Source organism: Lithobates pipiens, unplaced genomic scaffold, assembly GCF_037356315.1.
Source record: "Lithobates pipiens isolate NorthernLeopardFrog02 unplaced genomic scaffold, aLitPip1_a1.2 Scaffold_3, whole genome shotgun sequence".
Classification (NCBI taxonomy): domain Eukaryota; kingdom Metazoa; phylum Chordata; class Amphibia; order Anura; family Ranidae; genus Lithobates; species Lithobates pipiens.
The window spans coordinates 4,706,869-4,936,788 of NW_027507790.1; the positions used below are offsets into that span (position 1 = coordinate 4,706,869).

The window sequence follows — 229,920 nt, forward strand, 5'->3', positions numbered from 1 at the left end:
TTCTTGCGTTATAAACAAAGAAATAGTGACAATTTTGAAAAGAAAACAATATTTCTCTTATATTCACCGACCGACACAGCTCCTCTCTGTAACTAAATGGGTTTGTTAGCCTGCCTTTAGGAGAACTAGGCAAAATTGTAACCCAATACACAGAACTTTCGGTCCCGCCCCTGGGGGCGGACCCTGTGCTAACAACCCTCCCTGCTGTCCCAGCAGACTCAGTTTTTTATTTTGCCTAGTGAAGGAGAATGACCTAGGAACCCTGCGGGCCCTTTGGTCCATTTTTTTTTGATGCAGGATTTATACTTTTGCGCAAGATGAAAGATCCTGGGATCTTCTATCAACTGCTGGCTGTGTGACAGGCTGGTTGAGTTATCCTTGTAGTCCCCCCAGTCCGGCCATCGAGCATGTGCAGGTCGCAGCTAAGGCTTGGCAGGCCACGACATACCTCCGCTCCAGAGGTGGTCGGTGAGCTTCAATGCTCCGGGGTATACATATGACCGGGCTACTTATGTCTGGATCACAGTATACTGGGCCAGCAGCCACCCTGTAACTGCGCAGAAGTGGGTCTGTGATGGAATGTCTCCCAGCTCTTCAGGACTGGTAAGTACAGCACTCCCTCCTCGGGGGGGGGGGGGGGGGGGGGGGGGTTGAGCAGCTGGGTGTTCCCTGGGAGGTCGATTTGGGGGCCACCTCACCTCCTTCTCTTCTCTCCCACGTCCCTATGTTCCCTTCTCCCCCCCGGGGGGGTGGCTGCATGTGCCACGGGCAGTGGGTGTATGGGGTTTCCTGGGTCTCTCACCTGTGGGGGGTCTGTGCGGCTAGTGATGGTCCTGGTCCCTGTGTGGGGGGGGTCCCAAAAAGTGTCTGTGGGGGTTTTCTTGCTGGTTTGAGGCAGCGCTGTTTTATGGTTTTTCCTGTCATCGCATGGCGCTGTCCGACGGCCATTTTCACTGTGGGCAAAAGCAGGTTCCCCTTGTGAGCCTCGGCGGCCATTTTCTGGGAGATTTTCCTATTAGTTGCATTGGCGGCCATTTTTTTGAAGCCCGAGCGCTTTTTTCACCGCAGTTCTCTTGTGACAGCATTACATGTGCTCTCTCATGCTGTTTCCTGTGTCCACTGTGTATACAGGATGCTGGATGGCAAATTCCTAACCGCTGATGCAAGCTCTGCAGATTGTTTGACCGCTATTTTCTACAGCTGCTGCCGGCACAGTTTCCTCACTGTGCACTTGGCCTAACCTCCTGGGGACTACAAGCATGGCTAGTGACCATCACAGAACGCCCCAGGGTGGTGAGTCTGGCTCTAGGAACCCCCCTCCCCCCCCCCCCCCAGGCGGCAGCAGGAGGGTGGGACCTTCACTGTCCTAAGTCCCCTTGCAGGTGGCAGACAGAGTAGGGTCAGCATGGCTTCAGAAACTGGTGTTTCTTCCCCCGAAATCCAGGCTATTGCAACCGGGTCACCTGCGGATAGCGCTGTGCCCATGGACACCCTGACAGTGGTCCTTAACTCTTTTGTTGCTAAAATAGAGGCGGTGCGTGGAAGGAAAGGTGCGTGTAAAAGGCCCCTACCCCCGTCCTCTGGGGAGAGGTCTGATGCAGACTCGGGCCCTGCTGCGACTGGTGACCTCTGCTCTGATCTATCGGACGAGGCTGACCAGGACCATTCGGACACTGAGGATGATTCCCCGTCCGGGTCCGGGCGCAACAAAGCGTTTGTTGGAGCACTTATCACGGCTGTGCGTGATACCCTGAAGATCCAGGAGCCAGCGGATTCCTCTGCTGATCTATTTGTCCATTTTGGGTCCCGCTAGCCAGCACGTTCACCTAAGGTGTTCCCGTATTTGACTTATTTTGACAAATTCATCTACAGGGAATGGGGTCGGCCGCATAGGACCTTTTTGGTCCCCTAAAACATGGCGGTGCGTTACCCTTTTGAGGAAAGCCTTCTCAAGAAATGGTCAGCTCCTCCGGTTGTGGACCCCCCAGTATCTAGGTTAAATAAAGTAACCACGATCCCGGTTGAGGGGACTCCTGCATTCAAGGATCCCATGGATAGGAAGGCCGAGGCAGTGGCTCGTTCGTTGTTTACGGTTGTGGGGTCAGCCGTGTGACCAGTACTGGCATCCGCACTGGTGTCGCAGACACTGACTGAGTGGGCAAAAATGTTTGCACCACGAATTGGGAGTGCAAAATGTCTCCCCTGTCTGCGTGGAACTAGCAGACCAACTAGTGCATGGCCTTAAGTACGTTTGTGACGCGGCCCTGGATACTCTCCCTCTGTTATCCAGGGTTTCAGTGTCAGCTGTGGTGCTGAGGCGCCTGATTTGGCTAAAATGCTGGTCTGCTGACCAGGCATCAAAGAAAGCCCTGACGAATCTTCCCTTCCTTGGCAACCGGCTCTTTGGAGTTTCATTGGATGACATTATTAAAAATGCCACGGGTGGTAAGAGTACACTACTCCCACAGGCCAGGAAGGCTAAGGAGCCACGCCGCAGGCAAGGGCCCTTTTTTTCCGCTCACAATCTGCTTTTTCGTCCGCCCGGTGCTTCGACAAAACGTTCCCAGCCCGACAGGACGTCCACGGACGGTCAAAAGCGGCCCTGAAACTGCAAGCCTAACAAGTCTGCGAACAAAGGTGCTACTGCATGAAGGTTCGCCCCCACCCACATATCGGGTGGGGGGTCGCCTTCGGGAGTTTGCAGCACGGTGGACCTCCCGGTTATCCGACCAATGGGTCTGCGACCTGATTTCCACAGGCTACAAGATAGAGTTTCTCTCTTGGCCGCCAAACAGATTCTTCCCCTCCAGCATACCCGCATCCCCGGTTCGCCGGGAGGCCCTGTTAGGGGTGGTAAGGGACTTGCTGAATCAGGGGGTGATTGTACCAGTTCCGGAATCGGAATGCTTCCAGGGGTTCTACTCAAACCTGTTTGTGGTTCCCAAGACGGAAGGGGTACGTCCAATCTTGGACCTAAAAGCCCTCAATCACTTTGTAAAAGTGCAGAGGTTCAGAATGGAATCAGTTCGCTCTGTAGTCGCTGCACTCCATTAGGGTACTCCCTGGCGTCCTTGGATATCCAGGATGCATACCTGCACATACCCATATGCCTTCGGCATCAAAAATTTCTGCGTTTTGGCAGTCGGGAAGCCCACTAGCAGTTTGTGGCTCTTCCTTTTGTTCTGGCATCAGCCCCCTGAGTCTTTACCAAAGTACTGGCTCCGGTATTGGCGTTGCTGCGACAACGCGGGATCGCGATCATGGGTTACCTAGACGATCTCCTCCAGAGAGCATCTTCCACCTCAGTATTGGAGGAGGATGTGGCGATCACCATGCAGACCCTGCAAGCATTTGAGTGGCTGTTGAACCTAAAGAAGTCAGTGGTTGTACCGACCCAGCGTCTAGAGTACCTGGGTTTACTATTGGACTCCAGGGAGGCGAGGGTCTTTCTCCCCTCAGACAAATTGCAGACTTTGAGATCTGCGGTCAAACTACTGATGAACCGCAAGTGGTCGTCGCTCCGCTTTTGCATGCGAGTACTGGGGCTCATGGTAGCCTCCTTCGAGGCAGTACCTTATGCCCAGTTCCACACCAGAGTCCTGCAGAAGGAGATTTTGACAAAAAGGGACAAATCTCCGTTGTCCCTGGATCAATAGATCCAGGCGAGCCAGCCAGTCAGGGACTCTCTGCTCTGGTGGTTGGGGTACCCGGTGATTCAGTCCGGAAAATTCTTCCTTCCTCTGAAATGGACGGTGATCACTACGGACGCCAGTCTATCAGGCTGGGGTGGAGTGATGGGGATTCAGTCGGCTCAGGGCCTCTGGTCGACGGACGAATCCAAGTTGCCGATCAGTCTGCTCGAATTGAGAGCGATCAGGCTGTGCCTCCACACATGGTCGACGTGTCTTCAAGGCCGTCCGACCAGGATACAGTTAGACAACGCCACGGCGGTGGCGTACATAAGTCACCAAGGGGGAACAAGAAGCTCAGCCACTGCTCGGGAGGTCGCTCACATACTTCGGTGGGCAGAGCGACACGTACAGGCCCTGTCGGCCATTTACATCCCAGGGGTGGAAAATTGGCAAGAGGACTATCTGAGCCGCCAGATGCTGGACCCAGGAGAATGGGCATTGCATCTGGAGATGTTCAGGCTGCTGTGCCTGAAGTGGGGCACACCAGATGTGGATCTATTGGCCTCCCCGTCTCAATCGGAAGGTGCCAAGATTCGTGTACAGGACAAGAGATCCGTGGGCAGGCGTGTCAGACGCGCTGGTGGCTCCGTGGGATCAGTACCAGCTGATCTACGCCTTTTCTCCACTGAAACTGTTGCCACTTCTGCTTCGCAGAGTGGCAGCCGAGGGGATTCCAGTAATCCTGGTTGCCCCAGATTGGCCTCAGCGACCCTGGTACGTGGACCTGGTGCGTCTGGTGGAGGACGATCCCTGGCGGCTGTCGCTGCGAGGGGACCTCCTATCTCAAGGCCCAATCTTTCACCCTGCTTTACCATCGCTGGCTTTAATGGCATTGCTGTTGAGAGCCAGGTGCTGAGGAACCGGGGTCTGTCGGACTTGGTGATTCCAACTATGTTGAGGGCACGGAAATCTTCTTCAAGGAAGATATACCATCGTACCTACATCTCCATGTGTGAAGAGAAAGGGTGGCATCCGCGCTCCTTTTCTATATCCAGGATCCTGCTGTTTCTTCAGCAAGGTGTAGACCAGAAGTTGGCGTTGAGCACCATTAAGGGGCAAATTTCAGCTCTGGCTGTCTTTTTCCAGCGACCCCTGGTGTCTCATTCATTAGTGAGTACCTTTGTTCAGGGGGTACGACATGTAGTCCCTCCGGTGCGTCCACAGTTACCTCCGTGGGATTTGAACCTGGTGTTGTCAACGCTTCAAAGACCGCCGTTTGAGAATATCAAGGAGATTCCCTTGTTGACCCTTTCAAAGAAGGTGGTTTTCCTAGTGGCCATAACTTCGGCCAGGAGGGTTTCGGAATTGGAGGCCTTGTCCTGCAAGTCGCCTTATCTGGTCATCCACAGGGATAAGGTGGTGTTGCGTCCGCAACTGTCCTTTCTGCCTAAAGGTGGTCTCGGCCTTTCATATTAATGAGGACATTGTATTACCTTTGTTGTGTCCTAAGCCGAAGCACCCCAAAGAGGTGGCCCTTCACGCTCTCAACGTGGTTAGGGCTCTAACAGTGTATTTGTCTGCCACAGCTCCCTTTCGGAAGTCGGACTCGCTGTTTGTTTCGGGTGGCTGGTCCAAAGAAGGGTATGACGGTCTCGTCTACCACCATTTCTAGGTGGATCAGACAGATTGTAGTACAAGCCTACGCCTTGAAGGGGCCCACCTTTCCGGTCATGGCCCACTCTACAAGGGCAATCGGAACATCTTGGGCCTTCTGACACCAAGCGTCGGTCACTCAGGTGTGTAAGGCGGCGACCTGGTCGTCTGTCCATATGTTTACAGAGTTCTACAAGGTAGATGTCAGAGCATCGGCTGATGCCTGTTTTGGCCGCAAAGTTTTGCAGGCGGCCGTGTAGTTGCAATTGAGATTTTTCCTGTTTTTTTTTATAAAAACGCAGTACTGTTTGTTAATGCACTGTTGCATTACTTCCGCAAATGGTTGTGGTTTTGGGGATCTCTCCTGTTGAGAATACCCGGATATGTGGTGTTGTTTTTTCCATACACTGCGGTTTTTTTGTGGGTTTAGTTTCACTAGTTCCCACTTGCTATGGTGGATGAAGTTTTAATGCTGTTTTTTCCCACCCCTCGTTTGGCACTGCTTGGGGATGTCCCATTTAGTTACAGAGAGGAGCTGTTTCGGTCTGTGAATATAAGAGAAAAGGATTTACGGTGAGTACAAAAATCCTATTTTTTTTTTACTTTCTGCTATAAAACATATTCAATAAAAAAAAAAAAAAAAAAAAAAAAATGAATTTCTTCATCAGATTAGGTATGGCTTTTTTTTTCTTAATTGCGGTGATGATCGATTTTTAGCGGGATTGCGGAAAACAGATCGGACCCCTAATTGACACTTTTTTCGTGAACCAGGACATTATTACAGTAAGGCCCTTCACACTAGTGTGACTTTTTTCCTGCGACCTTGGACATCAGAGTCGCATGATAAGTCGTACCCCATGCTTCCCAATGATAACGATTCAGATCTGTGTGACTTCAAGTCACACCGACTTCAAAGTAGTCCCTGCAATACTTTGGTCTACTTTGATGCGAGCTGAGATCCATAGACCTCAAGTTTACACAGGCATTCCCTGAAATAACAGCCCCAAAATCGCGACGACTATCAAGTCGCAGCAGTCTAAAAAGGGGGTCTGATCAGTGCTAAAAATATACACTGGCAGGGAAGGGGTTAACATTGGGGCGATCAGAGGGTTAAGTGTTCCTTGTTTGTGCTTTCTTACTGGGGGGGGGTGTTTGGACTCACTGCATGGACACAGTGATCAGTGTTCCTAAATAGCAGGTACACAAGATCACTGTCAATGCCTGATGTTCTATCTCTGTGTGGAAGCGATCACGGGTGGCCATCTCATCACCGGGGTACCTGATTTTGTGCAATAGAGCCGACCCGATGCAGTAGGCAGTCGGCAACTGGTTAAGTAAGTCACCTCTGTGTTAAACACATGCTTGAATATGTCTTAATACAGGTCCCTGGCATTGTATTTGACATGTGATCAGTCCCTGGTGTAGTTTCCAATGTGGTCCACATCTCTATTGATAACAACTTGTACACAAAAACTCGTGTAGCCAATCCCATGTGTTTAGCATGTGTGTGGCAGTACACATTACAGTGCCTTGAAAAAGTATTCATACCCCTATGAAAAGTATTCCAGATTTTGTACGTTTTGTATCCAGACTCCTTTAGGCCCCTTTCACACTTGTGTGAACTGAAATTTGCATGATTTTGCAACATTTTTTACACAACTTGAAGCAATGCCTGTGTAACCTTGAGGTCCATTGACCAAGTTGCACCAAAGTCAGACCAAAGTTGGGCAGGGACTACCTTGAAGACACACAGATATTAATGGTACTCATTGGAAATCATGGGTTACGACTTGTCATGCAACTTTGCAGTGCACAAGTGCGAAAGGGGCCTAAAGCTTCGTACACACGGTTCGATTGTTGGCAGGGGATTGTCTGTTGACAGACTGTTGTCCTAAAATCTTACCGACAATTGTCCAATTTTCCACCAAATGTTGGATGACAGGTTAGTAAATTTTTGGCAGACAGCGGTTTGATGTCAGATTTTCGTATGGTCAGTACACAAGTCCATCACACAAAATTGGAAAGTACAAACATGCATACTCACCAAACCTGAAATTAGCAGAAGGTGCCCAAAGGGTGGCGCTCAAGAGCTAAAATTCCTTGTAGTATGTCACTACATTCGTGTTTGTGACACGATAATTGTGTGCCATTAGTATGCAACACTAGATATTGGCACACACCCGTAAGACAAAAATCAGACACTCGGCTGGCCAACAATCGTACCGTGTGTACGAGGCTTTACTCTGATACTCCTAACTAAAAATCTAGTCAAACCAATTGCCTTCAGAAGTCACCTAATTAGTAAATAGAGTCTACCTGTTTGTAAATTAAGCTCAGTATAAATACAGCTGTTCTGTGAAGCCCTGAGAGGTTTGTTCGAGAACCTTAGTGAACAAACAGCATCATAAAGGCCAAGGAACATACCAGACATGTCAGTGATAAAGTTGTGGAGAAGTTTAAAGCAGGGTTTGGTTATGTAGTCTCAGCAGATGAATATTCAGCGGTGCATGCATAAGATATAAAAGAAGGAACTCCTCATGGTTTAATACTTTAAAACCAGGATCACATTTATTTCAAAAAATATCCATGGTACTCACAATTAGCAAATAAAAACAGGCATGTTCAAAAGCAGAAGTCTGCATAAGGTAGCGTTTGTTTCCAACCACAAAGATGGCCACGGTCGACATGTTGCAGCTTTGTGACGTCAGAGCTCCACCCTACATGGCGTTTTGGCCAATCGAATGTCATCAGGGGCGTAGTCAGAGCTTTTTGTGACTTCTTTATATAGGATGAAGGGCAGAAATCGAAACGCCCATTCCCCCTGCGCTCCAAGCCTCTCTCTCATCCGCCGGCAGCGCAACCACATAGAAACTGGATGTTTACATCCAGGTCTAAATATACACAGCTAAAACCACCCATGGTGGCCATGTTAAGGAAAACGCTACACAGTGTACCCATCTGATCTCTGAGAGAGGGAAGGGAAGAAAACCAGAAACAAAAATAGTAAATAGATAAAAATTAGAGTACTTAAAAAAAATCAAAAAAATGGAAATAAAAGTAACATGAAAATATTAATAAAATTACAGCTTAATCAAAAATGCCTATGTAGTGGACGTAATGCTGCCATCTTGTGGTTGAAAACAGGTAATACAGAAAATAAAAATATAGAAGAACATACAAAAAGAACTCAACTAAAGAATATTAGAAGAGGAAGGATAATCTAGGGATTCAACTGTTATTAATAAAGGCATTCACATACAATTATATGTTCAAACCAAATGGTCTATAAGATTTTAAACAGAAAATCCGCCAGCTCTCCATCTTTGAGATCTCTCTCCTAATATGGCTGTCTCTCCAATGTGGATCAAACTTGTCTATAAAAGATGTACCTTTTGGACTCTTATCATGGCACAAAGTGTAATGTTTTGATAAACTATGATTCAAAAAGTTTGGAGGTAAGGGACTTTTGCGGCACCAAATATTGGAAGAAAAATAAGAAAAGGTGTTCTAAAAAAATATACAAATTTATTTCATATACATTACACAAAATATAAAAAATAGTCAAACATTTAATACAATTCCCTATGGTCTATAATTGACATCTATTGCCTAAACACAGGTGACATTCTCTTTAAAGACCAAAAGAGGTTCCATCCCAGTACGTTCAACATGTTTCGCCATGATCGGCTTCTTCAGGAACAAGGGAGTAAAGATATTCATATCACAGAACAGCAAATATGTTACTCTTTAAACTATACATAAAAAGAAAAAAGAAAAATCAATGCACAAGAAAAACGCATCAAAGTTACAAATTATTAATAAATAACAAAACAACAACCATGAAAAACAATGATAGTATCAAAAATTGCAAGTGCATGAAGTGGGGGAGAGAGAGAGAAAAAAAACAAGCGCAAAACCCCATCCCTCCCAAGGCCCAGATATTAAAACCTCCCCTTACCTCCAAAAAAGGGGAAAAAAAAGAAACATCTACACCAAATGGGATTGATCTTCCTCACACAATGTTTTCCATTGATCCACATCGCAGACAATGCCGGTCTGCCCTCATATATGGCCAGGGAGACCCGCAGAGAGGGTAATAATTATTACAATTGTCTCTGAAAAATATACATAAAATAGTGCCTGACTGAACTGTGAAATAAAGCTACTTTCCAGATCATTAAGACCTCAGGATGCAAGCAGGTGAGGGTCCCACCCAGGTCATCATTAAAGGGAACACACCTACCCACCTTATGGATCAGTTACATAGAGTGACTGTATATCAGGGAGCTTGGAAAAAGGGCAAAAGATCCTCAAAGGGTTAATATCCACCGGATCTAATAGGAAACAAATAGCAAACAAATCTATAATCCCCTCAGGATTATTGTGCTACTATAGCCACATAGACCATGAAATAACAAACTGCATTTTGAGAAAATGCAAAAAAACGCATAAAGACGCATCATGAACTTCAAAGTATAGAAGTCCCTCACTTCTTCACGGTTTTGGGCTATAAATGTTCAGATCGAACCAATGGCTCACAATTTAGGATAACAAACAAAGGGAAAGGAGGAAGGGGAGCAGAGGATTAGCACCCCCGCTCCCAAACACAGCAGACCCACAGCGCCAAAACTGGACCAGATCCTATCCACCTTGCAATGTAAAAAATAGACAGAATTATATAAAGTATGGCCCCAAGGGCACACAAACAGGTATGCTCTGCAAATACTTATACAAAGTAACCACAGAACTGCCTTTTTACCTGACAACACCATGCAGGATGGAACTCCCGAGCTTCCAAACACTCCCAGCCTATCATATGGCAGGCCAGGTTTAAATAGCCCTCTCCATGGAGCCAAAACGTGACATGTGACATCACATCGTCATGGCGCCAAGCGGACACAATGGGAGGACTTCCCAAGTCATCAAACTGCCACAGGAACCGGAAATGAAAATCACTTCCGGTGCAGCTAGGTGTGATTCAAAAAGCCCTTATTAATATTCACCAGGTGCTTCTTGAGCCTAGTTTCTAACTTGCGGATAGTACGACCCACATAATGTAAGCTGCAAGGGCATGTAATCATATAAACTACATTCTTGATCGAATAGGTGATAAAAGATCCCACATCATATTTTGGACCAGTAACAGAACTAAAAGATTATATCTTCTCTCCCTAAGGAGGAGTACCTCTATAGGTGACCCTAGGCAGTTCTGGGAGCAAGGGACCTAGTATTCTGTCATTTTTTTTAAATGCCCCAGTGTTTTCTAAAAATCTTTTTGATAGAAAAATGTTGATCCGAATAGGTAGTATAAAATGAAAACCGAGATGAGAATCCCCCCCTTCATCTCTTACTCTGGGCTTCAACAAATCATCTCTATTTTTCGAGGCGAGATCAGTTATGATCCAATCAAGATCATTGACTGCATATCCTTTCTGCAGGAAGCGAGTTTTCAGGAACTCCGCCTCCTTCAGATAGTGCTCCTATTAATTGGCTCATAGGGGCAGACCTGTGCCAAGACTCATGATGTCAACTGTCCACACCTATGTAGCCATTCCTGTCAGTATCTTTGAAATATGTAGACCTAACATGCCTGTTATTCTCTACTCTTAAAGTGTATAACGGAAGTATTGGCCTCATGTTGGATAACAATGCCTCAATCATTGTAGTTGAGTTCACCAATGAACAGATCCAAAGAGGCACGGTTTCCTTTCCATAGGAGGACGTCGTCATCAATGTCGACCATAGATTATGTCCTCCTCCCATTTGGCCATACTCCGTGCAAATTTGGCACCCATCGCCACTTTTCGACCTTGTAGATGTAAGAGCTGTTAAACCAAAAATAATTATGGCTCATGGCAAAGTCAAGGAGATGGAGCAGCAAGCGCTGCTGCAACCTACGAATGCCCGAATCTCTTTCCAAAAAGCTCTTCAGGGCCCCCTCTACCACAATGATGAGACATAATAGTTTATAAAGAGGCCACATCTATGGTAGATAAAATAAACCCTTATTTCCAAGTGATCTGTCTCAAAATATTGATGACCCATGTGCTATCTTTAAGATGGGATGGATTTTTTGGAGACGAGAGGCTGCAAGAAATTGTCTATGTATCTCCCACTCCTAGAAGTGACGGAATCAATTCTGCTAATATAATGGGTTCAGGGGGTTCTTATGAACTTTTGGGAGATAGTAACCATCTATGATCCTCATTAAATGGTGTTGTGGCTATGTGGATTTATCATGCTTGTTTGACCACCTGTAATTTAGTGGTTCATTCTTTTTGGTAAGAGGTCTGGTGTGTTGATGTTCGGTGGGGGATAGGTTCGTGCTCACCTAACTTGTGTCTCTTTCTACACCGTGGGTGGTCCCAGTTTTTTTCCCTGAACAAGGACTTTTACTGTCATGCTCTTAGCGCTGCGTACGCCTATATTTTTTTATGCTTTTTATTGTCAACATACAATTTATGTCAGCTGCTTTACTATCATTACTAGCGCAGTGATTAATCTTGAATTTAGGGTTAGGTTATAAAATAAATATCCCAAGCAGGGCTGTTCATTCCATCATCTGAAAATGGAAAGAGTATGGCACAACTGCAAACCTACCAAGATATGGCCGTCCTCCTAAACTGACAGGCTGGCAAGGAGAGAAGTAAAGGAATTTTTCCCCCCATTATACTTGGGTGGATGCAGCATCTGTCCCCTGGTGCCTCTACACTGAGAACTGAATGTTCGAACACCGCCACTCACTCGGCTCTGACAGCTCCCCTGAGCAGAGAGCTGCTGACTCAATCTGCAGCTCTCTCCGCTCTGCTTCCTCCTCGCTCACTGGAGTTCTGAGCTGTGGAGTGGTGGCGAGCGGCCGGCATGTCAGTCCAGGCACCTGGCGGATCCAGACTCCCATTGTCAGGATGACTTGGTGCTTGGACTGGTTTCTGTGACATCAGCAGAGAGCAGACTTCAGCCTGCTCTCTGCTTGAAAATGGGTCACAGGACTACAAATCAAATTGCACTCCTGTGATCCATAGGTGAAGTACAGCCAAACAAGCTTTGGCTATACTTTTCCTTACCACTTTTCCTAAGCACTTCAGCCCCGGAAGGATTTACCCCCTTAATGACCAGACCATTTTTTACGATATGGCACTGTCGCTTTAACTGATAATTGCGCGGTCGTGCAACGCTGTACCCAAACAAAATATATGCTCCCCCCCCCCCCCCCCAATAGAGCTTTCTTTTGGTGGTATCTGATCATTTCTGTGGGGTTTTTTTTTTTCTACTTTCTGCTATAATACATATCCAAATAAAAAAAAAAAATATTCATCAGTTTAGGCCGATAGTTATTCTACATAATTTTTGGTTAAAAAAAACGCTATAGGCGTATTGGTTTGGGCAAAAGTTATTGCGTTTTTACAAACAGGACGGTCACATTGCGGTGGAAATCTGACCCCAAATTCCACTTTTTGGAAACCAGTGACATTACATTGATCAGTGATATAAAAATGCACAGATCAATGTAAAAATGACACTGGCAGGGAAGGGGTTAACACTAGGGGGCTATCAAGGGGTTGAGTGTGTTCTAACTGTTGGCGGGATGGGCTGCCTGGGACATGACAGAGATCACTTACCGATCACTGGGAAGAGTAGATCCGTCATGTCACCTGTCAGCACGGGGATACACTTGTTTGCACTGGAAGATCCCTGTTCTGCCTCTATACTAGACGATCGCAGATCATCAGTGGACAGAGTCTGCCCGACCCACGGGCATGCTCCCGCAGTGGAAGCAAGCGTACAGGTACAGCAATTTTCGCAGGGCTGTCAACCTGCTGCAGTATATCTGCTTGAGCTGGCCAGCAAGTGGTTAATCAGAGAAGCAATCAAGAGGCCCATGGTAACTCTGGAGGAGCTGCAGAGATCCACAGCTCAGGTGGGAGAATCTGTCCACAGGACAATTATTTGTCAGGCAGTCCACACAAATCTGGCCTTTATGGAAGAGTGGCAAGAAAAAAGCCATGAGAAGTCCCATTTGCGAGAAGCCATGTAAGGGATACAGCAAACATGTGGAAGAAGGTGCTCTGGTCAGATGGGACAAAAATGTAACTTTTTGGCCTAAAAGCAAAACACGCAATGTGTTTGCACATCACCCTGAACCAACCATCCCCACCGTGAAACATGGTGGTGGCAGCATAATGTTGTGGGGATGCTTTTCTTCAGCAGGGACATGGAAGCTGGTCAGAGTAGATGGGAAGATGAATGAAGACAGTTTAATAAGACACAAGGCCACTCATTAAAATTGGAAGAAAAGAGCTTTTACCTTAAACTGCATAGAGGGTTCTTTACTGTAAGAGCAGCAAGGATGTGGAGTTCCCTTCCACAGACAGTGGTTTCAGCGGGGGGGGGCGGCATCGATTCGTTTAAAAAAAAAAATATTAGATAAGCACCTGAATGACCGCAACATACAGGGATATACAATGTAATACTGACTACTGACATATAATCGCACACATATGTTGGACTTGTGTCTTTTTTCAACCTCACCTACTATGTAACTATGGATGAAGTCAAATACAGGGCAATCTTAGAAGAAAACCTCTTAGAGTCTGCAAAAGACTTGAGACTGGGGTGGAGGTTCACAATAACCCTAAACGTACAGCCAGGGCTACAAGTGAATGGTTTAGCTCAAAGCATATTCATGTGTTAGAATGGCCCATTCAAAGTCCAGATGTAAATCCAATTGAGAATCTGTGGCAAGACTTGAAAATTGCTGTTCTGATGCTCTCCATCCAATGTGATAGAGCTTGAGCTATTTTGCAAAGAAGAATGGGCAAAAATTTCACTCTAGATGTGCAAAGCTGATCGAGACATACCCAAAAAGACTTGCAGTGAAAGGTGGTTCTGCAAAGTATTGCCTTGGGGGGGATAAATACAAATGCACACCACACTTTTCAGATATTTATTGGTTTAAAAATAAATTTCCTTCCACTTTACAATTATGTGTTGGTCTATCATATAAAATAAATTTACATTTTTGGTTGTAACACAACAAAATGTGGAAAATTTCAAGGGGTGTGAATACTTTTTCAAGGCCATATATATCCCTTGCAGAAGTAGTCAGCATGCCCCTGCAGGAGAGCTTAGCATGCTTTGCATTTTGCTGGTAGAAAGCAAATTCTGCAAGTCTCTTGAAGAGGATATGGTCAGAATGTTCCTGTCATAAGGCTCCAATGTGTTCAGTATGTTCCTGCCATTGCATCCAATATTCACATCATATCACTGGCAGAGCATACAGTGTAACAAGCATAACATTACCATAGACCCCCGGGGCTCTGAATATACATAGTAGTGTGTCCTATTGGTTTATGGTGGGTGTAAGCATGTCTTTGGCATAGTGCCAAGTATGTTCCCCATTTCTCTGTACTCTTCACATCCTTGGCAGAGTATGCCACGTGGTTAGCAGCTCCTAGGCAGAGAAACACCTGTGTTCAGCACCTTCCCAAGTGCTTTTTGTAACCCTGGCAGGATGTTCCATCTGCTATTTATATCCCTGGCAGGATGTCCTATTGGGCCAGCATACTTTTGTCAGTGTGCCTCATTTGTTTACCATGTGCATGGCAGTTCTGTGTGCTCATTAATTATCTGGAAGGGGGACCAACGTACTTAACTTGTCCCTGGCAGAGTGCTTACTATGCTTCATATATTTCTGGAACATTGCTGGTTTTCATTTGCAATCAGCAATGCACCACATCATTATAATGCTGGAAGGGTGCCAACTGTTAGCATTTTCCTGGCAAATAATCCCATGTGTCAAGCATGTTTATCGTGTCTGCCAAGTCTCTGGCTGTTATCCATGGTCACTAGCAAATTGTCTTGTGCTCAACATATGCTTGGCAGTGTTCACAATAGCATGTTTGTGTGTAGCATGTACATTTCCTGGAAGGGGGCACACTGTACTTATGTCTGCCCTTTATCTCTCGGGCCAAGAGTGATGTGTACTCTGTCACTTATGGGTACCCAGTGTGATTAGCATGTATGTGTCAGACAATCCTATCCTCCTGGCTGTATGCCCAGTAGGTTTAGCTGGTCCCCGACAAGGAATCCAATGTGTTCAGGATGGCTCTGACAATGTTTCATCTGCTCATCATCCCTGGCACAGTTTTCTTTGTAGTATAGTCAAGATGGCAGAAAGCCATATGTCATTGTCATGCTTATTACACAACATGTGTGCTCATATACCTAGTAGGAATGGGTGCACAAGTGCACTTGTGTCTAGATAGACTTGTATTCAACCTAACTATGCAACCATGTAAGGTTCTCCAGTGAGCTCAGCATAGCCACAGCAGAGAATCCCATCAAATATTGTGCTTTAAAAATTAACCATTAATAGACAGTGGATTCACGTGGTTTATCACAAGTTTGGTTTTATTCATCCAAAATCTTTATTTTTTTTGTACAATTTTTGGTTATTGCTACTTCAGTTCACCAATAGCCTTACTCAGAGAACTTCTGGGCTTTAAAAAAAAAACGTATTCAACCCCAAAATAAAAATATGTAATATCTGGCCAGTAACACACCACCTGTATTAGAGCTCCCCCATTTTGGATGAAGCACCATGGTCGAGGAGGGATTGATAGATGTACTAGCATATTTAGATGAAGTCAAGTGGTGCTGTGCTGCTTTTACAATTGTGTGTGTGTCCTTATTCCCAACAGAATAACGTGACTATCAATTGACATGCATAAAATGTATATTCTTGAGGCTGGGTTCACACCAGTCCGGTGCGAATTCCAGCTCCGATTTCTCTGAGAAGCGAAAAGGCAGCTGTCCTATCTGCGAATCAGGTGCAGGGAGAGGTGTAGTGAGAAGGAGAGAATGCCTGTTCAATGGAATGCATCTGCGAATCCGATTTTTTTCCATAGAATATGTGCCTTCAACGCACATATGTGAACCACATGCATTCAAACTAATAGATTTTAAAATGTTATGCAAATTGGATGCAGTGTAAGTCGCATCCAATTTGCATAATTGTGAACCGGGCCCCGATTGTCAAAACAGTACACACAGATTATGCCTATATCCTCATATGCATCAAAAACTGAAGTCTGATAATTATCCAGTCTCTCATGAATGTATATTTCAGCATCTGTCTTCTTCCATGATGTGACCCCCACACCAACAAACAATATCCCCACCATGCTTCGACAAATACCTCCATGTCACCGCTGTGCTCTCAGAACTCTCCCCTCAATTTGCTTATAAACAAGCATAGAGACATGTATCTGCCACAGGTTTCTCCAAATGCTGGCACCTCCTGACAAAGGGGTTGATTTACTCAAACTGGAGAGTGCAAAGTCTGGTGTAGCTGTGCATGGTAGCCAATCAGCTTCTAACGTTAGCTTGTTAAATTAAGCTTTGACAGAAACAATCTGGAAGCCGATTTGGTTTCTATGTAGAGCTGCACCAGATTTTGCACCCTCCAGTTTTAGTAAATCAACCCCAAAGTGTTTTGCCCTAGAAAACCAGTCTTTTCTATGTGGGCATTATCCACTGCCACATAGGGTGTTGATATCGTTTTCCTCACTCTAGTCACCTGCAGCCTCTTCACTCTGACCAGGCAGAATAAAAAGCAATTATACTGGCTCTGACCACATTATTCACCAATGTAAAAACACATTGTCTCTAAAAATATTGCTCCCATGCCCTCTGTAACCTCTGATCTGCCAGAACAGTAGATCAAGGACAACTGTGATACCAGTATCCAAGAATGCTCCTGTTAGACCTCTTTCACACTGAAGCATTTTTCATGCGCTTTTGGGCTAAAATAGCACTTGTAAAACACCTCCTTTTACAGTCAAAGCCCACCTGCCCCAGTGTGAAAGCAGCCTAAAGGCCCGTACACATGATCTGACTTTTTGACAACATGCAGGCAAATTAGCCGTTTTGGAGCAACATCCGACCGTGTGTACGCTCCATCGGACAAACTTTTTTGGGTTTTGGTCTGACTTTTGTTGGCTGTGCGAACGAACAAACTTTCTGGCAACAAAAGTCCGAAGAAGCAAAGTCTGATCGTGTGTACAGAAAACCATAGGACTTTTGTACACAGTACAAACACGCATGCTTAGAACCAATGCAAAAGATCAGACAACAATACAGAAGTCGACCAAAGGTGGCGGTAAAGAGCAGAAAAACCACGTGATTTGGTGAAAGTCGGCTGAAAAAGTCCTGCCGTGTGTATGCAATACAAGTTCTCGGCCGACTTTAGAAAGATATTGAGAGACCTTGCCTATGCAGTCAGTGGACTAACACTCAAGGACTGATTCGTAACGAAAAAAGTACAAGTATTTTGGAGAATTTGCTGTGAGGAATTTATTTATAAAGACTTGTAAAGTTACTGATCTAATTTAAATCAACAGGCAGAGTCATTTTTTTGTAAGAAGGTTTTATAAACCACTCATAGCGCTTTCTTTTTCAGTAAAAAATAAATATTTATAAACAAAGAAATGAACTACAATGTTTAAAACTTTAAGAAAAGCACATGCCTGGTATGTAAAAACCATGAAAACATAAGAAAACAGTGACGTCATAATACACGTCTGCCCAGGAACTGGGGCTGGACCCCTTTGGCACTCCCATTTAACTGGAGAGGGGGGAAAGCAGCTTATTCTTCTGTCCCTCAATAAATGTAGCTTAGCAGCTACTATTAGGTCAGTCCCCTCTTGCTATTAGGTCTTCTATGTAAGCATCCAGCTCATCATCTGTATTTATATCGATATCCTAGAAAAAGAGGAACAAAGGTTAAAGGTTGTGTAAGACCAGATTACTATTACAGCACTAAAGTAAAAAATGAGTTTTGAAACAAACACAGTCCTGGCATATTCATCCTTAACCACTTGCCCACTTAAACCCTCCTTTCTAACCAGACCAATTTTCAGCTTTTAGTGCTCTCACATTTTGAATGACAATAACTCAGTCATGCAACACTGTAATATGAAAATGTTGTGTTTTTTCACACAAATAGAGCTTTCTTTTGGTGGTATTTATTTACCATTGGGTTTATTTTTTTGTGCTATAAATAGACGGTAATTTTTGTTTAAAAAAATGCATTTTTCTTTGTTTCGGTTATAAAATTTTGCAAATGAGTAATTTTTCTTCATGCATTTTGGCCAAAATTTACACAATTACATATCTTTGGTAAAAACTCAAATACGTGTATATTACTTGGTCTGTGTGAAAGTTAGAGTCTACAAGCTATGGTGCCAATCATTCATAATTAATCACACCTGATGTACTGACAGCCTCTCTCATTTCTTGAGACCCGAACAAGCCAGGAAAGTACACAAATCTCCCAAATGACCCCTTTTTGGAAAGTAGGCATTCCAAGGTATTTAGTATGAGGCAGCCCACAGCGCTTCCGCACCCAGCTCCCTCCTCTACTCACACGTTGTACTGATCTGTATGAGGAGAAGGGAGGAGCTGGACCAGACATGCTCAGGTTTGTCGATAACCAATTGATCCGTTATTGGACGGAGTGATCACGTGGTAATGGGCCGCTGTCATTGGCCCTTAACCCCGTTCTGTGACACGCTGGGTCATTGTATGCCCTTCCCAGAGTTATCCGACCTCGCTGTAGCTGTCATTTGGCTATGACCCGGTCGGTAAGTGGTTAAACATCTGTGGACTTTTTAGATTAAGGGGTTAGGTCATTTTCTCATGCCTTAAATTCAATTACTAGCTTGCTGTGAATTAAAAAACCCATTCAAGCAACCCCCTTGATTTTTTAGTTTCTATTTTGAAACCAGATTGCATTTGAAGACAAAAGTCCAGGAATGGACCCTTGCAGAAAAAGATCCATTATATAATGCTTTTTTTAAACCAACATTGCGGAAAACTAGGCCAATTTAACAATACTGGTTATTTATAGAAAGGATGCATCTTACCTCTTGAACTTTCTGTAGCAGTGACACAATGTTTGTTCTTAATCGCTGTAGTTTCTCTTCAGACTCTCTTAACTTATTTTCCGTGTTACGCTGGAGCTCTTCACTGGCTTTAGCACGGAGATCAGCTCGATTTTGATATGAGTTGCACAAATTTTGTAGACCCACTTCATACTGCTTAAAGTATTCCTTCTACAAAAAGAGAAAAGTAGATTTCATGAGGACAGCAAAGTGCTTCACATTCTCCTCTTACAGAGCCGAGGTCTGGAGTTTAACTCACTAAATCACTATATGCATGGTTTGCATCTTCTCATGCTTGAATGAATTTCTTATGGGTGTCCCAGCACAATTCTAAACTAACTAGCTTCTACTAACGTTAAAGTCATTGTAAACGATCACCTTGTAAAACAATTCAGTTTAATATAGATCTATAAAAAAAATAAAAAATCATATATACCACCCCCCCCCCTTTTTTTTTTTTAAGAAGTGATCACATTTCCTCTGTTCTCGGTTGCATAAGAGCTGGGGGAGGAGAAACAGAAGTACACTGAGCTTCCCTGTGAATAGCTGTGCAGGGGGGGGGGGGGGTCAAGAAAAGTCTGATCATTGGAGGAGAGCAGGCCGAGTTCCCAGCACAGCTAGAGAACTGAACTGACCACGGTGTGTTATGATTAATGTGGTCAGTTTTTATTAGGAAATCAGAATGAATGGCATTTTACACAAGGGAGGCTAAACAAAGAACAGGATACTTAAGCGTGTCTTAAGCGTACTGTACATGTCTCTAATATTCAAAAAACTGAAAACACGGAATACATGCAAACATCTGGTCACACTTCTAGCACCTTACATTATATATCTATATGTTGCTCAGATTTAAAAAGACGTTCGGGCTATATAAAAAAAATAAAAAAATTATACTCAGCTAGGTGGATGCAGCATTCATCTGTCCTCTGCTGAGAACTGAGCGATTAGCTCAGTGCAGAGCCAGCATTCTGTGAGCAGAGAGCTGGGTCAATCACCCACCACTCCCTTCTCTACACACTTCTGCCTTCCAATCCCATGCTCACTCGGGCGCTGAGCTGTAGAGGGGAGCAGCTGGCTCAGGCTCTCAGCGGATTGTTGAGAGGCTGAGCCAGCTGTCAGTCCAGGCATCTAGGTGGATCCAGACCATCGGAATGCATAAACTGATATACAGTGCCTTGCGAAAGTATTCGGCCCCCTTGAACTTTTCAACCTTTTGCCACATTTCAGGCTTCAAACATAAAGATATAAAATTTTAATTTTTTTGTGAAGAATCACCAACAAGTGGGACACAATTGTGAAGTGGAACGAAATCTATTGGATAATTTAAACTTTTTTTTTAGCAAATAAAAAACTGAAAAGTGGTGCGTGCAAAATTATTCGGCCCCTTTACTTTCAGTGCAGCAAACTCACTCCAGAAATTCAGCGAGGATCTCTGAATGATCCAATGTTGTCCTAAATGACTGATGGTGATAAATAGAATCCACCTGTGTGTAATCAAGTCTCTGTATAAATGCACCTGCTCTGTGATAGTCTCAGGGTTCTGTTGAAAGCACAGAGAGCATCATGAAGACCAAGGAACACACCAGGCAGGTCCGTAATACTGTTGTGGAGAAGTTTAAAGCCGGATTTGGATACAAAAAGATTTCCCAAGCTTTAAACATCCCAAGGAGCACTGTGCAAGCGATCATTTTGAAATGGGAGTATCAGACCACTGCAAATCTACCAAGACCTGGCCGTCCCTCTAAACTTTCAGCACAGACAAGGAGAAGACTGATCAGAGATGCAGCCAAGAGGCCCATGATCACTCTGGATGAACTGCAGAGAACTACAGCTGAGGTGGGAGAGTCTGTCCATAGGACAACAATCAGTCATACACTGCACAAATCTGGCCTTTATGGAAGAGTGCCAAGATAGCCATAAAAAAGTATCGTCTAAAGTTTGCCACAAGCCACCTGGGAGACACACCAAACATGTGGAAGAAGGTGCTCTGGTCAGATGAAACCAAAATTGAACTTTTTGCCCACAATGCAAAACGATATATGTTTGGCGTAAAAGCAACACAGCTCATCACCCTCAACACACCATCCCCACTGTCAAACATGGTGGTGGCAGCATCATGGCTTGGGCCTGCTTTTCTTCAGCAGGGACAGGGAAGATGGTTAAAATTGAGGGGAAGATGGATGCAGCCAAATACAGGACCATTCTGGATGAAAACCTGTTGGAGTCTGCAAAAGACCTGAAACTGGGATGGAGATTTATCTTCAAACAAGACAATGATCCCAAACATACAGCAAAATCTACAAAGGAATGGTTCACAAATAAACGTATCCAGGTGTTAGAATGGCCAAGTCAAAGTCCAGACCTGAATCCAATCGAGAATCTGTGGAAAGAGCTGAAAACTGCTGTTCAAACACGCTCTCCATCCAACCTCACTGAGCTCGAGCTGTTTTGCAAGGAAGAATGGGCAAGAATTTCAGTCTCTCGATGTGCAAAACTGATTGAGACATACCCCAAGCGACTTGCAGCTGTAATCGCAACAAAAGGTGGCTCTACAAAGTATTAACGCAAGGGAGCCGAATAATTTTGCACGCCTCACTTTTCATTTTTTTATTAGTTAAAAAAAGTTTCAAAAATCCAATAGATTTCGTTCCACTTCACAATTGTGTCCCACTTGTTGGTGATTCTTCACAAAAAATAAAAATTTTATATCTTTATGTTTGAAGCCTGAAATGTGGCAAAACGTTGAAAAGTTCAAGGGGGCCGAATACTTTCGCAAGGCACTGTACATACATTTCTAGTGTAGTCTATAGTTTTGTAAATTTAAGAGACAAATGCTGACAAAAAGGGAGAAAAATAAAAGAGGCAGTACATATATTAAACTAACAAGTATGCCTGTCTTCCTATAGAAAAGCAGGACTTTATTCCCAATTGAAGGACACAGCTTAATGATATTAAGCAACTTAGGAAGTATAGATATGTCCCTTTCCACAGAACTGCCAGCTGGGGAGAATGCTGAGCATTCTGGTGTAGAGAAATATGTAGGCAAGCATCTTCTAGAACAACTGCAATAAGACACTGGAAAATGTAATTATGATGTAAAACTTCTTGGAAGCTATGAACTTGTCTCTAGCTAAAAATAAGTTAACACTTTTAGAACAAATATGTGAGTAGAAAGCTAGGTTTTCCTCGATTCCAAGTATCCGATGCTGAGCATGCAGGGTCATCCCTTTACCAGCCAACTGGTCTGCAAAAGTTGTTTTAGAGTCTATGCAGCGGAGAGTCAGAGGGTTAACAGGTAAAGCTGTCCTACGCAAAAGATGGGCAGGGGTTACATAGTGGAACAAGCAACAGCAGTTCCATTGCAGCAATTAGCTCAACCTCCTCCAGAAAAGTGAACTCTTCCTGGCCCATTCTCATGAGAATCTTCTCACCAAGAAACAAGTATCCCTCCTAGACATCTGGATAGTGGGCCATCTGAGGATACCTCAGAAGAGCTCGGCCCTCAGACATCAACCTTCTCCTAGTTCAGCCCTATGTCCAGACTGTAAAGCCAGGTTTTAGCTGGGAGGAAGCCAACACTACATCCGAGAAGTCAAAGATGTACTTCCTATTTCTAAAGAAGGTTTCCGTCTTTTCGGCTCGGTTTCCACTAGCGCGACTTGTCATACGACCTGGAACTGCAAAATCGCATGACAGGTCATACCCCATGATTTCCAATGAGTACGGTTCATATCTGTTACTACTTCAAGTTGCAGCGACATCAAAGTAGACACAACTTGAGGCCCATAGACCTCAAGAATACAGAGGCATTGTTTCAAGTTGCATGACTTTCAGGTCGCTATAGTGGAAACATAGGCTTACTCTGATGGATGTTGTCAGGGACATTATTGGGGGAAAAAAATGTTTTCCTCTCAATTGCCTAGGAAAACTATATCCACTGCCGGAACAAGATTCTGCAATGCCAGATGTTCCACCAGAGGTAGACGTGGCAGTGGTTCGTATAACAAAGTATTTCATCTCACCAACCGATGGTTCAGCCTCAATTGAGGATCCTTTAGACCAGGGGTCTCAAACTGGTGGCCCTCCAGCTGTTGCAAAACTACAATTTCCATGAGGCATTGCCAGGCCCAGTGTTACAAGCATGACTCAGATAGGCAGAGGGATGATGGGACTTGCAGTTCTTCAACAGCTGTAGAGCCACCAGTTTGAGACCCCTGCTTTAGACAGATAAATAGTCCCCGACTTAAAGTAGCTTACCAAATGGCGGGTAAACACCTGGAAGTCAGCAACTGCCTGATCTGTATCCAAAGTCCTGTGGGCATGGACCAAAACAATGGAGACAGCGATTCATTAAAATGTCCCTAGGAAAAATATTGTCAAGGCTTTGGACGAACTATGGCTCTGCAGACTTCACCAGTGAGATGGCAATGGATACAATTCGATACTTCGCAAGATCAATGTCACTACTTGCCATATGGGTATTGTGGTCAGAACTACACTGCGTGAAAACAAAATTTGTATAAATACCGTTTTTTTTTTTTTTTTTTGTTTAATGGTAAACCACTCTTTGAAGAAAGGTTACAGACAGCCATTTCCCGGGTCACAGGAGGAAAGTCAGACTTGATTACCCAGAACAGCAGAAGTCTCTCCTTTGGACCCTGCACTTCCCTCAGAACCCTCACGAGGGCTTGGATCACTATCCAAGCTTCTTTAAGAGAACTAGTTCTCAGTTCTTATAACGAGACAATATCCTCCTTTTATCAAAAGATCCAGCCCAGCTAGTGGAACACAGGTGGATGCTGTGGCCTACACGATCAAGATACGGTTGGATGGTAAATCAAACTAGTAATCTTTTCTCCAGTTTAGACACCTTATTCAACACCGCAGTAGGGACGTGTCCCTGTCATCTCAGAAAGTGTGGATGATCATTCGGAAAGTAAGGAGAGTGAGGATATGGTCCTACATAAGAGCCTTAAGCCAACTTGACTTAATAGGCATTTTTTTCTATTTGTATCCAGATGGTCCCATGGACAGATGGATACCTCAGGCACATTTTACCTAGTATTCCTAAAGCAATGGAGCAAACCATCTATCCCAGTCCATATGTCAAGCAAGTTTGATGCACAGGGGTCTGCACTAGTGGACAAAGAGGGAGGTGCCTGTAAAGCCACATCCATTAAGACATGTCTTCTGGACCACAGTTAACAGACACCAATGTAATAGGCTAGGGAGGCACATTGCAACCAGATGTTGATTCAAGAGAGATGGGAGTTCAATGTGGTAGACATCGCAAATATCCTGGAAATCCAGGCGGTTTATCTCGGATTGACAGCATTTGTTCTCTCAGACCAAGGACAAATCCGATTCGATCCAGATAGGCAATAGAACTGCAATATACATACACCACCAAGGCAGAACCCATAACAGTTCCTTGCTAAGGGAAGTGGAACCCATCTTCATTTGGGCAGAGGGGAATCTGAAGGACCTAAGAGTAGTCCATCTTCCAGCCCACTTAAACACCTGGATCCCAACAAATGGTCCCTACAACCAAAGTTATTCAGTTGGATTGCGGGCCAGTGGATCTTTCCTGAACTGCATCCTTTTGCTACAGCAAGCAATACCAAGCTGCAGAGGTTTGTTTTACATCTACCTCACCCTTTGGCAGAAGCAATAGATGTCTTGGGCATGCAATCTCATTTAAGCCTCCTCCGGCCTCCTACCTTGAAAATTCTCTCGAGACTTGAAATATCAATAACAGTCCTGCCTTATTTGCAGGGAGACCCAGGATTCCCTAGGGCAATATACAGTGCCTTGCAAAAGTATTCACCCCCTTGGCATTTTTCGTGTTGTGTTGCCTCACAGCCTGGAATTAACATGGATTGTTTGAGGATTTGTATCATTTAATTTACCCATTGAACTAAAGGCTGTAATGTAACAAAAACAGGTAAAAAGCAAAGGGGGTGAATATTTTGCAAGGTACTTTATCTTGGTGTCCAGCCACAGATAAATATTCCCGATACCCTTTCTTCTGGCTCGAGGCATCACACCCATCAGAATACTCACAGATTTAGGCTAGGTTCACACTGCTGCAGTTACGAGAACCGGATGTGATTCGCACCGCAGTGCAAATCACATCCGATCTCTGTGCGATGCGAGTTCAGCCATACAGATAGTATGGCTGAATTTGCATCGCACCCGGCCCAAACTCGCACATGACCCTTTTTTGGTCCGCAGCAGAATCAGATCGCATGGGTGTTCACACCATGCGATCCGATTCCTGTCCGAGTTTGCAGATCGCACTGCGATGTGCGAACTGATCTGGGGGTGTCATTAACTTTTCACTGACACTCCCAGTCGTTCGCATAGGGCAGTGTGAACTGCCGCCGGGAGGCATGCGATGAGGGAACCCGCAGCGGATTTGCGGCTTTCCCGCACCGCTGCAGTGTGAACCCAGCCTGAACCTTTACATTAGAATGTTAAAAGACAGAGGCTTTAATCATTAAAACATTCCTCCAGAGTTATTTAAACTCTGCTCAAAGCACAGGAGCCTTCAACTAAAAATACATAGAATAAGGTTTGGAATAAGTTTACATATTTTGCTAACGGCAAAACTTTAATCCTTATGTACCCTCTTCCTCCCAGCTCCTTGACTTACTGCAAACAGACCTGATTTACGATTAGGATTAACCACTTCAGCCCCGGAAAGGTTTTACCCCCTTCCTGGCCAGAGCACTTTTTACAATTTGGCATTGCATCGCTTTAACTGGTTATTGCACAGTCTTACAATCCTGTACCCAAACGAAATTTGCATCTTTTTTTGCCACAAATAGAGCTTTCTATTTGATCACCTCTGCGGTTTTTATTTTTTGTGCTATACACAAAAAACAAACAAAAAGAAAAACGTAAATTTGGGGGGAAAAAAACCAAAAAACAAAAAACGTACAGGGTTTCATGCAGGGGAGCCATTCTGCCCAGTATATGTACCCAAGTTGGTCAGGTACCGGTTAGGCAATTTAAGCTAGTGGCAATCTCTGCTGTGACCACAAGAGATGGGCAGAACATCCTATAATAATCAAATTTTTCAAGACTGTCAAGAAGATAAGCCCATCCATTAGAATAAATATTTCCCACTTGTGATCTCTATTGCTCTGGAGCCCTTATCCAAACAGCCTTTTGTCCCATCTGATTCAGCATCCTTGTGAAATCTCACTTGGAAACTATTTTTCTTTGTAGCGATGGTATCAGGCTTTGGAGTATCAGAACTTCAGGCTCTAGGATCAGAAGACAATAATATTATTTTCTGTACGCGGATAGAGTGGAACTTAGAACGGTACATGGAATTATCCCTATGTTCTCCTTTGCCTCTACCATCTCCGAGCCTTGGGTCCTGCCAATCTTTTCAGCTCCTATTTCGACCTTCTTCACAAAGACAATATTACTTTGGTACCAAGACACTATATTTAAGCCACAACTCCCTTCAGACTTTCATCTGACCTATTTGTAATATCCCCCCCCCCCAACAAAAAAAAAAAAAAACTGGGTAAAGGCCTCTAAAATGTGACCATTCCGGAACTGCAGTATCCATCATGCCTAGTCATGTCTGAATATCAGAGCTTTAAAATAACTCATGGGATATTTGGTTCTGCGTCAGCTGGGAAGCCATAGTTTGCAGATCCCTACTCTAGTACAATAGTTTCATGGATAATCAAATTGGTTAAGAAGGCGAACAGGGCTAGGGGTCTAGAACCCCCTCTTCAGTTGGGCTGTATGCCACCCAGTTGTTTCCTGCCTCTTGAGCAGACATATCCATCAAAACGATCTAAAGGGGAGCATCATGGTCATTCCAACATGTGTTTACGAGGTGTTACAGAGTAGACCCGGCAGCTTTCTTATCTATAGAAACTGGCAGACAGGCTATCAGGACGGCATTTGCCCATTTTAAATCCTTTTTCAAATAAATCTTTTACTATGCATCATCCCACCCATTTCAGCTAGTTATTTGTCACAGGTATGCTGCCAGGGAGGCACCAGGAAAACGGGAAATTGTTTCATACTTACCGTAATTTTCTTTTCCTGGTGCCTATCCATGGCAGCATACAATCCCACCCTCGGTATGCTATATTACATAGAATGCTGGGAGTGTACTAATCCTTCTCTTTTATAATATTCACTGTTCCTGAGGGAGGAGCCAAGGCGGAGCTCGTCACAGGTATGTTGCCATGGATAAGCACCAGGAAAAGAAAGTTACAGTAAGTATGAAACATTTTTTTGTTTTAACCCGTCAGATTCTTTTCACCATCTGTGACCCATTGCAGAGATTACCATTTACTTCCTGTCCCCTAGCCACCAGTAAGGGAGAGGAAATCCCTACAAATTAAAGGGAATTCTTTGGGGACCAGAACTACAGTCCCCATTGGAAGATTTCCCCCCCTACTACTTTTCTGGGGGCACCCCAAAAATTGGAATTTCCTTTTACTTTCAATAACGGTAAACAGGACAAATAGACAGGGGAAATCTCCTTAACGGGTGCACAGACAGCAGTAAAAACTGAAAAGGTATTCTAATCCCTTTCCACTCTATCCAAAACGTTTTGCCTTTTATGCCACGTACACACGATCGGAAATTCCGGCCAGAAAAAGACCGATGAGAGCTTTTCATGGGAAAATGCGACAGTGTGTATGCTCCATCGGAATTTAGCTGTCCTAATTTCCGCCAGCCAAAAAGTTATAGCACGTTCTCAATTTTCCCGACGGAAAAACTTTCTATCGGTAATTCCGATTGTGTGTATGCAATTCCGACACGCCAAAAATCATGCATGCTCAGATTCAACTACGAGACATTGGCTACTGAACTTCCTTTTTCTAGTCACGTCATAAGTGTTGTACGTTACCACGTTATAAATGATCGGAATTTGATGTAACCGTGTGTAGGTAAGACAGCTTGAGCTGAATTCCGTCGGAATTACCATCAGAGCTTTTTCCGACAAGAATTCAGTTTGTGTGTACGTGGCATTAGTTATACTTTATTATGAAGCTGTGTCCCTCAATGAGAAATAAAGAAAAAATTGTGCAAACTCAATTCAGACAGCTTTTGTTTAAAATGTACAAAGCTAACAGCATATTAAATTAAAATTTGCCAAAAACAGAATCAACCACACATACTTTTTCAGACTAGTTACTACAGATTAGCTGGTTGAGGCAAATGAAAGAAAAGTGGAATGAACGGCTGATGTTCTCTTTTGCAATAAAAAGCAAAATTATATGAAAGTGTCACTTGAATGAGTAAAGGTATTTGAAACCTTTGCAGTCACTGTAGAATTTGCTTGAGCAAATATTTCTCACTCACCAAAGGAAAGGCTATAAGATCTTCAGCACTCATTGTGCTCAGTTCATTCTTGGTTATATGAAAATTGGGTGGCAAGAAATATCTTAAGCAGTTCCTGAATAAGAGAAGAACATGTCAACCAAAATGTAACATATTTCAGTTGTATCAATTATATCATAAATTACATTCCATTTTATGACTCTTATAATGCAAACATTTGCCAATAACCCAGACACACTGAACCTTAATAAACTTACAAAACAGTGGAACTTTGCTTTAAGTCAGCAGCTACAAAAGCTGCTGACTTTTAATAAAACAGACACCCACCTGCCCACGGTCCAGCGATGCGGCTGCCCGAAGCCTCACTCCTCCCCCTCCTCTCCATGGCACTGCTACTGTGGGTACCTAGCTGTGATAGCTTGCAGCTTCACAGCCGGGCACGCACTGTGAATGCACGATTCACAATGCTCTCTCCAAGTGGACAGGCACTCCTAGGCGGCCAAGCAACAGAAGGAGGAAGTGGGACAGTAATTGCCTGTCAAAACCCAGGTACCCACTTCCCCCTCCACAAAAAAATCCATGACATATGTGGCATGTAAGGGGGGCAAGGAGTGCTTAAACCGGAAGTTCCACTTTTGGGAATTTCCCAAAGCCAGCAGTTGCGTTTAAAAAAAAAAAAAAAAGAAAAAAAAAGAAAGCTAAATTAAAATACTGTTACATTTGCATTTTTTCTTTGCCAACAATTGATTGTCTTTTATTGGAAAACTTCCCTTCACTCTACTTTGAAGGCGGCCAATGAATTATAGACTTAAGCTGGCCACAGATGCAGCAGCAACCGGCCGAGATTCAAACCATGTATGGGCAGGCTGATTGTACCCAAGTTGATTGATCAATTAACTTGGGTACAACCAGCCTGTTGGACTTTACATTAAATAATTGCCAGTAGTTGGCTAATCACTCCAGTCGGGGACAACACCCCCTCACTGGGAGAACAGCTCAACGGAAGGGATTCCCCCCCATTAACACTGACTGCGTTGATGGGGGAAAAACTAGTGATTTATGGCCGGCCTTAAAAGGCAATAGCTTATCACATCTATTTGAGAGAGAAAAAAAAAATGGTCATGCTGGAATGATACACCAACCAATTAAAAAAAAATAAAAAAATAAAAAAAAAGGACCCAAACGTTACAGTCATATACCTCTACAATGAGTCAGCTACTGTACTTCTAAAACTCAGGATTTTTTATCTATTAAACGGTTTCATTTTCTGCTTTCTTAAAGCTGATTGCAGTATCAAGTGTCATAAAATTGTAAGGTCTCTTGAATCCACAAACTATACAGTGCCTTAAAGCATTCATACCCCTTGAAATTTTCCACACCTTAGGTCACAACCAAAAACATAAATGTATTTTATTGGGATTTTATCTGAAAGACCATCACAAAGTGGCGCAGAATTGTGAAGTGGAAGGAAAATGATAAATGGCCTTCAACATTTTTTTACAAATAAAATATCTGAAAAGTGTGGCTTGCATTTGTATTCAGCCCCCTTTACTCCGATACCCCTAACTAAAAATCTAGTGCAGGGATATACAATTAGCGGATCTCCAGCTGTTGCAAAACTACAAGTCCCATCATGCCTCTGCCTCTGGGTGTCATGCTTGTGGCTGTCAGTCTTGCTATGCCTCATGGGAATTGTAGTTCTGCAACAGCTGGAGGTCCGCTAATTGCATACCCCTGATCTAGTGGAACCAATTGCCTTCAGAAGTCACCCAATTAGTAAATAGAGTCCACCTGTGTGTAATTTAATCTCAGTATAAATACAGCTGTTCTGCGAAGCCCTGAAAGGTTTGTTAGAAAACCTTAGTGAACAAACAGCATCATGAAGGCCAAGGAACACACCAGACAGGTCACGGATAAAGTTGTGGAGGAGTTTAACCACTTCCATACCAGGCACTTTCCCCCCTTCCTGCCCAGGACAATTTTCAGCTTTCAACTTTGAATGACAATGGGGTGGTCATGCAACACTGTACCCAAACAAAATTATAATTTTCTTCCCACAAATAGAGCTTTCATTTGGTGGTATTTAATCACCTCTGCGGTTTTAAATTTTAACGTTATAAAACAAAAAGACAGAATTAAAAAGAAAACGATTGGCCACTGATAGGCGGCACTGGATAGACAGCACTGATGAGGAGCTACTGACAGGCATTTATTATGGGGACAGGCTGGCAGGTGGGCCACCTTTTGATGGGGCTGTACTGATAATCAATGTGCTGATTATCAGCACAGACCCCCCGACAGGGAGAGCCACCGATCGGCTCTCCCTGTCAGTGTGAACCGAGGAAAGCCATTTACCAACTCTTCCTGGTTCACGCGATAATCAGCAGTGAACCACAGGCTTCATACCACAATCGGATATGTGGTGTGGCCCTAATATATGAATGTGAGTTTGGGACCTTGGATTGTGGGCTCCTTGAGGGTAAGAACCGATGTAAATGTGTGATGTATGTGTGGAGCACTGTGTAAATTGACGTCGCTATATGGGTACCTTAAATAAATAATATATAATAGAGGAGCATCTTAATGAGACACAAGGGATAGGAACAATTGTAGACACTCACTCAGGTTGAGCTGGATAGACCCCAAAGCACCTTGTCCCCATGTTGACGAGGACAAGGGCCTCTTCCCGACACCCCTGGTCGTTGGTTGTCGGGGTCTGTGAGCGGGGGGCTTATCGGAATGCGGGAGCCCCCTTTAATAAGGGGGCCCCAGATCCCTGCCCCCCCACCCTATGTGAATGAGTTTGGGGTACATCGTACCCCTACCCATTCACCTGAGGGAAAAAGTGTCAATAAAAAAAAAAAAAAAAAAAAACACAACACAGGTTTTTAAAGTAGTTTATTAGACAGCTCCGGGGGTCTTCTCGCTGGGCTCCTCCGCTATATTCTGCTCTTTTACTAGCGTGGAGAAGCTTTCTCCTTCATCGCCGCCATCCGGGGGTCTTCTTCCGACTTCTGCCTCTCTTCGGTTCTTCTACCGGGCTCCTCCGCTATCTTCTTCCTGCTCTTTTACTAGCTTTGGCCCGGTCTTCTCGTTCGTCGATGTCGCCCCCTTCTTCTCTTCTTCCAATGTTGACTCGAAGCTTTCTCGCTGTAATGCCAGGGAAGCTTTGCGCGGCAACTTATATTAGGCATAAGGGGCGGGGTCACGGGTGATGTCATATGGTGACCCCCCTCCCACTGTAACATAAGGGGAGGGGTCACCATGTGACATCACCCATGACCCCACCCCTTATGCCTATATAAGTCACCGTGCAACGCGTCCCTGGCATTACAGCGGGACAGAGTGTTGTGTCAGAAGAAGAAGAAGACGACGACGACGACGACGAAGAAGGTGGTGTCAATAATCGGAAGAAGGGGGCGACATCAACGAACGAGAAGACTGGGCCAAAGCCAGTAAAAGAGCTGGAAGAAGATGGCGGAGGAGCCCGGCAGAAAAACCGAAGAGCAGGAGAAGTCGGAAGAAGACCCACGGAAAGGCGGCGACGAAGGAGAAAGCCGGGCCTTTTTTTGGCGTAGGGGTTCCCCTTAAAATCCATACCAGGCGACGGGGCTAGCAAGGTGTCAATCTTGCCAATGGAGGCGGTGACATAGACTTCCTTCGCTAGTCCCATCTACCTGGAGTCACGTTCAAAATGAACGGATTTTACTCCGTGTGTGCGCACAAGTCCGTTCATTTGAAAAGTCAAGACTTCTTTCAAAGTCCGCCGGACTTTTGGGAAGAAAAAGTCGGCAGGAGCCCACACACGGTTGATTTGTCCGGTGGACTCTGGCCTACTGGATAGTCCGATCATGTGTACGTGGCATTAGAGTCTGCAAAAGACTTGAGACTGGGGCGGGGGTTCACCCTCCAGCAGAACAACACATAACATACAGCCAGAGCTACAATGGAATGGTTTAGATCAAAGCATATTCTTGTGTTAGACTGGCCCAGTCAAAGTCAAGACCTAAATCTAATTGAGATTCTGTGGAAATACTTGCAGATGCTCTCCATCCAATCTGACATTGAGCTATTTTGCTAGGAAGAATGGGCAAAAATGTCACTCTAGATGTGCAAAGCTGGTAGAGACATACCCAAAAAGACTTGTAGCTGTAACAGTGGTTCTACAAAGTATTGACTAAGGGGGGCTGAATACAAATGCACACCACACTTTTCACATCTTTATTTGTAAAAAACAAAAATTGAAAACCAGTCAATTTTCCTTCCACTTCACAATTATGTGCCACTTTGTGTTGGTCTATCACAAAATACATTTAGGTTTTTGGTTGTAGCATGACAAAATGTGGAAAATTTCAAGGGGTATGAATACTTTTCAAGGCACTAACTATGGAAAATGAACCACATAGAAGTAACACACAAATTCAATGCGGCAGAGGCAGCCAGGACTATCCAATTTTTTTGTCAATATAGCCGTAGCCCTACATAAAACAATTCTCCGTAAGACAAGAAAGAAATGTAAAAAAATTAAACCATTATAAAGCTGAGAAATAGAAGAACAGAGAATAATGTCTTTGAAATTTATTTCCACCCTGTCTACTAGTAATGGAGTATATATTTAAGTATCTTTTGTGTTATGTTTTTAGAATTGATAGCATAATAAAAGCATATAGTGTCTACCTCCTATACAAGACAATTCAACGTTTTTGGTGTAGCAACACAAACAGGTTCTTGAGAAATGCTATCAAAAGATGTATTTCTCCATACGAGGATCAAAATCATTCAGATGGTGTCATTAAACTTACCTTACAACTTGTGCAAGTTGTTCCACTGGTGCAAGGCTAGCACTAGGTTCTGTTGTGTCCGGTTCTATCCTGCTGTTGTCAGAGGTAGAGGGTTCAGCTTGCTGTGTACCAAGCATCTCATGTTCTGGCGATGCTGGCCTCATGAGTCTTACATCGTCACTACCTTTCTCCACCCTACAAAAAATGACAAATCAAAGTCCACTTTACTGTAAACATATTTGTATGAGGACCTTAAAGCTGTAGTAAAGTCCACTTGTTCAGGTAAGCTTAAAAGGTACAGTTAACTGTGCACAGTTTAGGAGATTTTCACATTTGTAGGGGCCACTGACATTAGCAGCACATGTGCAATGCACTTTGAATGGATAGCGCACTCAAGTGCTCTGCCATGGTCGTGACTCCAATGCGTGGGAGTGACTTCATCGCAGCCAGCCAAGCAAACGGCCAGAGCATGCGAACGGAAGGGAGACCGAGTGTAGACGTAAACCCCGTCAGCGGTGACATTGTGTCGCTCGTGGATAGATACACTTTACAGGAAAGTCTGTCATAATGTGCTAGTATGGGGAAGCATTTTTTTTGTTAAACAGACTTTACTACTGCTTGAACCCCTCAATAACAAAGGTTTTTCAAATTTGGCATGTGTTAGGGCTCTTTCACAAGGGCAGACTCAGCCAGCGGATCCACCTGCTCAGCAGGGGATATGTCCGCTGATCCCCACTGAGCAAGGCGGGTGACAGGTCAAAGTTCACTCTGCTCATACAGAGCGGCCACAGACACAGCCTGCATTCCTTTATGAGCAGCCGGATGTAAACGGACCACCTGTCTGTTTACATCCAAGTGTCATCTGACTCGATCCACCAGACGGATGGGGAACGTATCTCCCTCCACCAGTTTTTAGCATCCAGAACGGTTGTCGGCGGATGTAAACAGACACATGTCCGTTTAAATCCGCTGCTTCATAGAGGGCAATGGATGGTTCGATCGGGTCCACCTTAAAAAAAAATAAAAAAATAAAAAACACACGTTGGTCCGCCTGTGTGAAAGAGCCCTTAGTAGAACTATACTGAACATATCTTTAAAAATAGCATGTGTATGCAGGATATTTTTTTTTTTTCCAGGACAAACTGGGCCTTTTGGTGGTGACTGTTAATCGATATCTCTTCTTTTTAATGGTTCAAAGCAGTAAATAAGGGGGGGGGGGTGCCTGTAACCCTTAAAAGCGGAACTTTGCTGCAGTTCAGAGCCCCTGAACAGCAGTAAATCATGAAAGCGGAACTAAACCCGTCGATTTAAAAAAACAGTTACATTCCTGGAATGCAAACTGTCACATTTGCTTGTGTCCTGAACCAAAATGTCAAACCATCAAATGACTGGTGTTATAACCGATGACATGGCAGCAGCATGGCAGTTGCAGATCAAACAGAAGCAGCTTCCTTAGCTGTAAGGAATAGGAGGGTTTAATTTTGCTTTATAGCTGTCTGCAGATCGACCTCTACAAATTTGCTCAGTGGCTCTCTGTTTTTTAGGCACTTCCATGTGCAGAGCAGGGCGAGACAGTGTATTACTGGATTTTAAACAGTATAGGCACTTATTTTTAATCTTTTTACATAGCTATTAGGGGTCGACTGATTTCTTGTAATAATTGATGCGGCTAAGTAGCCGCTCGGCCGTTATCACAACTAGTGGGAGATGACGCCCTGTCCCCCCGCCGATCAGCCGGGTCTCCCATCCCAACAGGAGGCCTGAGCGACCAGCCAGCAGACCAGAGACCCAAACAAAGCCGATTGCTTTGTGCGGGTCTTCGATCTAGTAACTCGGAAGTGATGTCATTACTCTCATCATAAAAGGTATCAGTTTTAAAAAATAGAAAGCATTCAAAAATGCTGATCTTGACATTTTGAATACTTTTAGGATCCCTCCATAAAGAGTACCCGTCACTGCCTATTACTGTCACAAAGGATGTTTACATTCCTTGTGACAGCAATAAAAGTGCTACAAAAAAAAAATCTAAAAGGACAGTGTAAAAATAAAAGCTTCAAATCTACAGAAAATCGGCACCAGATATCGGCCTTAAAGGCAGCTGAAAAATCTGTATCAGCCCTAAAAAAATATATATGGGTCGACCCCTAATAGCAACTATACCCGTTAAAGGGGCCAGCCTGACATGATCTAGCAGGACTTTAATTTAGACTTTAGTCAGAAAATTATGTACTCAAAAAAAAAAAAAAAAAAAGAGTCAGCCGCCGAGGGACCTCAGAAGAGCAGGTTTGGGGCCACTCTGTGCAAAACGAGCTGCACAGTGGAAGTATAACATGTTTGTTATTTTAAAAAAATAAAAAATTTTACTTTACAATCCCTTTAAGCATGGCTCCCAACGGTCCCTCATTTGAGACCAAATCGCTGTACTTCATGTAGCCTCAATTGTCCCTCTATTTGGTCTGATGTGTACATCTCTGTACAAAATGTACCATTTTACTACCAAAAGGGTTATATTGCACAAAAAAACTTTTAATCCAACCTACATTAGTCAATTTGTTAGATTGAAAGGCCAATATAAAGGAAAAATAGAGGTCAAATCAGCACTTGTGTGGTTTTGTCAATCATTTTCTGTCTATTCATTTCAGAAAGTTGAGGTATACACTGAGGAACACAGGATGGTAATTAAGGTGCACAGAAGCAGTCCAACTGATGGGTAGGCAACACAGTAAAGACCTTAATTGGTCCACAAGTAACAGCAGGGTACAAAAAGGAGGCTCTACAGGGCTTACAGAACCACCTGGTGAACCTTACAACCAAAGCTGGCATCAGCTAAAGCATGAACAATCACCTGGTAAAATCTGACAAAAATGTGAACAGAAGACCAGTTGTCTCCCTTGAAGTTCTTACAAATAGTAGCTTGATGCTGAAAAGTCCATGAAGCACCGACCGACCTAACAGAGCGCTTTGGCAATAGTAAAGGGGAAACCTTATCCTTAAAAATGAATACTCAACTTTCATTAACTACTAAAGGACCGCCCGCAGCATATATAATGCGGCAGGGCAGCCCTATTGCGCGAAACAAAGTACCCGTAAGTTGCTTAATACACGAGACACTGCGGGCAGCTTGCGCACTCTCTGCACAGAAGCAGAGCCAATGCGCAGGTCCGTTGGCCACGATGTCAGCCGGCCCCCCAGCAATCGCTCCTCATATACATTGATCAGTGCATATTTTTAGCTCTGATCACTGTAATAATGTCACTGGTCCCAAAAGTGTCAAAAAATTGTCCAATCTGTGCGCCGCAATGTCGCAGTCCTGCAAAAAAAAAAAAAAAAAAAAAAAAAAAAATAGCTTATCACTGCCATTACTAGTTAAAAAAAAAAAAAAAATGCCATAAATCTATTCCCTATTTTGTAGGCGCTATAACTTTTGCGTAACCCAAATCAATATATGTTTATTGCGCTTTTTTTACCAAAAATATGTAGAATACAATTGGCCTAAATTAATTAAAAAATATATATATATACATTTTTAATTGGATATGTATTTTAGCAAAATGTTAAAAATATATATATATATATATATATATATATATATATATATATATATATATATATATATATATTTTGCAAAATTGATGGTCTTTTTTGTTTATAGTGCAAAAAAATAAAAAACGGTGGACGTGGCCGGATGTGAGCAGGGCAAGATGTGATTCTTCTAAGCTCAGTCTATCCTCCTGAAAAATACCCTGTTTGGAGCCCTTGGAACAGACTCTTCCTCGGTAATCTTTGTGGAACCTGGTAGGGGAGACTCTAGGGCACAAAAAGATGCCATCCTCATCCACAAAAAAATCCCAAGGAGAGCCGACCGTTGCCATCAAAAGATCCGAGGCAGCTCCGGTCTCAGCGTGGAGGAGACGCTGGCCCTGCCCCTGCCATCTTGGCTCCTGTGTCGTCCACACAGCGCACCAAACAGCAGAGAGCGGGGATTGAGCAGGAGTCGGGCTCGGAACGGGCTTAGCAGTGTACTGGAGCTTTATTGTTCACTTCACGTGATTTTTTTGTTATTTTTTTTTTTTTTCAAGCAATTTCTTGATATAGATTTCACATATTTGCATATAGGTTTAGCGCAACATCTTTTATATCTATTTACTTACCGTTTGTCTTTAGGCATTGTTTGCAGCTTTATTTATAGGATTTTATTCACAGCACAGTATATACCCACTTTTCCATTTTTTTTATTTAGCAAAAAAAAAAAAAAAAAAAACTCAGTGGCGATTAAATACCACCAAAACAAAGCTCTAGTTGTGTGAAAATAAATGATGATTTTATATGGTTACAGAGTTGCATGACCACACATTTGCCATTCAAAGTGCGACAGCGCTAAAAGCTGAAAATTGGCCTGGGCAGGAAGGAGGTGAAAGTGCTCGGTATTGAAGTGGTTTAGATACCTTTTAACCACTTTCAGACCGGACTATTTTGCTGGCTTAAGACCAGACCACTTTTTGCGATTCGGCACTGCGTCGCTTTAACTGACAATTGTGCAGTGGTGCGAAGTAGCTCCCAAACAAAATTGAAGTCTTATTTTTCCCCACAAATAGAGCTTTCTTTTGGTGGTATTTGATCACCCCTGCGGTATTTTTTGAGATATAGATATACAAAAAAGAGCGACAATTTCGAAAAACATTTTTTTTACTTTTTGCTATAATAAATATCCCCCAAAAATATGTAAAAAAAAAACAAAAAAAAAAAAACAAAACAAAAAACTTTTTTTCCCCTCAGCTTAGGCCAATACGTATTCTTCTACATATTTTTGGTAAAAAAATAAAATAAAAATTACAATAAGCGATTATTGATTGGTTTGCGCACAATTTATAGCGTTTACAAAATAGGGGATAGTTTTATGGGATTTTTTTTTTTACTAGTAATGGCAGCGATCAGGGATTTTTATTGTGACTGCGACATTATGGTGGACACATCAGACATTTTTGGGACCATTGTCATTTATACAGCAATCGGTGCTATACAAATGCACCGATTCCTGTGTAAATGACACTGGCAGTGAAGGGGTTAACCAGGGGGTGGCAGTGTAGGGGTTAAGTGTGTCCTAGAGGCGTGATTCTAACTGTGGGGGGGCGTGGCTGTGTGTTAGTGAACACTGATCTCTGCTCCAATCACAGATAGCAGAGATCAGTGTCACTTGTTGCTAGGGTAGATGCTGTTTACATCGACATCTCCCCGTTCAGCCTCCCCGTGAGACGATCATGGGTATCCCTGCGGCGATCGAGTCCGTGGGACCCGCGACAGGACTCACGGGGGTGCCGACCGGCGCACGAGATGGCACGGCGGCATTCTTAAAGGGACGTACCTGTACGCCCATATGCCTGTCCATGCCATTCTGCCGACGTACATAGTCATGCGCTGGTCAGGAAGTGGTTAATTTAATTCTGCAACTGCTGTCATTTTCTAAAATGGTCAAATAATTGAATGCAATATGGCAACCTGGTGGTGTTCTGTACAACATTGGTGTAAGGAATGCCCCCAGAAATGTAACATCTTAATTTGACTGTACAGGCTGGATATTCACAGATCCAGCAGAGTCTGGTTGTACTACCACCAACTACAACCCATTCATAAAATGCACAGGATCATGCTGCAAACTGCTATGCAATCATGTATAATGTAGGATGTTGTGGAATGGTGCTCTGGGCCCTTTCAAGGTTAACACAAGCACTGAGGAGGCAACACATCACCTCTAAGCCACTTGTCAAATGCTTCTAAAAGGCAATCCACTGCAGATCACCTTTCAGAGGACAGATGCGCGTGTAAACATGTTCCAAGACTGACAATACACTAACCTATTTGTTATTTGTTAATTTTTTAACAAGTTTCTTTAGAAAGACGAAAACAAAAATTACAGTGTAGCTTTTTCTCCTCAAAAAAAGGAAACACAGGGGAGGCATCTTAGTAGTGGTCACTGCAATTGGCTCTAACAGGGATCATTAAAAAAAAAAAAAAAAAAAAAAAAAAAAAAAGAATAGTACTAAAAAAACATGCGAGTTGCTACATCTACAATTCCTAGCTTGCAGATGCCAACACTTTTCACACCCTCATAGAACGAGTGTTTAACAGAAGGAGAAAAAAAATGGTGCAGCGCTTATCAAACTAAATACTCAAAAAACGCATGTGTACACATGCGTTTACATCAGGTTTTAATTTGACAAGCGCTACACCATTTTTTTTTAAACAGCGATCACCAGATTGGGCTGATGGTTACTCTCCACGCTGGGAGTGTGTGCTTGCACGCGCTTTCAGTACAAAGAATGTTACCAACCTCATCACTAAATTAATCTCTTGCATACTCCATGTACAGACCCTATGACTACTGCACCAATGTTTATACACTCTGCTGTGCATTTCTGCCTGCATGTGTGCCAGGTCTGCCAAAGAAAAAAAAATAGGCTGTGTCTGCAGGCAGCCGTAGGTCTGCAACAGTGCTTGCATTGGATAGTTAAAACATTGCCAAATAGGTGACAGTTTTGGTTAGAATATATTTTCTAACCAATGTTCTATACTACGTTGTACAACCCAGGGTATAAATTAATAAAAAAAATAAAAACACATACACAAATGTATCATAAGAAAGCAGGCTAGTGCAGTAGACACTTTGACATTAGAATTTTTTCAAATCTCATTATTAAAAGCATCAAAAAAATCATGTTTTTCTTTGCTTTCAAATTTCAGTACTTAGCTGTAGTATCCACAACAATGTAATTACGCTTTTGTGTTTTTTATTTATTCAGCCGTTTTTCTAACACACTAGAAGCTCGCCATCCACACACATTAAAAAATTTAAATGCTAAGCAGGAAACATTACCATCGATCACGCGGAGTTGTGTCTGTGGGTACATAGTCAAACTTCACCTTCCAGCGAACACCCTGTTTTCCAGATTCTACAGTAGTCACGCGGCCTGTGAACCACTCTTTGTTTACACGCACTTCCACATGCAAGCCTTTATCTGTGGACAAGTAAGAGTGTTATTGCTACTGCAAGATAAAGAAAATCTTATAATTATTCTACAGACTTAACCTCAGATATATATATATTTTTATGTTTTGTTTTTATGTTTTTACACATAACCTGATAAAAACTAATGTTCTTTACAGAAGGAGCGTGCATTCCACATTAATAATATCGCCACTAAAATGAGTGTGTGCTGTAAATTGCCTCCAGCATTGCTTCTATTTATTCTTGCCTGGAGGATCCTATTTAATGGTTTAACGGTTTCAAAAAACAGTTAGGCCGCGTACACACGCGGGGACTGTCTGCCGAAACTAAGTTCGTCAAACAGTCCGCTCAAACTTTTGAATGAACGAACACGCCCACACACGGCACTTTTTGAGCGGACAAATACGGCAAACTTTGTTCGTCGTACTAAGTCCGCGCAACTTTTGAAATGAACGGACTCGCCCACACACGAGGCAACAGTCCGCTCATTTCAAGCGCGTGTGCAGGTAGGCGGGGCCCGCGACGGAGACGTCGCGGGCTCCGCCGCCTGGAATGAACTTAAAGGGGAACCCCAACGCCGAAAAAAAAAATCGGCGTGGGGGTCCCCCCAAAGACCACAACAGACCCTTGTCCGAGCACGCTACCCGGCCGGCCAGGAAAGGGGGGCGAGCGAGCGCGCCCCCCCTCCCGAGCCATACCAGGCCGCGTCCCCTGAACATGGGGGGTGCCTTGGGGAAGGGGGGGCCGCGCGGCCCCCCCACCCCAAAGCACCTTGTCCCCATGTTGATGAGTACAAGGGCCTCTTCCCGACAACCCTGGCCGTTGGTTGTCGGGGTCTGCGGGCGGGGGGCTTATCGGAATCCGGGAGCCCCCTTTAATAAGGGGGCCCCCGGATACCGGCCCCCCCACCCTATGTGAATGAGTATGGGGTACAATGTACCCCTACCCATTCACCTGTAAAATAAAAGTACCCAAAAAAAAAAAAAACACAACACACGAGATAAAATATTTTATTGCACAACTCCGGGGGTCTTCCGTCTTCGGGGGTCTTCTCGCCGGACTCCTCCGCTATCTTCGTGTAGCTCTTTTGCTAGCGGAGGAGTCCGGCTTTCTTCCTCCCCGCCGCCGGCCTCTTCTTCCGACTTCGGGGGTCTTGTCCCCCTCTTCGGTTCTTCTGCCGGGCCACCGCGCCTTCTTATAGCTCTCTTGCAGGCGGTGGCCCGGTCTTCTGTCGCCTTCCGGTCGCCTTCCGTTCTTCTTCTTGTTCTTCTTCTTCTCCAGGAGATGTTGACACGTCGCTCTCTCCGGCCGGAATGCCAGAGCCGCGCTGTGCGGCCACTTATATAGTGACAATGGGGCGGTGTCACATGGTATATGTCACATGGGTTGGTCACATGGGTTGATGTCACATGGGGACTATGACATCGTAAGGGGGCGGGGTCACCATGTGACCAACCCATGTGACATATACCATGTGACACCGCCCCATTGTCACTATATAAGTGGCCGCACAGCGCGGCTCTGGCATAACGGCCGGAGAGAGCGACGTGTCAACATCTCCTGGAGAAGAAGAAGAAGAACAAGAAGAAGAACGGAAGGCGACCGGAAGGCGACAGCGGCGACAGAAGACCGGGCCACCGCCTGCAAAAGAGCTATAAGAAGGCGCGGTGGCCCGGCAGAAGAACGGAAGGCGGCGGCGACAGAAGACCGGGCCACCGCCTGCAAGAGAGCTATAAGAAGGCGCGGTGGCCCGGCAGAAGAACCGAAGAGGGGCACAAGACCCCCTTAGTCGGGAGAAGAGGAATTTCCGAAAAACTTTGTTCGTCAAACTGAAACTGTCCGCTGAAGCCCCACACACGAGCGGACTGTCCGCTGAAACACTGTTCAGCGGACAAAGTTGAGCGAACAGTCCGCCCGTGTGTACGCAGCCTTAGGGCTAGTTTACACTTGCTTCAAAACAAGGCTTCGGACATGCTTTGTTAAAGCTCTCTGAACGCTAGTGAAAGCCCCTGTCACTAAATAAAATGGTCAGCTTACAGTCCTGTTTACACCTGCTTTTGCTTGGTGCTTAGATGAAGCTTCGGTGGGGCTTTGATGAGACTTCGAGCACTTTCACACCACATCGCCCATAGCGTCAGCGGTAAAACGCCGCTATTTTTAGTGGTGTTTTAGTGCCGGATTTGCGGCGCATTTCGGCCGCTAGCGGGGCGATTTTACCCCCGCTAGCAGCCAAGAAAGGGTTAAAACCGCCGGCAATACGCCACAATAGCGGCATTTTGCTGGCGGTATTACAGCTCTGCCCCATTGATTTCAATGGGGAGCAGCGGTGGAGGGGCGGTAAACATACCACTCCTTCATCGCTCCAAAGAAGCTGCTGGCGGGACTTTACCCTGACGTCCTGCCAGCGCACCACTGTAGTGTGAAAGCCCTCGGGCTTTCACATTACAAACAATGGTGCAGCTTCTTTAGGGCGGATTGCAGGCGCCATTTCGAACGCTATAGCGCCTGCAAAACGCCCTGGTGTGAAAGGGGTCTTCAAGCAAGCTTTGCCTTAGACTTCTATGGAGGATTTAAAGACGTTTTAAAGCACTACTAAGACTCCAAAGGGTATAATTTTTGAAGCAAAGCAAAAGCAGGTTGAAACAGGACTGTAAGCTAACCAATTTTATTTAGTGACAGCGTTCAGAGAGCTTTAACAAAGCCTGTTCCGAAGCCTTGTTTTGAAGCAAGTGTAAACTAGCCGTTAATGTGTGTTGAAGCCGAAGCAAGTGTAAATGAGCCCTTACAGTCCTGTTTACACCTTGCTTTTGCTTGGTGCTTCGATTGGGCTTTGGTGGGGCTTCAAGCGAGTTTTGCCATAGGCTTCTATGGAGGCTTTGAAGACCCTTGAAGCACCACTAAAGCTACATGGGGTATCATTATTGAAGCGAAGCCAAATCAAAGAAAATGCAAGGTGTAAACAGGACTGTAAGCTAACCATTTTATTTAGTGATTTTATTTAGTGACAGGAGCTTTAACTGGCGTTCAGAGAGCTTTAACAAATCGTGTCCGAAGCCTTGTTTTGAAGCAAGTGTGAACTAGCCGTCAATGTGGGTTGAAGCCGAAGCAAGTGTAAATGAGCCCTTACATTCCTGCAATGCTGGGATTGCTGTCACATTTGCTTGTGTCCTCAACCAAACTCTCAAATGGCTGGTGTCATAACTGATCGCATGTGCACCACCATGGCAGTTGCAGATTAAATAGAAGCAACTTCCTTGACTGTAAAAGGATAGGAGAGTTTAATTCTGCTTTAAGACTGTCTGCAGATTGGCATTTACAAACTCGGCTGTGCCTGAAAATGGAGAGCAACTGAGCATGTGCAGAACAGGGCAAGAAACTATTGGATTTTATACAGTATAGACACTTCTTTTTAATGTTTTTTACATAGCTATACCCGCTAAAGGTGCCAGCTTGAAATGATCTAGCAGAATTAATTTTCTGACTAAAGTTTCAGTTTAAGTAAATGCATATATTCTTAACCCCCTCAAGGAGATCACTGTATTAGCTTTTGACAGTGCATTCACATTTATTCCTTCCCAAAAGTATTGTAACACTATCGCGCAGCTCACTGTATTCTGTGAAGACTGGGAACAAGCAGGTATATATCAACATTAGCATTCTCTTCTGTGATAACTAGCCTGCCTGCTTACAGTTTGTTTACACACTTTAGTTCTGCTTTAAATGGACCTGTACTTTAAATCTAAATCTGATATGTCTTATAGGGAATTATTAAAGTAATGTGAACAGCATTCAGGGGAAAAAGGGATTTTACGGTTAACTTGTAATGACAGGCATTTTCATATCCATTACAATAGGATTATGCTGCCACCTACAGGAGACTGGACACTGACAAACAAAAAGACAGCAATCCCCTCTCGGGCATTACCCCTCCCAGTAAGGCACAGCCTGTTTTGTATTCCTCGGTATAGGAAGTGGGTAGGGGAATCCCGAACGGCTGAGGCTACCAAGATCACAGCGCCACATCCCCCCCACCGCATTCTGCGCAACAGTCAGAGAAGAAGTTGTAGTAAAGGGAAGGCATTAATTAGGTAGAACTTGTCCCACAAAGACACCAGGGCATTCGTAGAGAAGGTTTGAAGGTCACTGATTCTGCAAACCTTTCTTCTGGACATCCCCCATTGCTAGCAGAGTGCCTCAAAAACCACTAGGTAAAAGGCCCACTAACCCAGGCTTCATACATTGTCTGCTGAGAAAATCCAAATTTCCACAATTTCCCAGCTGGGGATCACTGCTCTGGACCTCTATCGCACTCTGCTAGGTCGACAGGCAAAGAGGATTGCACAGACTTCTGCTATGCCGGTGTACAGTGTTAAAGGCAACATTACACGACGTCTCCGCAAGTTCATTGCCTGTTCTGTGTACCATTTCTCTTGGCCCGAGGCCGTAGGCAACAGATGCAGACATAGTTCATCTCTGGTCCCTACTGGCAATCTTGAGAAAAACTAGTTGAAACCTAAAGCATGCAGACATTACACAGAGATGACCATCACCTAACACTAGCAAAGAAAAACTGAAGCTGTGCCTCACTGGGAAGTGTTATGTCTGGGAAAGGGAACACTTTTTTCTGTTTGCCACTGTCCAGTCACCTGAAGGTGGCAGCATTACCCTGTCTTAATGTCCTGTGAGGTACATAGAAAAACTTAAAAATTATAAGCAGATGAGCACTTCTACACATGTGACTTGATCATAATTAGAGGTTATTCTGCACACTTAGGATTCCGATTGCTGGATAATTTTGATGGTGTAACAAGAGTGGGTCTAGGAACAGAAATAACTGCCTGGCAAGCGCTTGCACCTCCAGACATGCTACACAGGTCTGTGGAATAGATAAAAAGTGGGCCTAGGCAAAAGTGCAGCCGCAACGTTAGCATGTAAGAATTCAATATTACATCCTTGTCCAACTACAAAAATGGAAAATAAATACTTTTGGTCCAGAGCATAATAAAGAAGATTAGGGCCTCATGCACACTGGACTTTTTTACAGCTGCTGTTTTTGGCTTCAGGCAATTTTTTTCTGCAGCCAGTAAACTCCCCAGCATGTTATCCTGTGTGTCCATGCATGCATAGGCTGTTATTAGCGTTTTCTGGCTGGAAAACCCCCCAGAACTAGTGGGTTTTAAAGAGCAGCTTTAAAAACTATGAAAAACACAGCTAACCTGCGTTTTTGAGCCATAAGCTTTTGTGGGAGTATAGTTTTGCTAAAAAAAAAATGCTACTGGCATTTTTATAATGTCCAGTGTGCATGAGGTCTAAATACAAACACGGTATATTCACTTTAAATAGGTTAAAACAAGCATGTTTGTCGTGTGTAGTTACTGTAAAGGAATATTGGCAACAAAGTCTGTGTACATTACTCGCTTCACACTTATTTACCTTTCTGTGCAGCTTTAGTTGACACGAGGACATCTGCATCTGGACTGTCTGTCCGCTGCAAAGGTTGCAATGTCACACGAGAATCAGACATCGAGGCTTTGGCCTGCTCAGAAAAGTCACACAAGTTCAAATGCACAGAAATTTTTGTCCTCACTGTAAAATAATTTTTATCAAGTTCACTAGAGGAAGGGACAGAACATTTAGTAGTCTAAACGGCATCTATACTGTTAAGGAATGTAATGTAGATAATAATCAGAAAATGCCTATTTGCTTATGTGTATACATGGTCTCCTTACTCATTATATAGTATACAGATTAGTTACTAAAATGGCGGCTACCCCCTGCTTCCCACACATTAGAAGAATGCAGAAGTGAAGACAGAGCCAACTTCAACCAAGTTTCAAGCATCAAGTTTTTTTATCTTGTCTTGTATTTCAACCAATTAGGTGTACCTATTAGACTAAACATAGCAATGACGTTTCTTTGTGTATAACACAGTAACACCGCCCTGGAATAAAGCAGAAGTGTAGAAGTAACCGGGCTGAACACGTGTTAGTGTTTACTTCTAGAGCGCATGCACATCCACACTTTTTAATTGGAAACAACAGCAGATAACCTTATCAATACGAGTCAGGATCTTTTTGCACATTCTACTGCTATTGTTTTTTTGACGCACTTCCGGCCTCTTTTAGGCTTGGATCTAAGAACACAAGCTTGCCATTTCCTCAGCTGAAAAGTTTCACAAGAAGCCAGGTTTGGCATATGCTTTGCCTGTATTCTGCAGAGTTACCAACTCTTATACTCCAACTTTTATATTTACTTAATCCCTAATGAAAAAAAAGATTTTTGTACATATTGGAAAATCTATTGATTTGATGGCATTTGTATTTTGAATATCTTTTTTTTATTTCTTATTCCTCTTAGGCATCCTAACTGCCTTGCTAGGAAAAAGCTGTATCCCACTTTTCTGGAAACAGACAACCACCATCGGTTAAAAAACGTTACTGAACTTAACGAAATGGAAGATCTGGTGGCCACAGAGAGGGGCCTTCGAGGAAAAATTTCTCAAAAAGTGGTTCTACTGGCGCGCCTTTACTTTCTTTGGCGAGTATTTATCCCTGTTGGGTCAAATTGACACCCTGTGGCAATTGGAGGTTGCCCTACTGGTTTGCTGTACAGAGGTAGATGGAGGGATAGACGTTGATTCTTTCCTCTAAAGGCCTCAAATAGGGTAGACAACCTTTCCATAAAATCAAAAATAGCGGCTCAGAATTCCTTTCTGGAAATACAGAAGGTACTACAGGCCACCACCCCAAACCCCAGAACAAGATAAAAAAAAAGAGAAGGTGGTTTGCTTCCATCAGGGAGAGAAGTTGTCCGTACACAAACAAAACACAGAGGCTTTCTGGGAGTAGGAGGGGTAATGCCAGTGAAGTTGCAGCTCAGTGAATGTGGTAAAGCTCTGTGGATTTCTATAATTCAATCATGTGCAAGCAAAAATGCATTCCCCCCCGATTGGGTATTCTTTACAAAGTGAAGCTTCACCACATTCACTAAGCTCTGAGGAAAATGAGCGCAACTGCACAAGCATGGTGCAGTTACAAAAAAAGTCTATTTGCCTTTAGATCAACCCCTAAATCTTACATTACATAGCTGAATTGAAGCAGTTCCAGCAACATCACTGAGTAAGGAAAAGAAACATTTTCTACTGTGGCACAAGAATATTTTATAAAATAATTTGTACTGTATTGTGCATTAGATGTTTCAGTATGTAAGCCTACATGGATTAGTGCGAACAGACATGCAGGCAAATATATTAAGCCTTTACTTACCTTCACCTCTACTTCATTCAGCTCTTTAATTTCCACTACCTTTGATCGTTTTGCTTTCTCAGGTTTAGGTGCTGAGACAATTTCTTCTTCTTCTTCTTCATCCTCATCATCATCGTCTTCTTCAACTACTATCTGTTGAGAAGTTCTCTTTCTCACACTGGTAATCTACATTCAGAGAAATGGCATATTTTGTGATCAGGCTCAGGAGAGGGATTTTGTTTATCAACAAGAGTAACAGATTTCCCAAAAATCAAATATAATATATATTTTTTCATATATAATAAATGCTGAGAAACACTTGTATTTACCCTTACCAAGATGTATGACTAATTTAGACAGGCAGGCTTTGGTTTGTATGCTAAATGGCATAACATTTTTCTTAGGGGCACAACTTTAAACCCACATTCTATTGCACGGATTATATTTTTAAAACGTTTGCGAAAAAAAACTTGCCTTTTAAAAATGTCAGCAGCTATGCTGCTACAGAAGGGCTTTCTAAAAGACTGTCTTGGCATCATGATATACTCTCCTGGGCCCTTTAACAGGAACATTTGTAGGAGGGAACCTTTTCTGAATGGAGTGCTCAAGAGGTACACGAAGACAGCATTTTGAGCTCATCCGAAACCCAAAAAGACTGAAATATGTGAGAACGGAAAAAAAAAAAAAAAGTTGTGTTTAAAACAGAACAGTAGCTGCTGCCTTACCACAGGGCTTTTACTTCTAACAGGTTTCTTTGCTGGAAGGGTCTTAGAAGACTTCAAGTTTGGCGAGGACAATACTGTGGATTTTAAAGAGCGAGCAGTTTGAAGAAAACTAGCTTTTGATATGGATGGTGAGGCTTTCACAATTGGTAGTATTTTGCTGATGTTCTTAGTAGTGTTGTTAGTTTTAACGGCAGTAATTGGTGGGGGTTGAGCCCTCGACGTGCTGGCTCTTTCACTGTTTAGCACTCGTGATGATTCCATTTTCTTTACTGCATTGCTGCTTCGTGGTGATGGAGTTGGAGGTGGTTTAATTTCCTTCAATACTGCTGGCAGGGGTGGCGATTTTGGTCGCAGTGAACGAGTTGATGGCACAGGCGGCTGCACAAGAATACGAAACCTGGTTAGTGAAGTTAATAGAGTAGAGTAGACTTCAAAAGACAACTACTCAAATTTACTAACCTCTGATGGACGTGTGCTAACCTCCAAAGGGAGCTTCTTTAGGTCTGCACTTGAACGCACAGTTGACAATTTCTGTGGTTAAAATTCAAATGTAACACACATTAGTAATATAAGCTATGTGAATTTTTTCAGTTAAAACCAATCACATACCTGAAAAACAATGATTATGACTAGGGGAATTTTGACATGCCTCTAAATTCCATATCCTGGGAATACAGTACAGAACACAGGCTGGAAATTCATAGGCCATGGTTTATAAGATGGTATAGATGATTGGCTACTGGCAAAGCTCTGCCTGACATGCCCCCTTGGGTGTACCTCTATAAACCTTCCCCACTGCATGAAAGCTCAGTTTATCTTGCAATGCAGAAAAAAAAAGGGAGGGGGGAAGTCAAAATTTCTTAGTCATACAGTACAAGGCACAGGATGAATATTCATAGACCCTGGAATGTCCCAAAACAATGAATAAGAAGGGTGGCCAACAAGCCAGACAAAACTGTTCCATGAGGCCCAAAAACAACAAGGGTCAACAGACCCAGGGTGCTGCTGCAATAACCTGCATCCACAGAAGCTCAGACTAACATGGTAAAACTTGGAGAAGGTATAAACTTGAAGAGCAACTCCACTTTTGTGTGGGGGGGATGGCAAAAAAAATACATAAATAGCGTATACAATTATGACTCGAGTTATATTGTTATTGAATATTATTAACCACTTCCCTCGGGTAGACATAATGAACTTTGAGAGGACATATCTGAATGATGCCTGCAGCCACAGGCATCATTCAGATATCTTTATTTCAGCCAGCGATTCCTTACAGTGTAAAAGCCAACCTGCCAAACTAGCAGCCGTTTAGCTCCTTGACTGCTTTTACAGGCAGCGAGGGGACATACTCTCTGCCGCCCCCAGAGCTTTTCCACTCTTTGGTGCGATCCCTGGTGGCGGCTGTTTACCATAGAACTGGTCTTGGACCAGATGCTCCCCGGCCATCTCTAGGACCTTTGGAGGCCGCTCACTTCCGGCTCTGGCAGATGTAAAAACTGTAATTTTTTTGCTGGAAAGCCCGAGATTGATTTTTCTCTCTCATCTCGGGCTTTCCAGCATAGGAGGAGAGATGTGGGGACTTCTAGACCCAAGATCTCTCCATAAAGAGGACCTGTCATGTCCTATTCCTATTACAAGGGATGTTTACATTGAGTCATCAAAAAAAATAAATTAAAGGGGAAGTGTTAAAAAACAAACAAAAAAAACACCATTTTAAAAGCACCCACATCTCCTCGTGTTTAAGTGAATTGAAGAATGTAAAAGTAAAATAATAAACTAGAAAAGGAAATGATTTCTCTGCAAGACAGAAAAGGTCCATCACCTTAGGGTTATTGTGGTACACTTGGGGGGGAGGGGGGGGAAGAGATATCCAGCAAAGTTTTGCCAGTGTCCAGTAACCTGAACGTACCAACCTGTGTCCTGTACAATTTAGAGAACAGGTTATTGTCTACAGAGCTAACATTTCTTTATGGGTAGTTTGTTGATAGCAATAATATGGAAAACCTCTAAATGCTGGATGTTTTTGACTATAAGGGATTGCACCAACTGTAATCCCACTTACCAACATGTTTTGCATTCTTACCACAAAAAGCATCTGTCTTGGAATTCTACTTCTTTGGAACAGTTTCCAAGACACTTAGATTTAACCCGCATCTAAGATTCTACTTGGCATTTGTTTGCAGGATGACTGAAAACAGCTAATCAGTGAGAGTAGAATTGCAAATAAAATAGCCTTGATGTGGAAAATCCCTAAAAGCTTCACTCTGGACCACTTTAAAATGTACTCATATAGCGGGGTTAAAGAGTTTATTTTTTTCTTTTAAACTGTTATACTTACCTGTTCTGTGCAATGGTATTACACAGAAAGGCCCAAATTCTCCTCTTCTCGGGTCCCCCGCTGACACTCCTCTTCTTGGTGTGCCACCATAGGAAGCCACTTCCTATGGTGGCACACCTGCAGGCTTGATCCCCAGTTGATCTGCCTGCATCCATTGACACAGTGAGGCTCGGCCCCACCCGCGTTACAGGATTTGACCAACAGCCGCAGGTGCCAATTGCTCCTGCTGCTCTCAGCAAAGCCTGTGAGAGCAGGGAGAAGAGGAGAGCTCCACTACACACGCGTACATTGCTGGATAAAGATTGAGCTCTGGTAAGGTGATGCACATACTGAAACACTTTACCTTAATGCAGGGAATGCATGAGGGTAAAAAATCTTTAGGCTTTACAAACACTTTAATAATTAATTTGGCTATGAGGAATAGAAATAAGATGCTATCCTTACTTTATTCCTCATTCCCACAGGCTTCCTCCTCTCTGTGCAACAGTTTCCCTGAAGCCCCTTTACACTGCTGCCTGACCGGTTGTAGCTCTTGGATATCATCACACATTGCAACTGTATTTTTTGTTATCCCTTTTCCCCCTAGCCAAACAAGCATTTATCCCATACAATGCTGGGGGGGGAGTGGACCCCCACTGTATGGGCAAATTAATGTTAGCCTGGAGTGGGGGTTTATGCTTTTTACTTCTATATAGAAACATTTTATAAAATGCCTTGGACACATACCTTTTACAGCAACAATTGATACGGTAAAAAAATAATGCAGACTAATAAGCCCAATGTATTGTATTGCAAAGCTTATTTCATAGTATGAACACTGCTTATTACTATGCTGCTATAGTCATCACCTGTAGTGCTTCCAGCTTCTCTTGCTGATGCTTGATCTTCTCACTGAGATGTTTTTTCTTGTCGTCTTGTGTGATAAATTCTTTCTTAAGGACTCCGACAGGAAGTTTTTGTTTCAACTCTGGAGCTTCACATCTGCAACAGGACATTTTTTTTTTTTTTTTTTTTTTACCAACTAGCTCACTGTGCCTTCAAGGCTAAAATTACCAAAACAATTATGCACAAATAAAAGCCTACATGCTCCCTGTGTTTGTAGGGGTTTCCACCTACAACAGCAAAACACAACCTATCATCTGACAAAACAGCTATATTGGTACAGTAACGATTTCAGAGCTGGTTGCTGGGTTTAGCAGAGAGTAGAAGTACTTGGTAAAGTAGTATATATTAGTGTACAATACTGCCTCCATCACCTAGGATTCCTCTAGCAGTAACAGTGGTGAACAGATATCCTGCCTATACCACAAATAAAATGGAGCACTGCATTGATTCGTTTTCAAGGATACTACCAATTGTCTATCTATTTTGGTCAAAAATATTTCATTTTATAATTATTAGCAAAAATCATTTGAACTAAAGAAGGGAGGTATTAAGAAAGTAATAAAAAGGGCTTCAAATACTCTGGGTATGCCACATTCTAATGCACCACAAATTTTACAGAGGTTTCCTGAGACTAAAAAAAAATAATTTTTACTTATATGTAAATTCCATATCTAGGAGTACAGTACAGGACACAGGCTGAGCATTGATCCTGGGTAGTCCCCAACCAATGAATGAGTGAAAAAATTAGAAATGTGTGCAACAATTAGATAAACAAAATTGTGCCAATGGGCCAAACAACAAAGGTCAACCAACCCAAAGAGCTGCACACAAGTTTTTTATACCTTAAAGTGGATATAAACCCCCAAAATTTTTTTTAAGGCTTGTATCTTGTACAGTATAGGATTTCATGTCACCTGTGCCCAGTCTTGCCACAAAGAGTTAATCCGGCACTGAGCAATCCTTTTCTCTTTTTCGGTAAGATAAAAAACGGACAGACCTAGAAATAGGGGACAGTTCTTCCCAGTGCTATGAGTGACAGTTGATTTACATATCTCATGCACAAGTGTGAGATATACATTCTGTGTATTTCCTATCCCTCCTCCTTTCTTCTGGATGTTAGTGATCATGGGGCATAATCCACAAGACTAAACAGAAGTTCAGTGTAAGAAATATTGATGCCTGACCGAGGGGAGCGTAGAGGTGGGTGGGGAGTCTACTGACATGACTCCACCCACTGAGCTCCAAACAGACCCGCCCACAGAATCTGCAGTTTTTCAGGTCTCAAAAGAGACAGAGGGGAGACATTTGACAGGTAAGCATACATGCAGGAAGCATGTATATCCTTCTAGATAACCACTATGGCGGTAGTTTAGGAAGGATGAGAGTGGGTTTGCATCCACTTTAATGTATATAGAATGCATATTTTTGGAGCAGGCATGGTAGAATTCGCATCAGAGGAAAGGCATAGATGAGTTTAAGCAAAAGGTCAAAGAATTATTAAAGCATCCAATGTCAGTGCTAGATGATCCTTGGTCCTAGCCACAGAAATAACTGTTAAAAACTCGAGGCCAGGATATCCATGCTCGGGATATCCTGGAGTGACATCCACCACACACACACACTTAGGGGGCCACTACACCTGCCCCCTTCTTTTCTCAGATCAACCAAATTTGCAGAATTCTTTCAACCATCTCTTGTCCCAGGGAGCAGTTGGGCCAGTATCCCTACAGAAAAGGTTCAAAGGATTCTTTTCAAACCTGTTCTTGGTATCACAACACAACTAGGGTAATCATCCTAGCCTATCCTGGACCTAAAATCCCTAAACAAATACCTTCATATTCCAAAATTTTACATGCCACTATGGCTGGGGCTATGGCTGGAACCTACATCAACCACCAAGGGGGCACTGGGAGTCATGTAGCATTAAAGGAAGCATCCCAGATCATATCGGAATCCGCCGGACTTTTGAAATGAACGTACTTGCCCACACACGGAGTAAAGTCTGTTCATTTTGAACGTGACTCCAGGCAGACGGGACTAGCGCAGGAAGTCAATGTCACTGTCTCCACTCCCAAAAAAACTGCGTGGGGGTACCCCCAAAGTCCATAGCAGACCCTTATCCAAGCACGCAGCCCGGCCAGTCGGGAAAGGGGACGAGCTTGCGCCCCATCCCCCCCCCCCGTACCAGGCAGCGTGCCTTCAACATGGGGGAGTGCTTTGGGGAAGCACTCCCCTCGCTCGTCCCCACCCCCTTTCCTGGCCGGGTCTGCTATGGACTTTGGGGGGACTCCCACGCCGTTTTTTTTTTTTCAGCGTAAGGCTTCCCCTTTAAATCCATACCAGGTGACGGGGCTAGCGCTAGTCCCGTCTACTTGGAGTCAATACTCAGCCTGTGTACTGTATATTTAAGATAAGCTAGTGGTAGGAAGTTTTTTTTTTCCCCATTTGCCAGTGTTTGAGTCTCATGTGACCATCACTATCATTTCAAATGAAAGTGATGACTTTCTGTGACCCTCAATAGACAAGAAATAAATATTAAGGCTCAGTTTACCCTAGCATTGGTGTTTTTTTTCTCCTTTAACTGCTAAATGTAGATTTTGCTTGGCGGGAACAGCACAGTTCAATTCCATGGGAGATTTTGACTGGTGGTGCCATCATGTCTCTAAAATTGCCTCACCGCAATTCAGCCATGTGTACTCAATAGATCGGCACCATGTCTGGTTGTAGGTGAGCAAATCACCTGCCAATTTATACTGCTCCCTCAACACCATGTGAAAGCAGTCTTACAGTATCAGAAAAACCTTTCCACTATATTACTGATTTATCATGTAGCCCTTTATTTAGGATTTAAAATGCATATACAAAAGCATGTATTGGGTATGTACATACCTATCCTGTTCTACATCAGGATTCATAGAGCATATCCATGTATTAGGATATTCTTTATTCACAGCACTCAGCTGGAATGGAAGCGTCCGCCACTTTAAACACAGGTCTGCAAAGAGAAAAAAAAAACGAATAAAAAAAAAAAAAAAAAAACAATTTCTAAAAATAAAAGCTAGTGATGAATTGAAAAATGTAACACACCCCTATAATTTTTGTTCAACGCTCAGAGAAACTATCTACAAAAAATATGTATAATAGAAGGGAAAAGCAAGCCTTCCCCTAGGCAGGCAGATTTACATACTCAAATACCTGACTGCTGGCCCAGAAATCTCTTTAAAGCGGAGGTTCACACAAAAATGGAACCTCTGCTTTTCAGACCCCAATCACATTTGGCACCTTTCAGGGGGGAGCAGATACCTGTATAATACAGGTATTTGCACCCACTTCTGGGCATAGACTCCCAACCCCCACCCCGGGAAACACACGGATGCCAGAGACAGCAGGGACCATCTGGATTGCGCAGTCACGCATGCGCAGTAGGGAACCAGGAAATGAGAAGATTGACTTTTATTCATGCCCAAAGAGGAACTAGCCCCATTCAAATTCACAGGGTAGTTGTGGGGGGGGGGGGGGTTGTGAGGGGGGGGGGAGCCCTCCGACGCTTATCCCACTAGCCCGAGGTGGAATCCACCGCTAGCGGAAGTTAGCCATAGAGATTTCCAAGGGACAGATAGTCCCCGGCAGTCTCTATGACTCTCGGAGGCAAAAACAAACAATGCCAGGGACTCGGCTGCAAAGCCTGAGATTGTTATTTTAATTTTTTTTGGTTCTCAGGCTGGAGGAGAGAAGTGGGGTCCCTCTCCATAAAGAGGACCTGTCATGCACTATTCCTATTACAAGGGATGTTTACATTCCTTGTACTAGGAATAAAAAGGGATCAATTTTTTTTTTTTTTTAAAGGGAAAGTATAAGAATAAAAAAAAAAAATTGAAAAAAATAAATTGAAAGCGCCCCCATACCCGCGTGTTGCCTATGGAGATTTTTAAGTACAGAAGTTTTGTGCTAATTTCACGAGTGTGCGCAATTTCAAAACGTGACATGTTAGCGATTTTACTTGCCATAACATCATCTGTCACATTATACAAAAAAAAAAAAAAAAATGGGCTAACTTTTTTTTTCAGGAAAATTTTTTGTTTGGTAAATAACTATGGCAGAAATATTATTGGCACCTATTGGTGTTAGGCAGAAACCTGCAAATTCTGCAACATGTCATCCACAGAAGACTATGCCCAATGTACAATTTGCTGTTATTGCAAAGATTTATAGAAATGTTAGAAAATGCAAAAAGGCAGAAGTACTTTATGTAAAGTAGGTTGTATTACAATAACATATTTTTACTAATAATTCCTTGCTACCAACATAAAACACATTTCATAAAGTGCTCCTTACCACACTGAATAGTGGTTGGGATCTCCATTGCTCGTCTTCTTTTATACCTCAACTCTGACGATGGAGGTTGTTTCCATTTTGCCGATATATAACCAAACTCATCCCAGAACTTTGCAATTCCTTTCTCAGCTATGGGATGAAGAAAATAAAATCACAAAGTTGTCTTAAAAATGTATGCATTTGCACTAGAAAACAGATCAATAACTTGTATGAATGAAAACAAAGGACATAGGATTTCAGTTGCCCGTTCAAAAACTGGCCAAATCAGTGTGGAAAGTTAAACACAATCTCATTTCAGGGATACCACAGATTCTTCTAAAGGATTCTACAATTGTGATTCAACTTGGAGGCACGGTTAAAGAATTATAAGCCCATCTCAAATGATCCAGTAATAACAGTTTAAAAATTACAGGGTCCCAAAGGGTTAATCTCAAATATTTCTTCCCACCTAGCCCAGAGACCACTCACTAACACATTTCATTCCTTACTGGGGCATAATCATTAAGGTCTATAGTTACACCATAGTAGGGCAAAATTAGAGGTCTGTGGGTAGAGTGTCTGTGCTGTATAAAGTTGGAAGTGGTGTGCAGCTCCAGAATTGTGTTGTGGTATGTGGCACAGACCCGCGAGAAATGGGCCCTTGTGGCTGGAGAGGAGACTGGTGTCCTTGCGAGTGGCTTTCCTTGTTTTTCAATGTCCCTATTCCCACTTGAGCCGCGTACACACGGGCGGACTGTATGGCCTACTTAGTCCGTCGAAACACATTTCAGCGGACAGTCCGCTCGTGTGTGGGCTTCAGCGGACTTTTTCAGCGTGCAGTCTGGCGTACTAAGTATTTCGGAATTTCCGTAATACTGTCCGTCATACTTTGGTTTCAGCGGACAATCCGCTCGTCAGTAGGCTAGTTCAACGGACTAAGAATGGCGCATGCTCAGAAAGGATTTACACGGCGGAAGGTTGCATTGCTGTGTATTCGACGTCCTATTTCTAGTCCCGTCGTACGTGCTGTACACGTCATCGCGCAAGCTTTCGACGGACTGTTTGTGCATCCGTGTGTGGTCAAGTCCGTTCATTCGAAAGTAGGACGGACTGTCCGTCGGATTGTATGAAAGACTAAGTAGGCCATACAATCCGCCCGTGTGTACGCGGCTTTGCACACAAATTGGTAAAATCCAACTGGCTGTTCAGACTAAAATGACAAATGGTAATGCCAACTATGCCTATGGAGGAATAGGATAATATCTGCTGGGCACATACAGTATGCTGGTTTCATCTGTGGTCAATAATTAACAATGCTACTGTGTATAATCACCTTGAAAAGGCTAGGTGCTTCCACTCTGTTAATAGACAATATATGATGTATGTAGCCAATAATAAGCAGATTCATTTATACATCATTCACAAAGCCTACCTATACCCAGTTTGCTTGCATAAAATGGATCACATAGCGACCTCTAACTACACATCAGTGCTGCCTCATCAGCGAACATCAGTGAAGGAGGAGAAAAATAAAAAATAAACTCACCGGTTTTCAAAATTGTATAATTATGAAAATTTATATTTTTTGCAAAACTTTTGTTGTTTTTTTCGTTTATTTGGCAAAAAATAAAATACCACCAAAAGAAAGCTCTATTGGTGTAAAAAAATTATATGGGTACAGTTTTGCATGAGCTCGCAATTGAAGTGTGGTAGCGCTGAAAGCTGAAATTTGCGTGGCAGGAAGGGGGTGAACGTGCCCAGTAGGCAAGTGGTTAAAACGGGCTACTGCAGGAGGCACAGTGGGAAAGGAAAGGCCCACTTCTCAAACCACTACTCAAGCAAGCAGAAATCTTCCAACATATAGTGGGGGGGTAGTTTGCCAATATTAGCCCAGACCCATAAATGGTGTCAGAGACTAGTGGGTGCACTGGGAAAATATAATCTGCCATGCATAGAGGAGAAATGGTCTCTAATGCCCTGTAAACACGATAGGATTTTTTTCCGACAGATGTTGGCTCAAACTTGTCTTGCATACACACAGTCACACAAAGTTGGTCGGAAATTCTGAACGTCAAGAACGTGGTGACATACAACACGTATGATGAGCCGAGAAAAATTAAAGTTCAATAGCCAGTGCTGCTCTTCTGCTCGATTCAGAGCATGCGTGGCACTTTGCATATCAGAATTGTGTACACACGATTGGAATTTCCAACAACGGATTTTTTGGTCGGAAAATTTGAGAACCAGATCTCAAATTTTGCGTGACAAATTCCTATGGAAAATGGATCTTGTGTTCTGACAGCAGGACTCCCCACTGTCAAAATACTCTGACCTGGAAGTGTCTTGGATAGCTGAAATTGTTGAGCGAGTAAAATTTTCCAAGAAAACCAGTCAACAGAAGTTGATCATTAGATCAACATCTGTCAAGCGGTAGCAGCCATTGATAGAGGAAGATTCAACTAGTCCCTGTTGAAGTGGCCAAATTTCAGTCCATCTATGGTCAGCTTAAGGCTGGGAGCAATGGCAGCAGCCTGTGATTCCTCAGGTACAATATAATCGGTGAAGAATGAGACTATGACATTCGTCAGACAAAGATAATGTAGAGGCTTCTTATATTCCCTCTTCCATCAGCAAATGTTATAGGAAGTGGGGCCATGCACCCCTCCTAGGTTTTGCCCCAAGTGTCTGCTATTCCAAGTGTAGTCCATCTCTCATTACAGGCTGCTAGCATCATTCCTTGTATGTTCCATTAGACACTCCTGGCTGCTAGCATTACTCCAGGTATGCTCTGTCTGTCCCTCCAACCTGCTGGAACCATTCCTAGTATGTCCCATTAGACGCTTATGGTCACTAGCATTACTCTTGGCAGGCTGTTGCTCCTGACATTACTTTGGGTATGTTCCATCTCTTGTTCCTGGCCACTGGCATCATTTCTGGTACATTCCATCAGAGGCTCCTGGCCGCTAATATTAATCCAGGTGCACGCCATCTGTTGCTCTTGGATTTTGAATCATTACCAGTACATTCCATCAGATGCTCCTGGCTACTAGTATTACTCCCAAAGTATGCTTTGCTCCTGGCATGTCTCCTGGTAAACTCCATCAGATTACCACTGGTTTGGTTTCTGGCACTCAGTTTGCCACAGGCTGCCCACTTTGTGCCTTGGCATGCCCCCCGTTTTCAAACTCTGCATCCTCAAATCCTTGCAGATATAATCCTTGTCAGATTCTCGACTATCTAACTAGTGGTTTGACTGTTTCCGCCAATGATCCTAATGCATCTGCTAGTATCTAGGGAAAAGACTGGGAGGCGGTTAATTAACACCACTCATCACTTAAATCAGACATACATGGATTGAAATTAGGCCGGTTCAGCAGGAACTGGCCCAATTTCGATCCATGCATTGGCAGGATGTTTTTACACAATCAGCCTGTTGTAAAATTCTCTTCAGTGACGCCGGCGGTGCTGAGAAGTTTATTCTGATGGTGGAGAAGTCTCCCTACTGTCAGGAAAAAATAAAGTGCAGCGGGAAGGATTCTAGCATCCATCTCAAGTGTGGATGGGGGAATCAAGTCATTCTCTTTCATTTACCTGCTAGTTGAACAAAAAAGTGTGGAGTTGCACTTATGGCCACAGTCAGTAATCAGGGATGCAAGTTATCCCATAAATTTCTGCTTCACTGTGGTGAAATCCTCCCAGGAGAGAATCAAAGAGGAAGCCACCACTGATGGAGCTAAGGAATATTCTCCAAGGCGTAAAACTGGGTCAACATTCCAGGCTGCTGTGTCAGCCCCTCCAGTGGGTGCCCTGCAGGCACAGAAGCAGTTAGTGGTTGATCATGAGCTGGAAGGACCGGTTAGAGTGCTACTCATATGCCTGGGATTCAGCATGTTGCACTGCAAGGCAGAGACAATGTAGCTCACGGTACAAGGTTAAGCCTTAGTTATTCACAAACCAGCTGCTAATAACAGGAGAGAGTCGGATGGTGAGAGATGACTAGGTCACTGTTGACAAACAGCAAAGACCAACCATGAAAGTTCCCCATGCCACTTCTGATAAAGAGAAGTTGTGGGAAGACGTTACCTTATGCTGAATGGCAGGAACAAGAGCACAGAGCTAAGTGTGTCATTGCACATTTGTGCAGCATGAACCCTTTTCACAGTAAGCCGAAAGAAAACAGGGATCATAAGGGTGCCCAACAGTCCTAAGGAAGGTAGCTCACAATGCATGGTCTGCTGACCTACTCACAAAGTGAGTCCTCAGAAACTGGGTAACACCAGAGACTGTACACCACAACTATGAACCTGGAAAGCACTCCACAGCAAACACAATATACTCAGACCTGGAAAGTGGCATAATACAAAGCACACTCCCACAATCGTCCAATCCAGCAGGGTCTAGGGAATGGCCTCCAAAGCTAGTGCTGAGGGTACACTGGTCTGAATAGCTGTGTATAGAAACACCCTCAAGCAGGAGGAGGAAAATGCTGATTGAAGAAAAGGAATTAAACTTGAAAAAATGGCTAGCAGGAATAGTTCAACTTCTCTCAGTAGTGTCTCCTAGGACACTAGCACAAAATCTAAGGTATGTTGGGAATGGGAAAGGTATACCAAGTTAGTCACTGTTTTTTTGGTTGCAAGTGTCCAGACCCTACTGTAGGCTACAGTACAACTCAAATGTCTAGGAATCCTGTGTCCGTCAATGATTGATAAGGAACGACAGAGTGTTATACTTTTTCTGCACTATGAAAAGAAAAATACTTTTACATTTAAAATGACAAAAAAAAAAAAAAAAAGACAGATAAATAATCAACCTTTAGCTTGAGTTCACCAAAATGTCTAGAAATAACATTCAGTAATTCTTTACCTCAGTATTTGTAAACAACTCACCGATGCCAATGTCTTTCCAATATTGTGCCAAGTGCTCCCCCATAGCTTTCAAAAGGTGTTTGTACTCTTTTGCATCTGCAAAGTCCTGTTTGTTGTGTGTAGGTTCCAGAACAAGATAGGGGACATCGACTACTCCCACTACACCTCCACAGGCCCTAGAAAGGAATGTGCCATAACAAAGAAAATACAATAAATACGCTGTTCTCAGCTATCTTTTTTTATTGTTCGACTTCTACAAAATGTACAGTGAGGTTATATTATGTATTTTCTGTTGTGTATTGGCAACAAATTGTTAACTGAAGTTACTTAGACTTACCAACAAGACTACAACTAACTGCAAACAAGTATTATGTAGCAGGTAAGATAATTTAAAAAAAACATTGAAACGTTCTAAAAGGAATATATTGGCAGTTAAAAGGCACACATAATACCCCTGCTCACATAAGGGTTAAAGAGCCAAGATGTCGGTTTTAGCAATACTCCAAACTTTCTGCCATTTCATAATGCATGTTTTCACTATAAATTGATTTAGATGCTCCAGGAAATGAACAATTTACAAATACACGATCAATACTGTGTACAATTGTACATAGTATACAAAGCCTTGAAAAAGTATCCATTCCCCTTGAAATTTTCCATATTTTGTTAGGCTACAACCAAAAATGTAAATCTATTTCATTGGGATTTTATGTGATAGACCAGTACAAAGAGGCACATAATTGTGACGTGGAGGGAAAAATTATACAATTTTTTTTACAAATAAATAAGTGAAAAGTGTCAATACTTTGTGTAACCACCTTTCGCTGCAATTACAGCTGCAAGTCTTTTTTGGGGATGTCCAGCTTTGCACATCTAAAAAGAGTGAAAAGTTTTCCTATTCTTCCTTGCAAAATAGCTCAAGCTCTGTCAGATTGGGTGGAGAGTGCCTGAACAGCAAATTTCAAGTCTTGCCACAGATTCTCCATTGGATTTAGGTCTGGGCTTTGATTGTACCATGCCAACACATGAATTTACTTTGATCTAAAGCATTCCATTGTAGCTCTGCCTGTATGTTTAGGGTCATTGTTCTGCTGAAAGATGAACCTCCACCCCAGTCTCAAGTCTTTTGCAGACTAACAGGTTTTCTTCTAAGATTGCCCTGTATTTGGCTCCATCCATCTTCCCATAAACTTTGACCAGCTTCCCTGTCCCTGCTGAAGAAAAGCATCCCTGCAACATGATGCCACCACCATGTTTCACAGTGGGGATAGTGTGTTCACGGTGATGTGCAGTGTTAGTGTTCCGCCACACATAGCGTTTTGCTTTTAGGCCAAAAAGTTCAATTTTGGTCTCGTCTGATGAGAGCACCCGCAAACCGCAAAGGGGACTTCTCATGGCTTTCTTTCGACAATGGCTTTCTTCTTGCCACTCTTCCATAAAGGCCAGATTAGTGGAGTGCACGACTAATAGTTGTCTTGTGGACAGATTCTCCCACCTGAGCTGTGGATCTCTGCAGTTCCTCCAGAGTTACCATGGGCCTCTTGGATTAATGCTCTCTTTGCCCGACCCTGTCAGTTTAGGTGGACGGCCATGTCTTGGTAGGTTTGCAGTTGTGCCATACTCTTTCCATTTTCAGATGATAAATTGAACAGCTTTGTGAGAGGTTTAAAACTTGTGACAATTTTTATAACCTAACCCTGCTTTAAACTTCTTCACAACTTTATCCATGACCTGTCTGGTGTGTTCCTAAGCCTTCATGATGCTGCTTGTTCACCAAGGTTCTCTAACAAACCTATGAGGGGTTCAAAGAAGCTGTATTTATTCTGAGATTAAATTACACACGTGGACTCTATTTACTAATTAGGTGACTTCTGAAGGCAATTGGTTCCACTATATTTGAGTTAGGGGCATCAGAGTACAGGGGCTGAAGAAAATCACACGCCATAATATTTTTTAATGAAAAAAGACAAAAGAAAATGGAGTACCCCACGCTTGAACAAAAAATAGTGAAATAGTAAAATAGTGAAATATAAGCTGCTCCCCTCAAGTGCAGAAACGGTCTTTCTGAAGTGTGGGTTGTAAATAAGGGGGCGCTATTAAAATAAACCTTAAATGAGGCAAATAAAGTGTTAGTGCTTACTGATACCACAGGTATCTCATAAATCAATACATAATCCAATGTACATTAAATACAATCAATTCAAAAAGTGTTCATATACCAGTAGATGAAAAGCATAAAACTGAAGTGAGTGAAGCCTGTGCCCCGCCACCACTTGGAAATATTGCACAAACACGTCACCCAGTGGATTATGGTAAGTAGCCTACTCACCAACTCACCATGACCCCTTTATGGAAAAAGACAGGTCAGGTGAGGCTTTGGCAGGTTTGAGGAGCTGCCGACCTTGATGGAGAAATAGTGCTTAGGTGCACCAGGAATAATGTTTCAATCCACGATTGCTCGGGAAAAAATAGAGAGAACAGGACCATGGCATAATATCCTTTTATTTAAAAAATTGGCATAAAAAACAAAACGGCCAAATGGCCTCTTACTTTAAAAGTGCCTTGCCTCGGCACTAGAGGGAATGAGCCTGTCAGGCCAGACAGGTTAGAAGTTAGCCGTGATGCTTCCGCTGCTTGAATTGGCGTGCGTTCCACCCCCTGGACCTTGGAAACCGGAAGTTCGGAACAAACGATGTGACCAGGATGCGGCTCGACGTACGTTTCGTCGTAGTGACGCTTCCTGATGATTTGTTTATTTTAAAAGCGCCCCCTTATTTACAACCCATATATTTTTTTAGATTTTGAAAACCATTTATACATTTTCCTTCCACTTCACAATTATGTGCCACTTTGTGCTGGTCCATCACATAAAATCCCAATAAAATACATTTATGGTTTTGGTTGCAACATGACAAAAAGGAGGAAAATGTCTAGGGGTATGAATAATTTTTCGAGGCACTGTATAAAGTAACCACCATAAACCACTTACTGAGCTAGGCTGAGACTTCAGAATTCACCTGTACAGCCACCTTCTGGGGAATCTGAGATTGCAGACTGAGCAGAATAGCTGTTATTTATTACTGTTTGGCTAAATTTACTGAGGGGGGATTGAATAAAGCTGATCCGGCACTTTTTTGCCATTAATCCCTCTGGCTAATATATTGCACCAAATTCATGAAGTATTTGTGACACTTCTGATTCTGGAACAAATTCATGTATGTGCACTTGTGGTGCAATGAATTCACCAAATTAAACATAACATACAGTTTTAACCTACGAAGGTGGAGCCAATTAAGACTCTTTTAGGGTCAGTTCACACCACATGCAGTCCAGTGCGTTTTTTTCTGCATCAAAAACACATAGAAAGTAGGTTATATGGTTTTCAAAGGCATAGTTGACACCAGTAGAACATGCTGCATTTTTCCTGCAATGGAATAATGTAAAAAGCATCAAAAACTCAGGGGAATGAACCTAAACGCACCAAAAATGCACTGGAACACACATGTTCTTATTTAAGGTTAAGAAAAGGGGGGGGGGTGCACTGGACTGCATCAAAAACACGCCAAAAATGCACTGGAGCGCATCAAACAGGTGCATGCAAAAAAAGCATCTGGAGCGAATCCGGACTGCGTTTCTATGGTGTGAACTGGCCCTTAGCGTACTAAACTGGCACATGCAGATTTTGCAAAAGTGTTGTCGTATGTGATTTAAAAGTGGCACAGTGTGCCCCAAGTTCAAGTTCTAGACAGGTACATACATTTGGTGCATGCTGCACCACTTTCAGAACACAAGACAGTTTTGCAAAATCTGTCCGTGCCAGTCTTTATGAATTTCAGGAACTGTTGTCTGTTAGAGACCTGCAGCCTTGTAAATTAACCCAAAGCTGTGGTAATTCAAAAGTGTACTTTGTTTTCAAATGAAAAAAACTGGTTGGTACTTACATTCCTATCTCTGAAAGCTGGGGGCCAACTTTCTCATACATTTTAATTAAGCGGCTGCAGTTGTACACAAACATGCCATCCAGTTCCCGCTCTTCGATATTCACACCAAATATAAAGTTTAGCTCCTTTGGTTCTTTTAGGGCCCTACAGGACGAAATATAAAAAAATATATCAACTATCCAACCTAACAATGTCCTAACTGAATCCAGGTGCTATTCTTAATTTCTATTAAATATCAGAATATACATTGGATCACTAGCGTGCAACACCAAAATATGGGCTTGTATTTTCCACATTGAGACAACAGGGGAAAAAAAAAAGAAAATTATTCCATAATTCTGTGATCAAAAAGTTAAGAATTGCTGCAGTACTATGCAAAGCCAATAAAAGCAGCACCTTCCTTGGCATCTTTGTAGAAGGAATCAAATACTTATTAACCACTTGACCTCCCCTGGGCATTTTTTTTTGTTATACGGCACTGCGTTAAACTGACAATTGCACGTGCGACAATGTACCAAAATAAAATATATGCCCTTTTTTCCCCACAAATAGAGCTTTCTTTTGGTGGTATTTGATTACCTCTGGCGGTTTTACATTTTCTGCACTATAAAAAAAAAAAACACACACACACACACAAGAAAAAAAAATGAAGGGTCTACAATTGTTATCATGGGTGTATTTTAAATGATAGACAGAATATCAGTTAAAAATCCAGAAACAACACATGATACAAATGTTATAAATTGAGTCGCAGTTCAGTGAGTAAAATACGTTTTTGATCCCCTACCAACCAACAATTAAGGCTCCCACAGACTGGCTACAGTATTATCTCATGAGGTACAGAAATTAGTCCTGTCAATTTAAGAAGATGATCCTACCGTGTTTCTTTTTATCCCCAAAAGCCCCACTATGTCTTACTTTCGGGGTATGTCTTATATTGGAAAAAAATCCCAGCATGCAGAGCTGCACTGCGCTACAGAAGAGGACTACAAGTCCCAGCAAGCAAGGCTGCACTGCATTACAGAGGACTACAAGTCCCAGCATGCAAGGCTGCACTGTACTACAGAGGAGGCCTACAAGTCCCAGCATGCAAGGCTGCACTATGGAGGACTACAAGTCCAAGCATACAAAGCTGCTATGCTCAGAAGAGGAGAACTGTAAGCCCACACAGACCGGTATGTTGGGACTTGTAGTCCTCCTCAGCTGCATCTTGCGGTTACATAATAAGAGCTGCAGAGAATCTCTTCACAACCCCCCTCCCCCTCCCCCTCCTTGGTCTCTCTCTGTATGACCAGCACTGACCTGTACCGGGAGGACACAGAGCCAGTGACACCTGTCGGCAGTGATCCGGGACCTGGCGCAATAATCCCCTTCTCTGTGGTTGCGTCGCGCCGTTCTGATCAGTCTCGGGCAGCGGCTGTCACTCACAGCCGAGCAGAGTGAAGCCACCTCCCCCTCCTCTTGTATGGCTACACAGTGCTGTGTATGGAGGAGGAGGAGGGGGAGAGGCGGCTTCAGTGAAGCCGCCTCCCCCTTCTCCTTCATGGACAGCACTGTGTAGCCATACAAGAGGAGGGGGGAGGCGGCTTCACTCTGCTCGGCTGTGAGTGACAGCCGCTGCCCGAGACTGATCAGAACGGCGCTGTCTCTTCAGTCGGAGGGGGAGGGCGCTGGCCTGGCACCCCCCCCCCAGGGTGTGGCACCCGGTGCGGCCCGCACCCCCCGCCCCACACTTAGTACGCCACTGGAGGCGGCAATACCCCCGTGTTTCCCCGAAAGTAAGACATATGTCTTACTTTCGGGGTACGGCTTATATTAGCCGACCCCTCTGAAACTCCCGATACGTCTTACAATCGGGGGTGTCTTACTATCGGGGAAACACGGTAACTAAAACTCGTTATGCGTATAAAGAAAAAAAAGGGGGGGGGGGGGGAGACACTTGTCCACAGAATCGCCTTCTTCTATTCAAACCCACCATCCAAAAAGCTGTCAAAGGACATCAGGGGCAAGATTGTAGACATGTACAGGGCTGGAATGGGCTATAAGACCATGAGCAAGAAGCTTGGGGAGACAACTGTTGGAAGTGATTACTTGCAAATGGAAGAAATACAAAATAAACATCAATCGCCCCTGGTCTGGAGCTCTATGCAAGACTTTGCCTCATGGGGTAAGGATGATCATGAGAAGAGTGAGGGATCAGTCCAGAACTGCATGGCAGGAGTTTGTGAATGATCTCAAGGCAGTTGGGACCACACCAAACAAACCACTGGTAACACAATATGCTGCTATAGATTGAAATCCTTCAGCGCCCGCAAGGCACATGTACAGGCCCATCTGAAGTTGGCCAACGAACATCTAAATTATTCAGAGAAGGATTGGGCGAAAATGCTGTGGTCAGATGAGACCAAAATTGATATTCTGTCTCTAACGTTAAGTCACTTCCGCCCAATGCTCTTAAAGGGGAAATTCAATTTTTTTATTATTGCATTTTAGTGTAAATATGAGCTCGCATTTAAGAGGCCATGCCATGCTTTTTTTCTATTACAAGGGATGTTTACATTTTTTTAACCGTCGCCTATGGAGATTAAGGGTAAAAGTTTGTTGCCATTCCGCGAGCGGCCGCAATTTTGAAGCGTGAAATGTTAGGCATCAATTTATTCAGCGGATTATCTTTCACGACATTAAAAATAAAATATAAAAATTTAGCTAACTTTACTGTTGTCTTATTTTTTCCAAAAAAGTGCATTTGTAAGACTGCTGCGTAAATACGGTGTGACAAAGTATTGCAACAACCACCATTTTATTCTCTAGGGTGTCTGAATATATTATATATATATATATATACACATATATACATATACATATACACACACACATACACACACACACATATATATATTTTATACATTTTAAACTTGTTCTGATTTCTGCAACAATTAAAAATTTCTCGTAAAAAAATCATATTCATTTAATAACAGTCAATTACGCATGAGTTATTATTTGGACCATATTCAAAAAAACATCAAAAATTATCCTATTTTCTATAATTACCTTTGCTTGGCTTCCTTAATTCGTTTTTTGACATCTGCCTCCCGCCGGATTGTAATTGCGGCATTCTGCACTTGCCTTAGAGAAGCCTGGACAGGAGAAAAAGATATAGACCTGGAGGTTTAACAATTATTAGCAACAGAAGGCTTACAACAATACCTACAGATGTATCATCATAGACAATTTAAAACCACTGTGTTACTGTGCAAGTCTGTTAAAAGTAGTACTATTGGCAAAACTTTTTTTTATTTTTTATTGGCTAGAGCAAGGGAGGGTTACAACCCTTGTCAGTTTATTTTTTGCCATCTGTGTCCCATTAGGGAGATTTCCCTTCACTTCCTTTCCCACATTGAAAACAGGATATATTTCGCCTTCATCAGGGGTATGATTTGCCTGAAGGAGAAATATACTTTCACTCCGAAACGCATTGGTGCAAGAACTACTAGCCCATTATTGGTATTATGTTTTGGTGACAACACTGAAAAAGCTGTTCTAACATACTGTTTATGTGCTTTTTATATACACGTTTTGTAATTTTGTATCAAATAAATATTTTTCTTTCATTATAACGTCTGTGCCTTAAAAGTCCACCACCAGGGCATTTGTTCTTGTTCTATGTAACAATTTGGATGTGGCACAATTATATGCTCAGCAACAACCAAATTATTTTTTCATTTTTGATTACTGTAAAAATGTCACTAGCAGGGAAGGGGTTAACACTAGGGGAAATCAAGGGGTTAACTGTTCCCTAGTGTGTTCTAATTGAAGGGGGGAGGGGACTGTGTAGGGGGAGATGACAGATCACTGTTCATACTCTGTTTACACACACAGATCCCAGTTCTCCGTGTGTCAGCAGTGATCACGGGAGCCCGGCAGTGATCTTGACCGACGGGCACTCACATCGGCTCTGGGGGAGAGCAGCATTTCGTTTCGGCCTAAACTGAGGGGGGGGGGAGGGGAGAAGAAGTTATTTTATATATTTTTGGGGGATATTTAATATAGCAAAAAGTAATGCCTTTTTTTCCAAAATTGTTGCTCTTTTTGTTTATAGCGCAAAAAATAAAAACTGCAGAAGTGATCAAATATCACCAAAAGAAAGCTCTATTTGTGGGGGAAAAAAAGACATCAATTTTGTTTGGGAGCCACGGCTGCCCAATTTTCAGTTAAAGCGTCACAGTGCCGAATCGCAAAAAGTGCTCTGGTCAGGAAAGGGGTAAATCTTCCAGGGCTGAAGTAGTTAAACATTGGTAAAGTGCTGCTAAAACGAGCAGCGCTTTACTGCGAATGCACAGGCGGCCCCAGTGTAAAAGGATCTTTCTGTTTTCATATCCTATTGGACAGATACCAGGAAGACATGGAATGTTCTACAGAAGAAAGGTTGAGGCAGAGCCTGCTCTAAAATAAAGGAAAAGGCTTTTTTCTTATCTAGAACAGAGGTCCATTAATGGTATACTGGGAAGCTTGAATTTGTGTAAAAAAATTAGGATTTTTAATACAGCTTACCTGTAAAATCCTTTTCTTAGCATACATCACGGGGCACAGAGCAGCCATAATTACTATGTGGGATATAAGCCACCTTCAGGTGATGGACACTGGCACACCCTAAACAGGAAGTTGCCTCCCAATACAACCCCTCCCACCACTGGGAGTACCTCCGTTTTTGTAGCAAAGCAATACCCGTGTATACCAGAAAGAAGGGAGGGACCTCTGTTTTCCCAGTGATGTACTCCAAGAAAGGATTTTTAATACAGCTTACCTGTAAAATCCTATTTACTTTATCGTGCATTACGGGACACGGAGCATGCCATAGTAATTACTATGTGGGATGTCCCAAAGCAATGCCATCTGAGGGGAGGGCGACACAGATAAAAAGCAGGCCTCCTTCAGACCCGAGGACCTATACTGCTGCCCGCAGTACACTGCATCCAAAAGCGGCACTCATGCCCTCTCACATCCACCTGATAGAATCTGGTGAACGTATGGACCGACGACCAAGTTGCAGCCCTGCAAATCTGAGTCATGGTGGCTTGGCGATGCACTGCACAAGAAGCACTTATTGCTCTGGTGGAATGTGCTCTAATTTTAAAAGGTGGAACCCTCCTTTTCAAACCATAAGCCTGGATAATAATTTGCCAAATCCACTTAAAAATAGTAGACTTTGATGCTGCCTGCCCCTTCCTGGGGCCTTTTGGCAGCACAAACAAAACATCAGTTTTCCGTATCTGAGATGTCGCTTTCAGATAGACTGACTGCTCACTACATCAAGCAAGTGCAATGATTTTTCCTCCGCAGAACTAGGTTCTAGAAAAAAAATGAAGGCAGGGTCACATCTTGGTTCAGATGAAACCCGACACTACCTTAGGCAGAAAGGACAGGTGAGGACGCAAAACTACCTTGTCCCTCTGAAAAAATATGGCTCTTTACAAGAAAAAGCAGCCAATGCTGATAGTCTTCTAGAAGAAATAGCAACCAGAAAAAACATCTTCCCTGTCAAAAGGGCCAACGGAATATGGCGTGTGGCGGCACAGTGGTGTAGTGGTTAGCACTCTCACCTAGCAGTAAGAAGGGTCGCTGGTTCGACTCCCAACCACACTACCAGCCTGGAGTTTGCATGTTCTCCCTGTGCCTGCGTGGGTTTCCTCCGGGTACTCCGGTTTCCTCCCACACTCCAAAGACATGCAGGTAGGTTAATTGACTTCAGTCTAAAATTGACCCTAGTATATGAATGGGGACCTTGGATTGTGGGCTCCTTGAGGGTAGGGACCGATGTGAGTGTGCAATGTACAGGGATAGGGACAACTGAAGACACTCACTCAGGTTGAACTGGATGGACTGGTGTCTTTATTCAACCTTACTATGCAACTATGTATTGGCACAAAAGGCTGTTTTTGTAACACCGACGAAACTAATTTCAAATCCCATGGGCACAAGGGCGATCTAACTGGCGGATTTATATGCATTACCTCTTGTATGAAGGCCCGGATTAGGGAATGCGAAGCAATCTGTCTTTTAAACAATCTGATAAGGCCGAGATCTGACCCTTGATAGTACTCAAGGCCAGCTTAATTTCTACTCCCAACTGTAGAAAGGCAAGAATTCTACCTATGACATACTTCTGAGGATGCCATCTCTTGGATTCACACCAAGAGGCATTTGTCCTCCATTAATCAGGGTAGTTACCACTGGACCTGAAAGCCCCCGACTCTTTAGAATGTGGGCTTAAATAGCCAAACCATTAAATTTAGCACTTGTAAGGTAGAATGGAACACTGGTCCCTGCGAGAGCAGGTCTGGACACCGTGGAAGAGACCATGGGTCCCCTACTGTCATCTTTAAGATCTCTGCAGATACAAACTGCAGATAGGCAAGGTGCATTCTTCTCTGCCCAAGCCAGAATATGGTTCACCTCCCTCTGGGCTGCATGAATTCTGGTGTCCCCTTGGTGATTGATGTAGGCCACTGCCGTGGCTTTGTCGGATTGAATCCTGACGGAACAATCCCGCAACCTGGACGTCCAAGCCCTCAGAGCCAGACATGCCGCCCGAATCTCTAGGATGTTGATGGGCAAGGTCTTCTCGGATTCAGACCACTTCCCTTGGACCGTAGCCTCCATTAGGACTGCTCCCCAGCCTGACAGGCTGGCATCCGTCGTTACAATCTTCCAAGTAACTTGCATGAAGGATTTCCCCTTTTGTAAATTCTCGGTTACCAACCACCAACTGAGGCTCTGGCGCACTCTTGGGGCCAGATACATTGGCAAGTCCAAGACTTGGACTTTCTTCCAGGCCAACAGGATACTGTTTTGCAACAGTCTTGAGTGAAATTGGGCATAGGGAACTGCTTTTAATGAAGACACCATCTTCCCTAACAACCTCATGGAGAGGAGAATGGAAGGGTTCTTTCTCGCCTTGACCACCTGGACCAGCTCCCTTATAGTGCTGACCTTTGACTGGGGCAAAAACACTTTTCTGGGCTGTATCTATGACCAGACTCCAGCCTCTTTACTGGATGCAAGGCTGATTTCTCTAGGTTGAGAATGCAACCCAGGTGTTCCAGATACTGATCGACTGATCTACCAGCAGTAGGTCGCCCAGTTATGCCATTACTGCTATAACCCGGGCCCTTAGCTTTTAAAGAAGCGGAGCTAGAATTTTCGTAAACAACTGGGGTGCAGTAGCCAGCCCGAAGGACAGGGCCACAAATTGGAAGTGGCGGTCCTGTACTGTGAGCCACAAGAATTTTTGATGAGCGGGGATAATGGGCACATGCAAATATGCCTGCTTGAGGTCTATTGACGCTAGAAGCTCTCTCCCCCTTAGGGTGGAGACCACTGACCTGATTGACTCCATGCAACTTAGGAACTGGTTTAGGTCCTTGAGGTCTAGAATGGGTCCGACATCTCCATTCAGTTTTGGTACCGTGAAGAGATTTGAATAAAAAAGCCCATGCCCTTTTCCGTGGGAATCTCTAGGATTACACCCTGAGACATCAATCGGTCTAGCACCAGAAACAAAGCTTTTCTTTTGCTTAGATCTTTAGGATTGTTTGTAGCTTGTAGCCTAGAGATACAACAGACGACCCATCTGTCCTGGCTCTTACCGACAAGCTTCTGAAAACCACAGAAGCCTTCATAAGGAGGCCTTGGGGCTCTGCTTTGTAGGCTTTTGCCCCCAGGGCTACTTTTGCCCTTGGGTTTGGCCTTGAGGTTTAACTCTTGAACCTGACGGCGGAGGCCTTCACGACTGCCTGGATGCGGTCGCCCCTGGTCCTGGAGAGGACACACGTTTAAAAGAAGGAAGCCTACTTCTCCTTTAACTGGTAAAAGAAGTGGGTTCTGATATCTCCATTCAGTTTTCGTACTGTGAAGAGATTTGAATCCTATACCCTGCACTTCTGTCGTGGGAATCTCTATGATTACACCCCGAGACATCAAATCGGTCTAGTGCCAGAAACAAAGATTTGCTTTTCCTTTGATCTTTGGGAAGGTTTGGTTTCAGAAAACGGGACGGTGGAAACTCTCAAAACTCAAGCTTGTATCCTAGAGATACTACGGAGATGACCCATCTGTCCTAGATCTCTTCCCGCCAAGCCTCTAAAAACTGCAGAAGCCATCTCCCCACCCGATCTAGTGGGTGCGCCCCTTAAGGAGGCCTTTGGACTATGCTTTGTAGGCTTTTGCCCCTGGGTTTAGCCTTGAAGTTTACACTTCTTGAACCGGACGGCGCATGGCATCGCGACTGCCAGGAGGCTGTCACCCCTGATCCTGGAGAGGATGCACGTTTAAGGAAAGGATGCCTACCTTCCCTTTTAACTGGTAAAAGGGTACTTTTGCCACTTCAAATCTTCTGGCTGTATTTGTCCAAATCATCCCCGAACAGTCGCTCCCCATGAACGGGGAACCCAGCCCACCCATCGATTCAGCTAACCAGTGCTTTAGTCACAGACTTCTAGCGGCATCCACTACTGCCACACCCCATTTTTTGGTGAATTTTTCCTCCATAGGATAAAGCAAAGAAAACTTTTTAGGAGGAAGAAAATGCGTATCTGGGCTCTCCCAATCAGCATATAAAAGCCACTCCGATAATGGGTGAAGTGGAAAGGAATGCAAGGCCTGTGGGGGTTTTAGAGAACCCAAAGAGGGAACCAAAGTTTTGTCCGCCTCAGCTGAGGGCTACTTATAAGCTGAACTAACCATCTCTAAGATTGCACTTGCAATTTTTGGGATTGCGAGGCTGAGAAAAGGATCTTTCGAGACTGACCCTTCAGAGAAAAAAAAAATATCTTCAGCCTGTCCCTCTTCTCGGCCCCCTGATAGTGATTCATCATCAGCTCACTGCTGTTCTTCTGCTTGAGGGTCCGGGATGGGATAAGGGGACCCAACACACTTTCTGGCACTCTGGAAAGAAGTTGCATTTAAAGCAGCTAACCTCTCTTCTAAACCAAAGCGGAAGAAAAAAAAAAAAAAAACGCCCTCAGTGACATATACAGGGGATGAGATGTTGGGAGAAGCAGCAATGCCTGATAGTGCCAACGGCTCATCCTGGCCACACACACACACACACACACATACATACACATATACATATACATATATATATATATATATATATACACACACACACACACACACACCTCAAATTTTACACTTGTCTACTCGCATTTTGCGAGTGGAAAATGAGGGCTTGCAAGCTGGGCTGCCTGCCTGCGAGAGCACTGCCAGCAGGGTTGATCGGGAGCCGTTCTCCCAACGATCGCCTCGGGGAGGAAGAGGAGAGCCACGGGATAGCACGCTGTTACCGGCGCTTACATTATTAAAACGAAAGCTGTGATGTTCCCTGCTCTGATCGAGCCGGCGGCTCTCCTCTCTTCCCCTCTGTGATTGGCGGTGCTCGTGGCGCCCCCCCCCCCCCCCCCCGGCAGCCCTTCACGCCAGCCCTCAAAAGTCACTCGCAAAATACAAGTGCGATTTTTGAGGGCCGATTTAATGGTCATTTCATGAGATAATTTATGAGGGCATGTCTCGGAGCAGAATTAGGGGCGGGGCAGGGAGGGATTGAGTGAGACACTGGTGGCGAGTAACCTTTGAGGCCTGGCTAGCCGGCACCGCATAGAACACAGGCGATCCTTCCCTCCTTTCTTCCTGGAGGCTGAGATGGAGAAGCAAGCTGATCCTCTCAAGAGTGTCATCACAGGGAAGCAGGGCAAGTAAACACCAGGTATGTTTTTATATTTTCACACCCTCTATTGGCAAAAGACAGGCAAGAAAATATCTACTCAAACAGGAAGAAATCCATAAGTGAACTATATGTGTTCCTTAGGACCTTTTACCACTTACCTTTTCCACTGCAGGATACTGCTCGAGACCAGACAGACCCAATCTTCACCCGTCATGGCGGGCCAAGTCATGACAGACCTTCAGGGACTGGGTCCCCACCTACGGGGTCCTCCTCCATGGACCTGTATAACACCCTGCCAGAAAACTTTAGGTATTCAGGTGAAAGATCAAAAAAGTGCTGGATCCCAGGATCCAGCTCTGAAAGGAGAAGCATTACAGGCATAACCTCGTTCTCCTTCCACGAGGCCTGGGTACCATCCACCTTGGTCTCTTCGTGGCACCCTGAATGAATCCGGTTGCATAGCTCCTTTACCCGGTAAGGCTCCTATAGCGGAGCTTTCTTTAGCACTTCTTTAACCGTGACCAACACAGACACTGGCAAAAAAACGGAGATACTCCCTGTATGGGAGTGGTTATATAGAGGGGGACTTCCTGTCTTGGGTGTGCCAGTGTCCATCAGCTGAAGGTGGCCTATAACCCACATAATAATTACTATGGCTGCTCTGTGTCCCGTGATGTACGATAAAGAAAAGTGAAAATATCTTTAATTGTCATATGGTTAAAGTAGGACGATTTTCAAGCTCTGTACAGCTGTTTACACGAAAACAGTAAAAGCAGAAAAAAAACGTTATTTATTTATTTTTTTTAAGAAGAAATCATCAGATCAAAAACTACTACTCACTACCAAACCAATAAGTAGATGGAGAGCGGATAGTTGATAACTTCACTCTTATAATTTGGCCCTTAATCTCTGAGCATTCTACTTGAGAGTAATTACTAATCTATGTTGGCCAAAGCAGAAGGAACAACAAATTCTAGTGATTGGAAGAAAATACCCACAACCTGATGTGGTGAAGGATAGAATAGGGTCCCTAAAAGGAACCAAGAAAGACCAGCCAGTCTAAGTGGGAAGGCACAAGAGCTCCAGGTCTGGCCAGACAACTAATCTTCCAAAGTGAGATTTATCAGAAAAAACACTGAATCGGCTAGAACGTAATAGCCTAAAGATACTTGTTTAGAGACTCCTAGAGACACAGGTTTTCAAACGAGGTGGATGGTGGACTCTCCCCTCACCAGGAGGTTGTATTTTGTCAGCAGGGACTGCCTGCTGTCAGAATACACGGACCAGTGCAGCAGTCACTGATCAAATGAAAATTGTACAGCATGTCCATTTGAAAACCGAACTGTCCAATTGAACGATCGGCTTCTGCTGAACAGAGAAGGCTACACAGAAGTCGAAATTCAGTCAGTCGCCCGCTGAATGGGCTAAATTTTGAACTGTGTGTACCCAGTTAAAGTCTACCAGAGAATTCAGATTTAAAACCCACAAAGTAGTCACAACTAAACAGGGGGTGCAACAAAATAACCTCAGCCAGTCCCTAGCTCTAGAATGAGAAGATGGAACCAGATAGTGATCAGGATAAAGCTGAAAACCCTTTTTGTCCCTGATTCTAGCCATAAATCTAGCAATGCTCCATATGCCTGTATTCCTGTACTAATAAGGGGCTATTTAGTACAGGAATATTTGTTGGAATGGAGGCAAAACAACAAAATTGCCCAAAACCTATAGTAGGTTACGAATCAGTCAAGAAATGTGTTTTCAGAAATAGTGTCAAGCACTGAGGTAATGGAATGGTTCTACATTTAAATCTCTCTGCAGGTAACTTTTACCATTAGAGCCCAGTTCTGTACCCAAAAGTGTTCACAGGTCATCCATTTAGGGCTGGTTCACACCAGATGCAGTCCAGTGCGTTTTTTATTCTGCATCAAAAACAAATGGACAGTGAATACACCAGTGATCAAAAATGCACTGGAACGCACATGTCCTTAACGGAGATTAAGAAAAAAAAAAAATGGAGGGGAAAACAACACACTGGAACATACAAAAAAAAAAAAATGGGCATGCAAAAACGCATCCAGAAATTGTGGCGTAAACTGGCCCATGGCGTTAACTGTGGACAATAGCCCAAAAATTATTGTTTTCACTCTGGCATGCACAGCAGTACCTACTATGTGTAACATAACTGACGATTTAGTAGCTATTCACACCCTCTGCACAAGTTTACATTTATGCCTGTACCTGGGGGCAGGGGGCTTTAAAAACATTTTGTCACAGTTTAAAAACAGAAACCGTATGGGACTCTGCCCACACAGCAGTATAGTTAATTCACAGAGATATGTGAATAAATGAGAGAGGCAGATGGCTTGTAGTTCTCAATCAACTGCAAGGGTGCTCTCTTTCTGCACTTAACTGTCTGCCCGTACAGGAGGTATGGGCAGACAGCTGTACTGAGTGTCTGCAGGAGTCTGAAATTGCACCTGCGATCTGCTGATCAAGGGTGCAATGCTCTGCAGGTTTCTTAGAAAAAAATAAAATGAATAAATGCATAAATGAATAAATGTCACCTTTGAAGGAGTGTGGAATCATTTTCACCTGAAAGCCGACAATCTGCTTGACAGATGATTAAAAAAACAAAACAAAAACACATCTATAGATGTATGTAAACATAAAGAGACTTACTGTACATCATACGCTATATACGTACGCTTACATCTACAGATGTAAGCATAAATATAGGGGTAGATTTTCTAAAACTAATGCACTCAGAATCTGATGCATCTGTACAGAATAACCAATCAGCTTCTAACCTCAGTTTGTTCAATTAAGCTTTGGCAATAAAACCTAAAACGGATTGGTTTCTACTCAGTTACATCAGAGTTTGCACTCTCCAGCTTTAGTAAATAACCCCCATAGTGTGTAGAAAAACCCATGCTGCCACTGAAGTAAGCCTTACATCGATGGCAGCCAAAGGGTTAAAAATATCTCAACAATGCTCTATGCCTTACCCTTGATTCCCGAGACAAGTCATCTCCGAGTCGAGACTCCATGGCTCGTGCTTTGCTTTCTGCTTCCCGTGCCTTTTCCTCCGCTAAAAACAAAATGAAAGTTTAGCAGATTTTACCTACAATTTAACCTCTATTCCAAAACTATTTTGAATGCATGACAAAAAAAAAAAATGTATATGGTTGTTGCAGAACTAATTAAGCAAAAATACTCACTGCGCAGTTAACCACTAAGGGCTTGTTTACACTTGCTTCACAATGTGGCATTCGACATGTTTTTTTTAAGCACCCCTCACTAAATAAAATGCTTACCTTACTAAAGCAAAGCAAATGCAACCGTGTGAGCAGGACTGTTCACATTATTGCATTTGCTTTAAAAATTATACCCCATGTCTTGGTGCTTCAAAGTGTCTCCAAAACCTCCATAAAAGTCGATCACAAAGCTGTAGCATTGTGAGGGGCATTTATTCAGAGTTCGCTTTGTTTTGGAGGTATGAGATATCCCAAGATGCACTGGGAAAACAAGCAGCGAACTGGAAAGACATCAGTAGCCACTCCTGGTTTAAAATTATATATATATATTATATATTCTAGAAGTGTCTGGTACAGACTTCACATCCATGTGCGGGAGCGGGATGGCAAGCAGGGTACGGACCCGAGCAACTAGTAGACAGCACATGTGGTTCGCAATAGCAAAAAGTGTGCGGGTTCCGGAGAGAGGACTGAGCAGCAGAGGATCAGCAGAGCTGGGGGTCAGAACATGAGAAACTAGTAGATGTCACACATGGCAAGCAGCATAGGAGCAATATAGCAGGTGAGCAGGGACTAGAGAGAAATTACTGAGTGGCGGAGAATCAGCAGAGCTGAGGGCCAGGGTGGGAGAAACTAGAAGATGTCACACATGTTATGCAGCATGGGAGCAATATAACAAGAGGTGAGTGGGGACTGGAGAGAGGGGAGAATCAGGAAATCAGAGGATCAGCAGAGTTGGAAGTTATTAATGAGCTAGGGATCAACAAGGCTGAAGGTTACTACTGGGCAGGGATCAACAAAACAGGGAGTACTACTGAGTGAGGCATCAGGATAGCTGGGGGTACTACTGAACCAGTGATCTGCTGAACAAGGACACCAATGAGCTGAGCATCTGCTGAACAGGGGTACTAATGAGCTGGTGGTTTTACTTAGTTAGGGGGTTCTACTAAGAACCTTTAAAACAAATAGAAAATCCACACACAGGGCATTTGCCAAGCTTCATTAAAGTGATTGTAAGGGTTTGTTTTTTTAAACAAACATATCATACTTACCTCCACTGTGCAGCTTGTTTTGCACAGAGTGGCCCTGAATCTCGTCTTCTGGGATCCCCCGGTGGCTCTACCCCACATTAGATAACCCCCTAGGAGAAGCACTCTACCAAGGGGGTTACCTTGCGGAAGATCTCCAGAGTCCAGCATTCGGCGTCCATAGCCACCAAATGTATGACTCTGCCTCGCCCCCCGGCGTCATTGTATTTAATTGACGGCAGCAGGAGACAATGGCTGTGCTGCCATCTATCCAATCAACAGCCGAAAACCCCCGGGTAGAGAGACTAGCATGCCCCCATCGAGTCAAGTTGCAGGGCTCAGGTAAGTAAAAAGCGGGGGAAGGCTGGGGGGCCAGTCACTGGCAGGTGTTTTTTCACCTTAATGCATAGGATGTTTTACAACCCCTTTAAAGCTTCAAAAAAGCTTGTAGAAGCAGTAGGCCCTTTAATGTGTGTTAAAGTTGAAATGTAAATGAGCCCTTATTGTATAAAATAGGATTTTTTATAACCGCTTAACTGTAAAATCCTTTTCTTGGAAGCACATCACGGGACCATAGTCATTACTATGTGGGTTATACGCAACCTTCAGGTGATGGACACTGGCATAATCAAAGACAGGAAGTCCTCCTCTATATAACTCCTCCCATACAGGGAGTTGTTTCATTTTTGTAGCAAAGCAATATATAAATATCCCAAAAAAGAAGTGAGGGACCTCTGTGTCCCATGATGTACTTCCAAGAAAAGTATTTTATAGGCAGGCTGTTATAAAAATCCTATTTTCTTTATCGTACATCATGGGACACAGAGCACCATAGTCATTACTATATGGCATGTCCCAAAGCAATATCAACTGAGGGGAGGGAGACATAAAAATAAAGCAGACCGCTATCAGCTGTGAGGACCTATACTGCTGGCTGCAGCACACTGCGCCCAAAGGCGGAATCCTCTTGCTGACCTACATCCACCTGGTAGAATTTCATGAATGTATGTACTGATGACCATGTTGCGGCCTTGCAAACCTGAGCCATGGAAGTATTTACTGCCCTGATAGAGTGCGCTCTAGGATGAAAAGGTGGGATTTTCCCCTTCAAATCATAAGCCTGAAAAACGACTTTAAGAATGTATCTCGAAATGGTCGATTTTGGCGCTGACTGCCCTCTCCTGGGGCCTTCTGGCAGCACAAACCATCAGTTTTCCGCAACTGAGCGGTTGCTTCTAGATAAAGATTAACCGCTCTCACTACATCAAGAGAATGTAATAATTCTTCTGCAGAACTGGGTTCTGGAAAAAATGGTAGGGAAACATCCTGGTTCATATGAAAACTGGATATTACCTTAGGCAAAAATGATGGACGAGGATGTAACACCACCTTATCCTTATGAATAACTAAGTATGGCTCTTTACAGGAGAAAGCAGCCAACACCAAAACTTTTCTTACAGAAGTTACTGCAACCAAAAAACAGAATTTTTAAAACAGCTTACCTGTAAAATCCTTTTCATAGATGTACATCAGGGGACACAGAGCCATAGTAGTTACTATGTGGGTTATAGGGCCACTAATAGGTGATGGACACTGGCACGCCCTAAGGCCAAGAAGTGCCCGCCCTATATAACCCCTGCCACTACTGGGAGTCCTCAGTTTTGTAGCCAAGCAATACAAGTGTATACCAAGAAGGGAGGGACCTCTGTGTCCCCTGATGTACAGCAAAGAAAAGGATTTTACAGGTAAGACGTTTTAAAAAAAAATATATGATTTTTGTACGCATCCTAAAATCCTTTTCTCTGTAATTCACCGACCGACACAGCTCCTCTCTAACTAAATGGGTTGTTAGCACTCTCACTGGAGATACTAGGCAAGTTGTAATACTACACTTCAGAACTTTTAGTTCCGCCCATGGGGCGGTCCCTAGAGGCACAACCCCACAGCCTGCTCAGGCAGAACTCAGTACGTCAACAATCAGTAAAACGTAAAGAGAAAAGGAGGGGTGGGTGCTGTGTCCGTCTGTGAATTACAGAGAAAAGGATTTTACGGTGAGTACCAAAATCCTATTTTCTCTTATATTCACCGACAGACACAGCTCCTCTCTGTAACTAAATGGGACGTCCCCAAGCAGTGCCAAACGAGGGGTGGGAAAAAAAGCATTAAAACTTCATCCACCATGGCAAGTGGGAACTAGTGAAACTAAACACACAAAAAAACAGCAGTGTGTGGAAAAACACCACCACATAAATCGGTATCCTCAACAGGAGTGATCCCCAAGACCGCAACCATCTGGGGAAGTAATGCAACAGTGTATTAACACAACAGTACTGCGTTTTTATTGAAAAACCAGGAAAAAATAAAGATTGCATATATAATTGCAACTACATTGCCACCTGCAAAACTTTGCGGCCAAAACAGGCATCAGCGAGAACTCTTATGACATACCTGTGAGGATGCCACCCCTTGCTTTCACACCAGGAAACATAGGCCTTCCAGACCTTTTAGTAAATAGCCCTAGAGGCCAGCTTCCTTGCATTAATCGGAGTAGTTACTACTGACCCTGAAAGCCCCTGACCCTTTTCGAATGAAGGCCTCAATAGCCAAACTTAGCGTTTGTAAGGCAGGATGGATGGAAAACTGGCCCTTGCAAAAGCTGATCTGGCCAAGATGGAAGGGTCCAAGGATCCCCTACCGCCATGCTTACGATCTCCGCATACCAGGATCTCCTGAGCCATGCCAGAGCAACTAGGATTACCGGCTTCCATTGCGCCTTAAACCTGCATAGAAGACGCGGAAGCAACTGAACTGGAGGAAACGCAGAGAAATCCCTGAGAACTGATCCCAGGGAGTCATTAAAGCATCTGTCCCGCAAGCGAGCAGATCTCTTCTCCTTGACACAAAGCTGTCCATCTTCTTGTTGAACCTGGATGCCAATAAGCCTACGTCCGGGGTACACCACTTCTGACATATGGCCAGAAAGAGGTCGGGATGCTGAGACCATTCTCCTGGGAACAATTGCTGGCTGCTTAAGAAATCTGCCTGACAATTCTCTACTCCCGGAATGAAAGCCACAGATAGGCAAGGCACATTGTTCTTCTGCCCAAGCCTTAATATGGTTCACCTCTAAGCTGCACGACTTCTGGTGCCACCTTGGTGATTGATATAGGCCACTGCCGTGGCATTGTCGGATTGAATCCTGACAGGATAGTTCCGTAATCTGCCCATCCAGGCCCTTAGTGCCAGACGTGCTGCCCAAATCGCTAGAATATTGATGGGCAAGGTCCCCTCAGGTTCTGACCACTTCCTCTGGATAGAGTGCTTTTTCAGGACTGCAACCCCGCCAAAGAGGCTGGCATCGGTCGTTACTATCCTTCAGGTAACTGGTATGAAGGCTTTCCCCTTCTGCAAATTTTTGGCCAACAACCCACCAATTGAGACTCTGGCAAACGCTTGGAGCCAAGCATATTGGACAATCCAAATCTTGGCTTCTCCTGCTCCAAGCAGACAGTATACTGTTTTGCAACGGCCTTGAATGAAATTAAGCATAAGGAACTGCTTTGAATGAAGCTACCATCTTCCCTAACAACCTCATGCAAAGACAGAAGGACCCCCCCTCCCTTGTCCTGACCGCAAGAACCAAGTCTCTTATAGCGCAGACCTTTGCCTGAGGTAAAAACACTCTTGTGTACTGTGTCTATAACCTGTCCCAAGTACTCCAGCATTTTTACTGGCCATAAGGATGACTTCTCTAAGTTGAGTATCCATCCTAGATGTTCCAGATACTTGGCCGTGCTGACCACACTTTGGTCTAACCGTGCTACCGACTGATCTCTCAGCAGCAGGTCTAAGTATGCCATAACCGCTATACCCTGGGCCCTTAGCCTTGCCAGAAGCGGAGCCAGAACTTTTGTAAACACTCATGGTGCGGTAGCCAACCCGAAGGGCAATGCCACAAACTGAAAGTGCCGTTGTTCTACTGCGTACCGCAGGAATCTCTGATGAGCGGGAAATATTGGAACATGCAGATATGCATCCTTGATGTCTATTGACATTAGAAGTTCTCCTCCCCGAAGAGTGGATACTACTGACCGAATTGATTCTATGCGGAATGTTTAGAAGCAGATTCAGACCCTTGAGATTTAAAATAGGTCTGACATTTCCACTTGGTTTTGGCACATATTTGAATAAAACCCCCTTCCCTGCGCTTCCGAGGGGATCTCCATGATCACCCCTTGAGACAGCAACCGGTCTAGCGCTTGAAATAAAGACCTTCTTTTTATTGGATCTTTGGGGACACTATCTTAGAAAGCGAGTTGGTGGAAACTCCTGAAATTCTAGCTTGTATCCCAGAGATACCATGGAGATGACCTATCTGTCCTGGATTTCCTCCCGCCAGGCACCTGCAAACTGCAGATGCCTCCCCCCCCCACTCGATTGAGCAGTGGGGGCCCCTTCATTAGGGAGGCCTTGGGACTCAGATTTCTCAGGGCTTTTTCTGGCCCTGAGCTAGGTTTTGAGGCCTCCTCCTTGGAGCCGATGGCGGAGGCCGTCGTGACTGCCCGGAGGCTGTTGCCTCCGGGCGACAGAGAAGCAGAATGTTTAAATGAAGGATGCCTACCTCCTTCGTTTCACTGGAAGAAGGGTACTCTTTCCACCCGAGATTTTCTGGATGTATTTATCCAAGTCATCCCGAACAACGGTTCCCCATGAAAGGGAAACCCCGCCAGCAGCTTCTTACAAGACCAATGCTTGAGCCACAGAACCCTCCACATGTGTACTAACAGGAGGGCAAGGCGTGACGTCTGATGAATAGAATCTTTAAGCACGTCAACCGCAAAACAAAGGGTCCTAGACAGCTCTGCTAGGTCCGGGGCCTCTTCCCCTTTGATAACCTGTTTCACTTTGTCTTTAAGGGATTGACAGACACCTACTGCTGCTACCGCAGGTTGTGCTACTGCACCGGCCATAGCAAATGAGGTTTTAAGTAATGACTCCAGCCTCTTATCAGCTGGATCCTTAAACACCTGAACATTGTCTACCGGGCAAGTAAGACTCTTATGCAGGGAAGAGACAGCAGTGTCCACTGCTGGTACACTCTCATTTTTAGTGAATTTCTCCTCCATAGGATAAATTTGAGAAAATCTCAATAAAATGCCTGTCTGGATGATCCCTGTCAGCATAAATAAGTTGTTTGAGCAACGGTTGCATAGGGAAAGCATGAGAGCCCTGAGGAGGCCTTAGAGAACCCAAAGAGAAGGGAACTTCAGCCGTCTCTGCTAGGGGTAACTTATATCCAAAACAGACTGTCTCAGTGAGTGATTGAAATAGTAATCTTTGAGACTGAAGCTGAGAAGGGCTCCTTTGAGGCTGAATTCTCAAATGAGGAACCATCCTCTTGCCCTTCTAGCGGGTCCCCTAAGGGTACAGCCGTATCCCCTGACCACTCCTGATCTGCAGATAATGGGCCCGGGACAAGGGAAGGGGACCAGTCGCCATTCTTCCCAGCCTGGGAGGAGGACGCAAACAGACTAGCTATCTTCCCCTCCAAACTACCCAAAGCCGTAGCCAAATTGTCCTTAGTGAAGTATGCAGAGGCTGGAATGCTGGAAGTAGCTACAATGCCTGACAAGCCCACTGGCTCACAAAGCAGAGGTACTGACACCGTGCATCTATTGCTGAACTTAGTCGAGCAATGGTTAATATGCTGCTATCAATGCTACAGCTAGATGCTGAGTAGATGAGTCTTGAAGATGCCTGTACCCAACACCCAGTGCTTACGTGCCCCTGAATCAGTGTCTGTGTCCCTCCGTCAGCCACCAGAACACACACATCCTGAACCTTACAAGAAACAGTCGGTTCGCGCCTGCGTCGTGCAAGCCGGCCGAGCCGCCCCCTCAGGAATCCCGGGAGGGAGGGCAGAAGGGTCCCAACTCATGACTGACAACAGAAGTGTGAGGAGGCAGAAATGCTCCACAAGTGCTGCTGACACATTATCCAACCAGGCAAGCATGGAATGTTGACAACAGGTATGGTTTATACTTACACCATTTAGTGGTAAAAACAGGCAAGACATCATCCACTCATTAAAGAAGTCCATAGGAGTTACCCTAGAATCTTAACTTACCATTCCACCGCAGGGTAGTGCTAGAATATCACAGCGTCCCAATCTTCACCCATCACGGTGGCTTGGTGTCATGCCAGACCTTCAAGGATCAGGTCCCCTTTGTATAGGGTCCACTCCCTTGGACCCGTATAGCTCCCTGCCAGAGCAAACCTGTGGTATAGAATGTGACCAAGGAGCTGGATCCCAGGGCCCAGCTCTCAGCGAGAAGTGTTACAGGCAAAACCTTGTTCTTCCATACCATCCACTTTAGCCTTGGTTTCTGGCTCTTTGAATGGATCCGATTGCGTATCCCCTTGATCCTGTCCAGGACCACCTACAGATCTCTCTTTAGCACTTCATTAACCATGACCAACACCTTAGACACTGGCGAAAAAAAACTGAGGTACCCCCTGTATGGGGGGGATTATATAAAGGGGGACTTTCCGTCTTTGATTATGTGTCCATCACCTGAAGGTGGCGTATAACCCACATAGTAACGACTATGCTGCTCTGTGTCCCGTGATGTACGATAAAGAAAAATGTATTGTGATCTGCTGCTTGCACTGTTATGTGTTTCCACCAAGCTAAATGTTAATATATGAATAGTGCTGTGCAGCAATGTAATCGCAACAGAAAGATCTTAAAAATATATAACCTGTGTTCTGGAAAAATTTTACCAAGCAACCTCAATATACACACAAATAACTATCCAATTCAGGAACAAAAATCTGTGTATACTAGTATTCACATTATGCAACAGTCCTCAAATCAATAAAATCCTTTTAAAAAATAACCAGTGTGCTGGAAATTCTTTCTTGCAAATTCAATTTGCACAAAATGAATCACACTTCCATTTATAAATGGCAAAATATCCACGATGTTTAGCAGTCCCACCACCCTATGCTCTCACTTGAAAGCATGGACCTATATGGGAGAAATGGGTCAAACTGTGCCTTCCCCTTTAAGGGATTATACACCTTGTCAAGAACTCCAAACTTGTTTCTGTGCTTCCTTCTATAACAGAAGAAAAGGGACCATACACTTAAGAGCTAAAAGCATCTAATGTTTAGGCATGTCAAGCTTTTTTTCTGCCCAAAATCTCCTCTTCTGCATGCACTGGTGAGGTTTTCGTTTTTTCTGCCTCTTCTGATGCATCTGTATATGCCTATATGTGTGTGGACAAATAGGCTAAACACAGAGGTGTGTTTCCATGAAGAAGAGCAAAAAACAAAAAAAAAAAGGAAGGTCAAAATAGGCTGTGAGCCCTGGTTCACATTGATACGAATTTGGTGGTGATTTGACATGTCAAATTGCATGCCAAAAAGGCGGCAATGGCACCGTCCGAATCGGTGTGACGCCGCTTTTGCTGCACCACAGCGATTCCCAAAAGTAGTTTCTGTACTACTTTTGGTGATTTCGGGGTGCGATTTCCATTGACAACTGTGCAGAAACCCGCACAGATGTCTCTGAAATCGTCCTCAAAGTCTTGACTGACATCCGGGAATGAAATCGTGCGAGTATTTCATTCCCGCAGTCAGTGTGAACCAGGGCTAAAGGCAGCGTTTTTTTAAGCATAGTGTGCATGAGCCCTAAAGGTTTGTGTGTTTAGATATACTTAAACTATTCAAACACCCTTATTACCAATTTTGGCCATATGTTCTGCTTTCTTCACCTCCTGCTCCGCCCGGGTTTTAAATCGATTTGATGTATATCTGTACGATCTAAAAGTTAAAAAAATATTTGTTCAGAATTGTGCATTCCATAGAAAAAATTATACAGACAGCTAAGATTGTTAAAAATAAGTGACCAAAATATTTATATTCTGTTTGAAACGCTTACAAACATAACTTTTGAGAGTGAAAATTCATATTAAAACTTAAAGCTAAATTCCGGGCAAATTTCTTTTCCCATGCAGTGGGGCTGTGCATGCACTGCATGGGTCAACTGCTCTCTTTTGTAGGGTGTTGGAGAGCGGAGATATACTTAAAGGGCAAGTTCACCTTTACAGAAAAATCCTCCTCCTAAACCCCCTCCCCCCTCCCCCAGTCCCGCTGACCTGCAGCGATATATCTCCCATTATAAGCCCTGCTATAGCCTCCTCACCGGTCCGGGGCTTAGAAACTGTTGCAGCTTAACGTACCCTGACAGGGTATGATTAGGGGCATTGTAATTGGTCGGCGGCCTCACATGGGCCAACCTGCCTACCGCGCATAGCCCGTCCGAATGCCGAGGGGAACTCTAAGCCTCGGACCGGTGAGGTGGATATGTTCTCAGGACGGGAGATCGCAGAACTGCGGGACTGGGGAGGGGCAGGGCTTATGGGATGAGGAGGGGGTCCCGTGTAAGCTCACCTCACAGATTTCTCTGTAAAGGTGAACTTACACTTTAATCCTCCAATCGTCCTAGCACAAGATGGGTCCCTGTGGCTCCTAATCTACCCGTAGGTTATATGGTTTCCAACGGCATAGTTCACACCAGTGCAGTCAGTTCCAGGGCTTTTCAGTTCCAGAAAAAAAAAAATGCGTAATTTTTCCTGCACTGGAGCGCAGTAAAAACACATCCAGAACGCACTGGAGCCTAGTATAGTGAGGGGGGGGTGGTATGGGGGAAGAGGGGACAAAAAAAAAAAAAAAAAAGCACCTGTGATGCATCTGGAAACGCATCAGTGCGTGCAAAGTCCTACTGCATGGGGAAAAAAATAAATGTGCTGTCAGGCTTTAAGACAAACATTGTTAGTGGATTCCTCTGGCCAATAGTAATTTATTCTGCCCGTTGGAACGAACATTTGAGCGCTAAACACATATAGTGTTTAGACACATTTAGGTGCACAAAGCCTTTTTTATGCCCAAAAGCTCCTTTCCTGAATGCGCTGGTGATGTTTTTTCTTCAAGGTTTTACACTTGTCTCTTCGAATGCAATTGTAAATGCCTATGTGTGCATGGCCACATAGGCTAACAGAGGTGGTTTTGCAGGCTGAAGAAAAACGTTAAAATGCCTGTAAAAGGGATTTTTGTTTTTTAAGCCCAGTGTGCATGAGCTCTTAAATGATATTTGAATAATGTCAGAAAGAGTCTGTCCTAAGAATTGGCTAAAATTCAAGAGGCCAAGTTTCTAAAACCTAAACCCTTTCGCTGCCACCTCTGTAAGCGATCAGTAGTGTGTGTACATCTGACAAGTCAACTGCCGGTTGTCAGATGAAAGCAATCCAGCGGCAGCATATCTGCCAGATAGCCAACATCCATTCGCTTTCCTCCCCTTCTGCTTGCTAACCCAAAGTGACGTGTACCTACACATGAAAACATGGATTGCACTATACATTTTAAATACTCGCCTTGCACTGGAATGAGAGCAACAATTGTAGCAGCAAAGCTCTAGGATAACTCTAAACTGATGACCTGTAGGAGCTTTTGTAAAATATTGGGTGCTGAAGTTTGTCACCATTTCATAAGCAGTTTTAAGGTTTGGCTTGTTGAGTATCTAGATACTCGGTGCAACCCCAAATTGGGTAATTTATTGTGGTTGTCTGCCCTAAAATTAACTTTGGTATATTTTTTTCACTGAAATTTTGTTTTTCCCAAACCAGCTCTACAGTGTCTGTTTTCAGAAAATATATGTTTGGGGGCTTTTACGTAATAGTCAAGGCAAACATTTCTTTTTTTTTTTTTTTAAATGTGTGTGCAAAAAAAAAAATGGCTCTGGCAGTAAAAGAGTTAACTCACTGTTAGGACAGACAGTGTTTGAATATAGCTTACCACTACTAATCAAGCTCATGCACAGCGCACACTGGGTTAATATTGGCAAAAGCAGCTCCCCAGCTCCCTCGCAAACAAAGAAATCAATTAGGATTTTACAGTGCTGGAATTTCCAGAGCAAAGTATCCAAAAAGGTAAGCTGCCATTTTTAGTTCTATTTGGCTGCAAAAGTAGAAATACACTTTAACTACTTGCCTACTGGGCACTTTTACTCCCTTCCTGCCCAGGCCAATTTTCAGCGCTCACATACTTTGAATGACAATTGTGCGGTCATGCAACATTGTACCCGTATGACATTTTTATAATTTTTTCACACAAATAGAGCCTTCTTTTGGAGGTATTTAATCCCCACTGGGTTTTTATTTTTTGCTCAACAAAAAAATTAAAAAAAATAAAATAATAAAAAAGGACCAAAAATTTTGAAAGAAAAAAACAAAGTTTTTCATACTGTTTTGCAAATTTTGCAAACAGGTAATTTTTATCCTTCACTGATGTGCGCTGATGAGGTGGCACTGATAATCAGTGCCCTGATTATCAGTGTAGATGTCCCCTTTCACACATGCCAATTAACGCCTCTTTTCTCCTCACACTGACAGCATGAGGAAAGGAATTTCACTGTGATTGGCCCTTTACCCTGATCTGCGAAAAGCTGTGTCCAAAAGATACAGTGATCACAGAGCACTGTGCAGCAGGTGCGTGGGGGTCACGGTTCTGGGCGGATGTCAACAGATAAAATATAGAAAAAAAAAAAAAAAGAGTGAAAACTCGGCCTATGGGTCACCCACTCAGCGCCACCTCAATCCTACAGTGCCAGCAGCAGACAGATGCCAAAAACTAGTTAATGTAATATGTCAATATTGCAGTCTTTAAAAAGTAATAAAACATTCAAAACGTAAAACAAAATTAAGCAGCTGTTTAAACAAACATAAAATGCGTGCTGTTCCTTGTAGACACCGCTTTGCACTTCCGGGTAGAGGACAGATTGTGATGGAGCGCACAGCGTTACTTCCAGTATCCGTGCTGGTCATGCCCTGACCGGTTTCGTCATCTGACTTCAACAGAGGGCATAGGGGTGTGTGCTTCACGAGGAGAATAATTGCATTCTTACTCTGGTGGAAGGTGCACGCTAAGAGAAAAGTGACTGTTAATCTGAACTGTCCACATATCCGTCTGCTACACAAAGACTGTTGGCTGTGGTGTTTGCCATTGCCCTATGGTTTCATTACCATTAGCTTTTTTATTTTTATTTTTTTTAGCGCTGCTTTTGTATGTTTGATTCAAGCAGGACTTTGTCTCTAGAGATACTACTCTAATATTGGATGTCAATAGATGCCCTCCCAGAACTGGACGGCTGCGCTGTAGCCATCATTTGGCTAGAATGAGGGTCAGCAAGTGGTCATGTGAAGCTAATCAGCTCAGGTTACGTATGAACAAACTCATATTCTCTAGCTATTTTCAGTCTATTCCAATATGCACAATCTTAAACAATAATAACCCTTACCTGGGCTTGTAAAGGCAACAAGATAGCCGTTTTGTTTGAACTTTGTTATTATGAATGAAGATTCTCATCCTTGGATCAATATAAAGGACAGCTGCATATGCACGAAACGAATGTCGCTCAGGTTTCCTAAAAGAACAAGTAGATTTAAAGTGGAAAAATCACATCTATTTTATTTAGATGTTAAATAGAAATCTGGGTACATGAAAACAAAGCAAACAAGTTCCATCTAGTGTTAGCCTTTGTGTTTTGTGCAGAACAGTCACCAATAAGTGTACAGAAAAAAAAAAAAAAAAACTATCAATGTGAAGGAGAAAATAAATAAATAAATGGTCGCTTGCACCAGCTGTAAGCTCTACAGTGAACAGAGTACAGTAATACCTCAGATTGCGAGTAACGTGATTTACGAGCGTTTCGCAACACAAGCTATTTAAAATTCTGACTCGGTTTGCGAGCGTCGTCTCACAAGACGTGCAGGATTCAAGCCAATGGGGTGTGCAGTAACAAATTTTGCCAGGAGGTGATGGGGCGCTGGTGACACTCGGAGCCGATCTGAGACCCTCGGAAACACTCCATTCCCGAGTGTCTCAGAGCGGTCTCCGAAAGTGTCTCCAGCAAATGTATCCGGACATTCTGCCTGTGTACGGGGCTTTAATATAAGCCACTGAGTAGACCTGCCTATTGTTTCTCAAAAAGGTGACAGCTGTCAAATGAAAGACACATGTGTCATAAGGGAAACACCAACTATTTCTTGCTAATCAATTTATTATTGGAAGAAAACAAAAAGGTGACATTTTTGACCAGCACTGACTACTACTAAAAAGCTTTGGGTATCTTACATATATCCTGAAGGAAGAGGATTGTGAGTGTGCAACATAGTTAACACAACATATACTTTACTGCCAGAAACATACTGCCTATCCTAGGGCGACAATGCTCTAAAGAGATGCTTTGTGGTAACCCTAGGTCAAGAATTTGTTTGGACTACTGAATCCTGACAACGTACAGGGGTTCATCTCCACTGCAACAGTTGTCCTTTTGAAATTGGAGCAACTGTTTGGAGTTCTGCTCACTCAGCCATTTAATCACGGAGATCTGTGAATAGATATACTCACTGCAGACAGACTTGTAATTCTCAATGGAACACAAGTGTGGTAATCACTGCATTCGTAGTTCATTGACACCAACTCCAGCTCTCTAACTGAAGGTCCATGCCTGAGTACAGGCAGAGAGATGGAGGAAGATTCTGCAGGAGCCTGGCATTGTATTTGCACCCCACTGACCGTGGGTGCAATGCTTTGCAGGCTTCTGTGGAAAAAAAAAAAAAAAAAAATGCACAATTTTTTATTTTATTTTTTTTTGCAAAAATACCGTACGTGCATTTAATTATTTCTTAGCGGCTTTGAAGAGGTTTTGAAGCACAACTAAATGGGCATGGGATATAATTTGTGAAGCAAAGCAAACGCAAGGTGTAAACAGGACTGTAAGCTAACCATTTTATTTAGTGACAAGAGCTTGCTTTAACAAAACGTGCCCGAAGCCATGTTTTGAAGTGTAAACGAGCCCTAAGAGTAAACACAGGTTCATTAAAAATGTCACATTTAACACTCGAACCAAGAAATGTATAATTTGCAAGTATTTCTCCAATGTCCAACTTACATTCCTTCTGGAGGAGTCCCAGCCATCTGAATGTCTTTTGAGTCAGAAACTACATCAAGTTCTGGTTCTCCAGAATCCATTAGCTTCAAGTTAAAAATGATAACAAGTGTACCTAGGACAGCAAAATAGCACATTGTTACATCTAATATAGTCAGCTACATAAAACACACTTAACCTATGAAACTAGAACAAATCAAAACCATAAATACCAGACCTATAGGACAATATGTGTGTGTCATTATTATTCTTTATTCTTAAAGGAAAAGTGAAATGTGAAATTATATGGGCTTTTAGGCACCATATGGTAGTCATGTAGATGCTTTCTGTGGTGGTGACCCCTGTGTGTATTCCAATCCTCAGACACCATTTTTTGCCCTCATCTGGCAGTGTAGTTTGGTCATTGGGAGATGGCAGACAGTGTCCAAAAGGTTTTCTATGGAGATTGTGGTAAGGGATTTAAAATCAGTTTGGATTACCATTAGTGTACTATTTGTATAGCATATGGATTATGTTAATATTATGGCTTAAAAGCCCATATTAATTCCCTTTTATAATTTGAGAGAACAAATCAAAATCATTAATTCTTAAAATGACTACAATTTTATGTTTATACCCGAGTCTCCAGTTATCTTTCTAAATTGCTCCATAACATCCTTCTGAGAATGAAATGGAGAATACTTGTAAATGAGTTCTGTCTCGATGGCAAATTTCTCTGTATTATCTGTCAAGGGTTCACACGTTTTTGAATTCCATGTAGGTAGGGGAACAATAACCTTTGGGGGAAAAACAAAGAAACACATTTAGCATGTTAATCACCAGATGGTTTTATGCCCCTTCATGACCAGTGCATTTTTTTGCTATTTAGCACTGTGCTGCTTTAACTGGCAATTGCTCAATAATGCAACACTGTACACAAATGAAATGTTTATTTATTTTTTTTCACACAAATAAAGCTTTCTTTTGGTAATATATTTGATCGCCACTGGGTTTTTCATTATAAATAAAAAAAAACAAAAAAAAAAAAACATTTTTTCTACTTTGTTATAAAACATATCCAATACAATTACATTTCTTAATAAATGTAGTCTTTGGTAAAAACCAAACTGCATTTTTGGGAGCACTAGTATAGTTCATGATCAAAATACTGATCCATACAAAGACTATACTAGTAATGGCAGTGATCACCAACTTTTCATCGCGTGACTGCGATATTGTGGAGAGCAATCTGGCGATAACTGACACTGCCTGTTAGGGGCACTAAAACGGATGTCGCTAGTGACACCAATACAGTGATAATACTGTACACAGGTACTGTACTAATGGCACTGTGTATTGCTTTTACTTACAGATCATCTTGCGGAGGTCTCTCCTTGCTTTCAGATCTAAACTGAATGCAGGAAGGCATCCAGTCCTATCTGTGTTTAGGGTTTGCCAAAACACAGGTCTCTGCACTGTGATTGGCCACAGCCATTCAGCAGGTACACAGCCAAAATGATTGGCTGTAACCTGAAACTCATGCAGTGTCCAATCACAGCACAGGTGAGCAGGGTGCACGAGCATGCAAGCCTCTAAACCAGGAAGTACATCACAACCTACAGGCACGTTGCATGCGTAGGCTGCCACCCACCAGCAGTAAATATACTGCTGGCGGTCGGCAAAAGGTTAACGAAAGGCAAAAGATATGTATAAAATTTGTTACCCACCACTCTCCTGCATACAACCCCCATATTAACACTCCTCAGCACCATAATCATTCATTAATTTTGTCCATATTTTATAAAGAAAAATTACGAATTTGCAATATTTTATGACAGAAACAAAGAGAAAGATTTTGTGAAAAAATGCCTTCGATCTTTTATTTATAGCAGAAAAATTAAAACCCCACTAGTGATTAAATACCATCAAAAGAAAGCTCTGTTTGTGTGAAAAATAGGGTGCAAATTTCAGATGGGTACGGTGTTGCATGACTGAGTAATTGTCAAAGTGTGACAGCACTGAAATCTGAAAATTGGCCTGCGCAGGAAGGTGTATAGGGGTGAAGGGGTAGTGGTTAAACAGATTACAAGGTAATAAAATTAAATCAAATTTTTCTGAGAATTATATACAATTAGAAAACTGCTCTTAAAAAAAGAAAAGAAAAAAAAAGCTGCCTCAAACTTAGTGAAGTCAAACAGAGCATATGATTAAAACTTGCATAGGCTACCTTCCATGAAAGCTTCATGTCAAATTTATCAAAAATTACTTTTGGCATTGCATTATAGACAAACCCTGTATGAAATTGGTGTGTTTGAATTTACCTATAAACTAATCATTGCCTGAATTGCACTTTCCCATGCTTTTGTCCACAAAATAACTATTTATAATTCTCTGTTTTAGTATAAATGAAGAAACAATCATCTGTTACTTTGACTTGAACGTTAAAGTCAATTTTGTTTACAAACCTCATCAATTCCTTCTTCTTCATGAAATGTACGCGACATAAACAAACATGTCATTGTATCGCCCTTCTTCGTAAAAAGGATGAAATCTTTTCCAATTCTCATAGAGCCACTAATAGAAGATTACATTAAGCAGTCCAATTAAGGTATGCAATAAAGAAGGGAAATGGGTTAACATTTATTATACGCAAAATAGCATCCAGAAATCAAGCTACCCTTTCACATTTGATATTATTTTGCAAGAACACAACATAAAAGTCTAAAATGAAACAATTAATGTGCACTTTCCAGTGGTAAGTGTCTGTAACCCCCAAAAAAACAAAAACAAAAAAAAACAGGGAATCTGTTCCTTTAAAGCATGTTATGCAACACAGTGCTTGTGCTGTGTCATTTTGCCCCCTGTATCACCTAAAAAAAAGAAAAAAAAAAAAAAAAAAAAAAAACTGTCTGATCCTGCCAGTTTCTGCCCTTCATCCCTGTAAACTGAACACGGTTTATCGTGGCTGCTAAGCCCCGACACAGTGGTCAGTTTACATGCCTCCATCATCCACTGTGTCTCCTCTCCCCCCCCCCCCTGAGACCCCCCCCCCCTGCTTCCTTCCTGTCAGCTCCATTCATGTCCACTCCATGATCCTCCGATCCTGCTGGTAAAAAATAGAGTTAGGTCTCTACAATCCCCTGTTAGATAGATAACAGGTGCTCCACTATGTCCTTTATTTTAAAAAAGCCAATATCCATTTTATTTTAGAGCGTCTCCTGGTGCTCACGTGACTCCTCTGCTCTCTCCTCCTCCTAGCTGACACCAGCAGGAGTTATTGGTCCCTCCCGCTGTATCTGTCAGACGGGGAGAGGAGAGACCCAAGGAGTCACGTGAGCATGTAGACACGCTCTGATAAAAGGATATCAGCTTTTTTTGTAATAAAGGACATAGCAAGTGGCTTTACAACCACTTTAATATTTTTTCAAATGATTAGCCAAACGAAAAAAAAAAAAACAGTAAACCACACTGGGATAACCACCCCTCCCACCAGCATTCCTGGTGAGCATGATCATAAAAGGGTGTGGGACCTAGGTGCCTCGATGGACTTTGAGAAACAAGAGTTTTATGCCGAGTACCGAAATGGTATTTCCTTTTCTTAAACCAACACAAAAAACTGTAAATTTCCTTTTATTAGTTACATTTCATAACAAACTACTCAAATTCATAAATGTAAAAAATTAGTATGTGTAACGCTAAAGTAAATATAAATAACACCTAGTGAAAATTTATATATAAATTCACATGACCGAAGTATCATAAAAAATAATAATACTCCTTAAACCTATATATTATGATCATCAGAAATTTACACCAACGTGTGAAAAAAAGTCCAAACATATAAACATAACAGTCCAAATCCACAGATGATGATCCATCATTGACGATGAGGGCAGAGAACAGAAGCTTCACAGTGTAGTAAACCAGCAAATAACTTTTTTATAAAAAGTATTGCACTTACATCTAAAATACATCAAAAAGTGGTAAAGAAAATTTACATAGGACCTCGGCCATGTCTGTGGAAGTTTTCATTCCCACTTTTAGATGTTTGTGCAATACTTTTTATAATAAAGTTCTGCCCTCTTGCGATATCTATGCTGGAGGCTTTTATCTGCCCATGTTGTTCTAAACATCGGATATATCTTGTGGCGACACCAGAGCTGTGATTTACTGATGGGGTCACATCATAGTCTGCCAATCCAGGGATACGTGCAGTGGCTCTCTTTATAAAAGCAGGTTTGATCTCTTTAATCGGAGATAAACTTAGTCCGGCAAAAGCCGTGGTTATACGTGGGGATAGCACCCGCTGAGCACTACAACACCGTTTTGTCCGTGTTCATCACTATGCATCAGAGCACCTGGATCATCATTTGTGGTTTGGACTATTTTACATTAATATGAACTTTTGAACCCTTTCAACAGTCATGCCAATAAAGCCAGTGACCATGAAGGATCCCAGAAAATCCCAACAATCTGACAGGCCACAAAGTGTCTACCAACAGTCTTATCAGTTGGTATATTACATCCACCTTGGCCAGTCCAATACAAAGATCAGGGCGCAGTGATCCCACAAAGTTACCAAAAGCATCTAATGCTTCTACTAGAGGATGCCTGTACTTATAAACCTATCCAGTTTGTTTTTGGTCCTGAAACAGGTACTGGAACATCTGAGTGTAGGGGCCACTCCCTCAGGTCTAGGCACTGAGGATGTTTGCCTGCCAATTGTCTATACCTATGATGTAAATGGTGGTCATTGAGAAAGTGTGAAGTTCTGCCCTGTACAGGGTCTGATCTACCTCACTTGCCACAGGGAGACAGCTACTCCCTTATGGTTCATGTGGCGATGTGGCGTTGTCTGGTCCAATGCTATACACAACCAAATTGCCTGAAGATCATGGATGTTGTTTTGGAGGCGAGATTCCTCTGACAAGTTCTCTGCACAGATAGGGTGCCCATTACCTCTTTCCCAGCCCGATAAACTTCCAATTTGTCATGAAGATCTTCCACATGGGAAGAAAGGGCTTCCCCGATTCCACCATCAGGGCAAGAACAAATTGGTCCTGGGTGCCAAACAAATCAATCTGTCCAGGGACTTGACTGAATTATCCCGAAACTAAATGTTGCATTTTAGAGGTCTGGAGTTAAACTAGACAGAGGAAACTGCCTCGAATGAGACGCCTATCAGACCCAAGACTCTAACGCAAAAACAGAGTTGATATAGATTCAGACTCCAGTCCAGGATATAACTAGAAAGTCTGAAAACCTTAGCTTAAGCTGTGTCCAGAACTATGAGTCAATTCCAGCACTGGTTTCTGAAGGTTCAGGTTTTATCCAAACTACGAACATCTGGACATTTAAAGACACGTTGTACAACATTGTCTGTGCCACTTTTCCCTCAACAGAAGGTAGGGAAAAGTATCCCACTATAGGCTGCCACAAAAACACATTAGGGCAATTACTAGGGCCAACACCCCCTTATGAGGCTCCACAGCATAAATGTAAGAAACCAGAAAGCCATCTTGGTGAAAGAATGTGATGACAGACTTGGTGGATTCCGTGCAAACTTTCTAAGCTCAAATAAAAATAAAGACAAAGACATACAGAGCTTTTGATATCCAAGATGGGCTAGATGCCCCCTTTGTTTGGTCGAAAGCATTGAACTTAATTTTCTCGGCTCGTCGTAGCGTTGTACGTCACCGCATTCTTGACGGTCAAGTTCAGTGAACTTTTGTGCGACCGTGTGTATGCAAGCCAAGCTTGAGCGAAATTCCTTCGGAAAAACCATCCAAGATTTTTCAGACGGAAAATCCGCTCGTGTGTACGTGCCATTACCGAATTTTAAGACAACAGGGTCACACCTGGAGTTGTGCCACAGCTCTGGACAGTCTCACACTTGGACTGAAGAAAAGTACATCCTTTTGGGACATTAACAAAAAAAAAAAAAAAACTGAAGTATGCTGGTAATGGGAAGGATTATCCTGGGCAGGCCTACAGTCCTGTTTATCAGTGTCCAATCCATTTGTAGGTAGCAGTACAACCCAAAAAGTGTAAGACATTGGTCAAACTGCTTGTTGGAAGCTAAACAGTGGGGGGACTTTGAGTGGAAAGTGAACAAGTCTTGCTTTTGACTGCTGGTTTGCGTTTTTAGGTTCTTTTTGGGGCTTTTCCTTGTTGCTTTTTAACACCTTTTTTCTGACACCTTTTAAACAGTTTTTTTTTCTTTGCTTCCTTCAGCCTATTAATTAAGGGGAGTGGTTAATTGGTCACAGATGCTTGAGGCCTATATAACCTTTTGTCGAACTCATTGTGAGCCTGCTGGAACTCTGTCCAAGTGGAACTGGTCTAAGTGGTGAGTTAAAACCAGGAGTTGAAAACAGGAGGTTATAACAACAGGGGGTACCTGTGTAGTGCGAGTACCTGAGTGTTGTCTGAGTAGTGTGTGTGTGGATCGTTCGTACTTGTGTATTGTGGGTGCACGCTGGTCTGCGAGTACCTGTGTATTGTCTTGTTGAGTATTAGTGTCAGGAAGCTAGTTGTTAGGTAATTTGGACTGGGTATAATCTCTAATCCTCATTAAATTAATAGGTACAATGCCCGGCGGGTGTGGAGAGGTGACTCGGTGTACATCTTGCGGCATGTATGCGTTCCTTGATTATCTGATCGAGGGCAAATACTGCTGTGCAAAATGTAAGCACATTGTTTCCCTGGAAGCCCAGGTTCTGAACCTGGGGAAGCAACTCCCAGCACTGAGAAGAACCTCCACACTAAAGGAAAGCCAGTAATGTACATGGCAGGTGCAGGCAGGGGCCATCACAGAGGTGGGTGGAGAAAAAGAGTTTCAGGCACTATAAAATAGTAGATGGATGACAGTCAGGAAGGGTAGAGGGGGAAGTGCCAGGGAGGCTGATCCAAGGCTGGAGCATCCCAATAAGTATGCTCCATTAAGTGACATTGGTGAAACCAGTCAGGGACCAACACTGCTGAAGGTGAGGGACTCTCCTAGCTGCCGGGGAAAGAACTCCTCCAGTGAGAGTGAGGGGGGGGGATGGGGGGCGAAGGGAAAGGAAAGAGATTCTGGTGGTAGGGGACTCAATTCTTAGGACAGAGAGGGAAATCTGTAACAAAGACCTGAAGCGCCGAACTGTATGTTGTACCAGGCGCTCAGGTTCAGCACATCGTGGATCTGGTGAACAGATTACTGGGAGGGGCTGGGGAAGACCCAGCCGTCATGGTGCACGTTGGCACCAATGACAAAGTCGGAGGCAGATGGAGTATCCTAAAGAACGATCTTAGGGATTTGGGAGCTAAACTGAGGAAAAGGACCTCCAAGGTAGTATTCTCAGGAATACTACCGGTACATCGAGCCACACCAGAAAGGCAGCGGGAGATTAGGGAAGTAAACAAGTGGCTGAAGATCTGGTGTAGTAAGGAGGGGTTTGGGTTCCTGGAGGACTGGGACAACTTCTCAGTCGATAACCGGTACTATTGAAGGTATGGACTGCACCTAAATGAGGAGGCTGCAGATCAGCTGGGAATAAAAATGGCCAAAAAGTTAGAGGGGTTTTTTCCACTTCAATACAGGGCACTTTCGCCCCCTTCCCTCCCAGCCCAATTTTCAGCTTTCATCGCTCTAGCGCAGGGGTGTCCAAACTTTTTTCAAAGAGGGCCAGATTTGATGAAGTGAACATGCACGAGGGCCGACCATTTTTCTGACATTCTTTGAACCATTAAAATTCGGTCTAAGTGTGTTAGTTCGAACACTAATACACGGCCCAACAAGAATTCTCTTGCCTTTGTGGCTGTGTGTGTTAAAGAGATGAGCTCGGGCGTGTTATTTGGATATACCGTATTTATTGGCGAATAAGAGAGAAGTTTCAGGAAAAAACCTTAAAATTTTAAATAAAAAACTGTAAAGCAAAATAAGGGTCAGTGCCCATCTGCGCGCCCACCATTGCTGGGAATGCAGCCCCCACCATTGCCAGGAATGCAGCCACCATTACCAGGAATGCAGCCACCATTACCAGGAATGCAGCCACCATTAGCCAGGAATGCAGCCACCATTGCCAGGATTTCACTCACTATTAGCCAGGAATGCAGCCACCATTGCCAGGATTTCACTCACCATTAGCCAGGAATGCAGCCACCATTAGCCAGGATTTCACATACTATTGCCAGGAATGCAGCCACCATTAGCCAGGAATGCAGCCACCATTAGCCAGGATTTCACTCACCATTAGCCAGGAATGCAGCCACCATTAGCCAGGATTTCACTCACCATTAGCCAGGAATGCAGCCACCATTAGCCAGGATTTCACTCACCATTAGCCAGGAATGCAGCCACCATTAGCCAGGAATGTACTCACCATTAGCCAGGATTTCACTCACCATTAGCCAGGAATGCAGCCACCATTGCCAGGATTTCACTCACCATTAGCCAGGAATGCAGCCACCATTAGCCAGGATTTCACTCACCATTAACCAGGAATGCAGCCACCATTAGCCAGAATTTCACATACTATTGCCAGGAATGCAGCCACCATTAGCCAGGAATGCAGCCATCATTAGCCAGGATTTCACTTACTATTGCCAGGAATGCACCCACCATTGCCAGGAATGCAGCCAATATTAGCCAGGAATGCAGCCACCATTAGCCAGGAATGCAGCCACCATTAGCCAGGAATGCAGCCACCATTAGCCAGGAATGCAGCCACCATTAGCCAGGATTTCACTCACTATTAGCCAGGAATGCAGCCACCATTAGCCAGGATTTCACATACTATTGCCAGGAATGCAGCCACCATTGCCAAGATTTCACTCACTATTAGCCAGGAATGCAGCCACCATTAGCCAGGAATGTACTTACCATTGCCATCAGTGCAGCCTTGGAGGGGACATGGAGGGGGCTGAACGAGCGCCAAAGAACAGGAGAATCTCCTGTTTACACAGCGGCTTCTTTAAGAGAAAGTCCCGCCTCCTTTGATGGACAGAACAGACGTCCAATAGCGGAGATGGGACTTCCTATTACAGAGGCTGCCGTGTAAACAGGAAATACACCTGTGTGCACGGAGCTCGTACAGCCTCCTATCTCCAATGCAACCAGACTATATATCTTTTGTGGCCCCGGCGCTGGGAGATCGCCGGGGGCCACAAAAGATATATATGTTTAGATTACGAGGCGGGCCGTTCAAAACCGGGCCGCGGGCCGCGATTGGCCCGCGGGCCGGACTTTGGACATGCCTGCTCTAGCGCTTTCAATAACAATTGCGCGGTCATGCTACACTGTACCCAAAATGAATTTTTATCATTTTGTTCGCACAAATAGAGCTTTATTTTGGGGTTATTTATTCACGACTCAGTTTTTTATTTTTTGCGATATAAGCGCAAAAAAAGCGGAAATTTGGGAAAAAAAACAATATTTTCTTTTTTCTATTTTAAAAGAAATCCAATAAAATCTAATTTTGTCATAAATTTAAGCCAAAATGTATTCTGCTACATGTTTTTGGTAAAAAAAAATTCCGGCAAGTGTATAATAATTGGTTTGTGTGATCACGGACATATGTACGCAAATGATCATGTACAGATGTGTGCAGGTGATCACGTACATGTGTGTGCAGATAATCATTGGGACATGTGATTTTAGTGGGACATATGTGGGGGACATGTTTTTATTATTAGGGACATGTGTTTTTATTATTTGGGGACATGTATGTTTTGGGGACATGTGTGTTTTGGGGACATTGTGTTTATACTGTGTGGTGTGTTGTGTGTTTACACTAGACTGGCGATCAGTTAGTAAAAAGCTGTAAAAAACAGCTCATACTCACTGATCATCAGCCGGCTGCAGCGATCTGCTCTCCTCTCCTCAGCGATGACTTCTGTGTGAGGAGAGGAGGAGGCGATTGCCTAGCAACCGGCTGTTTGTTTACATCACATGACGGCCGTGATTGGACATGGCCGTCATGTGATCAGGAGGGCCAATCACAGAGCCCTCCTGCCGATCTGAGATGTGCCGTGTCCGGGTGACACGAGCACATCGGGATCGCGGCGCTGCGCGGGCACGCGCGCGATCCCGCTCCTTCTGAAGGACGTTACTGAATGTCCTATCAGAAGTAGACGGCTCCCACCCGGCCGTATATGTGCATTGGCCGGGTGGGAAGTGGTTAAACTAGGAGATGGGGGGACAGGGTCCAGAGATAGAGATAGTCAGTGTGGAACATATTCCAGAGGGTAATATTAGGGGCACTAGTGGTAGGGCAACCAAAGCACATAAACCCAAGGTATGTATAGTAGCAAGTCCTAGTTGCAATCACGGAACACCCAAGAGGATAGTATGTGACCGGTCAAAATATATTAATGCGTTAAAGTGTTTGTTCACCAATGCCAGAAGTCTGCCAAGCAAAATAGGTGAATTGGAAGCTCTGGTGCATCAGGAGTAGGGATAAGCTCAGGCGTGTTCGCATGGTCCACGTGCTGAGCCCGCCAGGAAGTCGGTGCAGTGCTGCGCTAATCACAGGCAGTGATACATTGCCCGATCTCTGCAGCCACGCATCGGGGCAATGTCTCACTCCCTGTGATTAGCGCGAGGAGAGCTATGATGTAATCGGTATTGCTGAAACTTGGCTTCGTTCCTCACATGACTGGGCTATTAATATTCCTGGCTATGCACTCTTTCAGAAAGACAGAATAAATGGGAAGGGGGAGGGGTCTGTCTGTATGTGAGACGTGATCTCAAAGCGAGTGTCAAAGAGGACCTGGTGGATGGAGAGTGTGATGAGCCTGAAGCATTATGGGTGGAACTGCATACAGATGTGCGTAGTTCAAAGTTAATCAATGGAGTTCGTTATAGACCACCCAATGTTAATGAGGAGATGGAGACTCAGCTTCTAGCACAGAGAAAGAGTTTCAAGGGCTGGGACAATGATATTAATGGGGGATTTTAACTACTCAGAAATTTACTGGACTAATGGCACTGCTGGGACAGTTAAAGGGCAAAAATTTATAAACCTATTACAGGACAATTTTATGGTCCAGTTTGAGGCCCCAACTAGGAATGATGCTCTGTTGGACCTGGTAATCTCAAACCATGCAGAGCGTATTACTAATGTTCAGATAAAAGGAACACCTGGGTATCAGGGACCATAACATGATTTCATTTGATGTCACATACAGGAAAGATAAAAACACTTAATTTCAAGAGAGCAAATTTTCCAAGGAGGAGGGCTGCTCTCCAGGACTTAGACTGGGAGAGAATATTGGCATCAATGGGCACAGAACACAAATGGGAATACTTCAAAAAGACTGTTTGTGAACTCACTGCAAAGTATATCCCCAAGGGCAATAAGTTTCAAAAGCTAAAAATAAAACCTATGTGGCTCATGGCCAAAGATAAAAAAAAGCTATAAAACTATAAGAAAAGAGCTTTTGAAAAATATTAAAATGAAGGAACACTGGTGTAATTTAAATGTTACAAAGAATATAACAGAATGTGTAAAAAGGAAATTAAGGATGCAAAAATTCAAAACGAAAGACAGATTGCAAAAGATAGTAGGACAAACCCCCAAAAATTCTTCAAATATATTAATAGTAAAAAGTCTGAGCATGTAGGTCCTTTATAAAATAATCTAGAGTGGGTGACTTGGGACAAAGAGAAGGCTAATTTATCAAATACTTTCTTCAGCTCTGTGTATAAAAAGGAGCATGGGGGAGCTTATGTCCATAATGGGGGTGGTAGCGACAGCCCCAAATCCACAATGGCTCAAAAATGATATGGTCCAGAAATATTTGGACAGAATAAAGGTGGATAAAGCACCTGGACCTGATGGCATCCACCCACGGATTCTAAAAGAATTGAACTCTGCAATTTCAACGCAATTGTATCTAATTTTTTAGGGACTCCTTAATGACAGGAATAGTACAACTGGATTGGCGCAGGGCCAATGTGGTGCCTATATTTAAAGAGGGAACAAAGTCTTTACCAAGTAACTATAGACCTGTTAGTTTAACTTTTATAGTCGGGAAGATACTGGAGAGATTTAATAAAAAAACAGGAACAAAATATTTTAAGCAACAGACAGCATTGATTCATGAAAGACAGAAGTTGTCAGACAAACCTGATTTCTTTTTATGAGGAGGTAAGTAAAACCTTGGACAGAGGGGTGGCGGTGGGCGTGGTATACTTGGATTTTGAAAGTGTTCGATACAGTTCCCCCACACATGGCTCATGTGTGTAAGGTAAAAGTCTACCAGTTTGAAAATATCAGTTTGTACATGGATAGAAACTGGCTAAAAGACAGAATTCAGAGAGTAGTGGTTAATGATTCTTACTCTGAATGGTCTAAGGTTATCAGTGTTGTACCCCAAGGTTTAGTGCTGGGACCCTTACTTTTTAACATCTTTATAAATGATATTGGGTCTGGGATCAAAAGTAACATTTCTGTCTTTGCAGATGACACCATTGTATGGAATAACGTCCTTACAGGATGTCTCCAATTTACAAGCCGACCTCAATGCTCTAATTGAGTGACTATGTGGCAGATGAGTTTTAATATTGATAAATGTAAAGTTATACACTTGGAGGCCAAGAATATGCATGCATCATACATACTAGGGGGAGTACAACTGGGGGGATCCATAGTGGAGAAGGATCTGGGGGTTTTGGTAGATCATAAGCTCAATAATAGCATGCAATGCCAAGCTGCGGTTTCCAAAGCGAGCAAAGTCCTTTCTTGTATTACGAGAGGTATGGATTCCAGAGAGGGATATCATTTTGCCCCTGTTCAAATCAATAAGACCTCATCTGGCATATGCAGTTCAGTTTTGGGCACCAGTTCTCAAAAAGGATATTGGGGAAATGGAGAAAGTGCAGAGAAGGGCAACCAAACTGATAAGAGGCATGTAGGAGCTCAGCTATGAGGAAAGATTAGAGGAACTGAATTTATTCTCTCTTGATAAGAGGAGATTGGGGGGATATGATCAACATGTACAAATATATAAGGGGTCCATATAGTGAACTTGGTGTTGATTTATTCACTTTACAGTCAACAAAGAGGACAAGGGGGCACTCTTTACGTCTAGAGGAAAAGAGATTTCATCTCCAAATGCAGAAAGGTTTCTTCACAGTAAGAGCTGTGAAAATGCGGAATACACTCCCTGCAGAGGTGGTTCTGGCCAGCTCAGTAGATTGCTTTAACCACTTGGGATCCGCGCTATTGCAAAATGACGGCAATAGCGCGGACCCACATTTTCGGGACTACGTCTATTGACGTAGTCCCGGTTACGAGCGGCCTGCGCGCCCCCTGAGGGGCGCGCGCGGCGCGCTCTGTGATCGGCGAGTCCGTGAGACTCGCCTGATCACCGATCCGTGTAAGGGGTCGATCCCGACCCCTTATCACGTGATCAGCTGTCAGCCAATGACAGCTGATCATGTGATAAAACGGAGCCGGTAATCGGCTAGTATTCCTCCTCGCGCTGACAGCGCGAGGAGAAAAAAAAAAAGCCGATCGCCGGCGGCCGTGTTCGGGACATCAGTCCCGATCACGGCCAGCAATTTAAAAGGACACCTGCCCCCTGCCAGTGCCCACCTGCCACCCGCAGTGCCATCCTGAAATAAAGTAAGTGCCCCCCTGTCAGTGCCACCCAGCAGTGCCCATAGTGCCCACAGTGCCACCCAGCAGTGCCCACAGTGCCACCCAGCAGTGCCCACAGTGCCACCCAGCAGTGCCACCCAGCAGTGCCACCCACAGTGCCACCCAAAATCTGCCTCAGGTGCTGCACCCCAGTGCCGCCCATCAGTGCCCAGCAGTGCCGCCCATCAGTGCCCAGCAGTGCCGCCCATCAGTGCCCAGCAGTGCCACCTATCAGAGCCACCTATCAGTGCCACCTATCAGTGCCCATCAGTCCCATCTATCTGTGGTACCTATCAGTGCCCATCCGTGCCACCCATCCGTGCCACCCATCCGTGCCACCCATCCGTGCCATCTTATCTGTGCCCATCTTTGCCCATCAGTGCCGCCTTATCTGTGCCCATCGGTGCCGCCTTATCTGTGCCTATTAGTGCCGCCTTAACTATGCCTATCAGTGCCCACCAGTGCAGCCTATCAGTGCCCACCAATGCAGCCCATCAGTGCCCACCAATGCAGCCCATCAGTGCCCACCAATGCAGCCTATCAGTGCCCACCAATGCAGCCTATCAGTGCCCACCAATGCAGCCTATCAGTGCCCACCAATGCAGCCTATCAGTGCCGCCTAATCAGCGCACTTCAATGAAGGAGAAAAATGACCCGTTTGCAAAATTTTATAACAAACTATTAAAACATGATTTTTTTTTTTTTTTTTTTGCATCTTTTTTTGTTTGTTTAGCAAAAAATAAAACTCCGAGCTGTAACTAAATACCACCAAAAGAAAGCTCTATTTGTGGGAAAAAAATGATAAAAAAATTCATTTGGGTACAGTGTTGTATGGCCGCGCAATTGTCACTCAAAGTGCATCAGCGCTGAAAGCTGAAAATTGGTCTGGGACTGAGGGGGGTTTAAGTGCCCAGTAAGCAAGTGGTTAAGAAAGGCCTGGATTATTTCCTAAATGGACATCCCATATAACTGGGTACTAACATTTATTGGTAAAATTGATCCGGGCAAATTCCGATTGCCTCTCGGGGGATCAGGAAGGAATTTTTCCCCTGCTTTAGCAAATTGGATCATGCTCTGCTGGGGTTTTTTTCCCAACTGTGGGTATAGAATTGGGTATATGGGATTGTATCATTTTTTTTTGTGGTTGAACTGGATGGACTTGTGTCTTTTTTTTGTGTCTTTTTTTCAACTTGACTAACTATGTAATTATGTATGTCCCTTAACCACTTTCAGACCGGACCATTTTGCTGGTAAATGACCAGAGGTCTTTTTACAATTTGGCACTGCGCTGCTTTAACTGGTAATTGCGCGGTCATGCAATGTTGTACCCAAACAAAATTTGCGTCCTTTTCTTCCCACAAATAGAGCTTTCTTTTGATGGTATTTGATTGCCTCTGCGATTTTTATTTTTTGCGATATAAATGGAAAAAGACCGCAAATTTTGAAAAAAAATGATATTTTCTACTTTTTGTTATTAGAAAAATCCAATAAATTCAATTTTAGTCATACATATAGGCCAAAATGTATTCAGCCACATGTCTTTGGTAAAAAAAAAGTCAATAACTGTATATTTATTGGTTTGCGCAAAAGTTGTCACATCTACAAACTAAGGTACGTTTTCTGGAATTTACGCAGCTTTTAGTTTACGACTGCCTATCTCAGTTCTTGAGGTGCTAAAATGGCAGGGCAGTACAAAACCCCCCCAAATGACCCCATTTTGGAAAGTAGACCCCCTAAGGAAATTGATAAGTGGCATGTTGAGCCCATCGAATATTTTATTTTTTTGCCTCAAGCGATTGAATAATGACAGAAAAATAATTTTTTTTTTTTTTTTTCACAAAGTTGTCACTAAATGATATATTGCTCACACATGCTATGGGCATATGTGAAATGACACCCCAAAATAAATTCTGCTGCTTCTCCTGAGTACGGGGATACCACATATGTGGGACTTTTTGGGAGCCTAGCCACGTACGGGGCCCCGAAAACCAAGAACCGCCTTCAGGTTTTCTAAGGGCGTAAATATTTGACTTCACTCCTCACTACCTATTACAGTTTTGAAGGCCATAAAATGCCAAGATGGCACAAAACCCCCACAAATGACCCCATTTTAGAAAGTAGACACCCCAAGCTATTTGCTGAGAGGCATGTTGAGTCCATGGAATATTTTATATTTTGCCACAAGTTGCGGGAAAATTACAAACTTTTTTTTTTTTTTTTTTTTTTTCACAAAGTTGTCACTAAATGATATATTGCTCACGCATGCCATGGGCATATGTGAAATGACACCCCAAAATAAATTCTGCTGCTTCTCCTGAGTACGGGGATACCACATATGTGGGACTTTTTGGGAGCCTAGCCGCGTACGGGGCCCCGAAAACCAAGCACCGCCTTCAGGCTTTCTAAGGGCGTTACAGTTTTGAAGGCCATAAAATGCCAAGATGGCACAAACCCCCCCCAAATGACCCCATTTTGGAAAGTAGACACCCCTAAATTTAGGGGTACACTAGTGAGACTAGGTAATAAATGGCGGGTGCCCTGAAACTATAAAAAAAATAACTAACCAACCAGCGTCACCTGTAACAGTTATATGGTGATCACTGGTGAAAGGGTTAACTAGGGGCAATCAGGGGGCTTTATGCGGTAGTATATGGGGGTCCCTGGCGCTATAAAAAGCTGCGGCGAACCTAAATACCTACCTGCCTAACTAGCGTCACCTGTGACACTAATACAGTGATCAGAAAAACGATCGCTTATTAGGCTGGGTTCACACTGGAGCGATGTGGGAACGCCACGAATGCGCGGCGGGTTCCCGCATCACATGCCTCCCGGCGGCAGTTCACACTGCCCTATGCGAACTGCTGGGAGTGTCAGTGAAATGTTAATGACACCCCCAGATCAGTTCGCATATCGCAGTGCGATCTGCAAACTCGGATCGCATGGTGTGAACACCCATGCGATCCGATTCTGCTGCGGACCAAAAAAAGGGTCCCGTGCGAATTTGCGGCGGGTGCGACACGAATTCAGCCATACTATCTGTATGGCTGAACTCGAATCGCACAGAGATCGGATGTGATTTGCACTGCAGTGCGGTGCGAATCACATCCGTTCTCATAAACCGCTGCAATGTGAACCCAGCCTTAGTGACACTGGCGACGGGGGGTGATCACGGGGTTAAACCTTTATTGGGGGGGTTAGAGGGGTACCTTAGAACTAAAGGAGGCTAACCCTAACTGCCCTAACAGTTATTACAGTCACAAATGACACCCGCCGGGTGATCAGGGGGTTAAACCTTTATTAGGTAATAAATGGCGGGTGCCCTGAAACTATAAAAAAAACTAACCAACCAGCGTCACCTGTAACAGTTATATGGTGATCACTGGTGAAAGGGTTAACTAGGGGGCAATCAGGGGGCTTTATGCGGTAGTATATGGGGGTCCCTGGCGCTATAAAAAGTTGCGGCGAACCTAAATACCTACCTGCCTAACTAGCGTCACCTGTGACACTAATACAGCGATCAGAAAAATGATCGCTTATTAGGCTGGGTTCACACTGGAGCGATGCGGGAACGCCACGAATCCGCGGCGGGTTCCCGCATCGCATGCCTCCCGGCGGCAGTTCACACTGCCCTATGCGAACTGCTGGGAGTGTCAGTGAAATAATGACACCCCCAGATCAGTTCGCATATCGCAGTGCGATCTGCAAACTCGGATCGCATGGTGTGAACACCCATGCGATCCGATTCTGCTGCGGACCAAAAAAAGGGTCCCGTGCGAGTTTGCGGCGGGTGCGACACGAATTCAGCCATACTATCTGTATGGCTGAACTCGAATCGCACAGAGATCGGATGGGATTTGCACTGCAGTGCGGTGCGAATCACATCCGTTCTCAAACCGCTGCAATGTGAACCCAGCCTTAGTGACACTGGCGACGGGGGGTGATCACGGGGTTAAACCTTTATTGGGGGGGTTAGGGGGGTACATTAGAACTAAAGGGGGCTAACCCTAACTGCCCTAACAATTATTACAGTCACAAATGACACCAATGCAAAAAAAAAAAAAAAAGCAATTGGTGTCACTGTGACTGGGGGGCAGGGGTAATTGGGGGGGTGATCGGGGGGTAAAGGGGGGGGGGTGAGTGTGCCTGGCATGTTCTACTGTATGTGTGGTGTGTTGGTGCAACTCACCGAACCTCTCTCCTCGGTGCCGGAACGAAAAATACCGACACGGAGGAGAGAATACATCACTTCCTCTCCTGTGTTTACATTACAGGAGAGGAAGTGATGTCACGGAGGATTTCCATTCGTCGAGAGCGATCGCGAGGGGGTGGCCATGAATGAATGGCCGCCCCCTCATCCCGGATCGCTCTCGAAGGAATGCCGACCGCCGCAGGCACCGGGGGGGGGCCCGATCGGGCCCCCCACCCGCGGGCAGGCAGGGACTTATATATACGCCCATATGCCTGCCCGTGCCATTCTGCCGACGTATATCGTCGTGCGGCAGTCGGCAAGTGGTTAATGGACAATAAAGAAATTCACTATAATTTTAAATTTCACATAGCATGTTTCAAGTATTGTAGGCACCTTTTTTAACCGCTTGCTGACCGCCGCATGTACATTTACGTCAGCAAAATGGCACGGCTGGGCAAATAGGCGTACAGGTACGTCCCTGTGAATTTGTGACACTGTCACTGATAGTAGCTCCCTGTGATCGGGAGCTCTGGATCAGTGATGTGTCACACACAGCCCCTCCTCTCTAACAGTTAGAATCACTCCCTAGGACACACTTAACCCCTTCCTAAGCATCTAGTTAGTGGTTAACTCCTTCACTGTCAGTGTGTGCCACACACACACACACACACACACACACACACACGCACACACGCACGCACGCACACACGCACGCACGCACACACACGCACGCACACACACGCACGCACACACACGCACGCACACACACGCACGCACACACACGCACGCACACACGCACACACACACGCACACACACGCACACACACACGCACGCACGCACACACGCACGCACGCACACACGCACTTTATATATATATTTTAATTGTTCATTTTATTTTTACACTTTTCCTTTGAAATAAAAAAAAATAAAAAATAAAAGGTTTCGATCACTTTTATTCCTATTATATGGAATCTAAACATCCCTTGTAATAGGAATAGCGTGCGACAGGTCCTCTTCATGGAGTCTATAAGACCCCACATCTCTCCTCCAAGCTGGAAAGCCTGAGATCAAAGTCATAGAAGCTGCCAGGGACCATCTAGCCCTTGGTTTTTTCTATGACCAACTTCCGGCACCTTCTGCTCACCGATCGCACGGGCAATCCGGTAGAAGCACCAGAGGGCGGCTGGAGGGGAGGGGGGGTGGACATCCCCTCCCGCCACCTGTAAGACCGATCAAGAGGCTGAACAGCCACTAAGATTGTTCTTATGGTGAAGGGAATCGCCAGGTGAAAAAAAAAAAAAAATATCTAAATGATGCCTGCATCATTCAGATATCACCACTGAAAGCCCAGGATGTCATATAATGCTCTGAGGCATGGAAGTGGTTAAAGAGAACCTTACAGATTTTAGGGGAGAACACTGCATACTTTTTTGTTCTGCAGTTTGCATATTCGTCACAGAAATGTGGAATACTTTTCATGCAATAATTGTGTTGTATCACGTTGTGCCTATTTTGTCAGATTCTGCAAACGTGTGACAGATTTACAACATTGCTGCATTATGTGAAAGCGTAGCAGATTTGACAACTCGTATATTTGCCTAAAAGCTAGCTTTCAGAAAACCATTTAGAAAGTAATTTTCAGACAGTTGTGCCTGTTTAAAAAAAAGTGTTCCACATCCCTAATATAGTGCGTCAGATCAGTGTGTTAATTCTTTCATGATCTAACTCCTAACACTTACAAAAAATTGGTAAAAGCTAGACTGATAACTGCAAATAGTTAGCACACATTCACATGCACGAGATTTAAAGATAGAGCACAACTGTAGGTATAAAGGTTCCCCGGTTTGAATTACTGGTAACATATAAAATAGACTGTTTTACATTAAGACCCCATTCACACCTGAGCGTTTTGTAGCTTGACGCCTGAAGCTACAAAACGCGGGAAAAAATCCATTATTCTCAATGGAGATGGTTCACATCTCCACTCCAAGACGCCTGAAGCCCTACGCCTGAAGCTCAAACAAGTTCCGGACCCTTTTTTGTCGCGCGAATCAGGCTGATTTGGGCGTTTTTCTTCTTTTAACATTGGTGACCTTTTGCCCTGCACAAATTCGCGGCAAATCGCAGTAAAAAACGCAGCAGAAAACGCTTGAAAACGCTTGAAAACGCTACGCTCAGGTGTGAATGCAGCCTTAGGACCTTATACAGTAAAAAGCTTGTTGGGTGTTAAAAAAAAAGCTTGTTCCATGTATTGGTTGTGCCAGTTGCCTACCAGTGAGCATAAAAAAAAAAAAAATAGAATTTAACTATTATCTGCTGTTCTCATGATACAAATCCAGGTACTCCCCCCTTCTGGTGTCTAGTCATGTGCTGACACAGAGGACACTGAGCAACTGATGTCAGCAAACTGATAAGAAAAAGCTGCAGAAGGTTTAGCTCTGGCTTAATATCAGTTGCCATAGAAACATCAGGCAAGGACCATTAGGGACATTTGCCTCAACACTGGATATGCAAAGGAGCTCAGTTTCCCCATCAATAAAGCAACACATACATTTTCAGCTTTTTAACCAAGATAGCCTTCAACTAAATAGCAGTTACTGAAGAGAAATTACTTAGACTGGAGCAGCTATAATCTGCAGCAGAAGTACATAGCAAACAATCAGCTTCTAGCTTTCACTTTCAAAGCTTAAAATGGAGTTCCGCCCATTTAAAAGCCAGCCATTACAGAAAGTGTAGCTGCTGGCTTAATAATCAGACTCAACTGTCCCACGGACCAGCAATGCGCATGCTGTGAACGGCCGGGCAATCTTCTGGGACCTGTGACATGTCCCAGAAGATTGCAGGGAGGGAAGGGGGAGAGGTGATCTTCCTTTTGAAGCCACAGAACCAGAGGAGGAAGTGGGAGCTGGGTGCCTATAATAACAGGGTACCCGCTCCCCCCCCCAAAAATATAACATGCCAAATGTGGCATGTCAGGGGGTCATCTGTAGAGATTGACCGATATATCGGCCAGCCAATATATCGGCCAATATTTGGCATTTTTTTAATTAATCGGCATCGGCCAATTGTGCGGATAAAAAGGCGGATATGTTCAGCCAGTGGAGTGATTTTCCTCCTCTCTGGGCAGTCTGCCAAGAAAAGATCAAAGAGATACAATGTTTCTTATTCAATGCATTGAACTCCCTGTGCAGAGTTCTCAGTTTAACCATTTAAAGACTAAGGGTCCGTTCACACAGGGGCAACACGACTTGTAGGCGACTTGAGTGAGGCAACTTGGACACGACTTGAGCTTAGATCACAGCGCGACTTGGGACGACTTCAACACGACTTGTGATGACTTCAACCTGACTTGGGACAACTTACAAGTCGCCCCAGGCCAGGCGACTTTTGCCGAAGGGGGAACTCCACGCCAAATTTTTTGGCGTGGGTTCCCCCCTCCGAGAGCATACCAGCCCCTTAGGTCTGGTATGGATTCCAAGGGGAACCCCCTACGCCACCGCGCCTTCTTCTAGCTCTTTTACAGGCGGTGGCCCGGTCTTCTGTCGCCGCCGCCTTCCGTTCTTCTTCTTCTTCTTCCCCAGGAGATGTTGCCTCGACGATCTCTCCGGCCGGAATGCCAGAGCCGCGCTGCGCGGCCACTTATATAGTGACAATGGGGCGGTGTCACATGGTATATGTCACATGGGTTGGTGTCACATGGTGACCCCGCCCCCTTACGATATCATAGTCCCCATGTGACATCAACCCATGTGACATATACCATGTGACACCGCCCCAGCGTCACTATATAAGTGGCCACGCAGCGCGGCTCTGGCATTCCGGCCGGAGAGATCGTCGAGGCAACATCTCCTGGGGAAGAAGAAGAAGAAGAACGGAAGGCGGCGGCGACAGCGGCGACAGAAGACCGGGCCACCGCCTGTAAAAGAGCTAGAAGAAGGCGCGGTGGCCCGGCAGAAGAACCGAAGAGGGGGACAAGACCCCCGAAGTCGAGAGAAGAGGCCGGCGGCGGGGAGGAAGAAAGCTGGACTCCTCCGCTAGCAAAAGAGCTACAAGAAGATAGCGGAGGAGTCCGGCGAGAAGACCCCCGAAGACGGAAGACCCCCGGAGCTGTGCAATAAAGTATTTTAACCCTGTGTTGTGTTTTTTTTTGTACTTTTTTTCACAGGTGAATGGGTAGGGGTACATTGTACCCCATACTCATTCACATAGGGTGGGGGGCCGGTATCCGGGGGCCCCCTTATTAAAGGGAGCTCCCGGATTCCGATAAGCCCCCCGCCCACAGACCCCGACAACCAACGGCCAGGGTTGTCGGGAAGAGGCCCTTGTCCTCATCGACATGGGGACAAGGTGCTTTGGGGTGGGGGGGCCGCACGCCCTCCCTCCCCCAAGGCACCCCCCCATGTTGAGGGCACGCGGCCTGGTACGGCTCAGGAGGGGGGGGGCCGCCCGCTCGTCCCCACCCCCTTTCCTGGCCGGCCGGGTAGCGTGCTCGGATAAGGGTCTGGGGGGACCCCCACGCCGTTTTTTCGGCGTAGGGGGTTCCCCTTGGAATCCATACCAGACCTAAGGGCCTGGTATGCTCTCGGAGGGGGAACCCACGCCAAATTTTTTTCAGAAATTTGGCGTGGAGTTCCCCCTTCAGAGCGAATAATTCTGTCAAAGTCGCCTCCGTATATACAGAAATCCGACTTGGAGGCGACCTCCATTGAAATCAATGGGTACCGGTCGCCTACAAGTCGGATTCAAGTAGTACAGGAACTTCTTTTGAAGTCGGAGCGACTTCAGTAGCGTGCATTAAGACAGCTCTCATTCACTTACATTGGTTTTTAAATGTTGTCCGACCTGAGGCGACTAGGGGCGGCCTGAAGTCGGATCCCAAGTTGCCCCTGTGTGAACGGACTCTAAATCTTTTCTGACACTTGTTGCTTACAAGTAAAAATCCAGTATTTTCTGCTAGAAATTCACTTAGAACCCCCAAAAATTATATATATATATATATATATATATATATATATATATATATTTTAGCAGAGACCCTAGGGAATAAAATAGCGGTTGTTGCAATATTTTATGTGACACTGTATTTTCGCAGAGGTCTTTCAAACGTAATTTTTTTGGAAAAAATTAAAAAAAAAAAAAAAAAACAGTAACGTTAGCCCTTTTTTTCATCCAAAAGTTTTGAGTACCTGTTTTTGTGTATTTAATATATAGTTAGTTTTTTTTTTAATCTAAATTATACATACAAGTTTACTGATTGGAGGTTTGTTTTGTTTAATAAATGTTTAAATGTAAGAAATCTTTTGTATCACTTATTACTGAAGGCTGCTTTCACACTGGAGCAGGCAGGCGTTGAAGGTAAAACGCTGCTAGTTTTAGCGTCGCTTTACCGCCGCTATTCGGCTGCTAGCGGGGCACTTATAACCCAGCTAGTGGCCGAGGAAGGGGTTAAATGCGCCTGTGTATGAGATGAAGGGGGAAAAAAAAAATACAACTAAATCGGCCCAAAAAAAAAATAAAAATCGGCATCATATTCGCCATCGGCCGCCACGATTTCTAAATATCGGCATCGGCCAGAAAAACCCATATCGAACCTCTAGTCATCTGCACTTAAAGCGGAAGTTCCATTTTTGGGTGGAACTCCGCTTTAACAGGATAAAGTCATTTGTTGTGATGTTACACCGATATTCAGGGTATAACCTTCACGCAATCCCTCGTTGTGACAGTCGGTGGGGGTCCTTCTCTGCGCACCAACATCACAATTCAAAAACAGCGTGGCTTTGCAGGGCTCTGCTCACAGAGCTGCATCATTCATTCATGAGATTGGTGAGTGAATGAACTACAAATACAATCTCCCACCATGGCAGACAGCTTGTAGTTCTCAATGAACTGCAATGGCGCTGGTGAGCGCTCTCGTAGTCAATTGATCTTCTTGAACTTCAGGATCTGTCTGCCATTACTGGAGGTATGGGCAGACAGCTGTACCAAGTGTCTGAAGACAACTGACATTGCACATGTCTTCATGGGTGATATGCTCTGTAGGCTCCTAGGAGAATAAATAACTTCACATTTTATGGGCAAAAATTGTGGAGTTATTTTTTTAACTAAACGTATCCTTTCCCAGAACAAGCTAAAGTTGGTAGCTGATTGGTTACTATTCACAGCTGCTCCAGTTTTAGAAAAATCCTTCAACTGTATTTACATTATTTGTCCCTTTAGAATACATGAAAATGTACACAAAAACGTGTTCACAACTGATAAAAGTTTTAAATTCATCCAAATATATTATAGTAGTTGGAACGTACGACTTCAAACCGTTTCCATACTGCCCAATTTGAATGGACTCAGGAGTTCTTTTGGCGGACCGGCCAAACTGAATAACACTTGCAGCTTCACCTATAAAAACAAAATGAAAAAGGATGATATTCTTCCCACATAGTACATTTTTAAAGCAATTACACAAACTAAGGTCTTGCTTCCCTTCTTCCTCAATTTGCTCAATAACAGACCAACTTCCATCGACCCAAAACACACTGCTTAATGTCTAAGTGCCCGTTCACACTACCACTAAGTCGCCTGACAAGTCGCGCTCCATTCTGTACTATGGAACTGTTCTAATAGGAGCGACTCAAGTCGCTCCGACTTAGAAAAAGGTTCCTGTACTATTTTTGGGGCGACTTCAGGCGACTTGCATCGACTTCTATACAGTCGTCGTTTTGCAAGTCGCTGCTGAAGTCGTGTGCAGGTCGCGTCTGAGTCGCGCTGCAAGTCGTGTCGCCCCTGTGTGAACGGACACTAGACCCAATTCATCAGCATATTTTCACACTATATAAAAAAAAAGATTTTTTTTCCCATCCCATTATTTTGGACAAATGTTGTGCCTACCTTTATTGTACACTGCATTCTCATGTCAAAAACAAAATAAAAAAAAGCAATGACATGGCTTTCCTATTTATCTTGTCCTTTTTAGTTCTGGAACAGCTAGCATTTAATATAAATATTGCAAGAATTTAAAATTGTAACACAGCAATTTCTTGTCTGAAATTAAACATCCCCAATATTCATTTAGAAAAGCTTTTATTAATTTCAGTTTACTTCAATTACTTCCAAAACAGTTCACACAAGTGCTTACATTTATTTATTTATTTTACTCACTTGGATCCATTCCTGTTCCATCATCAAGAAAACAAAGCATAAACCCCCCTCTTAGATCTTCCCTTTGCACTGTAAATAAAATAAAAATGTTAGCATGCTCATTGTGTGCATTCTTTACAAGCATGAATGATTGCAGTAGCCATACAAACATTTATTTTGTTACATATTGTATTGTGCAGACGTAATGGACTCTTCTGACAAAAATAAATAAAAATCTGTAAAAGCATAAATGCTATTAAAATAATTTAATTATTAGTATTTATTAAACATGGACAGGCCAACAGAGCATGCTCCAACGCCTCTCTTTCACTTCCCCTCAGTGTAGCACCAGTATTAAAACAGCTCTATAGTGTAGTATATACCAAAAACATATCCATTACATATAAATCAGGGATATGCAATTAGCGGACCTCCAGCTGTTGCAGAACTACAAGTCCCATGAGGCATAGCAAGATTCTAACAGCCACAAGCATGCCACCCAGAGGCAGAGCATGATGGGACTTGTAGTTTTGCAACAGCTGGAGGTCCGCTAATTGCATATCCCTGATATAAATGATCTACTCACAAAACAACGATTACAACAAAATTCCCAGGAAAGTCGAATGACGAAACGCATCAAGTGACGTCACATGCATGCAAATCTGGAAGTGCTAGTCTATACAATTTTAGAAGGGGATTTGTCTGGTAGCAGATAAACAGCGCAGTGCTTCAACCTCCCAAAATTAATTTGTGGCTGGGGTACTGGTGCTTAACCACTTCCCACCCGGCCAATGCATATATACGGCCGGGTGGGAGCCGTCTACTCCTGACAGGCCGTTCAGGAACGTCCTTCAGGAGTAGCGGGATCGCGCGTGTGCGCGCTCGCGCAGTGGCGCGATCCCGATGTGCTCGTGTCACCCGGACACGGCACATCTCAGATCGGCAGGAGGGCTCTGTGATTGGCCCTCCTGATCACGACGGCCGTGTCCAATCACGGCCGTCATGTGATGTAAACAAACAGCCGGTTGCTAGGCAATCGGCTCTCCTCTCCTCACACGGAAGTCACCGCTGAGGAGAGGAGAGCAGAACGCTGCAGCCGGCTGATGATCAGTGAGTATGGGCTGCTTTTTACAGCTTTTTACTCACTGATCTTCAGTCTAGTGTCAACACACAACACACCACACAGTACAAACACAGTCCCCACATATGTCCCCAAACCACACATGTCCCCAAAACATGCATGTCCCCAAATAATAAAAACGCATGTCCCTAATAATAAAAACATGTCCCCCACATATGTCTCACTAAAATCACATGTCCCAATGATTATCTGCACACATATGTACGTGATCACCTGCACACATATGTACATGATCATTTGCGTACATATGTCCGTGATCACACAAACCAATTATTATACACTTAACGGAATTTTTTTTACCAAAAACATGTAGCAGAATACATTTTGGCTTAAATTTATGACAAAATTTTATTTTATTGGATTTCTTTTCAAATAGAAAAAAGAAAATATTGTTTTTTTCCCAAATTTCCGCTATTTTTGCGCTTATATCGCAAAAAAAAAAAACTGAGTCGTGAATAAATAACACCAAAATAAAGCTCTATTTGTGCGAACAAAATGATAACAATTTCATTTGGGTACAGTGTAGCATGACCGCGCAATTGTCACTGAAAGCGCTAGAGCGCTGAAAGCTGAAAATTGGGCTGGGAAGGAAGGGGGTGAAAGTGCCCTGTATTGTAGTGGTTAAACAAGGGCTGCTGAAGCCTCGAAAATGCTGAATTCACAGAGGAAGCTGACACAGCAGTACATAGCAATAAACTGTCAGCATTTATTAGGTGCAACAGTAAAATGCATCCAACAAATGTTTATGTGTTTCAGCCATTGAGGCCTTACTCAAGACTGACCCACATTACGCAAAGGCAGTCTAAATAGGAAACACTAAAACATGTACGTTCATACTTTGGTTGTATATCATACCACATCACCCATACAAAATCTTCAAAATAGTAAAATTAAAAACACAAAATTAATTAAAAATAATTGTATCATGCAAACTATTGTACAATCGCATTTAGCAATCAGATAATCCCACATGTAATTGTTGCTTAGTGAAATGTAGAGAGTGAAATGTAACATCTTAAACAAAGCAGATCTATACAAAGAGGAAAGTAGACTCCCTACTCTCCATCCCACCACCCTCCACTTTACGGTGCCGATATCGAGTACGATTTTATTTGCTGTTTTTTTTTTTCTTGCTTGAAAGACTCGTTCCGCACACACAGTATTTGTGTGAGGATAAAATATATCAAAATACACAGACACTTTTGTATATATTTTATTATATCTTTTCATGTGACAACACAGAAGAAATTACACTTTGCTACAATGTAAAGTAGTGAGTGTACAGCTTGTATAACAGTTTGAATTTGCTGTCCCCTCGAAAAAAAAACACATGGTCATTAAGGTCTAAACCGCTAGCAACAAAAGTGAGTACACCCCTAAGTGAAAATGTCCAAATTGGGCCCAAAGTGTCAATATTTTCCAGCACTGCCTTAATCCTCCTGAGCATGGAGTTCATCAGAGCTTCACAGGTTGCCATTGGAGCCATCTTCCACTTCTCCAAGACACCATGGAGCTGGTGGATGTTAGAGACCTTGTGCTCTTCCACCTTCCATTCGAGGAAGCCCCACAGATGCTCAATAGGGTTTAGGTTTGGAGACATGCTTGGCCAGTCCATCACCTTTACCCTCAGCTTCTTTAGCAAAACAGTGGTCATCTTTGAGGTGTGTTTGGAGTCGTTATGTCGGAATACTGCCCTGATGGTTCCCTCAATGAACTGTAGCTGTACTCATGCGGCCCCAGACCATGACACTCCCATCACCATGCTTGACTGTAGGCAAGACACACTTGTCTTTGTACGCCTCACCTGGTTGCCGCCACACTCGCTTGACACCATTTGAACCAAATAAGTTTATCTTTGTCTCATTAGACCAGAGGACATGGTTCCAGTAACCCATGCCCTTAGTCTGCTTATCTTCAGCGAACTGTTTTTGGGCTTTCTTGTGCATCATCTTTAGAATAGGATTCCTTCTGGAAGAACAGCCATACAGACCAACTTACATAGTTACATACTTAGTAAGGTTGAATAAAGACACCAGTCCATCCAGTTCAACCTGAGTGTCTACAATTGTCCCTATCCCTGTACATTGCAACTTGATGCAGTGCACGGTGTAATGTCTGAGCACTGACAGGCTGGCCCCCCCACCCCTTCAACCTCTGCACCAATGCTGGCAGTACTCATGTGTCTATTTCCCAAAGACAACCTCTGGATATATTGCTGAGCACATACACTCAACTTCTTTGGTCAACCATGGCGATGCCCGTTCTGAGTGGAACCTGTCCCGTTAAACCACTGTATAGTCTTGGTCACCTTGCTGCAGCCCCATTTCAGGGTCTGGGCAATCTTCTTATAGCTTAGGCCATCTTTATGTAGAGCAACAATTTTTTTTTTCAGATCATCAGTTCTTTGCCATGAGGTGCCATGTTGAACTTCCACTGACCAGTATGAGAGAGTAAGAGCGATAACACCAAATTTAAACACACCTGCTCCCCATTCATACCCGAGACCTTGTAACACTAACAAATCACATGACTCCGGGAGGGAAAATGGCTAATTGGGCTCGATTTAGACATTTTCACTTAGGGGTGTGCTCACTTTTGTATCCAGCGGTTTAGACATTAATGGCTGTGTGTTGAGTTATTTTGAGGGGACAGTAAATATGCACTGTTATACAAGCTGTACACCCACTACTTTACATTGTAGCAAAGCGTAATTTCTCCAGTGTGGTCACATATAAAATATATATATTTATTAGACTGCTGAAAATAGAATTTAAAAAAACAGCGGAAGATCATTTAATACCTGTGTAAATATCAATTCTTGTAGCATCAGCATCTCTGAAAAAGAAAACAAAAAATACATTGAATTTATAAAACTGGTTATTATGAAAAGTATTAACATTTTCTGTAAAACAAACAATTATATATATGCATTTGTTTTTTTTTGTTTTTTTTAAGCAGTACTACAGGCAGCAAGCTAAATCCAGGCACTTGATGAACCGAAGTTGCACAGAGGAATGAAAGAATGATGTCCTGCTGTCGTTGAAAGCCAAAAACGACTTTAGAGAAGAAATCAAGTCCCAAGCCTCAAAATCACCTTGTTCCATTACAAAACCAGAATGGGTTTCTTGCAGAATAAGGCTACCAGTTAGGCCACTTGTCTCACAGACCTGACAGCTTTAACCACCTTGTGGATGAAAGTAGAGAGAAGAATGTCTCTAATATCTTTAAAGGGTGGTTTCTGAAGCACAGAGAAAACCAGAATCGGATTCAGGTCACAATTGAACAGGCAGGGGGAGCTACATGTGAGATTTCACCAGAGTGAGAGGCCATGATTTTTTTAAAACAAGACAGAAAGGTCAGAAACCTGACTCATGATATCAAAAAAAAAAAAAAAGGAGTGAAGAGTTGTTCCAGATCCAGCTGCAAGAAGGCAAAGATTCATCCGGGAGTTAAACTCCTTGGGTGGAAGCCCTGAGGAATCACAGACTCAGAGATGCCCCTGTCCTTAAGAACATGGATGGCCTTCAACCGCCATACCACTAAGGCATGTAATTGTGAAGCATGATGGCAAATAGGTCCATGGGACAGAAGATACTGAAGATTTGGTAGAGCGCACAAAGCTTCTATCAGGAGTCTTATAAGGGTAGTATACCACATCCACCCAGGCCTGTGCAAAACAATATGAATCACCAGAATTACCTCCATTTCAATCCTGTGACAAAGACCAGGGAGAAGTTTCAGGTTGTGAAAGGCATACATCAGGCTGTGCTAAACTCAGAGCCTTCATTATACTTGGGAAACAAACCTGTTCAGTTTGTTGTTGAACCTGCAGGTCCACAACTGGTGTTCCCCCACCTGCAACACAGGTCCTGGAACATCCCTGGATGTATATGGGATTACTCCCCCCGAGTCCAGGTGTTGCTGGATGACATAGTTTATAAAGGGGAAAAAAAAAAAAAAAAAAAAGTAAGAAGGACACAGGTCCACCCAGTTCAATCATTGTGAATGTATGCATCTTTGATTTTATTCTCTAACTGTTCCCACAGCCCTGTATATTCAGCTCCCTGAGAAAGATGTCTAAAAGTTTACTTAAATTGTCACTATTCGCAACTCTTATCACTTCCTGGGGAAAAGTAGTTCTACATTAGGCAATCTTAACCACTTGTCAACCAGCCGTCGCAGTTGTACTGTGGCAGAATGGCATGGCTGGGCGAAACGACGTTATGCAAGGTCGCTTCACCCTGTGGCCACTAGGGGTGCGCACTGCCCCCCAAGCTGATGCGAGTGCCCGATGGTCATGATTACCGCCGGGCTCCCACGATCGCTGCTGACAAACGGAGGACCGGGACCTGTGCGTGTAAACACAGTTTCCGGTTTTCTGAGGGGAGGACAGATCGTCTGTTCATACAGAGTATGAACAGCAATCTGTCATCTCCCCTGCACAGTCCCCTCCCCCTTCAGTTAAAACACACACTACAGAACACATTAACCCCTTGACTGCCCCCTAGTGGTTAACGCCTTCACTGCCAGTAAAATTTTTACAGTAATCAATGCATTTTTATAGCATTGATCGCTACATACATGCCAATGGTCCCAAAATTGTTGGCTGTGGCTCCCATAATGTTGCAGTCCCGACATTACTAGTAAAAAATAAAATAAAAAAATTTATAATAAAAATGCCATAAAACTATCCCCTATTTTGTAGATGCTATAACTTTTGTGCAAACCAACCAATATAAGCTTACCGAGATTTTTTTTTTTTCCACCAAAAATATGTAGAAGAATACATATCAGCCTAAACTGAGGAAAATTTTTGTTTTTTTTTATCATGGGGCTGAAGCGGTTAATCCATATTAAGTTGCACTTTGCACAACGATTTCATTACCAACATCTTTCCTAAAGATTTTTTAGCTAAAACTAAACTACAGTGCCTTGCAAAAGTATTCACCCTCCTTGGCTTTTTACCTATTTTGTTACATTAATTACAGCCTTTAGGTCAATGCTTTTTTAATATGAATTATATGTGATGGATCAGAACACAATAGTCTAAAGTCGGTGAAGTAAAATAAGAAAAATATATACATAAAGCTATTTTTCAGAAAAAAAAAAAAAAAAATGATAATTGCCATGTGCGTATGTATTTACCCCCTTTGTTATGAAGCCCATAAAAAGCTCTGGTGCAACCAATTACCCTCTGAAGTCACATAATTAGTGAAATGATGTCCACCTGTGTGTAATTAAAGTGTCACATGATCTGTCATTACATATACACACCTTTTTGAAAGGCCCCAGAGGCAGCAACACCTAAGCAAGAGGCACCAAAAACCAAACACTGCTATGAAGACCAAGGAACTCTCCAAACAAGTGACAATGTTGAGAAGTACAAGTCAGGGTTAGGTTATAAAAAAAAAAATATCCAAATCTTTCATGAGCTCAAGGAGCACCATCAAATCTATCATAACCAAATGGAAAGAACATGGCACAACAGCAAACCTGCCAAGAGACCAAAACTCACGGACCAGGCAAGAAGGGCATCAGAGAGGCAGCACAGAGACCTAAAATAACCCTGGGGGAGCAGCAGAGATCCACAGCAGAGACTGGAGTATCTGTACATAGGACGACAATAAGCCATATGCGCCACAGAGTTGGGCTTTACAGCAGAGTGGCCAGAAGAAAGCCATTACTTTTAGCAAAAAACAAAATGGCATGTTTTGAGTTTGCAAAAAGGCAAGTAGGAGACTCCCAAAATGTATGGAGGAAGGTGCTCTAGTTTGATGAGACTAAAATTTTACTTTTTGGCTATCAAAGAAAACGCTAATGTCTGGCGCAAACCCAACACATCACCCAAAGAACACCATCCCCACAGGGAAACATGGTGGTGGCAGCATTATACTGTGGGGATGTTTTTCAGCAGACTGGGAAACTGGACAGAGTTGAGTGAAAGATGGATGGTGAAAGATGGATGGTGCTAAATACAGGGATATTCTTTAGCAAAACCTGTACCATTCTGTGTGTGATTTGAGGCTAGGATGTAGGGGTTCACCTTCCAGAAGGACAATGTCCCCAAACACACTGCTAAAGCAACACTTGAGTGGTTTAAGGGGAAACATGTAAATGTGTTGGAATGGCCTAGTCAAAGCCCAGAACTCAATCCAATAGAAAATCTGTGGCCAGACTTAAAGATTGCTGTTCACAAGAGCAAACCATCCAACTTGAAGGATCTGGAGCAGTTTTGCCAGGAGTAATGGGGTAATGGTAAGATGTGGCAAGCTCAGATACTTATCCAAAGCGACCTGGAGCTGTGATAGCCGCAAAAGTTGGCTCTACAAAGTACTGGGGGGTGAATAGTTATGCACATTGACTTTTTCCTGTTATTTTGTCCTATTTGTCGTTTACTTTACAATAAAAAAAAAAAAAAAAAAAATCTTCAAAGTTTTGGGTATGTTCTGTAAATTAAATGATGCAAATCCTCAAACAATCCATGTTAATGCTAGGTTGTGACAAAACACAAGGCACTGTATAATCGGCACTGTCAGTAAGCCATTAGTAGTGTATGAGCTGGGTTCGCCCAGTAAAGCAGGACTGTCTCACCCCTTGTGAAACAAGTCTTATTGCGACCATGTGGGGGAACACGCTATACAGGCTCAGGGTAGCAGGCAAGGCCTCAGGTACTCACAGAACCCAGTAGCAGGTGGAATTCAGATAGCCAGACATGACTAAGGTCAACTGCAAACAGGAGCAGCAGAAGGGAGATGCTTCCTCAACTCTGTATGGTGGGAAAGAGCTCAGAGTGCTTGTGTACACTATACCCAGCTAATGATTTCAGTGTCCATTCCCACAGCATTACCACCTTCCAGAGAAATCTGGGAAGAGCAGTGCTCCGCCAGCAGGCCTGCTTACTAAGTAAGTTTCAGAGACCAGGCAATACCAGCAGCTCTGAACCCAGAAAGGAATTAAACAGCTTTTACCAAAACAGTCTGGAAAGCGCCCTACATGGCACAAAGTTCACAAAGGTCACTTTCAGGCTATCCCCGCAATGTCCAGTGCAGTGGGTTCCAGGCACAATACTTTAAAATCCAGGCCAAGGACAGTTTTGCCAGAGAGCTGCAATCAAAGAGATAAAGCTTCAGCAGAGATGTAGAGAAGAATCTTAACTGAAAGAAAAATCAGAGAAAAAAAAAAAAAAAAATAGAAATTTAAAAAGTAACTACAGGCAAAACATTTTTCCCCATTTTGAAGAAAGGGAGGTTTAAAACCCCTATCAGTTTTTGTTTGCCATCTGTATCCCATTGGGGAGATTTCCCTTCACTGCCTGTCATATTGACAAAACAGGAAATGAGAGGAAAGCCCTCCAAAGTAAGGGAACCCCAGTGTGTCACCAGAACTATTGTCCCCACTGCAAGATATCCCCTTCATTAGTGTTCTAAAGCCATTCAAAAATGTAGAACAGGACAGGACAAATATAGAGAGTGGATCTTCCAAATGGGGACACAGACAGCAATAAAAACTAACAATGTTCTAACCCCTCTCTCTATTCAAAACTAAAAAAAGTTTTGCTTTTAGGTACACTTTAAGAAGTATTCAGAGGCAGGAGCATGGAGAGAACTACAGAAGTGTGATGATGCTCATTTTTAGTTCAATGAGCAGGCAGGCGATTTAGTAAGCTGCAGTGCTGAACAATGTTGATTGAATGCACAACTTTTTTATGAACCCAATCAACTGAAATGAAACCATCTGATGATATTACTCCTGCCAGCTATCTTGCCAAACTGCATCAAATGCCAGCAATCATCCTCAAGGAACACTCAGCTCTCTATTATCAGGAACATGTTTGTCCAAAATATTTTATCAGCAGAAGAATGTACATGACTTCCCATCATATTGGCATGTGTGAAAACAATCTTGCATTGACTTTTTTTAAAACATGTAAGAATTCGTCATTTTCATTTTAGTTATTCAGGCCAATAATTATTTCATATTATGTATATCATTATGCTACAGAAAAGCAAAAAGTTAAAGTGGATGTAAACCAGATTCATGAAATTTGACCACGGAGTTGGTAAGGTTAAAAAAATAAAAAATAAAAAAGACAAGTCCATCAAGTCCAACCTTGTGTGTGTGCGTGCTTTTTTCAACATTACATTGTATATCCCTGCATGTTGTGGTCGTTTAAGTGCCTAATAGTTTTTTGAAATTATCTATGCTCCCTGCTGAAACCACTGCTTATGGAAGAGAATTCCACATCCTTACTGTAAAGAACCCTCTACGCAGTTTAAGGTTAAACCGCTTTTGTTCTAATTTTAATGAATTGCTGTGTCTTTTTATGTTCTCTTGCATGGAAAAGTTTTATCCCCATTGTGGGGTCACCAGGACGGTATTTGTACATTGAAATCATATCCCCTATCAAGCATCTCTTCACCAGAGAGAAGTTCAGTCCTCGTAATCTTTCCTCATAGCTAAGATCCTCCAGTCCCTCATTTATCTTTGTTGCCCTTCTCTGGACCCACTTCAGTTCCAGCACATCATTCCCAAGGACTGGAGCCCAGAGAACTGGATGGCACTCCAGGTGCAGCTAGACCAGAGTCTTGTAGAGTGGGAGAATTATTGTATATCTGTAATGTTTACTTATCTCTCTCCAAAGCCCTAAGTTCGTGTCTTTCTGCTGCTTCTTTCCTCTGTATCAGCATGATAACTTCTGACAAGTTCCCTGACACAGGGAGGGAAAAAAAAATAAAAAATAAAAAGAAGAGCAGCTAACCCTTTGTGTTGGGGAGGCTGCTATAAATAGATTAGCAGAGAGCTGATCCATTCACCACACGGCTCTGCATGTTCCTTTCTTCCTCTGCCTACATGGAGGGGGGGTGTGTGCCTTTCCACCAAACAACTGTCACATGGTGTATGTCAAGACTCCCCTCCCACTGCTGAAAGAGGGAGCAAAAATTCCAACACCATGCTCACTTTCTAAAGAATATAGAAAGCTGAAGACAGCAGATATACATGTATACATGAAAAACTTATGTAGGGAGATTTTTTTCACCTCTGTGTATAATCTGAGGCTTTTCTCTTCACTGGGTATAAGAGAGGGTTTAGATCCACTTTAAGTACAAACACAATTTGTAAAACTAAATTCTACAGAATATGCAAACATTACATACCTTGCGTTATCAACCAATTCAGCCAAAGCACCAAAAAGGAATTCATGCGTTGTTCTATTTAAAGAAAAAAAAAAAAAAACAATTAAGTGTATTACATTTCATAGCTTGTTGCAACTGCAAACATACACAAATTGGAACTGTAAACACACACTGGTGTTTGATTTCATGGATTCAAAAACGGGAACAAAAAAAAAAAAAAAAAAACATTTTCTGAATTAAGCAATCCAAACAAGAATCACATTTTCATTCATTTTAAAAATGTAACATTTAAAAACATTGCAACAGTTTACTAGGATCTCAGCTATCCAACAGAAGGAGCAACTCCCCATGACTTCATGAAGGACCAGGGTGGGAAACACTGGCAAATATGGACATTATGATTCTGCTACAAACGCCAGACCCCTTTGGCGGTTCAATAAAACCCATCCTTTAGCTTTTACCCCTCATGTGACTAGTACAAACTCTGGACCTACAGAAAGAACAGAGGTGTGGTAAACACCCTCCCCTCTAGTCCCTCCCCCTTTCCTTTACTCTGGATACTTAGGAGGTCTTAACTCCTAAAATGTGCCCTAAATTTTATGAACACTATACACGGACACTTTATTGTTCTGCCTAGTCATTTAGTTTGTTATTTTCTCTTAAAGCGGAGTTCCACCTAAAAGTGGGACTTCCATTCGTTGTACTCCTTCCCCCCTCAGGTGCCACATTTCGCCCCTTTCATAGGTATCCTGTCCCCACTTCCGGGAGCCTCATCGCTGGGGCTCCCCCCTCCTCCTTCCCCCGGCTGTCAGGCCAGTAGGAGAGAGAAGCGGAGCCTCGTGCATGCGCAGTAGGGCTCCTGGCGTGAAGCCGTAAGGCTACACTACTGGGTTCCCTTACTTGCAATGGAGGCGGCATGCACCCGACAGCTGATGGAAACATAAGCTGCGTTGCCAACATCGTTGGACTCCAGGACAGGTAAGTGTCCGATTATTAAAATTAAGTATGTGCAGCTGCTGGCTTTTAATTTTTGCAGCGGTGTGCAGACATCCGCTTTAAATAATAAAAAAATATATATACATTTATTTGTTTTAGTAATGCCTTAGGCCTTGTGCAATTGTACCCTATTTATGGCTGCCAGACCTTTGTACCTTGACTATATATAAAAATGTGAAGTATAACTAAAAAGGCAAAACTTTTTTTTTTTTAGTTTTGAAAAGCATGGAGAGGGAATTAGAACCCCTGCAAGGTTAATATTGGTGTCTGTGCCCCCCCCCCCCACCATTAAAGTGGAAGTTAACTTCCATCAACAATTTTTACCTATAAGTATGCCTATAATAAGGCTTACCTATAGGTAGGGGTGCAACGGATTGGCACACACCGCGCTCCGCTGCCTCAGCCTTAGGAAAGGCTGTGGCTTCGGCCTAGCTCCGGTGCGGCGGCCATCTTTTTACACCCGGCTGCCGTTTACAATGTGATCGCTGTCAAATGACAGAGCGATCACTTGTAAACAAACCGGCGCCATGTTCTGATGGCAGCAGCGCTGTGGGCTGGATCTGTAGTGCCCACAGCGCTGCTGTATGCTGGATCTGTAGTGCCCACAGTGCTGCTCTGTGACAAATGCAGTCACAGCCATCCCCTCCATACTCTGCCAATACCCTGCCATACTGGGCGATACCCAGCCATACTCATCCAATATTACAGTGGGGGAGATGACGTGAATATTACAGTGGGGGAGATGACGTGAATATTACAGTGGGGGAGATGTATATTACAGTGGGGGAGATTGTGGAGACTATATGGTGGAGGAATTTTCACCGGTTTTTGCAAATTCAATTATTTGCTGACCCGAAAAATGATCCGATCCGTGACCATGATCCGAGGAACGATCCGATAGATTTTTGATCCGTTGCACCCCCACCTATAGGTAGTGTAAATCTCTCCTAAATGGGCACCGTTTAGGAGATATTTACTGTACATGCAGCCAGTGACAACACTGGTGAATGTGCGCTGAAGGAACGGCTACATGTGTCATTCCTTGCAAGACCTTTGCTGTGACCGGCAGGTCCCGCTCTCATGCCAGTCACAGAACCGGTGTCCGCGAACCCGGAAGCAAAATGGGTGAAGATGAGAGCATCTCGGCACTGGAAGAGCCTTGTTTTACGGCAAGTTTAACATAATGTACTAGTATGCAATGCAGCACACTAGCACAGGGGTGTCCAAACTTTTTTCAAAGAGGGCCGGATTTGATGAAGTGAACACGCGCGAGGGCCGACCATTTTGCCTGACATTCTTTGAATCGTTAAAATTCGGTCTAAGTGTGTTCGTTCGAGCTCTAATACACTGCCCAACAAGAATTCTCTTGCCTTTGTGGCTGTGTATGGGAAGAAATGAGCTTGGGCGTATTTGTACATACTGTATTAATTGGCGTATAACACACACCTTCACTTTAAGAGGGAAGTTTCAGGGAAAAAAAATGTTTAAATAAAGAACTGTGAAGCAAAATAATGGTCAGTGCCCACCAATGCAGCCTAATCAGTGCACATCTGCAGACCCACCTTTGCCAGGAACACACCCACCACAGCCAGGAATGCACTCACCATAGCCAAGAATGCCCCCACCATAGCCAGGAATGCCCCCACCATAGCCAGGAATGCCCCCACCATAGCCAGGAATGCCCCCCACCATAGCCAGGAATGCCCCCACCATAGCCAGGAATGCAGCACCATTGCCAGGGACGTAGCACCATTGCCTGGGATGCAGCACCATTGCCAGGAATGCCTCCCCAAATGCCTCACCATTGCCAGGAATGCCTCCCCAAATGCAGCACCATTGCCAGGAATGCAGCACCATTGCCAGGGACGCAGCACCATTGCCAGGGACGCAGCACCATTGCCAGGGACGCAGCACCATTGCCAGGGACGCAGCACCATTGCCAGGGACGCAGCACCATTGCCAGGAATGCCTCCCCAAATGCCTCACCATTGCCAGGAATCACTCACCATTGCCAGGAATCACTCACCATTGCCAGGGACGCAGCACCATTGCCAGGGACGCAGCACCATTGCCAGGGACGCAGCACCATTGCCAGGAATGCCTCCCCAAATGCCTCACCATTGCCAGGAACGCCTCCCCAAATGCCTCACCATTGCCAGGAACGCAGCACCATTGCCAGGAACGCAGCACCATTGCCAGGAACACAGCACCATTGCCAGGAACACAGCACCATTGCCAGGAATGCACTGACGAGCGCCAAAGGAGAATCTCCTGTTTACACGGCGGCTTCTTTAATAGAAAGTCCCGCCTCCTTTGATGGACAGAACAGTCGTCCAATGGCAGTGCAGGAGAAGGACTTCCTATTACAGAGGCCGCCCGTAAACAGGAAATTCTCCTGTGTACGGCGCTCGGTCCTGTCCTCCCTGTACCTTCCGAAGCATATATATCTTTTGTGGCCCCGGCGCTGGGAGATCGTCGGGGGCCACAAAAGATATGTATGTCCAAATAACCAGGCGGGCCGTTCAAAACCGGGCCGCGGGCCGCGATTGGCCCGCGGGCCGGACTTTGGACATGCCTGCACTAGCACATTATGACATTACCTTGCAGAGGAAGAAGAAAAAAACAAAACAAAAAAAAACATCCAGGGGTTATAACCTTCTTGCTTTATTCAAATGGGAAAAAAAAAAAATAACACACACACACATATACACACACACACACACTTTGCTACTTTCAAAACATTAAAGTCCAGCTGCTATTTATAACCATCATGTAGTCACTCAATCTGGCTTGGATTTAGAGGACCTCAGATCAGTTCTTTAAAGTAGACTTCAGGTCAAATACTAACTATATCTAAACTCATTCACACCCCATTCTAAACCTATTCTAACTACTCTGTAAAGGAAAGATGGCTGTATTTACCTATTCCATAGGTGCTCTGGCCCAGTCACATAATTCCTTTAGCTGCTGGCTTCACTGAAGAGGTGAGACTGCTTACAATGGCTGCAGAGCCTGGGCAATGAGGTCACCCATATAGGGCACTTGATATCAGCTGTCCCTCCTCTACACTGAAGCTGCTGCCGAAAGGCAATCATGTGACCTGACCGGAGCACCCCCAAAATAGATAAGCATAGACATCTTTCCTTTACAGGGTAGTTAGAGTAGGCCCAGAATGGGGATGGGAGTACATTTAGGTATAGTTAGTAATCAACTGGAATTCTACATCTCCAATAACATGAAAAATTACCCTAAGGGCATGTATAGGTGGTCAAATATTGCACCTTTTCAGTTGCATTAAAGCGGTTGTATACCCCCTGCAAGGTAAAGTCATAATGTGCTAGTATGCATTGCATACTAGCACATTATGTGAAATTCGCCTTAAAATTAAGCTGTTCAAGTGCCGCAATGTCAGTGCTGCAGCTGCTTCCATCTTCACCTGTCTTGCTTCTGGCTTCGCGGGCTCCGGATCCATGACTGGCCGGAGCTGCGATGACATCACTTCCGTGCATGCGCATGGGAGCCGCCGTTCACGGCACAGGGCTCAAAAGGAAGGGCATGGGTGGCCGTTCCTTCAGAGCGCATGTGCCAGAGATATCACTAGCTGCATGTAATGTAAATATCCAATGAGCGGTGTACGTTTAGGAGATATTTACACTACCTATAGGTAAGCCTCATTATAGGCTTACCAAATAGATCCAGATACACACACGCAATTGCCAAAGACCCATTCATAAGAAATCGCATCCTCTCAAGAAATGTACTGGGTTTCTTAAAAGATCCCTGCAAGATCGCAAAGAAATCTTGAAACAATTTACACGATCAGAAATTCTGCCAGTAAAAGTCGGATGTGAGCTTTTGGTCAGAAATTCCGACCGTGTGTATGCTCCATCGGACTTTTGCTGGCAGAATTCCAGCCAGCAAAAGATTGAGAGCATGTTCTCTATTTTTCGGTTGGAAAAAGTTCTGATCATCATCAGTGCCACCTAGAAGTGCTGCCTATCGGTGTAACCGATCAGTGACCATCACTGCCACCCATCAGTGCCACCTCACCAGAGTACATCAATGACGGACAAAAATTTACTGTTTTAAATTTTTTATAACAAAATAAAAACCGCAGGAGGTGATCAAATACCACCAAAAGAAAGCTCTATTTGTGGGAATAAAATTATAAAAGCTAGGGTTTGTGGTACAGATGATGAGTTCATAGTTCCCCCTGGGTATCAATAATAAGAAACAAAAGAAACCCAACAAATGTTTAAGTAAGGAAGATTATGAGAGGAAGCACATGGAAAAGGCAGATAGAGACCAGATCCAACTGCCCCCCCCCCTCTTTCCATTTAACCATACACAAACAAATTCTATCCCAGTCTCACAAAAGAACATATAGATGTTACACACAAGAAGACATGCACCGGATTATTGATGGAATAATCAGACACACAACTGCATGGAACTGGGTTCATGCCCCGACCATAGCTGTAATACAAGACGGTGACACCAAAGCAGCAGATTATGGGCTTAACACTGAAGATGATCAGAAGAAAATGTGGGAATTAAGAAATGGCAAGTGCTTTTTAAAAAAAAAAATAAAAAGTGCTTTCCTCCCCACTGCTATAGCGTGTAAGCAAAAGTCAAGTGAATCAGTATTGGATTTTTGGAAGAGATTCATGGACACCTGAACTCAAGAGGCTCGGTTATCCTTGCAGGCAGATATGACTAGTCTGACGATTCAGACTTACATCTCTAACCTGAAACCACAGATGGGCTTAATTGTCAAGTAAATGATTTCTGAATGGCCAACTTGGACTTTGGATGTTTTTCAGAAAACAAACAGAAAAGGATGCTGCAGGATGTTTTGATGTAGCAAAGGAAAAAAAAACAGTAAGTACCCATTACCAAGGAGGGGCACATCAAATGCCTCCCCAGGGCAATGGTGGGCAGTGGGGGAAGAGGCAGAGGAAGAGTATTTTCTAGGGGTCCTCAGCAGTCCAGAACCAGGAGGGCCACTGGAAAAAATCAATGCCCATATGAACCTTTCAATACACAAAATAGTCAAGGCCCTGCCCAGATACAGAACCCTCAGCGAAATCAGGGAGTGAAATACCCCATTCAATGGACCCAGCCTAAACTACAACAATGAAGCTGCCCAGAAGGTAGTATCCCAGCATTCCTCCTCGTCTCTCGCTCCTTTGAAGAACAACCAATAGTGACTCTGCATGTCCAAGGAAAGTTAACCCCTTTCCTCCTGAATTCAGGAACTACTTGTAGTACCCTCAGTGAGGACTACAGAGGAGAGACCATAAATGCCGAGCCCTCAATGGAATTAATGGGATACTCACCAAAACTTTCAAAACCCCTCCCTTCCCAGTAGTAAATGTAGAACACGGATCAGTGTTGTCGCACCAGTTTCAGGATAATACTAAACGGCCCTGTCAATCTTTTGGGGAGAGAGTTACTAGGCAAGTTGGGGATTAGAATAGGAGATAACCAATCAGGGAGGTGTGATTGCTTATTCTAAAAATATCCCCATATGGCCCATAATGTTCAATACTGAATTGCAAGAGACAGACACAGGACTCCCCAGTGATTCTGACAAAGTATGGTCAGAGAGAGCGCTCAAGATGTAGGGCTCATGTCATGTACCCCATACAAGGCCACCCTAAAAGAAAGGGCACAACCCATTTATCACAAACAGTATCCATTGTCAAAAGAAAAAAAGGAGGAAGGCATTGCCCCTATGGTAGAACAATTCTTAAAGAAAGGCATTCTAAAAGAAGTTGTATCCCCCTAGAACACACCCACCAACCCAGTTAAAAAACCAGATGGCAGTTATAGGTTTGTTCAAGACTTTTGAGCTGTAAATAACCTGGTGGTGCCCAATGCGCCTATAGTGCCTGATGTGCCATCACTCCTTACCTCCACACCATCCAATGCAGAGTATTTTTCTGTGATTGATTTAACAAATGCATTTTTTAGCATCCTTGCGGATAAGGAGACAAAGCCAATCCTTGCTTTTTGTTTTTAAAAAAAAAGCCAGATGACCTGGTGTAGAATGCCCCAGGATTATGTAGATTCCCCTGTAGTCTACTCAGTAGTCCTGCAGGCAACCCTGCAGTCCTGGACACCCCGTCATGGTTTCGTCCTATTCCAATGTTGATGATTTGTTATTGTGTAGTCCAAGCCAGATTGCATGCAAGGAGGATGGTTTAGAGCTGTTACATTGGTTAGCAGATAATGGTCACAAAGTTTTAAAGGAAAAGCTACAATGGTGTCAGGAGACTGTTGAATAACTTGGTTTTGTACTCTTCAAAAGGAGAAAGGAAAATCAGTCAAAAGAGAGCTGCGACTCTCATTGGTCTGCCCCACCCACTCACTAAGAAGGACATGCTACCCTTTCTTGATATGATTGGTTACTGCGGCCAATGGATACCTGATTGTTCCTACTAAGATAATGAGGCAAGCCACAGTTACTGACAGGCCAGATTGTGTGAAATGGAATGATGAAATGTACAATGCTTTTGTGTATCTTAAAACTGCAATAGTCACAGCTCCTGGACTTGGATTACTTGGTCCTAGCATTTTTTTCAAGGGTTGTGCCTATGCCAGTACAGGGCAAGCCAGTGTGTCTGAGGTTTGGCATCCTGTTCGATGGTGGTGGAAATGGCTACATCATTCACTAGAGGTCGATCGATATATCAGCCGATATTTGGCGTTTTTAAATTAATCGACATCGGTCGATTGTGCTGTTAAAAAGGGCCAATTATATCCTCAGCGTGACTTGCAAATGACTTCTGTAATAGAAGTCAATGCAAGTTGCCTGAAGTCTTCAGTGAAAGGACTTGTCTCCTCTCTGGGCAGTCTGCCAAGAAAAGAGCAAAGAGATACAATATTTACACTTCTGAATGAACTGAGTTCAGTGTGTAGAGTTCTCAGTTTAACCATTTAAAGACTAAATCTTTTCAGACACTTGATGCTTACAAGTAAAAATCCTGTATTTTCTGCTAGAAAATCACTTAGAACCCCCAAAAATTATATATATATTTTAGCAGAGACACTAGGGAATAAAATAGCAGTTGATGCAATATTTTATGTCACAGGGTATTTGCGCAGAGGTCTTTCAAAAGGCAATTTTTTTGGAAAAAATACACTAAGAATTTAAACAAAAAAAAAAACAGTAAAGTTAGCCCATTTTTTTATCCAAAAGTTTTGATTACCTGTTTTTGTGTATTTAATATATAGTTTTTTTTTAAATCTAAATTAAACATACAAAGTGAACTGATTGGAGGTTTGTTATGTTTAAATGTAAGAAATTTTCTGTATCGCTTAGTACTTAAGGCACTTTCACACTGAAGCGGGCAGGTGTTGATGGTAAAATGCTGCTAGTTTTAGCGGTGCTTTAGTCATTTTAGCGGCGCTATTCGGCTGCTAGCGGGGCACTTCTAATCATGCTAGCGGCCAAGGAAGGAGTTAAATGCACTTGTGAAGCGCTGCTGCCAAATCGCATTGCAACCGCTTTGGCAGTGGTGCCCATTCATTAAATTTTTTTTTTTAACGTCCTGCCAAGTGCATCACCTCAGTGTGAAAGCACTCGGGCTTCCACAAAGACTGCAGGGAAGCCGTTTTGCAGGCACTTTACAGGTGCTTTTTTTAGCCCAAAAGCGCCTGAAAAACGCCCCAGTGTGAAAGGGGTCTAACTGTTAGATGTTATGCGATGAAGGGGGGGAGAAAAAGAAGATCGGCATCATATATAGGCCATCGGCCGCCGCGATTTCTAAATATCAGTATCGGCATCGGCCAGAGGAAAAAACCCATATCGGTCGACCTATCATTCTTGCCACCACACTACACACCACTCACAATGTATCCATTCTACTAAAGAATATCTATACCCAGCACATGTCAGCCCAGACGCTGAGCGGTTATGAAGCAAGTTTACTTTCTAACCAAAAACTTGAGATGAAATATGCCTCTCCCACTTCTGGCCCAGCTCCAATCTTGAATGCCTTGCTAGGCTTGAAAGGTGAGGAAGATGAGGTAGTGCCTCAACAAGAATGCATGGACCTCATCCACGAAGACATCCCCCAGACCAAGCATGTCTTCAATTGCTCTCCCTAGAGCACAGAATGTCTTTGTGGATGGGTCTTATGCAAGACCAAATGATAACACATACCATGCAGAGTATGCTGTTGTCCAATTGCCTGATAAATTACTGGAAGAAAACCCTGTACCATTCCAATCAACACAAGCTGCAGAACGTATAGCCCTTACTAGAGCTCAGCTTTTTGAAGGACAGGATGTAATAATTTACACTGACTCCAAGTACGCATTCAGTGTTGCGCACAATTTTGGAGTTATAGGGAAAAGAAGGGGCTACACGGCATCAGATGGAAAATCCATCTCACATTCAACACTTGTCACAAGCTTGTTAGAGACCATACAACTACCAAAATCTATTGCTATATTGCACTGTAAGGCACATAGAGGTCAGCAAGAGGACATAGCCAAGGGAAATGCTTTAGCTAACAAACCAGCAAGAGGTGGAGTATCCACACAGTCAACAGACATCCAAATGCCATTGCTCTCACCTGAAATCCCACTCTTAGATCAAACATGGCATGATCTCCAAACATATGCTACAGACAGAGACATTCAACTATGGAATGCAGTGTAGAAAAGCTCAGAATCTGAGCTTGTCTGCCATGAGGGGATTCCTGTAGCATGTGCTCCTTTATTCATTGCACAATACCATGGTGTAGAAGACAGAGGCTGGCAGGTCACATGTGAATTATTAGACAAGGATTTTTACATCCCTGGTCTTCCCTCCTTAGTGAAGGCATGTTTCTAGATGCATCCCATGCATCTGGAATAATCCCATTAACACCTAATCTATCCATCCACACCATTCACTCATTTACAAAATGATTTCACACACATGCCTAAGTTAGGTAAGAGACAAGAATACCTACTTGTAATAGTGGACATGTTCTCAAGATGGATATAAAGGTTTGTCACAACAAAGTAAGATGCAAACAGTAGTGAGAAACATTACATAGGAAATCATTCCCAAATGGGGATGCCCACATCAGATCAACTCAGACAATGGCCCTACGTGTGGCCAAAGTCTGCCAAGATCTAGTAAAAATGCTCAAAATTGACTGGAAGTTTCACATACCTTATCACCCTCAAAGTTCAGGTATAGTGGAAAGGATGAACAGAACTATTAGGCCGGGTTCACACTATAGCGATGCGGGAACGCCGCGAATCCGCGGCGTTTACCCGCATCGCACACCTCCCGCCGGCAGTTCACACTGCCCTATGCGGACAGCTGAGAGTGTCAATGTTATGTTAATGACACCCCCAGATCCGTCGGCATATCGCAGTGCGATCTGCCGACTCGCACAGGAATCGGATCGCATGGTGTGAACCCCCATGCGATCCGATTCTGTTGCGGACCCAAAAAAGGGTCCCGTGCGAGTTTGCTGCGGGAGCGATGCGAATTCAGCCATACTATCTGTATGGCTGAACTCGCATCGCTACGGAGATCGGATGTGATTTGCTGTGCGAATCACATCCGGATCTCCCCCCGCAGCGGTGTGAACCGGGCCTTAAGGATAAAATCAAGGTCACTGGAGGTACGTATACCAATTGGAAGAAGGTCCTCCCAGCAGTTCTAGCTGAGGTAAGAATGACACCCTCTAAGAAAACAGGATACTCTCCTATTGAAATCCTAATGGGTAGGCCAGTGTTTCTCAACTCCAGTCCTCAAGGTGCCCCAACAGGTCATGTTTTCAGGATTCCCATTATTTTGCACAGGTGATTTGATCAGTTTCACTGCCTTAGTAATTACCACACCATCATCTGAGGGAAATCCTGAAAACATGACCTGTTGGGGCGCTTGGGGACTGGAGTTGAGAAACATTGGGGTAGGCCATTCCCCACCCCATGGGCCAGACAGCCACTTATGTTAGAAAGAGGGGACCTTGATCTCATTCAGGAATAATATGTAAGAAAACTGAAAGAAATGTTGCTCGCGCCTCTCCTTTTTCTTCACAGGAACCTACACACCCTTTCCAGTTGAACAGCACCAAGAAGCAGGAGTATCCCGTCGGACCCCCAACCACAGTGATCGCAGTTACCCACACAGCTATTCTGGTAGAGAGACAACAGGCCTGGATTCATGCCAGTCATGTGAAGAAGGTGAACCAAACACCTAAGAGGAAGATTAAAGACAAAGGAGGTGAAGTAAGCCGTGAAAATCCTCAAATAGTGAGTGAAGGAGGTAGTCAAGACTCTAAAAAAAGATGACCTTGCTCATTTCACCACAGACTTCTGTATCACTGATTGTGTTCCTACCCACATGGATCATAACTGTAAATATCACCCTGAGAACTTGGGTACCATAAAAAAGGCATATGTGGGGCACAACCTATACATGACACAGATAACAGGTCAAAAAGAATCATTGGGGGAACATGAGATAGGGGAAGGGTCAACCACATTCCATGATAAAATGTTACTGATGACGTTTAAATATGCATAGGCACAAAAAAAAAAAAAAAAAAAAAGGTTATGAGAAATGTTGGCTATGTAGTAAACTAGTCACCTAATATTTTGAAAAGATCTGGATCTAATATCTCATCTGGATCTAATATCTCATGTCTTGATTGGAGACTCCCTAACTTGATTTAACAAAATGGTGCCTTTTGACTCGGATACAGTCCAGTGGGCTCCCGGCCGGAGAGACACAAAACTCACTTTGAGCAGACAAGTGGCCACTGTAAGAAACTGTTATTCTTACTTATTCTGCTCTCCGTGGCGAGTAATTAGTCGGTGTCTGGAATCCATTGCTGTTGATGAGATTAAAAGGTAAAATTAGGTGTTTAATTACTAGAGCCACTAGAATCCTTGACCCAGGTGCTGAAAGTAAAGCTTACCTCAGTCTTTATTACAGCAGAAACTCTGTAGTAAAGCAAGTAATTTTTTATGACTTAAGAGGGGATTGTTATAGGAGCTATATGATCAACTGCAACTCCATTTTATAATCTCCCCTCCATTTTATAGGCTTGTTTTTAAAGAATGTACATGCCTCATCTTACACTTTTCTCGTTAGAGTTTTAGACTTTTCTGCTTGAGCCAACTTTTAAATAAAACCCCCCACTGTATGACTCATTGTGTTTAGGCCGATTCTTGATAGCTTATCTGCAAGGACATAAACTATCTTTGTAAACTCCTTTTAGCTGCCTAAAACTAACGATGAAAAAAAAATCTCTGTAGAAGCCTAGTTAACCCCTCCCCTCTTGTGTTACTTGCATATATTGCTATAGATTCTGAAGATTTTTCACACAAAAGCTGCCTGTTGTGTGTGTGTTGGGGTCTCCAGAATTCTGACGGGGTCGTTGTGGTTTACCAAGGAAGGGTGGTCTGTTGTCCAGTAATATATCCCTTTCAATCACCCCCTAGTGTTAACCCCGACCCTGCCAATCCCTAAATCTATACCATAGTTTGTAGCATAACTTGTGCACAAACCAATATACGCCTATTGCGTTTTTTTTTTTAACCAAAAATATGTAGAAGAATATACATCGGTCTAAACTAAATAAATTCGTTTTTTTTAAATATTTTTTTTGGAAATGTATCCTGCAGACTCACTGTCCAAACGGTCCTAGTCAGCAGCCTCTGACACATCAGATTAGGGGCCGCCAGTCACCGCGGGGCCAGAGTCTGAATCAGAGTTCTCCCCTGAGGACGGGGGCAGGGGACATTTTTTACCCCCCCCCTTGCGCCCGCACGACGCCTCCACCCTGGCAACTGACGTTTCCAGGACCGTCGACAAAGTGTTCAAGGGCACTGCCCTATTTGCAGGCGAGCCGGTGGCAATTGCAGGGAGATCTGGGGAAGAAATGCCAGCTTCTGACGCCACGCTGACCCACCCTGTCTGCCACCCTCTGGAACTTAGGAGGGTGGGATTGAGCACCTTGTCCTATCTGCTAACAGACTGAGGGGCCCCACCGCAGGACTCACCACCCTGACCGAGTGCTTCGCCGTGCTGTCGCAGATCGCTGTGTCCTGTGTCAGCCACAAGTGTCCAGGAGTAAAAACCGCGCTGTTCTGGAGGTACAGGAACCAGTGCTGGAGAGAAAAAAACGTGCTGAGGCTACAAGAAAATGGCCGCCGGCCGTTCTTGTATAGTGAAAAGAATAGGAAAATGGCTGCTGGACTTCGAGAAAATGGTCGACGACCATGCTGTACACAGAGCCTAACAGAAAATGGCGGCGGCCATCGCTAATGGTGGTAGCATGTGCAGAGCCCACAGACACCAGCAGAGAGACAGATGACAGCACATGGACACAGACAGCCAGCACAGCACCCAGCTAAGGGTCAGAGCCCCCCGGAGGACCCCACGGCCCAGGTACATACACCGCACCACATCCCAGCCATGCAGCGTCCCCTGCAGGGGGGGGGACACAGGGACAGGGAGAGAGGAAAGGGTGAAGAGGGACCCCCTAATCGACCTCCCAGGGAATGCCCAGCTGCTATGTCCTGCCGAGACAGGGAGAGCTGTACTTCCTGTCCGGACAAGCTGGAGGCATCCCATCACAGACCGACACCCAAGCAGTACGGGGTGGCTGCTGGACACGGCACACTGACAAAGACATCCGTAGTCCAGTCATGTGTTCCCCAGAGCATGTAGCTCACCGGCTGCCCTGGAGCCTGAGGGGCATGTCTTGGCAGACCCAGTGCATAGCTAGGGCCTGCACATGCTCGATGGCCAGGCTGGGGAGACTACAAGGATCTATATTATCCAGCCTGTCACCCAGTTAGAAGTTCACAGGATCAATATCGTGCGCAAAAGGCAAAAATCCAGAAAAAAAAAAAAATCCCCAGGACCGATGGTCCCGGCAGGGAGCCTTGGTCCTTCACTAGGCAGAAAAAAAACTTGGAGCTGCAGGAAGCAAGCTGAGGGGTTATAGCCAGAGGGCCCGACCCCTGGGCGGAACTGTACAGTTCTATTGTTTTCACATGTATTACATGTTCTGCCTAGTCCTCTCCTGATGGTGGCGCGATAACCCTAGTGTCAAGATTTAATGGAGCTGTGTCTGTCAATGAACGAAAGAGAAATGTAATTTCCAGCTTGTGTGATTGGTTTACTGATTTTCCCAGAAGTCTGCACTAAGTTACAAGTCAGATTTTTGGCATCCCCTACAGCAAAAGTTATTTTTGAAAAGATACTTCCAAAGGGAAAATCACATCCAAAGGGGATTTAGACCCTTTCACATTGCTCATTAGAACCCCAATGAGCAAGCTGATTGGTAAATTTAAAAACACTCCCATAAAGATTCACTTTGCGCACGGACACAAACAGCCATTTCTTGATTATAACAAAAGGTAGGAATCTGAAACAAAGTTTGTTAAAATCCTTGCAATGTAGATGGATCATCCACTAAAAAGTAGAGTTGCTCTTTAAGTGCAAAGTGGCAATTCAGTCAAGGAAAGGTACTCACCACAGGCAAAACCAAACTTTACAATCCAAAAGGTGGTTGATACCATGGTCCTACTCTCTGCATCAGCTCCCATGGTTGCACCACATTGCCAGAATAGTGATGACAGCAAAAGCAGGAGGACCCACAAACTGAAAATAAAATCATTGGCAGGGTCAAACTGAGGTTCATTTTCGACTCCAACGATGGGAAGATTCAAAAGACCAGAATGGAAAAATCTCGCAAAATGATCCAAATTTCTAACCAAGATTTTGTCCAGGAGTTAAGTCCATTAACTCCAAAATCGAATGTTAAAAGCAAACTTTAAGTATTTTCGAACAACATTCATCAAGCGATTGAAATTACTGAGCAGAGTTTTTGCAGGAACAACGTTTTTAGGATCTACTAATGTATGGACAGCACAAGGCTAAATTTACACATGTGCCAAGAGCAGGCATTTCATCTGCATTTTTTAAGCTTCACAAGTGCCTGCCAATGCTCTGTACCAATTAGGTCTATTGCAGCTGACATAGTTCACATGGGCGCGTTTGCAGTGCTTCACATTGCGCCAAAATTTATCCAGCATGTAGCTTTCCCGCTGGTCTCACAAATGCACCTATAGAAACAGACATTACACAAATGCATTAAAAATGTGTCCAAAGCACGTTTTAACACAACATGTTCATTAAAGTGATACTAAACAGAGAAGTGTCAATTGCCATAATTCATGGACCTAAAATCATAAATATGATGCCATTATATTTTGTTTTAAATTCTCCAAGTACCTTAATCCTACAAAGATGTTGTGTGGTCACATGATCTTCCCCTGTTCTTTGGCATATGCAGGGAAAGATCTTTAGGAGGAGTTTCGATTACTCTGCTGATGTATGCTCTCTAAAATGCGAGTTTGTCTGGCCAGAATCAGATGTCTCCTCCCACCTAGAAAAGGAAACAATCTGCTCCATTATACAAAGTTCACACATACCTCTGTGACTATGTGAGTACTGACGGAACAACAGTTAACCTAAATGCCCTAGGTTCACACCTATGCGGTTTGCATGTTACATGGCTTCCTATGGTACATGTTCACATCTATGCATTTTTTCAAAGAGTCTGGGAATTTTTTTCCTGTGTTTTGCATGTAATAAACTTCAATGGAATCGCTCCAGAAACGCAAGTTTTGAGTTTGTGATGTGATGGGTTTTGATGGAAGCCATAATGGAATGGAAGCAGGCCAGGAAGCCAGCCGTCAAATCCTTAACAACCGATGAGTCATCAGCCGACAGCGGGTTTCCCTGCTGAATATATATAACTAGTTAGATTTACCGGTAACTGTTTATAGGAGTCATCCAGGACAGCACTTGAGATAGGCTCCACCTCCGGAGGCAGGAAAACGCATAACCAGATCTTTAAAAAGGGAGGATTCCGTCCCTCGTCCTCAGTCTTTAACCGAGAACTTCCCCGGAACGGCTTCTGAAAAGAACACCCATCCAAAGTTATAACAGCATATAGGGAGGGAATCCCTGTTCTGGACAATCCTAGAACGAGTTACTGGTAAGTCTAACTCTCGTTTTCTCTAGTCGTTTATCCAGGACAGCACTTGAGAGGATCAACCAGAACTTACCAGATTGGGGGGGGGGGGGGGGGGGGGTTAGGAACTACCACTTGGAGGACTTTGGTCTTGGTTCGAGTTAAGTTCCAATCTATAGTGCTTCATAAAAGTTGAGTAGTTTGACCATGTTGCTGCTCAACAGATTTGTTCTGGTGTCGCCCCAGCTCACTCCGCCCAAGAAGCCGATAGTGCCCCTTGTGGAGTGAGCCATGGGGGAAAAGGAACATTCCTTTTTCATAATTTTATAGGCTTCCACAATAGCTTGTTTAATCCACATTGCGATTGTGTTTTTTGAAGCTCGGGACCCCAATTGTTTTCCCCCCCATGTAAAATAGAGCATTGGATTTTCGAATTGCTTTGACATTTCCAGATGCCGTAAGACACAGGCTCTCACATCCAGTTGGTGGAATTCTATTTCCTTTGGATTGGTGGGGGACCCACAGAATGACAGCAAAAACCTTGGGTCTGTGCGTAGCACCAGTCTGGCTCCCGCACTCCTTGTAAATAAACGTATCAAAATAAGGTAGGTAAGGAAACACCTTAGCAGTGCGGGCAGGCTTGTGGGACCCAAAAGGGGCTGACACCTCTGCAGATGCCCCCCGCCGTATCCTCTATCTTTAGGGTATCCCACACCGCTGTGATAAGTGATCCTACTAGCGCTTTTTCCTGCGCTGACCCTGGTCCGCATCCTCTGAAACGTCAAAACAGGGACCGCCTGCCACAGCGGGACCCAAGTCTGAATCAGAGCTTTCCCCAGAAAACGGTGGGGGAGGGGGCATTTACCCCCCTTGTGCTGGCACGCCGCTTCCACCCTGGCAACAAAGGACTCCAGGACCGCCGACAGAGCGTCCATAGGCACCGCAGGTGCAGAGGAACCGGTTGCAATAACAGGGATGTCTGGGAAAGAAGCGACAGCTTCTGACACCATGCTGACCCACTCTCGCCTGTAACCACTAGGGACCTAAGGCAAGCCACAAAAAATGCCCACCCTCCTAGCTGCCACAGACTGAGGGGCCGCCCGCAGGACTCACCACCCTGACCCAGGTACTGCGCTGTGCTGCCGCTGTCCGCTCTCACCTGTGCCATCCACAAAGTGTTTTGAGTAATTTCACACTGTTCCAGACTGGACTAGCAGCCCAGCGCTAGAGTAACACAAAACTGAGGCTACTAGAAAATGTCCGCCTCAGCAAAAAATGACAGAGCGCCGGGAAAATGGCCGCCGTACTGCAAGAAAATGGCTGCGGTTAAACTGGCTGTAGCTACAGCGCGCAGTGGCCAGTCCTCACATGGCAACACACAGATACTCAAAAAAACAGCCCAAAATAAGGGAGAAACGAGCAGACCACCAACCACCCAGTGCAGCCCCCAGCCAGGTACATGCACTGCACCCCCCATGCCCAGTCACACTCCAGCCCCTTAGCATGGGGGGGGGGGGGGGGGGGACAGGGCGAGACCCCCTAGTCTACCTCCCAGGGAATGCCCAGCTGCTCCATCCTACCAAGACAGTTGGAACCATACCTACCCCTCCTGCAGGGACTCCTGGACGCATTTCGCGGACAGACCCATCACCCGAACAGTACGGGGTGGCTGTCGGCCATGGCACACTGACACGGACAGCAGTAGCCCGCTCATATGTGTGCCCCGGAGCATATAGCTCGCTGGCCGCCCCTGGATCAGACGGGGCATGTCGTGGCTGACCCAGCGCGTAGCCAAGGTCTGCAAACGCTCGATGGCCAGGATGGGGAGACTACCAGGATCTATATTATCCAGCCTGTCACCCAGCCCGGCCGTTGATTGTAGATCACAGGAATCAAAAAGCAGAAAAAAGAAAAAATTCCCAGGACCAAGGAAGCAGAGTGAGGGGTTATAGCCAGTAGGACCGCCCCCCTGGGCGGTACTGTGCAGTTTTGCTGTTTAAATGTTCTGCCTAGTCCTCTCCTGAAGATGGCAATATAACCCTATGGTCAAGATTAAAGGTGCTGTGTCCGTCAATGAACGAAAGAGAAAGGCTATTTAAAAGGAAAGCGCCTGAAGCTCGCTAAATGCGTCTAGCTGTGGATCTGGCCACTAAGAAAAAAACTTTTTGAGCGCGACCCATTTTAAGAACAGCTCTTCTTCCTGCAACCATTTTATCCAACCCTGTAGTACTGGTCGACAGATCCCATTTTGTCAAAATCTTAAATGGAACAGGTCTAATTCTGGCTAACCCCTTAAAGAACCTGCTAATTAGCGGGTCTAACGCCAGAGGCTGCTCAAAAAAAAAAAAAAAACACACAGACAAGGCCGAAACCTGCACTTTTAATGTGCTAATTGCCAGTCCTTGATCTGCACCATCTTGTGAAAACTCCAAGGCGGCTGGAATACCTGCAGACAGCTTCTTGGTATCCAACCATGAACAAAAAAATATTTTCAAAAACTTAACATAAATGACTTGGGTTACCTTATTTCTACTAGAAAGAATTGCGTTTACCACCCTGTCTGAGAACCCCTTAGACTTTAGGAGGCTTTCTTCAGAAACCAAACTGATAATTTTAGAGTTTGTACTCTTGGTAAAAGAACTGGGCCCTGGGACAGGAGATCCTTCCTCTCGGGCAGCATGAGGGGAGGCTCCTCTATCAGGCGTAACAGTGTGGAAAACCACGGCCTTCCATCAATATCATTGTGGTTCGTTCTTGAAGAAATTTCCTGAGAACCAGAGGAATACGTTTGAACGGGGGAAAGGCGTAGCAAATGGGAAAGGCCCACCTCTGGGCCAAGGCATCTTCCTTTGGCCCCTGCTTCCCTTTCCCAGCGAGAAGGACACCAGAACCTGGGTATTTGCTTGGTTGGCAAACAAGTCCACCTCTGGGAGACACCATTTCTCCACTATTAGCTGGAAAATCTCGCTGTTTAGTGACCATTTGAACTCGTACACTTGGTGTCTGCTCAGAAAGTCTGCCAGGTGGTTGTCCACTCCTCTCAGATGGACTGTAGATACCGATTTCAGGCTTCTCTCGGCCCAAAACAAGATGATACTTGTTAGTCTGATTAAGGCCGGACATCTTGTTCCCCCTTGCTTGTTTAAATAAGACACTGCTACCACACAGTCCGAGAGTACCTGTACGTGGTGACCGTTCAGCTCTCTGGCAAATGTCTTTAGCACTTGCCAGATCACCTGCAACTCCCTCCAGTTGGCGGACCTTTGGGACTGTACTCTCCCAGCGCCCTTGGGCTATTTTTGACCACCAATGGGGCCCCCCAGCCCCAAGCACTGGCGTCCATGGTGATATGGATGGACACTGGAAGAGACCATATAGACCCTGCACAAGGTTCACTTTGTCCTCCACCACCAGAGACCTTCTGGTCTTTGAAGATAGGCGGATGGTTGTGTCTAGCGATTCCTGTGCTCCATCCCAGCTGTTCAGGATGTTGGCCTGGAGACACCTGAAATGGTACTGCAGCAATTGTTGCTAGCAGAAAACCCAGACCTGACATAGCTGAGGGAAATTGCCAGTTTGTCTTTTCTACCTTCTCCTCTGTGAGATAGATCTTTTGCACCATTGAGTTCACCAAGAACCCCAGATACTGCAAGGCCTGTGTCGGGATTCATTTTGACGTTTCTTTGTTTATCAACCAACCCAGGTTTTTTTGTTTTGTTTTTTTACAAAAAAGAAATGGCCGCCCACAGATCTACCTGTAATTGGAGCACGGAGGTGGAAAATAATAAAGGTTGTCCAAATATGGTATGACCGATATCCCTTTCAATCTCAGGGGGAGCCAGTGCTTCCACCAGGATTTTTGTAAAAATCCTGGGGGATGAGGACAGGCCAAATGGTAGGGCCCTGAATTGAAAATGTCAGACCTGCCTTCCCCACTGGATTGCGACTCAAATATTTTTTTTTTTTTAAAGCACTGATCACTGGTTCCCAAAAAGTGTCAGTGTCCAGTGCAATCCCCCTAAAAAGCACTGATCGCTGCCATTACTAGTAAAAATAAAAATGCCATAAAAATACCATAGTTTGTATACACAATAAATTGTACGCTTGTGATTTTTTATTTTTTTTCAAAATCATGTAGCAGAATACATATTGGCCTAAATTGATGAAGAAATTAGATTTTGTAAATTTTATTGGGTATGTTTTTATAGCAGAATTATATATATTTTTTTTTAAATGCAGAGGTGATCAAATGCCACCAAAAGAAAGCTCTATTTGTGGTAAAAAAATAAAAATAAAAACTAAAAAAAGACGACAAAAATTCTGTCAATTAAAGCAAAGCAGTGCCATATCACAAAAAACGGCCTGGCAATGAAGGGGGTGAAAGCTTCCAGGGCTGAAGGAAAAATAAATAAAAAAAGAAGGAAAACACATGAAAGAAATAAAAAAGCCAAGGGTTTAAAAACGCAAAACATGCCTGAAAAATGAATCATGAGCAGCCGCATAGATGTGAATCTAGACTTCGGGAGGGACCGAGATCTGGCCTGAAGACTTCCTAGAAAATGATTTACTAGGTACCCAACTGTTTTCTTAAGTCGTCTTTCAGGGCAGCATCTGAAAGGATATAGCAAGGAATACTTACTGGGAGGGTCAACCACCTGGAGAACTTTTCTTACTGGCTGGACAGGCGGTCGATGTGAAGGTTTTAAAGCTCAACTATGTGGCTGCCCTGCAGATCTGCTCTGGCGTGGCCCCTGCCTTTTCCACAAAAGAAGCCCAGGCTCTTGGAGAGTGTGCTGCTACTCCACTTGTTGGTGAAATCTTTTGTGCTGGATATGCAAGTGATATGGCCATTTTGACCCATCTTGCTACTGTGCTCTTTGAATCTTTTTGACCTTTATTTGGTCCAGACAAAAAGGACAAATAGTGCTGAACTTTTGACAATTTTTTGTTCCAAATTGAAACCCTCATAACCTCTCTATTCTTGCTGTCAAGAGTTGCTGTTAGAGACGGAATAACAATGTTTTGTAAACTATCAAAATGATGAGGGGGACTTTTGAAAGAAAAGGCAGATTTGATGAGAGGATTATTTTGTCTGTGTGATATAGTGCAGTATGGTTCGAGCTTTGAGAATGCCTGCATCTCGTTCATCCTTCTAGCCGAAACTAGAAGCACCGTTTTTAGGGTGAGAATTTTGTCCGAACACTCATTTAGGGCAGGGTTCTTCAAACTATGGCCCTCCAGTTCAGGAACTACAGCTACCATCCTGCCTAGTCATGACTGAATGTCAGAGTTTTACAATGCCTCATGGGACGTGTACTTCCGCAAGAGCTAGAGGGCCGTAGTTCAGAGATCCCTGATCCAGGGGTTCAACAGGTGCTGCTAAGAATCTTTGTAAAAGTCTCATCTTTGGATAAGTCTCATGAAGGAAATTTCCTGCTAACAGTAGGCCTAGTTTTATCCACTGAATACAGGAAGCGTTTGACAAGCGGGTCCTCCGCCAATTCTGTATTAAAGAAGGATGACAATACCGCCACTTAAGGGTCTTGTGTGAGAGATTCTTGGTGGCTCTAGGTTGGAGAAAATCCAGAATTATGGGTATTAACCTAAGCTCTCTTCCTGCACACTAGGCTGCAACTTTTTTCTGTACTTTGTTGTATATAGCTTGAGTGACTTTTTTCCTGCTGGCTAAGATTGAGTCCACTACCTTGTCCGACAATCCCTTTTCATGTAGCAATACCCTTTCAGTGACTAAGCGGATCATTGTTTTGATGTTTGGTTGAAGGATCAGCCCCTGTGATAGTAGTTCTGGCTTGTCCGGTAAATGCAAGAATAGCTGTATGCTCATATTTGAGGTGACTGAACCAAGCACTTTGTCGCCAGTGCGGGGCAAGCAGAATGACTGGTCATATCTGGAGGCAAACAGGCCCACTGTAGGTGTCCCCCAGATCTTTGTTATCTAGTTGAAAGTTGACTGGTCTAACTCCCACTCTGTATTCTTCACTGTGGTTCTGCTCAGGTAGTCCCCCAGCGTGTTTTCTACCCCTTTCAAGTGTACTGCTGATATGGGACTGTTTAGTTTTGGCCAAGTCAGAATCAAGTCTGCCAGATTCATGACCAGGGGGGGGGGGGCTGGGGGAATCTAGTGCCTGCCTTGACAGTTGGTGTAAGCTACTGTTTTAGCGTTGTCTGGTTGGATTTGAATGTTTTTGTTTTGAATCAGTGTGTGAAAGGACTTCAGGGCTTGTTTCCTCATGTTCAATGAGGCTTGTGTCCAATGGTGGCTCCATTTGTCTTGTGCTACGTGCTCTACCAGGTGTGATCCCCAGCCAGAGGTTGCAGACTTTTTTGGCAATTTGAGTCCAAAGACCTTGGATCACTGTTTCACTGTATTAGCACGTAATTTTAAAGAGGCCTTGCATGTTGTAGCTGTGCCCAACCAATGGCCGGAATAGATGATGTCATAATACCCAGTACTCTCATGCCTTTCCTGATAGTGATCGAATCAGAGCAACAGATTGGGGTCATCTCTTCCAATATTCTCAATTCCTTGTCCTGAGTAAAATAGATCTTTGTTTCCTTGGTGTCTAGTATATAGCCTAAATGGTTTACGGTTTGACTGTAGACGAATTTCGATTTTTGCCCATTTATAATCCATCCTAGATCCCTCAGGTAACTGATGCTTGACTGGGGGGGGGGGGGGGGGGGGGGCTTCTGGTGTGCAGGCAAAGAAAAGGAGATCGTCCAAGTAAGGTATTACTTCCATGCCTTCCAGGCATAACTTCTTTAGAGATTCTGCCAGGATTTTTGTAAAATATCCTGGGAGCTGAAGAAATTCCAAAAGATAAGAGCAGTGTATTGAGGGTGAAGTATAGCCTTCAGGCCACAAACTGCAAATCTTAGGTATTGGTGGTAGGGTTTTTTTTTGTTTTTTTATTGAAAAATAAGTATAAATAAATATCACACAGTACAACAAAAAGATTGAGTATGTAGTACCCCAAGGGGGTGAACAAGACAAACGTTAAGGAACCGAAAATTGGTTTCTATATACTTCTCAGGTATGTGGCACATGTTGCAGGATATAAACAGTCCAGGCGAGGATTCCAAGAGGGTAAAACAGAAATGAAAACAATAAAAAACAAAACAATAGGATAATAAAAATATTGGAACAGTAGAACACTGAAACATTATGTCGGTAGCAAAATGTGGTCTGACCAGGTGCAATGCGCAAAGAGCAAGGAAATAATTGTACATTGTACGATATGCTAATTAACTTAACAGTTTTAACAGTTAACAGTTTTTAGCCCATAGAATCCATAGGCTCCATTAATGAACAAAGAGTCATTTATTACCGTGTCTGTCAGTAGGCTTACAAAAAGCAACATTTTGCTTCACCATATCATTGGTGTTTTTTTTTTCTTTATCGGTTTATGTAGATAAGAGTTCTGCAGATCCACTGTCGCCATGAATACTCCTGGTGGCAGTATATATGACATATGGAGTAGATAGGACAGTAGCCTTACTGCTCATTCTTGGTCTTTGGGAAGTGTGTCCAAGTACCTGCTCAGCGGGGTACTTGAAAATTCTATGGCATAGCTTGCTTCTAATGTGTGGTGGACAACAAAACCGTTAGCCGTTATGTTCTGTGATCAGTTGACAAATTACACTAATCTGCCGCCCACTTGTAAGAGGTCATTGCTTATTGGTATTAGAGATAGAAGGCTTGAGGATGAAATCCTTCCCATTCTTTTCTGAAAAAAAAATAGCTTTTTTGCTTCTGCTTGCCGGTTACCTCTGTTGCCGAAAAGGAGCTCGGTTTTCTTCCTTTTGGGCTAAGGAAGGCCTATTTTCCCATCTGCTGATCTGTCAAGTACAGACTCAAACTCCAGCCCAGAGAGGAGGCTTCCTGTGAAAGGAATGCCGTAAAGCTTATTCTTTGAGGGACGTCCCCTTGCAAGGATTTCAGCCATAAAGCTCTTCTGGCTCCATTGATCAGGGCTGTGGCTCTGGCTGCTTTTACACAGCAGATGAGTCAGCCAGGAAAGCAGGCTCCTTGGTCAGTTTTGGTATGGTTCTGAGTAGTTCCTCCCAGGTCATCCCTCCTTCCAAATGATTTGAGGACGGATTCAGCCATAGTAAGTGCGTGTTTGCTATACATGTGGGCGCATTCGCAGGATTGAAGTTGGCTGCTCCGGCTTCCCATACTCTTTGAATATGAAGAAGGCTGTAATAGCCAAAACACATTAGTATTTCACGTACTCTGTTCTTTTTATATAGCCAATAAAGATTGACAAGCGGAGTGTACTGTGTGGCTGGCTTTATTTCTACTGTTGTGAATTCATTAAGAAAAAAATAATAATAATACATTTAATATTTACTGTCAGAGAGCCTGGTAACATTTAAATCAGCAGACCAAAGGACCACTTTCCCCTCCCATCAGAATTAGGTGACCAATTTATATGACCCCTTGAAAAGCTGGGCTGCGACAAACAAAAGTCTCAAGCTGACTCAGACTGGAGCCACAATAACTTTTAAGTCAAGGAAAGTTTAAATAAATAAACCTATTGGATCAGAGAGTGAACAGATATCCTAAAGTCAACCTCAATATGGACTCAGATGTCAATGAGACAATGTCTAAGATACGAAGTGGAGATCTACCCCAACAGGGCAAATAAGACACCTCCATTAGAAAAGTAAACAATGGGATTGTATCCTGAATGTTCAAAGTCCATCGCTACACATGGTGTTAGAGAGATGTGAGAGGAAGATACAAATCAGACATATTTCAAAAATACTTCAAGTGATTAAAACTGTATGTGATATTTGTGGGTCAACAAGGAGATATTGTGGTTTGGTATCTAGTGATCTGGGGAACTTTGTCATGGAGAGATTATATATATGAAAGTGTGATCATAAGTAGAAGTGTTTTAGCAACAAATTAGTATTATGAAAAACATATAATCATGATTATAATTGTATAAGAATTTAACCTATGTTTAGATAAACAAATATTGATTGGATACCCGAATTATACATGTATCCATATAGATAATAATTGTATGGGATATTGTTTGATATATATCTAACCTGGGTCCTTTCTAAATGGACTAAAGATTAACAGATATACATATATATCACCATTTTATGCAAGTGATTATTCAAAATTATGTTAAAACGTATTTTATATTATGCCATCATTCCTGAACACCCGAAATATATTCATTAGAACATATATAAAACAACGAACGCATATTATAAAAATAAAAATATTAACTTAAAGAAATAAAAACACCAAATACATGAGACACCTGGTGGTTGAAGGTGCTATTACCTTAAAATCACGAGACTACTGGGAAAGGTGATCGTTAAGTTTGCCTGCCAATAGGAAAGGGAGACATACCCTCTGGGCAGAACTTAGTATAATTTTATGATCTTTTTGTTTAAGAGGATATTTAAGAAACTAGGAGGAAGGAGAAAAAAAAAAGCTCGGAGGAGAGCTGGGGGGCCAGAGTCAGGGGGAAGCTTAGGGACCCCCCCTGAGAAGGGACACTGGAAGACATGCATGAATACACATTTTTACATTCATGAAGATCCCTGCTACTTGGAACTCGGAGGTCACACAAAGTAATTCCTCTGTAAAAGGATCCATGTTGAAGCCACGGCAGCCATCTTAAAATTCCTGGTAACCAACACTCCACACTAATAGCCATATTGGAAATGGGTAAATATATGTTTATCATCTATTCTATGTTCTCTTAAATATTGATTTTTTTTGAATATTCTATTATTGAAAATATTTCTCCCGAATCAACCGCCTTTTAGATTTTTCTCTAAATTTATTTTTCATTATAAATTTCTTTTTTTGCATAGATGCCAATTTTATTGACAAACAAATGTCTAATTTATTTCACATTGTTAACCACTTACTTACCTGCAGTATAGTAACGGTTGGACGTGTGAAATACACAGACATTCTGTTTAATTGTCAATTATCAAAAGGTTATTGATTCTACCGAGAAGTGATAATGGTGATAATTGTGTCCAAGGTACTACTACGCCCAGTTTGAGGGTGTTCCCAGTAAATGTCAAAATGATCAAGTAATGCAATCTGTATTTTAATATTTCATGTAAATATTTGTTTTCTGTCAACCAATAAATGTAGCTATTTTGTATGATCACTCGTCTCCGTGAATACGGTTCACATATATAGACTGTGTCATATAGACTGATTCTGTATCTTAAAAATATCGTCGTTATAAATTTCTTAGTAAATATTGTGCGGGAAATTGTCCTTAAAAACCACAACACTACTATACTCCTACCAAATTCTCAAGGAAGTACTGGCACATCCTCAGGTGCACATGATGGTCTCATTTGGTAAGAAACCTACTCTATATATTTTTAGGAACACCCCAATTCCCATAACAGCTTCACTTTTTAATAAATTAGATAATATTGTTATGCATTTTATTTGGACAGGTGTTAGGTGCCCTGAGGGCAGGTGACAGATGCACCACGTTGGGGTCAGGAGTGCACCGCTAAAGTAGTGGACCCTACGGCTGACTGCTGCAGATGGAGCTCTGGGTGGTTCAGGAAAGCAGGTACTCTGGAGAACCAACACAAATCACACAGGAGCTAGAGCATGAGATTTCCAAGGGCGAGGAGTCTAAGAGCAAGCAGGTGTTCACCAGGAGCCACTGAAGGTGGGGATGGATTTTGCTGCAGTCTGGCTCCAGGTTGCGGCCCCCAGGGTCTCCCAGTAGACTACTGGAGGATAGAGAGGAAGCAGCAGCTTGGGACAAGGGATAGTCGGGAGATAGCCACAAGGTCAGAGCAATAAGCAGATAAGTATAATCAAGAACACACCAAAAGGTTGGGATATGAAGCAGAAGAGAACAGTCAAGAACAAGCCAAGATCAGTGACCAGAATCAGACGTAGAGCACATGGCAAGATGTACACACAATATTGATCAGCAAGGCTAGCTTGCAGTGCACATGTTATATAGGCAGTTTCAGTCAGAGGCTGGGGTGGAGCCATGCTTGAGGGGAGATTACTTAAGCAGCCAGGTAAAGGGCTGCTGGTCTCTTGAGCTGAACACACGGAGAGGTAAACAGACATGAACATTACTGCAGATCCATTACAATAACCCCCTCCTGCAAGGCCTCCCCCTCTCGCGCTTGAAGGGAAACCTCATGTGAAACATCAACAGACGAGGCGCAAGCAGTGATCCAAGACCTCTCCTCGGGACCAAACCATTTCCAATGCACAAGGTACACAAGGTACTGAAGAAGGCCTTTACAGAGCTGGGAATCCAGAACTTGACCAACCTTGTGCTTTAGATTATCCCCAGAGACCATAACTGAGGGAGGAGGAGAGTTCTCACTGAGGACCACACTTCTTAGGAATGGGCAAGGGCATGAGAAGACCAGCAAGAGCCTGAGGAGGGGCTATGAGACCCTTAAAGATGATGAGCTGGACATCCAGCAGGACCATCAGACTGGGCGGAGGTCAGTGGATCCGTGAGGTAAGGATGGTTAGCAGGCGATATGTCACAGGAGTCAAGCCGGATAGCTGAAACAAGCAGAATGCAGAGAGCCCTCAAAAAATGGTTGAACGCCCCACATGGCCGAATGAGGCAGTCTATCCAAAGCAGGGGTGCTCAACCTGTGGCTCTCCAGCTGTTGCAAAACTACAAGTCCCATCATGCCTCTGCCTCTGGGTGTCATGCTTGTGGCTGTCGGAGTCTTGCTATGCCTCATGGGACTTGTAGTTCCGCAAAACAGCTGGAGAGCCACAGGTTGAGCACCCCTGATCCAAAGGATTGATTGAACATCATCGATAGGTTTGAATGGATGTAGTAATAGGGTGAGGTCAGGTTATAGAATGTCCTTAAGAAAAAGCAGGAGGCTCAATAGGCATGGGCTGGACTGGCATAACTGGTCACATCGCAAGGAGTAGCGACTGGGGAACTTGAGGACAAGTTAGCCTGGCTGTGCGTCCAAGAGAGTTTAGGGACTGGCAAAAGGTAAATTGTTATACAAACTGGAATGAATGATCGTCTCAGGTTCACAGGTAGGCTCCTCATCCAGAGTGTCAAAATGACTAAAGCCCCGTACACACGAGAGGACTTATGTCCGACAGACTTCCGAAGGAGTTCCGTCGGAGTTCTGCCGGAGTTCCGACGGAGTTCTGACGGACTTTTCGGCGGAGCGGACTTGGCCACACACAATCACACTAAACTCCGACGGATTCGAACGTGATGACGTACGACTGGATTCGAATACGGAAGTTCATAGCCAGTAGCCAATAGCTGCCCTAGCGTCGGTTTTAGTCCGTCGGAATAGCACACACACGAGCGGAGTTTTCGAAGGGACCCGGGTCCGGCGGAGTTCCGTCGGGAAAATTTGAAGCATGTTCCATATTCTAAAGTCCTTCGGACTTTGGCGAGTCAAAAGTCCGTTGCAGCCCACACACGATCGAATAGTCTGACGGACTCAGTCCGTCGGACTTTGGACGTTGAAAAGTCCGCTCGTGTGTACGCGGCTTTAGAGAGTGCATCAGCCCGACTACTGCAGGACACATTCCAGAAATTGCTATACGCAATGGGAAGAGCAGAAGATAGTGAGATGGTGGCAACAGGAAGTTTCACTTTTGGAGCAACCCCAAGTAGGCAGGAACAGGAGGAACCCCAAATCCAGGATCTGCCCAGCAGTCTAGTGAACAGGTGTAGAATGGAGCAGTAACCAAGACCCAAAACGATAGGGGTTGAGGCCTTAGGTAAGATAAGGAAGGATATCCACTACTGGTGGAGTGTCCCTACCGACATCTTATCAGGGAGGGTCTGGAAGCAGATAGGGCCCCCTGAGAGAACAGTGCCATCAATCGCCAAGACCACCAATGGCGTGGTGAGGGGCAAAAGGATAAGCCTCATGGAAGATGCAGTTCCCCAGTCCATGAATTTGCCAGCAGCTCCGGAAACCAGATATGCCAAGATTGAATGAGAGGAAGCGCCAACATGAAGGAACACAGAAAGAAGAAAACAAGAAGGTGAAGGTGATATTTCTGGGTCCAATACTCCACCTTCCAGATGTATTAGACCTGAGCATTTTTCTGGATGGAGAGAGTAAGTGTCAAAAATGACCTTTGGCCCCACAATAGAGTTCTGCGCCTAGCACGTGCCTCGAGAGATAGCCTGGTCTGGCCCAGCTGCATAGGTTCCTTAGCTGGCAGGTGCTTCTTGGGTTGAAGAGAGGGGAGCGCAGGCTGCCTAAGGACCAGGGAGTAGTGGCATCTTTTTCCAGGGTCCTCTCCTGAAAGGGAATATCGATCTGGTTACACAAGGAGATGAGACAGTTCAGATCATCCGGTTGGTTCCTCCCGCTAATTCATCCTTCACTCTGTCAGAGAGGCCATGTAAAAAGGTTGCAACTAAGACCTCATTATTCCAGCTCAGCAGTCAAAGTACAAAAATGAAGACCCTACTGTCCCACAGAAGCGGACTTTTTTTTTTGGGGGGGGGGGGGGGGATATTCTGGAAAAAAAAAAGTCAAAAAAATATTGCTTTTTTTTCAAAATTGTCACTTTTTTTTGTTTATACTGCAAAAATAAAAAAACAGGTGATCAAATACCACCAAAACAGAGCTCTATTTGTGGGGAAAAATAAGTCAATTTTGTTTTGTTGCAATGTCGCACGACCGCGCAATTGTCAGTTAAAGTGACAGTGCCGTAACGCAAAAAGTGCTCTGTCAGGAAGGGGGTAAATATTTTGTTTCTTCTTCTTATCTTAATCCTAATTGATATTAATCATTATGTTACATGCTCAATATCTTAACAAAACAAACACCATTTATTTTTCCTTTCCAAGAACAAGTCCTGTGTTTGCCTCTATAGGCAGAGAGATAAAAAAAAAAAACACAACATTGAATCCTCCTTCCCCTCACCAGAAGCGGACTCTTGACAGAGAGGTAAAAGGGCGCTGGGCCCTTAAGAGACATGACCTGGTTCCTCGAAGATATTCCAAAAAAGTTTCAAGAAGTTAGAAAGGCTAGAAACCACTGGGTCATTCTGTTCCCACAGAGGGGCAGCCCAGGCCAATGCCTCGCTGGACAGGAGGGATATAATATACCGTAGGCTACCTTTGCCTGATCAGACAAAATGTTTTGGGGCTCAAGTTCAAAATGAATGGTGCACTGGCTAAGGAACCCCCTGCAGGCCTTGGAGACCCCAGAAAAAACGTGATGGAGCTGGCAGCTGCAATGACTGTATGGCTGCGACTGCAACCGGAATAGGTACAGCCTCCGATTGTGATTGCGGTTGCTGAACCAGAGTTCCTAAGGAAGCCTGAAGCTGCTCGAAGTGTAAAGCCAAATCCTGGAGGAATCGCATCATCTGGGTCCAATTAAATTCCTGGGTCTTGAGTCTGTGGACTATGCCCTGCAACGGATCATCTGAGGGTAGCGGCACTTCAGCTGGGTCCATGGCTGATCAAACGGTCAGGTCACCTGAGGCCAGGTGACAGATGCACCCCGTTGGGGTCAGGAGTGCACCGCTAAGGTAGTGGACCCTACGGCTGAAGCTCTGAGTGGATCAGGAAAGCAGGCACTCTTGAGCACCAACACGGATCGCACGTGGGAGCTAGAGCATGAGATTTCCCGGAGCGAGGAGTCTAAGATCAAGCAGGTGTTTACCAGGAGCCCCTGAAGGTAGGGATGGATTTCGCTGCAGTCTGGCTCCAGGTTGCGGCCCCCAGCTCACAGTAGACTACTGGAGGATAGAGAGGAAGCAGCAGCTTGGGACAACAAGGGATAGTCGGGAGATAGCCAAAAGGTCAGGGCAACAAGTAGATAAGGATAGTCAAGAACACGCCAAAGGTCGGTATATGAAGCAGACAAGGACAGTCAAGAACAAGCCAAGATCCATAACCAGACTCAGACGTAGAGCAGACGGCAAGACACACACACACACACGGGAAGCCAAACACCCAATACTAATCAGCAAGGCTGGCTTGCAGTGCGCAGGTTAATATAGTGTTCCCAGTCAGAGGCTGGGGTAGACCCATGCTTGAGGGGAGATTACTTAAGCAACCAGGTGAAGGGTGGCTGGCCTCTTAAGCTGAACACATGGAGGGGTAAGCAGACATGAACGTTACTTCTGATACATAACAGCAGGTATCGTCCCTTGTAGAACTAGGTCTACTTTGCAGTTGCCCCTTTGGTCTGGTGAATTAGCTTTATCCGTTTTGGGAAATACTACTGGGCAGCAGTGCTGGTTATGGTATGCTGGTGGTTCTCACAGTCCAGAACTAATCCATCAGTAAACTTGGAGGCTGCCATCCTGGATTTCTATTCAGCTCTGATCAACTTGGTATATGGAGGCCCTAGGTCTACACCACTACTGAAAAAAGGGAGAGAAAGTGCACCAGACTAAGTGCAGTATATATGAGAAGGCATTTATTAAAATAAAAGCATACAGCCAAGTGGCTACTCATAAGAGTAAGTACTAATCGGGCATGTACATAAATAAAGAGACTAATCCACGTCACAGGCAGGTCCATGGTGATGCGAAGCTGGTGTAATGCTGACAAGAAAGAGGGCAGTGGTGGAAATTCCTCGGCATCCTGAGCGGTGATGTAAAAGATGTCGCTTTGCTCTAATAGCAATGGCTTATCTTGCAGCATCCAGACGCTCGGGTAGCCGAAACGGGAAGTGCGCCTCAGCATGGAGTGCAAGCTCCGTGATCCGGAAGTGACGTGTGGGCCAATCGGAAGACGTGTTTCACAACTTCAGTTGTTTCCTCAGTTCTTAAGAACTCATTGGTCGATGGTGCACACTCATTTTATCCTAATTTATTTTGAACTTTTTAGTCTATTTACCCTTGTTTTTATTTGCACAAAGACTTTTCAGTGACTGATCCCTTGCGCCATTTGATCCCATGTGTTTTCTTATCCTACACCACTAATGAGTCCCAGCTGCGCACTACGGTACAGGCGTGGGACCGGGTGTCGCTAGGCTATAGGCGAGACTAATACCATCTCCCCTAAGGCTGGATTCACCCCATGCATTTTTTGGGTTTTTTGCACTATAGAAAAATGACCCATAGCAAACCATGTTAAATGGACTGTAGCGCAAATCTGCAAAAAGCACTAAATGCATAGGTGTGAATACAGCCTTACACCCAGCTTTGGGGCAATCCTAGGTTGCCGCATCTGTGCTTTATCCCTGATCCTAGTGTATAGACCGTTTTGGCATTAAAATGTTACAACATGTTAAGTCTGTGGGACAGCTCCCATCTTTTAACGGCCTTCGAGAAACTGATGGTGTTTTTTTCGATATTTGCAGCTCCTCCATGCAGTCCAAGCGCAATTTTCCTCTGGGGTAACATTGGCTCCTCACAAGGTGGAAAGGTTCCTTATTACCCGTAATGCCGATAGGATTCTTTTCTCGATTTACCTTAGAATTAGTAGGGGGGGGGGGGGGGGGTAACGATCAAGGTGACCCAATTCTTTCAGCATTGGCAGAGAGTTATTGCCACCTGTTGATGACTGGGATGAAGGGTCTCAGACTATGTGCCAATGGTTATTTCAGCAAGAGGTAGATTTATATATTCTTAAAATTCTCCATAGGGCATATTTAGCCCCTCAACGCCTCTACCGAATTTATCCCACTCATTCTGCAAATTGTCCTAAATGTACTCAGGAGGTGGGCACATTCTAACCGATACAGATCATTCGGCAGGAGATAGTAGCAGATATAAATAGGATTGGGGATCCAAGTATGATACTGGATTCACAGATTCTTTTGCTCGGGATATGTGACTCAGTGGTTCAATCTATTCCCAAATGGCTCTCTGCATTCTATGCTGCCTTCTATGCCAGGAAAGCTATACTCTCCTACCTCAGCAGGGGATCACTTCATTGATCCCCACTGAGCTGGCAGATAACAGGTCTGTCTCTGCTCAATGTGCAGGGAAGGACCTGTCAGAGCCCCGCTGTTCTCAATGGGGGGATGGGATGAAAATTGACAGCCTGTCAGTTTTCATCCGATCTGCTGGATGGATGGCGAACGCATCGCAATCTGTCTATTTTGAGTCACATCGGATGGCAGGCGGGTGTCAGCAGACACATCTCCGCTGACATCCGTCTGCCCATAGAAGTCAATGTGTCAATGGCTCACCCGCTTGAATCCGCCTGAAAAACAGACAGGCGGATCTGAGCAGGCCGAGAGTGTGAAAGGAGCCTTACTAGTGTCATGTCCTGTGGAATTTGTATTTCACTATTGACTGTATAGACTTAATCCTTGGTTTGCTGTCAAACTTTGTGCTCCAGTGTTTCTAACTTATGGCTGTAATATTTTTAATACTGAATAAAACGTTTGTAAATTTAAAAAATGGATGTGTATTTTGTAATTTTGTTTTGATGGAATGTGCATCCAAGGCTTTTTTTCACTTTACATGTATTAGCAATTACATATAGATATATTTAATACTGATTTATATTAAAAACTAACCTTTTTTTGCGAGTTTCTTAGTGAATGTAATCAATCAGCATACTACATCTTGCTCCCATAGTGTTTAGTAATAGGAGGCCACGTAGGAGGAGGAGGGAGGAGAAGAAGGAGGGAGGAGGCTTCTATCAATCAATCCAATCAAGAGCCGAGATCCCGGCCACATAGGGTGTGTGCATGCATAGGATGCATTAAGGTGAAAAAACACGAGGGTTTACAACCCCCTTAATGAACGTTCATGGTATCTAAAATTTCAAAGCATGTCTAAACGAGCCCAAAGGTTAAGTTTACACTAGAATTAAAAGAAGGCGTTTCATTTGCATTTTTTTTAACCACTTCAGCCCCAAGCCTCATTTTTATTTTTTTTACACTTGTCTAGCAAAAAATTATTTCAACTTCTAAACAATTACTTAGAACCCCCAAACATTATATATAGAATACATTTTTTTCTAAGACCCTAGAGAATAAAATGGTGGTCATTGCAATACTTTGTCACACCGTATTTGCGCAGCTGTCTTACAAGCGCACTTTTTTTGGAAAGAATACATGAATAAAAAAAAATTTAAAAAAAAAAAAAAACAGTAAGGTTAACCCAATTTTTTTAGATTGTGAAAGATAATGTTGTGCCGAGTAAACCGATACCCAACATGAAATTCTCATGGATGGATGGGGGGGGGGGGGGGGTTTACAAACTATTACCCTTAAAAATGTCCATAGGCGATGTTTAAAAAGGTCTACAGGTTACCAGTTTTTATTTGCAGAGGAGGTCTGGGGCTAAAATTATTGCTCTTACTCCAGCGATCGCGGCAATACCTCACATGTGTAACTTGAACACCATTTTCATAGGCAGGCACTACTCACGTATGCACTTGCTTCTGCGTGCAAGCTTGCCTGGGACGGGTCGCTTTTAAAGAAATAAAAAAAGTATCTTATTTTACTTTCAATTTTTTAAATTGACACTTTAAAAAAGTTTGGGTCCCTTTTATTCCTATTACAAGGAATGTAAACATCCCTTGTAATAGAAAAAAAAGCATGCCAGGACCTGATGTCATCAGCACATGCAAACTGAAGCAAGGACACGTACCTGCCCTTGCTTCAGTTAGACTGTGCCATTACCGGCGGCTCCCACGCGCATGCCTCATCGCGACTCCAGCAATCACAGCGCCAAAGCCTGTGATACCTGGAAGTAACTCCAGGAGAGATGTCACCGCCGGAGTGATGAACTAGGACCGCTGCGGGGGCTTCGATATAAGGAAAGCAATACATAATGATCTAGTATGCTATTCATACTAGCTCATTATGCCTTGGTCTTGAAGGTTTTTTGCTTGGGTTTATAACCACTTTAAGAGCTACGGGCGGAAGTAAAGTTTGACATCGCTTCCGCCCTTCCAAGCCATGGAGCCGAGCAGGGGTCATCTTCCTTCAGTCGGAAGTCAGGCATCCGTGGGAGAGGACACGATAGTATCCGTTGCTACCGGCGGGTCCGGTAAGCGGCAGAGATGACCAGAGCACAGCGGGCACCTCTCCTGCCACCAATAAAAGTGATCTTGCGGCGAATCCGCCGCGGAGACCACTTTTATCTTAAAAAGAAAGGCAAGGCGATCCCGAAAATACTAGAGTTAGGGTAGCTAGCCGTTGCCATAACCCCGGTATTAAGCATCAAAGTACTGATGTACGGGTACGTTTTGCGTGAAGTGGTTAAAGCCTCTTAAATGCCCATCAATGCTCTAGCTTAATTATGTGCATTGGAGCAGACAGTGTTGTTGACATGGATACATTTTGGTGCAAAGAAAAATGAAAACGCAGACACAACCAATCTGTTGTGTTCAGATGTCGTTACCGCTCCCAAGCACCTCCATTCAAGGCAATGTAAACACAGCACAAACATTCTGCAAATTTGTTACTAGCTGAGATGATAGTACAAGAATCCATACATTAGAAAACCAGCAAAGGCAGCATTTGGCAAATGTTATTTAAAACAACCACGTAAAAAATGGACTAAAAAAAATGCGCATGTTAACGTGCGTTCATGTTATCTAAAATTTCAAAGCACGTCTCAACATGCCCTAAGTGTCACACAGTCAATGCCTTTAGGAATGATGGCAGGGAAAGAACAGCCTGCAACAACATAACTATAGTGCAGCGCAAACAGGCAAGCGCCTGCAAAGAAAATAGCGTCCACAACCATGGCTGTGGACGACAGCTTGTCTGCAACTCGCAGAGCTGTAACAGCAGACCTTTATCTAGACCAGCCCTGAAAATAACTTTCCAGTCTCAGGGAGCCCCTCCTAAAAATGACTATATCCACAACGAATGACATTATTGTGATGGTCAGTGGGAAGAAGTACAACCTTACAGAAGCTAAAAAGATCAATGGTATAAGTGGGAACTTATCTGAGAGACAGAAACTTCTCATTACTCAAGGAACCCCTAGCAACCCTCAAACTTTGGAAAAACCCCGATGTACACTATTAGCATGTGATACATGACTAATCTGGAGAGATTACAAAACCTAAAATATCCAGCCTGTCACCTGATAAAAACTTGATGCAAAAGAAAATACAAAAAGTGACCTTGGAAGCTAGGAAAATACTGGAGTTTCTAGTAGTTGTCAAAATCTCTCTGCAGTAACATTTTGTTGAGCGTTACTTCAAAGTAAATACATTTAGATCAAAATCTGATCAAATTAAATAGTGAAAACTGTATTGGCAGCTTGCTTCAGACAATTGCAGCTCACTTTCAGCATACATGAGATCAGTTAGAGGTGCTGCTGATGTGCACTTGATCTCCTCCACAGCTACAACCTGTATTTGCAAGCCCACTGACTTATGGAGAAGCAGCTCTAAAATGAACAATATATTGACACATGCTCTTATACTGCCTAGAAAACTTAGAGAGATTTCACTGTAAAAAAAAAAAAAAAAAAAAAAAATTATTAAAAGCCAGCAGCTACAAATACTGCAGCTGCTGACTTATAATAAATGGACACTCACCTGTCCCAGGATCCAGCGATGTCGGCAGCCGAGGCCGATCGATCGCTCGGCTCTCGACTGCTGCTGCCATTCTAGGTGAGGGAATCAGGAAGTGAAGCATTGCAGCTTCACTTCCTGGTTCCCGCATGCACTAGCCGCGCAATAGGAACGGCCCGCGCTGTCTCTGGGACCCGTGTGTGTCCCAGCAGACAGCACGCCGGGACAGGATGCCTGGAAGTGGGTGCAAATACCTGTCTTAGACAGGTATCCGCACCCCCCACCCCCCTGAAAGGTGCCAACTGTGACACCGGAGGGGGGGGGTTCCGAAGAGCGGAAGTTCCACTTTAGGGTGGAACCCCGCTTTAATAAAAGGATTGAGGTAAAACTCAGAGATTGCAAGTACAACTTCTAACAGTTTATGTGGCAATGCGGAGGAAATAAGGAAATAGGAAGAACTACTTGCTATTTTAAAGTGGATGTAAACCCAAAAAATAAAAATAATTTTATGTCATAATGTAGAGTATAAGATTTCCTATCATTTGAGCCCAGTCTTGCCACAAAGAGTTAATCCATCTCTGAGCAATCATCTTTTATTGTTCAGTCAGATAATTCTTGACAAACAGAGAAAATCTTTGTCAAATCCTCCCCCTTGCTGGGAGTGACAGGTGATTTACATATCCGTGCACTAGCCTAAGAGACATGCATTATTTTTTAATTCCCTCCCACTCCTTTCTTCTGCTGCTCTGCCAGAATTGGATGTTCCCCACCTTAGCATGATTGGGCATGCTGAAGTCATGTGGTTACTTTCCTGTCTTTTCACTGGATGTTAGAGATCATAGCAGAAGTTTAGTGTAAGAAACACAGGACAATATGCATATTGACAAGGGGAGTGTAGAGGTGGGTGGGGAGTCTACTGACATCACGACTCCACTCACCGATCTCCAAACAGACCCACCCACAGAATCTGCAGTTTTTTGGGTCTCATAACAGACAGAGGGGAAACATTTGACAAGTAAAGATACATGCAGGAGGCATGTATATCCTTCTAGAAAACCCATATTGCAGTAGTTTAGAAAGGATGACATTGGGTTTACATCCACTTTAACAGATGGCAAACTAATTAAATTAGGCAATCTTTGATAGGGAAGCTACAGAAAAACAAAAGGGTTTAAACATTCTTAACCTCTTTGTGTCAGCGCTTCCCGGACATTTAAGAGGTTTCAGATGCAGCGATAATGATAGGAAAGCTACCGATTGCAAGAAGTGATCAGGAGCGTCCGTTAGCCACCGGTAACTGTGGGGTGCACACTCTTGGCACAGCTGTGTCTGCAAATTAGTAAGCAAATATGCGGTCGCTCTGCACCAACACCCACCTACCGAGGCAGCATATTTGAGCACGGTCGGCGCCTAGTGTTTAAAAAATAATAATAATTTGATTCTGTTCCCTAAAGCATGTTTGCCCTCCTGTATCACCTAAAAATCCTTGCTGATCCTGCCTGGCTATGCCCTCCCCCATGTAAACTGACCACTGTATCATGGCTGCTGAGCTCTGACACTGTGGTCAGTTTACGTGCCTCTATCAGCCGCAGACCTGACCTCCTCTGCTTGTGAAAGTGCCGGCCCCTTCCCCTACTGCCACTTTAAAATCAGGGTGGATATAAATCAATATTTAAAATAAATATTTTTTATTTTTATCAAATTTTAAATTTCAATAAAATGCTTTTGGAGTAAAAATATATCTAAAGATAGTTTGCTATTTAAGATACATTTGTGATTTAGTTTATTCAGCATGAAATGGAGTTTAGTTATGTAGCATGAGGCTGTATATTCTGCAATATTTACATTTTTGGTTAGCTCATTCAATGAATCCAAGCTCTGCAAGCTGAGAACATGCACTGCATTGATGCATTCACACAATTTCACAGTAACCATGAGATAAAACAAAGTTCAGGAATTTCTTTATCCCATCGTTTTGCAAACCTATGTACACAACAAACTCTGTGACTGAATGGTTCTGATATCACCGTTTTACTAACCTAAAAGCTTAATATTCTAAATAGAAAACCTTCAAATTGTTTCCAAATATTGAAGATTCTAACTACCAGAAAGAAAAAGTCCTTACATTACAAGAGCATCTGTCATTTCAGATCCATCATAGCAGCACCTGTTAGCGGGCATCCACTCACCTACTGCAGCCACCTTACCTTGTGGTATCACTGCCGCATCACCAGCTCTCCCATTAAAGTGAATGGGACCATTGGTGAGTCAATAGCGGGTCAGAGGAAGAGCCACTGCAGACAGATGACAGTTGCTCTTTAAAAATTATGATTTAAATTGAGTGGATTTAAATCAAGCCTTTTTTACTAGGGATTTAAATCAAATCCACCCCGTTTAAAACTATAATCTATTCATGCCATCCCCTCTGTTATATAAAAATATGTGGCCCAGTGTCCGATCTATATAAAAAAAAAAAGCCAGTTATACCTTATATCAGAGTCTTCAGGTGCTCACGCAACTCCTAAGCTCGCTCTCCTCTTCAGCTGACGTCAGTTGGAGTTCTCGGGCCTGCCCGCTATAGCTGTCAGTCGGGGAGAGGAGAGAGCCAAGGATTCACGGTCGGGAGCCAGGAGACGCTGTGATACAAGGTATAATCTAAATTTTTTTTTTTATATATAGATCGGACACGTTGTTATATATCAGAGGGGATGGCATGACTATAGTGGCTAAACAACAATTTTTAAAAGGTAGCTACAGAAATTAAAGAAAAACTCTTATTAGCAAATGGATTAGCTTTGCAAGAATTAAGACTGTGCCACAAAAAAAAAAAAAAAAAAAAACACAAAAAAAAGTGACAAATTTCCCTCCCTAGCATGCACACTCTTTCCCTTCCTATGATTCAGGTATTGGGAAAAAATAAATAAACCAACCCACACAACAGACATTATCTTTCAATGTTACAAAACAGCTAAGCACATTGTCTCTTGTTTGCCTTACTGTCAGGCCCCATTCACACCTGAGCCTTTTGTAGTTCCAAATTCTTAGGAAAATAAAAAAAACAAAAAACACAAGCACCGCTATAGTGGTGGTTTACATCTCTACTCCAAAATGCCTGTAGCCAAACACCTGAAGCTCACAAAAGTTTTGGAGCCATTTTTGCAAATCGATTTGGGCAAATTGGTGCATTTTGAGTCCCATAGAAGTGCATTGTTGCACACAAAAATGTGTGTTTTGTAGCGGATATGTCCACATGGCAATAAGTGATGTCACAGGTGATACGGCTAATAGAAAAAACATCTGAAGCTCAAACATTGTAACAAACTGCGCATAAACTGCACAAAAATGAGATGCTCCATGTGAATGCAGTCTCAAAAATAGGGTTTATTCTAAAAACAAGCCATTAAGTTGACTGTTCATAAACAAGAGAACTAAGAAATTAACATTAATCAGGACAATACCAATATCACCATGGTTTCCCGGATAGCTTGTTGGCATATTTCTTTAAAAAAAAACATTTTCAAGATCAATTGATTTGTTTGCTGTGTTAAGAAAGCGCTGTTCACGCATCCAGTATTTGGAAGACACGTAGAAGGTCAAACCACAAAAAAAAAAATCTTGACAATCAGAATACTCACGAATTAGTGTGCAGATACTCGAAGGTCAACTGGGCCCGGTTCAAACTGCTATAGTTTGTGAATGCCATGATCTCCCTGCTCAGTGTCTATGGGGGCTGAACATAAAAATGAACCTATAGCCAATAATCAAGGCGTCGTTCAATGTTGATCTCGATGGCCCTTGTGTGGGCAGTACAACATGCCTTCAGTTCAGTGCCCAATGACTATCCAACGTCAAGTCGTCTACAATCTTCGGGATGATCAATTGGAAGCTCAAGGTTCAACAGTATCTGTAAGTACAGAAAAACCTAACAGATCATTTTGTTTCCTAGTACTGGATGCAGAATACCCAACACCACAAACCTAGCCAGCCCTCTAAGCCTGTGAGGAGCAGTGGGCTAAACCTACCCTCTACACGTGTATGGAGATGTAGCTCTCCAAGTCCTGTGAATGGAAAAATAACAATTCCAGTCAATCTACTTGCAGCCCAATGTCGGTTGATTAGGGGTCATGCCTTGCAGACCTCACCAAGCTACTCCTATGGTTGGAAGCAGACGTAGAGCCTGTAATGGGGACCTGTGTGAGGAGAACACGCTGTCCCACACGGACGCACACAATGTGAGCGCTTCCCGCTTTTCCAAACACGGCCGAGCCCTATACACCATAGGAATGCCGTCCACCTCAGCTTCCAACCCCCTCTCTCTCATGCAGTCCCTGGCTCTCTAACCCGTTTCCGGCGGGCTTCTCCGCCCCTTCCGCAGTGCGCCAAATTCTCCGGTCACCGGCCGCCGCCCCCCCTAAACACGCCTCTACGAACGCTGACGTCCGAGAGAGACTCGAAGAAGAGGGCAGGTGGCGGCTTTATTTCCTCATAGCTACTTCTTCTTCCAGAAGAAGCATCGAGTCTTCAGCGTGCTCCTCTCACGACAGCTCGGCGACACCCTCCACCCTGTGTCTACGTGACGTGTATCGGCGGTGGAGGGGGGAGGCTAGGCGCAGGGCGGGGAGAAGAACAACAACACACTGCCCTTGTCTGAGGGGAGAGGGAGGGGGCGCCAGATGAAAATGGAGAACCGTGTACGCGCACCACTGAAGGTCCTGGTTACTTGCTTCGTATTTGTGAAGGCAGCGGGCGTATGAGGAGCTCGGCTGTAGAGAAATTGAGTTGTATCGTCGGCGGTGGTGACTCGGTTGAATAGGTTGCTTCCTCCCCCCCTCCCTTACGTCGTCTGCGAGCGAGCTATGGAGGAGACATGGCCGCCGCTGTCGGTTATGGCGCCTGGTTACCTCAGGAGGTGTGTGGCGCAGTGGTCACCTGTGAGGTGAGGTGCTCGGCGTTTAGGAGGCTCCGCACTGCTTGAGGGTCTGATAAAGAGTGGCTGGCTTCTTTCTTAGCTTTCAAGCCTGACTAGGATTATACAAAACCAGAAGTGTTGTGTGTGTGTTTTTGTTCCTCCTCATAGTTGGGCGTTTGTGTGACATGTTTGGAAAGGCAGCTTGGTGGTGTGTGTAGGTTCAGTTCACTAGTTTGTCCACTGATTCCAGTTTTTGAGCCACTGATCAGGTATTGTGTCCACACTGACACTTCTATGTAGGGCTTATGCAAGAATACCCTTATTATGCGAAGACCCGTTCACACCTGAGCGATTTTCGGCTTGTAGCTCTAAAACGCTTAAAAAGCCAAATCCCATTAATTTCAATAACCCCTGTTTACATCATCGCCTGAAGCAAAACTGTTGCTCAAAGTACACAAGCTTTTTTTTTTTTTTTTGGCCCCATAGACTTCAATGAAAACACGTAGCTTGAGCGTTTGGATGCTCATTTGCTGCACAGCTCTCCACCCCTAATTTCTTCTCCCCTCTATTGCTTTCTATTGGCTAAACAAAAACTCCTGAAGCTGAAAACGCTTGTAACAAAGCTGCAAAAACACTTCTTGTATGGGGGTTTTAGACTGGCATTTTACAAATATTATTGAGGAGTTAAAAAAATGCTCCCCAAACGCCCTATGGGCATTCTTGAAGTATGTGGGCGCTAAGGCTTATTACAACCACTCCACAAACGCCTATTCCATGAAATAAACAAATCTTGACACACCACAACTGCCTGCCAGAGTGTTTGAAAAGCGTTACTATAGACCTGAATGGGAGATGTTGAAAGGATTCAAACGCCTCCTGACTCAATCAGGCTTTGGTTTTGAAGCAACGCTAACACTTCATGTTTTGATAGTGTGAACAGCACTGTGTGCTATCCTTTGTATCGTTTTCATAGGCATCTGAGGGGCGTTTAACACCTGGAATGCCTGCTTTTAATGGCACTGTGAACTTCGCCTTAAAGTTTTTTTTTTTTTTTTTTTTTTTGCTAACTGCAGCAAGCATCACAGCTTTCTAAAGCAGCATAGATATTTTCCTCTGTTCCAGCAGTCTGGTGTCTGCAAGGTCCATTGCTGGTGTTTTGTCCCCAGCTTCTTCCAGGTGCCGATTTTTCAGTTATCTTAAATTGGCAAGTGCAGGATGATGTCCTACATGCACAGGAGTGCAGTAAACATAGCACAACGCAAATGTGCCAGGATGTAAACTGAGCTGCACATACGCACGCGGCTCCGTGTACGTTCTACGGGAGCCTGCAGATGTATGTATTTTATAAAAAAAAATAAGCATTACCTGTCTTTTGTAATAAAAAGCCTGTCTATTAACTTCTAACTTTTTGGCTTTCCTTCTACTTTAAAGCAGAAAAATCCTTGCCTAGGATCCAGCGATGCAGTATCCCTGAGATCCCCAACTGGCCACTGACATCTTTGAGCCGTCAGCTTCAGGGTCTCGATCGCCGGACGGGGATGTCACACCTGCGCATCTGTGGGTGCTTAGTAAGATTAGGCATTGCCAAATTTGTACAGTGACCTGCACATGTGCGGCTCGCGGTACAAGGGTGCACAGGCAGGTAAGTAACGTTAACGCAGATGAGAAAGCATGCCTCTTCTGCATTGAAATTCCTGCTTGTCTACCCATTTTAAATCTTAGGAATAAAGTTCCACTTTAAATATATAGACTAGAGGTATTGTATGTTTTATAGCAGAACTAAACCCATGAATAACTGAGTTGTTGGTGCTCTGAGCCAAACCCTCAAGGCATCAAATGGCTGGTATAACTGATCACATGCAGCACCAAGGCAGCTATAGATTTACTGAAGGCTAATGCCCCGTGCATAGTAATATAACATTGCACAACACTTTTCATAAGCAGAACGATTGTTCAGTTTTTCTGCTCGTTAAAGCAGAAAAATTCGTTCCTCAGCTCCAGGGATGCAGCGTTCCTGACCGATGACCTCTTCAAGCGGTTGGCTTCTGGGTCTCGATCACCAGCTGCTTTTATTGGCGAGGATGACATGTTCAGTCAGATTCGGCATTGCACATTGAACAGTGAGCTGTTCATGTGTGGCTCACTGTGCAAGGGTGGACAAATTGAGAGATTGGATTCTGTTGTTCACAGCATCCTATGCCAGACATCACAAAGCAGCCCAAAAACATAACCAAAACTCCTTTGTTACACTGTCGGAATGGTGTCCTTTTCTTTGGAAGCTTCATTTTTATTTTATTATTATTTCCATCTGTGAGCTTGCGGATTGTCTTTCAAAACTACTTTTGTCTCAGAGATATTGTGGCTTATCAGTGTGCATTTTTAGCAAATCCCAGTCTGTTTTTTTTTTTTTTTTTTTTTTTCACCAGAGGAGTGCTAGGTCTTCCTTTTTGAGCCCACTGTCGCTCAGAAAACGGTGATCGATGTGATCATGTACCTTTAACATCGGAGTTCAGTTTGTATCTCCTTGAAGTCTCCCTTGGCTTTTTGTCTAACTTATCTTATTCTTCTGTTCAATCTTTTCCAAGGAGGCTACACTTCCTTGGACCTTAACCTTATTTGCAACCGTAGTCACAGGAACATCATGCTGCTTGGAGATGGTCTTAACTCCTTTACTTTTTGACATGTTGGTTTATAATTTTACTTTTGATTTTCCTCAGGCAACTCTTCTGTTTGCTTTCGCTGGTCCATGTTCCGTATGGTGCCAAACTGCAGAGTGACTGCTTTTCTAAATTCAAAAAGGCTGACTGATTACAAGAGGCATTTGCTTTTTCCACATTTCGTTATGTTACAGCCTTCTTCCAAAATTGATTCAATTCATTATTTTCCTCAACATTCTACAAACAATACCCCATAATGACAACGTGAAAGAAGTTTGTTTGCAATCTTTGTAAATTTATAAAAAATGAAAAAAAATCCCATGTACATAAGTATTCACAGCCTTTGCTCAGTACTTTGTTGAAGCACCTTTTGGCACCAATTACAGCTTCAAGTCCTCTTGCATATGATTCTACAAGCTTGGCACACCTGTTTTTGGACAGTTTCTCCCATTCTTTTTTGCAGGACCTCTCAAGCTCAGTCAGGCTGGATGAGGAGCATCAGTTCACAGCCGTTTTCAGATCTCTCCAGAGATGCTCAATCGGGTTCTAGTCTGGGCTCTGGCTGAGCCACTCAAGGACATTCATAGAATTGTCCCATAGCCACTCCTTTGTTATCTTGGCTGTGTGCTTGGGGTCGTGGTCCTTTTGGAAGATGAACCTTTTCCCCAGTCTGAGGTCCAGAGCGCCCTGGAGCAGATTTTCATCAAGGATGTCTCTGTACATTGCTGCATTCATATATCACTCGATCCTGACTAGTCTCCCAGTTCCAGCAACTGAAAAACATCTCCACAGCATGATCCTGCCACCACTATGCTTCAGTCTAGGGATGGTATTGGCCAGGTGATGAACGGTGCCTGGTTTCCTCCAGACATGATGCTTGCCATTCAGGCCAAAGAGTTCTATATTTGTTTCACCAGGCCAGAGAATTTTGTTTCTCATGGTCGGAGAGTCCTTTAAGTACGTTTTTGGCAAACTCTGTGCGGGCTGTAATGTGCCTTCTACTAAGGAGTAGCTTCTGTCTGGACACTCCTACCATAAAGGCCTGATTGGTGGTGTGCTGCTGAGATGGTTGTTCTTCTGGAAGGTTCTCCCCACTCCATGGAGAAATGCTGGTGCTCTGTCAGAGTGACAAAGGCCCTTTTCCCCAGTTGCTCAGTTTGGCTGGGCAGTCCGCTCTTGGAAGGGTCCTGCTGGTTCCAAACTTATTTCATTTATGGATGACTGGGACCATTCAGTGCTGCAGGAATTTTTCTGTACCCTTCCCCAGATCTGTGCCTCTATACAATCCTGTCTCAGAGGTCTACAGACAATTCCTTGGCCTTCATGGCTTGGTTTGTGCTCTGACATGAACTGTTAACTGTGGGACCTTTTATATAGACAGGTGTGTGCCTTTCCATATCTTGTCCAATCAACTGAATTTACCACAGGTGGGCTCCAATCAAGTTGTAGAAACATATCGAGGATGATCAGTGGAAACGTGATGCACTTGAGCTCAATTTTGAGTGTCATGGGAAAGGCTGTGAATACTTATGTACATGTGATTTGTTTTTTTATTTATTTATTTGCAAAGATTTCAAACAAACTTTTTTTATATTGTCATTATGGGTCATTGTTTGTAGAATTTTGAGGAAAATAATGAATTTAATCCATTTTGAAATGAGACTAACAAAATGTGGAAAAAGTAAAGTGCTGTGGATACTTTCGAGATGCACTGTATACAAAAAGAATGTGATGATTGCTTTACGATCATGACCTTTCGGGAGGAACGAACCTATGTTTCAATTAACTTTAAAGGTACAAGCAAATGTGTCCATGTTTGTAGTTTCTACCTCCTTTAGAAGTAAGGAATATTGGTTGGATCTTTTCAAATGCAGAAAATAGATTAAAGCTGTAGAGCTATTTAGGACCTGTTAGCTGTCCCCTCCGCATGCAAGGTTAGTATAGTTATCTCACCTGCTGAGCCAAAACACTCCAATCAGCGCTCGGCCAATGGCTGAGAGCACTGATCGGGAGTCGGTCAGATGCTGATTTTTCCAGCATGCATGCCTGACAGAAGCCAGCCAGCCCGACATACACATGGGCTGGTTTTTAAATCTACTGTTTCCTGACATTCGCCTCGTATGTCCCTTTTTATGTGCTTATGCATGTTGCATTTACTTAAATTTGCAAATGTGGGTTTCAAAAACCGGAATGCGTGAAAAGGTATACCTTACCTGTAAGCTTTTAGAGCACCCTCTACGTTTCTAGTGCACACTGCTTCAAAGTAAACCAAAGCAAAGAACAAATAAACAATTGGAGGTAAAAAAAATTGATAATGTAGTTGTCTTATTTACCAAAATTTTATCTGAAATCATGATTCCTCAAAGTTGCCACCCTTTGCAGATGTACTAGTGGCACACACTTGAGGTAGTTTTTCTACAATAGGAATCAAATACAGTTTGTGAAGTTATTCCTAATATGGTTGCTGAAGTTCCCCTAAATGCTTTTCCCTTGTAGGTTTCTATACTATAATCCTTAAGCCTTCTACGCACAGTGAAAATGATGGTCTTTGTTTTTTTTTTTGCATGCTAGTCTCATCGAAAATAAGGTTACTAAAGTTGTGAAAATTCTTCTATGTCAAAATACAATTTCGGAAGTGATTATTCAGCCGTTTCTGAGCATGTGTGATCTTTTTGGTTTTTTTTTGCTTTTTGGACAAATGCTGTTCTGATTGATTTTAATGGGATGCAGTGTTTGTGAGCTTTTCAGGTGCTTTATTTATTTATTTTACACAAAAGCACTTGATAAACTCTGAAAGGGGTCTTAAAGAGTAACTCCACCCTGTAAACAAAAATGTAAAAGTCAGCAGCTACAAATGTAGCTGCTGACTTTTTTTAAAATGCACACGTGATGTCCTCACATGACCTGGCTGTTTTCTGGTCCAGGTGCTGGCATCTTAACTATTGGCAGCTACCTGTGACTGTTGGCTGTTCACTGCTTGCGCTGCACCTTGTGAATGGTGGGAATGAGGGCTGACTTCTGCTCAGATCCCCCACTGTCAAAAATGGGTACCTGCCCCCCTCCCCCCCCCCAAAACAAATCCAACTTTTTGGGAAGGAGCAGAACTTTTCCTTTTGGGTGAAGTTCCATTTTAAGTCGGCTAAACTAGTCAATCATACAGTGCCTTGAAGAAGTGTTCATACCCCCTGCAATTTTCCGCATTCATGTTACTACCAAAATCGTAAATTAATTTTATTGGAATTTTATGTGATAGACCAACACAAAGTGGTACATAATTGTGAAGCAAAAGAAAAATGACAAATGGTTTTCAAACTTTTTACAAATATTTGAAAAGTGTGGCGTGCATTTGTGTTCAGCCAACTTTTACTCCGATACCCCTAACTGAAATCTCTAGTGGAACCAATTGCCTTCAGGAGTTACCTAATTTAGTAAATAGTCCACCTGGGTGTTATGTAATCTCAGTATAAATACAGCTGTTCTGTGAACAAACAGCACCAGCCAGGTCAGGAATAAAGTTGTGGAGAGGTTTAAAGCAGTTAGATTATTCACCATTCCACTACAGTGAGCTTTCATGCAAACGCTCTTTGGTTACAATTTATTCGAGTATTCTAATGCAATTAAGGCACTCTTCACACGTTCTAGACTACAGCCTGTGCCGCTTAATACCCATTATGCATCTTATGTCTATACATATGCATCACCCCTCATGTGTTAAATATCTTAGTTAATGTTGTGCTACTTACTACTTTTTTGCCAATGTAATGGACCATTGTTTGTACCATTATTCTCTTTCCTGACTAATAAAATACTTGAACAAAAAAAGCAGAGTTGGGTTATAAAAAAAAAAAAATCTCATGTTAACTCTGGAGGAGCTGCAGAGACCCACAGCTCAGGTGGGGGACTCTGTCCACAGGACAACTATTAGTCGTGCACTCCACAAATCTGGCCTTTATGGAAGAGTGGCAAGAAGAAAGTCATTGTTGAAAGAAAGCCATAAGAAGTCCCATTTGCGAGAAGCCATATTGGTGACACAGCAAATACGTGGAAGAAGGTGCTTTGGTCAGATGAGACCAAAACTGAACTTTTTGGCGTAAAAACAAAATGCTATGTGTGGCAGAAAACTAACTGCACATCACCCTGAACACACCATCCATGAAACATGGTGGTAGAAGCATCATGTTGTGGGTATGCTTTTCTTCAGTAAGGAGAGGGAAGCTGCACAGAGTTGATGGGAAGATGGATGTAACCAAATACAGGGCAATCTTAGAAGAAAACCTGTTAGAGTCTGAAAAAGACTTGAGACTGGGGCAGATGTTCACATTCCAGCAGGACAACGACCCTAAACATACAGCCGGAGCTACAATGAAATGGTTTAGATCAAAGCATATGCATGTGTTAGAAGGTTCCAGACCTAAATACAATTGAAAATCTGTGGCAAGACTTGAAAATTGCTGTTCACTGACGCTCTCCATCCAATCTGACAGAGCTTGAGCTATTTTGCAAAGAATTGGCAAAAATTTCACTCTCTAGATGTGCAAAGCTGGTAAAAAGACTTATAACTGTAATTGCAGTGAAAGGTGGTTCCACAAAGTATTGACTCAAGGGCTGAATACAAGTGCACACCACACTTTTCACATATTTGTAAAGAATTTTGAAAATCATTTATCATTTTCCTTCCATTTCACAATTATGTGCCACTGTGTTGGTCTATTACATAAAATCCCAATAAAATAAATTTACATTTTTGGTTGTAACATGACAAAATGTGGAAAGTTTCAAGGGATTTGAATACTTTTTTAAGGCACTGTATTTGAAGCGTTGGCATAACACTCACTGATGGTGTCCTCAAATTTGTGCTCTTCTAAGAGCACTCTAAAACCTGTTATACTGGTGTACAGTGCATATGAAAAAAGTTGTTAGACATACATAAGCAACTAGTTATTGAAAAATAAAGGGATAAAACTTAAAGAGAAGTATTTATTTTTTTTTTTTTAATCCATCATACTTAGGTGAATGTAGCATCAGACCAATGCTGCATCTGTCCTCTGATGTCTCTGCACTGAGAACCGAGCCATCGAACACAGCTGTTAGCTCGGTTCTCCCAGCTCCCCGTGCAGAGAGCTGCTGCCTGTCGTTCAGCAGCTTTCCGCTCTGTCGTCCCTCCCACCCCCCCACACACACTATTTGGAGCACTGAGCTGTGGAGAGGCTGAGATAGGCATCAGTCCAGGCACCTGGTGGAACCAGATTTTTATTGTCGTGATGACACCGTGCCTGGACTAAATCCTGTGACGTCAGCAGAGAGCGGACTTCAGACTGCTCTCTGCTTAAAACGAGTCACAGGAGTGCAAAACTAATTGCACTCCTGTGACTCATAGGAGAAGCCCAGCCAAACGAGCTCAGGCTGGACTTCTATTTTAACTTGAATGTCGATCTCAAGTTTATACTTTTGGAGATGAAAGTGGATTTGCATCTTTCCAAGCATGCCAGTGAGGAGAGGTTGGCCTATGTGCTCTATTTATCACTTTCACATTTTAATAGAGTTTTAGACCCTTACATCTGTGTGGAGGTTATGAATTTAAAAGTTGAAGTAATGGATTTGGTTGTTATTTTTCTATGCAGAGAGACCAAATACTGACTTTTTACTCTCAGCTGAACCAGTATCAATGCAAAATTATCCAAATTGATAACTCCTATATGCAACATTTAATCCAGCATGGCTGGAGTCTTTTGTCTCCTTTCCATGCAACAACACCTTTGCAGACAGTTTTATATTGGTGCATTACGTAGTTATTAAATATTTTTGTTCAGTATTGTCTAGGATTGCAGTATACGCTTTTGTTTTGGAACCCAAGTGGAAATATTACACCTTACGCTGTGCAATTTGGATACAGTAAGGTAGACCGATATCTCAAGCTCTTTCTAATAAACCTCTTCTATGAAATTATTAAAATCAAACATTTGGTTGTGTTTGCTGTAAAGATAAAATATCATGCATGCTAAGAAATGGCCGTATCATGGCTACATTATAACAGCTTTGTATTGTGTAGTTGAAAATGTGGACAGTCAGTGAAAATAAGATCCAGAAGTACTCAGATGGGCTTGGTTTATGATGATGTTTCACTTTGAGAAATCATTCTTTTGCCTATTCAGTGACATCCAAAAATCTTTCATAATGAAGCGAATATATCAATGTTTATTTCAGAGTCATTAGTAGTTAGCCAGTGATTGTCTCAGGGCTAGGTAAGACTTTTTCTTATTTTTCCATTTTATTTTTTACTTTTATTACCACTTGGTCTATCATACTTGCAGCTTCAAAGTCTTCTCTTCACAGTTGAAAGTAAAACACCATTTCTTCAACCACCATTACACGAACCTTAAATTAACATTGTTGTCCTTTTTGATGTATCATCATGAAGTCTTCTGACTTTTTACAAACTTGTCTGATTCTTTTGTAATTTGGGACCAGTCCCAACAAAACCCAATCGGTTTCCATGTGCTTATGCATGGTGTAGGGAACCACTTTGTCTTTCTTTGCAATATCTCTAGAGTATCTAAAAGTAAAGCCACTTAAATTGATGTAATTTTTCATTTTTTTTAGTCTACCGTTTGTCATTGATCATATAGACAAAGACCAGGACATCTGAAACAAGCTGTGGACTGCGGATTCCAAGAGTTTGGTAGCTATGTTTGGTGCAAAACTGAAGGTAGCATTTCAGGAGAGGATAGTCATACCAACGGAGAAGCATGGTGGTGGAAATTTTAAGGTTTGGAGCTGCTTTAGGGCCTAAGTAGCTTGCAGTTATTGAGTCAACTATAAATGCTGCATAATATGTGTGCAAATCCTGAGGTTATCGGTCTGAAAGTTAAAGTGATTGTAAACCCTTACATATTTGCAGTGAAGTGACAGGCCTCTGGTGATACAGAGATGAAAACAAATCCTCATACATTAGTTGTACTCTGTCTGCAGTCTTTTCTTCTCTACAGCTCATTAAAGTCCAGAATTTATACAGCTTGTCTGAGCTTTGCAGGTTTACACTCTGAGGAGCTCAGTGTGGAGAGCTGATTGGTGTGAATAAACGCACCCCCTTTCACACAGGAACAGAGCTCAGACTGTCAATCACAGGCTGTGTCCTGGAGTTCCCTCCCCTTTCTACCTCTGTCAGGAAAACTTGTCAGAAGATACTCATGCAGATAGCATTGGATTGAGACAAGTACACACTATAGAGGGAGATGCTTTGTTCATGTCTGAGGCTGACAACCACTTTATACTTAAAGTTGATTTTTACACACCCGCAATGATCCCAAGCACTCTAGCACATTGCCAATTAATGGCTCAAAATAAAGATATTGAGGGCTATTGGCTTACCTAGTCAAAGCCCTCATTTGAATCCCATTGAATTGTGTGTGGGGGGTAATTAAAACAGGCAGTTTGTGCAAAACAATTTACAAAAATCTTGCAACTGTAGCTATTTTCCCTAAAGGAGTGATCAAAGATTATACTGGTGGACAGTTATTCAAAACACATTAAGGTAGTCCTATCTGCCAAGGGGCCAATAGCAGCTTCTGAAGCCAATTATTATATCTATTGATATTTTTTTAAATATATTCTTTAAAAGGCACTTTCCTTGTGTTTTTATATTCAAGTGTATTGCATTTAGGAATTTACAGGTATGTTGAAAATGTCAACCATTTCCACACGTGTGCCTACATTTTGACTTGGGTTCAAGCTCCAGCAATCTACTGAACGTTAGAATTTGGGGAGAAAGACAAGGAACTAACCAGATGTCATACAGTTCAAGAAGCATGCTGGTAGGAGGAACAAGCAGAGAGATGTGCTCATCAGAAAGCTGCTCCTCCTTGCACTGTCCAGTCATGATGGGCAGGAGTGAAAGTGTGTAACGGCAGTAGAGAAAAATTAGGTCCCATCCCCAACTAGACAGGGTTGTACTGTGTGGACAGGACTGGATGGACAAAAATAAAAAAAAATCCTTTGGCAGATAAACATCACTTGTGTGTATTTTGAGTTGGGTAGTTCATATTATTCTTTTCTATCGAGTACTAATACAGATTTTTTTATGTAATTGGGTACAACCCATATATCCTCTCAGTTCTAAGAAGTGTTTCACACATTCAGAAACGCTCAGATATTATGATTCTTGAGCGTAATACCATTACTGTAGGAACATCTTATAAAATTTGCAAGGTGTTGTATAATCATAGCTATAACACACACACACACACAGAATGTTTTTGTTTTTTGAGGCATACCCCCAAGTCCAGTTTGATTAGACAAGGAATACAGAATTACAACAAAATAAGAGAATTGGGTTAAAGTTACCACCCATTTGGATACCATGAGCTTAAAACTCTTCTGAAAACAATGTGGGCAATCTCCAGAGCTCCTAAAAATCACAGAGCAAAAGGAAAATACTGACATCATTTTAGGAGAGACTATTCCCATCTACGAATAGATGTAGAACGATTCTGCCTTAGTAGAGGATCAGCTTTGAATTAAAATGTAAGTGGTGGTGTATTCTGGGAGATGTCTGATTTAAAGACCTATACTTGCCTCAGCTTTGGCGCTGCAGTGTCCCCAAGCTCCCTGCCCGATCGCTGACCTCTTCAGGTGGCTGGCTTTCGGTTCTGGATCATTGGCTGGGCGAGGATGACATCACTTCCGCACATGTGCGGGAGTTCAGTCAGATTCGGCATTGCTGAATAAGGCGGACATGCAGGTAAGTGACTTGAATGCAAAAGACACAAAGCATGTCTCTTATGCATTCAATTTCTACCTGCTCGCCTAAGTTTATATATTTGATAATTAGGGTAGAAAAAGAAGGAAAGGGGAATTGATTAAAACTGGAGCAAATTTGCATGGCAACCAATTCACTTTATCCTTAATTTTCCACCTATCCTTCCTAGTCAAGGAAACAGCCATTTTAGCCTGTTTGATCTGCAGTTGCAATGGTGCTGTACATGTAATAAGCTAACTCACCAGACATTTGATGGTTTACCAGTTTGGTTGAGATCACAAGTGAAAGTTATTCACAGCATTCCTTGAAAGTAACTGCTTTGGGAAACCGTTAAAGCAAAGTTCTAAACTTGCCTTTCTGTCAACAGTCCCCTTGCTGGCGTCTTCTCCTGGATACTGGTCTTTGGCCGGCGCAGAATGACATCACTCCTGCACATGCGCAGGAGTCGGTCATCCTGGCACAATGGGACCATGCTGGTAATGTGCACCGCTCAATTTACATGCTGGAATACACTGCGAGCAGCCTCGTAGGTGTATTTTTTTTGTGGAAGAGACATTGCATGCCTCTTCTGCAATAAAAACCTACCTACCTGCTTGAAGTTTGTGACAGCAGAAGTTTAGTTAAAATCGATGGGTTTAGTTCCACTTTAAGCCCTTGTTCACACTGAACACTGCTTTGAAATCGTGCAAGTTCACCTGAACTTGCACAATTTCAAAGCCATATTTCAGTCTGACTTCAGGGAGCAACTTGAAAGACATCTGTGCTTGTTCATGCACAGATGTCTATTGAAATTGGCTCTGAAGTTGCCAAAAGTAGTGCAGAAACTACTTTTGGAAATCGGTGTGGCGTTGCACCAATTGGGACGCTACTATTGCCGGCAATAGGCCTTGATTTGACATGTGATTTGAATGGAGACTAACTGAATGAGCTGAATATAGAGGCTGATAGAAGTCCCCCAGAGCCTTCTTCTGATGCTCTAGAACAGTGATTCTCAACCAGGGTTCCTCCAGAAGTGGCTAGGGGTTCCTTCAGCATTGGGCAACTTCTGCCTCTCAGATAAGTTCCCACTGATACCATTGACCTTTTTAACTGTAAGAAGGTAATTCTTCCCAATGAACACAACTGTAAGGACCATTCTTCGCACTGACCATCACACTAATGTATCATGAGTTGTAGATTTCAAATTTTTAGCAGGGGTTCCCCGAGACTTGAGAACTATTTCAAGGGTTCCTCGGCGTTGAAAAGGTTGAGAAAGGCTGCTCTAGAACATGTAAGGACATATTTAAAAGACCGCTGACCCTATTGTTTCTGTAGCTCAGACCAAGTATGCAGATAAATACATGACTTTCCTGATCTCCATTTTGAAGCAGGGTTCTAAAACCATTATAAACAATATGTGTGCAAAATAGTTGAAACCACTAGTATTTTCAAAAGGCCAGCAATGACAAGTCCCATACTTCTTTTAGAAAACGTTTACTTTAAAGCAGTGTAATTGGACTGGGCCAGTCAAAAAGACACTATTTTAATAAAGGACCACATTAGCTCACGACTTCTACCATGTAAACAGATGTTCACTAAGTATGTATTGCCTTCTTCATTATTAAATTTGATATAATTGTTTGACTAATATTTGCAATAAAAACTATTAAAAACAAATTTGTCTGATAATTTCTAATGCATTTGGGTGTAACAGCAGGTAGATTACTCATAGCTGCATCATTGCTTTTCTGTATCACCCTGGAACTTTTTGGTAATTAGAAGGCATCGTTATTTACAGCCCCTCAACCTACAAATACAATTTAAATAAAAACAGTTGGCTGGAGTGCATTTTTGCAGGATATGACGTCATTTGTGCTTCCTAGAAGCATCAGAAGCTAGTTTGAGATAAGTATGTGTTTTTGTACACACTTTATTTTCTAATGCCACCAGAACTGAAATAAAGGGGAAATCTTCCAATTGTTTACGTGATGGGTGTCTAACAAGCAATTTTTCCCTCAAATTGGAAATGTATCCTCTCAGTTGAAACTACAGGACAGGAAGTCAAATCTCCCTAATCAGACATATGGCAAAAAAATCTGACTGGTTTTAACTCTTCCCCACTCCTACATTTTCTTACGTTTTGGTTTAGATATTTTGACATAATGAAAGGTGACAAGATTGAGGGATAGTGTGTTTCACCTTGCATGCTTTCTTATGTGGGAAACTAAGATGGAATCCAGCTTGGGTTTTCTGGGCCACCTTGGCAGCGTGGGATCCAAATCTGTTTGTGCGTCCAACTTGTGACCAGCAGCAGGTGGGATAAAGGAGGACAGGAGCAAGAGGTTGCTCTGACCAGGACTCAGGAAGCCTCCTGAGAGAACTATATGTGGAAATTGGTCTGTAAGAAAAAGGTTTGCAAGATGCTTGTTTTTTTTTTGTTGGTGACTGGGAGAAGCCCTTCACCTGTGAGCAATCTGTACTGTTTAGTTTCTGTTTTGTTTTGTATGTAATCTGTTTAAAGAAACTTTCTACAAGTGGGTAACCCCCTGAACAGGTGCAAAGGAGGATATGATAACGCCCTTGCTGTAGGCTACTGCAACCCAGCAGGAAACCAACTGCCAGTTTGCAGAGATCCAGGGGCAGAGGTGCAGCAGAAGACCACTCTTGTGTAGCAGGAGTTAAATCACCAGTTTGCAGAGGCCCAACAAGCAGACCAACAGCTTTTCAAAGAGGTGGCCCAACACCTTGGGGAGTTAAAGAAGGGCTCCACATGTCCACTGCTGGTGGAACAGAAAATGGTACGTGCTAGCCATTACCTGAAAAAGTTAACACGTGCGAGGAGGCAGCCTAAACCTCCCGCTCTGCCGTGCACCTTTTGAACTCCGCTGATATTGGTGGCATTCGAGAAGCCAGCTGAGTTAAGCCCTGAAGGCTACCTGACACCTCCAGCCCACTGTCTATGGCCAGGAGGAAGCAAAAAACCACCCCAGTCCTGGCAGTCAAGGATCGGTGCTCGGAGCCCAAAGAAGCCAAGATGGCCACCGCACTGTCCTGCAGTGTCCCCACTCCACATGGTGAGTCGGCTACAGCTATCCCATCTGCTGGTCTGTCCCTCCTGGAGCACATCCCTAGTCTCTTACAGCAAACCCCACACCCTGGGACTGAGTCACTAGGCAGGGAGTCCCTTTCGTCAAGATCCTCTATGGACCGGGCTATGGGAGAAATTATGTCCAGCCAAGAATGCCTGTTTGCTAGCTCAGAACTCCCTGATATAGCTTTCCAGACCTGAGTATTTTGGGGACCGCATCCTTTTGGCCCGTTTTTCTACTCTCTTGGAACAGGGTCTAGAGAAAGATAGCAGACAGATCACCTCTGATCTTAAACAAGAATATAAAGAACTGGGCACCTGAAATAACACCATTGAGACTAAGCTTGATGACACAGTCATTAGAACCAATCAGAATTCAGACCAGATAAGCCTGCTCTATCAACAGCTAGAGGGTACTCTGTCCAAGATTGAAGATCTGAAAAATTGCTCCATGCGATACAATTTTAGGATTCAGGGCCTACCAGAATCTTGTACCGATACCCAGGTGGCGGTTTCAGATTTGATGCACACTTTTTTATGTGATGATCCAGATCATAAATTGTAAGTGGATCGGGCAAACAGGGCTCTGATGATCCTAATGGTCCCCCAAGAGACACTATTGTGAGGCCTCATTACTATGGAACGAAAAATAAGATTATGTAAAAAACCCGTGCTGCTACGGACATCCAAATTGCATGCCACAGTGTTTAATTTTTGCGGCCTTGTCCCCTGCTACAGTCCAGAAGCGCAGAACCTTTAAAACCATTACGGCAACTCCTACAGCTCAAGGGCATCACATATCATAGGTAAATTCCAAGCGGAAGGGAAACTGCCAATTGTAATAAGACACATTCCTTCTCCACTTTCTTTGATGGGGAATCACTTCTGCATTGCCTGGATCTGATCTCCTATGCTCCTAGTTCGTCTCCACCCCGACGGTCCACCCGGCAACCAGAGAGGGAAGGGTCTCTTTGAGGAAACTCCTTTGTCCCCGCTCTGGCGGACCACCAGAAGCCGCTGTCATCAACAGACCAGACCTCCATGATGACCTCAGATGTTTCTTCCTTTGCTTTACTAAACAACCGGGCTATTGGGTTTCTGACCATTAGCATCCTGGGACTTTAATCAGGCATTTGTGATCTTAGATTATTCTGCAAGGTTATATTGTTTCTAATCTTTATTGCCTTGTTCTGGGCTCTTCCAGTTAAAAATGTTGCAGCTACTTTGTCTTTTCTGCTTAGTGCAGGCCGCGTGCGTGTGGCTTGCTCCGCGTTCTGACTCCACTTCGGCCAGTGTATTATTTTACTGGTGTGGACTCAGTTTTTTCACATTTCTGTGTTATTGTTTCTGTACTTAAAGTACTAGTCTTGATTCAATCTGCTTATTTACAACGTATGTTTTCTCCTGTTTTAGATTGTTGCCCTTTTACACCATTTCAGAGCAGCATGTCTGTCTTCTTTCATCTACCTTTTTCTCTTCTGTCTTGTCGGGATCCTGTTCTTGGGAGGGGACTCGAGCATTGCCTTAGAGTCCGCATTGGACAAGACTAGGACCGTAGGGTCCCCGGGTTCTTTGGCCTACTAGGTTGGGTACTACGTTTGCAAAATTTCTCTGTCTATGCGACCTGATTGACATATGGAGGGAGATTAATCCTACTAAGAGAGATAATACTTATTACTCTAGTGTCCATGCTACCTTTTCCAGGATCAACCACCTGTTTGCTCACTCTCTTGATATTCCCCGTTTCCAGTCTTCAAAAGTCGTAGCGAAGATTTCAAGCTTCCATACATCTAGTACGCCCTTCTGGCATCTCAGTTAAGCTCTACTCAGTAACCCCGCAGTCTGCTTTGATGTAGAGTTGCAGCTGAAGGAGTTTTTTGCCAATGACCCCCAACAGACGTCCCCTCAAATAAATTGGGCATCTCACAAGGCCTCTGTGAGAGGTATCCTCATCCAGTTAGTGTCTCGTTACAAAAAACATTCCAAAGCCCTTATCTGTCAGAGTCTGAATTGATGGCTCTTCTTAAAGACCACAAACAGAACCCCTCCCTAAATCTCACAGGAAAAATTGATACAGCGAGATTAGAACTTATCCTTTGCTTGACTACAAAAGTGGAGAAGCAGTTGCGCTGGACTAAGGCAAAATTTTATCACCAGACAAATCGCCCAGACAATCTGTTAGCAAGAATGTTGACCCCTAGGAGCTTGGTGACATTGGTGCCTAAAATAGGAAACCTGATGGCACGCTTACTCAGAATCCACTGGCAGTCCTTGGTGAGTTCCAGGAGTTTTATTAAAAACTATCAGGGACCCCAGCTGTCTGGCTCTCAGGATTTTGATAGCTTGTATCCAACTTACCTCTTCCATCTCTTTTGGATGCTCATCAGGAGTTATTGGATGGCAAGATAACTCTTTCATAGGTACTCCAGGCAATCAACCAGGCCAAGCCAGCTAAAGCTCTGGGCCCAGATGGGTTTTCTGCCCTCTATTTAAAAAAATATGCTCACATTTTAGCTCCCTATTTAGTTACCTACTATAATGCCTTGTGAGAGGGTGGCTCCATAGATGCGGATTCTAATAGAGCTTTCATTTGTTTGGTCCCTAAACCTCATAAAAACCTCAGTAAGGTGGCCAATTATAGGCCTATCTCACTAATTGTGACCTCAAATTATTGTCAAAAATGTATGCTACTCGATTGAACCAGTTTATAGCTAACTATATTCATGAAGATCAGGCTGGTTTTATACCAGGCCTCGGATCAAATATGGCATGCCATAGACTTGATCTTGGTACCTTCTGGGTTAGGAGGGATGCGAGAAAGGGTATGCTGCTTTCCCTTGATATATAGATGGCATTCAATAGTATTTCATGGGACTATATATTTAGGAATCTACATGGGTGAAACGTTGGCCCTCAATTCTTGTCATTTTTGCAGGCACTGTATAGCAACCCAAACCCAAATGGGAATTCTTCAAAAAGACTGTTTGGGACCTCACTGCAAAGTATATTCCTATGGGCAATAAGGCTAAAAAAAAAAACCTATGTGGCTCGCGCCCAAAATGTAAAAAGCTATAAACAATAGGAGAAGAGCTTTTAAAAAATATAAAAATGAAGGAACACTAGTGTAATTTAAATGTTACAAAAAATTTAACAGGATATGTAAAAAGGAAATCAAGGATGCAAAAATTCAAAACAAATGATAGATTGCAAAAGATAGGACAAACCCCCAAAAATTCTTCAAATATATTAATAGTAAAAAGATCAGGTCTAAGCATGTAGGTCCTTTACAAAATAATCTAGAGTGGGTGACTGGGGACAAAGAGAAGGCTAATTGATTAAATACTTTCTATAGCTCTGTGTATACAAAAGAGCATGGGGGTGGTAGTGACACAGCCCCAAATTATCCACAGTGGCTCAAAAGTGATATGGTCCAGAAATATTTGGACAGAATAAAGGTGGATAGAGCTCCTGGCCCTGATGGTATCCACCCACTGATCCTAAAAGAATTGAGCTCAGTAATTTCTAAGCCATTGTATCTAATTTTTAGGGACTTATCAATGACGGGAATAGTACCAATGGATTGGCGCAGGGCGAACGTGGTGCCTATATTTAAAAAGGGATCAAAGTCTTTACCAAGTAACTATAGACCTGTTAGTTTGACTTCTATAGTCGGGAAGATACTGGAGCGTTTAATAAAAGACCCCATAGACAAGTTCTTGCTGGAAATTTTTTTTTTAAGCAACAGACAGCATGTATTCATGAAAGACATAAGTTGTCAAACAAACCTAATTTCTTTTTATGAAGAGGTAAGTAAAACCTTGGACAGAGGGGCGGCTGTGGACGTGGTATACTTGGATTTTGCAAAAGCATTCGACACAGTTCCCCACACACAGCTCATGTGTAAGGTAAAGTCTACAGGCCTGGAAATATCAGTTTGTAAATGGATAGAAAACTGGCTAAAAGACCAGACTTCAGAGAGTAGTGGTTAATGATTCTTACTCTGAATGGTCTAAGGTTATCAGTGGTGTACCCCAAGGTTCAGTGCTGGGACCCTTACTTTTTAACATCTTTATAAATGATATTGGGTCTGGGATCAAAAGTAACATTTCTGTCTTTGCAGATGACACCAATGTATGGAATTACGTCCTTACAGGATGTCTCCAATTTACAAGCCAACCTCAATGCTCTGTCTAATTGGGCAACTATGTGGCAGATGAGGTTTAATGTTGAGAAATGTAAAGTTATGCACTTGGGGGCTAAGAATATGCATGCATCATACATACTAGGGGGGATACAACTGGGGGAATCCGTGGTGGAGAAGGATCTGGGGGTTTTGGTAGATCATAAGCTCAATAATAGCATGCAATGCCAAGCTGCGGTTTCCAAAACGAGCAAAGTCCTTTCTTGTATTGAGAGAGGTATGGACTCCAGAGAGAGATATAATTTTGCCCCTATACAAATCATTAGTAAGACCTCATCTAGAATATGCAGTTCAGTTTTGGGCACCAGTTCTCAAAAAGGATATTGGGGAAATGGAGAAAGTGCAGAGAAGGGCAACTAAACTGATAAGAGGCATGGAGGAGCTCAGCTATGAGGAAAGATTAGAGCAGAGGTGCCCAAAAAGTGGTCCGCAGAGCCCTCTGATGTGGCCCGTGACCTCCTGCTTTGGGATAGTAGGTTTGCAAGCCCAGATCATGGGTTGCCAATCCGCCATCCCAGAGCATCAGTGTTCTGAAGCGGTAGATGAAGCAAGCGGTTGCGGAGGGAGCAGAACCACATATGCCGATCTTTCCTGTATAGCACCAGCTCCTCTCACAAGCGAAGTGATACCAAATGCACTCTGCTTGGGACAGCAACAGCCGGTGATACCTGAATGGAAGACACGGATCTGTCATCCGTCCGCTCCACTTATTGTGGCCCGCGACCAGTTACCAAGTTTCTTAAGTGGCCCTCGCTCTTTAAAAGGTTGGGCACCCCTGGATTGGAGGAACTGAATTTATTCTCTCTTGAGAAGAGGAGGATAAGGGGGAGATATGATCAACATGTTCAAATATATAAGGGGTCCATATAGTGAACTTGGTGTTGAGTTATTCTCTTTACGGTCAACCCAGAGGACACGGGGGCACTCTTTACGACTAGAGGAAAAGAGATTTCATCTTCAAATATGGAAGAGTTTCTTCACAGTAAGAGCTGTGAAAATGTGGAATAGACTCCCGCCAGAAGTTGTTCTGGCCAGCTCAATAGATTGCTTTAACCACTTCACGCCCGCGCTATAACCAAAAGACGGCTACAGCGCGGACGCTAACTTCCGGGAGAGCGTCCCTGGACGTCCTCCTGTTTACTTCCCCTTCCCTTGGACACAGCCAATCACAGATTGTGCTAAATGGCCAATCACAGCGGCCATTTAGCACTCGATCGCGTGTCCAATGAGAGGTGATCTTATATGTAAACATATGAGATCATCTCTCATCGCCGGCTCTCCCTCCTCACACAGTGACAGCGTGTGAGGAGGGAGAGATGAATAGCTGCAGCGTCAGTGAGAAGTAAGAACACACACACACATGCCCACCTGTCCCCAGTGCCATCTGTCCCCAGTGCCACCTATCAGTGCCATCTGTTCCCAGTGCCACCTGTCAGTGTCAAGTGTCATCAGTGCCATCTGTCAGGTGTCATCAGTGCCACGTATTAGTGTCATCTGTCACCAGTGTCACGTGCCATCTGCCATCAGTGCCACGTGCCATTGTCCTGGTGCTCCATGGCCTTAAAAAGTGTAATAGGTAGTCAACAAGTTAGATGCGTAATTTATGCTCCTAGAACACCTGACTGTGCTCCCTGCATGTTGGGCCTCTCTAAGTGGCCAGGCTGTGAAAAAGTCCCACACGTGGTATCATAATACTCAGGAGGAGTAGCAGAATGTATTTTGGGGCGTTATTTGTGGTATACACGTGCAATGTGAGAGAAATAACCTATTACAATGACAATTTTGTGGGGAAAAAAAAATAAAAAATCTTCATTTTGCAAAGAATTGTGGGAAAAAATTACAACACCAAAAACCTCACCATGCCTCTTACTACCGTGGAATGTCTACTTTCCAAAAAGGGGTCATTTGGGGGGATTTGAAATTTCCTGGCTTGTTCGGGTCGCAAGAAATGAGATAGACCACCAGTACACCAGGTGTGATACATTTTTTATGATTTGCACCACAACTTGTAGACTCTATAACTTTCACAAAGACCAAATAATATCCACTAATTTGGGTTATTTGTACCAACGATATGTAGTAGTATAAATTGTGGCCAAAATTCATGAAAAAAAAATAATAATTAGCAAAATTTTATCACAGAAACAAAGAAAAATTCGTTTTTTTTTTCTAAATTTTCTGTCTTTTTTCATTTATAGCGCAAAAAATAAAAAAACCCAGAGGTGATCAAATACTACCAAATGAAAGCTCTATTTGTATGAAAAAAAGGACAAAAAATGTATTTGGGTAAAGTGTTACATGACTGAGTAATTGTCATTCAAAGTGTGAGAGCACCGAAAATGTTGAAAATTGGTCTGGGCAGGAGGGGGGGTTTAAGTGCCCAGTAGGCAAGTGGTTAAGAAAGGCTTAGATACTTTCCTGAATGTACATAATATTACTGGGTACTAACATTTAAAGGTAAAGTTGATCCAGGAAAATCCGATTGCCTCTTGGGGGATCAGGAAGGAAATTTTTTTCCCCTCCTTTAGCAAATTGGAGCATGCTCTGCTGGGTTTTTTTTTTGCCTTCCTCTGGATCAACTTTGGGTATATTGGATTGTACAATATTTTTATTTTATTTATTTATTGTTTTTAAGGTTGAACTGGGTGGAATTGTGTCTTTTTTTCAACCTGACTATGTAACTATATAACCCCTTGGCAGGGATGCCCTCTCTCCCCTATTCTTTTTGTAATTGCCAACGAGACCCTGGCTATGGCAATTTGTGCTCAACCAGATATATTAAACATTAACAGTAGGGGTAGACAACAAAAATGTGCACTGTTTTCAGATGATCTACTCCTGTTTCTGTCCTCCCCCACAGTTCTGGATCTCCTTCGGCACTTTGGAAATATCTCCAGCTTAGCTGTAAATTGGGAGTAGTCAGTAGCCCTGAATGTAAACCTGGATGAGGATGTAATACGGAGTCTCAGGGGGCATTATAGTTTTGCATGGCAATCTAATTCTATTCCATATCTTGGCATTAAATTGACCCCTTCTTTACCAACACTCTACCGCTCTAATTATTCACGTCTTTTTACTCAGTTGCTGCAGGAGTTGGAACAATGGTCTTCTGGTGGTCTTTCATGTATGGGTAGAATAGCCTTGCTCAAGATGGTAGTGCTCCCCCGGATCCTTTATTATTTTCGCATTCTACCTGGGGGTCTCACACCTTAAACAATACTATAGAGCAGCACAAGTGGCCCAGTTGGTTCAGATATATTCCTCTCCATGCAGACCAGAGTGGGTGGTCCTGGAGGAGCAGGCTTGCAAGCCTCTTCCCATTGACCTTTTGATGTGGATCCCATTTCGGCAGCGTCCATCGATCAAGTGTCCTTCTCTCTCATTCTATGTAAGTCTGGGATTCATCCTGTAGGGCTGTGCCTCTTCAGTCCCCACACACTCTCTTGGCCCCTCTGTTCAATAACCCAGCATTTCCGCCTGGCCTATGCTGCCAGGAATTCCAATGGTGGATTGATAAGGGCTTGTATATAGAATAGGTGATTTCTTTAACCATAAAGGAATTTGTCCAGTGTCCTACTTTATGCAGTGGTTGAAGGTGCCTTCATCTGAGCATTTCTGTCTCCAGCAGATCCTGCACTTTCTGCATTCATTGCAGAGATCTACATCTGATATTACTACGCGTTCTGTTTTTGAGTCCAGATGTTTCCATGGGGATGCTCAGAGGGGGGAGGGGGCATCTCAATGGTTTACAAATTGTTTGTTTACCCATCTGCGAAATTGCTGTATATGTTGGCATGGGAGCAGGACTTGGAGGAGGAGATTGATTTGAGTGGTGGAAATGGTCTCCTTGTACATGTAAGAGTATCATGAACACAGCCCTGGTGGAGGGAGGATATAAGGTGCTTTCTAGATGGTACCTGGTGCCTGACCGTCTCTCCAAAATGTACCAGGGAGCTTCCTCTCTGTGTTTTCGGGGATGTGGTCAACCTGATGCAATGTTTTACGTATGGTGGACCTGTGCCAAAGTTCACCGGTTTTGGATTAGAGTTCATTCCCTGATCTATTCTGTGACCATGGTGAATATAGTTAAAAATCCTAAGGTGGCTCTTCTTAACTAACCTGTTGCTACTCCCAAACACGTTCAGACTTTAATCCATTTTATGTTTCTCACTGCGAAAATCGCTATAGCGACCGCTTGGAAAAAAACAGTGGTAATTTAGCTGTTATGAAAAATAAACTGACATGGACCTATCTCAACGAAAAGCTGGTCAGTATTTTTCAAGATAAAACTGCTAAGTTTGACCGTGCTTGGGATCTTTGGGTTAAGTATTTCCAACTTCCAGCTGACTGAGGGGTGTGGGTGGTGGAGACGGGCATTCGGACAGTCCTTTTCCTTCTGCTGTGTCTCATCCTTCTTCTCCTCTCTTCCTTCCCTTCATTCTTTTCTTTTGTCTTTCTTCCTTTTATTCCCTCTTCTCCCTGTTTCTTTCTTGGATCCACATTTTCTCTATTATCTAGTTGAGTTGCTATCACTTGTGGTTGCGTATTACGTTTACCCGCGGCCCATTCTGACATGCTGGTAGGTGATATTAAAATCTGGTTCTAATGTTTTCCTTGGAGGGAGGCTTTCCGAATGGGATGGCTGTTTGCTCCGTATGACCCGTTTCTTTGTGTTAAATTCCTACTTTACCAGGCATCCTTTTGGGTTGGGAGTATAATATATATATTATTATACATATAAAAAGATATATAAAAATATATCCAAGGAATTGAGAATGCCAATCAGCAGTGTTTAAACTCTAATCAAGAAGTGGAAAATTAGGGGTTCTGTTGAAACCAAACCACGGTCAGGTAGACCAACTAAAATTTCGGGCACAACTGCCAGGAAAATTGTTCGGGATGCAAAGAAAAACCCACAAATAACTTCATGTGAAATACGGGACTCTCTGAAAACATGTGGTGTTTTGCACAATGCACAATAAGGAGGAGGCACTTGAAGAAAGATGGGCTGCATGGTTGAGTCGCCAGAAGAAAGCCAATACTATGCAAATGCCATAAAGTATACCGCTTACAATACGCCAAACAGCACAGAGACAAGCCTAAAACCTTCTGGCACAAAGTCATTTGGAGTGACGAATCCAAAATTTAGCTTTTTGGCCACAACCATAAATGCTACATTTGGAGAGGAGTCGTCAAGGCCTATGATGAAAGGTACACCATTCCTGCTGTGAAACACAGAAGTGGATCACTGATGTTTTGGGGATGTGTGAGCTACAAAGGCACAGGAAAATTTGGTCAAAATTGATGGCAAGATGAATACAGTATGTTATCATAAAATACTGGAGGAACATTTGCATTCATCAGCCAGAAAGCTGCGCATGGGACGTACTTGGACATTCCAACATGACAATGATCCAAAACACAAGGCCAAGTTGACCTGTCATTGGCTACAGCAGAATCAATTGAAGGTTCTGGAGTGGCCATCTCAGTCTCCTGACATCAATATTGAGTCACGCAGGGGAGTTCTCAAACATGCTATGCATGCAAGACAGCCCAAAAATTTACAGGAACTGGAGGCTTTTTGCCAAGAGGAATGGAATTGATGTTAAAGGGAGCAATACACGGTATTAAGAACTGGGGTATGTAAACTTTTTATCAGTGTCATTTGGGTAGTTTCTGTTGCCATTATGATTTAAAAAGAGTAAATGGTTGGTTGATAATAAATAGCTTCAGCCAAACACTATGAGTGAAAGAAAAGTTTTTTTGTTATCATTCATATTTTCAGAAAAATGGCCAAGAAATCTAATTCGGCCAGGGTATGTAAATTTATGAGCACAACTGTATAACTGACCTATGCAGTAAGGAGCACATGAAAGGGCAATGCATGCAAAACAAAACCAAGGAAATTCCCAGCTCAACCTATCAACCAGCCTGCTAACCACCCAAATTGTCCTGTCTAACAATATGTGCAAATACATGCGCAAGTTACAGACCCCCATTAAGGCACCCCGGTATCTGTAGTCCTAACTCTAAATTTTGAGAGTCTCCACAGTGGAAGCGCAAACATTATAATGGATAGGCAGAGGGCAGGTGAGCCTGGAGGGAGCCCATCCCTCATTAAAGGCACAGGGTAGCACTGGACTCCCAGCATATAGCACCATGGTCGCAAAGGTGTCCAGTGCGTCCCCTCACCAATATTTCAACAGAACAAACAAATGGCCACTGCCCTCACCTATGACTAACCTTTGCAGCAAGGAGCACATGAAAGGGCAACACATGCAAAACAAAACAATTTCCCAGCTCAACTTGCCAACCAGCCTGCTAACCAACCAAATTGTCTAACAATATGTGTTAAAAAATAGGATTTTTGTACTCACCGTAAAATCCTTATCTCTGTAATTCACTGACCAACACAGCTCCTCTCTGTAACAAAATGGGGTGTTAGCCCTCTCACTGGAGATTACTAGGCAAAGTTGTAATACAACACTTCAGAACTTTTAGTTCCGCCCAGGGGGCGGTCCCTAGGCTACAATCCCCACAGTCTCCCCTAGCAGCCTCAGTACGTCAACAAGCAGTATGACGTAAAAAGAGAAAAAAAGGAGGGGTGGGTGCTGTGTCGGTCGGTGAATTACAGAGAAAAGGATTTTACGGTGAGTACAAAAATCCTATTTTCTCTTATATTCACCGACCGACACAGCTCCTCTCTGTAACAAAATGGGACGTCCCCAAGCAGTGCCAAACGAGGGGTGGGAAAAACAGCATAAAAACTTCATCCACCATGGCAGGTGGGAACTAGTGAAGCTAAACCCACAAAAAAAAAGCAGTGCGTGGAAAAACCACCACAAAACCACGGGGTATCAACAGGAGTGATCCCCAAGACCGCAGCCAACTGCGGAAGTAATGCAACAGTGCATTAACATAACAGTACTGCGTTTTTTCGAAAAACCAGGAAAAAATATCGGTTGCATATTCAATTGCAACTACACGGTCGCCTGTAAAACTTTGCGGCCAAAACAGGCATCAGCCGATGCACTGACGTCTACCTTGTAAAACTTGGTAAACGTATGGACAGATGACCAGGTCGCCGCCTTACACACCTGAGCGGCCGATGCTTGGTGTCGGAAGGCCCAAGACGTTCCGATTGCCCTTGTGGAGTGGGCCGTGACCGGAAAGGGGGGCACTTGACCCTTCAAGGCGTAGGCTTGTACTACAATCTATCTGATCCACCTGGAAATGGTGGCCGACGAGACCGTCGTGCCTTTCTTGGGACCAGCTACTGAAACAAACAGTGAGTCTGATTTCCGAAAGGGAGCTGTGGCAGACAAATACACCTTCAGAGCCCTAACCACGTCCAAAGCGCGAAGGACCACTTCTTTAGGGTGCTTCGGCCGAGGACACAGCGATGGTAATACAATGTCCTCATTGATATGAAAAGCCGAGACTACCTTCGGTAGAAAGGACAGTTGCGGATGCAACCCCACCTTATCCCTGTGGATAACCAGATAGGGCGACTTGCAGGACAAGGCCGCCAATTCCAAAACCCTCCTGGCCGAGGTGATGGCCACTAGAAAGACCACTTTCTGGGAAAGAAGGGGAATCTCCCTGATATTCTCAAACTGTGGTTTTTGAAGCGCCGACAACACCAGGTTCAAATCCCATGGGGGTAACGGTGGACGCACCGGAGGGACTATGTGTCGTACCCCCTGAACGAAGGTACTCACTAAGGAGTGCAATGCCAGGGGTCGTTGGAAAAAAACAGCTAAGGCTGAGATTTGCCCTTTGGTGGTGCTTAATGCCAATCTCTGGTCCACTCCCTGCTGGAGAAAAAGCAGGATCCTGGATATGGAAAAGGATCGCGGATGCCATCCTTTCTCCCTACACATGGAGATGTAGGCCTTCCAGGTACGATGGTATATCTTCCGAGAAGAAGATTTCCTCATCCTCAACATAGTTGGAATCACTGAGTCCGACAGACCCCGGTTCCTCAACACCTGGCTCTCAATAGCCATGCCGTTAAAGCCAGCAATGGTAAAGCAGGATGGAAAATTGGACCTTGAGATAGGAGGTCCTCTCGCAACGGCAGTCGCCAGGGAGCGCCTGCCACTAGATGCACCAGGTCTGTGTACCAAGGACACTGAGGCCAATCTGGGGCAACCAGTATTACTGGGATCCCCTCGGCTTCCACTCTGCGAAGCAGACAAGGCAACAGTTTCAGTGGAGGAAAGGCGTAAATCAGCTGGTACTGCTCCCACGGAGCCACCAGCACGTCTGACGCGTCTGCCCACGGATCTCTTGTCCTGGACACGAATCTTGGCACCTTCCGATTGAGACAGGAAGCCAGTAGATCCACATCTGGTGTTCCCCACTTCAGGCACAGCAGCTTGAACGTCTCGGGAAGCAATGCCCATTCTCCTGGGTCCAGCATCTGTCGAGTCAGATAGTCCGCCTGCCAGTCCTCCACCCCCAGGATGTAAATGGCTGACAGGGCCGGTATGTGTCACTCTGCCCACCGAAGTATGTGAGCAACCTCCCGAGCAGCGGCTGAGCTTCTTGTTCCCCCTTAGTGATTTACGTAGGCCACAGCCGTGGCGTTGTCTGACTGTATCCTGATCGGACGCCCTTGAAGACTCACCGACCATGTATGGAGACACAGCCTGATCGCTCTCAATTCGAGCAGATTGATCGGCAACTCGGATTCTTTCGTCGACCAGATGCGCTGAGCCGACTGAACCCCCATCACTCCACCCCAGTCGGATAGACTGGCATCCATAGTGATCACCGTCCATTTCAGAGGAAGGAACGATTTTTCCGGACTGAATCAACGGGGACCTCAACCACCAGATCAGAGAGTCCCTGACTGGCTGGCTCACCTGGATCTGTCGATCTAGGGACAACTGACATTTGTCCCATTTTAACAAGATCTCCTTCTGCAGCACTCTGGTGTGGAACTGGGCATAGGGTACTGTCTCGAAGGAGGCTACCATGAGTCCCAGTACTCGCATGCAAAACCGGAGCGACGACCACTTGCGGTTCATCAGTAGTTTGAACACGGATCTGAGAGTCTGCAATTTGTCTGAAGGAAGAAAAACTCTCGCTTCCCTGAAGTCCACCAGCAAACCTAGGTACTCCAGACGCTGGGTCGGTACAATCACCGACTTCTTTAGGTTCAACAGCCACCCAAATTCTTGCAGGGTCTGCATGGCGATTGCCACATCCTCCTCTAAGTCTGAGGTGGAAGATGCTCCCAGGAGGAAATCGTCTAGGTAGCCCACAATCGCGATCCCACGTTGTCTCAGCAATGCCAATACTGGAGCCAGAACTTTGGTAAAGACTTGGGGGGCTGATGCCAGACCAAAAGGAAGAGCCACAAATTGGTAACTAGCTTCCCCGACTGCAAAACGCAGAAATTTTTGATGTCGAAGGCATATGGGTATGTGCAGGTACGCATCCTGGATGTCTAAGGATGCCAGGGAGTCCCCTTGATTGAGCGCAGCGACTACTGAGAGAACTGATTCCATTCTGAACCTCTGCACTTTTACAAAGTGATTGAGGGCTTTCAAGTCCAAGATCGGACGTACCTCTTCCTTCTTGGGAACCACAAACAGATTTGAGTAGAATCCCTGGAAGCGATCCGATTCCGGAACTGGTACAATCACCCCGCGATTCAGCAAATCCCTTACCGCCCCCAACAGGGCCTCCCGGCGAACCGGGGATATGGGTATGCTGGAGGGGAAGAATCTGTTTAGTGGCCAAGAGAGAAACGCTATCTTGTAGCCTGTGGAAATCAGATCGCAGACCCATTGATCGGATAACTGGGAGGACCACCGCGCTGCAAACTCCCGAAGATGACCCCCCACCCGAGACATGGGTGGGGGCAAACCTTCATGCTGTAGCACTTTTATTCGCAGGCTTGTTAGGCTTTCGGTTCCAGGGACGTTTTTGACCGCCCGTGGGCGTCCTGTTGGGCTGGGGATGTTTCGTCGAAGCTCTGGGCAGATGAAAAAGCCACTTGTGAGCGGAAAAAGAGGGCCCTTGCCTACAGCGTGGCTCCTTAGCTTTCCTGGCCTGTGGGAGTAGTGTACTCTTACCACCAGTGACATTTTTAATAATGTCATCCAACGAGGCTCCAAAGAGCCAGTCGCCAAGGTAAGGAAGGTCCGTCAGGGCTTTTTTGGATGCCTGCTCAGCAGACCAGCATTTTAGCCAAATCAGGCGCCTCAGCATCACAGCTGACACTGAAGCCCTGGATAACAGAGGGAGAGTATCCAGGACCGCGTCACAGACGTGCTTAAGGCCTTGCACTAGTTGGTCTGCTAGTTCCACACAGACAGGGGAGGCCTGTTGCTCTCCCAATTTGCGGTGCAAAAGTTTTGCCCACTCAGTGTCTGTGACACCAGTGAGGATGCCAGTACAGGTCGCACGGCTGACCCCCACAACCGTAAACAAGGAACGAGCCACCGCCTCGGCCGTCCTGTCCGTGGGATCCTTGAATACAGGAGTCCCCTCAACCGGGATCGTGGTTACTTTATTTAACCTGGATACTGGGGGGTCCACGACCGGAGGAGCCGACCATTTCTTGAGAAGGCTATCCTCAAAGGGGTAACGCACCGCCATGTATTTGGGGACCAAAAAGGTCTGTTGTGGGCGACCCCATTCCTTGTAAATGAACTTGTCAAAATAAGTCAGATATGGGAATACCTTAGGTGAACGTGCTGGCTTGCGGGACCCAAAAGTACATCAGCAGATGGATCCGCTGGCTCCTGAATCTTCAGGGTATCACGCACAGCTGTGATAAGTGCTCCAACAAGCGATTTGTCGTGCACAGACCCGGACTCATCCACACTGTCTGAACGGTCCTGGTCAGCGTCATCTGACAAGACAGAGCAGGGGTCACCGGCCTCAGCAGGAACCTAATCTGCGTCAGAGCTCTCCCAAGAGGACGGGGGGGGGGGGCAGGGGTCGCTTTTTAGCACCTTTCTTCCCACGCACCGCCTCTATCTTGGCAACGAATTAATTGAGGACCGCCGTCAGGGTGTCCATAGGGACCGCGCAGTCCGCAGGTGACCCGGTTGCAATTGCCTGGATTTCAGGGGAAGAAACACCAGTTTCTGAAGCCATGCTGACCCTACCCTGCCTGCCACCCGAAGGGGACTTAGGACAGTGACAGTCCACCCTCCTTGCTGCCGCTGACTAAGGGGTTCTAACCCGTCGGACTCACCGCCCTGAGGAGTTCTGCACTTTTTTTACAACAGTGCCTGTAGATCCCTAGCGCTCCCAGATGCAGAGGGACCAAAGCTGTGTCGGTGGCAGTCCCTCAGCACGATCGGTGAACGATCGCTGAGCGATCTGACACACGTGTCCAAATTACACAGAAAGCCTCCCAGCGCTCTGTAATGACAAAACAGGAAGCTGAGGGCACAGGAGCTGCTGCTAGAGCACAAAAAACGTGGTCCGGCTTCAAGAAAATGGCGGCCAGTGTTCTGAATAGGGAATCACCGGGAAAATGGCCGCCTGAAGCCCAGAAGCATGCTTTCCCTTGCCCACACTGAAAATGCCCACCAGCCAGCGCCATGAGAGGCAGAAAGAAAACATGCGGCAGACACAGCGCTGCACCAACACAGGGGCAAACCTCACAGGCACCCTCTGGGATTAAGGCACACAGGACCAAGGCACCCCAGCACAGCCAGAATCCAGATGAGAGCCCAGGGCACACACACACCGCTCAGTACATGTACAGCACCCCCCCATGAGGGGGGAAAGGAGGCGAGTTAGGGACAGGCGAGAGAAGAGAGGGGGTGAGGGGGGCCCCCAAATCGACCTCCCAGGGAATGCCCAGCTGCTCAACCCTGCCGAGACAGGGAGAGCTGTACTTACCAGTCCTGAAGAGCTGGGAGACATTCCATTGTAGCCAACTCCTGATCAGTACAGGGAAGTCTACTGGCCTGGCATACTATGACACAGACATCAGTAGCCCGGTCATATGTATGCCCCGGAGCATAAAAGCTCACCGACCACCTCTGGAGCAGAGGTATGTTGTGGCCTGCCGAGCCGTAGCTGCGACCTGCACATGCTCGATGGTGTCAGGAACCATGAAACAGACAGAGACAGAAGTACAATCGAATCACACTTGTTTATTAATAAAAATAAAAAGGTAAATAGGAAAAAGCGTAGTCAAGCAAGCCAGATCGGGTAGTCAGCCAGTCCAAAGTTCATAAACCAGATCGGGTAATCAGCCAGTCCAGAAGTCAGGGATCCAGGGAGAGCAACTGCAAGCAGGATGGAAGCCAGGAGGGATGTAGCAAGCCAGTCTTGAAACAACAGCAGGAGATGGTTCCTAGTGATGTGACCAAACGTGAAGGCAAAGGAGAAATGAGCTGGAAGATTTTATATAGGCAGGCCAGACGAGCATCATCGAGAACAGCTGGTAACTGTGGAGAGAGAAGAGAGCTGGCGATTAGCCAACAGCTGAGCGGCCAGCCCAGAGGAGGAAGGGCTAAGCCAGCCCTGACAGTACCCCCCCCCCCCCCCTCAATGACCCCTCTCCCTCGGAGGGCCACCGGGCTTGAGGGGAAACCGTCTATGGAACTCGCGGAGGAGGACAGGGGCATGTGCGTCAGAGGATGAAACCCAGGAGCGTTCCTCCGGACCGTACCCCTTCCAATGCACCAGGTACTGTATGCGCCCACGGAACCTACGGGAGTCAAAAGACCAACGGTTTCAATAAGGAGTCATGAAACACATTTGAGATGCGCATACTAGGAGGAAGTTCCAACGCGTAAGCTACTGGGTTAATCCTGTGGATACGGAAAGGCCCAATAAACCAAGGTGCAAACTTCAGTGAGGGAACACGAAGCCAGAGGTTGCAAGATGACAGCCAGACCCAGTCCCCAACCTGGTAGGAAGGCGCTGGCAGGCACCTGCGGTCAGCATGGAGTCTGTACCTGTCATTAGCATGACGCAAAGCCTCCTGGACTTGTACCCAAGTGGAATGAAGACCACGGAGATGCTCCTCTAATGCAGGAATACTCTGCGGAACAAAAGAGTCAGGCAACATGGAAGGTTGGAAACCATAATTCACCATAAATGGAGACAATCGGGAGGCAGAATTCAAGGCACTGTTGTGAGCAAACTCTGCCCAAGGTAATAGGTCAGACCAGTTGTTATGATGGTCAGAAATATAGCAACGTAGGAATTGCTCCAAGGACTGATTGGCTCGTTCTGCGGCCCCATTAGACTGCGGGTGATACGCAGAAGAGAACGCAAGCTGGATTCCCAACTGTGCACAAAAGGCTCGCCAGAACCGGGAGACAAACTGACTGCCCCTGTCCGAGACAATCACCTTGGGTAGCCCATGTAAGCGAAAGATCTTCCGAGCAAAAATGGAAGCCAGTTCCTTAGAAGTGGGCAACTTCTTAAGTGGAATACAATGACACATCTTTGAGAACCGGTCAACCACCATAAGGATAACAGTGTTGCCTTGGGAGTTGGGCAATTCCACAATGAAATCCATAGACAGGTGAGTCCAGGGCCTCTCTCCATTGGGTATGGGTTGTAGGAGGCCCACTGGAAGGTGTCGTGGAGTCTTACTCTGAGCACACACGGGACAGGCAGCTATGAAAGCGGTAACATCAGCCCGTAGACTAGGCCACCAGAATTGTTGGGAGATGGCCCAAATGAGTTGATTCCTCCCAGGATGGCCAGCTGCCTTGGGAGAATGATAAGTCTGGAGCACTGCAGTACGGAGACTCTCTGGGACAAAGCAGCGGTCACAAGGTTTATCAGGAGGAGCATGGACCTGAGCAGCAAGAATTTTGTCACCCAAAGGAGAAGTAAGACTGGTGCGAACCGTAGCTAAGATACGATCAGGAGGAATCATAGGAACCGGAACCAACTCCGACTTGGAAGTGGAGGAAATAACTTGGAATTGGATTATCTCATGGTGAAGAGCCCCTATGGCCATGGACAATGGAACCGTCTCATGAGTCACATGGGCAGGCTGTAAAGGTCTCCCATCAAGAGCCTCAATGGCAAGTGGAGTGTCACGCAACTGCAGCGGAATCGAGTGCTGCAAAACAAATGCAGCATCAATGAACAGGCCTGCAGCCCCAGAGTCGATTAGAGCCTGTATCTCGATGGACGACTCAGCCCAAGAAAGAGTGACCAAAACCAGGGGCTTATCCTTTTGGATAACTGGCGACGAAAAAACGCCCACCTAAGGTCTGTCCATGACAGGACCTCAAGGTTCGGGCGTTCCCTGGATGGGTAGGACAAGACTTCAAAAAGTGACCTGCCTGGCCACAATAAAGGCACAATCTCTCCCTCCTTCTAAAGGCTCTCTCTTCCACAGAGAGACGCGTGAAGCCCAGGTGCATGGGTTCATCTTCACTGACCAACTCGGTACCAGGAGGCATGGGAGGTGAGGGAGGCATGGGTGGGACTACAAAGCTTGGAGGCAAACGTACAGGAGGCTTCCGCAAGCGCTCCTTAAGAGAAAGTCTTTCTCTGAGTCTGGAGTCAATGAGGATGGCAAACGAGATCAAGCTCTCCAGCTCAGTGGGTATATCTCGGGCTGCTATCTCATCCTTGATGGAATCCGAGAGAACATGAGAAAAAGCCGCCACGAGGGCCTCATTGTTCCAAGCAACCTCTGCTGCCAGAGTACGGAATTCAATGGCGTAGTCGGCAACAGTTCTCGTGCTCTGTTTGATGGACATGAGGCACTTGGCAGCAGAAGCGGAGCATGCGGGAACGTCAAAAACCCTTTTAAAGGAGGTCACAAACTGAGGGTAACTCAGGACAACAGGTTTTTGCGTCTACCATAGAGGGTTAGCCTAGGCCAAGGCTCTCTCAGAAAGCAAAGATATCACGAAAGCTACTTTGCTTCTGTTCGTGAGAAACGCCTGGGGCAGCCTTTCGAAGTATATCTCAACCTGATTGAGAAACCCTCTGCATTGAACTGGATCGCCCCCAAATCGCTGGGGAAGCGAAGCAGAACCAGACATACCACTTATAGAGGTAATATTTAAAGACGTGTGCCTGCACAGAGACTGGCGCAGCAGCAGGGACGGCCTGCAACTCAGGTTGTACCGGAGCAGCCACCGTGGGGGATTCCAGGTGAGCCATGCGATTCAGGAGCGTTTGTAACGCCAAGGCAAACTGATCCATGCGGTGATCTTGCTCATCCAATCTGGAAAAAATATTACCAAGAAGTGGATTGACTGTATCTTCTGAATTCATGGCCTTCACGTACTGTCAGGAACCATGAAACAGATAGAGACAGAAGTACAATCGAATCACACTTGTTTATTAATAAAAATAAAAAGGTAAATAGGAAAAAGCGTAGTCAAGCAAGCCAGAGTCCAATAGCCAGATCGGGTAGTCAGCCAGTCCAAAGTTCATAAACCAGATCGGGTAATCAGCCAGTCCAGAAGTCAGGGATCCAGGGAGAGCAACTGCAAGCAGGATGAAAGCCAGGAGGGATGTAGCAAGCCAGTCTTGAAACAACAGCAGGAGATTGTTCCTAGTGATGTGACCAAACGTGAAGGCAAAGGAGAAATGGGCTGGAAGACTTTATATAGGCAGGCCAGATGAGCATCATTGGGAACAGCTGGTAACTGTGGAGAGAGAAGAGAGCTGGCAATTAGCCGACAGCTGAGCGGCCAGCCCAGAGGAGGAAGGGCTAAGCCAGCCCTGACAGATGGCCGGACTGGGGAGACTACAAGGATAAGTGAACCAGCCTGTCACCCAGCCGGCTGTTGATACAAGATCACAGGATCATACATTTTGTGCAAAAAGCCAAGCTTCTGCATCAAAAAAACATGGACCTATGGGCCCGCAGGGTTCCTAGGTGTATCTCCTTCACTAGGCAAAATAAAACTGAGGCTGCTAGGGCAGACTATGGGGATTGTAGCCTAGGGACCGCCCCCTGGGCGGAACTAAAAGTTGTGAAGTGTTGTATTACAACTTTGCCTAGTAATCTCCAGTGATAGGGCTAACAACCCATTTTGTTACAGAGAGGAGATGTGTCTATGAATATAATAGAAAGAGGGGTTTTGTTTCCACACATTTGCAGATACATGTGCAAGCTACAGAGCCCCGTCAAGGCACCCCGGTATCTCTAGTCCAAGTTCTAAATTTTGAGAGCCTCCAAAGTGGAAGCACATGCATTATAATAGACAGGCAGAAGGTAGGTGAGCCTGGAGGAAGCCCACCCCTCCTTAAAGGCACAGGGGCACACTGGTCACCCAGCATATAGCACCATGGCAGCAAAGGTGTCCAGTGCATCCTCTCACAGTGGAGGCACATGCATTAGCAGGCTGGTCGGTAAATTGAGCCAGGAATTTATTTGGTTTTGTTTTTCTCTCACCTCCTTGGACTCACCACAGTTATACAGCATGAAATAATTATAGAGCCAGGTTTTCATGTAAATGTATAGCCCTATAGAATACACAAGACCAGACAGTAAGCAGTCGCAAATGAAATAAAGAACATGTTAGAGTGATAGAGGAGTCCCACACTAACTGGTCAAGTACAATAATGTTGGTTCCAAAGCCAGACAGAACCATCAGATTTTGAAATGATTTCTGCAAGTTGAATAGTGTGTCCAAATTCGATGCTTACACAATACCACGGGTGTAAGAGCTTGTTGACAGATTGGGAACTGCCTGGTACATAAATACTTTAGATCTGACTAAAGGCTATTGGCAGATACCCTAAAGGAATCTGCAAAAGAAATGACAGCATTCTCTAGCCCTGAGGGGTCATTCCAGTATAAGCGAATGCCTTTTGGTTTGCATGGTGCTCCTGCCTCATTCCAGAGAATGATGGACAGGACATTAAAGGGGTTGTAAAGGTTTGTGTTTTTTCACCTTAATGCATTAAGGTAAAAAAACACCTGGCAGTGACCGGCCCCTTAGCCCGTCCGTTTTACTTACCTGAACCCCTTCTTTCAGTCGGTGGGACACGCTGTTACTCTCTAAATGGGCTCCCGACTCTTAATTGGATAGATTGATAGCAGCGCAGCCATTGGCTCCCGCTGCTTTCGATCAAATACAATGACCCGGGGGGGGGGGGGGGGGGCCCGAGTCATGCATTCTATGGACACCAAATACTGGTGGAGCACCCGCAAGGTAATTCCCAGGGAGAGCGGTTCTCCCAGGGGGATAGCTGATGCAGGGAGGAACCACGAGACCCGCTGGGGGACCCCCGAAGAGCAGGTTTGGGGCCACTTTGTGCAAGACTAACTGCACAGTGGAGTTTAGTATGATATTTTTGTTATTTAAAAAGAAAAAAAAAAAAATACCCTTGCAATCACTTTAAGACCAGATCGCCAATATGCAGTTGCCTATTTGGACAATGTATTCATCCTCAGCCCTAATTGAGAGTCTCATTTGCCATGGGTTCCAGCGGTAGTGGATTCCCTCAGGAAAGTGGGATTTGCTGCCATTCCCAAAACGTATGCCATAAGCTTGAAAGGGTCAAATACCTTGACTCGGTCAAGGGCTGGTTTAAGCCTCATATCAATAAGATTGAGATGATTCAAAAGTGGCCCCAACCTATAAATAAAAAGCAAGTTCGGGCATTTCAAGGAATCACAGGATACTATAGACGTTTCATTTCTAATTGTGCTAACATTGTGGCCTCATTGATAGATATGCCAAAATGCATAGACAGCTCCCTCATAGTGCCCAATTCACAGGCAGTTGTCTCATAATACCCCACTTCAATGTACTCCATACATATCCAGTGCCCCTCTCCTTACTATGTTCCATACACAACCAGTTTCCCTTTAGGGCTTGTTTACATGCAGCCGCTGGTGTGTGGTAGAATGGAAGCCATACTGATACGTCGGCCATATGCTCACAGTATTGCTTCCTTTTTTAAAAACTATCTTTGTTGAAATGTTACACAGTGACATTTCATAACATTCAAATGGCTGCAGTGTGCTATATAGCAGTGGAATGCATCTCACTGCACTGAAAGAAGTGGTGCATGCAGTGCCTTTTGTCAGTAAACACCACTGCGGTAGTCTGAACTGGCAGTAGCAGGGTTGCCAACCTCCTGAAAGTGTAAATTTACAGACACAACACAAAAGATTTATAGCCCAAGCCAATTTTTCTTTCACCCCCTTTTTTTTTATTAAAGTGGATGTAAACACGATTCATTATATCTGCAGTGTTTTTTTTTAATCTCTCTTCAAAGCACTGCGTCCAGCAGCTATGTCCTGCTCCGTTCTACTGTTATCAACCTGATAACTTTTGACACGCTCTCCAAGATGGGAGCCTGAAGTGTGTGTCGGGGGAGGTTATTATAAATAGATTAGCATACAGCTATTCACAGGCAGTCTCTGCGTGTGTGGGGAGGGGGTGGGTCATGTGTGGGCCTTTCCTCCATCCAGCTGTATCTTAAAGCGGGAGTCCACCGGGACTCCGCGTTTTTTTTTTTTTTTTAAAAGCCAGCAGCTACAAATACTGCAGCTGCTGACTTTTAAATAGTGACACTTACCTGTCCAGCGCGCCCGCGATGTCGGCACCCGAAGCCGATCGCTCGCTCGTGCCGCCGCCATCTTGGGTATGGGAATCAGGAAATGGAGCCTTTCGGCTTCATTTCCCGGTTCCCTACTGCGCATGCGCGAGGCGCGCGGCGCAATCCGGACGGTCCCCGCTGCCTCTGGGAGCTGTGTGTTTCCCAGCAGGCAGCGGGGCACTTGCTGAAGGGGGCGGGCGCTTGCGGAAAGGGGCGTAACGTACGCCCCTTTCCGCAGAGAGCTAGCCCGGAAGTGGGTGCAGTTACCTGGATTATCCAGGTAACTGCACCCCCCTCCCCCCTGAAAGGTGCCGATTGTGGCGCCGGAGGGGGGGGGATTCCGATGAGCGGAGGTCCATTTTAGGGTGGACCTCCGCTTTAAGCTGCATTCTCCCAGGGACGTGCAGGCAGGAAAAGCAGGTGAGGCAGAGCCTCATCTGCCATGAACATAAAAAACAAACAAAAAAAAAATGATTGAACTTTGAGGGCCATAGCTTGGCCCCCCGGGGTCACAGCCGAAATCCTACCCCACCACTGGTGAAAATGTGGTGCTCCTATGACCTATAGTTCCGGAGATACGGGGCTCCTTGAGAAGCCTGTCAGAAGCTACATACAGAGCGGCCAGTTTAAATACAAGTTGGCACACTCTGTTTGCAGCAGACTGAAAGGATGAGCTCACAGTGCCTCTCCTCACTTATTGTCAAAGGCACTGAGCTCAATGGATAGCTTGGAGTCTTGGACCAATTGTAAAGTACTATTGCCCCAAGCTGTCCAATAAAAATGTGTCATAAAAGGGGGCATGTGTCTAACACATGCTCTCTTCCAGCTGTCCTAAAAGAGAAGTATGTTTTTAGTTTTTTTCCCAGTTTCATACTTACCTAGGTGGATGCAGCATTGGTCCTATGCTGCATCTGTTCCCCGCTGCCTCTGCACTGAGAACCAAGGGATCGAATACCGCCGATGGCTCGGTTCTCACAGCTCCCGCTCTGCCTCCCCACACTCACTGGTGCGCTGAGCTGTGAAGGAGCGGGGAGAGGCCATCTCAGGCTCTCAGTGGCTCGCTGTGAGGCTGAGACAGGCATTGTGATGATGCAGTGCCTAGACTGATTCCTGTGATGTCAGCAGAGAGCGGACTTCAGATCACTCTCTGCTGAAAACGGGTCGAGGGAGTGCAAAACTAATTGCACTCCTGTGATCCATAGGAGAAGCCCAGCCAAACGAGCTCAGGCTGGACTTCTCCTTTAACTAGAAGGAAAACTAGAAGGAAAAAACATGGGTTTATGGGTATAAGATTTACCCACAATCCCATGTTTTTCTCACACAGTTCAATCTGCGGCTGTTGAAAAGGTACTGTTTTGCTAAATCATATATTATTATTCTATATTAGGGCTGTGGAAATTAAAGATTAATTCCTCGATTAATCGATTCATTTTTTTGATCGATCAATGTACACGTACAGGGGAGGAGCTACGCATGACGTCACCTGCTGCTGCCCTACGCAACTAACACGATTGTCGGCTTTACATGCTGTGTTTTTATCATCTTTATGTGAGTAGTTTGTGTTTGAACACAAAAACGAAATCTTATACTTAAGCGGTGAGCACTTTGATCTTTTCTTTCTACCCATGACCTGGCGTCCTTGCTGAGATCCAAGGAGACATGAGAGAAGTTTATGGTCCGTGTTAACCCTTTTGATACCCGCTTGCATGACCACCTGTTTGCACAGGGGTCCATGCCATAAGGTGAATGGGAATAGGAAGCGCCACGGAATAGGAAGAGGCAGATTAGGAAGACTGCCTAGCAACAGCAGTTTCAGGTAAATTTTGGGTGGCCTAACTAGTGTCGGGTGATTATACAGTGGTGTGAAAAAGTGTTTGCCCCTTTCCTCATTTCCTGTTCCTTTGCATGTTTGTCACACTTAAGTGTTTCGGAACATCAAACCAATTTAAACAATAGTCAAGGACAACACAAGTAAACACAAAAGGCAATTTGTAAATGAAGGTGTTTATTATTAAAGGTGAAAAAAAATCCAAACCATCATGGCCCTGTGTGAAAAAGTGATTGCCCCCCTTGTTAAAACATACTATAACTGTGGTTGTCCACACCTGAGTTCAATTTCTCTAGCCACACCCAGGCCTGATTATTGCCACACCTGTTCACAATCAAGGCATCACTTAAATAGGAGCTGCTTGACACAGTAAGGTCCACCAGAAGATCCTTAAAAGCTACACATCATGCCGAGACCCAAAGAAATTCAGGAACAATTGAGAAAGAAAGTAATTGAGATCTATCAGTCTGGAAAGGGTTATAAAGCCATTTCCAAAGCATTGGGAATCCAGCGAACCACAGTGAGAGCCATTATCCACAAATGGCGAAGACATGGAACAGTGGTGAACCTTCCCAGGAGTGGCCGGCCGCCCAAAATTACCCCAAGAGCGCAGCTCTTAAAAAGGCCGTTCATGCTCGAAAACCCTCTAATGTAACTGAATTAGGACAATTCTGCAAAGATGAGTGGGCCAAAATTCCTCCAGGACGCTGTAAAAGCCTCATTGCACGTTATCGCAAACGCTTGGTTGCAGTTGTTGCTGCTAAGGGTGGCCCAACCAGTTATTAGGTTTAGGGGGCAATCACTTTTTCACACAGGGCCATGATGGTTTGGATTTTTTTTCACCTTTAATAATAAACATATTCATTTACAAATTGCATTTTGTGCTTACTTGTGTTGTCCTTGACTATTGTTTAAATTGGTTTGATGTTCCGAAACACTTAAGTGTGACAAACATGCAAAGGAACAGGAAATGAGGAAGGGGGCAAACACTTTTTCACACCACTGTATATAGTGTATACCACATTTACCACTGAATAATGCAGAGTTGCAATGCAAGGAGATCAGCTAAAAAAGTAGTTGGATCTGTATGTGCGTTATAATCGATAAATGGCAGACAGATGGCAAGCCTGCTCGGGAGGGCAACAGCATCCAAGCTTGGATCTCCTCCTCTAGGAAAGGACTCCCTCTGCTCCAGGTCTCAGAGACATTTATGCTCTTTCCCAGCCAGCATCATGACACCTCTCTCCTGGGATTAGCCAGGGCTGCATAAATATTCAGTTGCTGATTTGACTCTCCCAGTCCACTATCTTATAGAACCTTTCCAGATAGATAGAGGGAAGCAGCCAACCTTGCAGCCAGTGAAACACAGTTTAGGAGGGTGTTACAGAAGGATTTTCCAGAGGTCAGGTCTGGACAGTTGGTGGAATGGTGGCAACCTGATCCACCCAGTTCATTAAGAGGAAGTAAACCCTTCCAAACAACTTGGACCTATAGGTAAGCCTAGATTAAGGCTTACCTGTAGGTCCAAGCAATATCTCCTAAACCTATATGGTTTAGGAGATATTTGCCCGAAAATGGGCACCGCTGTCTACGGCGCATGCGCCGTAGACAGCGGCGCGCAGGCGCACTAAATGCGGCAAATCCAAGAATGGATTTGCCAAATTTGTCGACTCCCGTGCGCATGCGCGGGAGTGACGTCATCGCGGCTTCGCCGTATGACAGCAACGGAGCTGCGAGGCGCGACTCCCGTGCGCATGCGCGGGAGTGACGTCATCGCGGTTGCGCCGCTGTCATTGGTCGGAGCTGCGAGACGCCACCAGCAAGATGGACGCAGGGGACTACAGGGATCAGCGGCGACTTCGCTGGCTCCTGTGTCAGGTAAGTGACACATAATGAGCTACTATGCGATGCATAGTAGTCCATTATGCTTTACCTTTGCAGGGAAAAAAAGAGGAAGTAAACCCATCAGGGTTTACTTCCTCTTTAGTAAGAGGAAATCCAATGTATAGCTTTTCTGGCTTTACAAAGGGGATGGCCCTGAAAAGCATTGCCCAGCAAGTTTCCAAATGAGAAGAATGCAGATCTACAGTGGGCCAACTCCAGAGACCTTTCCTGCTAAGCGGTCATTGTTTCTTGCTTTATTCCTGTTTTATAGACATTACTACAGTTTACCAACATTATGGCCAGTGTTGAGGCTTTGGATGAATCAGCAGGGTTTTCTGTAGGTCATGCCTGGACAGATGGTGGAATGCTGGCAACATGATCCTTTCATTTGTTGTCAAGAGGGGATCCATTGCATAGCTAGTCAGGCCTTACAAAGGGGGAGGCCCCCAAAAAGCATTGCATGGCCACTCGCCAAATAGAAAGAATAGGGATCTTCGGCTGGCCAACTTTTCTGCTGAACGTCCTTTGCTTTGTAATTTGCTCCTGTTGGGCACATGCAATGTTTGTATTTGCTTTTGTCAACCCATCTTAGATGATACCATTTGTCAGTTCACCATGCTATGTTTTTATGTTGTTCCATCTGTTTATGCATGCTGTTAGGGCTGCAAGACCTAGACCAGGTGTCTCAAACTGGTGGCCCTCCAGCTGTTGCAGAACTACAAGTCCCATCATGCCTCTGTCTGAGTGAGTCATGCTTGTAACTGTCAGCCTTACAATGCCTCATGGGACTCGTAGTTTTGCAACAGCTGGGGAGCCGCCAGTTTGAGACCCCTGACCTAGACCATATAATAAACACTATCATGAAATAAAAACAAAGAAAAATAAAGGGACTTTAAATGAGGCTTGTTGCTACAAAAATGAGTGTATGGAGTAAATATATGATAAAACCTTTATTGTATCAAAAGCGATTCCATGGTCTAGAAATGCATGATAATGTTTTCAAAACAAACATAACAAAGGCTGACATTTTGGTAAAAATATACCATAAACACATACACTGTATAAAATCATGATACATAATTATACATATTCATAACTGAGTACATGCTGTATAAAAGCCAAAGTGTCTTGGCATCACATGAATAGAAAAACTCTACGCGTTTCATGAATCATGTTCACTCATCGGGAGTACAGAAAAATCATATATATATATATATATATATATATATATATATATATATATATATATATATATATATACAGTGGTGTGAAAAAGTGTTTGCCCCCTTCCTCATTTCCTGTTCCTTTGCATGTTTGTCACACTTAAGTGTTTCAGAACATCAAACCAATTTAAACAATAGTCAAGGACAACACAAGTAAACACAAAATGCAATTTGTAAATTAAAGTGTTTATTATTAAAAGGTGAAAAAAAATCCAAACCATCATGGCCCTGTGTGAAAAAGTGATTGCCCCCTAAACCTAATAACTGGTTGGGCCACCCTTAGCAGCAACAACTGCAACCAAGCGTTTGCGATAACGTGCAATGAGGTTTTACAGCGTCCTGGAGGAATTTTGGCCCACTCATCTTTGCAGAATTGTCCTAATTCAGTTACATTAGAGGGTTTTCGAGCATGAACGGCCTTTTTAAGGTCATACCACAACATCTCAATAGGATTCAGGTCAGGACTTTGGCTAGGCCACTCCAAAGTCTTCATTTTGTTTTTCTTCAGCCATTCGGTGGTGGACTTGCTGGTGTGTTTAGGATCATTGTCCTGCTGCAGAACCCAAGTTCGTTTCAGCTTGAGTACACGAACAGATGGTCGGACATTCTCCTTCAGGATCTCTTGGTAGACAGCAGAATTCATAGTTCCTTTTATCACGGCAAGTCTTCCAGGTCCTGAAGCAGCAAAACAGCCCCAGACCATCACACTACCACCACCATATTTTACTTTTGGTATAATGTTCTTTTTATGGAATGCAGTGTTCCTTCTACGCCAGATATACTTGGACACACACCTTCCAAAGAGTTCCACTTTTGTCTCATCGGTCCACAGAATGTTGTCCCAAAAGTCTTGGGGATCATCAAGATGTGTTGTGGAGAAATTGAGACGAGCTTTGATGTTCTTTTTGCTCAGCAGTGGTTTTCTCCTTGGAACTCTGCCATGCAGGCCATTTTTGCCCAGTCTTTTCCTGATGGTGGAGGCATGAACGCTGACCTTAACTGAGGCAAGTGAGGCCTGCAGTTCCTTGGACGTTGTTGTGGGGTCTTTTGTGACCTCTTGGATGAGTCGTCGCTGCGCTCTTGGGGTAATTTTGGGCGGCCGGCCACTCCTGGGAAGGTTCACCACTGTTCCATGTCTTCGCCATTTGTGGATAATGGCTCTCACTGTGGTTCGCTGGATTCCCAAAGCTTTGGAAATGGCTTTATAACCCTTTCCAGACTGATTGATCTCAATTACTTTCTTTCTCAATTGTTCCTGAATGTCTTTGGGTCTCGGCATGATGTGTAGCTTTTAAGGATCTTCTGGTGGACCTTACTGTGTCAAGCAGCTCCTATTTAAGTGATGCCTTGATTGTGAACAGGTGTGGCAATAATCAGGCCTGGGTGTGGCTAGAGAAATTGAACTCAGGTGTGGACAACCACAGTTATAGTATGTTTTAACAAGGGGGGCAATCACTTTTTCACACAGGGCCATGATGGTTTGGATTTTTTTTCACCTTTAATAATAAACACCTTCATTTACAAATTGCATTATGTGTTTACTTGTGTTGTCCTTGACTATTGTTTAAATTGGTTTGATGTTCCGAAACACTTAAGTGTGATAAACATGCAAAGGAACAGGAAATGAGGAAGGGGGCAAACACTTTTTCACACCACTGTATATATATCTATATAAAAATATAATAAACCCTTCATAAAAACTAGGGGGGGGAAAACTTTCTGAAAGATACAAAAAAGTTCCCTTAGGGAGTATTTGGATATACTAATGCGTACAGTGACATGGATCCGCACCTGCCCACCCTAAAACGTAAGGTGGATACAAAGCATCCATGCCTCCCAGCGCCACTGGGATGCAGCTGGCAGGGCACTCTGCATGGCGCCGATTCGCAGGAGGACACCCCCGCCACCACCCAAATGGGCAAGAAGGGGAGGCACTGCTGCGCATCGCAGCTCCAGACCAGACAAAAAAAGGGAACACCCCCCCCCAAAAAAAAGCACACACATTCAGGGCAGGCTCAAGACTGGATTAGACTTGGTGATGTAGGCAATTTGTCTGTGTATATGTAGACTAATGCAATATATTAAAAAGGGGATATGGACAGATGGCTTAGAATCTGGATGTGTAATCTCTTATGGTAATACTGACATGGCAGGTCACACAGGAAAAGTGGATGTCTTCCACTCTGTATATAGTAATAAACACTATCATGTATCATGTATGACTACTGTAGTCCCTCCAATTGACTGGAGTTTAGCACAGAAATTTGTATCATAGACAAGGTTTAGAATGACTGTTCTTTGTAAATTGCATAGTTAGCACATATGCCCTACAACTCCAGTGGGATCTTCACTACCTCAGAGCCTCATAGCCTTCTCCTTAAGAATCCTTACAGCCGGCCACTGCATCCCTCACCTATTTGTTCCACAGTGGACCCATCTTAAAATGTTGCAAATAGGAGGCTGTAGGCTCCTAGTTAGGTTAGGCAAATTTAGTTTATGTGCCTCTAGTTAAGCAGCCTGAGATTACTAGGAGCTCAAAGCTATGCTAAGCTGGGGGGCCTGTTCTGTTTAGAGACTCTGAAGCTAAAGAACGGATATTTCACCTAGGAAAAAGGAGAGACTAAATGGAACACTTTTTTTTCATCCATTTGTGTTTCTATTATTTCATTAATTTACTGTCTTTGGTATCTCAATTATTACTATACAGGATTTATATAGCGCCGACAGTTTACGCAGTGCTTTACAACTTGAGGGTAGACAGTACAAATGCAATACACTTTAATACAGTAGGAATCAGAGGGCCCTGCTCATTAGAGCTTACAACCTAAGAGGGAGGGTCAAGAGATACAAGAGGTAGTAACTTTGGGGAATGTGCTAATGGAGAAAATAAATGTACTGTTGTTAGGTGGGGGCCAGATAGGCTTCTCTGTAGAAATAAGTTTCCAGGGATCAACTGAAAGTGGACAAAATAGGAGATAGTCAGATAGATTGGGGTAGAGCATTCCAAAGGATGGGAGAGGCTCTGTGGAGAAGTCCTGAAGACGAGTATGGGATGAGGTAACAAGGGAGCTAGAAAGAGGAGGTCTTGGGAGGAGTGAAAAGAATGATTTGGTTAGTATTTTTGAGACCATGTTAGTGATGTAGCTGGGGGCCAGGTTGTGGATGGCTTTGCAAGTAATGCCGTATACACACGATCAGACATTCCGACAACAAAAGCCTGGGATTTATTTCCGACGAATGTTGGCTCAAGCTTGCCTTGCATACACACAGTCGCACAAATGTCGGAAATTCTGATCATCAAGAACGCGTTGGCGTACAACACGTATGACGGCACTATAAAGAGGAAGTTCAATAGCCAGTGCGCCACCCTTTGGGCTCCTTCTGCTAATCTCGTGTTAGTAGAAGTTTGGTGAGAGACGATTCACGCTTAGCTTATGGGTTCATATCTAGTTTTCAGTGCGTGTAGTCAGTTCGTATCTGGTTTTCATTGCGTATTTTTGGATTACGTATTTGATTTTCAGTGTGTTCTGTTCGTTCATTCGTTCTGACCAGCTGACTGCTTTGAAGCTATGTTGCAGGTATGTACTCATCGTAGAGTTTGTGCTGTGCAGGGGCTTGGTGTTGGGGTTCTTACTTTGACCCAAGCTAAGTTCATGAACAGGACGGGGAGGAGTTCATGGACGAAGAATCGGTTGCTCCAGCATGACTGATTCTCGCACATGCCTTTGTTGCGGAAGATCCATGAGAATAATCTTGATGATTTCAGGAATTAACTCCGGATGATGGACCCTGTTTTTCACCGTCTGTTAGCTTTGCTGTCCCCTTATATTACAAAGCAGGACACCTGCATGCGGCAACCCATCACTCCTGAGCAGAGGCTCATCGCCACCTTGCGGTACTTGGCGATGGGGAGAAGTCTGCAGGACATCAAGTTCTCGACAGGCATCTCCCCCCAGACTCTGGGGATCATTATTCCAGAGACCTGTTCTGCCATCATTCAAGTCCTGCAGAAGGACTATATTAAGGTAAGATTTTTCCTTTAACATCACATTATATGTATTTAAATTAATTTATTTTTTCAAATAAATTTGTATTTTAAACTGAAAAATATTTCCTTTGATTTACTGCTTGTGTTTCTTTTAGTTGTCTCCTAGGTTCTCCAGTGGGCTTTTTTTTTTACCATTTTCTTCAATAGTGCAAACGTAATTTCTTGAATACATGAGGTGACAATCTCTTCTTCAGCTAACTATTATGTTGTGGTTCTGCTACCCACACAACTTGTTTTTTTTGTTCATGTATGAAATGCATTAATGATAAAAATATAATTTTCAGCACCCTGAATTAATTTTTTGGAGTGACGAAAATGGCCTGATTGATGCAAATTATAAAGCACTGTTGGTGTTATTTACTAAAGGAAAATCCACTTTGCACTACAACTGCAATTAAAGTGCACTTGTAGTGCAAAGTGGATTTGCCTTTAGGAAATAACCCCCATTGTCACTGTAAACACCAACTTAAGCAAACAACTGCTATTGAGCATTGAAAGAATAAGCTACACATTGTTGAGTAGACAAATTTTTACTCTGTGCACATTCACATTCACATGTGCGATTAGAAAAGGGTTTTTGAACAATCCAACACATTTTTGGAATAAACTTTGTTTTGGACAGTAGATCTATCCTTTGTGATAAACAGGCATGTTTTTAAAAACATAAAACAATAGACAACTCTGGAACTTACAAAGTTCAACTTTGATAAATTAAAGGCAATATCAGACATCAGTACATCCAAACTGTGTTGATCTTGACTTCATCAGATGGGGTGATGTCCCCCCTGTGAAAGCCAAATTTTGAAGATGCACACAAATTGGGAGTCAAAATGGGAATTTCCCATGATTCCATGCCTAAGGTCAACATATGCTAGCTCCCATCATGGGGAATCAATGGACGTGTTTCGGGGGTGCAACCCCTTCCTCTCAGCTACTTTAGTTACACACTGTGTGCATCTTCAAAATTTGGCTTTTGACATTTTGTAGAAAAGTTATAAAAAAAAAAAAATTCTAAAAGTGTGGTGTGTTTTAGATTCTGCCTAAAACATCAATGATGTTTTTGAGTCTTTTTTCCACATCATTGATGTCTTCTGTAAATCCCTATTGCACACCATGATCTCCCTGATGAGGACATGTGCACTTGCACTTGTGAAATGTGTTTCTTCTTCCACAACATCCACATCACCTAAAATAAAATAAAACACCATGTATTATAACTATGCAGGCATACATCTATTACCTGAAGCAGTGGTCTCAGACACTCACCTGTTGTGGTCACTATTTTGCCCACTTCATAAACCTCTCCTTCCTCCACATTCTGAGGTTGTGGTTTTGGGATTTCCCCTTCTTTAGGAGGTTGTGGGTCCTTGGTGTCCTCTGATGACCCAATTCTTTTCTCCTATATGTGAAAAAAAAGGTATACTTAGCACACAGATATTTGATGGCAGAAATTGTAATATGAAGCATTGCTTAGAAGTGTCGTACAATTGTCTGTTTTGGCAGAGTTCCAAGCTGAAGACATTTTTTTCCCTTTCTTAAAGTGGTGTTGCCACCCAAAAAAAAAACTACCTTAAAATTCATTAAAAAAAATAATTGGAAATTTTTTTTTTTTACTCTCTTTACCTCTAAATGCCTGTTGCTAGGGGGTCCCTTGTAGTCTGCCCCCTTCAGTGCTCGGGCACTGACATTACTTCCCCTCGTGTCCCAGGTGACTGTGCGGCGTATCACGGCACGCGGCGCCGCTCACGCCTGCGCAGTGGGTGCCCGGCTGTGGTTGCCCACAGTAAGAATGCCAGTGCCGCGAGCGGAGCGGGGAACGAGGGGGCTTTGTTCCCCCGCATCACTGGACCCTGGGACAGGTAAGTGTCCGATTATTAAAAGTCAGCAGCTGCAGTATTTGTAGCTCCTGACTTTTACATTTTTTTTTAGGGGCCACCCCACTTTAAAGCTGGAATACTTACCTATTGTGTGCAAGTTTCACACATGTAGAGACCCCTAGTATCCACTGAAGCACCTGTTGTTCTGGTGTCCCACACTAGTGCTCCTGCATCCAGATGTGTAAACAGCTGCTGAGTGTCCTCTCCTTACACTAAATCAAGTTTGCATTTCATTCTAGTTACAAACCCACCTAGACAACAATGTACTAAACGTATTTTAATCCAAATAGGCATGAACAAATGTAGTTAACCTGCATCTACCAAAAACATTGTATTAGTGGGCGAACGAATGATGTTTACTATGACCGATTACTGTGCTCACAAACCTGAAACCTGCCATTTTAAACTGTACAATAGTAAAGAAATGCACATGGAGCAGCACAAATGTAATAATAATAATAGGAACACACGACAAATACTTTTTTGCAGCACTCTCTTGATTCTTCTGTATTGATCATGCTCCCTCAATTTGAGGTCTGACCATCGTTTCCTCAGTTGATTCTTTGATTGCCGTACCCCAAAATTCCTGTGGAGACTTTTCACAACTTTAGTCATGATCTAGGGCAGGGATGCTCATGCACTCTGCAGTGTAGTGGAGCTTCATGGGAAATGTAGTTCCAAAACATCTGGGGTGCCAAGGTTCGCCATCACCGATCTAGGCCTTTCTCACATTTGGGTTTGGGTAAAGTCCATGCTTCCCATCATAGTCTGCGCTTTTCAAGATGCCTACCATCTCTACAAAGGACATATTTGAGGCCTTAAATCTCCTCTGGGATTGGGACGTTCATGGCTCTGGGCTTTAATCGTTGCTGCTGTCTTCATGCACTTCTTCTTTCTCCGCCATGTGCTCCCCCACTACGCCGAAAGAGAAGGGGCGGGGAATATACTATAAAGAAGGTCAGGGCGGGCGGAGTTTCACGCATGCGCAGTGTATATAAAACGTAACATGCGTGCGTCGTACATACGATCTGTGAGCAGAGGACGGAGTAGAGGAAGCACCAATCGTTCTAACGAAGGTACATTTTTAACTTGGAGCATCAGTGGCCTATACTGCTTAGAGATTGAGGCCTGTATTGGTACAAGATTATGTGAGTTTAGCCTGACATTAGAGTTTGTCTTGTGTTGTGTATTGCAGATAAAATGGATCGATTCAACGATCACTACTTCCTCCACCAGTTCATTGATTTGTACAGAGACCTGCCATGTCCCCTTTTATACAAATCGACTAAAGAGGAAGGCAGCACTGGATAAATTTGTGAAGCCGCAGATCCCCACGGCAGACATCAACTATTTGAAGTGCAAAATTGGTGGCCTGAGGAGTACTTATAATAGGGAGTGCAAGAAGGTCCAGGATTCCCAGAGATCAGGAGCAGCAGCAGATCAGATGACATTTATGTACCCAGGCTGTGGTACTATGATAATCTGCGATTTCTGTCAGACCAGACTGAAATCAAGCCATCACTCTTAACCCTTCCTTCCACCCCAGCTGAGGCTTCTGATGTACAACCTGGGCCTTCCACACAGGAAGAAGATGTGGAGGAGACCAGCTTGAGTCAGGTATAGCATTGTTCATCATATTTCTAATAATTGTGTGTGATTGATGAACAATAAACTAAAACTATGTCCCTTTTTTATACACAGGAAATCCTCAGCCAGGAGGAGGCTGTAGAAAGTGGCAGCCAGGAGGTGGCAGGAGAAAGTGGCAGCCAAGAGGTGGCAGGGGAAAGTGGCAGCCAGGAGGTGGTGGGGGCAAATGGCAGCCAGGAGGTGGCGGGGGTAAGTGGCAGCCAGGAGGTGGCGGGGGTAAGTGGCAGCCAGGAGGTGGCCAGGCCCAGTAGCCTGACCGAATCCCAGGTCCCTCTCCTCCGCCTTCAACAAAAAAGGCCCAGGAAGGGGAGTAACATGGAGGAGTCAGCACTTGGGTTAATTCGGCAGGCTTCTGTGGCCCTCAGAACCCCCACCCAGTCTATCCAGCGTTGCCTTCCTATTTATTTTGCTATGACCCCTAATAAATCTTTTTTTATTTTTCTTAAATCAATGGCTATGTGTTAAAATTAAAAAAGGACAGTTTGTGAGTAGCCAGGTGCATTTCAAAAATACAATGTCAAATTAATAAGGGACACCAACCAATCTCTTTGAGGTTAAAAAATACAAGATAATCATGGTGTTGTGGTAACTTCACACACAAAACGAGAAAAAATATTATGGAGATCACTATAAAAAAAAAAAACAGGAGATCTTGATTTAAAAAAAAAAGGAGATCACTATAAACAAAAATTAGAAACATTATTCTGGAGATCTGGTGAAAAAATAAAATAGATTTTCCATGAGCTCACAAGAAATAATAAAGAAATCAGTTTGTCAGAACTCTGTGTGAATATCAGCAGCAAAACAACGTCATAATTCTAGCATTATAAAGAAAAAGAGAGCGTGCTGCATTGAAAGATTTAAAAATCTGCTATCTCCCTTACGAACGCTAGTTTTACGAGACCGAGCGCTTCCGTCTCGTACTTGATTCAGAGCATGCGTGGAATTTTGTGCGTCGGAAATTGTGTACACACACTCGGAATTTACGAGAACGGATTTTGTTGTTGGAAAATTTGAGAAACAGCTCTCAAATTTTTGTTGTCGGAAATTCCAACAAAAAATTTCTGATGGCCCTACACGTGGTCGGAATTTATGACAAGCTCACATCGAACATTTGTTGTCGGAATGTCCAATCGTGTGTACGCAGCATTATTGTTAGTACGTTGAATTGAATTAGTTGGTTGAGTGGCAGCCAATGGAGGGATTGGCAGAGAGGGGTAGCAGATGAAGAGTGGTTTGTAAGGTGGATGAGCATGGCAGCAGCATTCATGATGGACTGAAGGGGGGATAGCCTATTTAGAAGTAAGCCAATGAGGAGGGAGTTGCAATAATCAAGACGGGAGATGACCAGGGAGTGGATTAGAAGTTTTGAGGTGATATTGGTTAGGAAGGGGTGAATCTTGGAGAGGTTGAAGCAGCAAGCTTTGGACAGTGGTTGGATGTTGAGCCAAAAGAATAGTTCATTATTACATTATTACACCTAGGACCTTGCCGTGGGGGGACGGGTTTATAGTTGAGCTGTTAATTATGACACAAAAATCAGGGGAAGTGGCACATGGGGGAGGAAATATCATGAGCTTGGTTTTGGATAGGTTATGTTTGAGGATGTGATGTGACATCCAGGCTATGACTGTTAGTAAGTTGGTGATGTGTGAGGAGACAGATGGAGTGAGCGGAGGGGTGGAGAGGTAGATTTGGGTGTCGTCAGCGTAGAGATGATATTGAAAGCTTTTGTGTATTTAAAATGAATTTGAAGCATACACGTGGACAGGCATGCACAAGACTTCTTTACTTAACCACTTAACGACCGCCGCATGCCATTGTACGTCATCACAATGGCATGTACAGGCACAAGCACGTACATGTACGTGCTTGCCTTCCAGCGGATGCGGCGGTCCATTTCGCTTCAGGAGCGAGACGGGATGAGGGGATGGCCGTTGGTTTCTGGCCATCCCCTCTCGATCGCTCCTGGCGAATGAGAAGCTTCCTCCCACTGTGTATTGTATACACAGGCAGGGAGGAAGTGATGTCATTCTCCTCGGGGCGGTCTTTTTGACCGGACTACGAGGAGAAGACTAAAAGTAAGTGCACCAAACACTACACTGACACTAACATACAGGCACACAAACGATTTAACCCCCTGATTGCCCTTAGAGTTAACCCTTTCACCCCCTTTTGCCAGTGTCACTAAGCGATCATTTTTCTGATCGCTGCATTAGTGTCACTGGTGCCGCTAAGTAGCTAGTTATTTTTTTAGGTTCACCGCCAGGTTTTTATAGCGCTAGGTACCCCGATATACTACCCAATAATGGTTTTAACCCCCTGATTGCCCCTAATTAACCCTTTCACCCCCTTTTGCCAGTGTCACTAAGCGATAATTTTTCTGATCGCTGCATTAGTGTCGCTAGTGTCGCTAGGTAGCTAGTTATTTTTTTAGGTTTACCGCCAGGTTTTTATAGCGCTAGGTACCCCGATATACTACCCAATAATGGTTTTAACCCCCTGATTGCCCCTAGTTAACCCTTTCACCCCCTTTTGCCAGTGTCACTAAGCGATCATTTTTCTGATCGCTGCATTAGTGTCACTAGTGTCGCTAGGTAGCTAGTTATTTTTTTAGGTTCACCGCCAGGTTTTTATAGCGCTAGGTACCCCCATATACTACCCAATAATGGTTTTAACCCCCTGATTGCCCCTAGTTAATCCTTTCACCAGCGATCATCGTATAAGTGTCACTGGTGACGCTGGTTAGCCAGTTAGTTATTTAGGTTCCCCGTCTGGTTTTTATATAGCGCCAGGGACCCCCATATACTACCTAATAAAATTTTAAACCCCCTGATTGCCCCTAATTAACCCTTTCACCAGTGATCACCGTATAAGTGTTACGGGTGACTCTGGTTAGTTAGTTTGCTTTTTATAGCATCAGGGCACCCACCATTTATTACCCAATAAAGGTTTAACCCCCTGATCACCAGGCGGGTGATATCAATTAGGTTTTAGGGTCAGGGTCTGAGTCGCCCCCGGCAGCGCTAGGCTAGTGCCAGTATCGCTAACACCCACGCGCAAAGCATACACCTCCCGTAGTGGTATAGAATCTGAACAGATCAATATCTGATCTGATCAGATCTATACTAGCGTCCCCAGCAGTTTAGGGTTCCAAAAAAACGCATTGTTAGCGGGATCAGCCAAGATACCTGCTAGCACCTGCGTTTTGCCCCTCCGCCCAGCCCACCCAAGTGCAGTATCAATCGATCGCTGTCACTTACAAAACACTAAACACATAACTGCAGCGTTCGCAGAGTCAGGCCTGATCCCTGCGATCGCTAACAGTTTTTTTTGGTAGCGTTTTATATTTAAATCCGGAAGGCAGTGCTTGGTTTTCGGGGTCCCGTACATGGCTAGGCTCCCAAAAAGTCCCCCACATGTGGTATCCTCATACTCGGGAGAAGCAGCAGAATTTATTTTGGGATGTAATTTGACTTATGCCCATAGCATGTGTGAGCAATATATCATTTAGTGACAACTTTGTGCAAAAAAAAAATTTTAATATTCCTGCAACTTGTGGCAAAATATAAAATATTTCATGGACTCAACATGCCTCTCAGTAAATAGCTTGGGATGTCTACTTTCCAAAATGGGGTCATTTGGGGGGGTTTTGTGTTATTTTGGCATTTTATGGCCTTCGAAACTGTGATAGGTAGTGAGGAGTGAAATCAAAAGTTTGCACCCTTAGAAACCCTGAAGGCAGTGATTGGTTTTCAGGGTGACGTACGCAGCTAGACTCCCAAAATGTCCCACATATGTGGTATCCCCGTACTCAGGAGAAGCAGCAGAATATATTTTGGGGTGCAATTCCACATATAACTATGGCATGTGTGAGCAATATATCATTTAGTGACAACTTTTTGTAAACTTTTTTTTTTTGTGTCATTATTCAATCACTTGGGACAAAAATAAAATATTCAGTGAGCTCAACATGCCCCTCAGCAATTTTCTTGGAGTGTCTACTTTCCAAAATGGGGTCATTTGGGGGGGTTTGTACTGTCCTGCCATTTTAGCACCTCAAGAAATGAGATAGGCAGTCATAAATTAAAAGCTGTGTAAATTCCAGAAAATGTACTCTAGTTTGTAGACGCTATTACTTTTGCGCAAACCAATAAATATACGCTTATTGACATTTTTTTTACTAAAGACATGTGGCTAAATAAATTTTGCACTAAATGTATGACTAAATTTGAGTTTATTTGATTTTTCTTATAACAAAAAGTAGAAAATATATTTTTTTCTCAAAATTTTCGGTCTTTTTCCATTCCATCCGCAAAAAATTAAAATCGCAGAGGCAATCAAATACCATCAAAAGATATCTCTATTTGTGGGAAGAAAAGGACGCAAATTTCGTTTGGGTACAACATTGCATGACCGCGCAATTACCAGTTAAAGCAGTGCAGTGCAAAATTGTAAAAAGACCTCTGGTCCTTAGGCTGAAAATTGGTCCGGTGCTAAAGTGGTTAATCACACACAGGGATAACGGAACCATAGATGCTAAAGAAATACATAGCTCTACCAGAAATATACACAAGTGAATATATTTATAATGCTTCCCGCTACTGGATGGAGAGCAGTATAACACACTAATACATAACAAAAGCCATGGGAGGTAATCAACTGACCCAGAGAGGAGGTGTAGATTTAGAAAATGAGAGATCCAAGAACAGAATCTTGGGTGACCACGATGGAGAAAGGAAGAGGAGAGGAGGAAGTAGAGTTGTAAGTGACACTGAAGGAGCGGTGGGATAGGTAAGATGAGAACCAGCAAAGAGTACAGTCACAGAGACCAAAGGAGTGGAGGTTTTTGAGGAGGAGGGGGTGGTCCACTGTGTCAACGGCAGCAGAGAGGTCCAGGAGAAGTAGTTGTCACGGTCCCTACCATGTATTTTGGACAGCCAGGTGTAGTCACGCCTCAAGTGGCTCTGGGTGGTATTGAACTCATGACTGCCAGTAGTTGTTCCCATTACCTTACCTCTGAGCCACACCTCAGTTCTATTCTGCCTGCTTTCCAGCCATGTCTAGTTTTGCATTAGTACTGTGGGCAATTCTGTTTGTACCTTTCACTCTTGGATCAGCTGTGGCAGGTTACCTAATCAGCTAGGGTATAAAACACTGCCTCACTCTGAGGGCTTTGTCAGTTCATTGTCTCTTGTTGCCAAAGGTTCCTGAGTTCCTGTGTTCCTGAGTTCCAAGACTGACCCTGGCTACCGACCCTGGCTTGTATATCGTTTATTCTGTCTTCTGGAATCCCTGACTACGGCTTTACCTGGACAATCCTTTGGCAAATTCCTGTCAAGCCCCCGTGCACAGATTCACAGCCCAGGTAGCTTATCTGTTTGTTACTGTGGGCTGTGTTTATTTGCAAGGGTGAGCCTACATCTCTGCAACATGGACTCCAATCTAGGTAAGCCCTTACATAATGAACTGACCAACAGGGAGTCCGCAGAGATGTACAGGATGCTCACCTCCCTTGCTCTACAAATCTCCAGCTTGGGCCAGACCATTGCTGAGCTGCAGCAAGAAGTCCGTTTGTTTAGAGGCACAGTACACCCAACCCTGGAACCTGCATGTCCAGAACCGTTTGTTTTGATGCCTGAGAAGTTTGATGGTAATCGTGCATCCTTCTTTTGTTTTAAGATGGATTGTGAGCTGTTGTTTGCCCTTAAGCCTAGGACCTATGCCACTGACTTTATTAAGATTCGTGCTTCCATCAACCTGCTCACTGGACAATGCAAAACATGGGCTCATCAGCTTTTACAGGAAAGGAGTCCAGTCTTGGATAGCTGGGAGGCATTCATGTTTGCTCTGGATTCTTACATTCGTGTTTCTAAGACCAGAGTTCCCAAGTCTACTCTTTGCTCACGTGGCCTGCGGGAATCCAAGGACAGAAGTACCCGGTACAGATACGACTCCATGCCATCACAGTATGTTCCAAGTCATGAAGCTGAAGTCCTTACCCCACAAAGCCTAGACGCTCCTAAGGTCACACGCACACCTTCCCTGGGAGACGTAGAACCCATGGAGATAGGGGCCATCCGGCTCAAGCTATCCCAAGGTGAAAGAGAGCGGAGGAGAGACTGTGGTCTTTGTTTTTACTGTGGGGGGAGAGGGCATCTTATATCTCTCTGTCCAATTCGCCCACCTCGGTCTAAGGTTCTCCAAGTGGGTACTTCTAGGATCCTTCCTGCTGTCCCTGAATCTCTGCCTGCTATCCAGCTCGAAGTGTCGGTGCCTGTTTCTCCTGTTGAAGTGCCGGTGTCCCCGCTTGAAGTTCCTGTGCCGGTGTCCCCGCTTGAAGTTCCTGTGCCGGTGTCCCCGCTTGAAGTTCCTGTGCCGGTGTCCCCGCTTGAAGTTCCTGTGCCGGTGTCCCCGCTTGAAGTTCCTGTGCCGGTGTCCCCGCTTGAAGTTCCTGTGCCGGTGACCCCGCTATCTCCTGACTGTACGTATGCCTCAAATGGCACCATAGTCCGTAAGCAGGACCTGAAGACTTTCGAAAGAGCCTTGCGAGCGACGAAAGTCTACCCAACTGGAACTTCTAAAACTAAGAAAGCCCAAAAGAAATAGGATGTTCCATGCTCTGAGGGCATTCCTAAGGGGAGGGAACTGTCACGGTCCCTACCATGTATTTTGGACAGCCAGGTGTAGTCACGCCTCAAGTGGCTCTGGGTGGTATTGAACTCATGACTGCCAGTAGTTGTTCCCATTACCTTACCTCTGAGCCACACCTCAGTTCTATTCTGCCTGCTTTCCAGCCATGTCTAGTTTTGCATTAGTACTGTGGGCAATTCTGTTTGTACCTTTCACTCTTGGATCAGCTGTGGCAGGTTACCTAATCAGCTAGGGTATAAAACACTGCCTCACTCTGAGGGCTTTGTCAGTTCATTGTCTCTTGTTGCCAAAGGTTCCTGAGTTCCTGGGTTCCTGAGTTCCAAGACTGACCCCGGCTACCGACCCTGGCTTGTATATCGTTTATTCTGTCTTCTGGAATCCCTGACTACGGCTTTACCTGGACAATCCTTTGGCAAATTCCTGTCAAGCCCCCGTGCACAGATTCACAGCCCAGGTAGCTTATCTGTTTGTTACTGTGGGCTGTGTTTATTTGCAAGGGTGAGCCTACATCTCTGCAACATGGACTCCAATCTAGGTAAGCCCTTACAGTAGTACAGAATAGTGTCTTTTGGTTTTAGCCGTTAGTAGGTCATTTGTGGGTTTAAAGTACACTTTAAACCCACAAATTTCTTGAAAGAGGAGTCAACAACTGACTGAGCGACCACGTGACTATGAACAAACTTCTTGATCCCCTTCAGTCCAGATTTCGCCCTCAACACTCCACGTAAACTGCTCTCCTTAAAGTGGATGTAAACCCAATGTCATCCTTTCTAAACTACTGCCATAGGGGTTATCTAGAAGGATATACATGCCTCCTGCATGTATCTTTACTTGTCAAATGTCTCCCCTCTGTCTGCTATGAGACCCGAAAAACTGCAGATTCTGTGGGTGGGTCTGTTGTCTGGAGATCGGTGAGTGGAGTCGTGATGTCAGTAGACTCCCCGCCCACCTCTACACTCCCCTTGTCAATATGCATATTGTCCTCTGTGTTTCTTACACTGAACTTCTGCTATGATCTCTAACATCCAGTGAAAAGACAGGAAAGTAACCACATGACTTCAACATGCCCAATCATGATGAGGTGGGGAACATCCAATTCTGGCAGAGCAGCAGAAGAAAGGAGTGGGAGGGAATTAAAAAATAATGCATGTCTCTTAGGCTAGTGCATGAGATATGTAAATCACCTGTCACTCACAGCAAGGGGGAGGAATTGACAAAGTGTTTCTCTGTTTGTCAAGCATTATCTGACTGAACAATAAAAGATGATTGCTCAGAGATGGATTAACTCTTTTTGTGTAAGACTGGGCTCAAATGATAGGAAATCTTATACTCTACATTATGACATCAAAAAAATAAAATAAAACATTTCGGGTTTACACCCATCTCCTTTTTTGACATTTTGCTCATCTTCGGAATTTTTTTGGTGTGTTTTGTGTGTTAACTTACCACAACACATTATTATCTTTTTTATTTTATTTTCTTTTTTAATCTCTAGGAGGTTGTTTGGTGTTGGTGCCCCTTGTTATTAATTTGACTTTGTATTTTTGAAATGTACCTGCCTACTCACAAATAAACTGTCCTTTTTGAAGTAAAACACATAGGCAAGTATTTCTTGAACCAAAAAAAAAAACCTTTATTTAGGTGTCAAGCAAATAAACAGGAAGGCAACACTGGAGAAACTGGTCAATTTGGCGAAGCCTTTGGCCCCCGGGGCAGACATCAATTATTTTTTAAATGCTAAATTGGTGGCCTGAGGAGTACATATCTAAAGGGAGAACAGTCTGGTCCAGAAGTCCAAGAGATCAGGAAGAGCAGATGACATCTATGTCCCCAGGCTGTGGTCCTACAAGAGCCTGCATCTTCTGTCAGACAAGACTGGACCCAGGCCATCACTCTTTGGTCTTCCTTAGGCACTTCCCTCCAGGCTTCCTTCCAGGCTGTGGCTCTGCTCTTGTAGTTGTGACAGGAGGTGGAGGAAGAGGGCGATGGTTGCTCTCCCGGCTGCCACTTGCCACAGCCTCCTCCCGGCTGAGGTCTTCCTGTGTATGAAAATGGGACAGTTTTAGTTTTTTGGTCATCAATCACACAATTTTGTACTGTTGCAAATTGAATGTTACCAAATAGAACAGACTATCATTCTGAGCCCAGCATTTTTCATTCTTGTCCCAATAATTTTTGGTCACTACTGTCTATTGAACTTACTGATCAATAATAACATCTAGTTAACATCATTAAATGTACGACAAGAAATATGTTGAACAATGCTATACCTGCCTCAAGCTGGGCCCCTCCACATGTTGCTGCCTGGAAGGCCCAGGTTGGACATTGGAAGCCTCAGCTGGGGGTTAAGGAAGCCTTGAAGGAAGATGGTAGAGTGGTGGCCTGGGTTCCCTCCGGTCTGCCAGAAAATGCAGCCTCTCGTAGTACAACATCCTGGGGACAACATCATGTCATCTGGATCTCCTGATCTCAGGGAATCCTGGAACTTCTTGCGCTCCCTCAGATATGTACTCCTCAGGGCACCAATTTTGGCCATCACATAGGTCATGTCTGCCGTGGGGAGCATGATCCTCACTAAACCAAACAGTTTCTCCAGCGCTGTCTTCCTGTTTCTTATTAGGTCCTTAGAAAGGGGGTTGTTCATCTGCCACAGGCAGGGCAGCTCCCTGAGCATATCAATAATTAGCTCCAGAAAATGTGGTTCCTTGAAGGGATCCATCTTCTTTGCAAGACACAACACAAGACAAACCCTAATAATGTCAGGCTAAACTCTCCTAATCTTGTCCCAATATAGGCCTCAATCTAGAAGCAGTATAGGCTAGTGATGTACCAAGTTAAAATTGTACCTTCGTTTGAACGATCGGCGCGTCAGCTCCTCACTCTGCTCACGGATCGTACGTACGACACATGCGTGTTGCGTTTTATATACAGTGCACATGCGTGAAACTCCGCCCGCCCCTGACGTTCTTTCTAGTCTATTCCCGCCCCTTCTCTTTTGGCGCAGTGGGGAGAGCACATGGCGGAGACACAGCAGGGGCATGATAATAATTCAACTAACGAGGAGGAGGACGAGGAAAGCCCGGAGCCAGAAATGTCACGATCCCGGAAGAGAAGATTTAAGGCCTCAAATATGTCTTTTGGAGAGATGTTGGACATATTGAAGAGGAACGACTATGATGGGAAGTATGGACCTTACCCAAACCCAAATGTCAGAAAGGCCAAGATCATGACTAAAGTTGTGAAGAGTCTTCAGAAGAATTTTGGAGCATGACGATCCAAGGATCAACTGAGAAAACGCTGGTCAGACCTGAAACTGAGGGAGCACGATCAGTAAAGAAGGATCAAGCGAGTTCTTTAAAAAGTAGTTGTCGTGTGTTCATATTATTATTGTTGCTTGCATACTGCTCCATGTGCTTTGATTTAATGTTGTACAGTTTAAAATGGCCACTTTCATGTTCATGGGTTCAATCATTCGTAATAAACATCGTTCGTTAGCCCACTCCAAAGACGATGTTTTGGCAAATTGCACTTGACTACATTTATTCACACAACAGGTAAGTATTCCAGCTTTAGAAAGTGTCAAAAATAATGTTTTCACCTTTGAACTCTGCCAAAAAACACAATTGTACGACACTTCCAAGCAATGTTTCATATTCTTTTTTTCTGCCCTCAAATATCTGTGTGCTAAGTATTCCTTTTTTACATTCTCATAGGGGAGAGAAGACTTGGGACATCTGAGGACACCAGGGACCCCACACCTCCCAAAGAAGGGAAAATACCAACACCAGAATCAGAGGAGGAAGGAGAGATTGTAGAGATTGGCGAAATTGGCAACAGGTGAGTGTCTGAGACCACAGCTTCAGGTAAGCTAATCAATGTATGCCTGCATATTTATAATACACTGTGTTTTTTATGGTTTATTTTTAGGTGATGTGGATGTTGTGGAAGAAGAATCACATTTTACCAGTGAAAGTGCCCAGATCCTCATTGGGTAGATAATGGGGTGCAATCGTGATTTAGAGAATATCCAGAAAAACATCAATGATGTTCAGAAAAAAATGAAGATCATTGATGTTTTAGGGAGAGTTTGAAATACCCAAAACTAGCTAGCATCCATTTTAATTTTTCAAAAACACTTTTATATTTTTAGAAAAGCCAAATTTGGAAGATGCAAACAGTGTTTCAACATGTACTATCTCCCATCATGGGGGATCAATGTACGCGTTTTGTGGGTGCAACTCCTTCCTTGCTACTAAAGTGGCTGAGATGAAGGGGTTGCACCCCCAAAACATGTACATTGATACCCTATGATGGGAGATAGCACATGTTGACATTAGGCATGGGATCAGGAGGAAACTGGCCACTTTTTGATTCACAATTTGTGTGCATATTTGGCTTTTCCAGGGGTGACACCTCATCTGATGAAGCCAATATCAGCACAGTTTGTACATACTCATGTCTGATATTGTCTTCACTTTGTCTTCAAAAATTACAAGTTAGAAAAATGTTACCAAAAATAATGTTTTATATACACCAAACATGTTGGTTTGTTGTAAAACCCTTTTCTAAACGCACATGTGAATGTGCTTTGAGTAAAAAGTTTAATTATCAACAATGTGTGCGCAAAAGCAGTATTTGTAGTAAAGTTGTTGTTTTCTGTGACAATGGGTGTTATTTACTAAAGGCAAATTCACTGTGCACTCCAAGTGTAGTTTCAGGTGCACTTTTGCAGTGCACTTGTAGTGTATAGTAGATTTGCCTTTAGTAAATAACACCCACGGTGATGTTTAAATTTCCCCAATCACGCCATTTTCATGACCCCACATATTTCTGCCATGGTGCTGAAAATGAGCAATACTTTTGTCCGTAATGCACTACATACATTAACAACAAAAACAAGGTGTGTGTGTGTAGCAGACCCACAACATAATAAAATTATCTGAAGAAGAGACTGTCACCTCATCTTGCTCTGAAATTAGGTTTGCACTGTTTATAAAAAGGCCCCAAAAAAACCCAAATAAAACCTAGGAGACACCTAAAACAAAGCCAAGCAGTAAATGAAAACAAAGATTATTGGAGTTTGAAAAAAAATGTATTAAACAAATGCCTCTCGGACATTGTCTGGCATATCAATGCCCCCCCACTAGAGCTGCAACTAACGATTAATTTGTCTGTCGACTAATCTATCGATTATTTTTTCGATTAGTCCAACGACTATCCAATTATTTTTTTTTATTTTTTTTTAAATGAATCTAGTGGTTTTTGTTTTGATTAGCTAATTAATCCTTTGGATAACCT

General features: G+C 44.0%; 1 protein-coding gene across 3 annotated transcripts; it reads right to left on the reverse strand.

The window, feature by feature from the left end:
• Nucleotides 1-15,729: 15,729 nt before the first annotated feature.
• Nucleotides 15,730-167,947, reverse strand: MORC2 (MORC family CW-type zinc finger 2). Of its 3 annotated transcripts, none has more exons than XM_077461181.1 (27): nucleotides 167,689-167,947; nucleotides 166,983-167,251; nucleotides 126,897-126,950; nucleotides 120,542-120,576; nucleotides 116,622-116,690; nucleotides 115,772-115,862; nucleotides 94,120-94,228; nucleotides 92,292-92,451; nucleotides 91,679-91,790; nucleotides 90,023-90,148; nucleotides 86,411-86,490; nucleotides 77,387-77,469; nucleotides 67,709-67,794; nucleotides 64,658-64,801; nucleotides 60,738-60,892; nucleotides 55,870-55,998; nucleotides 54,424-54,529; nucleotides 51,498-51,630; nucleotides 48,768-48,839; nucleotides 48,309-48,686; nucleotides 47,605-47,769; nucleotides 45,773-45,875; nucleotides 40,208-40,349; nucleotides 33,358-33,531; nucleotides 28,577-28,670; nucleotides 19,211-19,399; nucleotides 15,730-18,047 (listed from the first exon to the last, which is right to left on the reverse strand). In XM_077461181.1, exons 2-27 carry the CDS (start codon nucleotides 167,048-167,050, stop codon nucleotides 17,979-17,981), a joined length of 3,126 nt encoding a protein of 1,041 aa, XP_077317307.1. In that variant the 5' UTR covers nucleotides 167,051-167,251; nucleotides 167,689-167,947; the 3' UTR covers nucleotides 15,730-17,978. The 3 variants fall into 3 exon arrangements, with proteins under 3 accessions (XP_077317307.1, XP_077317308.1, XP_077317306.1); XM_077461182.1 differs by lacking the exon at nucleotides 167,689-167,947 and adding an exon at nucleotides 167,370-167,682 and having other exon boundaries at nucleotides 45,773-45,827; XM_077461180.1 differs by lacking the exon at nucleotides 167,689-167,947 and adding an exon at nucleotides 167,370-167,682.
• Nucleotides 167,948-229,920: the final 61,973 nt, after the last annotated feature.

Coding starts and splice junctions, on each gene's coding strand:
- MORC2 (XM_077461181.1), bottom strand. CDS start 167,050: ATGGCATTCACAAACTATAGCAGTTTGAACCGGGCCCAGTTGACCTTC. Junction 48,840..51,497: donor AGAAGCTGGAAGCACTACAG/GTGATGACTATA, acceptor TTTTAACCACAG/AAATTGTCAACTGTGCGTTC. Junction 28,671..33,357: donor CAACTTGCACAAGTTGTAAG/GTAAGTTTAATG, acceptor TCTCTTATTCAG/GAACTGCTTAAGATATTTCT.